General features: G+C 41.4%; 19 protein-coding genes across 34 annotated transcripts; 7 read left to right on the plus strand and 12 right to left on the minus strand.

Moving 5' to 3' along the window:
• Window positions 1-9,753: 9,753 nt before the first annotated feature.
• On the minus strand, window positions 9,754-24,382 carry slc33a2 (solute carrier family 33 member 2). Of its 2 annotated transcripts, none has more exons than XM_085909501.1 (6): window positions 23,922-24,382; window positions 22,776-23,567; window positions 16,286-16,433; window positions 14,460-14,560; window positions 13,274-13,383; window positions 9,754-11,714 (listed from the first exon to the last, which is right to left on the minus strand). In XM_085909501.1, the coding sequence occupies exons 2-6, from the start codon at window positions 23,473-23,475 to the stop codon at window positions 11,508-11,510; spliced, it is 1,266 nt and encodes a 421-aa protein (XP_085765627.1). In that variant the 5' UTR covers window positions 23,476-23,567; window positions 23,922-24,382; the 3' UTR covers window positions 9,754-11,507. The 2 variants fall into 2 exon arrangements, with proteins under 2 accessions (XP_085765627.1, XP_085765625.1); XM_085909499.1 differs by having other exon boundaries at window positions 24,035-24,381.
• Window positions 24,383-24,716: 334 nt separating this feature from the next.
• On the minus strand, window positions 24,717-30,305 carry anxa1a (annexin A1a). The gene is made up of 12 exons (XM_085909502.1): window positions 30,162-30,305; window positions 29,607-29,687; window positions 28,793-28,883; window positions 28,445-28,539; window positions 27,544-27,657; window positions 27,208-27,298; window positions 26,674-26,753; window positions 25,762-25,906; window positions 25,585-25,680; window positions 25,428-25,486; window positions 25,234-25,356; window positions 24,717-25,134 (listed from the first exon to the last, which is right to left on the minus strand). The coding sequence occupies exons 2-12, from the start codon at window positions 29,664-29,666 to the stop codon at window positions 25,075-25,077; spliced, it is 1,014 nt and encodes a 337-aa protein (XP_085765628.1). The 5' UTR covers window positions 29,667-29,687; window positions 30,162-30,305; the 3' UTR covers window positions 24,717-25,074.
• A 4,667-nt stretch (window positions 30,306-34,972) lies between these two features.
• tmc2b (transmembrane channel-like 2b) lies at window positions 34,973-42,400 on the minus strand. The gene is made up of 20 exons (XM_085910149.1): window positions 42,355-42,400; window positions 42,238-42,279; window positions 41,448-41,844; window positions 40,944-41,090; window positions 39,870-39,960; window positions 39,686-39,767; window positions 39,499-39,605; window positions 39,306-39,404; window positions 38,867-39,009; window positions 38,638-38,785; window positions 38,268-38,462; window positions 38,010-38,189; window positions 37,454-37,612; window positions 37,235-37,363; window positions 36,802-36,869; window positions 36,497-36,736; window positions 36,264-36,389; window positions 35,738-35,816; window positions 35,520-35,649; window positions 34,973-35,424 (listed from the first exon to the last, which is right to left on the minus strand). The coding sequence occupies exons 1-20, from the start codon at window positions 42,398-42,400 to the stop codon at window positions 35,201-35,203; spliced, it is 2,832 nt and encodes a 943-aa protein (XP_085766275.1). The 3' UTR covers window positions 34,973-35,200.
• A 2,267-nt stretch (window positions 42,401-44,667) lies between these two features.
• tmc1 (transmembrane channel-like 1) lies at window positions 44,668-50,675 on the minus strand. Its single transcript, XM_085910256.1, has 19 exons — window positions 50,639-50,675; window positions 49,365-49,806; window positions 49,097-49,285; window positions 48,929-49,019; window positions 48,486-48,567; window positions 48,284-48,390; window positions 48,114-48,212; window positions 47,909-48,051; window positions 47,693-47,837; window positions 47,408-47,602; window positions 46,830-47,009; window positions 46,615-46,758; window positions 46,275-46,403; window positions 46,099-46,166; window positions 45,764-46,003; window positions 45,573-45,698; window positions 45,202-45,280; window positions 44,950-45,085; window positions 44,668-44,882 (listed from the first exon to the last, which is right to left on the minus strand). Exons 1-19 carry the CDS (start codon window positions 50,673-50,675, stop codon window positions 44,668-44,670), a joined length of 2,847 nt encoding a protein of 948 aa, XP_085766382.1.
• Window positions 50,676-57,523: 6,848 nt separating this feature from the next.
• zfand5a (zinc finger, AN1-type domain 5a) lies at window positions 57,524-63,614 on the plus strand. 2 transcript variants are annotated; one of them, XM_085910258.1, is made up of 6 exons: window positions 57,524-57,789; window positions 60,301-60,462; window positions 60,894-60,996; window positions 61,110-61,195; window positions 61,756-61,887; window positions 61,966-63,614. In XM_085910258.1, the coding sequence occupies exons 2-6, from the start codon at window positions 60,303-60,305 to the stop codon at window positions 62,112-62,114; spliced, it is 630 nt and encodes a 209-aa protein (XP_085766384.1). In that variant the 5' UTR covers window positions 57,524-57,789; window positions 60,301-60,302; the 3' UTR covers window positions 62,115-63,614. The 2 variants fall into 2 exon arrangements, with proteins under 2 accessions (XP_085766384.1, XP_085766385.1); XM_085910259.1 differs by lacking the exons at window positions 57,524-57,789; window positions 60,301-60,462 and adding an exon at window positions 60,468-60,485.
• Window positions 63,615-64,514: 900 nt separating this feature from the next.
• snrnp200 (small nuclear ribonucleoprotein 200 (U5)) lies at window positions 64,515-77,811 on the plus strand. The gene is made up of 44 exons (XM_085909565.1): window positions 64,515-64,816; window positions 65,000-65,163; window positions 65,457-65,628; window positions 65,720-65,912; window positions 66,014-66,069; window positions 66,158-66,256; window positions 66,333-66,485; window positions 66,571-66,670; window positions 66,813-66,949; window positions 67,037-67,114; window positions 67,558-67,731; window positions 67,835-67,972; window positions 68,071-68,226; window positions 68,319-68,489; window positions 68,562-68,755; window positions 68,868-68,991; window positions 69,416-69,565; window positions 69,646-69,888; window positions 69,968-70,156; window positions 70,242-70,439; window positions 70,513-70,665; window positions 70,752-70,832; window positions 71,009-71,092; window positions 71,216-71,322; window positions 71,405-71,523; window positions 71,612-71,766; window positions 71,849-72,038; window positions 72,121-72,294; window positions 72,384-72,544; window positions 73,027-73,254; window positions 73,344-73,535; window positions 73,633-73,811; window positions 73,929-74,080; window positions 74,166-74,274; window positions 74,852-74,960; window positions 75,044-75,233; window positions 75,299-75,463; window positions 75,755-75,876; window positions 75,956-76,099; window positions 76,186-76,362; window positions 76,444-76,604; window positions 76,747-76,828; window positions 77,096-77,188; window positions 77,267-77,811. Exons 1-44 carry the CDS (start codon window positions 64,772-64,774, stop codon window positions 77,414-77,416), a joined length of 6,411 nt encoding a protein of 2,136 aa, XP_085765691.1. The 5' UTR covers window positions 64,515-64,771; the 3' UTR covers window positions 77,417-77,811.
• On the minus strand, window positions 77,500-79,742 carry ciao1 (cytosolic iron-sulfur assembly component 1). 2 transcript variants are annotated; one of them, XM_085909567.1, is made up of 7 exons: window positions 79,353-79,742; window positions 79,072-79,220; window positions 78,822-78,933; window positions 78,637-78,725; window positions 78,372-78,564; window positions 78,219-78,288; window positions 77,500-78,152 (listed from the first exon to the last, which is right to left on the minus strand). In XM_085909567.1, the coding sequence occupies exons 1-7, from the start codon at window positions 79,489-79,491 to the stop codon at window positions 77,918-77,920; spliced, it is 987 nt and encodes a 328-aa protein (XP_085765693.1). In that variant the 5' UTR covers window positions 79,492-79,742; the 3' UTR covers window positions 77,500-77,917. The 2 variants fall into 2 exon arrangements, with proteins under 2 accessions (XP_085765693.1, XP_085765692.1); XM_085909566.1 differs by having other exon boundaries at window positions 78,363-78,564.
• On the plus strand, window positions 79,509-82,682 carry tmem127 (transmembrane protein 127). Its single transcript, XM_085909568.1, has 3 exons — window positions 79,509-80,923; window positions 81,008-81,172; window positions 81,432-82,682. The coding sequence occupies exons 1-3, from the start codon at window positions 80,686-80,688 to the stop codon at window positions 81,740-81,742; spliced, it is 714 nt and encodes a 237-aa protein (XP_085765694.1). The 5' UTR covers window positions 79,509-80,685; the 3' UTR covers window positions 81,743-82,682.
• A 1,819-nt stretch (window positions 82,683-84,501) lies between these two features.
• igsf9b (immunoglobulin superfamily, member 9b) lies at window positions 84,502-107,631 on the minus strand. 3 transcript variants are annotated; one of them, XM_085910552.1, is made up of 24 exons: window positions 107,545-107,604; window positions 107,447-107,473; window positions 107,190-107,277; window positions 103,044-103,139; window positions 101,316-101,522; window positions 94,181-94,327; window positions 93,381-93,532; window positions 93,099-93,216; window positions 92,703-92,844; window positions 92,455-92,600; window positions 92,225-92,367; window positions 92,004-92,144; window positions 91,802-91,918; window positions 91,568-91,718; window positions 91,331-91,442; window positions 91,065-91,240; window positions 90,746-90,984; window positions 90,519-90,603; window positions 90,266-90,436; window positions 90,142-90,178; window positions 86,718-89,972; window positions 86,397-86,569; window positions 86,019-86,230; window positions 84,502-85,850 (listed from the first exon to the last, which is right to left on the minus strand). In XM_085910552.1, exons 4-23 carry the CDS (start codon window positions 103,102-103,104, stop codon window positions 86,031-86,033), a joined length of 5,973 nt encoding a protein of 1,990 aa, XP_085766678.1. In that variant the 5' UTR covers window positions 103,105-103,139; window positions 107,190-107,277; window positions 107,447-107,473; window positions 107,545-107,604; the 3' UTR covers window positions 84,502-85,850; window positions 86,019-86,030. The 3 variants fall into 3 exon arrangements, with proteins under 3 accessions (XP_085766678.1, XP_085766677.1, XP_085766679.1); XM_085910551.1 differs by having other exon boundaries at window positions 107,190-107,473; window positions 107,545-107,631; XM_085910553.1 differs by lacking the exon at window positions 86,019-86,230 and having other exon boundaries at window positions 107,190-107,617.
• An 898-nt stretch (window positions 107,632-108,529) lies between these two features.
• tmem230b (transmembrane protein 230b) lies at window positions 108,530-110,372 on the minus strand. The gene is made up of 3 exons (XM_085910026.1): window positions 110,082-110,372; window positions 109,450-109,572; window positions 108,530-109,357 (listed from the first exon to the last, which is right to left on the minus strand). Exons 1-3 carry the CDS (start codon window positions 110,172-110,174, stop codon window positions 109,217-109,219), a joined length of 357 nt encoding a protein of 118 aa, XP_085766152.1. The 5' UTR covers window positions 110,175-110,372; the 3' UTR covers window positions 108,530-109,216.
• An 8,087-nt stretch (window positions 110,373-118,459) lies between these two features.
• adra1aa (adrenoceptor alpha 1Aa) lies at window positions 118,460-123,466 on the plus strand. Its single transcript, XM_085910133.1, has 2 exons — window positions 118,460-119,336; window positions 122,867-123,466. The coding sequence occupies exons 1-2, from the start codon at window positions 118,460-118,462 to the stop codon at window positions 123,430-123,432; spliced, it is 1,443 nt and encodes a 480-aa protein (XP_085766259.1). The 3' UTR covers window positions 123,433-123,466.
• A 2,215-nt stretch (window positions 123,467-125,681) lies between these two features.
• On the minus strand, window positions 125,682-133,776 carry LOC147057941 (dihydropyrimidinase-related protein 2-like). The gene is made up of 14 exons (XM_085909868.1): window positions 132,979-133,776; window positions 131,174-131,262; window positions 130,805-130,989; window positions 130,489-130,653; window positions 130,167-130,228; window positions 129,969-130,049; window positions 129,828-129,896; window positions 129,629-129,749; window positions 129,388-129,544; window positions 128,942-129,083; window positions 128,682-128,852; window positions 128,240-128,419; window positions 127,358-127,541; window positions 125,682-127,274 (listed from the first exon to the last, which is right to left on the minus strand). The coding sequence occupies exons 1-14, from the start codon at window positions 133,018-133,020 to the stop codon at window positions 127,183-127,185; spliced, it is 1,740 nt and encodes a 579-aa protein (XP_085765994.1). The 5' UTR covers window positions 133,021-133,776; the 3' UTR covers window positions 125,682-127,182.
• Window positions 133,777-133,875: 99 nt separating this feature from the next.
• bnip3la (BCL2 interacting protein 3 like a) lies at window positions 133,876-138,118 on the minus strand. The gene is made up of 6 exons (XM_085909869.1): window positions 137,932-138,118; window positions 136,784-137,036; window positions 136,627-136,708; window positions 136,215-136,321; window positions 135,964-136,113; window positions 133,876-135,028 (listed from the first exon to the last, which is right to left on the minus strand). The coding sequence occupies exons 1-6, from the start codon at window positions 138,011-138,013 to the stop codon at window positions 134,980-134,982; spliced, it is 723 nt and encodes a 240-aa protein (XP_085765995.1). The 5' UTR covers window positions 138,014-138,118; the 3' UTR covers window positions 133,876-134,979.
• Window positions 138,119-140,534: 2,416 nt separating this feature from the next.
• On the minus strand, window positions 140,535-146,748 carry LOC147057943 (serine/threonine-protein phosphatase 2A 55 kDa regulatory subunit B alpha isoform-like). Of its 2 annotated transcripts, XM_085910125.1 has the most exons (11): window positions 146,541-146,748; window positions 146,371-146,452; window positions 146,098-146,175; window positions 143,978-144,075; window positions 143,699-143,864; window positions 143,185-143,297; window positions 142,895-143,072; window positions 142,365-142,529; window positions 142,084-142,253; window positions 141,669-141,760; window positions 140,535-141,492 (listed from the first exon to the last, which is right to left on the minus strand). In XM_085910125.1, the coding sequence occupies exons 2-11, from the start codon at window positions 146,375-146,377 to the stop codon at window positions 141,213-141,215; spliced, it is 1,347 nt and encodes a 448-aa protein (XP_085766251.1). In that variant the 5' UTR covers window positions 146,378-146,452; window positions 146,541-146,748; the 3' UTR covers window positions 140,535-141,212. The 2 variants fall into 2 exon arrangements, with proteins under 2 accessions (XP_085766251.1, XP_085766250.1); XM_085910124.1 differs by having other exon boundaries at window positions 146,371-146,747.
• Window positions 146,749-149,216: 2,468 nt separating this feature from the next.
• Window positions 149,217-153,746, minus strand: vps33a (VPS33A core subunit of CORVET and HOPS complexes). Its single transcript, XM_085910008.1, has 13 exons — window positions 153,439-153,746; window positions 153,153-153,218; window positions 152,924-153,051; window positions 152,626-152,812; window positions 152,246-152,362; window positions 151,993-152,167; window positions 151,725-151,918; window positions 151,300-151,426; window positions 151,146-151,213; window positions 150,866-151,003; window positions 150,376-150,513; window positions 150,133-150,301; window positions 149,217-149,634 (listed from the first exon to the last, which is right to left on the minus strand). Exons 1-13 carry the CDS (start codon window positions 153,538-153,540, stop codon window positions 149,441-149,443), a joined length of 1,803 nt encoding a protein of 600 aa, XP_085766134.1. The 5' UTR covers window positions 153,541-153,746; the 3' UTR covers window positions 149,217-149,440.
• An 873-nt stretch (window positions 153,747-154,619) lies between these two features.
• Window positions 154,620-170,424, plus strand: LOC147057945 (rabphilin-3A-like). 6 transcript variants are annotated; one of them, XM_085909109.1, is made up of 19 exons: window positions 158,417-158,541; window positions 158,640-158,659; window positions 161,813-161,903; window positions 162,007-162,018; window positions 162,133-162,264; window positions 162,380-162,509; window positions 162,829-162,912; window positions 162,982-163,129; window positions 164,346-164,531; window positions 164,625-164,807; window positions 165,549-165,628; window positions 166,002-166,076; window positions 166,394-166,503; window positions 166,582-166,708; window positions 166,785-166,841; window positions 166,950-167,104; window positions 167,550-167,631; window positions 167,745-167,841; window positions 167,933-170,424. In XM_085909109.1, exons 3-19 carry the CDS (start codon window positions 161,830-161,832, stop codon window positions 168,061-168,063), a joined length of 1,863 nt encoding a protein of 620 aa, XP_085765235.1. In that variant the 5' UTR covers window positions 158,417-158,541; window positions 158,640-158,659; window positions 161,813-161,829; the 3' UTR covers window positions 168,064-170,424. The 6 variants fall into 6 exon arrangements, with proteins under 6 accessions (XP_085765236.1, XP_085765237.1, XP_085765235.1 ...); XM_085909105.1 differs by having other exon boundaries at window positions 158,451-158,541; window positions 158,640-158,683; XM_085909110.1 differs by lacking the exons at window positions 158,417-158,541; window positions 158,640-158,659 and adding an exon at window positions 154,620-154,758.
• A 1,417-nt stretch (window positions 170,425-171,841) lies between these two features.
• hectd4 (HECT domain containing E3 ubiquitin protein ligase 4) lies at window positions 171,842-200,591 on the plus strand. 5 transcript variants are annotated; one of them, XM_085909103.1, is made up of 77 exons: window positions 171,842-172,549; window positions 174,683-175,236; window positions 176,311-176,400; window positions 176,486-176,613; window positions 177,068-177,176; window positions 177,841-177,979; window positions 178,051-178,221; window positions 178,307-178,370; window positions 178,461-178,499; window positions 178,577-178,738; window positions 178,830-178,943; window positions 179,022-179,162; window positions 179,276-179,511; window positions 179,608-179,750; window positions 179,838-179,908; window positions 179,992-180,097; window positions 180,233-180,353; window positions 180,439-180,567; window positions 180,818-180,942; window positions 181,160-181,313; window positions 181,407-181,507; window positions 181,592-181,790; window positions 181,905-182,024; window positions 182,108-182,212; window positions 182,651-182,814; window positions 182,989-183,234; window positions 183,340-183,553; window positions 183,651-183,755; window positions 183,831-183,919; window positions 184,000-184,172; window positions 184,278-184,413; window positions 184,497-184,641; window positions 185,056-185,222; window positions 185,286-185,432; window positions 185,520-185,704; window positions 185,835-185,988; window positions 186,072-186,352; window positions 186,443-186,629; window positions 186,747-186,828; window positions 186,912-187,114; window positions 187,233-187,368; window positions 187,458-187,640; window positions 187,716-187,880; window positions 187,973-188,142; window positions 188,276-188,391; window positions 188,465-188,568; window positions 188,818-188,979; window positions 189,072-189,220; window positions 189,357-189,436; window positions 189,625-189,788; window positions 189,867-190,104; window positions 190,234-190,370; window positions 190,452-190,578; window positions 190,670-190,807; window positions 190,917-191,053; window positions 191,146-191,306; window positions 191,382-191,563; window positions 191,643-191,848; window positions 191,925-192,055; window positions 192,164-192,369; window positions 192,445-192,624; window positions 192,940-194,339; window positions 194,427-194,634; window positions 194,714-194,937; window positions 195,055-195,200; window positions 195,295-195,398; window positions 195,682-195,805; window positions 196,012-196,202; window positions 196,310-196,456; window positions 196,567-196,686; window positions 196,773-196,928; window positions 197,016-197,119; window positions 197,269-197,490; window positions 197,571-197,737; window positions 197,836-198,031; window positions 198,135-198,357; window positions 198,723-200,591. In XM_085909103.1, exons 1-77 carry the CDS (start codon window positions 172,403-172,405, stop codon window positions 198,857-198,859), a joined length of 13,287 nt encoding a protein of 4,428 aa, XP_085765229.1. In that variant the 5' UTR covers window positions 171,842-172,402; the 3' UTR covers window positions 198,860-200,591. The 5 variants fall into 5 exon arrangements, with proteins under 5 accessions (XP_085765229.1, XP_085765225.1, XP_085765228.1 ...); XM_085909099.1 differs by having other exon boundaries at window positions 171,842-172,073; window positions 172,319-172,549; window positions 178,307-178,499; XM_085909102.1 differs by having other exon boundaries at window positions 178,307-178,499; window positions 183,361-183,553.
• Window positions 200,592-202,280: 1,689 nt separating this feature from the next.
• LOC147057947 (L-serine dehydratase/L-threonine deaminase-like) lies at window positions 202,281-204,823 on the minus strand. The gene is made up of 8 exons (XM_085910309.1): window positions 204,784-204,823; window positions 204,521-204,677; window positions 204,386-204,425; window positions 204,166-204,305; window positions 204,002-204,093; window positions 202,757-202,984; window positions 202,561-202,685; window positions 202,281-202,474 (listed from the first exon to the last, which is right to left on the minus strand). The coding sequence occupies exons 2-8, from the start codon at window positions 204,671-204,673 to the stop codon at window positions 202,281-202,283; spliced, it is 972 nt and encodes a 323-aa protein (XP_085766435.1). The 5' UTR covers window positions 204,674-204,677; window positions 204,784-204,823.
• A 2,916-nt stretch (window positions 204,824-207,739) lies between these two features.
• LOC147057948 (tetratricopeptide repeat protein 28-like) lies at window positions 207,740-214,409 on the plus strand. The gene is made up of 3 exons (XM_085910587.1): window positions 207,740-208,168; window positions 210,588-210,887; window positions 213,686-214,409. Exons 1-3 carry the CDS (start codon window positions 208,139-208,141, stop codon window positions 213,797-213,799), a joined length of 444 nt encoding a protein of 147 aa, XP_085766713.1. The 5' UTR covers window positions 207,740-208,138; the 3' UTR covers window positions 213,800-214,409.
• The last annotated feature ends 35,050 nt before the right edge of the window (window positions 214,410-249,459 follow it).

Consider the following 249,459-nt stretch of genomic DNA (forward strand, 5'->3'; position numbering starts at 1 on the left):
ATACAGAACAACTGCAATGCATTTGTCTATAGCTTTAATTGATTAACAATGCAATACCCAATTATGCTAATTCAATTACACAACAGAAAACTAACCAAAGACTGATTCATGAACTAGTTCTGATTATTATATTACAAGGTGTGTATGGTCTGCAAGTGTCACCGATTTCTTAGATGCTAAGTGGAAGTGGCGCGTGACAAATTGCAACAAGACCTATGGAAGTGTTATGCAACAGAAATACAGGGTGTGACCCTTGGTGTCACTTACACGGCTTTACATGTTACATGCAGGCCACTGACACACATACCCCCAGTAACACAGATAACATTGTTCCACACACTTCAAGTGAGTACAGGTGTTAAAAATGCATGCAAGTCGCAGAAGTGTACAGTACACGTTGATTATGAAAGTTTTTTTTTTTGTGTGTGTTTCCTCAATCAATGATCATATGAGTGCTGTTGCTAGTCACAGAGTTGCTGTAATTTTCTTCCCCATGCTATGATTATTTCAATGTTACAAAACACCCAGAGGGGGTTTAATTGGATTAAATGACCAATAAGTTAAATATATTAGCAGTGCTCCTTCGTTACACCCCTCAAAGACCGTCCTCTTTCTCAACGAGCGCCATGTTGTTATTCCCGCTCCAATCAATTATTCAATATTTGTTTGAATAAATGAACATGAAAAATAATCTCAGAATGCTACAGAGGGGCCTGTAGTTAATTGAAATTAAAGGGAAAAGTTGCAGCCTTCTTTTTTTGTTGTTGTTGTTGTTGTTGAGCTTCTTTTCTCTCGCACTCTTGCCTACTATACTTTCTTGCATTGTATCATTGGACTTTTTCTTCTTTCATGTCAGTTCATTACATTTAATTTATTAATGTCCAATATTTAATGTGCCAAAAATGTCAGATTCAAACAGATGAAAATGGGGCATTTTCTCCTGATACGGAGGATGCTCAAGCTGTTTGCTGCTTCTTGTTGTGACTCTGGGGGCCCGATGAGGGGTGGGAGCGGAAGAAAGAGAGCGAGAGAGCGGCAGAGGGAGGGACAAGAGCGAGGAAGAGTGAACTCTTCAGTCAGACCTGAAGTTTATCTTTAACCGAGCATCAAGCTCCCAAACCACAATGCTGTTTGGTGCCAAAAGGCACAACTTTACACAAACTAACCTCAAAACAAAGCTGCAGTTGGCGGGAGAGAGCCGCACACAACTTCAGAGATGCAAACAAACCTCGCAACCTTACTGTAACTCCAAAAACAACAACTTTCCACACATTCAACTTGCCAAAATAACTTGACTTGCCAGAGGTTCAACTCTTGTGTCGTGCAGGAATTTATATTTGACGGACAAAGACATGCCTTACAGCCATTTTAAATATGAAATATTTGATCTTATGGGAGTAGAACAACAAGAAGACAAACTCACACAGTGCAGTGGCAAGTATTGATCTCCAAATAGTGTGTCCTTGAGGTCTGTCCCTCTGTCACTTTGTGATCGATGGCCCATTGACTTACTGGGATGACGCACACACACCAGCGCACCAGCACACACATGAGCACGGAAGAGCAAAGCAAGAGCGAGCGAGCGAGTGAGCGACAATGAATGGGTGACAATGAATGATGAATGGGTGAACTAAAGGAGTGAGTGACTGTGTCAACATGAATGAAATTATTGATCAGAAGTGATTTCTGAAGTGGTGTACGCAACAGACAGACAAACAGACACACACAGACACTCACACATACAAGCACACACAAACTTAAAAACAGTTGATACAAAATTTGTGTTGCTATAGTAACCACAGGGGAGCGGTTTTTTTGAAGCATTTGCCAATTTGGTTAATTATGTCTTTGTGCTGATGAATAGGCCCCTCGCCTTTTTTCCCTGTCGCCCCCCTCGGCCGTCCCGACTCGGGCCCGAGGAAGGCCAGCTGACGCACACATACACACTATGTTTAGGTGGGGGCTGGTTTCAGGATAACTGCAAGTAGGAAGATAGAAGATAATGAGCCAGTGGCTGTCAGGAATGGTTAGGCGTCTGCGCATGGATAGGCGGAGCTAGTTGAGGGGTGGAGGCCTTCACACATCAACACACACAATCGCACACATGGACAAGTCCAAGTAAAGAGTGTTAAGAAATGAATTGGTCTGGCACTACTTGCCAAATCTCTCAACGGTCAAGCGCTTCTCCCTGTTTCTTACCCATGATGACTTACTGGCTTCATCTTTTGACTCCTGTTAACTCATCACGGCCTTTCAAACTCCTTCAATTATTTTACAATAGCACAAAAAGACTGAAACACGTGCAATCACAAAACCTGAAATGCTTATATCACACAACCTGCACCTCACATCACGAGTGCATGTATATGTTAATTGGTGTCTTGTTTGTTGAGAACGTGCATGCTTTAGTTCCAGTCAGCGAGTCCTGCTGTCCACTACATATGTTTGCTGTGCTTCTCTACATCCATTACATGAATGTGCAAATCAAGTATCATCCATTGACAACCATCTGCCAATAGACACACACGAACCAAAACAATTACGCTCTGCCTTCTGAAACTTTCTCAGATGTCCAATGCGTCTGCAGGCAAACTAATCAATAATGTTTTGATTGGGACCGGGAACTTGGAAGAAAAAGCAGCTGAATAGTTTGTTTTTCAGCTTTCTCTTAATAGGACCTAGATGATGCAATGAAAGCTGTTGACATACAGTGCAGTGGCGTTGTTAGGTCCATTTTAGGAGGGCCAACATCCCTGAAATATTCTTTCGCATCTTCAGTATTGGTCACAATTTCCAACATGTTTACTATCACTGAGCATGCCAACGATTCACTAGTTACAGCTTGCTTAGTGTAGCAAATGATTCCTCTCTAAAACATTCGGCCAATTACATTGGTTACCAGCTCGGACCAAGTCTAAATTATGGAGAAGGTAGTGTCACACAATTTTGGTGTATTGAATCAAGTTTCAAGCAGACCGTTTCTGACCTCAGCACACGTGTGGTTAACTCTATAAATCATTGTGGAAATCAATCACTGAACACATCATCATTATTATTATTGATATAGAATCCTATTATTTATATTATATCATCATGCTTACTTTGTTGCAGCAATCTTTACATTTTCTACAAGCGGAGATCTTGCAGTTCCTTATAAATGTACTTTGGCCGTGGTTCATGCATGGACTCAACTGTGTGCACCTATGAAAATACCAAGACAAAGAAAACTCCATCCATGGGTAGAGGAATAAGGCAAAGAAATGAAAAATATGTCTGTACCTCTGTTATTAAAGACTTAATTTTTCTATTATACTTTCATTTGGTTGTCTTGCCAGATGAAAATGCTGCTCACTGAAAATAATTCAATGTGCTGGTAATTAACGTGGGCAGTGTGCCAGTCAGTATAAGCGCTACATCAGGAACGTGCGCACGTCCACAGCAGGTTAGACCTCAGAGCAGACATTGTTGAGATAAAAGCACAGATGTTATTCATTATCAAGGCCTCGCAGTCATTTACTCTACACTCGGCAGCCCTTCTCTTTTAATTACAATTTGAACTCATTTGTGATCCCCTGTCTCATTAACGATTGGTATGTTCTCCTGTTTGTACATCCATATGCCTTTCATTGTCATTTCCTGATGATGCCCTTCAGCAACTTTCTGTTTCTCTTGTTCTTGTCTGTACTAGTTCCGGTGATGTGCGCAACATGAGTCAATGATGAATGTGTCAAGGTTTCAGCCTATTTTCCGCCCAACTCATTTTTTTTCTTGACAGCAGAACAATTGAAAAGGACTTGCCTTTATATTCATGACTGCCACCCAATGACCTTGAGGAGTTCCGTCAAGTTAGAGCGTAGCTTTATGGTAGAACTTTCCATCTGACCCCGACCTTTAACCTATTGCCGTGGATGAAAAAAAGTCTGAATGAAGAGGTTATTTGCCGGGGGGGGGTGGGGCCACAACGAAAAAGATTGTCGAATGACATAACATAAATGACAGTGGCTAATCATCATAAAGTCCTCCCTGACTATCAAAGAGTGGCCCATCATGGCAAGACAGAGGAAAGAGATCCGATGAGAAGATCTGGAAGGAAGTTGATGTTGAACGAGTCGGCTGTCGGGGAGACTCTGCTAATGATGTACAGATGGCCAGTGAGTCTCCCCTCCCTACACCAGTAATCTAATGAGTAGACGTGGATTACCGTTAACTCAGATTAATTTTTAACATGATGGAGGACACGGTGGTGACAGCCATGATTATTATCATTATCATAATCATTCCCACTTTGTCTGCCACTCAGTGCATGCGTGTTGTCATGAGGGCTTTGTAAATACTGTATGTACGCTTTTTAGGAACCTCGTTCATTAGCATGGAGTCTAGACATGACATCACGTCATCATCCTTTTGTTTTTCATAAACAATATGTGTTGACCCTCAGTCAGGACGGGCGATATCTCAACATGTAAGAGGACCAGAAAACACAGCGAAACATAAAAGGTCTATTGTCTAAATGCACCGTGATTTTGCTTCTCGAGACATAATCCCATGTTGTTCAGAATGCATGCATAATGCAAGGACTGCAGTTTTTCTGAGGAATCGAACGCAAGACAATAACTTGAATAGTTTGCATCAGTTTCTGTCACATAAATGGCCACATTCAGTGTTGTATTCACATTTCCTGATTCTTTCATGATGCATCATAAACTTGGATGTGATTCATTCTATTTCTGATACCTGTTGGCAGGTCAAACTACAGCCAAATGTTCTCATGATGTGGCTGTAAATCAGATTAAAATGTAAAACACAGAAAAAGCATGTGAAAGAGGAAATTTTGCAAGCCTGAGCTGCACGTGTGTGTATGCATGAGGTTGGGGGTTAGGCAGAGTCAGACGCTGTCTAATCCTCACGTCCCTCGTTCTCTTAAAACAACAATAACACAGACCAGATAAAACAGTTGCCCATTGTTGCTTCAGACAATGAGTAAAAGTGTTGTTCATTGTTTGAGTCCGATACTGAGCATGCTCCTCATTTATAACTAATAATGGACAAATATGCACACACACATACTGAATCATCACAACTGCTTCTTTTGCTTCCAAATAAATGGAAATTATTTGATTGTTCATCGAATCATTCTGTTTCAGTGTGTTAATATTTTGCAATTGAAACTACTTTTTACCATGGAGTTCGTCTCACCATCTCAATTTCTCAGCTAGGCACTGTCTAGGTGAATAAAGTGCAGTAGCCCACTGTCCAGTTTAACATTGTTAGTGTGACCAAGATCACAACACATTCACATTCCTACAGACTGATTGAGAAAGCACAAAGGCACTGGGTGGCGAGGAAGAGCTGTCACTTTGCTTGTCTCTGTCCATGTTGAGAGGCGAGAGTGTGCTCGTGTGTGCGTATTTGTGCATGTGTGCACTGGGTTTCTCCTAATAGGCAGGTCCCTAAAAGCGCGTCGATTACCCCAATTAAACGGAGTTGCCATCACCATCTCGGGAACCCGCTTTGCCTGTCGGAAAGACTTGATGAATTGGACAAGGTGATGCGCTCACACACACACACACACACACACACACACACACACACACACACACACACACACACACTTGACTTGTTTGGATTATTTTTAAATTGTAAAATTAAGAAATCAAATAAAGGTTTACATTGTGGCCAAAAACAACATATTCACCGTTTTGTGTGACTTATTAAGTGCAGGCTGTTTTTCGACAGCAGCTAAGAGTCAATGTTGCATTGTCTTGCGTGACCATTATTTTACAGTGTGGGAAAAGTGTAGTCTTTGTACCGTGACGGGAAAGTGGTCTGCATATATTGAACAGGTCATTTTGACACATTTTGCTCCCTACTATATGAACGTAATACATCACGCCACCACTTCCTTTCTGATGTTGCAGCCTTGATGGTGGGCATCCACCACCCACCCAGAACTTTGTATTGGTCTTCTAAAGTAGTACTGCAGTCATCAGTGATTAAAACAATTTAAACATGTTTAAATTCTTTTTATTAGTATTTCTGAAGCCACTGCAAATGAATATTCATCTTCTTATGAGACTGATTTGGAGTGGCTGGAATACAGCTTGAAATGCATAACTGCAAGCAAGCCTTCAAAATAACCTGCATCAAGAATCCAATGGACTATGTTGGATTTTGTAAATTGTATGTGTACATTAACCACACACTAAAAAGCATCAGCCTGCTTTGTGGAAAAAAAAAGCCTGCATTGGGCAGATCCTATTTAGACAGATTCAAAAATCCATGTCCAGCTGTCATTGTGAGTCATGGATGACTCTCTGATGGTCCAACCAGATAGATCCCAGTCTAACATCCATGGCTTTTTTTTCAAGCCATGCCCACATTATCCACTGTGACACTGGGTGTCGATGCCTGTTCTCCCTGTCACCTTAACTTTCATTGTTTCCTTTAACATTGTAATTTGGTGCTTGCAGCAACAAGGAGCTGCTGTCAGATGGGTGTTAGTGTTAGATAAGCTTAAGCAGTACGCAACAAACGCTGGTGGGGATGACTTGGCTTTTCACTCTCGAGTTGCGCTGTAAGCTTTTTTCCCCTCAAAGACTGCACAGATAAAACAATGGTGTGGCTTTCAAGGTACTGACTGAGATTTTTCCTTTTCTAAGTGATCGCCACTTATAGGCTACATGAGTGGTGACATAATATTTGCTGTGAAGCACGTTGTACGAAGGGTTATTTCCCCGGAAATATTTGAGGGGGGTAGTTTGTCATTTGTTATTTTTAAGCAATGTACAAAAATATTATTGGGTTAGACAACACTGTGTGCGCCTATACTTGGTAGTGTCTGCTTGTATAGCTCTAAGCGCTGCAGCATGCATGAATTCATATCTCCTCTTGTAGTGTGCAGTTTATGTGTTCATGCATACGTGTGTGTGTGCGCATGTGTTTTTAGCCCTGGGCTAAATAGTCGATGATGTCAAACAGCAGAGTAATGGTTCTATCTGCTTGGCCATCCAATGCAAGAACATTGTGTCACTGTGATATACAGTAGCCACACACATCATACATGTTTGTGATTAGTAACATTTTACAAACAGTCGGCAAGCTAAATCGGCATGTCGGCTGATTTTATATTAACACACACACACACACACACACACAAGGTACGCTACTACAATGCATAGATAAGATTATGCGGTGTTGCATTGCATTATATACTATAATGTCACCATGTCAAGCTGCGCGACAATATGGCGCTTGCATATTACTGTCCAGACTCTATTTTCTACAGTTTTGTCCTGAATGCACTAAAACCATGCCCTGCTAAATAGGCTCCATCACCAGGAGGCATGGAGTCAGCCAGATAAATAGACAGACCTTTAAAGAGCGCCACAAAGCGTCTTCCACATCTAGTCCAGACGGGTTGTCTGCATGTGAGGGCGAAGAAGACATGAGTGGGAGAAATGGAGGGCACCAGAAAATAGACAGACAGGAAATGAGTGCCAAGAAGTGGGGTGTGCATAGGACAACGAGGCTTCGCCTGTCTTGGCCTTAATGGTCCAAATGAGGCTGGGGGTGTGTGTGTGATGGAGCAGTGGGAAGGGGGCGAGGGGAGGTGGTATATGTGTGGTGGGACTTCAAGGATACAGGGATCTAGAAAGGACAGAGTCTGAGCCCAAAGACAGAAACAGACCAGAAATAAGTGAGTCAGGCTCAACACCATATGAGCTGGCAGCTTGTCACATTCCAGGCCATCATTGATAGCAGAATCTGTTTGACCACAGAGCAGCTTCCATTACTTCAAATACACAAACATACTTGAAATGATCTCAAAAGTTGATGTTTCCTTCCAGAAAGCGGTATGAATGCATTCTTGGCATTTATACAGAAATCAAGGGGTATTGGAGGCTCTAGTAAATACCTAGAGCCAATATTTTAGTATTAGACATTAGAATCGATTGAACGTAATTTTTGATTTGAAAATCAAATCATTTCACTTTGAAATTAACTTGAACTGTCTTTTGGAGAGGTGTATACTGCTAATAATTTTCTGCTTGATGAGGAAAAGAAAGAAACAATGCAATAGGTTTTGGAGACTGTTATCTAGAAATTGTGATGGTGTAAAACAGTATAATAGCAAAAAAAAACATATTTTGGTCATGAAAACTTATCATCCATGACCCTATGTCATGTGTGATGAAAATTTGTTGGCAATGTAAAGAAAGAAAACAAGAAAACGACAAAGCTGAGAGCAGTTGAGCTTGAGAGTGAAGATGGAGAGAGGTATCCATCCATGTCGTTCATTCTGCAAATAAACAAAATGTAAACATCGCTGAAGGAAACGTGGAACCTGACGCTGCTGATGGCTCCTCCGCCTGCTCACTCAAGTTTCCCAGAAGGCCATTCTGCAGCCATAGGACAAAAGGAGTGCAAAAAGCCAACACCTCTCTCCTGCTCGGGCGCAGACAGACAAAAGAGGAAGTGAAAGCGATACAACACCTTTGTTTGCTGAGATTAAAACATGTTGCTTTTTCTGCCACCCCCCCTCCATCTTTGCTCCTTGGATCTCCTTTCACTTTCTCCCACAGGTAAGTTGGAGAACTGTCAAATAACACTTCCCAATCGTGGAGGACTATAAAATAAGCCCGGTGTTTGTGTTCAACTTTTTGGGCGTTATTGTTGTGATGTGATCATGAGGTAAGGATCCATGAATCAGTCTTGGCAGAGTGAATGTCACAAAGGTCAGTAGTTAAGGCCTCCTGTTTGATGCCAGTGGAGGAAAGCGAAGATCTCTTGACATAAAATAATACTGACTGACTGTTATGATAGGGAGTGTAATATTTGAACAAAACTTTCACTGAATAACGGTTGGGTCAATAGCAACTTTACAATTGTGATATGACATCATGCACATCAAATCTATTGATGCTAACCTTGGTGGGGGTGGGTGGTGGCCTTCGAAGATGCATCTTCTCCATGGGGGATATTTGTCAACCTGGCAACCATGTCATACTCTCATCAGCCCTTGTATCCCACCCACTTCACTTTTTTTGCACAGGCTTCATAATTAAGATTAGAAATGATTTGGCCAAAGTTGCTACAATTTGAGGTGGATTTTTTTTTTTCTACAGTAGTTCTTACAAGCTTTCTTTCATCTTGCAAAATCCGTTACTCAACATTTATTTTTGTAACGACAAATAGAATTGCAGTTGAACATTTTCACATTATTGCTGGATAACACACTTAACCTGATTTATTAAACAGGCCTGCTTACTAAATTAGTGCAGTGATGAAAGTAAAAGCCCTTGTTTGAAGAGCCCTCACTCTCAGGACCTGCATCATCCATCCATCCATCTCGCTATACAAACACAACTGCAGTATAATGAGACTTGGTGAGAAGGTCTAAAGTGGAGGTGCATTGAGGGGCCGTGTAAGCCGGCCTAATCCCCCTTTAGAGCGTTTGTTGTGTCATTAGAGCTGCATGGGACGTGGATACTGTGACACAGGACCTATTCATCCTTATAGCCCTCAGCCAGCCACAGTGCAGAGTCTATAGTCTTCTGTTGCTATGAGCAATGTTGCATTTTCAAAGCAAGACTTCTCCCCCGAATACCGCCCAGGAACCCCCGACCCCGAGAGTAGAAAATGCCATTGACAACAGGCACGCACAGACACATAAACACACACACACACACACACACACACACACACACACACACACACACACACAAAAGACCACAGACCTGCAATTGACCCAGCAGCTTTATTTTTAGTGCAAATCTCACAGTCGTTGAGATAAGAGATGTGCTTTGCGACAGGTGATTTAGTCAGATGATGACAACTGAACTACACCAGGAATTAATATGTCAAGTGTGACATCAATGGAGTATGAGAGCCACAATGAAAAGAAACTACATCTCCAGTATAGACAGTCCCGATCCGAACATCCAGCCTGTGATGCGAATGTGCTAACCATTCGACCACCTTGCAGCCCTGTCATGTATTTCTTATTTGTTAAAAACGCCTGTGAATTATAAAAAGAACAAACCAGGCCATTGCAGTTGTACTTTTTGTAGATTTTGACTGTATTCACATTTCCTCATATGATTGTTTTGCCTCGTAATTGTGACAATTTCTCTGTATATTTCTTTTCAGTGTGGATCTAATACTCCTTTGTAGACATACATTTGATTTGGAGAAGCATGTGTTTGTTTTCATGAATTCTGGCTTTACTTAAGACTAACTTTCATATGATACATTCAATTGCATTTTAGAATCTATTGAGGAAAACATCTGACTTAATCAGGATTGCTTGTATACAGTGTCATGGAGAGTTACAGTATATGTGATAGGACATACAGTACTTTACAGTGCACACTATTTCTGAAACGTATTCACAAATACAAAATACTGTAGTATCGTATGTGGCACTGATCTTTCAAGTTTCAAAGAACAGGCTTATTGCGATGAATTTTCACGTTTCTTTCCTTCCCATTGGAAAACCGAGATAAAATGGCACCATGCAGCATATAAGGCTGAGCTTTGCTACGGGAGGAAGCTTATACAGCATTTAAAGAGCACTACTGCTAACCTATGAGGGCCCAATATGATTCCTCAACCTCCTCTTCTAAAAGCAATCCTCCTTTTTAACATCATCTCGGCAATTTATAAAACTCTGCTGGATAGTTGCTGCTTTGTTGATTAATACTATTGTGCGTCTATTAAGACTAAATCTTAAGCACGGCGGCAAGAGTTTACATTTGGTGTGTCCTACCGTACGTTGTTGATACGAGGTAGTACTCATGCGTCTCAGTTAAATCTGTAAACCATAAAATTCACGAGAATGACATTTCTCCATATACATTGCATGTACAGTAAGCATCTGAAGGTTAGCTTGTGATATTGCTTTTGTCTAAAGTTCTTATTGGTTTAAGAACATTCAAATAGATGGCATGATTAAAAACAGCTTTAATGTGCTAGATCTCAAGTGTCGGCACAGTGAGCGTCGTGGGACTACGTGCCACCCCCGGCACAAAATCGGCTCGCTCATCAAGCATCAAACTGGATGCTGTTCCGAGTTTTATCGCACTACAGCAAATTGTAATTTTTTTTGAAGAGGAATTGAAATCCTAATTTCTTAGTGATTTGTAGCACACCTAATATATGATCATATATGATCATTCTCTTGATGGAACAATAATAAGCTTATTTTTAGTATTAGGTTGTTTAGCTGCTCGCAACAATGTCTAAAGTTATGTTAAGACTTTACGTGCTCCTTTTAATATCCACATGAACACAGGTACACAACCAAGGAGCTTTTTTTTGCACACTCATTGTGGCACTATTTTACCTTAACTGCAAAATATTACAGTCCAGGCAGGAATTGCATTTGTGCGCACACTGTGTGTGGACGTGCATATTTTTTTTTATGTCAGAACACCAGAGGGTATTTAAAGATACCTGTTATACGTGTGGACTTCTAGCCTAAGATTTTATAGTCCGGAGCTTGATATTCATTTGGGCTGCTCTTTGAGTTGGTGTTCCCTGAGAGCACCAGTAAAAGTGGCCGTCCATACGTGCAATGCTGTCCCAGCGGAGAGGGTAAGGAAGAAGAGGAAGGCTACTTGGAAGCCGAAGCAATCCACCACACCCCCGGCCAAAGCGCTGAACATCAGTTTTCCCAACACTTCCAGAGTTGCCAGGAAACTGTAGTGGGTCGCCTAAAATATTGAGTCAAGATAAGAGCAAAATGTATACCGTGAGTAGGGAGAGGAAAAATACATTGATCAAGATCAAACAATTGAGGATAGATTTTTTTTTAAAATCTGAGTCATTTACTAATTGTAAAAGAAAGCGACAATTGATTTAGTTATTACAATGATTGTTAGTTGTAGTCACACACACAAAGTTGTCAATGACAAATGTGACTTTTTTTTCAAGTTGCTAGTAAGATGATGACAAAACAAAGTACAAAGGGAGCGACAATGGATAAAAAAGCACCAAGGGAAGAGAGTGAGATCATGGACTGCGATGATGGATGGAAGCCAACTAAGAAAAGGATCTGATCTTAGCCTTGAGGCTTTCAGGATAGAGTGCGAATAACAGATATTACCTAATCTCTTCCAGTTTTCCCTTTCTTTCCAAGCACTCTGCAGTTAGCAAAACCCTTCTAAGGGCAGAATACCAATAAATATCGAGCAGTTTCTTTCACATATTTCATTCGAGAATACACTTGAAATGCTGTACCACATAGGCCTATTGTAAATAGGGGTATTGTTCTTTTATCATAATAAAACACATCAGCCATAGTAGAGCAGTTCCATCCGTCGCCACTTTATCACTGCAAAGGAGATCATGAAGTGACTTGGTGATGAGCTTAGAGTGACCAAGCACACCGAGGAGCTTGTGTGACCACATCTAAGTGGCATTCCTTTATTCCAAGCAACTTGTTTCACAGATTTGGTTTCTTTCTCCTGGGGATCATTAACAGGCACTCACACGATCAGCTTTCAGTCACTGGATAGCTGTACCTTGAAAAACAGGCACATACTGTACACCTTTACTGTGGGCATGCACACACACAGGGTCGGGCGAAAAAAGCAGTGTGTGTGTGTCATGAGAACCTTTTAAATGATCAAATTTGTGTTGATTTTTTTCTTGCAATCCTTATGTCAGCAAAAGGGCCTGTGATTTTTTTGCCCTCGTTTTTAATTCTGCCTTTCTTCTGCACTTAAAGCAATTAAAATGATAATTTGTCACCTTGAGATTGACTGAGTGAATGGCTGCGCTATGACAAGGATCACCTCCAGGCAATGATGGCCCAGTTACGACGAGGACAAAAGGAGTTATGTCAAAGAGGAGAAGACGAAAGAGAAGCGGGAAAAAGTCAGAATGGAAAAGAGAGCACTTAAAGGACCAGAGAATGACAAAGAAATGGAGTGAGGTGGTTTGAAGGGGAAGGGGACTCTTCCAGTGAGGAGGGAGACAAAAACAGAACGGGCGGGGTGGCAGGGTCAAAGAGAAAGGAAGTACTGAATAGAAATTGGGTCTTCTCTGATTTTTGGAAATTTTCCAGGTGGAAACAGCTGATGACAAGTGACAGGGGGTCCGCTGCTCTCGGGCAGGAATTGCCCGACTACCTCCCTTTAGTTGTTGCAGGAAGTCAACTAACGTCCCAAAGCAGCACAATTAAACTGAGATCGACGATGCGTGGGTAAAGTGCAAAGAAACAAAGAAGAGATCAAATTGTCGACTGGAGGTGAACTGGTGCGACTCTTACCTGAATGCTCTCCTCAGCCCTTTGAGTGCAATGCATCATGGTAGTGAAAGTGAGCGTGGTGATCAGACCACCCAGGAAGTGTTGAACGCTCATACTCAAAACGGCCATACCTGAGGGAGACAACATTTACAAAGTGGCAAGGCAACTACAGAAAGATCATCTTTAGCCCGCCCGTGACGACACCTCTCGTCGAACTTAAAGCACGCTGCTGAAAACTATCTTCTCGCTGCCGACGTTCACCCCCTCTACCCCACCCCCTGATTTGTCCCCAAAACACATGTAGTGTATCCTCCAAGGGAAAGCGCAGAGAGGTGTCGGTGAGAAACACAGAGGAACCACAGAGCTGATCTGTCACTGCTCCTGCGAATGCTGAATTATTCACTCAAGCTGCCAGAGTTTGTGCACAATAAGACTCTTCAATCACACAAGACACACACACACACACACACACACACACACACACAACAATCAGACTGGAGCCGTGGAAGTAGAAGGTTATCATGTAATATTGAAAATTCCGAAACTGAATGTTTTCCCCTTTTCTTTCTGGTTCCATTTTCCCAGATTTTTTTTTTTCTTTTTGGCTTTAAAGAGCGGGGGGGAGGCCTTCACTTCAGTCTGAGCGGCTGAAATGAGGAACAGACAACTTGCGGAGAAGAATGGCGCTCATCTAATTCCCAAATGCTTTGAGATGAACTGCGCGACTCAATCACGTGTCATTCAGGCAATAACGACTGAATGGCTCTCTGGAGACAGAACACCAACCTCCTTTGAATAATGTATATGACTTTTATTTTTCTTATACTACTTATGTTTGTCCTATAGACAGTTATTACCATCATATTTTACATTGTGCCCCTTGGAAGGAATTAATATCAACATTACTGTTGCATAAAACTATTTTCAACTTGAATTCATTTGAGACTCAACTTATCTATTGTGTTATATAAGAGCCTTTTTAATTCGGATTTAACCTAAAAAAAAGAAAGAAAATGGGGGTAAAACATTTGTGTCATCATTTTTCCCATCATTCTACATGTTTTTAAATGCACCACAGCTACTCCAGAACAACACATCCAATTTAAAGATTGGAAGCCAACCAGAGAGAATTAAGATGACACAATTAGTGCCAACCCTTTTTTTTTTCCTCAAGCATGGGCAAAAATATTTGACTGTATTGTCTCACCTTTCATGAGCGGCGATGGTTCCAGCACCGTGAGTAAGGAGCTCTGGAAGACCATGCTGATGGTCCGCAAGACAAACACGCGTCGCATCAGCGCGCCGATGCTAAGGAGAGACAAATAAATGATGCAGAGATCAGAAAAACATTTTTTTTTGCTTTGTCTTGACAGTGACAAGACATTCTCGGTTTCTCTCCGTGTCTTACATACACACTGGAATGCACGTACACACGCACGCACGCGTAAGCACACACATCGTTGCTTAAGTAAACAAGTCCCCAGACACTAATTGAGTCGCTGTTAGAGCAAGAAAATCATCCCCCTGTGGTTTTGGTTCATGACGTAATCAATAAGCTAACGAGAACCCCAGCATGGGGACGATAATTAATCACTGTTAATATACACACACAAACACGCATGCACATGAACCCACACTGCTTTTTGACATCAAGGATTAACAGTGCCAATCACTCAGGGGATACCTGCCACTCAAACAGACTGTGTGTGTGTGTGTGTGTGTGTGTGTGTGTGTGTGTGTGTGTGTGTGTGTGTGTGTGTGTGTGTGTGTGTGTGTGTGTGTGTGTGTGTGTGTGTGTGTGTGTGTGTGTGTGTGTGTGTGTGTGTGTGTGTGTGTGTTGGTATGTGCATGATGATCTAAGGGAGAGAAAAAACATCTAGGATGTCAGTAAATATCATTTTATATTGCATCAAATAAAAAATGAAGTCACTTCTATGGCCTGTCAGACCTTGCTGGCAGTTAAATCGTTTATTGCATTTGGGGATATCTTAACGCTCTCCAAAAAGATTGTTTGACTTGAACCAAACTGTTTGCACAAAGTAGGGAGATTATATTCTTTAATATAATTGCAGATTGTTTCATTTGAATCTGGGTCATGTTTAACTTGGTTGAACTGTTTTTACACCCGTCTAAACTGTCAATGTGTAAATACAGTTAAATACTATATGGTCGTATATAACATCAATGTCTGTCATATATGAGCCAAATACTCAAAAGGTTGCTCCTCTTTTTGTGTCCGCCAACTTCAAATTGCTTCCTAATGGGGACATCTTTCAATCACACAGTCAGTGAGATTCAGCCCGACTCTATCACGCTATCATAAACATTGACCAGGTTTAAGACTTGTAATTGTCCATGGCAACCTTTATCTGTGCAAATCGGGGAAGAAAAACTGTCCACACCACAAGATAATCTCTCAGGTGAATCCTTCTGATGTCCAAGAATTGGAGCTTTCCTAACGCCAATAACGAGGGAGGAAAAACTCTCAAATTTGGCCTCTATGTTGGTAAGTATATTCAAAATGAAGATAAACATTGTGTGTGCGCACCCTGATGAGTTGTGTGTATATTTGCACATGTACACATATGTTTGTGGGCATAATTTGCTATTCATGCTGTTCCCACACCACACGAGGGGGTTCCCTGAGTTCTCCAACAAGGCTATGTTTACTTAAATTACAGAACATACTGAGCCAGTACGCGAATACACACACACACACACACACACAGGAGAGCGTCATAGAAATTGTAGTGAAACAGACAGCAGGCACCAGAGTGAGTTGTGTCCTCAAAAACAACTTAAAAGGAAGAAAAAAAGTTAAGAACAAAATGATAGTTATTTCTTTCAAAGGACAACTCATCCGGTTTTATGTATAAAATTAAGATTATGAAATTAAAACCAATTTACACAGAACAACTATATTGCTGCAATGAATACATTTTAGGGCCAAGGAGCGTGTGGTCTTGTACTTCAAACGAAATACAAATGAGCTTTGTCTTGATAGCAAATGACACATATGTTGAAGAAGGTTACCTGAACTGAGCAAGCAGTAAGCCTCCCAGTGATGAGCCACAGATGGAGAAGCCCATGGCGATGACGCCGTTCCAGAAGCCCAGCTCCCTGGCGGTCATGTGGTGATCCAGCAGAAACAAGGGAAACATGGTGACTGCACCCTGCTCGCCTGTACACAAGGAAATTAGGGGTGAGGGGAGGATGTTGCGGATGGACAAATAGAAGACAAAAAAAAAAATACGTTAGATTCAGTTGACTACTGAATAATAAGCACGTTTCAATCTTTAAATGTTTGAAGAACACGAAACATGTAAACCATCTCCATAAAGAGTCAGTCAGTTGCAATGAGAATGTTATTCCAAGTTGTTAAGCCTGAAAGAGTGAACAAAACAAGAGATGATGACTACAAAAATCGCATACACCGAACCGGCATGCGGTGCACCTCGGCCTATTCCTGGAAAGTGTCAATAATAGATGGCTGACAAGAAGAAGAATACCCTCAGTCACTATCAAACAGAGGCCTAGCACTTTTCCGAACGCACCAAAAGGATAACACAACAAAACCCCCAGAACTTCCAAGATGACGCAGAGATCAGACAGACCTTTCAGTCAAAATAAAAAGTTTCTGTCAGGCAGTCACACTTCTGTGTGGTGTTGAGTGCGGGGGTAATGTTCTGCTGAACATTACAGTAAAATATTCAGTGGTGCCGACTACACGCCATTATTATATTAATGGAGACTGACTTCAGAAAGACAGTGGGACCAAGGAGCTGCATGAGTGACAGCTTGGCTCCCAGGTTGCTGTCAAAGACGCACAACACAACCAGCGACTCGCTCACTCAGTCAGCCAGGAGACAAACAAAAATAGAGAAAGAGGAAGAGAGACACATGAAACAGACTGCACGGGGAAAAAAAATAAAAAATCCGAGACGCTCCCAATGATCGCGAGCGCGGGAACAGAGTGAGTGTGTCACAGCTTGAACAGGGGTGTGACGAACCAACAAAAAGAAATGTGGAGAAGGAAATGTGGATTTGTTGTGCTGCTAACATGTGTCTTTCTTAGACTTCTGTCACTCATCTTTCCCTGCTGGCAGTTTACACACTTATTATAGCCGGTAGTCACTATATACAAACACTGTGGGGGGTCAAACACTGTGCAGAGGCAATTCTAAAAGTAATCGTTTGATTAAGCACTAAGTTAATCCTTTGGGGAAAATCTCATGCGCCATTATTTGGTTTAACAAAATAATTATAAAACAAAAGAATGAATAAAGTTGGGTTCTGTGATATTAAGCAAATACAAGATCCTAGTGGCTATATATATATTTTTTTTTATGTAGTGGCTGATTTTTGCCTAATTGACAGAGAGAAACAAAAAGATAAAACGTGGCACATATGGGAAGGACGCATGAAGACATTTGGGGTTAACTAGGCTGTTGTACTCATAATAAATTTGAAACTGATTCCGTTGCTGGTTCACTTTTGGTTTCCCCAAACTACAAGGAAGTGTTTGCAAATGTCTTGTTTTAATAAACAATTAAAGATGAACCACAAACATTAAAGAAAAATACTGTTGATAAGCTGACATTGCAGGATAAGGACAAATTTAAGTTCAATTTTAAATTCTCCCTCAACGATTACTCGATTGTAGTTGTCGATGAACTTGATTAAATCGTTTAGTTGCTGAGTTGAGAGGGCACACTTTTGACCATTTCTTGGAGTGAGAAATTGGCTACATAATACAAATGTGCTAAAATAATTACAAATTCAGGAGGTAGGCATTTGTTTTTTTCAATTCATCAGTCCAACATTGATCACTCTAAGTGGTAACTAGCAGTCATACCCATAATGCCAGGGTTGTTTACACGTGTTCCTCTACATGTTTGTCTGTTGTTGAGCTCAGGGCTCAGAGCTTCCATAGTCCCGCATTCAACTAATTATTTCTTTAAAAGATGTGGGTTGGGGGGGGGGGTGCTGACAAACACACCCGAGCTGATTATTCCATTCTATTAATATTCTCAAAGCAACGATTGTCCATTTCAGCAGGGATTTCATTAGATGTGCAAAGATTAAACAAACAGAGCAGAGGCGAAAGAAAGGGGGGAAAGGACAGAATCAATGAGGAGGCAACAAAAATAGTGTGGCAGGAAAAAAAAGAAATAAACCAAGAGAAAGTCATCAGAATGAATAAAATGAGAGAAACAATGGGAACAAAAGATAAATGTAGGTGGGGTGGGGGGGCAACAAAGAAGCTGATAGAAAGCAGGAAATGACAATCGTGATGCATTTATTTCCGCCAAATGCGAGTTAAATATGACTAGCGAGAAAGGAGATGGAGACAGCGACAAAGCAAGAGCAGAGGTGGGGGTCGAGGGGCACAACAACACACATATCGTTACGAGGTTAGTGAGGAGGAAACAGAGGAGGATGTCAGGCTCAAAGAAACTGTACTGTTTGTGTTTACATTAGAGACAGATGCCACAAAAATATACTGAGAGTAAGAAAACTATTTCATATTGAAAAGGGAAGTGACACACAGATTGAGGCGAGTGTATTGAAACGCTTTATCCGAGTGACATTATTGGAGTTTAAAGCTTTTGACACCATTGGTCACAATGTACTGTATATAGTACAGTATAATAATGAATGGTTGATTTCCAAAGACAATTTGAAATATGGACTCATTAGACAGCGTTTGTGGGAGTTGCTGATATAGAGTATGACATCAGTTAGGTTCTTTTTTTACCTTGACTAGTTTCACCAAGTCTTTTTTTTTTTTGCTCCGCTCGCTGCTTTTTTCTGGCATCAAATTTTGCAATGACCATAATGGATGAATTAATATTTGGAAAAAAAATCCATTCATTGGTCTGAAGATTACCTTAAATATTTTTCCTTTGTAGAATATTTAATTGAGTAAAGGTTGGGAAGGGTTGAGGTTATGTAAAATAGTCATTTGGTGTCCAAATATTATTGTCTTAATTAAATGGCATAACTTACAATGTAAGACCTCCAGTGGATCAGAACATGGATACATCAACTCATTAACTGTCTGGTGTACTTGCTCAACTAGCAGACCGATTTTTATGACACATTACATATTATTGAGACCCTGTGAGCCCCCTGCAGTTTATTTTGAGAGCTCAAAGTCAATACTCATTCACCAGTCACCAAACCAGAAAAAGAACAGTTTTATAACACATAAATGGTGCATACAGGAGGTGAAGCGCTTCCTGTGATTAGTTCGACTGGTGTTCATAACAAAAATAATTTTCTGAGAGCACGTGTTCCACCACAAAGCCCACATAACTCTTGAGATTGTTACAGAATCACCTTTTACGGAAACCCGGCTTACCTAATAAACAGGCTGACAAAAAAAAAAAAAAGAAAACATGACACTAAACCTTTATCCCATGTGTTGTGACATGAGATGTGCACACATGTTTGTACAATATACTGTTTATATGTCATGCATGGGGGTTGGGTGTGGAGAGGGATCAGGGTAGGATCAAGGCGAGATGAGGGTGAGAGGTCGGCGGGGACAGTGAGGTCAAATTCTCAGGTCCATGTTGTAGCTAAGGTAAAAAAAACCTGCAGAGACAGGGATTTCTCAGAGCTTTGGAAACAAAGCATTTTACAACCTGGGCAAAAATCATTTTCAAAATATTCTACCTATATTAGTTTGAAGAATAACTATTGGTACAGATGTCATGGAGTTCTAACTCTTCTAACAAATGTATTTTTACAGACCAAGCATGGTGCGTTTCGAAAAAGGCGCTGTTGTGGGTGTGAACAAAGCCGATCCAAGCGGCTCCTCTTCTTCCTCTTGTCATTTGCGAGATGTGTGCTGATAGTCCTTGACATAGTGGAAGAAGAAACTGATTTGCTTCAGTTCTGCCGCAGATTGAGGAGGTGCACAAAGTACATTTGTAAAGAAGTGCAAGTCGACCTCTATGAGAGGATGATATAAACAGTATAAAAAGACATCACACTTCTGCTAAGTGGGAACTTAGAGACCCTCTTTCACCTGAATCAATGTCTGTATTTATTACAAATGGATAGATTATTTGAACCGGCACGAACTGAGTAATAAAACCGTAAATAACAATTTTGGTCAATAATGGATCTTTAAGAAAGTGGTTCAAATGTAACTGCACACACTATCTGCTCCCAAAAATGCAGATAAGACATATTATGTAAATATATATAAATACAGCTTCAACATTCAATTGCAGAAAAATAAAATAGAGAGGCAAGCCCTGAAAAACACAGCATTGCTGCATTTTTGGGGGGCCAACACAATCAATAACGGCCACTCGAGTGTTCATTGAATAAAAAAAAAGTATTTTCTTGTGGCATTCAAATAAAACCGTTTTTATTCTATGAAATATGGTCAATGAAGTAAGGACGAGATGCACCAACAAAGTTCAACATTCAACTTCAACATTGCCAAATGTGTTTTATTTCTATGCTCATGTTGTTCTGTCCCTCTCAGGGCACCATGTGGTGCTTGTTCATTAATTCATCCCTTCCATCAGCCTTCCATCCCTGCAAGTCCTTTTGCCTTCTGGAAAATATCCTCCTGTCGCCATAAGTTCTTCTCCTCCCCCACAAGCATCCGCTCCGAAAGCATGTCTGTGGAAACAGTCCAGGGTGGACGCTAATACCGATTTGATGCCATTTCTAGGAAGATTTGCCCACTTCATTCAGACCGCAAATTAAATTGGGGGAGGTCACTTTTCAATGGTGCTTGACTGGGTAAGGGGCCGTGTACAATTCTGCACTCAATGGCAGGGCACATATAGACGAATAACCATCAAGCCACATTCACTTTTATGAAGTCATAAAAAATAAAAAAGATAAGCTTATATAGTTTTTGCTTGTTTCCCTTGTCACTGATGCCAAGATGCCCATGACATGGCTGTAGTTACTGATAACCAAGAAGTTACACTTCAGCTCAAACTGCATTCAATGGCAACCAAACTCAAGAGTTCATTAGGCAGAGATGAGAAAAAGGGGCATCGTCTCGTATTTGTGTGCCAACAAAGACGATTGGGGGTGTGAGGGGGGGGTCCAGACTGGGAGATCACCGGTCTCAAACAAACATACGCCCACATCGCTTCAACAAAAACAAAACCGTCTTTAACTGGAAAGAACATTGCAGCACCGAGGCCCAAACTATTACATACAAAGCAAAGATGAGGAGGAAACTTTAGCGTTGAGCAATGCAAACAAGTGATATCGATGTCAATAAATCAGCAATGCAGAGTAGTAATGATGAAAACAGCTAAATTAGAAGCGGCTGATTGCACCCATGGGCTCGGGAGACAGAGAGAGTGCTTTAGGGTGGGGGTTTGCTCCCGAGACAGATTAGGGGCTCCAGCCAGCCTTATATTCTGTCTAGTAGTGTCGTCTGTTGAGGCTCATCCGATTATGGAACACTCTCTCAAAAACACACATATGACTTCAAAACAAAAGGCCAAAGCATTCTAACGTGTGTGTATAAGTGAATGCTATGTAAATGGACACATACAATTACATTTCCACCGCCCACACGCAAACACACAGCAGAATGAAGCGTTCTCGCTTTTCAGTTTAGGAACGGCATGAAACAAAGACACTGTAATCCTTCTGTAATCCCTCTTTTGCTTCTAAAGTTATATACTTTTTCACCCACACACACTGACTGAAATAATCATAAACTTTCTTAAATTTTATTTGCCCCCCAAAACTATGTTGTTGACAAAAAAAAAGTATCTAAATACAAACACATGCTCACTGCTGTATTGTTTTGCAGTGAGAACACATTTACTTGATTTAAATCCATACATCCTAATTCAAACTCTTGACCAGTGAGGTGGGTTCTTTCAGCCATAATTTAACCATCTACTTTTTCCTATGCGATTATAGACACGCCAACAGTGACATCTAGCGGTGGGTTTGATCCATGCATACCTTCCAAAACAATTTTTTTTTAAAAAGTACATTGCCTGGGATTCACAAGAGCAGTCAGTGTACGTCTCTGTTGTGCATTAACGTTTAAGTCAGAAAATATGTGTGCGTTTGTGAGGAGACTCACTTTCACACTCTTTTTTTGTTGCTGAATAAAACAAAAATATAACACTTTAAAAAACAAACGTTTGTATTGATGATTACAACAATACACACTATAAATATATATTTGACTTTGTTGTCATTTATCTGTGCAATACACTTATCAGACACTTTTTGGGTACACACATGCAATCAACAATCTACAATCTAACTCGTACTGAAAAAAAATTATTTATCGAAAAATATGTTTATCAACATGATAGGAACAGGTTTCTTGGTATGCATGCCAAAAAGCATCACACAGTCTGATTGTAAGGTTTTAAGAAGAAAATTGACATAGTTGTGCATAACCTGCTTTAGCAGGTCACAAAGGATGTTGAGGTGGGCCACATATGGACCCCTGGGTCATGACTTTGACATATATGAGCTATATGTGCACATGTTCAAACATCAAACTCACCCAATTTGTATGTGAGTACATAGAGAACGGTCCAAGCGGTGCCTGGGACAGCCAGCAACTTCCTCCATACCCTCCATGGCATCAAAGCATCAACTCCCTGTCCTCCTCTTCTGCTGCCATCTGCCTGTTGGCTCCTCAGAGAATCCTCATCCAACACAGGAGCCCCCCACACAAACAGGGCCACGCCTGCATACACGAACGTCAGCAGCATAAACATCCAGCTCCACCCGGCCACGTCAATCACAGCCAGCAGTCCGCCTCCAGCGAACACCGATCCGGCTTTATAGCCCACAACCTGAGCTGTGTTGCCCAGCCCAAGCTCCCCGCGACCTTTCAACAGACCAACTGCCGCTCCATCCACTGCAATATCTTGAACAGAGGCCAGGGTATTCATGGCAAGAAGGGTTCCTGCTACTCCCCAAATGTGCATCTCTGGAGCCAGAGCAGAACTGGTGAGACATGTCAGTGCCAGTCCAGAGACCGTTGCCACCAGCCAACGCCGCTTGGTGCCAATCCTGTCTACCAAAGGGGCCCAAAGCACCTTGAGAACCCATGGGAAATAGAGGATCTTGGTGAAACCAATGCGTGTCAGGGAATGGCCAGCTCCACGCAGGTAGACGGGAAGCAGGGAAGATTGGAGGCCGTATGGGATGCCCTGGACAAAGTACAGCAGGCCCAAGAAGACTAGTTTGTCATTCATGATCTTGCTCCAAGCGTGCAGTGGTCCATCGGTCAGGTTGTAGTCATCGTTTAGACTCCGGAGGAGCAGATAAAAAGGCCGACTCAAATAACCTGAAATTGTAAAATTGTATGACATTCACGGTTAATAACGCGAACATTTTCATTGAGCCATCCTGCAAGCCTTAATATAGTGTGACATTCAAGTTCATCTACCAGCCCTGGTCATCAGGAATATCGCTAACGGTAGCCACAGAAAACATTGCATGCATGACAATGCGTGGAATACTGATGTCATGCTATGTTATTTTATTCAAATCAAGTTTAGTCCATGCTAGCAATTTTACTTCGCTTTATTTGCGTACGCTAACTTGTTAAAACCATCTGTGACATTGCCTTAGCTACAATTAGCTTGTATTCTGGGAAGCTCCGTCAGCCAAGCGAATGGCTTTAAAACACGCACGTCACCTTCGTGAACTCTTGCGGACGCTCTTTTTTGTTGTTGGTTAGTTTATTACGTATCCGAGAGTAGATCGATCTTACTGACAACATAAAAGTTGGTTAGCCTAGCGCTAGCTCACCGTCGTCCCCGCTCGCTGATTGTCATGTTTACATCGGTGCACGTCCAGGTTGCCAGGTACGAAAAGGATAACTCCCCTTCTGGTGTTATCAAACGAGAGGTGTTGATCAAATCTGGCAACCCTTTAATTCTGTTGATGACCTGTCAATAAATAAATTTCAACGTTATTTATTTCAATTTATTTACGTTGTCAGACTTGGAGCGTAATCACTGTTTAAAAGTAATATTTAATATTTCTAGTTTTATCTTTCTCCTTTTGGTTAATTATTTAATTTTCAATATTGTGTTTTCACAACTACTTTGGTTTCAAGTCTTTGCTTTTCTCTTGTCTTAAAATGTGAATGTATCCTATTTTTATCATCTTTCAGAATCCATTTTGGTGTCATTTGGATTATTGCATTGGTTTCTGAAGTTTTGTGTGTTTTTTTCTCCGCAAAATATAGTGACTCTTTATAGTAGACTATTTTTGTTATATGGATTATATTGTCTGTCAAAGCACTTTGGAAACAAGCTTTTAATGATACTTTTTAAACAATGTTACAATGGTTGTTATTTTTCCCAATGTATACGTTGAGTGTTGCAATAGTATTTTTTAATATGGTTTATTTTTGTCTGGAAATGTATAGTATCGACTGTGTGACTCAAAGTTGAAGTGACATTTAAAAGTTGACAGACCACAGAAAAAAAAAAAATGCTTTTATTTGCAGAAGCTCCTTCGGTTGCACAGTTATACAGTATAGTTGTCACGTGAGGAAGATATTTCAGTTGCAGTGTTGCATTAACTGATCTCCTTTCTTTCAAGCACCTATTATGTCAGTCAACACATGTTTTGGCAAACTCCTATCCATGGTGAGTAGAATTAATTTCTTAAAGGGATCATATTGTATCTGCTAAGCCAATGCTGAGATGGAATAGTAAGTGTTTTCTCATCGATGTTAATATTTGTTTTAATTTCATTTTACACAGCTGGATTTGGAGGCGAGCCTTTAGTTAAATGGCCTTGTCAGCGACTATATGAGAGCTCAGTCAGTAGCTGAGAAATCAGTTCTCACTCCCACAGAGAGCCAGCAGAATCTTCTCATAGTCTCCTTTAGTATCATCCTGGAAGAAAAAGAAACCAGGGTTTTATTTTTATAACTTCTGGATTATCTGGTAACAATGTATAGGTGACATGTAGAAGAACTCTACTCTGTTTCTCACCAAAATATCCTGATAGAGTGTCTTGCCATATTTCTTCTTGTACTCAGCCTTGATTAGTTTCAAATCTTTTTCAGAACGGCTCACCATAATACGGGTAAGGATGTTTTTGCGGGTTCCAGAACCCTTAAAAGACAAAAGAGCCTGAGCAGACGGTACAAAATCCCCTGTATGATCATATTCCGTGCATACAATACCTTCATGGCCAAGTTGAGCTTCTCCGCAAAGAAAGCAGGCCTGCTCCCAGCACACTTCACTAGAATGATTCAAATGGACCAAATGTACTTTACATTATATTTATGACCAATGTGTTTTCGGGGCGATGAGCTTTAAAGCATGGGATTTTTTCTTTACCTAATGTTGTGAGGCAATTCTCAATGTCACCCTTCATCTCCAGGTCAATTGCTTTGGCCACATCCACTTTACTGTACTTTGAGTACCTCTGAAATACTGAAAAATAAGAGGGAGGAGTCATGTGAGGCATGCGCTAAAAGGACAGACACTGCAGGGGAGGGCAACGAGCTGGCTGACCTTCACGGAGATGAGGGGCACTCCTGACAGTAAGGATTTCAATGAAAATGGAGCTGTCTTTGCCTTTCATTCCCTCTCCAGCTTCATACAGAGACCTGGCATCGCTGTCGATCAGCTGTTCACACACTCCCTCCGTGCGGTTGGCCTGTGAGAGAAACATTATGGAGATCATCATTCTTCAAACTAAAGTGTCAAAATACACTAACAAGGATAAGATAGTGTCACATAGTTTAATCAATGCTTTTTCTGGGTAAAATTTCCCCATTATGGTTATCAATGGTGGTGGATGTGATGATGTAAATGTTTGAAATACATGTATTATTACCCAAGATGGAAAAGTGTTTGTCACATTCTGAATCGGTCCCACCTCTGGCAATCTTACAAGGAGACATTGTTATGCAAGATGATTTTGGGCTAATACCTTCAGGAGGATGATGTCCCTACCCAGATCCTGTATTTGTATTGTGTACAATGTTTACAATTCATTTCCTGTGTGCTCACAGAATAAGTGTGCTATGTGTTTTTGTGTTTTTCATAAATCATGTCCTTGTTTTATAGATTTTATTGGCCTGAAATGAAAAATATTAATAAAACAGTGATGCCTTTACACAGAAAGGAGCAACATATAAAGGATGACTCAAGTGTTATGGTGATTCTTTTTGAAACCTAAAACTTGGATTATAAAAATAAAGTTTAAATTCATAATGGCTATCCTAACGTTATGTAAATATTTGCATGTGATGGATTTATTTTAAGAACCCCTGACATTGTGGCAGCCACAATGTGGGAGTGCTATGTTGCCTTAAGCTAAAACTCTGCAGCCGTGAAAGACAGAGTGAACAAAATCCGCCTCAAACATCCTGTAAGAAAATAAAGACTGGGCTCACATGGAATCACACACACACACTGTACCTTGCAGAGTGACATCAGTGCATTCCTGAAGTCTCCGCTTGTGTCAGATCTGACATCTTCCTCCAGGTCCTTTTTGTATTCTTAACAGCCATAACACAAACATTTCAAGCATGTCTTGTATTTCAACATCACCTATATGTTACAGTGCTTTTGTTTGTTTTGTTACAGTTGTTTTTGTAGCAGGCTTACTATTTACATTAATGTTGAAGTCCTACTTATTCCCACTCCTTTTCAGGTATGTAAACTCACACCTTTGCTCTTTATGTGCTTTATAGTGTTGTATTTTGTTTGTACCAACTCTAATGCAAAGTCATAATTTACATGACTTTCACTTTGATTTATTGTTTACATATTTGAAACTAATAAAAAAAAAAATCATTCAATGTTTTAGATTTAGTAGAAATGTCAAAATGACCGCTATGAAAAAAGAAATAATAATAACCGTACAACAACAAACTGTGGTGGCCTGATACTTTTACACAGATCTTTCTGGATGCAATACAAGATTCCCGCTTGGCATTGGGATGCACACACCTTCTTTGTAGGCCTTCTTTATATTCAAAATCTCCGTATTGGTTCGAGAGGCCAAAATCTCAACAAGGGTATCTTCATCTGTTCCCAAACCCTGAGATGGTGAATCAAATAGATAAGGGTTAATTCAGTGCTCTATCATGAGCAGCCTTTCATAACACCTTTTACTAGCCCAATGGGAAAAGCCAAAAAGAATACATGGAAATGGGCGGAGCGCTACAACAAATGACTGTGAGCTACAAACTTAAATCAGTGTTGACCTCTAAAGTGCAACAACAGCAGTTCCCTTTGGCTCATGAGCATGAGAGGAAGGGAAGGGTACAATGAGTGCACATGTACCTTCATGGCCAGTTTCAGCTGCTGGGCATCATACTGGGCCGGTGTTTTCAGCAGAGCCATGACCACATCCTCCAAATCTCCCTTTAACGCCTTCTTCAGTGCTACCTCCAGAGGCTTTAAAGGAATAATACAACACCGAAATATTGAGGATGATTTTACATTATGTAAAGTAATTTGCATAAACAGAGTGGGTTATTAAAACACTGAATGATTTTCAGGATAAATTGCACATGTCGGAAAACATACTTTTTTTTATTAAAGTATTTTTGTAAAGGAGAAACTCTACTTTTAATCAGTTAGACTGCATTACATTTGCTACTTTATTTATCTATTAACTCTTACACAATCTGAGGGGTTTTTTTTTGTTCAGTTTGCCAGAGAGACTTTTGCCTGAGGCTCTGTCACATGACTCGGTTTCACCAATTCAATGTAACCACTAATGACGTCTGACTCCATTTCACCAATCGTATTGAGCCAGGCAGCCACTTGACTGCCACACAGTCTCTGCAGCCACACGCAGAAGGAGTGATTTAAAAGTGACTTATTTACGTGAAGTATTGCAAAGATAACACAGGACACAATGGCGTGCGAGTCGCGGACAGACGAGGCATGCCCCTGGCCATTCAATACATGTTTGCCTAAAAAGAACTACTGTATGTCATGCATTGCCATCTGTCTGCCTATAATGTTCACAATTCGGCCCAAAATATTTTCTTTAATACCACATTTGTTTTAGTTAAACCGATATTTTGGGCAATATCTGAATTTACACATTAGCAATGCTCAAATTATTTTTTTAGTTATTTGATTAGATTTTTCACTGAATTTATGGAGTCATTCCAAGAGCTACATTTTATTTTATTTTATTTTTTACATACGAGTTGTGAATACCCTTTCCTACCTTCCCACTGGAGTTCTGGTAAGCTTCTTTAATCTGTTGCCTCTGCTCATTGTTCCTCTTCACCAGTATTTCAATGATAGTGTTCTCATCCACACCTGCATGAAATGACAATGTGAAATCGACCCATAATCTATGCTATAATGCGTGCAAGTGCCACAGATATGTATTAAAACTCTTAAAAAAATAAGAAAATGGCAGAAAAGAGCTGTTGGCTCAGGCAGAGATGTACTTGTGAGTGCTACCACCAGGGGGTGCTAAGTTACAGGGAGCGACTCCTGTTTCCCCCATTGTGTCACAATTGAGAAGTTGGCAAGCCTTCCTCAGAGTTTTTATGCATTTTAATATCACCTTTTGCCTTGATGGCTTGGTCCAAGACAGCTGCATCACCACTGGCGCTGAAATTTGGTGAAACCTTCACCGTCCCTTCGTTCTTCAGGACCTGAGAGATAACGCAGATTAGTCTTTAGTGCTAGTGTTTGGTAAATATTGACATATCATCACACCATTGTGTGCATGACTGCCTTTTCTCTATTCTTTCACCTGGTCTCATTTTATGCCCCATCTTTCCAAGCAAGTTAATTTATTAAGTCAATGAACAATAACAAAACATTGAAACTATGACATACTGTTATGCTCATCCTCAACAAGAGTTGTGCAAATCCCTATAGTCCTTAACCTTCATGCAAACAAAGGCCACAAACAAGCCTTTTAACATGGTGAATAAGTTAGGTCGTGAACATCCTTGTACTGAACAAGAACTTAACACAAGACAATGATGCAGAACAATCTTGTGCAACCCTTGAAGCAGAGGATTGGTGAGCAAGAAGAGTTAAGATAGGGAGGGGCTCAAATTCCTGTTTCGTTGAGTCACACAAGACAAAGAAATACTGCTTTTACTGAGTTTTGACGTGTAAAAAGAATCTCCATTCGCCATACTCCTTTTGTCTTACGTAATAGTCATGCATACTGCCTCAGCCCTACCCCTCTTCTGTTTCTAAACTTTTAAACTTAACACTCATTCGCTCTTCTCTTTGCTATCTTTTTATGTTCCCTCCTCTTTCCTTTTCTCCAAACCCTGCCAGGAAAACTTTCCACCCAGCATACCACAGGAAGAGAAAAAAGGGAACAAACATAGTGGTTGGCCTTAGCAACTGGAACTTACTGACTCATCGGGCATGCCCAGATAAACTGTCTGCATCATGAACTCCTTGATGAAAGACATGGTGGGGCTGGCTGAAGGACACTGTCAGATGAAGACATAGGAAGGTGTAAATATATTTGAGGAACAAAAAACAAAAAAAATGCATTGAGAGGCAATAATGGAATTGCATTTTTTTTAAAAACTGCCTTCCTAAACTATGATCATATAGCGACAGCTGGTTTTTGTGGTTTTCCATAATGGCAAGCATGCGGAGGCTGCCTGCTTGGCCACACCCACGATGATCACTAACACGGATGTATCTCGTGAGCAGTGTTTGCATATATCAGACAATATCGTGCATTATTTACCTGCGTAATCTCAACCATTTTCTATTGCTTCTATATGCGTAACGGTGAACAAACATTTCCGGCCACACCCACATGAATTGTACTTCAATGCCGCGGAAGAGAGAACTTTCATCCAGTACAGCAAGCTTAAAGCATATGCGCGTTTAAATGTCACAGAGAGAAGCGCGACAGCATTCTTGAGATTGTTTATTTTAACAACAAGACTTACCGTGAGGCTGGAGAGACGTTTACGTGGGAGTGATCTTTGCAGGGGCGGTAGTCGGGTAGAGGGAGTTCATTTATACTCATGACAAACTCCACCTAGAACCCAGCCCGGCCCATACTCCCCTCCTTAGTTGGACTTTAACCACCGCCTGCTTCCCATCCTTGAGCTGAAAAAAAAAAAAAACTCAAATGAAATGGTGACCTCCTCCTTAAACTGTTTGTGCTTTTATTCAATGCACTCTTTGTATTTAGGTATTATTATGAAATAGATCAAATAAAAATGTTTATAATGTTAAACAAATGTGATTATTTTCCTTTCAAAAAATAGAAATACATAAAGATATTGATATAGTACATAGATATATACATAGTAGTGGTAGTTTCTATGCTCTTGATCCTCACTAAAGTGAATTGTCTTACTAGGCCAAAGATATCAGTAAACATAACAAGGATGTCAAATGGCTCCCATTTGTTTAGGACAGCACTAAATCATACTGAGTGGTTTTTAATGATCCCCCTGTCATTTATCAGAACAAGATTATTCCGTTAAAGTCTCAAAATACACACAAAATGCACTATTATCTTTGTGAAATTACACTTTTTTTATACATTGTAGAATTTGGTCTCATTACATTAAACACTCAATGTAATCATAATATGTGTTGATGGGAAACACATCATGCAAAAGTTATTGTGTAACTTTCTGACAGTTTTCTCATAAACTACTAAACTAACTTCTCACTACTAGCTGATTTGGGTGCGACTCGCTGATTTCGGCAATTATGCGTTTTGTAAAACACAACATCAGATGATTTGCCGTATCGCAGCTTTGTGCTGACAGTCACAAAGACCAACAAACGTCGATATGTTGTAATGAATTTTTCTCCAGGCGCGGCATGTCATCATTGCAACACATTAAGGAGAGGCATGATGTCCTAACAAACGAGATTAACTCAACACTGATGAACACATACTGATGACTGTATCCTTCCAGGGTCATCACGATGTCAACTGACAACATTAGACTCCTTTACTGTATACGTTAAGAAAAAATAAAAAACATTGGATAATTGCCAACTAATGAAATAACTCTGGGCTTACTCTGCAAATCTCCCACACGTAGTGCAGTATCATCAAAGCATTAATGGATGATGATGATTATGCAGTCATATTATCATATATCACAACAATGCTTGAGAGTGAGCTGGCACTGCTATCTTACCCATGACGGGTAACCTGAGGACTATTTGGGGCGTCCTTTTACCAGCACACTTTGTGTGCTTTAGGCCACTACAAATTGGAACTCCATCTGCAAAGCTTTTGAATATTTAAAGACAGTGGAGAGTTTGATTCTCCGCTCGGAGAAGCCGATCAAATCTTGTTTGTTCTCATGCTCGGTACACAGGTTCCAAACTGAAGCGCATAAAGGATCTTCTCGGATCTGGATCGAGAACAGGTAATCGATTCATTTTGAAGATACATGACTATTCTGAGTATTTGAATCGAGGCAGAAGACTTTTGAAAAATGCTGTGGATGTATATTATGCAATATGTACAAAAATAACTGTATGTATATTTTGTTTAGACTCAGTTGCTAGAGTTACTGTTTACTGCTTACTGCAAAATGTATGTAAACTCTTCTGGAGCCGACACTGGGTCCTTCACATTGACCTTTCTGGGAAAGAAAGTAGGGCGACATCGCTCTGTGGCCCCTGCAGGCAAGAAATGTGAGTAAATTACCAGCCAACCAGAAGCAAATTAGCACAAACCTAATATGTTGTTGTATGATGGAAATTAATTTGTGTATATTTATATATGTTAAAAAGGGCATTTTAGGAAGCTATTGTAAAGCCTTGGTACACTTCTTGTAAAATAAATTCATAATCAGGTGGAAGAATTTGTTAAAGGTGGTCAAGTTTAACTCCATCAAACTACATCATAGATTTTGATCAAGCCAGGCCATCTCTCAACCCAGTGACCTCCATCATAAACGGGACTGAAAATCCCACACAGACTTTAACATCTTTGAAAGAAAATCATCAAAACAAAACATTTTCAGTCCCTGGGGATAGAAATACAATTAGGTACTCCCCAATTTGTACATGCGTAGCGTGATAATTGGCTGCCTGCCTCCTTTCTAAATAATAGAAACCATGATTGTTAACATAGACTTATACCGAGTGAAATGTGCAACAAATGCAAAAATAGTATGTACTTTCAGTTTATGCATGAGTCATGGTTTGTTTCCACATGAAAGGATCATAACTCTGCCCCTGTTTGATTTTAAAAATCAATGAAACAATGTCCGGATACAATGTAATTCAATAACCTCCATTCAAATCATCTACATTCTGTGCATTTTCTGCTTCTCTTAATAAACATATTTTATATTTACATCATTTTCTAAGGTGCCTGGGAGAGAAACAACCCATGTACCTGCCCAGAGGAGCCCACAGTTTTCCCAAAGCTCGGAATGCCCCCAGCGACAACACACGACCTGGATCTACCTGGAAGGGTTCCACAGTTCATGGATGAGAGCTCATATCAAGTAGACCAGAGACAAAAGAACACAGCAGGTCAGATATGCACACTCATAATCATCATTTCAATTTAACTCGTGAGCCCAGAGAGAATGTGAGATGAATGAAAATAGAAATGATACGCTCTATGAATCTCTGTGTCTCCTTTGAAAGGTGCTTTGGAAAGAAAATAACACCATGACGACGATTGAGGAACAAATGAGGAGGGAGAGGAAAAGAAATGTTACAATGATGAAAGAGATTGATGACATTGAATGGCAATAATCACTATGATAAATAAGATAAGCCGCAATCGTGGGAGCCTTTCAAAAGATACAAATAAACAGACAGACTGGATGTATTGCATCTACAGTATAATGTCTAATAATTGTCCACCATCGTATATACTTCAACTGTAAAATAATCACACACCATACACTTTAAAACTGTTTTTGTGTTAGCCAATTCAAATAAATCAAACTTTAGCCATTGGAATGTGTCTATTTGTTCCAATGGCTGTCACATTTAAAATATTGACTGCATAAACAAAACATGTCTGTAGCTATCTACAAAAAATGACATCTAATAATTGGTATGGTGATGAGGGTTGATGTATTTTATGTCAATATTTTTTTTGCCATTGGTTCTGAACTGCTCCAATTCATGTACTCAAAGTGTTATTGTCATGTGCTGTGTTATCTTTTTGTTGATGGGTTCTATAATTGCAAAGTGATAGTATACTACTGCTGAGACGTGGATTAAGTCAAAGTCCCTACTGAAGACCAAGGTATGTACACGGCATGCCATATCATAATATAATAATATCATATTTTCTACAAGAATAATTAAACAGTAGTGGAAATGAGCACATTAGAGTGTACTATATGAAAAAGAGTGAATGAATTCATTTTTACAGGTTGTTATGAGCTGTGTTCAGTACTTGCAAACAATGGAGACTTGTGTTCTTAGTCATACTCACATGGCCACCCTGATGCTGCTAGTGTGGTCCTGTGCGGCATCTGATCAGGGTGCTGATTTCATGTCAGTATGCGTATTTGGAATAGTTTCCATGTATGTGTAGTGTATAAAAATTAAATAGTGCAGCGAGCAAGGGCAAAAAATAAGTATATTAGAGGAAGACGCGGTGTAGGAGTGGGATAAGTGCTTGTAAATCATCTAAGTGCACAAGCAAATCAAAATGCAAACATTAATGGGATGGTGTGTTCGGAGGATCAAATATCACTAACTGAAATCTGAGAGGAATCCTGGACATCTTCCAAGAGGCAATCAAAGAGAGAGGAAAAGTGAAGAGTGTTTTACAAACTCAACTATTTTGCCTGTCTGGGGGGGGGGGGGGGGGGAAACGTGTCACATATGTTTGTGTTTATTCCAGCTTTTGCAGCCTACAGAAGTGCACAGCTGAAAGCATTCTTTATACTTGTACAGTTGGGCGGGTCAGGAGGAGGAGTGAATGAGTCCGAATTGGGAGGTGCTTGTGTTTCAGTCTTGGAGCAAACTTGAGTGTCCTCTTTTGGTCTAAAGTGTGTATCGCAGTAAGAAATTTTATATATTTTTAATTGCCTTTCTGTTTCAAAAAACAAAAGTACCTGGGTTCAAAGAGGATCTGCATTTGGGGATGTAATATATAGAAGTAAGAAGAAACTTTATTTGTGTCAGAAATACATAGTTTAATAGATTTAATATAAAAAAATAGAAATACAAATACTATTTACACAGATTTCCAAATGAAATCAAAGCATACGTATGCCAATACATGTTAAAACAAGGGATATCTGTTTCTTGCTCTGTCGATGGAATTTTTAAATATCGAAATCTATGTGATACAATTCGCCTCCATTTCTAATAAGAAGTGTGTTCGTCTCTCAATAGACTTGGATTTCGACTCCCAGGGATCTACTTTTGGGGCTGAGCACAAGTTTAATGCAAAGTCTAATTGTGCACTCTGATGGAGGTTTTTTTTTTTTTGGAAGGGGGGGGTATTTTCAGAGACGAGCACAGTTTGAAACTAGCTTTTGTGGGGATGAACACAGCGAACAAGCCTCCCAGCCAATGGAACAGGCTGCTACCATTCTCTTTTAAATCACTGGTCAAGAGGTCCACACACTGCTGGAACAGCAATAGTCTCGTTGGAACCCATGCAGAAAATCAAAGTGGTCAATTGGTCAATGTCCATTTATACAGAACAGCTAGCAGACCTTCCAGGGCGGGATGGTGTAGGGATGATGTAATGTTGTCCAAGGCGATAAGAGATCACCATTGTGGAAACTGCCTTCCAACCTGATTGTTCATATCCGTGTGTGAACGCCGCCCTCCCCTCCCAAATGCTGTGCAGCGGTCAAAGAGGGTGATTTTAAAAATATAATGAAGATGATTATAAAAACAAAGTGTTTGAAAAGAAAATGCTGTCGGTCCACTTGAATGCACAATAAAGGAGGCTTTGACCTGCACGCAAATCAAGATGTGCCAGTCTTTGCATCCAAGATCACGTGCACTGTCAGCAAAACTATTGTCTTAGAGGCCTGCCTCGGCCTCTCCCCCTGCCTTGCCCAGGTTGAGGCCCCCGAGCATTTCCAGGAGGTCGACTTCTCGGGCCAGGGGCCCGGGTCACCACGCCCCTGGGATTGGAAGCAGCCAATGACACATCTTTTTGTAGGTTAACCCCTTTCCCATTGACTGCTGAACCTGGCTTCATTTTCTGAGACTTGCTTCCCTTCTCAGTGACAACTTCTGAAAAGAATCATGGCGAGTGCAAATCGGAAATGTAGGAGGACACGCAGATGAAAAATATTTGATGGTGTGTATGGTGTGTACATGTACTATACCAGGTGGCGGAAACTCTTCCTCAGTCGTCAGTGGTATTAAAGATTTGTCTGGCAGCAAGTCTTCCAAATCTTTCATGACTTGATTAGTGCTGTCTTTGTTGTTCCTGCGATTCTTCTCCTCATCTCGAGCCTGATGGGTTGACCCAATTGTTATTTTGTCATTTCAGCTGGAAATTAACAAACTTAAATGTGTTGAGAAAATAAATGCTAATACTTGCCATTTGCATCTTCTTCTTAAGGTCTATGTTTGCTTGTTGATATCCTTTTGACACGGCATTCAGATAATAGATGGCCAGCCTGTTGCAAAGAGTGAAATGAGTCAAATAAATGAACCATTGCACATCGGTCTAATATGGTGGCCTATCTTATTTATTTGATTTTAATAGAGTGTGTAAGTCTAAGTAGGAGTCCTGTGAACAAATGTACATTAAAAGCACACACAACGCAGTAATGATTTGCAGGCTGTTTTTTGTTCTATCCCTCCACAAGGTTTAGTTGTCCACCTATCTGTTTTCTCCATTAGGCTTGCAGGTGAGATGGATTCTTTCATAGCTAACTGGGCCAAGTTAAGATACACCGACTGGTTGCCAGCCAGTCGCATGACAAATCAAAACTAAAAAGCAACTCACCTTGAGGTTTAGATTAACGGAATATGCATTGCACCTAGTAGTCTTTGCATAATATTGCTCATCATGAACATAAAACGTGACCTAATTTGTGATGCTACTTTTCATTTTATCTTACACCATGAGAAGTACAGCGGGCATGATAAGTCCAGGGTTGGTGGCATAGACGAATATGTTCCCAATGAAGGAAGGAAGATCCTGTTCTATTGTCTCCATGACTACATCATACATCTTCTCTTGGCCACTGCAAGTTAAATAAAATGATCAAATAAAAGACATTTTCTGTTTTGTAGCTTTAACCTTTCAATGAATAGTCATTTCAACCAGTACTGTAAACTGTCCATCACTGACCTAAATGGCCCACAGTCAAATGATGGAGGCAAAGTCATTATCGTGTAGACCACTGGCAGCAGGCTGAGAAAGAGCACAAGCAGCAGCAGACCCATGTAGAAGTTGTTGGAGCGCGAGGCCTTGAAGACTCGTTCATGAGGAACATTACAGGCCATCACAGCCCAACACTGATAGTACATCGAGCACAGGAGACGCAATACGTTCAGACCCACCAGCCCCGGAGCATAGAATGCACCCATCCTGCAGGAAAAGCAAAGTATCTTCAGGATGATCTCATGTTATGTTAGTAAACATTCTAAACTCACCATATCATTCCTTGATTGAAAATGAGGCCCAGCACATTCCCACTGATGTCAAACTCACCGTATGAAGGCTAGAGTAAACAAATAACAAGTGTTTCAATATATTTTTAAAACATTTATGGATTTCTGTTCTCCCTGTGCATCTGTAATCATGTATCTTGCTTCCTGTAATTACGTTTGCAGTGCAGTGTAATATTTCACTCACTGCTTGGGATCATCTGTCTTGGAAGGTATCAAGTTAACTTGACCGTATTATTGAGTACTCTGTGATGTACTCAATAATACGGTAGACGATTAGCATGAAGAACCCTTTCTGCTGCATGTGTACGAGAGGAAAAATAATCGATAACAATTGGGGGCTATGATGACTCCTTGGGAATACCAAAAATCTCACTACCTCACAAAGGGGATGCTGACACACATTGTGAGCACTCACAAATCCAGCCTCCAGGTCCCAGCACCAACAGTAGTTGAGAAAACGGACAACAACAGCTCTCACAAAGTCTCCAATCAGGATTGTCAAGTAATTCACTTGCATGTCAGACACAATCAGCTTCACAAATTCCTGCAAAACAAAAGAAAGTATGACAATAAAGAGACGATAAAAGTGTTGGTATGAGGTCAACAGTAGAATCATTCTTCTACAATTACTGACAATGCCAACTGCAGTCTCCCAGCAGGGTCCCCTGATGACGTCGGCAGGGTGGACATTGGGAGGAGGCACATCTGTGGTGTTGTACAAGCTACTGTAGTTGCTATGATACTCATTTAGAGCCCACTCAGTGGCGTTCTTGATGGCCTTCTCATTCTCCAACTGTGACACACATAAATGGTCAGACCTTACCTCAGAATAATTGATCAGAATTTCAGCTTTAATATAACTGACTGTGTAAAATAAGTACACGTACTTGAGATGAGTGTGTATGTGTGTGTGCGTGTTTATTTTATTTTATTTTATTTTATCCATTTACCAGTTGTTGTAATGAGATAATATTGTAACAAGTGGTGGAATTAGTCATAGTAACAGTTAGCTGGCGGCACAACTTTTTTGTTTGTTTTTTTTATTTTGTTTTTTACTGGGTGGGGAAAATGAGGTACTATTTATTGTAGCAAAGCCACTTTTTGTGGAAAAAGTGTTAGCCTTATGTTGTTTCATGTGTGAAAGAAAATCAGGACCTTTATGTACACAAATACTGCTACATTAGCCTTACCTTTGCAGTGACCTCATCAAAAAGTGCAAAAAGGAAGGTGTAAAGGTTTCCCAGGAAAAGTGCAAAGATGCGTCCCAGTTGCCACTTGAGAGCAATTCGGGGGTGATAGTCCTCTAGTTCAGCGATGGTTTCAAAAAGAGGAGGGCACACCAAGCCCAGCAAAGACATCACAAACTCCACCTAATGGATGGTTGAAAGTCCCTTTTTGATCACATATTTCAATGCTGCATAAATGTAGAAATCAGAAATGTAACCTGCCTCATTCTTTTCAAACCAGGAGAGTTCATCATTATCCATGTCAGCAAATTCCTGAGAGCGCTTCACCACAAAGTAAATGAGGTAACCACTGCCTCCAAGGCTGCACAGGATGAGAACATTGGCAAGGACCCTGAGGAAGCGACGCAGGTGGATGTTCTCATCCTTCTGGTTCTCCTGTTCATCTACAATGGATTCCTACAGGTTACATTAAAACAAAATTACCTCAGATACCACGACATTGCAAGTTATGTGTCAAAAGTGGTCAATTCCCCTATCGATGCTTTATTTTTACTTTGATCGAATACAAAAAGAAAAATATCCCATGATCTAACTTCAATAGTGTTTTTATATTTTCTCATTGTGCTCTCACCTTGAAGCTGGTTGTAATAGAGGCATACTTATTATCTGCTGTCTCTGGGTTTCCAATCAGGTAGTCCCAGCTGGTGAACATCTTCCAGCTGAAGGTGAATTCTCCCTCTTCAGCACCGTCGCCTCCTTCGTTTGAGTTACGTGCCATCCTGTAGAGAAATCAAAAGTCAATTTGACCAACTATTTGAAATCTACCTAAGAGTGTTTGTTTTCGTGTGTGTGTCTCCTACGTTCGGATGACAACCATCAAGCTGTATCCGAAGATTCCGACGCCAACCAGCAAGTATGACAGGGGAAGTCTAAATTGCAGCACACCGATGGTTCGCTTACTGTCATAGAATCCGTAGAATAAAAATGAATATTTGCAGTAGCCCTTTTGGGATGATTAAAGGAAACACAGAGAAACACGGACAAACGTTAATGTATGGACAAAACAAGGGGGGCAAATATTCAAACATTATAAGTGCAGAATATTATTAGAAGATGTAAGAACATGGGCTGGTTGTCTTCTCCTGGTTGATTAAATAAGTGTGTGATTAAGAGGTATGGGTACCTTCATCTATGGAGTGTGCCAAAAACACACATAAATGCTAACTTGATCGCATTTTGATTTGTCGATTGTCTAAAGGTTGAATAAGGGCAGTAGATCAATTGAACTCAGATTCTCACACCAAAATCGAAGAGCACAGAGAAGTCCATAGCTTTTGCCTGCTCCTCTCGAGGTACAGTTTTCCTGGGAATGGAGCCATATGGTAGACCCATGAGAATCTAATACACATGATAAAGTCTGTCAGACAGGGGCAACTTGATAGCATCTAAAATATCAGCTTTGTCTCATATAAAAGAATTGAAACTGCTTTACCTCAGGCAGGACCACCAGGCCAAACATGAATCCAAATAGGACCAAGTTCAGGCCATACATCCACCTCAAAAATATAAAGTAAGATGCCACAGAGGAGCCAAAGTGACCTGTCAGCAGATTCTTAACTCAGTAATCACAATTTTATGGAAGCAACAACCCAGAATGAGAATGACATATTGGTACCAACTTTCAACTTCCTTAATCTTCCTCTCCCAGGGTATGCAGGCTGTTTTGAAGTTCTCAAAGTCACGTTTGAACTTGATGAATTTCTAGAGGGAAGTATTCAAAAATGATAATCAAACCTCAAAGCAACAACAGTTGTATCATCAAAGCTTAATATGTCAACGAAATGTGCAAACTAAACCCATTACCTTAGTCATCATGACTTTGAAAGCGTACACTTTCCTTCCTTTTCCTTTCCCGAGAGCTCCTTCAAACTTTTCAATAAACTCCTGTGCCTCCCTATTGGACAAGTGCAAATGTCAAGTCATCAGAAACTAAAAAAGATGATGAGTATAGGAGCCACTCAGCAGAGGACCAATCCAGTCGGTCAATTAGTGTTAAGATCGGTAAGTGAAATAAGAAGGATGGAATCAGTTACTGATGGATGATGTTTGGACATGGTGATAGCTGGCAAGTAGCTCGTCAGAAACCGCAACACCAATCACAAAACTGTGTCAAGTTCATGAAAAAGTTACGACAGCTCCCCTATCCTGTTCCCTTACCAGAAGCTTACTTACACTCATCTATACTTTCACACTCATCGTGATTGGTTGACTACTCTCGCAATTGATTCAATTCAAGTGCCAGATTTGGATAAAGTACTCCTAAAAAAAAAAAAAAAATCACAACTATCAATATTGCTGAAGAAAAAAACAGAGTTTCCGCTACTTTTATATGAACAGTATCAACATGTGACAACTAACCCTTCTATTGAATGTAACTGGAGAAACAACATATACAGTAGCTTAAGCCGTAACTGGAAAGCTCACGTTACAATTTCTCAGCCATGTGTCAACTGTGACTCTCCTTACAGGTTTAAAGACTACACCACATCAACAGGATGGCCCGAAGATGTAAGCACGGTGTTTAGGATTGAATAAAAGGAAGTACTTTGTTGCGAGGAACTTCAATTACAAACACAAGCCACGTTTGACTTCAATGAAGTACATTACTTTGTGGCACATTGATGGCTCCGCAAGAGAAGGAAAATAAACGGCTAAAGCAGCAAACAAGTTTTAATATGCACAGTCATCATCACATGTACGGGACATACGTGATGGTAAGCCTTCAGAGAAGCACGTCAAAGTCTTTGCATGGAGCAAATACGAATGCAATGCACAAAAATAACTCCATCGAGAGTCTTCAAAAAGTTGGATTCGCAGCCAGAATACGAGAGTTAAAAGGAGGCTTAGGGTTTTTTTTTTTGGGATTGCATTCTTTACTTGAGCAAAACGAGTCTCCTCTTCATTCGCCACGGTTTATTCCTTAATGTGGCAATGAGTTTCTTCTTCTCCTCTACTTCTTCCTTCAAGGCTGCCATGTCTCCCTCAGACAGAGATTCATCATCAGAGTCAGAGGAGGAAGAAGAGCTGATAAAAGGAAAGAGCAGTCATGTGCCGTGACTTTTTCGCAACGACAGTGACAAATACGAAAGACAAATGTCGACAAATTGAACTCAGCACAGGCAATCGTTATAATTCCAGGGATGCTACCACCATCTGTCATCAAAAAGATGGTCCATGTCACTTTCCTGATCGCGGGAGTGAATAATGAATGAATGTGTGAATCAGACTCACGTAACGAATAATGCTTGCTGTAACATTTACAATAATGACAGCAGCTACAAATCATCAACGGGACATTCATCAGGCCTACTGAGTTTCGGAAAAGATGAAGAATTGACATTCTCAAGTGTAAACGAGAAAGGCTCTCAGAGAATACTGCACCTGCTCAACTTCCCCTTCTTCTTTTTGTCCTTCTCACCACCTTTCTCATTACCTCTTTTCCCTTTAGCATTTCCCTTCTTCTCTTTATTCTTCTCCTCTTTGTCCTTTTTTGACACCGCCTTTCCTCCTCTTTTTTTCCTCTTGTCGTCCTCCTCGCTCTCATCCTCGCTGTCTTCTCTGGCTGCTTTCTTTCTGGAAGCTTTGGAGGTTTTTCTTTTCATACTCTTGTTATCATCATCCTCTTCATCATCGCTGTCCAGGCGCACTGCTTTCTTCTTTCTTCCTCTCTTCCTTGGTGACTCATCCTCTTCATCCTCATTTTCCTCTTCATCGCTGAAATGCTTGGCTTTACGCTGAGGTTTAGCTCTTCTGTTTTTTATTCTTCTTCTGGCCTCTTCTGAAAAAATAGAATTTATTATCGGTAACAAAAGTGCAACAGTACACTAAGTGAAATATGATGAAAGACTTTTTTAAATCATATAATAAAATGTTTGCAAATTTTAAATCTTGACAAATGCCTCTACAATCTAATCTTGAGTCTATATCTCAGATCCAGTTGGAGTGTCAAAGGATGAAACATTAGAGGTACTTTATTTATTTAACATGATCAAACAGAGTCATTTGCAATATTTTTCTAACTTTTGTAGTGACACAATAGGTCAAAATGAGTTCCTAGGTGCATTCTTATTATGGTGAAGGCTGAATTTTTGACACAGCTCCAGTATCAGAACATGTAAGTGCAATTAAGATGAAACATGACAAGTTTAAGTTGAACGCAAAACTGACTCACCCTCACTTCCACTGTCGACTACAGCATCCACCTCCATACCAACTGGAACAAATAAAAAGTCAAACAAATGATAGAGGTAGAGGCTTGTAACATGTAAAAATTAAAACACCATCTCACCATCTTCAACAGCAATAGCTGCATCACTTTTCTTCTTAGGAGGCATTCTGTGTTAGTAATTGATTGTGTATTTTGCCCATGTAGTTGTTCCTCTTCTGTCTGCTTCAGAGTGTGTCTCCTGGCCATCCATGAGTGAGGGAGGCTGATCCAGCAGTGAAGGCAAAATAAGGAAACCACCACACACACACACACACACACACACACACACACACACACACACACACACATGGGGTGGACAAATGTGCGCCTGTTTGAACCACTCCTTGACAACCATCAATGATACAAAGGCCATCAGATGATGAGCAGTAGCCCAGAGGAAGAAAATTCAATTGGGCAAGATCTAAAACAGACAAATGTCAATCAAAATGGTAAATGATATAATAAGTCATCATGGGTGATGTATAAAAACATGCAACATCTGCATGCTGATGATTATGTTGATGATGATGTCTTTGCATGTCAAGTTTGTAACATGTAATGAGTTGCATAGTTTATACAAACAGGTGTTTTTCTGCAACCTAAAATCTTCAAGTCAAAGTTCAGGGAGAGCGAGATTCAACAAGATCCAAATATTAAAATACTGCATATTGTGCAAAATTGAGGTGAAAAGTTGTACTGGCGTGTTAAAACAACCGTGATGCAAGCCTATAGTCAAATGTCAAATAGGTCCTTTTGAATAATGCAGTGAAAGAAGAGATGTGACGCTGCCCTTCACCTTAACCCCAGTCCGCAAGCTGTCATCCGCTCCTCCTCACCTGCACCTTTCAGGGGTCCACTCTGTTTACATACAGTACAACCTTCCTGCTTGCTTCCTCAAATTTGATTCCCCCTACCAATTAGTACAGTGGCTGCAACAAAATTTTGAACGGAGCCTCATTTTACTAAGTCACCCCACCCCACCTGGGACCTGAGCCACGCCCACAACTGGTCTGCATGAGAACCATGTCCGTTCAGAATGGAATGTCATTAAAGTTGTGATAAATATTCACACATGAACACTTAGACTTTATTTATGTCCAGTATGTCTTTTTGCCTCTTTTTTCTGAGGCATGCAACTTTTATTTATTGTAAAAAAAAAAAAAATTTAAATCCACAGCCCAATTTTGGTATAGAACAAAAAGACAGATGGATCCTGTAAATGCTGAGAAATCATGTTGCCGGACAGAACCCAAAATAGCATTGTTTCATACATCAAGGCCTACCACAGCAATATTTTGATCCCTTCATTTCATAAGCTCTCCTTATTTGATTGCATTTGCTCAACTCTCTGGATTTGCACAAAAAACAACCAATTCACAAACTTTGATCTCAGTACAATCTTAGAAGTCAAATCAGTGTACATCATTGTACAATGCCTTACTCTTCCCTTCATTAATATTAGGGAAGATGAGATCCCTGTTGGTGTACAGAGAAAGTTAAGATATCAGATACGTAGTATGCCGCTGTGTGGCTCAGTTACCTGGCACAAGCATGGAGGCAGAGTTATGAGTGCCCGCAGATAAAGATCTGATTAGTACTGCATCTTCATTTCTCTAGTAATTATACGGTGTTTCGTTTTTTGATTTACCCAAACAAATAGCTTTTGGATTTCTCATTGACATTCCTTGGTACACAAGACACTTTAGCGGAATAGGTGGATGAATTAACGAACAGGAAACGTGTTTACATTTGACTAAAAGGTCAACTGAGGGACTGTTGACTGACAGGATGACAGAGCAGAACAGCTTCTGAGATATTGGATCACCGTTATCAGATGATTCAAGACAGACATCCCTGTAACGTGATGAAGCTCAAGAGACCATAACAAAAGGATTTACAATTAAGGATGTTGGCACACTTGGACATTGCTGAATTCAACTGGCATGACCACAAGTCGAAGGATGCCGTGCCGAGAAAAGTCTAGATCATTTCAAGAATAATAAGACGAGAACTATACTAGTAACGAGACCTAGCTTCAAGTTGGGTTTCTAATAAATTTTTAAAATATTTCTAATTGAATAACATGTATACAATATTATAAAAATACAGTTACTGTTGTATATGTAACATACAAAAACAGTATTCTATAGAATTCTGTAAATACATACTATGCATATAACCCATTTTTCATTATTTCAACACGAGTCCTTTGCTGATTTGACAAATAAAGCTTATTGACTCATTAAAGTCCCATCACTTTATTGTTCAACTCTGTCTTCTGGAGACCAGAGAAGTCCTTGGGTGGAAATGTGCCCAAAAATATAATCTTTTTGTATCCCGCACTTCTGAAAATGACTTTTCCCAGTAAAATGTTTTTTATTCATGTTGACTCACTCAGTGTTGCTGCAGCCTTGGCCCCCTGTGTATCTTCTGATCACTTTGTTGAGGGAAACCAGGCAGGTACCGAGAAGCCTCATTGTTGCTACGGCGATGACTTCCGGCGGCAGGAGTTCTGTTCGTTGTACGTTCTTGGTCTCTCCCTGTGGGAGATGTATGTCCACTTTTGCCATGATGTGATTTCGGAGCTCTACAACGGTGTTCTTTCCCATCTATAAAGAGGGAGGGGGAATCCTTAATAGAGCAGCAAATATTGAAATGTAGCAACCTGTGTCTCACTTTCATGGTCTCGTTGCAAAGCTTTGTTGTTCTTTTGTTTTTCTGCAGCCTCGGATGCAGCTCTTCTGGCCTCCTCCAAATCCATTGCGGCCTTCAATGCCGCTTGCTTGTTCTTTCGCTTGTTTTCTTCATTTTGCTTAAAAAGCAGAAACACAAATGTCCTAATAATCTCTAACTTCATGAAGTCACTGTGAAGTACAACATGATACAATTAATGATCGACTCCTGCTGGAGGAAAAAAAACTCATTTACCGTCTGTAGTTTTTTCTTCAGTTCAATATTTGCTTCTTTGTAGCTTTTGGATGTGGACTGCAGGTAATAAATTGCCAGCCTATGAAATGGATTATTATTGTTATTGCTGAGTCCATTTCCATTGCAGCACTTTTCTACCCAAAATCTATTTACTACATTGTTAATTTAGTCAGGTCACACTATGATGCTATGAAAAAAAATGCTATGATTGGCTCATGCACATACTCATGATGCAGAACAGAGAACATCTGAAATGACTCAGACAGATTTGGCATTATGATCAGAAAACCAAACACAGCTTTCCCTATTCATTAAGTTATGCACCACATGTTTTTATTCTGTGTACATGACATTTGATCAATTCTACTCACACCATCAACAACATGAAGGGTAGGATCAGACCAGGATTTGAGGCATAGCTGAACACTTTTCCAAACCAGGCTGGGAAGTCTGATTCCAGAGTCTCATGGATTACATCAAACATGCGATTCTTCCCACTATGAAGAAAGGGAAGTTGAATGAATCCCCATGACCCGCATATGAAATAGAATCCATTCATTACCTGAATGGTCCGCAATCAAAAGACGGAGGGATTGTGACAATGGTGTACATTGCAGGTAGGGTGGAGAGGAAGAGGATGACTAGTAACATGGCCATGTAGAAGTTGTTGGAGCGAGAGGCCTTGAAGACTCTTTCCTGCGGCACATTACAGCACATGACGGCCCAGCACTGAAGGTACATGGACACGTGGAGGCGGAGGACGTTTAGGGCAGGCAGGCAGGGAGCATAAAAGGCACCCATCCTAGATGAAAGTGCAATGACAGGGGTCGTTCACCATTTCACTCAGTTCTTCTTTTTTTTTTTTTGTTAATGAAAATAACACAATGTCTCTCCTACCAGATCATTCCTTGATTGAAGATCAAGCCGAGCACATTCCCGCTAACATCAAACTCAGAGTATGACGGCTTTCCGAAAGTACAGCGGAAAAAGAAGATGAACAAAATAGTCTCCTGACTCATATTTTCACAGCCTCTATAGACATTTCATGAGGCAGGTGTAAAATGCTGACTTACAAAGCCGGCCTCCAAGTCCCAGCACCAGCAGTGGTTGAGAAAACGAACAAGCACAGCTCGAAGAAAATCACCAATGAGCAGTGTGGCGTAGGTTGTCATGGTGTCAGATATGATGAGCCGCACAAACTCCTGCAAAGGACCATGCTTCTGTGATGTGCATTAAAAAAAAGTTTCTTTCTACCCAAGGGAAATTAGGCCTTGCACATACGAGATATTTCTATGTGGTCAGAATTTACGATCATGTGTTGAGCAGTTACTATATGTGATCAAAACAATCATACAATCTTAAAGTCCCATTAGCTTATTCATGGTAAGTGTTTTAGGTCACTTTCTAACTAACCTGCCCCACCATGGTCTCCCAGCAGGGCCCACGAGGCACATCAGCAGGATGAACAGCAGGTGGCGCTGTATTGTTTCCTGTGACGTTATAAAAACTGGCTTCCCACAGTGTTATATTAAACTTGACAATTTTTTCCTCTTCCCTCTGAAACACACGTACACTCCTGAGTTCACACTTCAATAAACTGTCTATCATGTACACACTACAATCCTCACTTTCAGGTTGATCTCATCCATGAGTGCAATAATGAATGTGTAGAGGTTCCCCAAGAAGAGGGCAAAGATGCGGCCCAGCTGCCACTGCAGAGCGACTCGGGGATGGTAGTTCTCCAGGGTGCTAATGATGTCAAACAGCATGGGACAAAACATTCCCAGTAATGACATAACCATATTTACCTGAGAGAGAAAAACACAGGCTGTCACACTTAGTGGCGCGCTATGAAGATGGACATATGCAAAGACGACTGGATCCACCAAATGTTCTGCATTACAGATTGAAGGAAACTCTATGGAAATTCTTCAAGTAGTTACTTTACTTTTCAAACGTCATTGATGCCGGAGGAAAAAATACCTAAAATAACAATTTCAGAATCAGAAATTCAGTCTTTACTAAGATGCAGTATTATTGCTCCGTTTTGATCAATATTGTAAGATGGCTATTTATTTAACAAAAAGGTCATATTTGCAATGTTGTAAATTGTGACTACACAATAAATCGAATTCAGTCAACAAATAAAGAGCCAATCAGATTGCATGTCAATCATACATTCTGAAGTCGACTCATTTGTTTGTACCTCATTCCTTTCCCACCAAGAATGGTTTTCTAGTCCGTCCAGAGCAAACTTCTGAGATCGCCGCACAACAAAGTAAATGAGGTATCCACTTCCTGCGAGGCAGCACAACACCAGGAAATTGGCCAGGACTCGCAGGAAGCGAGTCAGATGGATATTGTCATCCTTATGGTTCTCTTGCTCTTCTAAGATGGCTTCCTGGTGAGACAGCAGGAGAGAAACTCAGGGTGGTTGTTAACTCGACTATAACATAAATGTAAACATCAACACAAAGACATCTGCCTCGACCTTGAAGCTGGTGGTGATTGAGGCAAATTTATTATCTGCTGTTTCAGCGTTCCCTATCAGGTAGTCCCAGCTTGTGAACATTTTCCAGCTGAAATTAAAGCTGTTATCATCTCCGACACCAGTCTCATTTGAATTACGGGCCATCCTTTTATTGGAGATAAGACATAGTCACCGTGATGATTACATAAAGTCCTATACTGCATATATAGTACTCACGTTCTAATGACCACCATGTAGCTGTAGGCCACTGTTCCAACTCCAACCAGGAAATACGACAAAGGCATGCGAAACTTGAGCCAGCCAATGGCACGCTGGTCATTGTAATAACCGTAGAAGAGGACAGAGTACTGGGCGTAACCCTGCAGATGCATGTTTTAATTCATAATAGCAAAATAAAGTGACATTGTGTGAGATAGCTGACCCCAAAGTCCCACAAGACAGCAAAGTCCATGGCGCTCCCTTCCTCAGCCCTCGGCACTGTCTTTCTGGAGATGCTCCCGTAGGGCCATCCCATTAATGCCTGATATACAAAAAGAGAGTGGACAGCAACATGAAAAAGACACAAAACAAGAAACACTAAAAGCAACAAACCTCTGGCACCATGACCAAGCCAAAAGTGAGGCCAAACAAGATCATGTTGATACCGTACATCCACCTCAGGAAGATGAAGTAAGAAGCAACAGAAGAGCCAAAGTGACCTGTGTGATCATGAGAAACGTGACTGACTGTACATTATTGCGCAACATCAAGCCCGCTAATGCACTGCAAAGACTTCCATGGATTTTTGACTTACTTTCAATCTCTTTGATTTTCATCTCCCATGGGATGCAAGCAGTTCTGAAGTTTTCAAAATCTCGTTGAAACTTCATCCATTTCTACTTTGTAAAATTAGAAAAGAAGAAAAATTAACATTGTAAAGCAGGTATCAGACATCTGGAGGAATAAAAAAAATTGTACATCCTCCAAAATGGATTCATAATCATCGTTGTAACTGCTGCTTTATACAAACAACGGTTGCATCTTTTTTAATACATATTTCAATACAGTTTCCAAGATTAAGTTTCCTGTTTTTCAAAATGGAGGATCCATGTTATAGACTAACTGCGCTTGAAAGTGTTTCTATGTGCCAGTTATTTGTCAGTTCCCATGGAACATTTCCATCTGAATTTTGCTACCCTACCAGTAAATGACTATTAATATGCTATTTGAGTTATTTAAAAGCAACTTTCCTCTTACCTTGGTCATCATGACCTTGTATGCGTAGAGCCTTCTACCTTTCCCTTTGCCCAAAGCCCCCTCGTAGTTCTCCACAAACTCCTTAGACTCCCTGCAAATAAGAAGATGGCTTCACTCCTAATTGGCTAAAGTCAATAGGTTGACCCGTGACTGCTATGGAGAAGTTACCGTAAGGTTAACAGCTTCTTTTTCATCGACCATGGCTTTCCTCTGAGACTCTGGATCAATTTCTTCCTGTCGTCCACTTCCTCTTTTAGCTCCTGGAGCTCCTCAGCTGTCAGAGACTCTGGCCTCAACTCTTCGTCATTGCTGTCCTCTTCCTCCTTGTCCTCTTCCTCACTTGTCTCCTGCTCTGAACTGAGTAGTCATTGTTTCTTTTAATTGTTCTTGTATGAGAACAAATTGTTGTTTTCCTAAAAGAAAGTCAATTATTTACCTTGTTTCAATGACTTTTGTGTGCTTTTTCATCTTTACTTCCTGTTTCTTCTCCTTCTCACGTTTACAAACATTCTCTTTTCTTTCTTCATTCGGAGCACTATCGTGTTTGTGTTTCCTCTTGAAATTTTCATCCTCAGCTCCGCTCTTCATCGGCACCTTTTCTCTTGTTTGTTTATTTTTAAGGTTCTTCTTCCTTGCCATCATTTTTTTGTCTTCCCTCTCAATCTCCTTTGCGGTATTATTTTTTTCATTGTTTCCTTTACTCCTCATGCCTTTTTCTTTCCTCTCTGGTCTGTCCGTCAACTCCTCTTGCGTCTCGGCTGCATGTTTTTTCTTCTTTCGGTTTCCCTTCTTTCCCTCTCTTTTACTATCCTGCTTCTTTTTTTCTATTTTCTTTCGCTCATATTCTTCTGGTATAGTGCAAATTTGGTTTTCATCACCTGCAGTATATGTCAATCCATGTTAGGTTTGCAGTTGAACATGTTTGGTATCAATACACCTCCACTAAAATGTGTTATTTGTCACGTCATACAAACCAAAAGATCAGTCGTACTTTAGCTATGACACACACCGGCATGATTTTTGATACGCTTACACTAATGGAATAAGCCATATTTATGCACTTACCTGTATCCAGTCCAATGTGAACTAAGAACAGAGTGAACATAAGATCTGAATTAGCCATATCTTGAAAATGGAAAAATGTTCAGTCAAATTTGAATAGTTTATTTCTTTCTCATCTGAATCAATCATTGGTTCTGAATTCACATCTCATCTTTGCTTGGCCACTTCTGTGATGTGTTTTTCCATTTTTGGTCAAATGTTTTCTTTTCGCATATTTAATACATACGTGCATCTTGATGCTTACTGATTTTCCATACAACCTGCATGTCTTCAATTTCATAAATCGATTTCATTCCTACAATCCCGAACCGCACTTGAGTACGTTTCTTCATTGTGTACGCTGCATTGTGTTCAACGAAGAAGCATAAAGTGAAAACAAAGCCCGCCGCAAACAAATTGAAGAGATCAACCCTTTGGTGAAACCAGAGTCATGATGCCACGGGTCATTGAGAATGTGTCCATCAAAGGGGTGCAGTTGCGAACAATAGTATAAAGGTCATATGGTTAACATCATTTTAACAAATGAGATTCGAAAGGAAAAGCAAATATAGATGATCATTGTGTTGACTTTATCTCTTCCTTCTTGTCAAAGTACCATGAAAAACCAAAAAAAGTTGATCATATAGATATCAGGAGGCATGGACTTACTGTCATCCTCAGTAGTGATCAGTTTGTTACGAGGCATCTTCCTCTCATGGTTGTCCACCTCCGAGTGGCCCGAGGTCCAGAGAGCTCAGTGAACATAGGAGATGAAGCTGTAGGGTTTGTCCACCTATGAAGTGGATGAACACACTGCCATGACAACAAAGTGTGCATATGTGTATTGTGAGGCAAAGTCTATGATGAACGCCTCATGTGAGAAGTTCACTTTTTCCTTGCCACCCATTGACCCAAAACACAGACAATGACATCCTGGAAACCTTAGAGCCTCACAATTTCACTGCCAATCAATTATTCAAAACAGTTATGACTGCCTTTACGCAGTGTGATATGTGTGTGTGTGTCCACAAGGTCAATGCCAGTGTGAGGGCTGTTTATATGAGATTCAAATAATGGCTCCACTGTATCAGATAAAGTTACACTCTAATGGTTGGAGCACCCTTAACATTCATCCATTTTACTTGTGTACATTAGTTAACTTGCATGTTATCATTAATATATTACAAATCGAATGCTGTTTGTTTAAAATATTGGATTGGCCCTTCAGCGGTTAGTCAATCATTTCTAATTAGAAATACAGCCAATGATCATAGAAGCAAGGAAAAGGAAATAAGGTCCACCTTTGCTTGTGTCGTGACTCGTAAGAGCTCCATGATTATAGCTCCGTAGAATAATCAATCAATGTGACATAACATGCCGTTCAAAAGTGGTAGGGGCTGTATAAGCATGTATTCTTTATTTTGTATTTTTTTAAACTAATATGTAGTAACTTTTGTTTGTATAATAGTAACTATGAGCAAAACATCTTCATTAAGTGTTTTCATCCAGCCATCCATTTTCTGTATCACTTGTACCCACGGGGGTCGCGAGCGTGCTGGAGCCTATCCCAGCAGTCATCGGCCAGGTGGCGGGGGACACCCTGAACTGGTTGCCAGCCAATCGCAGGGCACTCAGAGACGAACAATCATCCACACTCGCACTCACACCTACAGGCAATTTGGAGTGCTCAATCAGCCTACCATGCGGAAAACCGGAGTGCTTGGAGAAAGCCGACACTGGCACGGGGAGAACATGCAAACTCCACACAGGGACCCTCTGAACTACGTGCTAACGTAATTAATCTACACCAGTCTCACATTTACGTGTATTATATTAAGAAAGCAAAATATCTAAGATGCTTTCAATCCCAAAAAAGTGACAGTACAAAAACTGAGGTATCAGCATCAATAACCAGCAGTTATTCTGCATTTTTCTGTATTTTGCAGATCTCCAATAATCTGTCGTTATCTTTCTCCTGGTTTCTCTCATATTCTCACTCTGCACCATACAATCTTTAATTTCTATATTTTTTTCCCCCCACCGCACCCCAGTTTTACCTATTTCATGCTTCCTATTCCTTATGGAGCCTTTTGGTTTTTTCTATCTCGGGTGGGAAAATGAATTGCATCTGTCAGTGTGTTTCTTTAAAATGCTAGCTCATTTTAATCAGGTATTTCAGGCATTACCTTCTGACCAGATCTCATTTGTGCCCACCCCCCTAACTGACTGATTAAAAAGCAATCTACTGTACAGAAAGGTGTAGAGTTCAATCGAATACTAATAAGCCAGCAGGGGACGCTGTTGTACCAATATAAACTAATTTCCTCTATTATTTCTGAATGCTCCTGCACGTGAGAATTTAAAAAAAAAATGCTGCAGGCAGGCATGCGTGTTTTTCTCATTGATGTAAGAAGAGTCTTGTGTAGGCTATATCTATTCCCTGTTTCCAAACTTAGCTGCAGCTACGAGGGAATCTTGATGAAGGAAGCTGCCAAAGCCGTCTGAGCAGCTGACGGGCGATACTGTAGTCAAGTCATTGCTCTGGTTGCAATTTTTAGTCAACCGAGGTGTTCCTTGTCACATTTGAAATACCTTCTGTTGTGTTTCTGTTGTGAAATGCGCTCTATAAATAAAATATTTGGTTTCTTGATCTCCATTTGTGGAGACTTTGAACTTTAGAAGTTTGCTCTTAAATGACCTGGAGTCCTACAAAAAATGTAATGTTGTGAGGTCCTATTTTAGTTATTTTTTTTAAACATAGAGCAAAGGGTATTCACAAACTTGACTGGTCGCTACAACCATTCTCAGCCACAAGATTACATCAAATCTAATCAAAATGTATCTTGGTTCTTCTTGTTTTGATAGCCATGAATCACACGGTGTACCAAGAAGTAACAAGAAGTGCAGTGTGTCACTGATGCATGTCAGGTTTATCAGAAAAAACATAAAGAAATACTTTTTAAAGATAAAAGACTGACCCACAGCAATCATGATAAGAGACTACTGAGCCCCCAAAAAAATGTACTGCATGAGCGAAGGCCCAAATAGCAGATCTGTTTGTTTTATAACGCATAAAGGACAGAGGTCAGAAAAATAAAGTAGTGTATTATACTGCATCGTGTAGTTGCTTATAGAAGTAAATACTGTTCTTGATCATATGGACGTTAACAAACTGGGCTTTAGAATGACTGTATCTTTTGAGTCCGCTGATGTACCGCAACAAGGCATAAAATAAATGTCAAATATCCCATCCTGTGTTTATTAGAAATCAACCATGAACTTCTATCTCAACAATGATGACGTGGGTGTAAAACAGCAGGCCGTTTGGCTTTCCTAGTGAGAATGCCAGCAGGGTGTGGATTGCACAATATAACGTGTATTTCAGCCTAGTATTGAAGAACAGGAAACACTTCAGGATCAAGCATTATTGTCTTGAACATTGCGAGAGACTATTGCTTAATCAGATCCAGCCACAGCTAGTGTGTAGGAGTGGAAGGAAAGCATGGTAAGTATGCCTGAGTAAAGACGCGTCATCAAGCAAAGGGGGCGGAGTTGATTTTCTGTGGGGGGGCGGGACTTGGCTGCTTCAATTGACAGATTACAGCGGAGAGGGCGGGGCTTGTATTTGCAGACAGAGAAGCACGTGGCTAGGCCAGTCTGCACGAGGGAGCAGCAACAAAGAGCGGCCAGTCTCGAACAGTACACGGGACATCTGCAGAAAACACGCGCACGCACACACGCTTTTTGTACAGGCGCACTCGCATTCACGTTAGCCACACGCATGCATGTGGTCTCATTTGGCGTTCAAACACCCACAAAGGAGCATGGAAAAACAGATAAATAGTTGTTTTTTTCTCCAACCACGTGAACAGTTATATGCAAATGCAGCACATTTGACCTTTGGGCACACACGTTTATATATAGTCAGTTTCCACAAAGACCACACTTGAACACACATTCTTGTTTTTCCAGCAATCATCGCAAAAGCTATGCAAGGGAGAGGTTTTTGTGTGTGAATACTAGAAGGGAAAGGAAGAATTTAGACAGAATGTGGCAGGAAAGTAGGGGGAACTCCTCCCTGGGCAAGGAACAAGAAACACATTCATGATGCAGAAGAGCTGTGTTGTATGAGAGGGGGAATGAATGATGAGGAGTTGCTGAATCAGCTGATTCTTAATTGTCATTATTTTTCATTCATTTTGGACTGTTTTTGTCCGTTTCACTTGACTTCAAGGACTTCCCAATTTGGGGATAATAGCTTTGTACAAAGAAAGACTGCTCATGCAATTCTCTGGATATGTCAATAAATACAACAGATACACAAATCATGTACAAGTTCCTCTCCAAATATGCAGACAAACGTGCTCTGTTGGTGAAATGCGAGCCACCCACCATCTTCTCACCTCGGGGTTCAACATACTGGTGAATATTCAATGTGAGCATAGCAGGGTGGGGATCAACTTTAGAAGCAATGCTTTTGGACAACCCCTGTGCTCAGTTTATCGTGCCCCACACACACACAACTTATGTAAACGGATAAGCTGCAATTTCCACTGCTAGCCTCTTTATCAACAGTGTTTTTGCAACACTCGTGCAAGTTGTATGCGTGCGAGTCCATGTGTGTGGGGTAGACGAATATCTGCCTAGTAACTAAATTCATGCCGTTTCAGATTCCCAGAAGTAATCCTCACGCCCACGTAGCCACAGAAGGAAACTCCCAAAACTGTAAAATGTTGTCATGACAACACGGTCATGATTAGTTCAAGTGCATCCATCATATTGATGGAAAGAAAGCTCCAGTGCCCCCCAAAAAAAAACACCCCACCAGATACCAGCACACACTGGTACAGAAATCTTAAAACACATAAACAGAAGAAGAGTGATGACAGGATATACGTCCACGAGGGGGATGGGCAACGATACTTGACACCTCCCACTTTCTCCTTAGTCGCCCCCCCTCCCAACACTGAGACCCGTGAACCTTTACACACTAAACAGACATACGTTTCACATACACGGTCCGTCTTTTCTTCTCTGTACATAGCTGCGTTAACATAACACTCAGACTTACAAAGACCTCAGTGTCGAGAGTTGAGTAGCTTTACCCTCCCCCATCACTCGCTGTGCCTGCTTCACTCACATATGAAAAGCTCTTGTCTATAGAAATTGGTGAACAGTGTTTATAACAGCTGGCATAAACACACAAGGAGAGCACAATGAGCTCACTTGATACTCCACACATGAAATGCTTCCAAACAGTAAATGCTGCGTGATGAATAGATGTGAACATACACAATCACCTCAATTGACTTCAATCACAGAATGATGACAAATATACAAATCCACTCATAGCTGTATAGTATATTTTGTATCTACATCTTGGAATATATTCAAAATACTCGCCCATAATATAAAACGATGATGACATCTTAAATGTGTGTGTCTTGAGACACTTACATAATTACGCAACATGGTAGCAAGAGAGACTGTCAACTTGTTGACATTGAAGCTATGGTGAAGATTTATACAAAGAACATGCATTCCATAATGGAGGACTGTCAACACTCCCATCAAATAAGCTACTCTGTTGCAATTTAGACACTTGCGGATAGTGTTACAGCTTCTATAGCAGCTAATCGTCTTGATATTTTGTTTCAGTTTGTTTGCAGATTTCACAGAGACGTGACAAACAGGGGCTACTCTCTCTGAAATTGTGACACGGATCAGCTGATCCTTTTGGCTACTACTTTTTCCATTTCCCAGTGTCAGTCACTATCAATGGCTTCCAAACAGCACAAGTCCTCTGAGTTCCACGAATCCACTGATAGACAGCATGTTCGGTAAGAAGCGCACACGCATGCGGTGACATACACACTGCCCAAAGAAGTGTTTGTTTTTCGACTGGGCTGTGCCTGAGGATGCTTGATGTGTGAATGATTGACAATGTGGAAGAATCCGTTGAGACTTGTTAGACCTGCAGGGCAAACTGACACACTGCAAGTGAATGGATTGAATATGTTTATGTGATCACACGGCGAAAGAGAAACTGCATGAAGGGGGGAAAACATGTTTGTTCAGTTTCTTGTGCTTTCCGCACATACTGTCGAACTGATAGTGTTTGATTTTACTCTTAAATGACACGATGGAACGTTGGATATTACAAGAAATGATTACATTTGAGCAGTTTGAATACATTGTTTAGTGACATGAGATAGACCACATTATGAGCTATAGTTTGTTTTGGAAGGACAGTCAGAACATCCTGTAGTGTAGTGTATTATTATATTGCTCTTTTTCATATTTTTTTTTTACTCAATATCTTCTAATGGTGTTTGAACTGTGTATTTCCTTAAACTCCAGAATATATAACAGCTTTGTAATCATTTCCAGTATTTACTTAATACTTCCAAATTCTTTGAAACACACTGGAGATGATCTAAATCGTCGCAACTTGAACTTTGCATTACATTTTCACTGTGTTCATTTTTTATCTGATTGCAGATTACATGAACATAAATGCCTTTGCCATTTGACAAAATGATGCAGCTTTTTACAGATTCAGAAACATGTTGACTCTCTAAAACAACACAAAGACTGAGCTCTAAAATGTAGCCGGTTTAATTTGAGACAACAGTTGAAAAGTTATAACTGAAGGGTTTGGGGAAAATGGCTAAAATTAGACTCTAACTCTTAACTATCAGTTAGAGCTAGAGGGTAACATGTGAAATGTATCCTGTAATAATACATCACAGTAAATCCATCCACATTTGGGTGATAATTAGGTCAACATTACTGTAAAGTGGCATTGGTCTCAAACTTGCTGATTGGGGGGGCATTTGTGGCCCACAGGATGATATTTTGTGGCCCCCTACTTGACATCTGTTTAATGTCAGTATTCTTTTTTTTGCCACATCGTGACCCTGGGAGTTTTGTGAGTGTGACGATATGTGTGTGTTTTAATCACTTGTGGGCTCATAACAGCTTTTGGCAAAATGTCATTCTGACTTGACATCAAGTGGAAGGAAAAGTTGTACTCTCACCATGTCATTTTCAGAATCGGCCGTGAAGAGAAAGATTGGTAAGAACAGCCAATTGCAAGAAAAATGGGAGAGAGTGAAGAGATGGAATGTATTTTTATTGAGCACGGGGCTCCTTGACATGTCTTGAAAGCAAATATAAGTTGTGGCGCTAAAATTCAACGAAGAATATGAATTTTTTGGGGTTACATGGAGATTTATTGATTGTGATATTGACTCACTGTCCTTTTACCTGCTCCATTGTGTAGCCAGTTCTCCCATTGTCAAAAAAAAAACAGCCCACAAATAGCCACCATTGTATTTTAGTTCTGTTGTGTCAGCATTGCACCAGATTTTACAATCCCGATCGTTTCGGCAGATCACTCAATAAAAAGGATAAAAAGAGGTTGTCGTCCTTGGAGGTGGATGACGACGGGATGTGTAATAAAGGCGAGACATGTTGTGCGCTTGCGCCGAGCCAAACTGTAATCTGGGGGCTCCGCGGGCAGCCAATAGCGACACGTTGCTTTACCCGTGACACCATCCGCCACTCCTCTTACTAAAGAAGGAAACAAACATCCACCCAGATAGATCTGGAGATTACCAGAGGGAGAAACGACGGGAGAGACGAGGCCGAGGAAAGGAGAACTTAACCCATCGGAACCAGGCTTGAAACGGACGAGCACACCACGTTAGGGGGAAAGAAGGACGGCCAGCAGGAACGGATAAAGCCCCCATTTTTTTTTTCCTATAGACGTCGGTTTTTGCTTCTCGCTTTGCGAGACACTCATCGAATTTCATCAGGTGATTTTCTTGTCATCTTAATGCTGAACAGATCTGTCAGGAGTTTTTGATTATTATTATTATTTTTTTAAATAGCAATTTAAGAAAGGTGCTGAGATGTGAATGGAATGGTCGGTCAAAGCGACCTTTAACAGTGGATTGAAAGGTCAGGTGGTGTGTGCGTGACGATCTCGTGTGTGTAGGGGGAGGGAAAAAAAAGCTGAGTGTTATTATTGTTGTTATTTCTTTCTTATTTGTTCCCGTTTTGGTGTTACCAGCAGCATTGGATCCCCCTATCCGTCTGCATCAGCCGCCCTCGAACGTGACTCGGTCTGGTTTGGGGAAAAACATGGGGGAGTCAGTCAGTTAGCTGGTGGTTGTTACCGTCTATGTGGTTGGTTCTACATGGCCCAAACTGGGGGGGATGGGGGAACCAAAACCAGATCATTTTTGTCGACTAGTTGAATAGTTACACGTCGACCAAATAGACGTGGTAGGTGAGAACAACGAGGAGAAATCAATATAGCCTAAAGTAAAAGAAGAAAAGGAGCAAGTGGAGCTTTACCAAGTGGTTGAATTAGTTTCTTCTTTGAGGCAATTCGATGTTCGATCGGTGTTGTTTTACAACTACTGTGTTGGGTGCAAGTAGTTTTATGTGTGGTTTTTAGTTGGTTATATTAAATGGCTGAAATAGTATGAGAAATGGTAGTTGCTATCGTAATGTCCAAACAGGAAACGAGGAGAAAGCAGACAAAGGAAGAAACAAAAGGCAACAGAGAACACTCTGTCTAGACTGTTTGACTAAACATCATTGCCCCCCACTTTATGTCGCCAACGATTTCTTTTACGATTGTTTTTTTTAATCAAAATATTGTAATATGATCGACAAGAAAACAATTCTCTCTTTCGGTTGTGTCCAGTGTGACTCAGTAGTTTTCAGTTTAGCTCTGCCTGAAATATGAGCTCAGCTTCCTGCTCTAATACTCTTTGTAGTCAGCCAAAAAGAAAGACCAACCTTGGCCTGTATGATTTTTAAAACTTACAGATAACAATCAAAGATACAAGTTAGAATGATTACAACTCAGTATGCTTATCCTGCAAAATACATTTAATCTGAGATGCTTTTGTTGAAACCATCTTGTTTACCACTACACTTTATCAGACCACAAACTGCCAGGAAGTCTGAAAATTCTCTTGGTTAAACTCAAACGTTATTTTATGCAGCTTCCTTTTACAGCTTGACATGTCTTCAAAGCTTTTCAGGAAAGGTCTGGTCAACACGTGTGATTGTTAAAGTAGGGCTCAGATATGACTACTAAGCCTGTTCCTTTGTTGCAATAAGTGCATGGGTTTATACATGTGCAATAATGTTGATGACGTTAGGGTACCTTGATACACTTCACTAATCCCTGAGAAAATTCTGGCATTCTATGGTAGTTCTTTGTGACTAAGGCACTTATATTTGTAAGTCTGGTGGATTCAACTCTAGCTAAAATAGCCTCTAATTTACTGAGCTGATGAGTGAAGAATTTCCAACCAGTCAGCACATGAACGCTTGACGCAAATGCAGAGAAGGTCACCTGGTGGGCTTTTCCGAGGAAACCCTTTGTTGACACTCATAGCATGCACGAGGTGAGGTCAGGATACCTTTGTTGTGGTGTCAAGACATTCTAATACATCTGCTAGCCTTTTTTGTAACATGAAACTGCCCGACTCTTGTTTAGGAGCAAAATATTGACAAACGAACAGCCGCTACGGAACACTGTCGAAGGTTATTTGGGAGAAAGATGTGATTGTTTTTGCAGTATTAGCTTGTTGGCGTTTTGTCTGTTAAAGCGTCGGAACGGCTTAAAGCGTCGGAGCAGGACGCCCTCTAATCTAAGCTTTCCTGTCTCCCCACATGTCTGTCTGCTCATTTATCAAGGACTGTTTGAATAGTGCAGTTTCTCAACTGCACAACCTCCGTTTGTATTTCATCACTGTGGTGCTGTACATCAGCGTCATTGGACTGCATGTTTTGCCAAGAGAACATGCGTGTTTACTGGATATGAGTGTGTGAAAGGGAGGGCAGTGGGTGGGTGAGGAAGTTTTGAAAGACCTTATTTGGTAAGATGTCGCTGTAGAGAATGGAATAGGGTGGTATTTCCGTCGCCTCCCTTTTAAATCTGAAATGGTTAAAATTGGTTTTAATGGTTGTGTGATAATTGCAATTGTCACATGGTGATGAGTCATAAGGTTATTGTTTGATAAGAAAAGAAACGAGAGCCAGTCTTCACTCAATGTTCTGTTGAGTGGGAAAAAAAAGCAGGATGTCGTCATAGCTGTGATACATTATGAGGTGTGTGTGAGTTTTCCTTACTGACAAATGGTGCGTCAGCTTCAGGAAGGGTAGTTCCAACTGTTGGCAGCGATCGCTCAGAGGGAAGGTGGTTAAGGTTTCTGTCAAGTGGGGGATTTGCTTTACCTGGCTTATTTTTTTTTATTTTGTTTAAAAGATGTGGCTATTCATATCCTGTTTTCTCATCTTTTCAGCAATGGCCCAAGAGACAAACCAGAGTCCGGTGCCCATGCTATGTGCCACTGGCTGTGGTTTCTATGGCAACCCGAGAACCAATGGCATGTGCTCTGTATGCTACAAGGAACATCTGACGAGGCAGCAGAGCAGCGATCGGATGAGCCCCCTCAGCCCTATGGGTAGGTTAGGTCCCATCAAAAAGGTGAACCCCATTCCCAATTTTGAATTAGCCACCTTGCAAAACAATGAAACCCAAGTGGTCCTATAGCGCAAGTCCAGGTCTCGAAAGGATCAAGAGGTGTCGTTTTGAAATTCATTAATGAGTTTCCTTCAGCTAGGATGTATTCCCACCACCCGCTTCCCTCCCTCTCTGTTTTTCCACTCAGCGTAGTGAAAGACAGCTGTTTTCCTTAGTGGCATTAGTCAAGGTTACAGTCACTTTTAAGGTCAAGCATGGAGCCACGCTAACAGCCTTGACCCAAGTTTAGCTCTTAGCATTTTGAGTGGAGCAAGAGGCACAAAACAGAGATTCATATCGCGTATGATTTTACTGTACTGTATCATGATGTGCTGGCAGTTCTGTCTAATGATGGGAATTGTGATCGTGCAGGCTCAACGTCTAGTCCTACCTCAGAGGCATCTGCTATCCAGAGACTAGAAGCCAGCCTAGCCAAGGTTGACGCCTGCTCCGCCCCCTCGCCAGACATGTCTAGGTCAGTACCAAGTGCAAGCGGTCAATATTTTCTCAAATTGACAACTCCTGCGTGTGTGACTGGTTGCTGCTCTCCTACGTTTGCCTCATTTTTGCTCCTTTTCACTTGGACAGAACTGTTCAAGGATCTCTTCCTGTGACTCAACAAATGACAGAGATGAGCATCTCGAGAGAGGACAAGCCTGAATCACTAGAACCTGGTAAACACACACACACAAGCCTAAATTACTTAAACCTGGCAAACACATATAAACACACACACACAAGCAAGCCTGAAAACTAGAACCTGGTAAACACACACACACACACACACACACACACACACACACACACACACACACACACACACACGTATTGGAGCTCCCATTTGACGCACATGCAGGTGACTGCTCACGTGCAGTCTTCTGTGAGGCCATGTTACATTTCGTCAACCCAACCCCAGGGGTTTTCTTTCTGTCTAAAAATAGACCAATGTAAAAATAACTCCACACTGGAAGACATTTTTGGATTAGCTCCTGGCAAACACAAGCCCAATCAAAAGAGCAGAAAAGGGTAATTGCAAGATGGAGCCTACTCTAATTATTGAGTAACACGAGGTGCTGTTGAGGAAAATGCTGTACAATGGGTCGTTTAGTTTGTCATGATATTCTACTGTGCTGGCAGCGCTTCAAAAAAAATTCTCAAGTGTTGCAAATTACAATGAGCTAGATTAGAAAGTGTGTCCTTTTTTAAAAAATATTGTTTTCTCTGTAATCGGCAGTTGTAAAGCAGCCGGCTGCCTCTAGCCCAACTCCTCCAATAGCTTCTTCGAGCAGTGACGATAGCAAGGATGACTCGTCCAAGCCGAAGAAGAACAGATGCTTCATGTGCCGCAAGAGGGTGGGCCTTACAGGTACGTGGTGGAGTTGTTGTTAAAAATGGTGTTTTGGTTTTGATTGTTCTGAACTGTTGTAAATGTTTGTGCTTCCAGGATTTGACTGTCGCTGCGGAAACCTCTTCTGCGGTATCCACCGGTATTCTGACAAGCACAACTGCCCCTACGACTACAGGGCCGAGGCGGCCGCCAAGATCCGTAAAGAAAACCCCGTGGTGGTGGCTGACAAGATCCAGAGAATATAGATATCTCGCAAGACAAATGATGCAAGTGGCGTTGATGAAGATAACACTTTTTTTTGAAAAAAGACTGGAGTGTTTCACCTTTGGAATTGAACACTGGCATTTGTGGCCAAGTGAGTGATGGAAAGGACTTGATTTACAAAATGAAAACCTCAAGAGGACATGAAAAAAAAAGTCCTGTCTGAGGAAGATGCATAAATGATCACTATGCTCCCCCCCACCCCCTTTGAGTAATCCATTTAGTTAGTTTTATCCTATTTTCTGTGGTGTGACATTCTCATCCCAAGAATCCATATTGTCTTATAAAGAGCAGCCCAGAGTAAATGTTGGAGATAAGATGTACTCCTCTCACCCTAACCAGGCTTCCTGTGCCAAACTGTAGACTGCCGGTCTTGCTCGTTCCCCGTCATGCGTCAAACCAAGTCAAGAATTGAGACCACGCTGGAGGAGCTGTCCCCCCAAAATATTGCACAAGGGGTTCTGTTAGTTTGTCTCTGTCTTTCCTGGCTTTACCTACCTCACAGCTGCTCCATTAGCCTTCTTTTTTCCCCTCTTGTGTGCTCCTCCGCTGTGACTCCAGCAGAGCCGCAGGTCACCTCACCTCTCTTTGGCCTCAGTGACCCCTCTGATCAGCATTCTTATGTTGACTGATTGGTTTGATTGTGATGAGGCTCATTGTTTAATTATGAAGGTATAGTTCAGGACAGGGACAAATACTTCAACCTTGGGCATTCTGGGTTAACGAGCTTGTACTTGAGTGATAGGCTGGGAGGATGCAGACCTCACAGCTCAATCTTGGCTACATAGGTGAATGAATGGGATTTATGCATGATTTTTTTATTTTTTTTTCCCCGACGGGAGACTTTCCAGAAAATATGGCCTGAGTCTATTTGGGTCACAGGCGTTTTTGCTTGCTGAGACAATTGTTTTATTAGCCACCCACCAACCTGTCAACACAACAATGTGTCTGGCTTTGTATTCAATGCTAATGTGCAATTAGAATATGTGAACCATTATTTTGTTTTTAATCATTTTAGGTGTGCTTACAGAATGTTAAAGTGAGCACATTGTGTGTGTGTGTGTGTGTGTGTGTGTGTGTGTGTGTGTGTGTGCGCGCACACGCAGAAATAAGGTTTATCAGCACATGTTTACAGAAAACTACAGGAGCATGCCAGAGGTAGATTTTAATGAAATAAAAATATACTAGACTACCACAATTACATGTAGCGTGTGGGTGCGTGTGTATGTCTGTGCAAGGTGTGTTTTCTTTTGCTGCCTGACACATCATATGAGTTGATAATCTCCCAGTGTGTTTTTCATTTAAGACAACTATGTATCCGTTTGATTCCCCCCCCCCCCCCTTTCTGATTCTTAGTTATATGCAAATTTGTACAAAAAAATGAAAAAAACAAACTGATGATATTTATGTATTGCATATAATCCTGCTATCCAGCATTACCACAGAATAGTATCATGTAAATAAAACTGTACAGAGAGACGTTACCAATAGTCCTGTGTGTTTAGTTTCTTTGTTGTGTATCTACACTGTCATGCATTGTTTATGCATTTACAAATGTGAGTACAATGACATCATAAAGGCTGACTCGGCACAGTAGTGCGGAACAGCCAGACTAGAAAGTCACCTCATACTATGTACCCTGGCCGGTAGTGCCTCACCTCACCTCAGCTAAAGCGGTTGCTTGAATGACGTCATGTTATTACGAAGAGCTGGCAACACAATGAATAACACCGACAAGCGTCATTCAAGCTTTGTCTGGGTCACAGGAAGTACTATTATTGCGTTCTTATTGGATGAAGGTTAGATTGTACGGACAGGGCTAACACACGAGGTCTGCTTCAAAAACAGTATGTTCTTTCACACTCCTTTGGGGAGTGAGTTCACAGATGGCGTCATTGCAACAGCTGCTCAGACAGCTGAGGCGTGTTCATGTGGCGTTCTTGTGACAGAGCGACACTCAGATCACATTGTTTGGACACAGGCCGAGGACAATAGAGGATTTTGACAACATATTGGGTAACTTGAACTCAAGCCATTGGAACAGGGGTCATCAACCTTTTTGAAGCTGGTAGCTCTCAATGTGCCGTGATATATATATATATATATATATATATATATATATATATATATATATATATATATATATATATATATATATATATATATTTATTTATTTATTTATTTATATTTATATTTATATTTATATATATGGCTCCAGCACGCCTGCGACCCCTGTGGGGACAAAGCGGTACAGAAAATAGGTGGATGGATGGATATACACACGCGTCTATTACTATTATAACCTTTAGAGGGCGCTAGCTGTGTGACTATTATAACCTTTAGAGGGCGCTACTTTCGTTCGTATCACCAATTTGCGTGACATCTTGCACCGGAAACGGAAATGAGAGAGGAAGGAATTTTATCTAACGCTCGTGTTAGCGGCGCATTCGTAACGTAGCCCGAGCGTGAGTTCGACAGAAACGGGATTATTTTAATCTGCATTTTCATGATACACGCCGAAGTCTGACACCGATGATTCCTGCATACACTTGCAGGAAGCACGTGCAACGAATTTTGTGGTGGATTTGAGCCTGTATTGCATTATTTTTGAAAGTGCGCTGAAAGCTAACAAAGTGGCACCATGGCGGATGTAACCGCTCGTAGCCTGCAGTATGAATATAAGGCGGTGAGTATTTTGCTGCAGAATACTTGGCACTGAACTTCATCTGGTTTGTCGTATTTATTTAATACGATACACAATGTGTTTACCTAAGGTCTTTAATTTTGTCGGTTCGTGTTAGCTTAGCAATTAGCGTTTAGCATCACTGGCTACTTCGTCCCGATTCATTGTGTTTGTTGTGAACCATAGAACTCGAACTTGGTGTTACAAGCTGATCGCTCACTGATCGACCGCACACGGAGAGATGAACCTACTGGAGAGGTCCTCTCCCTGGTGGGGAAGCTGGAGGGAACCAAGATGGGAGATAAAGCTCAGAGGACCAAACCTCAAAAACTGGAAGAAAGACGAGACAAGTTAGTACTGTCCTGATAAATTTGATCTGGAATTTGAATTAATATTGTTCTATCTATGTTAGTATTATAACACAAAGAACATGGGAATCTCAGAAATGGGTGATCATAAATAACACAATTTTCACCACTTGATCTTGTGTATGACAGAAATCTCAATGTACATTTTTCTATCCTTAAAACTTTCTGTGTGGTTTGGAAATCTTAAAATACATCGACTGTGAGTTACATGTTGAGACATTTAAGATATTTCCTCAGGGCTTTCAAGTAGTCTTTGCAATTTTCTGTTCAAACAGGAGGCGGAAAAGAGATGAGGACAGACATGACATCAACAAAATGAAAGGCTTTACTCTTCTGTCAGAGGGCATTGATGAAATGGTGGGAATCGTTTATAAACCCAAAACCAAAGAAACAAGAGAGACTTATGAAGTTTTGCTCAGCTTCATCCATGCTGCCTTGGGAGATCAGGTCTGTAAATGAAACTCTTAACATCTGAAAGTTGGTTCGAATAAATGTCCACTAATTAGAAGTAAATTTGATGTAACTTGTTTCCCTATAGCCACGTGATATTTTGTGTGGAGCAGCAGATGAAGTCTTGGCAGTACTAAAGAATGATAAAATGAGGGATAAGGAGAGGCGGCGTGAGGTTGAGCAGCTTCTTGGACCTGCTGATGACACACGCTACCACGTGTTGGTCAACCTGGGCAAGAAAATTACAGACTATGGGGGTGACAAGGATTTACAGAATATGGGTATGTTGAAAAGAAAAAAAAACTGCTCACCTGGTTGCCAATGAATCATGTTTGGGAGCTAAATAATTTTTTTTTTTTTTTGCAAATCCACATTTTTCTAGATGACAACATTGATGAAACATATGGTGTTAATGTCCAATTTGGATCTGATGAGGAGGTATGTTTATTTTGTGGGGAAACGTTTGAGGAATCCTTCATTTTGCAGCCAAATATATATATATTTTTTTAACTGTATTACTCTTCAGGAGGGTGATGAAGACAAGTATGGAGAAGTGCGCGATGAGCACTCAGATGAAGACAGTGAAGGAGAGGAAGCTGATGTGGGCTGCGCTCTCTCAGCCAATGTAAGTGAATCTGCTTGATGAGTTGATGTGAAGTCAGCCTGATTGTGTATTGATAACTTTCCCCTGCCCCATTTAGCTTGGTGCCACAGGCGATGTGATGACTGTAAAGAAGAAGGACCTCCACCCACGAGACATCGATGCCTTTTGGCTCCAGCGACAGCTCAGTCGCTTTTATGATGACGCTATTGTCTCTCAAAAGAAAGCTGACGAGGTCTTAGAAATCCTCAAGGTCTGCTAACCATCTTGTGCTTTGCGATATCTCACTGTGTGGTTGTTTTTTTCTTATAGACTGAGTTATTGTCTCTTTTCTCCAGACTGCCAGTGATGATAGAGAGTGTGAAAACCAGCTTGTATTACTTCTGGGCTTTAACACATTTGACTTCATCAAAATCCTTCGGCAACATCGTCGCATGAGTAAGTGCTTGTTGCATTAGTGTTATTTTGGCACGGAACAAGGAGGAGATCTATGAAGACATTCGGTGGCATAGTGGACAGTCAAATTTGTACATTGTCTTGTGAATCAAAATTTAGTTTGCATTCTTTTCACAACCCACAGTCCAGTATTGCACAATGCTGGCAAGTGCTCAAAGTGAGGCAGAAAAGGAGCGGATCATTGGAAAGATGGAGTCTGATCAGGAGCTGTCAAAGATTTTGTACCAGCTGCAAGAGACTGAGAAGGAGGATATAATTCGGGTAAGGTGTATGTCTATGCATTCATTAGTATGCAATTATTATTATTTACATCATATTTTGGGGGGATATTATTTTTTTTGTTTATAGGAGGAGCGATCCCGCAGGGAGAGGGTAAGGAAGTCACGTGTGGATGACATGGAAGCAATGGACACAGGCCACGGAGAGGTAAATATGTGACAGAGTTGATACAGTTGCAACACAGCATGTTGACACATACTTGTACATGTCACTGTTAGCTAAACAAATATTCGTACGTAATATTATGTATAGTCCACTTGAACTGGTATGTGTACGAGGGTTGAGCAATAGCGTTATCGTATCGATGTGTAGACATGAACATTCAATATATTATTACTATATGGACTTAGCATGTTTTGCGCTACGCACAGCTCACATCAGATGACTGTCACCTAGTTGTATTAAAAAAAAATTATAATATATAATTATAAAATATAATATATATATATAATATAAAAATATATATTGTAATATTGTTATATCGTTATGGAGATGTCTGGCATGAATATTGATATGAAATTTTGTCTGTTGCCCAGCCCTAATATGAACAAGTTGGAAAATTGTTTATAATATCTGTCTTTGTCCTACAGGCAGTTGCCCCCCGACAACTGTTGGACCTTGAAGACTTAACCTTCACCCAGGGAAGCCATTTCATGGCCAACAAGCGTTGCCAGCTTCCAGATGGTTCTTTCCGCAAACAAAGGAAAGGTTATGAAGAAGTACATGTGCCTGCACTCAAACCCAAGCCATTTGCTGATGATGAGGTTTGTTTTTGTTTTTTTGTTAGGTCCAGATAACGTTTTCTACAATGTTGATGAATATTTGTTCTTATTCCCTTCATTATTATACCCATTATTGTGTCATTAGGTGCTTGTCTCTATTGAGAAGCTGCCCAAGTATGCTCAGGCTGGCTTTGAAGGTTTCAAAACCCTAAACCGAATCCAGAGCAAGCTGTTTAAAACTGCCATGGAGACTGATGAGAACCTGCTTGTGTGCGCGCCAACGGTAGGTTGACCACTGATGGAACGCATTGGATTTTCCACCCCAGAGAGTCTTTTCACATTGGCTTTGGCTCTAAATTCATTTTTAATGTGTGTGTGCAGGGTGCTGGTAAAACCAATGTTGCTCTCATGGCAATGCTTCGAGAAATTGGAAAACACATAAACATGGATGGAACCATAAATGTGGATGACTTTAAAATAATCTACATTGCACCCATGCGCTCTCTAGTACAGGAAATGGTGGGAAGCTTTAGCAAGGTAAGTCTCACTGCCTTCTGATATATTTCATGTCTCACTGTGTTTCGGCGTATTTCCCCTCCGATTGATTGATTTACTCTTTTCTTCTCCAGCGTTTGGCCAGCTATGGAATCACAGTGTCTGAGCTGACAGGAGACCACCAACTGTGCAAGGAGGAGATCAATGCTACTCAAATAATTGTCTGCACCCCTGAAAAATGGGACATCATTACTCGTAAAGGTGGCGAGCGTACCTACACCCAACTTGTGCGCCTCATTATCATTGTAAGTGCCATCCGTGTGTTTCTTTTCGACTCCATGTTGTGTTTGAAGTCACAAATGTGAATCCTTGTGCAGGATGAAATTCACTTGCTACACGATGACCGTGGGCCCGTGTTGGAGTCTCTCGTGGCGAGGACCATCCGCAACGTGGAGCTGACTCAAGAAGACGTGCGTCTGCTGGGTCTCAGTGCCACGCTCCCCAACTACGAGGACGTGGCAACCTGCCTGCGTGTTGATCCTGCCAAAGGGCTCTTCTACTTTGACAACAGGTGTGCCATGCAAATGTTAAATGTTTAGCTAGGGCCTTTTTATTTTATTTTTTTCGATCAAATATATCATCAAGTGGCCTAAATAATGACGCGTGTGGCATTCTCTCACCAGTTTTCGACCAGTTCCCCTGGAGCAGACTTATGTTGGCATCACAGAGAAGAAAGCTATTAAACGTTTCCAGATCATGAATGAAATTGTCTATGAGAAGATAATGGAGCATGCTGGGAAGAACCAGGTATGCCTTTTACTGGTTTGCGCTTCAGCAAAACACTCTGGCCTCCGATGATTTTATTTCCACATGCTGAAATTAAACAGTAGAAGGGATATAATAAGTCACAAATTCTTCTATTCAAGGCTTTTGTGCATACTGTTGTATGCACTGTTATATTGTTGCATTTTTCTGTAACATGCTGTCAAATTCACCTAGTTTCACTTGTTTTAAGGGTAATAAGTTTTAAAACATTGTTTTCATCTGTTTTTGGAGCCTAGTGTTTGATTATTGGGGATTCAACTATCAATCGAGGCAATAATTGTATAAACATCTCAAGGGACATTTTTTTTTGTGTGCAATTTGCAGCATGGCTCAGCCTTGATTGTGCCGGTTTACTGTACAGCGAATCACCTTCAGGCAGCTTCTAACTTATATTTGTTTCTGCCAGGTGCTCGTCTTTGTTCACTCCAGGAAAGAGACTGGAAAAACAGCCAGGGCTATTCGAGACATGTGTTTGGAGAAGGACACACTGGGTCTTTTCCTTCGAGAGGGCTCAGCCTCCACTGAAGTGTTGCGTACTGAAGCAGAACAATGCAAGGTAACATCAAATGAACCAGTCTTTTTCAACATTTGTGCAAAATTGCGGAGGCCTCATTTTGCCTGAATTGCCTTTCATAGAACCTTGAGCTGAAGGATTTGTTACCTTATGGCTTTGCGATACACCACGCTGGAATGACCAGAGTGGATCGTACGCTGGTGGAAGATCTGTTCGCTGATCGTCACATTCAAGTTCTGGTGTCCACGGCAACCTTGGCTTGGGGTGTCAACCTTCCAGCACACACTGTTATCATCAAAGGTACACAGGTCTACAGCCCTGAGAAAGGCAGATGGACTGAGCTCGGTGCCTTGGACATTTTGCAGGTCAGTGTCAAGTGCATACAAAGAAACGAAGGCCGTTCTGACCGGTGAATGACATGATTGATTATAATCCATTTTTTAGATGCTTGGTAGAGCTGGTCGTCCTCAGTATGACACAAAGGGAGAAGGAATCCTGATCACGTCCCACGGAGAGCTTCAATATTACCTGTCCCTGCTCAACCAGCAGCTTCCCATAGAGAGTCAGATGGTGGGCAAGCTTTCTGACATGCTTAATGCAGAGATAGTGCTGGGAAATGTTCAGAATGTGAAGGTGAGTTGCTGTCAAGCACCATCAACATTAGTCGAATATTAGAACAATCCCTGAAGGTGTTAAGCATTTGGCTGCTACATTTTAGGATGCGGTGAACTGGCTGGGTTACACTTACCTGTATGTGCGCATGCTTCGCAACCCAACACTGTATGGCGTCTCCCACGATGACCGCTCCGCTGATCCCCTGCTGGAGAGGCGCCGTACTGACCTGGTGCATACAGCTGCCAATGTACTAGACAAGAACAGCCTCATTAAATACGACAAAAGGACTGGTAGTTTCCAGGTACGCGCCAAAGTGAATTATTATTGTTTTTTCCAAGAGACTGTTTCTAATATGTCTCTTTATCTCGTTAAAGGTGACTGATCTGGGCCGTATTGCCAGTCACTTCTACATCACGCATGACTCGGTTCAAACCTATAACCAGCTGCTTAAACCAACCCTCAGTGAGATTGAGCTCTTCCGTGTCTTTTCACTTTCTTCTGAGTTCAAGAACATCGCAGTTAGAGAGGTATGAAGGACTCCCAAATCACAGCACAAGAACACGTAATAACGCATGGATGTTTATGATACAATATACTGTGGGTTTGTTTTTAGGAGGAGAAGTTGGAACTGCAGAAGCTGCTGGAGAGAGTTCCCATTCCAGTGAAGGAAAGCATTGAGGAGCCCAGTGCCAAGGTAGCTGACTCCCCATAGGAAGGCCCGGGCCAGAATCGAATCCGCAACCTCTGCACTGAGGCTCACTTGAAACATGTTTTATTTATTTAATGAATGTGTTAATTTATTCGTTTTTTTTGTTTGTTGGTTTTATTTATTTTACTTGTTTTTTTTTTAACAATGTTTTGTCTTCACAGATCAACGTGCTGCTTCAGGCATACATCTCTCAGCTCAAATTGGAAGGCTTTGCCCTGATGGCAGACATGGTGTATGTGACACAGGTAAATATTGTATTTCATATATTTTATTTGTGCTCTTAAGTGTATCCTGATCATGTTTATCCAAAATATGACATGATATGACCGATGCTGTTCCAAATTAAGTCGGTTCCTTTCCTCTTGCAGAGTGCTGGAAGGTTAATGCGAGCTATTTTTGAGATTGTTTTGAGCAGAGGCTGGGCTCAACTCTCAGACAAAACCATGAATCTGTGCAAAATGATTGACAAGAGAATGTAAGTCTATCATTAAAATGTACAAAAGATTTTTGTGGTGGATTAGCAAAGACAAGATGCTAATTTGTATATTTTTTTTCAGGTGGCAGTCGATGTCCCCACTGAGACAGTTTAAGAAGTTGCCAGAGGAAGTGATCAAGAAGATTGAGAAGAAAAACTTTCCCTTCGAACGACTCTATGACCTCAACCACAATGAGATTGGTTGGTTTGGGTTTGCCTCCTTCTACAGTCTCAAATTCCATCTACAGTCAGAACCTTAGTAATCCATGTTTTTGTTCATTTATTTCAGGGGAGCTGATTCGTATGCCCAAAATGGGCAAGACCATCCACAAATATGTGCACCAGTTCCCAAAACTGGACCTAGCTGTCCATCTGCAGCCCATCACCCGCTCCACACTCAAAGTGGAGCTCACTGTCACTCCTGACTTTCAGTGGGATGACAAGGTCACTAATTAAGTGCCATAAGCGGCAAATGGTGTGCGCCCTTGTACATGTTGCTGATATGTTTGTATGTGGCATGTTTTAGATTCATGGTTCGTCAGAGGCTTTCTGGATCCTGGTGGAGGATGTTGACAGTGAGGTCATCCTGCACCATGAGTACTTTCTGCTCAAAGCCAAGTACGCCCAAGATGAGCACCTTGTGACCTTCTTTGTCCCCGTATTTGAGCCTCTGCCCCCACAGTACTTCATTCGTGTGGTTTCTGACCGATGGCTCTGTAAGTGAGCGCAGCTTTTATCCAGGCTCCTCTGTGTCGACTTGGTAAACATTTCAAGTCACTTGAATTGCTATATTTTCAGCTTGTGAGACGCAGCTTCCAGTGTCATTCCGTCACCTGATCCTGCCCGAGAAGTACCCCCCACCCACAGAGTTGCTTGACCTGCAGCCACTTCCTGTCACAGCTCTCAGGAACTCTGCCTTTGAGGCCCTCTACCAGAACAAGTTTCCCTTCTTCAACCCAATTCAAACACAAGGTGCGATCAACGGGAGTGTTTTTTATACTGCATTGAAACAAAGTGAACATTTTGTGATTTCAATACAATTTAATTGTGTGTCCCTCCAGTGTTCAACGCAATATACAACAGTGATGACAATGTGTTCGTGGGAGCCCCCACTGGGAGCGGAAAGACAATCTGTGCTGAATTTGCTATTCTGAGGATGCTTCTTCACAACGCAGAAGGTCGCTGTGTCTACATCACCCCCATGGAAGCACTGGCAGAACAGGTATGATGTCATTTGGATCTAACTTAATATTTATTGAAGAATAATGTCAAATAAGCGTCAAATAAATAATAAATTGTCACACAACTTCCAGACAATTGTTCACATCTGTCTGATGTGCACACTTCACACTGACGTCGACGATGGTTATTGTTTTTGTCCCACCGTTAGAAAGCATCTCTAACTGATGTTGTACTTGAGGAAAATGTAATGCCATAGTTGTAGACTTTGGTTGTCTGAATCCTCAACAAAATAGAATGATTGTGAAAGAGTGTACCAAAAAAAAAAAGTGTAGAAAAAATATTTTCTCCATGTTGGTATTAAAAAAAAGACAGTACAAAAAAGTATTACATTTCACTTGAGATTATTTGTATATATCCTGTTTATGAGGATAAGAAAACCTGCTTTTATTTTAAGGACATATTGCACCACACTAATGAAGGCCCAAGAGTTTCAAATCCTCTTTCTCTTCTTCCCCTGGTCAGGTGTTTGTCGACTGGCACCAAAAGTTCCAGGACTTCCTGAACAAGAAGGTGGTGTTGCTGACAGGAGAAACGAGCACAGATCTAAAACTGTTGGGTAAAGGAGACATAATTGTCAGCACTCCTGATAAATGGGACATCCTGTCTCGCCGCTGGAAGCAGAGGAAGAACGTCCAAAATGTCAGTCTTTTTATTGTGGATGAGACACACCTCATTGGAGGAGAAAATGGGGTAAGAATTAAGTTGTAGGCTAAACTGCTCTATTTTAATAGGATGGATGTTCATCATGATTGTGAGACTTTTTTTTTTCTTTACACCAGCCTGTCCTGGAGGTCATCTGCTCAAGGATGAGGTACATCTCCTCTCAGATTGAGCGGCCCATACGCATCGTGGCCCTCAGCTCATCTCTGTCCAACGCCAAAGACGTGGCTCACTGGCTGGGTTGCAGCACCACGGCCACATTCAACTTCCACCCCAACGTCCGGCCTGTGCCTCTGGAGCTGCACATTCAGGTATGGAAAAGTCTCAGCCGTTTGTCCAGACTCTGCTTAAGTGTCAGGCGTTAAGGAACAAGTTAAATGTGCCACTTTTGTGTTCACACCGTTTTAGGGCTTCAACGTGAGCCACACTCAGACTCGCCTGCTGTCCATGGCCAAGCCGGTATATCACGCCATCATGAAGCACTCGCCCTCCAAACCAGCGGTGGTGTTTGTGCCGTCCCGTAGGCAGACTCGCCTCACGGCCATCGACATCCTTACTTTCTGTGCAGCTGATGTGGTTCCTCAGAGGTCAGTCACAGTATACTGTGACGAATAAATTTCAGATTTTCAACCACAGTGGCTGGTGTCGAGAACGTATCCCCCTCAATGAATGAGAATTTACTGTTAATGTTTGTCATCTTTTAGGTTCCTCCATTGCACTGAGAAAGATCTTGTACCTTTCCTGGATAAGGTAAATGACGCAACCCTGAAGGAGACTCTGGCTAATGGTGTGGGCTACCTCCATGAGGGCCTGTCTGTAACCGAACGAAAAATAGTGGAGCAGCTCTTCAACTCAGGTATGACCACTGATGCTCTGCGCTTTCACTCCGCTGCATTTGAGTGTGAAGGTTTCAGAGTTGATCGTCTGATCTTGTTTTCCAGGAGCTGTTCAGGTGGTGGTGGCATCTCGCTCCCTCTGCTGGGGTGTCAACATCTCTGCCCATCTTGTGATTGTCATGGACACGCAGTACTACAATGGTATCATACATGCGTAAGTAAAGATGAACTGCTTTGTACATTTCGGGGTCTTGCTGACATAGACGTAAGCAAGAGAAATTACAGATACACTCTTAAAACGTTAAATCGGAATAGGTTTTGAACATTGAAAAAATATGTAAAATCTGCAACCATTTGTACAAGCTGCTATTAGTGAATTCCAATTCTAGCCATTTTTAGGGCTGCACAATTAAATTTCTGTTTATTGTTGGTCACAAATTTGACTGCTGTAATTAAAATACCTTGTTTGCAATTTTTCCAATCAAGATTCGAGCTCCGCTTCATATCTAATCAAACAAACGGCTAACCACGAGGGGGCAAAGACATAATTCAAGCTGTTCGGTGCTAAGGTCATATGCTTCACTGCTAAGAGCGAGGCTCGTTGAGGGAAGAAAGTACAGGGGAAAAAAAATGACTGCTGGGATAGGTTCCAGCACACCCGCGACCCCCGTGGGAACAAGGGGTGTAGAAAATGGATGGATGGATGAGAGGAAAGATTTGTCGGGATAAAGTGTGCAGTTGTATTCCTTCTTACATTAGTGTTTATGTTATGCCGTCCATCATTCTTGCAGCTATGTGGACTATCCCATATACGACGTCCTCCAGATGGTCGGCAAAGCCAACAGACCTATTCTTGATGACGAGGGACGCTGTGTGATAATGTGTCAGGGCTCCAAGAAGGTATGCGCTTTTCATTTTCAAGATGACGCCGAATTATGTCGACAACAATTAAAGCGTTTTGCTTTTTCCTCCCCTTTCATCAGGACTTCTTCAAGAAGTTCCTGTATGAGCCTCTGCCTGTGGAGTCCCACTTGGACCACTGTCTCCATGACCACTTCAATGCCGAGATTGTCACCAAAACAGTGGAGAACAAGCAGGACGCTGTGGACTACCTGACTTGGACATTCCTCTACCGTCGTATGACTCAGAACCCCAACTACTACAACCTGCAAGGTGAGGAACCAAGCCGGCGAGTGAAACCAGACTGGAGCCCACTGACTGTGCTGACTTTTTGGCAGGCATGTCCCATCGCCACCTGTCTGATCACTTGTCCGAGCTGGTGGAGCACACTCTGCATGACCTGGAGCAGTCCAAGTGCATCAGCATCGAAGACGAGATGGATGTGGCGCCGCTCAACTTGGGCATGATCGCCGCCTACTACTACATCAATTACACCACCATCGGTTTGTACCATTGTATTGGAATCAAGTGACTCCTGTTTAGCGCGAAGGGCGATGTACGTTCCGGACCTACTCACAAATGTGTGATCTGGAGGAACCATATCATTTTTACTTGATCTCCCCCCGACACACACACACACACACACACACACACACACACACACACACACACACACACACGCACATTTAAACCTTAAACCTTTAAACACTCACATGGTTTCTTCAAGCTGTTTGGCTCACGGCAACACGTGTTTTGTTCAATTCCAACTGGAGTGTTTTTGTTGTGTTGTCCAGAGCTATTCAGTATGTCCCTCAACGCCAAGACAAAGATCCGCGGCTTGATCGAGATCATTTCCAACGCTGCAGAATATAAAAGCATTCCCATCAGGCATCACGAGGATATGCTTCTCCGACAGGTAAATGCATCTTGCTCAAATGTGCCAAGTGGGCTGTTAAGTATCACAAATTCCAAGCATCTGGTTTTGTCAATCGCAGCTGGCGCAAAAGGTGCCCCACAAACTGAATAACCCCAAGTTCAACGACCCCCACGTGAAGACCAACCTGCTGCTCCAGGCACACCTCTCCAGGATGCAGCTGAGTGCCGAGCTGCAGTCGGACACAGAAGAGATCCTGAGCAAGGTGCGCAATTTAGGAGCAGTTGTTAGTTTATCGCCTACCAGGGCTGATGGATTGAGTAACGTCCCTTGCGGTGTTGTGGTTGTTAGGCGGTGCGTTTGATCCAGGCCTGCGTCGATGTGCTGTCCAGTAACGGCTGGCTGAGTCCTGCCCTGGCGGCTATGGAGTTGGCCCAGATGGTCACTCAGGCCATGTGGTCCAAGGATTCCTACCTCAAACAGCTGCCGTTCTTCACCTCAGAGCACATCAAGCGCTGCGTGGACAAGGTAAACGCCTTCTCGTTATGTCTGGAGATCATTCCAAGTACTGGGAGCTTTGGAGTAACAAAGCAATCGTGTATGAAATAGGGCGTGGAGAGCATCTTCGACATCATGGAGATGGAGGATGAAGACAGAAGTGCTTTGCTACAGCTCGCCGACGTTCAGATGGCTGATGTGGCTCGCTTCTGTAACCGCTATCCGAACATCGAGCTGTCCTACGAGGTGGCCGATAAGGACAACATCAAAAGGTTTGGATCTTAATTTTCATATTGAGCTTCATCCTCATCGAGGGTTTTGATGTTGTATTGGATGGATGACAAATTGTCTCATTATTATACCAGTGGTTTATTTGAAGGCATATTTTTCCCCCCTTTTTTTTTTTCTTCTTAGTGGCAATCCAGTTCTGGTTCAGGTTCACCTGGAGCGAGAAGAGGAGGTCACCGGGCCTGTCATTGCACCCATGTTCCCTCAGGTATGTTTGAAGTTCGATTTGGTCAGAAAGGTAGTGAGTCACGCAAAACTGAATATCGTTTACAGCGGTTTGAACTACGCAGCTCCATCATCATCATCATCATTGTGAAACTTTGAACTTTCTGACACTGTTGGTTAAATGTGAGCCTTAGTTTTGTAAAGACATAATTTTATTTGTGCCGCTTTGTACTAAACCTGATTGTTGAGGTAGTTCACCTAATGTTGACAACAATTTACTTGTAATCTAACAATAAATACAATCCCCCAGAATCGCGAAGAGGGCTGGTGGGTGGTGATTGGAGACCCCAAGTCCAACAGCCTCATCTCTATCAAGCGACTGACTCTTCAACAGAAAGCAAAGGTCAGTTCACCACACCGTCCGTCTTTGTGAAGCCTGTGGTTCAGTTTTTGTTCAATCACCTTTCATCCTTTCTGACAGGTCAAATTGGACTTTGTCGCACCAGCCATGGGCGTTCACAACTACACGTTGTACTTCATGAGCGACGCCTACATGGGTTGTGACCAGGAGTACAAGTTCAGCACAGATGTGAAAGAGGCCGACAGCGACGCAGACAGTGACTCGGACTGATCTGAGAAACTGCACAAGCGATCCAAGGTTTTCTGTACATAATGTCGTAGGTTTTATTTTACTCTAAACTCAAGTACTGGTAATTGTTTTTTGACCTTTTTATTTACATGCATTGGGTTTGTGGTCAGGTCAGCTTTATGATGTACACTGATCCGGAATGAACAATATTTTAGTTTGGTAATACACACAATCGTTTTGATCTCATATTCCATGTAGGCACTTTTTGTTGTTGCTCCATGACATTTAAGTTTGTCTTGTCACAATAAGATACAAAGTGGTACAGTCAGGGATGAAACTCAAGTGAATTTTAATAAGATTTGTATTGCAATAAAGAGAAGCGTTGTAGTTGTGTTGCCATAATCACATATATAAACATTTGGAACCTTTTCTAAAAAGTTGTCAGATAGGCCCCATTTTGTACATTCATGATGATGTGATTGGAGCTCACAGTTGGAATTGTGACAATCAACAAAGAGGTCTGCACAATAATGTTGACCACACTTAGTCCTTATCTTGGAACCTCCAGATGGCAATGTCACCGCTGTCGCTACAAGAAACCAGCAGTCCTGCTTCTTTTGGGTTCCATGCCACACTGTTAACATCCTGGCTGTGAGCTTTGGGCATGTGTGCGGCCAGCGAGAATAGCGGCTGGTCAGGGTCAGGCGACGGCTCCTCCTTGAATACTCGCACCGCGTCATCACCGCTAGCGGTTGCCAGGGCGCCTGTCAGACGACACCTGAGGGGAACATAAGGTGATGTGTAACCATAATGAAATGACTATTCAACCTCGTGCCAATCTTACCAGTCAACGTCAAAGACTGTACGTCCATGGTAGCCGGAGAGCGTGCAAACACACTTCCAGGACATGTTACCTGATCACAGCATCAAAAAGGTTGTGGTCATTAACACCATGAGAAACCAAGTTCATTTTGCCAGTCAACTCAACCTTGACTACTTTCAGCGGGATATTCTTTCCAAATCTTGACAGTACGATCATCGCTGCATGAAGCCAGCATCTCTCCAGTGGCGCTGAATGATAGACTCCATACGGTGGACGTGTGGCCCTGCAGCGTGGCTTGACACTCCCAGTCGTCCTCCACTTCCTTGTAAATACAGATGTTGTTGTCGTAGCTCGCTGACGCCAGAAGCTACATGGACATTTCAAAATAAACATCTGTAAGGAGCACGGAAGAAGAAATAGATCAAGTGCTTCTACTCACTTCCTGCGTCGGGTGCCATGCGACATGTTTAACATCTTGTGTATGGGAGTTCAGTACTGTACTACATTCGTATTCGTCATCGTCATCCACTGTGAGGGGGAAAGAAATAGCAAGTTGTCAAATTGTGCTGTACAGCAAACAACCCTTTAACTTAAACATGACATTTGACACACACACACACACACCTTCCCAAACCCAAACACTTTTGTCCCGGCTGCATGTTGCCAGCAGGTTCCCTGAAGGGGCCCAAGCGACACATTTCACCTCGTTCTCATGCCCGTCCAACACGACCAAGTTCTAAAAATTCAAGAGAAAAGCCTTGGTCGTTTCTTCAGAGGACAAACATTTCCAACAGGTTCTATTTCATCAACGGTCAACAGGGATTCATAGAACCATAGTTGCATTTGTAGCTTTTGTTTTCAGGCTAAAACAAACCTCAAATTCATCATTTTTCTTCTTCCAGATGGACGTGGTGGCATCAAAGCTAGCAGAGGCCAAATAATTCCCACAGGGAGACCATGCCACCTTCCTCACAGTGCGCTCGTGGCGGTCCTCCAGCACGCCCTTGCAGACCCACGACTCACCTTCAAGTACAAACAATAACGTGCACAAATATAAAAAGAAAATGGCAGGAAAAATAGAATATCATAAATGGAACGAAAAGTGCATTCGCCGTTAGTTTAAAGGGGAAGAAGCGGAAGAGTGGGGCAACTCACCCTCTCGTCCCCAGATCCGGATGGCCTTGTCGCCCCCACATGAGGCCAAGAGAGTCCCGTTTGGACTCCAGCTTACGAACCAGCACCGAGAGTCTGGGTGCGCGTTCAGTCTCTGAACTAGAATCAAATTCTCCTTCATGGCTAAAGCGTCGTCTAGTTTGACAGCTAACCCACTTCAAAATGAAAAGACAACACGCCACCGCTTTTTCATGAGCCTGTCACGTATGTTGTTGGTCAGGTTTAATGAACAGAATGTTAGTAAAGCGGAAATTATATGACAATCACGGATTTATCCCGCCGAACGAAGTGATAAAAGTTTGACTGCACTGCTACTGCGGAAGAGGCGCCATGTTTGTTATCTTGTTTTACGCAAGGAATTGTGGGAGATAAAGTTCCGGTATTTATTTTTGATACATATTTTATCTATAAAATTGCACACAGTGTGGCAAATCATGTTGAAACTGAACGATAATTAAAACTGACCTAATTACGTGCAAAGGCGGTGAAGCACTTTTAGACTGTTATAATTCTCCTCACACTTTACTGGGTAAGCGAAGCCCAAGCGGATTTTATTTTTATTTATTATTTGATAAATGTGCCCTGGGGTTAACTAATTATTATTAAGATTCCAATCCAGTATAGATAATCATTATTCATCCCCGTAAAAAAACGTAGGGAAGATTCTACAAGCTTCCATTAATGCACTCATTATTCTAAATAGTAGCTAGTATTTTTATTATTTATTACTAGTAATAGTCCAAGACTTACTTAGACTCTAAGTAATAGTCCTTGAAGTATTATACTTGTTGTTTTACTATTCACCTATAGAGGTCAGCATTGAAGGCTATGTGCCTGAAATCATGTTGAAGCGGCGGTGAAGGAGAATGTCGTGAAACAAGGAAGTCAATAAATCTACAGGAACCCTCGTAGGTTTCCTTTTGTTTTGTTTGTCCTTTGGTTTATTTTTTTAATCGCAATCGTTATTATTTCAACCAGGACAGTTATTTGGCTTAACTGGAAAATCTATTGTCAGTTTCTTTCGGTGTATTTCCTTCTTATTTGGTCTAGTATTCGTCGCTATTTGACGTTATCTTTGAGCTAGCTGTAGACGCTAATAACAGAGCTAACAGGCCCGAAGGCCATCTGTTCATCGTTTGTCGGCAATTTATTCCCCCGATAAACCGAAATCTTTGGGGGCGCTTTGGGACCGCTGTGGACCAAACATTTTTTTTGCTGTTTATCCGATACGCGTTCGGTGTTGCCAAGGGTGCTCTTAGGAGCGGAGTCATTAAGACAACGGGAAAACCAACCAACATCTAAGGACCGGACGAGTATGTATGCCCCGCCGGGTTCGGCCGTTCCCGGAGGCCGGAGAAGGAGAGGGGGAACTACTTTGCCCAAGACACCTGAGCGGAGTCTGGTCTCGGCTCTGCCCGGAGCCCTTTCCATAACCGCTCTGTGCACATCTCTGGCAGAACCTGCCTGGCTCCGTATTCATGGAGGTATATGCCCCAGACAAGAGCTTGGGGTGGCAGATGTCCTGGGCTCCATTGACCCCAAGCTCCTGGACGGTGAGGACGAGGACTCGACCTCTGCACTTGCTCGGAGCCAGTGAGAATTGTGAAATGAAGAGTTGTTCTGTCTTTGTTTTTCAGATTACTGCATAAACCCGCAGACCATATTGTTGCTTCGAGTGATCGCAGCATTCTGTTTCCTGGGCATCTTTTGCAGCCTGACTGCATTCCTATTGGATGTGTTTGGACCCAAGTACCCTGCCCTTAAGATCACACGGAGATATGCCTTTGCACATATCCTCACAGGTCAGCCTTCCTCACAATATCCACTTCCTGGGACCAAAATTCTGACTTTGATAAAATACCTGCTTAAAGTAACTATACCTATAAAGAATACCATGGCCCAAAATTGAAATATCAACAGTGATCATCGTAATCGTCCGGCCAGATTTAAATTTAAGATTATTGATAACCAATTATTGTTTCCATGCTGTTTAGACTCATGGTGCAACGTTACTTCCTAGAAAAGATTTGTGTCTCATTTTACTGTGTTCTTTCCTCATAGTGCTGCAGTGTGCCACTGTCATAGGGTTCTGCTACTGGGCTTCAGAGCTCATCTTGTCACTGCAGCAACAGCACAAAAAAAACCACGGCTCCCTCGTATACGTCACATTTGCCATCAGCTTCTACCTGGTGGCGGGGGCCGGCGGGGCCTCCATCCTCGCCACGGCCGCCAACCTCCTGCGCCACTACCCCACCGAGGAGGAGGAGCAGGCTTTGGAACTGCTCTCTGAGATGGAGGACAGCAGTGAAACATTCCCCATTGAGTACGACATCAGCAACCAGTTTCAGCCTCCGCCCGCTTACACGCCCTGACAGGGCAACCCGTCCTTGGCTCGTTGAATCAACATGCTCGCAGACAGATGGCAATATTTGCAAATGCTCTCAATAGTAAAATGCGGTGCGTGCAATTGCACGCACTCAACGACTGACAAGCGCTTGAGTGTATGAGAGCCAAGAAATGAGTCTTGCTTTCTAATATGTTGATTTGCATGTAAATGGCTTGTAGGACTTGCTTCTTCATCTAAAGCAGAATGCCAAGTCAACATGGCTGATGAAGTCATTGATCAATGCTAAATATTCCACTCAAAGCTGGCTTTTGACCACTAGTTGATTGGCTCTTAGTGGGTTCAGGGTGGCGCTTGGAGCATTATTTTTTTGCTTGTTTTAGCAAAATATATGTGCTTTGGTTACTGATATATCAAAAGTACAGGAAAACACTTGAGGCATTTTTGGACATTTCTTTTCTATAAAGAAACAAACAGCCCTTTATTTATTGATTAGTTAGATGTGTATCTTGTCGCTGGTTTAGTCTTACATGGTCACATTCTCTGCATGAGATGACACAAGAAATAACGTTTTTTTTTTGTTAGAAGGGAAGGAGGGATAATCTCACAGCCACAGTTGGAAATTTAGGAAAGCATTTTGCTCTAAAAGATTAACGTTCGACCGAAACCTCACTGCATTAGATGGTGTTGCCATGTCCTTTGTATATAATTTGTTTCAATACAACTTGATTTGTACTGTATGAACCAGTAGTGTTTCTGTTTATGTGAGAATTTTGGTGTGTTAATATTACAACCTTCTCATGACACCAATGCGAAAAGGATTCAAATTGTGATTACGGTAGCGTGGTTATCCGAGTTGGTCGTGTGCTTTCTTGTTTTGCACAGTTCATGATTTATATTCCTGAATTTTGGATTATATGTTCACTTTGTAAATATTGTTTATAAATTAAAAGAAAAAAAGAAGTAGTAAGAATACAACAGTACTCCTCGTCTTTTGTGTTTTGGCATTTACAACTACAAAACCGAGACTACCACCACAAGTGCGCACTTACACAGTACATGCATACGTCCAGAACGATTTGATCCTGGATAATAAGATTCTTTTCATTTATTCATTCATTTAATTTTTTTTCAACAGTGGGATGACCTTGGAAAATAAATAAAATTCAAGGACGGCTCATAACTACGGAACAGCAAACCAAAACTAAGTGCATTTTTTTTCAGAGAAATTAACTAAAAATTGTAAAATTAAGATACTATGTAAAAAAAAAAAAAGTAATATATTTAGTTTGACGTCCCCGACTCACTGAGATATTTCTGTGTTGGCCAGTCTAGACGACCAATTCATTAGGGAAAAATCATTGTCAAAGCTTCACGGAAAGTGAAAAGTGCCACACCCGCCCTCACCCCCACTTTCTGATTGGCTATTTGATATGTGACGTCACTCAGACACTCCATTAGGTACACCGCCATTTTCAGGTGTTCCTAACAACAGGCCAATTCATTAGGGAAAAATCATGGTAAAAATTTAAATGAAAGTGAAAAGTGCCACACCCAAACAACCCCCCACTTTCTGATTGGCTATTTGATCTGTGACGTCACTCGGACACTCCATTAGGTACACCGCCATTTTCAGGTGTTCCTAATAACAAGCCAATTTATTAGGGAAAAATCATGGTCAAAATTTAAATGAAAGTGAAAAGTGCCACACCCAAACAACCCCCCACTTTCTGATTGGCTGGTTGATCTGTGACGTCACACGGACACAGGTGTACCTAATCACTTCATTAGGGAAAAAGTTTAAGTGAAAGTGAAAAGTGCCACACCCAAACAACCCCCCACTTTCTGATTGGCTATTTGATCTGTGACGTCACTCGGACACTCCATTAGGTACACCGCCATTTTCAGGTGTTCCTAATAACAAGCCAATTTATTAGGGAAAAATCATGGTCAAAATTTAAATGAAAGTGAAAAGTGCCACACCCAAACAACCCCCCACTTTCTGATTGGCTGGTTGATCTGTGACGTCACACGGACACAGGTGTACCTAATCACTTCATTAGGGAAAAAGTTTAAGTGAAAGTGAAAAGTGCCACACCCAAACAACCCCCCACTTTCTGATTGGCTATTTGATCTGTGACGTCACTCGGACACTCCATTAGGTACACCGCCATTTTCAGGTGTTCCTAATAACAGGCCAATTTATTAGGGAAAAATCATGGTAAAAATTTAAATGAAAGTGAAAAGTGCCACACCCAAACAACCCCCCACTTTCTGATTGGCTGGTTGATCTGTGACGTCACACGGACACAAGTGTACCTAATCACTTCATTAGGGAAAAAGTTTAAGTGAAAGTGAAAAGTGCCACACCCAAACAACCCCCCACTTTCTGATTGGCTATTTGATCTGTGACGTCACTCGCAAAAGTATTTAAATAAATAAAAGCCAGCAGAAATATGCAACATTTTATAAGGGGATATGTTGTCTCTCAGTCTAAGCGTCACTGCTCAGCACATGTAACTGTATTAACTTCATCTTAATTCAAACCCATCACGGCTGGAAATCACTGCACTTTGCTTCAGACTTTGATTAGAAAATGAAATAATCTCAAGATCTTGTGATTATGTGACTGCCTCACAGTCGGGAGGTTCTGGTTTCAAAAATCAGTTGAGGCCTTCCCGTGGTGTTTAGTTCTCTGCAGATAATTCAGCTTCCTCACACATTCCAAAATCATACATGTACTCTGAATTGAAGACTCATAATTATGACAAACTTTGTTTTCCCGAATAAAGCGATTTATTCAATACAAACATATAAAAACAACAAAACAATATATAAAAATGTTCAGTTTGTACAAAACCTCAAAAATCATCACTGCAGATGTAGCTTCTTATTTGGGGTTAATTTAGTAGAAACAGTTTGCAAAGTACATTACAATGTCACAGGTTGTCATTTGAACAAGCCACGGACATTTCTCAGTTTGAAAAACATGGGCAAAGACTATATAAAAGACTGAATCATTCACAGTGCTGTCTTCACATCGTTGAACTGTAAACATGTTTGCATAATAAAACTCACTTCACAAAACATGAGCACAAAGCTCAAAGCAGAAAAAGGCAATATAACATTTCCTGAAATACTAATTCTGTTAAATTTTTACATCAATGCAAGTAAATATTTATACATCTCAACAGATAAACATGCTGAAAGATAAAAAATTATTTGAAGGAAATAGGAGAAGCAGAAGCAAATGAAAAAAACAAATCTTCACTGACAAGTATAATTAACATCACAAACTGCCCTGAGGTACTTGTACTAAAAGATAAGAAGATTAATTATATTAGATTTGATGAATGTCAGTAGTAGGGAAAAGGACAGAAAACATTTCAATTTTGTAACAAAATAATTGTCATAAGCTTTATTTATATAAAAAAAAATCTTAACCTGAAATAATGACTTCACATAGTGTTGTGAGCTGGTTGGTGATCATGGCTGCCACACACTGCGAGATGCGGAGAAAGTCCTCTCGCAGTCATGCAGTGTGCAATCAAAATGCTTTCATACAGGCGAAAAATCCATTTCCGTCTTTTAAGCAAGCATACATACAGCCACTTGCCGCCTAGTCGTACGAATACACTATACAACAAATATTAAACAAATATTGTTTAACAACAATACTTAACCATATTTATAATTTCATATGTTCTCGTGGATGAAATAGCAAAGCGTGTGGTGAAAATATACTAAGCGGGCAGTGTTGGTACCACGAGAGAGAAAGGGACAATTTATCCTTAGTCTTCATTTTTATTCTTGTCCACGTTCACTTTCTGTCGGGTCTTACTCGCCTTCTTAAAGCGGTTTGCTTCTAGTTTTGTTTCAGAGGTGTGTCTGTGTCTGATTGTCAACAAAAACACAACACAGTTGCAGAAAACCAAATAATTCCTTCTCAACAGGAACAAAAAGGAAACAATGCCATTTGATGACAAATGTGAACAAACCAAATTACGGTACAATCTTGGATTCTTTCAGTTTGCTTGAGCAGACCATTGAAGCTTTTATCAAAGAGCCGTTCCACATATCAAGCAAGACTGTTCACGAAGCTGTTGTCTGCTACTTGCTTTCTTTTTCAGCAGCACCTGTGGAAACAAAAAACATCGCGGCATTGAAGTATACCTCTGAAGAAAATGAAAAGTTGACTGAACATTAGCACATAAACATAAAAAGGTGTGAGTGATAGGCAAGAGGCAGGCAGCCGAGCAATGAAGGGAAATCGAGGAAGAGAGGGCAGCCGGAGAGTGACGGACCGAGTTCTGCTTCTAGAGCAGTGCTGAGTTGGCGTCAGAGTCCGAATCATGTCCAGGGGCGAGGTAGAGCTCGTGGGGACAGATGGACTCCTGAGCCTGCCTGTACTCTCGGTACTCCTGCCGGAGAGCGTTGAAACGCGCCTCGCTAAGGGATTGGCGATACTGGCTGCAAGGTGTGTCGGAAACAGTTGGGCAGGCTGGGGGAGACGTGCCTGAGGGAGGGCATGGGGGACAGGGAATGCATGGATGGATGTCATGGGAAAAAGCTCACAATCATCACAACACTTAGGGAGCAAGCACATGCAGCACCATCACGTTCGACGTCAGCCGCAGTGCGACATGCAACAACAAGATCAAACGTCAAGAAAGAGACATCACCTTTGTGTCTTTGGTCCTGGAGGCCAGCAGGTTGATCGCACACAAGCCTCCCTCTGCTTGTCTGGAAATTTGCTTGTGACTGATCAAACCTCAAGGCCTCCAGGACTTCAGAGTCCACACATGCGTCAGCAGAATCCCACTCATAACTTTCATCTACTGACGTGTTCCTTCTACTGGAATACACAAAAGCAAAAAGTCAGGATGATACACAGGAAGTGAGACAAAAAAATAAAAAAGCGTTATTTTGGCAACAACACTCAATCCCTCCACCATGAGAAAAGTCCTCTTTGTTGTCTATTTCCCGGCGAGGTAATGTTTCACCTTTTCAATCTCCTCTCAGGTGGATCCAGCTCAGCTCTGTGCCGCTCACTCTCCTCGGTGGTTTCGGGGGAGCTGAGCAGTGTGGGAGTGATGGACATTGACTGGCGGAAGAGACCGGCGCTGCCCCTCCCACTGCTCTGACTGGCATAACTGGCCCTTCCTCCTTCTCTGACCTCTCGGGGCTCTGTCTCGCCCGCCCGCCTCATTGTTCTGTCTACGAGTCGGTAACTGTCAGCCTCCCTTTGAGGGAAGGGCATGCAGTAGGGGGAGGGCCAGCTGATGCCTCTGGGCAGGTAGGACCTTGGGGGGCCCATTCTGGGGTCCATCTGACTCATGCTCTCTGGTCTAGGTACTGGCCAGGGGTGGTGAGTGGGAACTGGGACGCTGGCTGGCATGGGGAAGTACTTGTACTGAGCAGTTCTCAGCCTATCTGGATAAGACGGGGACCATCTTGAAGAATCAGGAAAAACTGTCGCTTGCCGCCGTGGATCGCAGTGCTCCGACATTGGGGGGATTGGGCTTTCTCTGGGCGGGTACATGTTAGGAGTAAAGTAGGAGGGACTTGATCTTGGCGTACATCGGGGCCTCTCCAAGCTCCCCATGGCGGGACGCCTGAGAGGGATGTACTCTCTCCACGAAGGACCTGGCCTGAGAAAGGAAGATGGAGTGCGACCTAAACTGTAAGACTTGACTCTGACATCTGGATTTGGTAATTCATCCCAGTAACATTTCTCAGAGATGTATGGCCGTGGGGTCTCAACGTGCTCCCACCTCGGGGAGCCAAAACTGATAGACTTCTTAAGGAAAGGTCGGGGGGGTCCCATACCGGAGAGTGTTCTACAAGGGCCCATGCTCAAGGATTTCTTCAAAAATGGCATCGGGGCTTGACTTATTCGTAGTGCAATGTTATTGGTCCTATTGCCCGGAGAACCTTGTCTCGGGGGTTGCTCGGGTAAAGACTCAGTACTGTCCACAAAGCTCGGAGAATGTTTTGACACGATGTCCACCATGCCTTTTGCGGCACTGAGCAAAGTGTGAGCTGGTCTGGAACCCAGTCTTGACTCAGTGGGCTTGGTCTCAGCTCGAATCTGTGTTTTTTCATTGTATAGTTGTTTGCTAGTTTTTTCTGGAGCAGGTGACCGTGGTCTTATGTCATCTGGAAACCTTACCCGAGGTAGATGCTCCCTTGCTTCCACCTGAGCCCTAGAGCTTCGTTTTTCTGGCAAAAGTGATTGTTCAAAGCAACCCTTCATTTTATTTGAATCCATTTCCTGGACATGAACCTCCCAGTTTTTAGGGACAACATCAGGCTTAGCCACTGTGGGTTGTACAGATTTCTGGTCCAAACATTGTCCAGCAGTATTTGTAACTTCAGCCTGTTCCACAGGTTCATCTACACTCATCTCAATGAAACCCGGGAGGCTCAGATATTCCAGAATTGCACTCGTCTGCAGTGACGACATTTTAGGAGGGGATGCAGCTGGCTTGGTCTTGAATGACCCCGACATGCCCGGGACAGAAAATTGGGATCGATCGCTTTCAACTTCTTCTACCAGAGTCAACGTAGACATCGGGCTGGGACTATCAGAGAACAAACATTTTTCACTCCTTCTGGAGCGTGCTCGGACACCTTCTGGTTCTGATCCCAAACTGTGACGGACATTGCAGCCTTTGTGTTTATTGCCTTTGCCATTTGCTTTAACCTGATGCTCATAGGCTGAGGTAGGGCTACTTGAGGGACCGGGATCTCTTGCGGCTCCATATGATGATGAAACAGTAAAAGCTGGACTAGCAGACCGCTTACTGTAGACTAAAGGACTCAGAGAGGTTGGATTCCAATTCCGAGTGCCGTAAGCATATGAATTCCTGGAGCGGGAAGTGGCACCGCTGACACTAGTTTCCTGGAGGCCTTCTGTCATGGACTTACTACTCAGATCTAAATCTCTGTGAGGGCTCAGCGACTTGGCTCTGGGCGAGGTGGCTAAACATCGAACTGTGGCGTTTTCAAAGGTCACCTCTGTGGAAGGCACGGGAAGGGAAGTGTTCTGAGTCACCGGAGAATGAAGGGACTCTGTAGGTTCTGCACAGGAATGAGAATGTTGTAGCTGCTGTAATACTGTCGATGGGGTCTCCCGGTGGCTCTTTACCGGAACGAGGTTCGTTACGGCGGTAACAGGGCTAATGTCCCACTCAATGTGAGATGTAGGAACTCGGTCCGTAGGACTACTCGTGCTCCCAAAGTAACACGCCCTTCGATAGTCTGCGACCCGACTCGTGTGTCCTGAGGGCTTGTGTTTTTGACGAAGCGTAACATCTTGCAGTTTCCAGACAGGTTCTTCATCCGACTGGGATACGCTACATTTCGGGCTCTCTTTCCCATCATCTTGGTTTTTGTGATTGCTGGTGTAGCGTTGGAGCTCACGCTCCATTTCCTCCCTCTCCTTGGCCAGTTGGATGCACTTTTGGATGTTATCGCTCTCCAGTTCACTGTCAAGTTGTGTGATGAGTGTGCTATCATCGCTAAGGTGACTGGCCATTTGTCGATAGCCTGAGGTCTGTGGACTGTCTGGCTCGCTATCCAAAATATAGGTTCTTCTTGACAAAATGGGGAAAAGGTCTTCCGTACGAGCTGGCTTGCGATGCCTTTTCATTGACTCACTTGTTTTTTTCTCACTGTTGTCTGAATAGAAACTTGCTCTTTCCAGGAGGTTCTCGGAGCCATGTTCATCATCAGAGTAAAAACAGCCATGACGGGAGAAGTTCCGAGCAATGGCCCGTACTCTTCCAGGGGAGGAGGGAGACCTACTAATCTCCAGGACATCCACAGTATGTGGCGAACCCTTGTCGGAACTCAGGATACTTGATTTTGGGGAGTCTCGAAACGATGTCCGGTTGCTTCCTGAGCCACTTGCGCCGCCATTGCTTTGCAAGATATCCTTGAGATTTTTCTTATTGGTGGGACTGGAACTCTCTATCAGAGGCTGGATTATGAAACGTCCATCTGGGCCTCTGTGAATTGACTCCAAAGATGTTGGGGAAGGAGCCTGGGACCCCAGGTGGCTCTCAAAGAGTGTGTAATGCGGTGGTGGAGATGAGTTGGCCAAAAGTTGCTTGCGCTGGTCTTGGTATTCTCCTCGACTGCCTTTATCGAACGAGGAGCGATCATAATGTGAGGAGGAAGTGGGGAAGAAGGGAATGGGTGGACACAGTTTCAGCTTCAAGACACTGTCTGGGCTGCGGGGAGGAGAGCGAGTCCTGAGAGGGGAAAAAAGAAAGAATAATCATGAAAATGACAGAAATGTCAAACTTAAATCAAATGAGTAAACCATGAACTACGTGAAACATTACGATGCATCGGCAGTTTTCTTTTCCATCGCCACCATAATATTTTATCACTAAACATTAAGTGAGTTGGGACACTTACTCAGAAGATGGACTCTTCTGGAAAGCCGATGGGACATCTACGAGAAGGACAAGACGATTAAAAAAAAAAATGCTTTCCACTAAACAAAATCAACATATATTTTTGTGTATTGCTCATGTTTTACCTTGTTGTCTCTTCCGGCGCCGCTGCTCTCTCCAGTTTCTCATATAGCAAGCTGTGACTAATGACAGCACGATGGCCATGAAAAGGAAGCACACCCCTGCGACCACGCCTGCAAGGAGGGGTGCAGGGACAAGCTCCAAGAAACTAGGGCTGAGGGGGTACATCTCCATCCCTGTCGTCCAATCAGACAAACAATCAGATTTTGGAATACAGACATATTTTTAAATACGCAAGTTCCAGTGTTTGTAAATGACCTGCAGTAGATATGCTGACAAAATCACTTGGTTCACTGCGCACTTGATTACTGCGGGACATCAGCCTCAGATCATAACTGGAGTCCTGAGCAATAGGAAGATTTGATTAACTTAACATGAAGTGAAAACAATTCGTGAATGAATGAAAGATTGACACATGAGGATCCGAATCATCTGACACACAACGTTGCTTGATTCCCAGTAAAAAAATAAGAATTTCTCCTTACGCGAAGAAGTCCTTGTACGAGAACTTCACTCTCATTGGCACTGATGTCGCCGCTAAGGATGACCCACTGGCCCTGATTTCGACGAGCCTGCAGCACATAACTTGTCAGGGGAGAGGATGGAATCTCAGGAGGTGACCACTGGAGGAGAACGCCTTGTCGTGTCCGGTTAGCAGACAAGAGGATGGGCGGTTCGAGTGTTAGTAGAGTGGTGATGATAGTTGGGGCTTCTGTTGGCACAACTAGGTGGAGAAAGCAGATTTAGGGCCATGCCAATACAAACGTGGCTCGAAATGTCAAAGCACCAAAAATATTCACAAACCTTGAGTTCTTCCAGTAACAATTTCACTGAAAGGTCCAGAACCGAGTTTATTTTGAGGTAGGACACTGAACTGATAAGTTGTCGCAGCCAGAAGGTTGGTGACCAACAAGTAGTTTTTGGATGTGGGCACCGGTAAAGATGCCCATTCATGTTTACCTCTGGATGCTTGCTTGACCCTGATTTTTTTTTTTTTTTTTTTTTTAAAGAAAACAAATCTTAGCGTTTGCTTTAGCATGTTAAACGGTGACACTGTATATGTTATTTACCAAACAGTGAACTTCTGGGTGTATCCACCATCAAACCCAGGCACCCAGGATACATTAGCTTGGTTTATCTCTGTGCTCACAGATACTGAAGACGCACCATGAGGACTGGTACCTGAGCAAAACACAGAACTGGTTTTAACAGGTGCAACATATGAGAAAAGACACACAAATTCCTGCAGATTGATCAAGCTTTACTTCTGTCCCAAATATTGCTACTTTTGACATGGACCCTCTTACCCAACACCATCACCACAGTGCCTGCGCTGACAGTTGCTACACGATTGGAAGCCAAGCATTCCCAGCCCCCATGGTGGTCTTTACTGAGAGGCTGCAGCAGGAGGGAACCGTTAGCCAACACAAAGTACTGAGAACGAGGAATAGGGCCAATCTGCAAGGGAAGACACGTCCGTTCAAAAAAAAACAAACACTTGCGGAAATCATCAGTGTGTTAATAGGCAAAGGAAACGCCACCTTGCTCCACGTTATGTTTGGCGCAGGATGTCCGTCGGCTTCACAAGGGATGATCAACTCTCTGCCCACCTCCTGAAGATACTCAGGCCGAGGAGGCACTTGGAATGCGGGTGGATCCTGGAACATAGAGATATAGCCTTTGTCACACGAGCGAGGTAAAGGATCTGTGAAAAAAAAAGACAGTGGGGGCAGCCTGGCGTACCTGCACAATGACCTTGGTGGGCTCAGACTGACCCATGGTGCCGTAGCTGTTATACGCAGTGCAGCTGTACATGCCCACAGCATTGTCGTTTGCCGTTGCTATGAAAACCGAGCCCTCGGAGTTCACCATCCAGCCTGGGAACTGAAGATGGAAAATAATATTTCTCTGCTTCGGAATTGAGATGCGTAGTGCAGAGAGTAGTGCAACATCCCACAACTTACATTGTCAAGATTTAAATTGTTCCCATCTTTGGTCCAGTTGACATACAGCACCGGGGGGTCCGCTTGGACAGGACACACAATGACCCCCTCCATGCCAGATGGCAAGTAGGTTTCCCGAGGCATTCGAACAACTCGAGCTGGGTCTGCCGTGGAGTAGATGATTTGTAACAAAACCAGTCGATTTATAGTGCTACACGAGGGTTTGCTTTTCAAACGGAAAATAATCTTACGTTTCACTTTAAGATGTGCCGAGGCTGACGGTGGAGTTAGTATCCCATTTGTTGGGACACAGGTGTAGTTTCCAGCATCTTCTGGAATTAGATTAGGGATTAAAAGGGTTCCGTCCACCAAAATCTTCACTCTGGATTTTAAAGATCTAAAACAAAAACAAAAACACATTTAGTTGTCAGCATTTAAACTCAATCTTTGCAGTACTTAAAAAAAAAAAAAATCAGATGTAATTATAAATGAGACTCACTCAATATGGTAAACATTCTGTCCTTGTCTCATCCACTCATATGTGAGGTTGGAAGGGTAAGCGTCAGCCTGGCACTGCAGAACTGCATCCTGGGACATATTAAGAGTGGTGTCCTCTGGCGAAATGATGATGATTGGAGGACCTGCATTGGCAAAGTCAAAGAAAACAATAATTATCACGAGTGGACCCTGAACCGATTGAGGTCCATCATTGCTGTAGTAATGAGAGATGGACAGAAGATGGCACTATGGTTGAATTGATTTGATGTATCCATTTCGTTTGAGTTGCACTACTGTACTTTCAAATGCTAACATCCTTGTTTTGCTTGCTCGCACATCCCTGCACGTGATTAACGGGTGGGAACAATTTTGTTTTCATTTTCATTCCAACACTAACCTTTGACCTGCAACTGCATCGCATGCGTCAGGTTGCCTTCTGAATTAGAAACATGACATTTGTAGACTCCTGAAGTGTTTCTTGTGGCTGAGGTCAAAGACAAGGTCCCGTTGAGCACCTGAGGGAAAAAATTATACAAATATAAAACGTAGGGAGCAAAATTGGCAGTCGCGAGTGTCGTTGAGTAGTAAACTGCTGCACTGGAATCAAAAGGTTTCAACTGTGACAGAGCTCTTGAGTTTGAATTTAAATGTATGAATACAAATTAGTCATCTTCCTCACCTTGATCTTTTCATGTTTCTCGATTGGGCTCTCATCTTTGTGCCACACAACAGTTGGGCGAGGGTTGCCATGAGCTCCACAGCTGAGCGTCAGAGAGTCTCCGAGCAAAACCTCCACAAAAGTTGGTGGTGTCTTGACAAACACCGGCGGAGCTGAAACAAACACAGCACAGATGAAACAGCTAAATATATATCGTTTTTTGTTCCATACATCGTTAGGGTTCTCTCATTCCATAGTGTAGCTTGGGTTGAAATCTGGTTTGGTAGGAAAAACATGAACAACAAAAATGATCTTGATTACCTATTGTGACATTTTGATCCTTGCACTCACTTGACTCATCCAAGCTAAAAAATAAATACAAGCTTCATTCCATTTTCGGATTACATCACCAATTCTTTTGAGCTATGTATTCAAATGAAATACAATATGTGCACTGATGCACCACTATTGTGTACATGAATGAATTGTGTCCTGTGGTCATTAGCAACCTAAGCCTTCATTGAGTGAAGTACAATAAAATGATATCTGCTTTTCATATTCAATAACTTCCTCTTTGGGCATAATTGTGGCACTGATAAGTGACATGCATTTTCATCAAATGTTTTCTTGCTACTGGGAAGATACGTGCAAAGGCAAGTTGCGCTCTTCACACACAGACTGTCATGTGGCATAACTGTGAGTTTGGTGTGCCAGTGCCTTTTTAGCCACATGCCGCCTCAGATGTCAACAATCAAAGTGCCAGTGATGAGCCAGCATTAAACCAGCAGCTCTTGTTTGTCCCAGGCCCTGCAGTGCTGCACCTGTGATGGAGAGGAAGGTCCACGTGCCGTTTTGGAAGTCGTCCGTTTTGCTGTCCAGTAGCAGGATGCGGCACTCGAACCAACCCTCATCCTCGAGGGTTAGCCGTTCCACCAGCAGGGAGGCGCCGCGGGTCAGGGAGACCCGCCCTGAGGGAGGAGGGGTGAGGGACAGAGAGAGATGAGGGGGGTCAGTGCAATCTGGCAGCCAGACCGCCGCAGTCAGCACATGTGAGAGAAGAGCTTACAGTGTCGATGACACAGGGATCACCACACAATGGCCTTAGCCGGTCATAAACGTTATGTTCGCAAATAAAACAGCTGCGCCGCTGATATTTGTGAGAAATGATTCACGGCATCGGGAGGGTGATGAATGCAAGCCATGACTATAAGATTGAAATAATATGACATCACAACATCTTCAAAAGGTGGTCACAGATGCACCCATGCATGGCTACACACTTTCACACATATTTCATCTCTCACTATTTTAACTCCCAGAATCCACTCTACCCCTTTTGCGTACTTTTTCTATACCTCCCTTTTAGGCTTTGAAACTTGATCTGTCGGTTGCCTGGTGACCGCTACCCAAAGTTACCTCCCCCCCCCCCTCACCACCACCACACACGCACTTTCTTTTATTCTGTCTCTCAATGAACTCTTTTTTACCCCCTTCAATCTCAGCCTTTTTAACGACAGGAGGGTGTGCGTGCGCAAGGAGGGGGAAACGCACACGTTCATACCAGGTCGTGGCTTAAAGCTGTTTGAAAGTAAACAGAGTCAATCTTGGGACCTTCCCAGCATCTTGTCATTCTTGTTTTCGCGGAGGGGAAAAAAAACGTTTGTCTTATGTAGGCTAACAATCAAATCAATGTAGTCCTTACTTATTCTTTCTTGCAAGATACTCATACATTCTTTTATTGAATCTATTGGCACAGCACCTCGCATTATATTACACAGCAGCAACACCACATTCAGACAGTGAATGCAGGAGGAAATATTGACAAAAAGCCCAACAACCTTGAAGCATAAAGGAACATAATAGCCACGCTATTGACTTCCCTTTACAAAACATAGTCTGGAACCGAGCCTGAAAGCTATGAAATTCATTTAACTTTAGACACAGCCTCCAGACAGGGTGAAACACACATGCTGTGAGTATAGACAAGCAACAATGGCTTATAATTAACCCCACATTCCTGACTGGGGCTGTTGCTGTGCTTAATAGTCACGTTTAATTATTGACTTGACCCCTGTCAAGCTTTGGATGGCCAATACTCTCCTCTGAGATGCTCCAACAAACAAAATGCCTTGAAGCTCAGGTCAGCATTGACCAAACAAGTGGGAGGGAGAAAAAGGTGAGGTGATAACTTCAGCTATGTTCTCTTTTAACTGTTCATTTCCCCATTCCACTTAGTAGATATGGAGTTAAAAGTGTTTTGCTCTCTGAGAGAAAAAAAACGTTTTCACATAAATCACAAAAACAAAAGATAACTAATCCTCTCATGGCTAACGGCATTGAAAAAAACAGTGTGCTGATCTCAAGGCTTTAGCGTCACGTGGTAACGTGTTGATTTTCAAAATGTGGTGCCCGCGCAGGTTCACCACTGAGGGACTGCAGCTCCTCTATTGGACGTTTAACCCTTTCCCTCTGCCTCGCTCTTGTCCATCACTACAAAGGGACGACGGCCCCCGCCCCACTACTCCGCATTCTCGCCTGTTACCATAGCGACGAAACCAAGCAAAATCCGGACAGTAGGTTTAGATTTGAATTCACTTGCTGTAGAAACATGGCTGTGTGGTAAGGGGAGTGTGGATGGAGCGCGTGGATGGGGGAGAAAACTCGTTTAGATTTGAAACTGAAAGTGCTGCACAAGAGGAGTGAGAAAAAGAATCCATTTTCTATTCAGCCTAGAGACAAACAAAAGGCTGACTCTGAGTGATAAATGTTGCTCACTACACACACTCACACACACATTTCAAGGCCTAGTCTCCGAACTTGAACTCAAACTGGCAATTGGCAGGTGCTCTGCTTTAAGGCTGCATTACTTACGGGTGATGCCCACGCATAAGGAAATATTACAAGCGCAAAAAAAAGGATCTATCGTACAAATAGAACAATAAGGAATTGAGTACTGAGAGGTTATGGAGAGGTTACTCCAATTGTGAGCATCAATAATCCACTGACAACCAATAAGAGCTGGATTCTTCTGACCTCTATGCTCCGTAACTCCCCCACAGACACATTCATCACTCCCTCTGCTTCAAGGGACAAACATCATTAGACTATGCTGGACGACAGAAAGAAAGGCTGCGTCTCCCCCGAGCGTTCCTTCATCCTCTCGCTCTCAATTGTTTTTCTCTGGTAGCTATCGCATGATAGGTCCAGTCTTCCTTAAAACAAAGCCTTGCTCCAACAAGTCAGTCCATCCAAGTGGAGATAATGGAAATGCCTGTTCATTGATGCTGTATGAATGAGCATCTCCCACAAAGCTAAACAGGGACTCAAACTCTCACTTTCCAGGTGGGATGAATGAATTCCTCAGTTCTTCCTGTTTTATTCATGAATTTAGAATTTGCATTAGATGCACGTTCCACTGTTGGGTGAAACAAAAGCATAATTCTTTGATTGTTCCACCTCATTCAAAGATGTAAACTTGTCTCAGCCGTTACCGTCCAAACTTGTTGACTTCTTTGAGATAATTACACGAGATACATTCAACTCACAGAGGAAGAAAGATGATTCTGTTTGGAATAGCATCAGCACTGCTTTTCTTTGCCCATCCGAATGTGCGTAAGCGAGCGGGGCAGAGGTGCATTGTGGGATATGTTTTGATTTGAATACAATCATAAGTCTGGGACCTGGCCCCATGCTTCTGACAGCTCCCCCCTCACGTCCCCCCAAATTTCCCTCTTCAATCCTCCTGTCCCCCTAATCAGTTTAAGCCTCTTATGAATAGCTCTTTGTCGTGATATAGATTACAGTTAACTCTGGCCCTCTCACTCTGTCCAGCTCCGTTAACCCCTGCACCATTAAGCACACTCGCCTCACGTGCCAGGCTTGGCCACAGGAATTGGCACTCTGACATGAGGGCAGTATATTTATTACCCTTAAATTATAACTTCCCTAAACTCATCATCTGGAATGTGATCAGTGACCAACCAAAGGCATGGAGTAACTTGGCTGCTGCTCCAAGCCAAAGAACAGAACATCATGTTGGAATAATTATAATAGGAAAAACAAGTTGCTGTTGGATAAAAGAGGAACAATTTCACTTTGTCTACTGATGTTGTTTTGATTGAAATTCTTGCAGAGCTTCAGTTGTTTCAACAAAGTATTTAGCAGTATTATTTACTGCACGTTCATCTAAATTCACCTCACAGGACTTGGATTAGTGGTTTCTAACACAGATGAATTTATAAAGCTACACTACTTAGCTGAAGGAAAAAAAAAAATCACAACTATATCACAGTTAAAAGAAAGTGGGTGGTCTTTAATTACACTTTGATCACTTGATCACCGCCAAATAACCCCTACTTTACTTTTTTTATTATTCATACGTGACTACATAAATACACTGCCTTCCATAGTAAATTCCAGAGTTGGTAATTGTTTCTAATCATCTTCCACTTACTGGGTAAAGCACAACATGGGAAAAATGTCAATTTTAGATGAATGGGTATTTTATGTACAAATCAGTCTTCACCCTCTGGAGCAGCTTCTTATTAAACTGGAGATGATCTTGCAAGCATAGTCGCAGTTTGGCATTCACAAATTTACCTAGTAGCTGATTTCTTATGCAACGTAGCTGCCGTTATTTGCTGAAAAACTCAAATGTTTGGTGTTTCTGAGCTCAGGCCAATGCAAAAAAGGTATTTGTTCCATTTTTGGGGCATCTCCATGCTAAAGAAACATGTTGACGTGAGCTCAAAAGCTTCATTTCGAAAAAAGTTGCCCTTTGTTTCAATGTTGTGGTATCTTGCTAGCAAGGGATTATGTTGAAGTGCGTTGCGGAGTTTCATTTACACAGAAGTAGTGTTTTTTGGCCACATTGTTATTACTTGCAGATTTCCAGTAGTGAGGGGAAACTGCAATGAAGCGACAGAGCAATTCCACAAACAGTGAAAATTTGCAATTAATTGATCCCACTGCCCCCCTCAAGAGAGGTTTGTAATTGCCTATAAATGTCACATTATGGCGGCAAAGCACTTAAAAGAGAGAGGACTATAAAAGTGCACACCCAGTTTGGATTGATTGAGCTAGAACACTACAGACAAAGAATAATAAGTGAAGCATCAACAATAGCATCAAGCATGTACTCGGTCTTGAGTCTATGTTACATATATGACTACATTCAGCAAGTAAATGATTCAACACACAAACCACCATCAATTGGAATCCAACATCAATTGGAATCCCAATTGATCAATTGTGTTACTAACCTAAGTAACATACTAGGCGTAAACTGAAGTGACATTGCACTTAGGCAAAAAAAAAAGGTGCATGACGAGTTTATAAAAACTACCGGTAGAAATCATTAAACTACGGGAGCAACATTTAATCGATAAATCGACGAGACAATGAGTATCAAAATAATGGTAACTATTTTGATAATCGATTCATTGTGTAGAGATCTTGTTTAAGTTGAAATTGTCTAAATCCTTGAAATTTCAGCCTCTTAACAGTAAATATTCTCGGATTTCTGTAGTGTGTCTCACCTTCTTCTACGAGTTGAGCATCAACATGCATGTAAATGTCAGGTCACTGACGGAATATTGAAAAAGTATGAATATTTTCTATGTCGTGTCATTGGCAGGTGACCAGTCTGCCCAAAGTCAGCTGGGAGAAGGTCCAGCTTTAGCAACCTTCCAGGAATAAGCAGTATAGAAAATGAAAGGGTGGAACTGCTGCCATATTTAAAAACAACCTTTTAGTGTGCCCAACCAACAGCACATGCCCATTAGCAACTCAAAGTAATTAGCTTCAAGATGCCTCGGTCCATTTTTGATGGATTACAACCACAATCTATTTCAGAACATTGCGGCACTGGAATCCAAAACTCACCAGTTTGAAGAGAACTGGGAAATGAATGCAATATGTCCAAATGACATTGCATTACCATATTTGTGCATGGACTCGTGTGTGTGTGTGTGTGTGTGTGTGTCTGTGTGTACATGTGCATGTAGTGTGCGTGTGAGAATATTTGTGTGTGAGTGTGAATGTGCATGCGTGCAAAAATGCCGGAACCTCTCCCTTGCTCGAAGGATCCACTGCGAGTATAATGAAGGCCTACAGAGACTTGGGGGGGTTTACCCATTGTTGCCGTAGCCTGGGGTTGAACTCTCCTGCTCACCGTCTCTGATGATTTTCCTCAGCACACGGGAGCTATTTGATCTCGCCCTGCAACAGTAAACCTCCCTGACACCAACGGACCCCCGCTTCTTTTTTTTCTTTTTTTTCCCCAACAAATCCGGCTCAAACAGACTATAATAGCATGTAAGTACAGAGTTGATCTGGCTGTTTCCTCTGTTATGTGTTCAGTGATGTTCAGCCCTGCAGGGCATGCTGGGTGTGAAACAAGAGAGGGCTGAAGGACACCAATACCTTTCGGATTCACTTGAAGCAGACAAGACTGGTGTCTTAAAAAGAGCAAAGGAAGGTAGCCATTCTCAAGTCTCCTCAAATACCTGATGACTTACATGAAATGTACTTTTTTAATATAGAATAAAAAAATATATTTCATAGACTAAAATACTTAGACATTGCTTGCTTCTTAATTTTACTTTAAGACAGACGGGCGAGACTAAAACAAAGCAACAGACATAAAGACCTTTGAGATGCTTGTATATCATGATTCACCTGCAATGAGTTTACCAAAGGTGGATCCCAAACTTTTTATGTCGTCTAGTCTGGCGCCGTCGCATTAACTGCTACTTGTATGAATCCACCTCTAAACGGCAGGGGAATCCTCACTTTACGATTATATTTATGGAGTTTAGACTTCACTCACATCCTGGTTGAAGTTTCTGATGTCAGACAAGCAAGGACAACATTCTGGAAACTGCCATCAAGGCAACAGTGATCATAAAACCCCCAACACTGTAATTTGAGGGAAAGATACATTAGAGGGGCAACGCTGACACGCTTCATATGCTGCCATCTGCCTCCAGCGGGAGGGGAGGCATAAGGATCTAATGCAGACGGGGGTAAAGCTCAAAGCAGATAACACACACACACACACACACACACACGGAATGGCTATGCCAAAATACGGGAATATCCCAAACAGTGCCCAAGAATGTTATTTAGTCTGTGTAGGACTGGAAAAATACCAGATGACTGCCCAGAAACAATAGCACAGTTAACGGCCCAACACGCATACACATGTAGCCCAATTGCTCAGTGGAAGCATCCTGTTTGGAGCTTCACACAATCAATGTGGCGTTCATAAATTCCACCAAGGTGCGTGTTACAATCCCGTGAGGGCTGCTACTCTTGTTGCCAGATGTTTGCGGTACACATGTAGGTGAGCATCCCAGCATATTTCCATGACACATTTGGGACAGGATGGGATTTGGCCTGTCCTAATGGTCCCTTTAGGTTTTTGTAAAGCAAGGGGAGGTAGTGATACCCCTCTTTGTCTTTTGTTCAGGGTTAGACAATGACGGGATTATAGCGCTCCAGCAAGAAAAACTCCCATTATTCGACATGCTTCATCCTTCCTTCTCCACTGGCAATCTCTTACTGGGTCACCCCTCTGCATACTAATAAAAAAAAACACTGTCATCGGGACCACCGAGCCCCCACCTGCACTTAATCCCACTATGCGCATAGCTTTTTGTACCCTCCCCCTTGCTCTTTGCAAAACTGCCCCACCCCCTAGCTACCTCCATTTGAACGGAGGAGGCATTCTCGCCTCTTTTTCCCACTGCTTCTGCTCTTATGGCAGACAGGAAAGTCTAAACACCTGAAGTCATTCTAAATATGCTTGATTGAGTGTAAAATAAAACTCAAGACGACTCATGTAAGGTCTCATGGCTAATGTCCAAAGTTTGAAAGTTCCCTGTCAGGGATGACATTTACTAGTATGAAAGTAAAACTGAAAAAGGGGAAAGAAAAGCTGAAGGAGTCTCTTACCCTTGTAGTTGGGATGAAGTCGAGGAGCATATACTCCAAATTTGATGAGGATGGGAACGCTGTAACCGAGCCGCACCCACTCCACCACATGTAAGGGGAAGATGTTTGGGCTGGTGGCGTCGTCAGATTTTGAAGCGAGACTACAGCCCAGCTCGGCAGAGCCCCCCTCTCTGCCACGAACAACTGATGACAAACCTTGAGACACACCTGCAGACAACAATATATGACCAATGGCTGCATTTTGGGGCTGATGAGGAAAAACAACACACATACAATGTCTATAAGTTTGGAATCATATGTCGTTTTCAAAATAGCGAGTGCACTCATCTTAAAACTATGCAATGTTATCATCATTCATTTATTGGGTCAATATGTCATTAAACGACGCATCTAGCTAGTGTTTGAGAATTATTTTTTATTTGACTAATGAATGAGCTATGTAGCAATTATATATATTAAAAACAAAACTGGCTATATAGTGATTAGGGGGAAGGAAATGAATGAATGATTCCAAAGACATTGAAAGAGAGCAATAGCTGCCAGACCTTGGTATGAAGCGCTTGCTATTAAAAACGCGTTTTGGATTCAGAGAGCAAAAGGAGAGGTCAAAAAAAATAAAGCTCAAAGCTACATTTTGAAGTGGAACTGGGGGGAGGCATGTAGCGAGGGCATGTCAAATGTGCCATTTGGTGACAAGATCTTATGGTGGCAAAGCCTGCAAACACACCGCAATCCCATTAGTGACACCTGGAGTAGCTTCTCTCCTCTTCGTGTCGGAAAACTCCCTCGCTGCCATGTGCTCACGTGGGCGTGTGCTCTACTGGGTGCCAGTGTTTGCTCTACTGCTCATCTGGTCTGGTCATCACTTTAATCCCGCAGAAGGGCGGGGTTAAGGGGGCTGATACTCTGATCGAGGGCAGCGGGCCTCTCTGTGCTCTCTCCGGCTGACCTCCCACCACCCACTGGGGTACACACATGGTTAGAGGACCAGCACAATCAATCCCCCCCCCCCCCCCCCCGCCCTCACACACATGCACTAAAAGAAGCGTGCCTGGCGTTGAGAGCAGCATAAATCCCAGATTGATCTAATTCCACACCCAGAGATGTTATTTAAGTTGCATTTTGGCCCCAATTCTCTGTCATTTAAGTGAATTGCAATAACCCTTCTGCTTTGTAGAGGGAGCCGTGCCAGTGTGCTCATCATCTCGCTGCCTATACTGAGTGGGGATAGTTTAACAGCAACATGCGCCAACTGTTAAACGATGCTTTGACGTGGCAGGCAACTTGGCAACGCGGTGAAGCCAAGTGGACTGACAAATGCAAGAAAAAACAACAACACTTGAGCAAAGAGCCAGAGACGGCTCTGCTTTGTCATCTAATGCTCACATAAAAATGTATCATCTTCAATTATGAAAATATTCAGATGAAAATGTGCTTTTTTTTCTGATTTTCAAGTGTGCTTAAAAGAGACTTAATGGGTTTTATTTATAATGTAATACGCTTAGTTCTCGGCTTACAATTTAGTAGATTATTGTACGGTTTATTACTTGTAGGCTACATAGTGCAAACGGACATTTTGCAGTGGACAGTTCCAGCTGTTTGAATTATTGATCTGTTTGAATTATTGATCTGAGAAATCACGATCAAAAATAAACGAAGACTGCAAAATAATATATGTGCAACTATTTGCATCTTAAAGTGAAATCCATATTGTATTAGCATACTCACTTAGCAGAAAGATGGCAAGAGTGGTAGTGATCGCCTGAAGCCACCTTCTCTCCAGTCCCATGGCCGTTCGTCACGCTGTTTCACACATCTCCTGACCTAAAGCAGCAGAAATACTACAGTTATTCTCAAATCAAAAAAGTAGTCCTTCAATTAACATCTGGTCATAACTCTTATACTGGAACAAAAATTGTACGTCTGGAAAGGGGTTGGTTTTGGGAAAGTACATTTCCAGTCACTCCTACAATCTTTTCCAGTCAGACTTAACGATGCTTTTGATTAAATACAAAAATATTAAAAGTGCCCACGTTAAGATAGCAACGAGGAGGCACAATTTTTTTTTCATGCCAAAATGGACCTCACAAACTAGGATTGACTGAACAATCAAGAAAGAGGCGTTACTGTCTTTTGAGTAAAATAGGACATTTTCTTCTATGAAAGTTGTTCAGGTGCTAAATACTTCCGGCAATAAATATCAGTGTTGAATTTTAAAAATAAGCCTGAAATTGGATAGCTGACATGCCATTAACTGAAATGTGCGTACGATTCCTAAGTAGCAAAACTAAATAAATAAATAAATACAAAAAAATAAACAGCACTGTGCGCTGATTCATTGCAACAAAATGAAATGTTATTTGCCACTTGCTGGTGATTAGGAGAGCATCCAATATTAGGGTTAGAATAAAATATGTCATCTTATTTCCGTACCTTTTTTTTACAAGCAAAACAACATGCCGCCATAAGCAAATCTTTACTAAATCAAGCAGTCATTCAACTAAAAAGATTTGCAAAAGGAGGAAGACGACAACTATGCAACTTCTTGAGGCATTCAGGCAAGGGGATTTTGAAAGGACATCATCACCAAGGTGGTCTCAGACATCAGGCCTTTTGATCAAGCCGCTCTTGTTTTACTTCCTAATTCAAACTGGCAATTGCATTTATAGAACTCCTGGTCTACATAAACAGCTCAAAAGCCAATGTAAGTACCTTTGGAAGAACCAACATAATCCAAACAGCTAATGCACCTGCAGCACGTGCTAACTGCGAACCAATGTTTCAATGGATTTCACTGACACAAATTGCTTTGGATCTAGTCATGACTTAGCCTTCTGGATGGTACATTTGTGGCACCTCCAGCACCGTAATCCTACCCTAGTGCCCTTGGTGTTAACAGTCTAATGGAAGTAGAGATGAAATTGTGAGAACAATCAAGGACACAAAATTAAGTGACAAAATAAGTGTTTTTCGAGCATTTTATCAATGCGCTTTATTTCATAGACTTCAGGCAAAACCAGTTGTGCCAATGCAGATGCTTAAATTTCTCATGCTAAATTTAACCTTGATGTTATCTACGGTCCAATGCAGTGTTTTCCAACCTTTTTTGAGCCAAGGCACCTATTTGATTTGTAATTCAAAAATGATCATTTTCAAATAAATGAGGTGCAAATAAAAAAAAAAAAACTCCCATGGCAGCTCTAGTGTGGCGTGCCACCTTGGTTGGAAATCACTGCACCAGACTAGCATGAAAAATTAATGCATAACAACCTCGAATGGAGTACTGTATCCTATGACAGTGTTTTTTGTATGCAGTACATAACAGCTGGTGGACTTTGCCTCGCCATATGTATGCCCCTTTTAACAGTTGAGTAAACTCATTAACTGAATAATGCAAACGCTCATGATGGACGATGCAATGGATTACCACGATGGAGTTATCAGGACTGTCAAGTGTCTTTAAACATGTCTTGTAGCTCTAATAAGTGACATATTGCTTTGTCTGTGCAATTTGACATTGTGTGTGTGTTTGTGCGTGTGTGTGAGTGTGTGTTTGTGTCAGGCAGAACCATGATTGATGTTAGTGACAGTCACAGGCATGATAAGCAGTAGCAATACTCTGTTGTTAATCCATGTTAATCCTGACAAAGAAGGCAGTCTTAGTAAACCGGCCTGGCGGGGAAACTCAAGTGTCATTTCAGTAAACACTTTCACAGCTGCACAAAAGAAGAATGCCACACTGATGCAAACAAAGACAAAAATCACAGCAACCTCTCCGTGCTTTTATGACATACAGTCATTGTTGTGTGTTTGGAAATCAGTCACGGTGTACAAAAGAGTCAGACAACCATTCACATGGCCCATCACTGACTTGGATGTGAACCACTAAATCATCAATCACACAAGATTCAGCTTCATTTCATAATTGGTGACTTGATTTTCCGTGATATATTTGTCTGCATTAAATACTATACTGTATATATATATACATATATTATATTATATTATATTATATTATATTATATTATATTATATTATATTATATTATATTATATTATAAATATAATATATATAATATATAGTGTATATATTATATATACATACTATAGTTAACTGTGGAAAGCTTAAAAATAGCATTACACATACGGCTGTTTGAGTCCACTGACTAAGCAGTCATTCTTGATGCTTGTTTGTTATTTGACTGGAAAAAAAAAAAAAAAAATCACTCCAGCCTTAACTAGTTGGACCAGTTTATAAAACAATCAAACCCTGGGTTGTGTACCCTGGCACACCAACCCACTTTGGTAAGTGTATTGACTTTGTCTTGCACAAAGGGAAATGAATTTGGCAAGCTGTAGGCACATGAGTGGAGCCCCGGTCTCGTGAGCAAGAAAGCCTGCTGTTTATGGATTAACGTAGTGATTCCTGGATGACGCCACGGGGTCCATCAATACCGGCAAATGAGAAATGATTCAATGTTTTTAATATTACGTTCAGTGATGGAGCTTCGGATCACGCTATTGAGTTTTGTTGATATTACTGAAAGTCACAGAGTAGCGAATGCTACTAGTTGTAACTCCTTGTCCCACCTGCTCTCAAACCCCGGGGGTCAGCTCAGTCTCGTTAAGCTACTTTACAGACACGATCAGGAGGTGAATTGAGGGTTAAAAACTGCAACTACTAAAAGACATTTCTAATCTACAGACAAGTGTTTAGTTTTTACAATTTTTTAATGGGACACATCAATTTTCTTTAGCGATAATCATTAAGATCACAGAGTGCACCTTGGCTTGGTCGCCATCCCATCGCGAGTCGCATATCACCAATCATTCACAAATGTTGACAATTTAGAGTCCTCAATAAACATTACATGCATAGAGATGAGCCATGCAAGCATAGGAAGAACATGCAAATACCACATGGGTAAGCCAGAGTCAAGATTCAAACTCAAAACCTCAGAACTGTGAGGCAGTCATGTTATCATCACTTTCCCACCTTACTGCCCATTTAAAGATGGTTTCTTCTTTGGATTTTTTGTGTGTGCCTCTTTTCACTCTACTTTTTCAGCAGGTTGTATCACAAATAGCGAGAGAACCTCAAGGAAATCTATTGAATACTGCAGTCAGACAGCACCCCCCCATAAAATCCTGAGGTACAACACAAAGGATTACAGGCGTTCGGAATGATGTGAGCCTCTTTGTAGCACATTGCCCATTGACACGGGGAGGAAACTTGATTTGTGAGTGCTTTGTGTTTTCAATAAAAAGCCAAAGTGCACAGCTGCAGCAGGTAGGAGGTGACTATGGTCCATGTGAAAATAACAGCAAGCAACAAGCCCTTGTGCACCCCTGCAATCCATTGTGCAGCTCAGTGCTCCTTGCCACCACCCTGACAGACCTCCTGTAAATCATAACAGGCGTATCTTTTGTCTGAATCAGTCAACTGGAAAAGATGGCGCAATAAAACACAACACGCATTTGACTTGTGCTCACAGGTTGAATCCAAGCAACATGCGCTAAAAAGCGACACTGGTAGAATTACAAAATGAAACTATTTGACATTCCGAGTGGCTCGCATGTCAATTAACATAAACAATGGCTCTGTGAAACAATGCATTCATGTTCAATTTTAAGGAGGAAAAAAACATAAGTATTATTTGCATATTTATAATTACTGTAGAAATAAGTGTAATTTTAGTGGCATGAACGTGGCACATAATGAGAACAAGAGTGCTTCAGTTGCGATTGAATAAAAATAAAAAAAACATTGTGAAATATAAAATGAGGTCACGTATTCAGGTTGATTTTCTGTTTTTGGAAGTTTACCATAAAGTGAATGGTGCATTGGACGCTACATGCATATGAATGAGCTCACCTTGCTGCAGGCACTTTTGGAAGTTTAACATTTCACTCCATCGATGTTTAGACTCTTCTTGCAGATTGACTTCGGGTTGACTTGATCACTTTAATAAATAATGTCAAGGACCTTAAACCAGTTGAAAAAGTAATCACATTTTCCGCTCAAAAACATTAATCCCTCATGGTGATCAGATAGAAATACAAGAAGCAGCAAGTCCAGCCTCGCGCAGTTTAAAGTCGTTATAAACTTATCACGCGTCTTCTGCAGGATACTTCTTCATCCAAGGTGGCTGAAAGAAGCTAAAACAATGGGAGATAAAAACAAAAAAACCAAATACGTTTTGTGAGAAAAAAAAAATCACTCCGTGCACCTTCTCTTCCGACGGTCGCTTGATTCATTAGGGGGGAAAAATGCACCCAGCACGTTTTGGCCAAAACCCGTTGTTGATACTCAGTTTCTCCTCCCATTAGAAAGAGTCCCTCCCCTCTTTACTATTGTACATCGATAAAGGTTAAGTCCAACTAATTAAAAAAAACTTCCTGTAAAAGATTTCAAAATAAGCATATCCTGTGCTTTATAAAAGTAAATAAAAACGTTAAAAATAACCACAACGCACGATATGATCATAGCATACAAATTAATAATTTGTATATGACGTGAACGTGTGGAATAAGTCAGTTATGTTGTATATAAACTCTCCACAGAGACATATCAAACTTAAAATGCATTTTACGTTGGAGAGAAATGAAACCAATTCCGTTGACTAGCAACGAATCAACGTGAGCTTCATTCAGTGGCTATTTGGGCGCCTCACACAAAAGCGCTCTTTTGCAAGAAAGAGTCGTTCTCTTCTTAAGACGTAACAAAAGCCGAAGAGTTGTCAAAAGGCCAAGAAATGCTTGTTGCAGTTTTGTTTGCTGCTGAAAGTAAATACTGTGGTAAAACCTTATCATAAATTACTAGGTCAGTAGGCCAGTTCAGATTGAAGCAAATACTATTCAGCAGGATGGTAGCGCACCACCACGAGGGGGCAATATAATCCCGGGTAAATCTTTTACAATCGCCTAGTAATACCCGTTATGATAACCTGCTGCAACAGGGAAAAATAAACTTCTCCGCACTTAATGATTTTCCTTTTAGGTTAACTTTGATACTGCTCATACTCTGAAAGAAGAGTGTAATTAAAAAAAAAAAGTGGAAAAATTATTTTCAGCCATGCAGCAAGACAGATAATAAAAATTCTTTTAAATAAGACACAAACTGTTGCTTCCTGGTTTCAATTTTTTTTGCTGTTCCTATGTTCCAACCAGGCAATCAAATTTTCAACCGTGGTTGACTTTATCTCTCTTTATTTACATCTTTTTCACATCAATTTCTCATCCACAGAGGTTGGGGGGAGACTATTTTGAAAATGAAGTGTAAATTACTGATATACATTTAAAAATGTTGTAAAGAAAAATAAATGAGGAAATAGATAACCTGAAAAATCTACTGATGTAGAGTAGTAATTATTTGCTTCCCTCCAATGCTAATTTGTTCCTTGAAATGTATCACTTACCCATGTCAATGCAGTAGTGAAGTCATAACTACAATAAATACTGGTACAAAAACAATTCTATGCCATAGAAATGAAACATTAGAGTAGATGCTTGTGCTACACAATTATAAATATTAGAAATTGTATTAAACATTTTACAGCCAGCAGCAAATGCTTTTTTATTTTGACATTATTCTGCTCCATTGGCATGAAAAAAAACTAAGATATTTCATGTACATATTTTTGGATAAGGTGGGCCACATAATGAAAGGCTGCTACATGAATTAAATGAATCAAGAACACATCAGAAATTGCAGCTGTATTCATTTACTGAGTCACAAAACAAATAGTAGAATTAAATTATATTTGCTTCATATTATCAAGGGAACAATATGAACGCTCAGGTTGAGGGAAAAAAGACAATCAATGTACTAAAATGACATCCTTGGCTGAGGGATGCATGTCGGAAATTTGAGGACTTCCTTAAGCTTCAAGAACAAAGCATTTAGTCGTCAAAGTCTGGGATATCATCATAGGAGTATCCTGGGTATCCTTTGGATGCATAATAAGCAATTCGCAGGTGGTAAATTCCAGGGAGAAAAACCAGGACTCCTATGACCAGGACTGGAATGGTGCTTTCGGAGTGCTGAAAGAGGAAGGAAAACCTTTCAGACTGAGCGACAAATGCCATTTCTAAAGTCGTCAAGTGATGGATGCACTGTGAAAAGTCTGACTCACGGTCACTCCAAAATATCCAGCCAGGAGAAGAGAACCGATGACAATTAACAGAGAGCCGATTAAGAAGAGGACTGCGGCGAGTGCTATGGCTTTGTACGGGACTTTGGGTGGACTTCTTTTGAACTGAAACACAGGCAAAACATTCAGTCAATTACTACACTTTATTTTAGTCTATCATCTCCGTTGGCCTGCCAGATTTTTCTTGGAACTAAAATACCTTATGTGTTACAGGCTACATTTAAAGTAATTCTGAAAAAAAAAAAAAAGAATCTTTTTAACAGTAGTGAAAACTAATGTTTTTTGTTGTAGTGGTTTTTAAAATACACTGAACAATTAGACTTGAAAATGAAAATTTAAGAGAACGGCCACTTAAATTCACCTAGAAATGCATATTACAGGCAGTTACGGACATTTCAATCTAAAGATGGAAATTGTTAACTGTTTTCTGACCGAATAAGAAGAGGTTGTTTTTAAAAAAAAAAAAATATATAAAGATCTTTCAATCATGGCATGTTAGCATGGCGGAAACAAGACTGATAAAGGGTGCATAAAAAACATGCAACAGAGACACTTCGAAATAACGAAACGCAATGATATGAAATAATAACAATGTATTATCTTCTCCGTTTTACCTGTAAATCAATGTAGCCGTCGTCATGAGTGGCTAATCTGGAGTATTTGACTTTACTGGCAGGAGCGCCGTTCACAACGCTACGAGCTGGCATCTTTGGTTTGCTATGGACAACTTGCTTAATAGTGTAGGCTACTCCCTACAAAAACATAGACAAAACGATTATCATTATGCAGAGGACGAGCAAGCCGCAAAAATAACAAAATAAAGCCCAAAGAAGACGTAAAGATGGGATTAAGTGGCTTTCGTTTTCTCTAGCGGAACTTCCGTGTTTTTAGACTAGTACGCATGCGCACAATGCATTGCCTTGTCAACGTTGTTTGCATTACAGCATTACAAATATTATAAGATATTTTACATACCTAAAAATTCATTAGTTATAATTAAAAATTAAACATATATTTCACTCAAGTCCCCGTGAACAAATATAGATTTTCATGAAAATATAATTTTCCACATTCTACAAGGCAAAGTGTTCAAACTCAACCGCTTGAGTGCGCTGTCGAGTCTTTAGGAGTAATAACACCGGCGACCGCAATGTGTTGCAGACGGTGTGAGGATTTATTTTTGTGCATGCTCATTTCCGCAGGGGCTCTCACTGGTCAGCTTTGTTTTCACAATGGGTTCAGTCCAGTCTCACAAGATAACGTTTCTGTCTGGGCTGTGGGTTTGCAAATTCATCACATGACAGCTGATGACAGTTTTGTCTGAACAATGCCAATGATTTTAAATTGTAAAGTTTGCTCATCTTTTTCTGTATATTCCATGAAAATGCTGTTTATACTGGTGAAAGTCAATAAATTGAATCTGTTATTATTTTCAGTTGTTCAATTCTAAAGTGAAATTCATGTGTTGCACATTCATTGGGGAAATAGTTTTCTGAATTAGAAGATAATTCCCCAAAATGCACGATGGTGAATTTGGGGTTTCATGACACAGGTTTTGCTTTTAATTAAATTACTAAAATTACTGTTATGCTTCACACAATATTCTCATTTATTTTGATACACGTGTACAACCATGATATATTCCAAGCTGTAACAGATGATTCTGCTTTGTATAAAAAATATTCACCTAGACAGATGGACGGATGAATCACTACTTTGACATTGCCCTCCCTGATCATGCCTAAAATAGCCTTTGGTATAACATTCAAGGAAATACACTAGAAATAACATTTGCACAATTCTTCTCTAATGATTAAGGCTCTGAATAATTCAAGCCCTTGTGGTTGGTGTAGCATTGACCCCGCTTCCCACACCCCACCTTTGCCCTGCTAGTGTTAGAAAATTGGTCTGTCACATAGACAAATATAGACTCTCCTGTAGGCAGAATTCCGACTGCTGCCTGGCCCTACAGGAGCCATCATTATGATCCAAGATCTGAGGCAGGTCTACAATCAGTGATGAATGTCCACAGTTTGTAAATAACCCAGAGGCCACCACTATTTCCTCAGCAGTGATAAGACACCAAATGCATATTTGTATTAGAAATGCTTGCGGCATCAATAACAAACTCTCTAAGTGCCGCAATGCTCACAGTGAGTCTTGAGTGATCATGATGGTGCTGGATGACCTTGGCCATTACCACACTTTCAGAGGCCTACTATTGCTCATGTGGAGGCAATTGAGCATTTGCAAATGGTCTCAGACAAACACGGAGTGTAAACGACATCCTGAAATGTGTGAAGATGAAAGGGGGTGTTTGCTTTTCCCCTGAACAATCTTTGCCAGGATGGCCTCAGTGGGGGTCAAAGGGCTCGGGCCAAACGACCTCATGGCTGAAAAATACAAACATCGACAGATCAAATTTGTCGGTTGAAGAAGGTCCGCAAACAGCCATAAACAAGGCTGTAAACAAGGTAATAAAGAAAGAGATTTGCCATTTTCACACTGCACTCTCAAGGGGAATGTAAACCATAAAATCGTCCATTTATGTTTCAAATCCCCATAGTGCAGCAGGTACTACATCAAGTATGAATCATGCGTAGTGTGCAGGACTTTACAGTACATATATATATAGTCGATGTTTCTATTCATTGTTAATTTTTTTTTTTTTTACATGATGGTGTTCCTTTATTTGATTAGATCTGCTCCTTAAACACAACCACACATGGAATGGAAGTCGTTTCTCTAAACACTGCTGCATCACGGGCACACCCTCCTTTGTGTGCCAATTCTATCCTTATCCGTCCTGTCACTTCATTTGTAAATCCAGTTCCTGGATTTTACATCACCTTTCACTGAGACATTGCTCTAAATGGATCTGATACTTTGCAAGACAAATGTTTGACAAAACATTACAACTGCTTGCGTAAAATAATTGAAATCCAATACAGCCGGGAGAACGCACTTGTTGTCATGACATTAAATCTATATCTGGAATCTGGAATATTCCAAATAACATGTTGAAAGATCTTCCCGTAAATGAACCTATACAGCCTCTTGTGTCGGGTTTACATCCTGTCCAGATATCCACAGCAGTATTCTCTTCGAGTCTTCAAGTTCCAGGTTTGTGCCTCATTGGGAACCACTGGCCTGTAAGCATGGTGTACCTGGCGTAACAACACTGCTGGAGTGCCATCTGGAGATGTGATTAATTAATTAGGTGCTAGATAAGTCATCCCTGGTCAGAGGGGTGCAAAGTATGTTGTCATGTTGTTAGCGCATCTCTGCTACCGGCACAGCTGAGCACACACAGCCATTTTTGATGTGTGTGTGTGTGAGACCCGTAAGAGGACAACATCCTTTGGGTGACACCACGCAGTAGGAGAACAGCATTTAAGCCATAATTAGAGTCCTGTTCGGAGCGGAGTTCTGTCTACTGAGATAATGAGGTCCGCCTTCATTACAGCAATTGCCAAAGCTTCAATGATTGGAGCCCAACAAAAGCCTGCACTATTATAGCACTTGAGCATCCTGAAAAATCTCAATGTCCCTACGTTCTTACTTTTAAAGGCACTACAAGTCGGAATTGATCGAATGTGGCGTGTGGGTGGCACACATGCATGTGCTGCTGATCATTTCTTCATTTTTTGGTTGGCAGAGCAACGTACAGAGCAGATAAATCATTTGACAAATATGCTCCTTCATTGAACATTACGAGGAATGTCTATGCGGCTCGAATGTGAATTTGCAAAGAGAATTCCCCGTTTTGAACAAAAGGCAATTTAGATATATTTGCGATACGGCTGATGAGGCTGTTGTCACGCTCGATACATAAAAATGCAAATTAACCTGGATGTCGTTTCATGAATTATTTACATTGGTTGCAACTATTGTTATTTCTTCTCGATACATCATAACGAAGATGTGACTCTGGTTTGGTCATCTCTATTTTAGGTGCCAGGCTCGGAGTGGTAGTGTAGGTGGACAGCTGTCAGGATACCAGGAGCTTCATAAACCAGATGACGTAGCCCAGAACCTTTATTTTCACAATGTCAGAGCGCGCTATAAAAAATGTCACACCCCCGAGGAGTAGTGGCTTCTAGAATGTGACTGCACCAAAACTTACACATGATTGCACACTTTCATTTTCTGTACATTTTGCTCTGCACATGACAAACAAATCCCCGCATGTTCATTAGTCTTTAAGATAGGAAATCTGATTAATTGAGGCAATTAAGCAGAATGTCACTGTAAATGCCAACATCAGTGTGAATGCTTGGCTCAGGTCGTTGCCTCCATGATGGGGAGTGTTTCCTCCAGTGCAGAGATATTGATTTGGGTATCTTTCGAAAGTCATCAGCCCACCCAACCTCAGGGCCGGCTCATACAGGTAATTGCTTTTTCAACAGGCCTGAGATAGCATGATAAACCCTCGCAAGACGCAAAGAGTCAGCTACTGTGACGGTCGTCCATGAAATGAGAATTCAAAATAATTTAGGGGGGGATCATTATTTCTCCAATAGTTTCAACGCTCATACATATTCCTTCGCCTTGTCTTGTGATTAAATGTTAGTTGAGTTGCTATTTCACACCAATTGATCTGCTACTGTAGTACACAGTTGGGCAGCTTGGATGTGTGCGTGCAAGACAATCATGCATGCACTATCACGAGACCTGATTTGCATAAATGTGTGACTTGATGTCTATGACACCACAATGCCCCATTTCGCAATGGAGAGCCTGAGAGTCTATTGGGCGTGAAAAAAATCGTCTTGCTTCAGGTTATGGATTTTAAATGTGTCATTTGTTTCTCTTTTCATTCATCTTGCATTTACATAGATGTAAATGTAAGATGTAAATCCTTAGAAGGATTTATCTTGATTTTCATCTAATAGTACTTGCGGAATAACTTCCCCGCAAAACAAAATTCAAACCTCGTTGCTTTGATATGAAGTGGCTGAGTTACTATTTGGCAGTAGAGTCAAGTTGTGCTTTCAAATGATAAAGTTTGCCCTGACTATATTAAGTCAAATGAAATGTTTCGAAGAATGTTTCACAACAAAAAGCTAGCTCTAGATGTCTCCTGATAAAATGAATTACACGCCCAAATTAACTAACCACGAATGGGATTGTTTTAGATTCACCTCTCCATCATACCTTCACAGACAGAGGCAGACAGAGAGAGAGCGAGAGAGAGAGAGAGAGAGAGAGAGAGAGAGAGAGAGAGAGAGAGAGAGAGAGAGAGAGAGAGAGAGAGAGAGAGAGAGAGAGAGAGAGAGAGAGAGAGAGAGAGAGAGAGAGAGAGAGAGAGAGAGAGAGAGAGAGAGAGAGAGAGAGAGAGAGAGAGAGAGAGAGACCTCTGTGCGCACTAATAATATAACGCCCTTTATGAATTGGCACCATGCAGATGAATGGCAATTGCCCATTTGTTGTTGAGGCAGTTGAGAAGTAAGCTACAGACAGTAAATTGATTTGTTGGCTTTAAATGATTTCCAACTCGTGCAAGATTAATATTATAATAAAGATCTGAACATTTGAATTCATTTTTGAACACAGATTTGTATCAAGGTACACTGAGCGTAAGTGCACAAGTTCAATCATGAGAGGCTTCTAAAAGTCTCATAAACATTTTTCATTGAGGTTCTTCTCGGTGAAGGTGATAGACTGAACGTTGATGGAATATTTCTCAATGGGTAGTCACTTTGGGGGATAGAGTAATAGGTTGGGATGACGTACATGGAGTGTGGAACGATAAGGGAATAGATGGGGGGGGGGGGGCGCGCACTATGCAAGGATGTAGTTCTGACTGACTGACTGGCTGACTGGTGATGGGGAAGACTGATCAAGTTGACTGGAGGAGGGGAGAGTCATTAGGCGCTCATCGTCATTTGTTGTGCCGGGGAACACGTGAAAGACGCTCAGTGAATCGACTCACTCGTGAAGCTTTCTTCGCAGTGGGTGCACTTGATCCGCGGCTTTTAGCGCATGAGGAGACTCCGTGGGCGCAGACTTTGCGGGAGATGTTAAAACACCAACAAGATACGGGTGAGTCTGGTTTATTCAATTAATATATATATTTTAAAAAAACGATATCTTGCATAATTGAATAATCCGCAAATAGCTGCTTTCACGGCTGCTGTAAGCTCTGGCAAGGTACTGTATCACAAATTGGACATTAAGAAAAAAATGAACTGCATTTAAATCAATGCCAATACGTGTATATGAATATGTAAACACGTATGTGCATTAAAAACGTATTTTACTGCATCTCCTAGTATTTCTGGATGTGGTTTGCATGAGTGTAGAGCTGCAAGCATCATACACGTTGGCAGTCACGGTTGCATTGTTTTCACTATTTGTCTACCTTGTGACATTGCTAATAGGATTATCATAGTTTATTAAAAGATAGGGTCAAATGTATTCGTATCAATCCAAACTGAGTAATTATTTTCCTTGTCAAGGCAGAATTACTTATTGCTGTTATAACCAACAACATGGCTTTTATTAAAATGCACTGGTGTACCTATTAGTTTGTCCTCTAAGTGTTTATAATGTAGTTAAACTGGGGCACATATTCTTTTTTTTTTTTTTTTTTAAAGTCCTACATTTGCGTTAACAAAGTGACATGAAGTGATTCTTATTGGAAACGATTTTTAATTCTAAAAATGTACTTTATGGCTCAGTGCCTTGGCCTTGAGTCACTTGTTCTGTCATTCCTAAGGAGGACACTAAAGCGAGTGTCTGTCAGGAGGCGTGCAGTGGTCCCTGCTTGCGTGAGGAGGTGGAGATTGCAACTGAGCCAGAGTGGATGTTTACGCTTCCACTTAAAAATAACTGCGGCCATGGAGTGACCATATGTCTCAAAATGTCCTCACTATTATTGTGAATTTCAGTCCCTGTTCATTAGCAGCTCCATGTGCTAGTGTGTCCGCCAAATTCCTAATTCTCTTCCCATCATATTGTGAGCTTCTAAAAGGGAGAACCTTTTGATCACATAAGCACAGAGGGCTATCTGTGGAGCATGATTGGCCCAAAAGAAACACATATCAAGAGTAGTACACTGCTCATCTCATCTTCAAGCACATTTAGGGCTAGTGAAATCAACAGGTCTTTTCATCATGGCTCAAGATAATGAACTTGCATGCAGTTCTCCCTGAAAGATCAAACTGGATGAAAGAGGCTCATTTTGAATCTAAATCCTGAAGAAATGAGCTCACATTAATAAATTGAGCACTCCCGCACAAGCAGTCATGGTTGCGTTTATGCACTGTTTTGTCCAAATAATTTCCTTCCATTTGGTAAAAGAATGCCGTGCCTTGCGTGAATACAATCCGAACAAATATATTGCAGCCGGCGCCGATGTAATTTTATGCTAATATGCATATATTCCAAAATGATGACGGTAAAAGTTTTTTTTTTTTTCTGAAATGCCTCCGTGGACAAACATTTACATATTACTCCTCGAAGGCAATAGACAGCTCAGCAGGCATATGCATCTTTCAAATAGTGTGGGTGGAAAAGGCGCTGAGCTGCTGGCTCCCAATGACCTCTGGATGCGAGCTATGCCACACCTTCAATGAGGCGAGCACACTGCACAACTTATCAGCGACGCGGAGTCCATCAAACACTCCAAAGAGCCTTCTGTGCAGTGCTGAGCAGAGACTTGCGGCAAAATGTCAGCGGATAATAGTGTGACGAGAGTGGAGAGGAGAGGAGGGCAAGGGAGGGGAGCTGGAGAGGAGAGGAGGAGAGGAGAGGAGAGGAGAGGAGAAAGATACACGAGGAGATTGCATGATTTCATCAAATGTTAACCATCACAATTGATTTGACGACACCAGTGTTTAACATTCATGTGGGCTTGATCTTGTTTCTAATTGCTGTATCTCTCTCTTCTGTATATAAGAGTATTTTACAATTTTTCCAATTTTTTGTTCTGGTCCATATTCTTTGTGGGATGATTGACAGATTAACAGGAGAGGAAGGAGGGAAAAAGTGAGCAATTTAAGCAAGGGTTTCTTTCATCCGCAACCTTGGGTCGTGTTTTGTCCATGTGAACATAAAGAAGCTGTTGTGGTCATGTTGACCTGCAGGGCTGAGCCTTAAATGTTTTCTCTCCAACTTAAGCATGAAGGATTGGCAATGTAAACATACAATTAAATGTAAAAAAAAAAAAATGTTAACAAGGTCAGCTGCTTTTTTATTGTGATGAATGCAAGTTTGAATTTCCTATTTTCTTTCAAAGGCTGCAGCACCATGCCTGCTGTATTCACACTGCAATTAGTCCAGCAATCAAGAGCAGCAATCTGGAACATGACTGCACCAACCTACAATTGTGTCATGGATTCTGATTTTGTCTTTGGACTGAATCCCTAACCACGGATGTGAAAACGGACTGTACTGAATCAAAGAAAAGCTCGAAACTGACTACAAGCCTTTTTTTGCACTTTCGGATTCAAAATACATCATCTGGCATCGCAGAACTTTGAGGAATTGTACCGTCAACTAAACTCAAACTCCATTTTATTAGTCTGAAACTGGACAGTGAGCGAAACAACAAAGAGCCTTTGGCAAGCATACAAAACGGTGTCGTTGAAAGTCACCCAACAATTCTGACACCATTCGTCCATGAACTTTTCAGAGTTCATGCAAAATATTAAGATGAGTGCATACTGAGCTCAGAGTACACAGAGGATTTTTTCGGAACATATACAAAGCAGCATGCATTCTTAAGTGATTTTCAATGTGGAGCATGAACATTTTGAAGGCATTAATTACACTCATCACATTATTACGCCGCTCTCACTGTGTTGCTGCACGCGTCATGTGGTCGCGACATAATGGGTCGACGGACCGCGCCATCTTTCACACTGTGTATTGTCAAGGCTGACTACTCGTGCCCCTCCACCTGCGGTGAAATCTAAACCAAACTGCACACAAACTCATTTGGCCATCATCGTGGTACGGGAGCAGATGCCGTGCCGTGCTGCCCAAAATGACACCGGCTCCTCTGACACCAAACTGCTCCAACTGCAGCCATGTGTTAACTCCAGAGTTCAGTGTAGTCAAGGCTGTTGTTCTGGGCTTGGTTCTGGGCGTCTTCATCGTCTTTGGAGTCGTTGGGAACATCTTAGTTATTCTCTCAGTGGTTTGCCACCGACACCTGCGTACAGTGACTCATTATTTCATCGTTAATCTCGCCGTGGCCGACCTGCTGCTGAGTTCTACCGTCCTACCCTTCTCTGCCATATTTGAAATCCTGGGCCGCTGGGTGTTTGGACGGGTCTTTTGTAATGTTTGGGCAGCTGTTGATGTACTCTGCTGCACAGCCTCAATCATGAGCTTGTGCGTGATATCCGTGGATCGCTACATCGGGGTCAGTTACCCGCTGCGTCATCCGGCGATCATGACAAAGCGCAGGGCCCTGCTGGCCCTCATGCTGCTGTGGGTGCTGTCAGTCGTCATATCCATCGGGCCGCTGTTTGGCTGGAAAGAGCCGGCACCGGATGACGAATCCGTCTGCAAGATCACAGAGGAGCCGGCCTACGCTCTCTTCTCCGCTGTGGGCTCCTTCTACCTCCCCTTGATCATCATCCTAGCCATGTACTGCAGGGTGTACGTGGTGGCTCACAGAGAGAGCCAGGGCCTGAAGGAGGGTCACAAGACCGAGAAGTCGGATTCGGAGTTTGTCATACTCAGGATTCATCGAGGCAACACCACTGTAAGTGACGACGAGTCCCTTCGCAGCCGCACACATTTTGCCCTGCGATTGCTAAAGTTCTCGAGAGAGAAGAAAGCGGCCAAGACCCTGGGAATTGTCGTGGGCTGCTTTGTCCTGTGCTGGCTGCCTTTCTTCCTCGTCCTCCCCATCAGTGAGTATGAAAGAAAAACTTCATTTACTACACTTAACGAAACAACATGATGATTGACCCATGCTATTACATTACTTTAGAAAGACTAAGGAGGTTTTAGGACGCATGCTTTGCTTTTGCAGTTATGCAGCTTTTGGACTTTTTATGAAAATATTTCACTTTTTGTCTGCTTACCAAGTCTATTTCTTTGCAGAGTTTCTTTACATCTGTAAAGTCCCGAGTTCCTGTACAATTGCACTCTGCCTCGTAGGAGATGTATTATTTAACAATGTATTTATTAGTGTCGTTGTCGGTTGCAGTGGCGAACAACTGCACTGCATCATAATGACAGGTTGTTTTTTCACCACCTCATCTTACACGAAAACAAACCAAAAAATACATATCAATAACATCATTCAATATGATCAAGTGGAGTTCTACTAGCACAATTTAAAAATTGTTGAATTAATATTTCTCAGATATTGTCACCCAGTCCCCTCCTCAAAAATACAGCGTTTGCATTTAAACTTAGATTGAGTGCTCACACCTAATGTGGTGGTTGGAGAAAATAATTAGATATCCTGTTGATTTATGGGTTGCCTTGGAATCTCTATAATTTTTCAGATAGAAGATACAGCAAGCCGCTATTACTTTTAAAGACACTTATGGACCGCCACGGGTGATGTTGTTTTTAATTTGTCCAATTTATACTATGGGGAGTGGAGGGCTATAGGTTCATTTTATAAGTAAAATAAAAACTCAGCATACCCGTAGGGAGGCGCAGTGAAGCATTGGTTAGTACGTCCGCCTGATAGTTCTGAGGTGCAGGGTTAGATTCTGGCTCCGGTCTTTCGATGTGGAGTTTGCATGTTCTCCACATTCCTATGTGGTTTTTCTTCCAGGTGCTCTGGTTTCCTCTCACAATCTAAAAAAAAAAAAAAACATGCATGGTAGCCACTCCAAATTGTCTGTGGGTGTGATTGTGAGCCTAAATGCTTGTTTGTCTATACGTGCCCTGCGATTGGTTGACGACCAGCTCAAGGTGTCTCCCGAGACTGTTGGGATAGGCTCCAGCACACCCGCCACCCTCGTGAGGATAAGCAGTTCAGAAGATGACTAAATGAATGAACATGGCGACAAAGAATATTACCTGCAAACAGATGTCAGACACTCAATGCTCAGCAAAGATGAACAAACGGAGACAATAGCCAATCATCCTGACAAGTGTGAGTGTACAGGAAATAGGATGTATCTGGATTCACTCGGACTAATCACAGTACACAGGTGAAGATGGTTCCCTAACACCTGAAAGGTCACGTCTGATGAGACGTGACCAATCAAGTGACAGGAGAGAAACAGACACTGTCCCTCCAATAAGGAATCAAGCCATTCTGCCGAGCCACAAACTAGCTAATTGTGGCGTGAAATAGAACAATAGCCAATTAAAAAGCGACTTTAAGCTTTGCGTTGCTGTCAGACTTTTAAAAGAGCAACTTGTGTTTCCCATCCTATAGTGAGATAAGATACGTAAACGTTACAAAAATATCACAGCACATCACCCCAAAAAAGCTACAATACACTCTGAAATGTCCATTAGATGGTCTTTATTTACCCATGAATTTACTTAGGGTGATCCGGGCCTGCTTTGGTTGGACACAGATCTGACTCACAGGAATTGAATTCGGACCAATTAAGTCAAATTGGATAATTTCGCAAGGCACACCTGATGATCTCCCATGGCACAGAGGCAGAATCGCCGCTCTCAGTCATTCACCGCAAATAATTTGCAACTGCATTGTAGTTTCGGAATAAACAAACAACCAACTTGCCCTCCTTCCTTTATTTTTACAACAACCATTTGTTCTTCATTGTATTTTCCAGTAGTATTGATGCTTCTTTCAGGTCAGTCTTAGTACAATCACAGACATTTTGTTTTGGGAGGATTGTCGGTGGAGATATTTTTATTTGTGCTATACTCTGTTGATCTTCTCCAGTACACCACTTAAGAGTAGTCAACAACTGTGATGTGTGTGCTGCAGGAATTTTTTGACGTGACTTAATTATTCAAGTTATTTATTCACTACAATTGATGTATATGCATATAGTGCAAACTTTATGCAGTGGGTGTTATTGCTTATCCAGACTAAGACTAGAGGTTTATTACACTCCAGTCATTTGGGTGATTTTGTTGGGGCGTGGGGGGGGTTCTTGGAGAATTAAAGAAACCGCACTCAGTAGGTGTAAACAGCAAGTATCAAAAGGAATTTGCATTGTATCTAGTCGGCACACTTTGCTGATATTAGTGAAAGTGCGCAACAAACAATCTTGGTAGTTTGTGTAGAAAGATGTTGAGCATGTTTTTTCAACAGAATTGTCAGTCACTAGTTGTTTTTTTTCTTCTCCAAATATTGGATCTGAGCTTGCTACAAAAGGGGAGGGCATTATCTGAGATATTAGATTGCACAAGTGATGCTCGAGTCTTGACAAGCGGTTGGCCACATTTTGACAAGGCAGTGATGCTTCAACTCAAACACGAAACTACCAAGGGTATAGGCAATAAGCGAGTTGCTTTTTTTGTTTGTTTAGCACACCTGAGGATAAAATGATGGAACTGTACTGTGAGGCGCAAAATTATTTGCTCCCAAGCGCTCTTCTCACCGTCTTTCCATCTATCTCTGTATTGCAATCTCATTTTTCAAAGGCAGTGTTTGACATCTGCAGCAGCCCGTCCAATAAAGTCTTGCACATGGCAGCTTTTCCCCAATGTCCTGGACATATCATTGACAAACAATCTGACTGAAAAATCCCTAAATGCACACTAGCCTTATATTCTCATATTCAGTGTTTTTTAATTAACAAAATTCCCGAGTGTAAATTCCATAAAACTATTTTAAAAAAAATACAATCTAATGCCACTGAAGTACTACATCATGACTGGCTATAAGATTGACCAATATGAATATTTTAGTAATAGCACTTGACATCATTTAATAATAGCAACTTATACACATGATCCACAAAAAATTGCTGAAAAGTAAATGATTGATTGTCAGTATGTGCCCTGTGATTGACTGGTGACCGGTCCAGATATAGCCCACCTCAGCAGCTGCATTGCCAGAAAAGACAACGGAGTACAAATCCTGGCAAAAATAAGGGACTCCGTCTCAGAGCATGTTCATTCCGCTATTTTAGTTTTTAGAAAAAAATACTCATCGAAATGAGGCGAATGAAAATAAACATCCTTGGAGACACTGGCGGTGCTAGAATTTCTTTCCATGGCAGGTCCAAGAATATCTCAGGGGTCCGCAAAACTTTATTTCTTTTTACACAACCAAAAAATTCATCAGAAAACACTGATTAATTCGACATACATTCCTTTGAGGGATTGGTAGAAATGTGGGGGGGAAAAAAATCCTAAAATAAGGAAAAGACCCAAAAGTGGATTATCTGATGGGTATATTTAAGGGAGCAAGTGCTTATGAAATAGAAAAGTGAAGTCTGACCCTTCATTAGTCTCTTTGCTGATCTTTACTTTTCATGCATCCCGACAGGTTCCATATTTCCTGCTTACAGACCACCAGACACAGTCTTCAAGATCACCTTCTGGTTGGGCTACTTCAACAGCTGCATCAACCCCATCATCTACCCATGCTCTAACCAGGAGTTTAAAAAGGCCTTCCAGAGTTTAATGGGAGCTCACTGTCTGAGAGCCAGTCCGAGACAACATCATCGTCAACATCATCATCATCATCAGGCTGTGGGCCAGAGTCAAATGCACGTCCACAACCAGCCCCTGACTTTGAATCTTGCTGACAGGGGGGCATCCGGTCGCCTCAGCCCCTCCTCTCCCGCTGATCTGTCCAGGACTCCATCCTCTCGGGACAGCCGGGAGTGGAGCGTTTTTTCCGACGGTCCCACCGTAGGAACCGGAGCAGCAGACAAAAGCAGAAAAGTGGCCAAACTCTGCAGTAAAAGCTTCCAACGGACCTGCTGCTGCGTCCCCAGTGGCGAGAGACCCCCACAAGAGGAAACGTGCACCCACCCGCCTCCGGTCGGAAAACTTCCCACCATTAAAATCCATCAGTTATCCTTGTCGGATAAAGGGGAGCCAGTATAACCACTGTTTTCTCAAATGAGAGCATGTTTATTGAGTTGAGTCAGCGTTGTAGCCTTTTTAAGCTTCCACAATAGGGGATGAACTCTAGATCAATAAAACCTCACAGTTGGGGGAAGATGGTCTTGCAGGAAGAGGCAAAGATTGTTCACCAAATAAATCTGTGTCAAGTATCTTGTTTACATATTATACAGTAAATTACTGAAGAATATTCAAATGTATTTTTTGTTGCATGATAAATGCTGGTGAATGGTGCTACAGTTATCCCCAACGTTTTCCAAAAGAAACCTTGTGTATTTTCAGGTCACATGACAATAAATTTGTATTTGCCCAGAAGGTTTTGCATGGTGATATTAGTGGACTGGTTTATGAACCTATCCAAAGTTGAGATCCATTCATCTCTCCGTATATTCCCACAAATTGATGCACCTCCTTGGGTGCATTTGCCAGATGGAAGTCTTAATATACTCATGGAATTTGACTGACCTTGTGGTTGCTGACCTCAATCCTGACCAGCCCCCAAGCCTCTTAAAAAAACCCCACCAGATTTGGATGTTAAGATAAATCATGTACAGTCTCAGACATTCCTATCTCAGGCTCTTCTCATCCATACATCTGTCATCCACATATGTAACTTGTTGCCTTTTGTCAGATGATCCATGTATGGTGATGTTTACTACTGCGATGGGTCATAACTGCAGCTCTCTGCCAGCGCGGTTGATTGATTTCCTCAAGGGTGCTTTCTTGATGAGTGCGATACCGTTAGCATCATCTCACCGCTCTCACCTTGCACGCGTTAAGTTTGCAGCGCAGCCGACAGCTTTGTCACACGAGGGGAGCTGCCAGGGTGCTTGTCATTGGCTGGCACATCTGTGACCCCTTAAATCACGCCATCTCTGCACAGATGCCATTATGGGAGGCACTAGCAGCAGCTATAAAACCGGAGATGATACCGCTGACCTAATTCTCACCTCTTGCTATTGTCCTCTGAATAGGGATCATGACTATGAACCCCTTACAGTAAATATCTGTGTCCTGTTATATGATTTCCTATACGCATGAGCATGGAATACAAGATCTGATTTGATGCTCTGCATGAGTCAAATGAAGACTCCAGAGCAGGGTTGCTATTTTATGATTAAACACTCACCAGTTCAACAGGGGATCAAATGCAATCATGAGTTGAGGATTGGAAGTTCACTCTGTGGAAAGATGCAGGTCAAATAAACTGTTTGGACATACGTATTGGACATCTGGTCTTTGCACAGTCACAAAAAAAAGAGGAAAAATAAAATTGTAAATTAATTTTCGACAAGGTTTTGAATGTCTCAGAGGAAATGTCTGTTCACTGATGTCTGATACATCAAATCTGCTCTGGAACATAGCAAATTTGTCCAATAAGCTTTATGTCATGATTCAAGCACTTTTTTTTTTTTTTCACACTGAAGCAAAATCACATTGGAGCAGAAAGAGTCCAAACTTTTCCCATTAGAAAGAGTAGGCGAACCAATACTGGAGTGCAAAATACATCAGTAAAATGACATTTTAGTTGCAGATTATTACCGGAAACTTTCCAACCACTTGTTCGATGATGCGCCGCTGATGACTCATTCAGGTCTGCTCCCCAAGAGGGATCAGTTTTGTGACGCCTTCCTGAGGCAATTTCTTGGCCAAAGCTATTATTCGTGGGTGGCGATGTCGACATTAAGAACCCCCTACTTTGTAATTACTTGGGTCTAGTCTGGGTACTTGTCTAACAGCCATTGGCTCCCGCCAAATGTTTTTACATTGAGAAAAAAGGTCATTATTTTCACGTGTTTAGCTTACTTTACCTCCAAGTTTGAGGGCTGAACAGCTGGAACACGACAGAGAGCTTATTCTTTGTTTGCCTCCACACTGTCATAGCAGTGATGTGTACCTATCTCGGCATATATAAATATATATATATATATATATATATATATTTTTTTTTTGCCCAGGGATACTTTACGTATAGCTAAGTCTGAAGACCGCAATAACTGTCCATGTAGATGTACTAAGTGCAGTATTGTACCCATTGATTATGCTAGTTAATTTGTAATCTACTGTTAAAAACTAATACAGTTCAGCCATACACATTGAGTGCAGCCACTATAATTACTTTTAATTAGATCATGGTGAATTTAAACTAGGCATTGTGATATACATTAGGGGTTAGCACAATGTTATACATAGTCAACAGATGGGGAAGGGGTGAAAAGGAGTCAGTAACAAATGTTTTAATTCAATTTTACTCCACTGAGTCAACACAGGTCAGGTCAGATGCAGAAAGGACCATTGATTTGTGCTCCATCAAACCTTGGTATCCTACGAGATATACATGACTGGATATAACACTAAGTGGGACAACACCGGCGCTGCACATTACAGCTCAATAACCACGATCAAGAATCTTGTCAAAAAGAATGTCATCCACTTCACATTATTGCCTGAAATTACAGGCATACACTTGACAAGGTAATGGGGAGACGTGGTACAGTATCTTCAACTTACTGGCCACTTGCTGTGGCCCCAATTCAAATTGGTGGCAATAAGTAAGGGTAAGACAAAGGGCAATTGGATTTGGATCTGCTACTTGGTTCACAACACTATCACAGAGAGAGGTGGAAACATCAGCACGCAAGTGAGGGTTCATCTATATAAATAACAGTCCATGTTGCAATGTTCCATCAGGTCTCAAAGAGGATTTGTTTCAAGAGCCTTCATAAATACAGTGTGCTACCAATATACAGCATTAAACAACAAGCAGGAGACTATTTTAATTGAACACATAAGCTAAAAACAGAGAAACTCCACCCAAAAAATTGCAAGCTCACATACATGTGTATTATTTGGATTGGTACAAGGTGCAAAACGAATGTGTCTCATTGAGTGGCTAATTCAACTCGTGGGTGTAAGACAATTGTAGGATGATGGACGCAGGAATGGTTAACATCAACTGCACATATACACTACAGCATTGCTCAAATAGCACCAGACGCAGAGATCAAACCTCTGCAAACCTCCCCTCTAACTTTGCACTTCTCAAAAGTGTTCAGCAGACATCAATCAGGTTGGAGGAAGTGAACAAAGATAAACAAAGATGAGGTGAGAGGAAAATGCGTCTCAAACTTTGTGTGCCTCTAAAATACAAGATTAAATTCACTTGAAACCCTAAAATACCTTTTCCTTTTTTTCTCAGTGCATTCAAAGCATTCATGAACAACTATGATATGAATATGATTCAAAAACAAACAAAAGCCGCATTCAAAAAGGGAAAGTGCAATGACGATAGCACAAAAGGAAGACCGAGCTGAGGAGCAATATCAAAAGAGAAGAACATATTCTTACAGTCTAATTTACTGGTAATTGCAAATAGACTTTTGAACAAGAACAGATAGAAGATGCTGGAACAAAAATTGAGAATATCACTTGACTTTGGGGTTTTTGTGCCACCAGCAGTTTAGCGTAAGGAAAAACCGCTGGTTTTAAATTGCCCAATGTTTTCCGACTGATTGACTCGAGTTCCGAAGCCAAGAGGACAAGGTAAAACTTTAAACATCTATGTATAGCAATACTTTCAATTCCCTTCAATCTTACTAGGTTAGTTAAAATTAAGTAGTGCCTTTCTTGATGTTAAATAAAACAACATGATGAGTGACGATGGAAGGGACAAGTGCAGGGCAAGCAAGGAGTCCTCTGACTCCCCGCATCTTGGCGCAGTTCTAAAGCAGCTTAACCGAGGCTAGTGATGTTGGCTTTTCCTCCAGGGGGAGCCACAATTCGCTGGGTGTTACGGCGTGGAATATTGTCATCAACTTGGGCACCTAACAAATGACAACATTTCTTATCATCACAATACAGTCGCATGTAAAAGTGCTGACCGACGACGGAGGGAAGACGCACTCACCGGACAGGCTGAAACCTGACTGGTGGAGGTTGCGCACTGGCTGCTGAATAAATTGCTGCGGCTGTTGCTGCTTGGTAGGAGAGGTCCTCACTGCAGACACCGAGGAAAGGACCTTGGGAGTAAGGATCACCTCACACACCGGCCCATCGTACTGACCCCGAGGGACTCCACGCAACTCTGTCAGCTGAACATTCAAATCATTTCATCAGTGAGATGGCTGCCACTCGACATGATAGATCAGTGATTCCCAAACGCTGTGCCACAGCATACATCACTTCACCGGAATGAAATTATTTATTCTTATAGAATATTTTAATGTATCTTTGTTGAGTGCCAGCAACTTAGTATATTGCCAGGCAGAACACTTAAATAAATGCTAAATTGACTTTTTATGTCAGCACTGTACAATGACAGCCATCATATTCACGTTCTGGTATTTGCAAATTCACATATTTTCAGTTTTGTTCAACTCACCCTTATTCGATGGAAAAGACTTAACCTTATCGACTATTTTCGTGCCTGCGTATTATTAGTGCGACATTGGCAGAATCTTACTCTGAAGAAGCTATGTTTAGATTAATCTAGTTTAATTTAGACACAAGTAGAGCTAAGGAACGTTTTGGAAGCAAGTTCAAGAATTTCATTTCAACAAAATCAGTGCTTGGCTCAGGCTGCCATTTAATGGCATCTTTAGAGAATTACAGTATAAAACCTTTAAGAGGGTGACATTACTCACCATTTTTTTTTTTGCCATTCATTACAGTGCTTGGTGCTATAAATAGTTTGCTGGTGTGCCATAAGATCTTTCAAATACATCTATATAAAAAATGCTTATGTTCAATAAAGGTTGGGAAACACTTCATTCTTTCCATCAGGACGTACCCTGCTGCGAGCCTTTATCTTCTTGTACACGTGCTCTGGAAAGGCTTTCCGGCTGATGTATCGCCCACAGCCCTCCGTTGTGTGAAGGCTGCCTTCTTCCAGCACGACTTTACCTTGGCTGATCACCACCAGCGGACCTCCGCGCACCTCTGTGCCCTCAAAGATGTTGTACTCTACAGACTAGCGGGAGGAGAGGAAGCCGGAGACAGCAGTTAAAAACAATCTTTATTAAAACGCCCACCCATCAATTTTCTAAACTGCTAATCCTCATTTAGAGTGTGCTGTGCCTATCCCAGCTGTCTATAAAGTGTAAGGTGTGGTACATCCACGAAAATCCTCAAAAGGTGCTGATCCAAGCCCCCAAACTTCAGATCTCTAAGGCAGATAAACTAACCTATGTATTAACATCCACCCCATGATTTGTAAAAGCCTCTACGAATACCAAGTTGTGGTTCTTGGCTGAGATGATCTTGGTGACATCTGGGTCCCACAAAACAAGGTCAGCATCAGAGCCCACAGCAATGCGGCCTTTGCGAGGAAACAGGTTGAAGATCTTGGCCGCATTTGTGCTGGTCACTGCCACAAACTGATTCTCATCCATCTTGCCAGTCACCTGACAAAACATATCATGTAAACAAGGCCTCAGAACAGAGTTGTGTTTGTGGGTTTTTTTTTTTTGGCAGAGTGAATAATGGTCCTCACCACACATTTGTCCCAGATGAGGGACATCCGCTCTTCAGTGCCATTCGTGCCCTCTGGAATTAGGGTGAAGTTATCTTTGCCTACTGCACGTTGGGATGTTTGGAAAGTGCAGTGAGCGCTACCCGTCACCTGCAAGTCCCCACTGGATTGGACAGAACGGAAAAGCATAGTAATGTTCAATCACAACGTTCAGATAGCTAGTGTATTTGTGTTGACTGTGCCTTTAAGATGCGCTTGGCCTTGTGAGTGACCATGAAGTCAGGTTAGGTTTTTATTTTTTTTAACTTCACGAGAGCGGCGACATAAGTGAAGCGGTTTGTCATCAATCTTGTTGCTCAAGTAACTGGTAAGTTGGGGCAGGTAAGTTAAGATATAGGTGTCACATTCTTATAAGCCGACACAAAATATATCCGAAAAGACCGCTAACTTTGATTCCAAACACCAACCATGACAACAGAGAGCTGAGGTAATCAGGGGTGGTGGGATCAGGACTGAGTGGTGGCGAGGTGACATAGGTCGCAGCTTTGGCCCAGTTCTTGCTCCAGTAATGGGTGCCGTCAGTGCCCAAGCTGGCCGAGATGGGCTCACCGAAAACCACGGATCCTAAAAGAGCGGACAGGAGCAATTATTGCAAAATCAAAGTGCAGCAAACTAGGAAAAAAAAAAAATAATAATCTTACGACATACCCTTTTTCCTGGCCAGAGCGATGACATCTGCAGCACTCTTGCTCATCACTTTGGTGATGTAGACTGGACAGTTGGTCTGATTGGCTATGGTGATGGAGCGATTGGCCGCTTCTGCCTCCACCTGCCGAGGACACGCAGACACAAGAATGTTTCTCCTTTCTGGCACCCTCGGCTTTGTTTCAAATTTAAGCCATCTCACCTCTTCTGGGCGACTAAGCACATGACCTTCAGGGCCAGTTATACCCAGCTCGAGAATGCGTCGCTGCTCCTATTTTATACGAACAAAAACATCATGTTTCAAATTTGAGAGAACTCATTATTACTTAGATTAATATTTTACCTCTGCAATGATGTCACCATTCTCTGCATGCACTTGAGCGATGGCTCCAAGGTCTCTGATGACGCTGAAAACCTCGTAAATCTAAGATATCACAGTGAGGTCATTGGCAGTAGTCACACACAGAAATCCAACGAGTCAAACATGCAAACGTTGTGGAAAAAGAACACCTCACCATTGTTGTGCAAGAGGTAAGCGTACCTGAGAGTCAGAAAGTTGGAAAACATCCTTATAGGCCAAATAAACCAGGAAAGAGTTGACACCTGAAGATAGAAAACTTATGAGAGCCACAAGTGGAAAAAGGAGAGCAAAAGAGGGAGAACCCAGAGCAAAGGGGGAAGAGTAAAACAAAAAAAACAAACAATTACAAAAGAGACATGGGAGATCTTTGTGATAATGTTTTTTTTTGTTTTTTTTTTTAAACACCATGCAAGGACCGAATGAGGAAAACCATGAGATTTGTCGGCTGGGTATTTGTGGCTGTACCTTAGACAGCAGTCATAATTTAATGCTGACGTCATACCATGTTCTTTCACCAAGGTCTCCATCTCCTCCTGAGTGCCTTTTCTCCACTCGGTGAGGTCCACATGGAGAGAGTAGTCGCAACAAGATTTGCTGTCAGCCAATTCTCTCCACTGCTTGAAAGCCGCAACCAAGCCTACGTCAGGGTCCGGCACCACGTGGTCGACTAGAAAACACACAAAAAACAGGCTAATGTATGGGAGCTTGATGTAATCAAACGCCTGGCTGGGAGCATGCACGTCTGCAAATATTGCTGTGATGATAATGTGTGCATTTTTGTTTAGAACACACAGACGTCTGGCTGATGGACAACTTACTGATCATGGTGGTGCCTCCTGCCAGAGCTGCCCTGGTGCCCTGGTAGAAGTCATCAGCTGCCACCATGCCTCGGTCACACATCTGGAATCGAGTGTGCACGTCGATGCCTCCAGGCATTACCATTCTCCCATGAGCTTCTATGATCTTAACTCCCCCAGGGACAATTAGGTTGTCACCTATTTGCCTGGTAGAACATGAAATAAAGGTGAGCTACGTATATAAATGTGAACACAGCAAAAATAACAAACATAACACCACAATGTAGGTAGCCGTCATTTAGTTGGGGAAAATAGACCAGATTAAGAAAAGGAAAAAAAAAGGGAGACCATAAATCAAATAGTGAACGGGATATATAAAAACTAACTTACTTGATGACTCCGTCCTCCATGTAGATATCAGCCATGAAGGACTGATCATCATTTACGATCTTTGCTCCTTTGATGAGGAGACGGTCGCTCTGCAAGTTAGAGACAGTTGTCATTTGATTATGATAAACTATCCATCAAATTCATTTTCGACAGCGCTTGCTTGCTCTCATTAGGGTCATGGCTGAGCTGAAGCATATCGGACTTGACTTGTCTTGCAGAACTGGAGTACATGACTGACCTCCAGCCAATTGCAGAGCACGCGCACGCACCTACACACACGCGAGGGCTTGAGTTTAGATTGAACCTGTTTGGGTTAACTCTGTCTCCATCACTAAAAAAACGAATGCGTGAACTGGTGGCTTTGTTTTCGTTCATTCTTCTACAATCCCACAAATCACGTGATGTCAAGCTAATCAAAACTAAAAGTAATTTACTGATACTGTCATAGCATGAATTGTCCAGAAGGAGCGTGGCTTTAGTGACGACAGCCTTTGTGCTTTGTGTAGCTAAATGACAAAACAGACATTTAACTAAATATCAATAATGCTGGAAGTGTAGTAATTGATAACGTTAATCGGGGAATTATATTGCACACTTGCACCGACTCTCAGATAGCAGTCACGGCCTGGCCACTGTATTAAATTGTTTGCACTGTGACAACAATCACAACAAAAAGACTGGTTTGTGCAATTCAAAATGTGTCCGAATGTATTGACTCCATTCAATAACTGTACAAAAGCCTCAGTGTGAAGCTGTTTTGAATACACTATTCAAATGGTACAGTAGTAATACAGTTGTAGGGTACAAACGCAATACAACACAATAATGAAATTGAAATGAAATGGGGATGGAGAAAGCAATAGATTTATTTGATTCCATCTCTTCCAAAAATACCTCCCTCACACACCCACGAGTTAACATAAAAGGAAAAAAAAATGTAAACATCTTTTTGGCATGTGATTTCTCATTTTCTGTCATCCTTTATGCAAGACTTTATCCATTTGACAATTGCTCAGAAGTGTTAGACTAGCCAACAAAGGTTACTAGAGTACTACAACATTTTTATGTAGTACTATAGTAACAATAATAATGACAATTTTTAAATCAATATAATAAATGCATTTTAGGGAACATAAATCTATTTCTAATTCAAATTCGTTGTGTTATTTACCACAAAGTATGTTTTACTTCTTATGCCAGCACAAGTGACAGGCAGGAAAAAAAGAAATGCTCTTCTAATAGATGGAAGACAGTACTTCAAACATCTGTTACCATTCATACAATACTAATAAATGTTGACATTACATAATTATCGGCGTGGAACTGAATGGACCTGCGCGAGGGCTGTCAGCTTACCTGCTGTCAAGTAGGTTTGCCTGCAGTGTTCAAAGCATACAAAGACAAAACAATACAATGCATGTTCATCATTATTTTAACTCGAGATTGCTCCAGAAGTGAGGCTGGAACAGCTGCACGATTTGGGCTCTTTGGATGGGTGCTGGCCAGTGACCTACTTTAAAGAGATTTCCTATTGACTATCACATCAACGCTGCATATACCAAACACTACGCAGTGCGGTTTAAAATCACAACCATTAATTGGAAAAATTTACCCCGCCCCAAAATAAAAGGATGGTGGTCGCACATAGGTGAACGGTGGGTGGCAAATATGAATTGCTGGTGCTGCTGCTGGTGGCAAGTGGATGGATACGAGTCGGCTAACATTCGCTAAGCCTTTTGTAGCGGTTTAAAGAGCACACTATCGCTGAGTTTTAAAACAATGGCTAGAAAGAACATTGTACTCACAGTGATTCGTGGAATGTTCTTTTTCCCTTGGTAACCCGACATTTTGAGTATCCCTCCAGTGGTCCCCCTGCTTCTTGGCTAATGCTAGCTAGCAAGACTGCAAAAGCTCAGCAGCCAGTGAAAGAATGAATGGATGCTCAATAGACAGTCGACGCCCAGGGCAATTTGTTCTTGTCTGACAACTTCGAACGATGGTGAAAGCCTTTTATAGATTGCTATCTAATGCGTTAATTAAAAACGAGTGGCACAATTTGAAACTATCATTTAAATTGGTGGAATTCTGGAGGAATAGATCCCAGAAGACAGGTCTCAAGAAAGGGGCTAAATCGTAGTGCGCATGCGCAATACCCCACCCTTGTCAGCCTCAGCTCCATATTGTGTTAACCATAAAGGCTCAAGCCACCTTGTATGAATACAGTATAACAGTGGAAGTTCTATTGTGATGTATTTTTTCTTTCATTGCCATGGAATATTGTTCAACTGCAGTCCCTGCTTCATGGTGCATTTCCTCCTCAAAAGATTTCAAGTGTGTTTTTGCAACATCTTGAAATCAACCTTGAAAGGTTTTCTGATTATTCCAATAGGTATGTTGTAATGTTCACAGCTATACAGAGTTGTGTTCTCTCTTCTCTCCAACCTCAGATGGGTGCCCCACACTGTCTCTCTGAACTGCTCAAGGTTTCTTCCCAAGAGAGCTTTTCCCTTGTCTCCGTCACTCAAAGCATGCTCACGTGATGAGTGGCAATGGATCTCCTCTATGTGTAAAGTGCCTTAAGAATTTGCTCAAATTTGGCGCTATAGAAATACAATTTAAGAGGAAATTTAGAGCTGAGCACAACGTTGCTCAACACCATAGAACGTCATACATAGAGTGAAGACAGACTCCAGAACAATAGATTTGGTTTTCACATCACATTATATCAGTTTTAAAACACTAAAAATGAGGCATCCAGTCATTAGTCTTCATTATCATTTTTAGCATTAATACATGGAAGTTACATGCACTTAAATTAGTAAAAGCTTGTCCGACTATTTTTTCTGGAAGTTAACAAGCATTGTACGTATCACACTGGAAATGGTATTGACAGTGACATATAGATGAAAAGGAGTTCCTGGAACAGCTTATTCATTATATGATATATTATTGACACAATATCAGGGAGTTTCTATTAAGTGAAGCATATCACAGCTTTAAGTACCTTCACAACTGGATTTCAATAGCAAAACATGGCGGGGAATTCCCCCCCCAAACCAATACAATGAAAATGTGCAGCGGTAAAATATTAATTTGACACTTTGCCATTGTTACTGTTATGTGTGATAAAAAGCAATCTACAAAGGCAAAAACAAAAGAACATACGGCCTGGTATACCGCCACCTGGCCCAAGTTCCACTATCATAATATAGTTTAATACTACAAAAGGCAAAACTCACTGGCTACATGGTAGATTTAGGTTCAAAACATGAAGCTTTAAAAAGAAAACCACTGAAGGCATCAAGACACGTGGAACATTACGTTTCCTTCGATAACTGCACCTCTAAAGTTCAGCTCAAAAGTTTAAGGCATTCCAAGTTCTTTCCTACCCGAACTTATTACTTCAGATATGTCACATACTTTGGGTTCAGAACTCTGGGGAATAAAATCGTACGGTGACAGCTGAAGGGCCAGATTGTCTGATGAGAACACCGAAAAAAAAGAATGTTTGGACTATCCATCCCCAAACCTAAAACCCACTGAGGCCAAACCCTTGGATCATGATGACTATTTCTTTTCACCTTGCACAGGAGTTGTTATTGATTGGATACAAGTCAACTGGGATGCCTTGGGTCAACATGAGGAGTAACCACATTACAACATGTGTCATGTGCATACACTTACAATGTGACAAAATCTAACATGGATTGAGAGGACAAATGTGGGTGCACGATGACTGCAGAGAAACACGTGATCACAGGCTACGTGAAAGACGGGAGGACATCCAGGCACTGCTCATTTTCCACTCAGTAAGAGCTGGCAGAGGCTGTGGCGATCCTTTTACCTATGTACACCCTTCAAAGACAAAACAAATAGAAGATTATGGACACCTAACAATATTGTGACAGCCAATTTGTATCAGACAACAGTTTATTTTATATTATGACTACAGCTTATGTGTGTAGGAAACAAGTAAATAATTCTTGGTATATTTTGAAGGCAAAATTTAAATTATAAACACGGCAAGTTTTATTGTGAAGAAAAGTCATCAGTTATCAATCGCAGTATAGTCCCCAACTGCTGGGACGTGGACCGTTGGGCACCTGCCACACAGAGAAACTGTATAAAAATATTTGATCATGAGTGTCGACAGGAAGGTTGGTTTGAGAATCAGGTGCCTTTGTACACATGTCAAAAACTAAGACCGTACAATGAGTCATGGAGTATTTCAGTAAAAAATAAAGAGAGAAATCCCACAAAAAGAGGAAAAATGTGTTAAGTGTTAAATGTGTCAGAAGATGAGGCAGAACTTGCAAGAAAACGAAAGTGGCATTTAACAGACTGTCTGAGTCCCACTTAAATTAAGGTTGTATCACTCCAGCAATTAAGACTGCTCTGCGCGCCTTCTGGTGACATTCTCGCAAATGAGGCAAATAAGCCTTCAAAACTGTTCGAAAAACACATCGAATACCTTGCTTCCATGTACAACTTCCTATTTTTGTCAGACGGAATATTCTCCAATGATGGTAATTAAAAACAAAAATCACAGAGTAGACATTGTCATTGTCTCTCCTTTCCCCAAGATGGGCCCAGCTCATTGAAGAAAAAAAAGCAGGGCTCCCTCAAATGACTCATGACAGCTATATTCAATGCAATGGTGATATGTATATCTTGCTTTTATTTATTTCTATTCTGGTTAGTCAAAATAGTGCTCAACTTAATCTATCCCATGGTGCAAAATTAGTTGGATACCAAATGCACGAATAGCCATTAAACATACAACTTCTTACCCGATTCCGAGAGCGAGGATGTGTGAAATGAGAAGCGACGGGATGAAAACTTTGAGGAATTCAGCAGAGAATACGCCGCCTTTCTTCATGACACCACTTTTTCTCATACTAAGGGATACTGCACGCCGGGGGTGTCTGAAGTGGAATTCTCTGAAATAACACAAAATCAAATAGCAGCGTATAACTTAAGATATAAAAAAGTAAAGGACAGCCACCATCAGATGTAAAAAAAGAAGAAGGAGCCTGCTCACTTGGGTGGAATATTTTCTGGCCTGCTGGACCAATCAGCAACCCAGTCGACTTCTTTGTTCATGAGGATATCATCTTCTCTCTCTTTGTCTGCACCTTCTTCTTCTGACTACAAATAAGAAGGGATCAAATAGTTTAAAAAAGCAGTGATTTTTTTTTTTTTGCACGACACTGGTCGCATCTTTCTCCTTTTCAAGCTTTTACATATGCGGCCATCGATGATTCACAACATGTTTACTTTTCTCCACATTTAAAGTTCATTACTTTAGTGTTAGCTGTTAAGAAACAGATGTGTCAACAATTTGAGCCTGACATCTATAATTGGGGTACAACCCAGACCTGATGTGAGATTGTGTTTCATAAATACAAATAAATTGTTTATCTTTTGAAAATTGTAAATAGAATGACTTTTACCTGACTACCTCTTGGACTAGACATGTCCACATCAAAAGTGATCTGACCCTCATCCTGGTTTGGACTCTGTGGCCTTTGAGGACTGAGTGGACACATTGTGGTTAATAGGTATGTTTCTACACCACTGACACCATTTAGCATGTAACTTTTGCCCCACCTGTCACACGAAGAATTACTTGGGCTGGATTCATGCTGTGCATCCAGGAGAATCCTCTCCATGTCCCCGTTGTGAATGGAGGACGAGGATGGCACATGTTCTAGTCCTCCGATTAGGGTTTCATCTATCTCTGGCACCACTTCCAGGGTGTGACTTGTGCCAGCGTTTGCATTTATTTGGTCTGCAGCAGCGGATATTTGCAAGCTCGTATTCACGCCTGTGTTTCCATTCAACTCCAATTCCACCCAAGAGCCTTGAAAACACACAGGGTTAAAAACACTTTTAGACGATTAAGCGTTGTATTTAGACTATAATCATTGCAACAGTGTTAAACGTTCATCTTTGTGCCACTGCCCTACTAATAGCTAGCCCCCCCACCCCACCCCCAACCAGGAGGGCGTTATGCAATCCAGTAAAGACAGCTTGGCTGCACGCAGAATGCAAACTAATCGCACGCAACGCCTCTATCATCTGTTTATGTAATACAATAAATAGAATTGACAGACAGTATAACGATTTAGCGACGTGCTCGAGCATGGCCCAGTGAATGTATTTTTATATCCATGTTAACAATGCAGGTCTCTGTTGCGTAACAGACAAGCTGCTCCGACGTGTCGTTGTTGCCCATATGATGCTTGTACTAATAACAACAACAATGATTTATTGCGTGTGAACAAGGTCAATTATTTGTCCAAAATGTGTTTCTGTTGACAATGACAACGTAAGTAACGTCCCAGGACGATTTTCTGTCTTATTTTAGTCGTGAATTTTGAAGACAATACCTGGTAAAACAACGCTAGCATTCTCAAGCCCTCAAAAATACGTGACCGCAAGGATCATCTTTAAATAAAAATCAACGCAATGTTAGTATTTTTTTTGTCTCTAAATTGTTTTCATTTTGGTGAGAGTCCGCCCAACACTGATGAGCAATGTGATTGGCTACAATTTCCATCAGTAAAATAATCGCTAAGCCTTATTGGCTAATTCTCACAAACGTCACCCACCACCCATCCAAGAGGATGAGGAAACGCTTTTACCAGATTGAACTTTAACCAAAAATATTCTAGACTCATTAGTGTAGAAAGACAGGATACGCGTTAACGAAATTTGGATATAGGGACAATACAAATAAGAACTATGTTACATACCGTGAAGCCCAGGCTCTTCATTATTGTTTTGATGAGCAGCAGCGGTGGACATGTTGACTTCTGTTTTCGCATTCGTCAACATGACCGAGGCGCGCGCATGCGCGTAGCCTGGCCAGTGTCCAGACAGAATTTTAAAAAAAAGGCCGTGTTTAAATAGGTAATGGACGTGTATCCATTCATTCACGCATAGACGAACATCTTTCATGTCAAAATACGTGTATGTGTAACTGTATTGTGATGTGAAGAGCCAAACAAGACTCAACAAACGCACAAGGCTTTATGTGGTGATTGACTCAAAATGATGGAGGCTTTCATCACTGTTGGTTAACAAAGTACATAGTAAACTCAATTCGTCATTCAAGCCTGCGACGCATTAATCTATTAAAACGTGGTTATATACTAATGAACAGCTTTTTTTTTTTTTGGTGGGGTGGTGGTAAGATGTAATTATATCATCATATAATGTTCAATAGAATACTTACTGTATTATATTAATTTAATTGGGAACTTAGTTTTGCATAATAATAATACATTGTATTAGACAGACTTTACATTTGACATCAAATCTTAAATTGCTACAGTGCAAACAAGACTTTGAAAGATAGGGGAAAAATAGACTATAAAAAACATAAAAGCATGAAAAAATAGTATTTAGCTATAGGCCAGAGTAAAAAGGTCTTTCGTCCCTTTTGAAAAGCATCCACCGTCTGTGGAACCCTGAGGTGGTCAGGGAGGGCGTTCCACAGACGAGGAGCGGCCACTCAGAAGGCCCTGTCGCCTATGGTCTTGAGCCGTGTCCTGGTTATGACTAGACAGTGCTGTCAGCCTGATCAGGTCCTAATGGAGGTTTGTGGTGTGAGCACTTCAGTGAGGAAAGTAGGGGCCGCAACGTGGAGACAATGTTGAGTGTGCAGGAGAACTTTATTACAGTTATACTATAATTAAATTCCATCTAACACTCCCCCCCCCCACACACACACACACACACAAAGTTGAGTTTTCCACACCAGACTTCCAAAATTCTTCCATCTTTATTTAAGAACTTGAAAGAAACAAAAATTAAACGTCCCCCAAAATACGTTTATGTATGATGCTAGTGTCAAAAACTCCATACATTTGATGCTGATGATACAGTATCATTATATCAGTCTCCACAAAATGCATAGGCTTTTGATTAAGGCATTTTTTTTTTGTATTTAGTACTGACAACTTGCTACCTTGAAGGTACAATATTTTGATCATTGATCAGTGGTGAATTCCCCTGAGTGTCATGTTTGGCACGCCACATGAAATGCTTTTGTCAGGTTATCTTGAGTCGTAATGCTTTAATAAAGGCAAATGGGGGTTTTGTGGTTTTCAAAATATTCAGTGCATCAGCTATGAATGACATTCTAATTAACAAATGGCAGTAAATATTTCAGTTTTTTTTTTTTTTAACAAGGGTGATCACCAAACCCAACGACAATCCTTTGTTGAGAAAATCAAACTGTGATATTTCAGGATTGCTTAGAGAAGCCACTAATCTTATACACGCCAAGTCATTTTGAAAATGCCCCGATTGAAGGATATTATGCACAGCCCTGAGGAAGTGACATCATCACCTCTTTTTGTTGGCATTCCAGTCATTGTAAAATTTGCTCTGTGCTTTGAAAAGATGTTAAAAAAAAAATTAAAAAAACGTAAGAAATCCTCAACTTATTTTCTCCTCAAGATCAGCAACTTGTGACGGAAGCATCGCAAAGGAGAAGCAGGTTTTTAAGTTTAGAAGTAATTTCTTCATTTAGATTTAACATCTGCAAACCAAGTGCTTCACAAATTCTCCCCTTAAATAATACATATTTGGAAAAAAAAAGCTTATAGAACAAATACCCTTTCAAAAAAACAAGGCAATGTTCACTTGGAAAGAGTAAATTGAAAAACACCTTTTACTCCTTTCAGGCCAGATGCTGTACTGTCCAGCCTATGCTTTTGCAGATATAAAAATGACTTTAAAAAAAGGAAAGAGCATGCTCCTATTTGACATCACAGAACTTTCAAACAAATATCTGCCCTGAGACAGCACACAAGCCTTCCATCTACATTCAAACCAACCATCAGAGACAGTTCCATTTAAAACATCAGTGATCAGACTACAACTGTTGCCTTAATTTATACAAAAATAAATCAGCTATAGTGACTATTTTTCTCTTCTGATACAGTATAAAATATAAAAAAATGAAACTTGATCCAAGGGGTAATGTTACCTGTCTGCAACATAACATTTGTTTTGTGGAGGTTGGCAGCAATACCCAACAAAACACCTGGGCCACCTTGAGCCTGAGCTGTTATTGGTGGTACATTTTCATTGTAGTAATGACTGAGCAGAGCTTTAACTAAATGACTATAATTTACAGGCATAAAGCACATTTTACTTTGGCATGATTCAGTTCCCCGAACCCAAATACCTGCCAGTCAAAAGTCAACCATGTTGTTATGAAAACATTATATTGTACATGTGCTCCTAAAATATGATGAAACAAATTCCTGAAAGCTGTGTGTCTTAGGAAATAAGTAGTTTATGTCAACGGAAACTAACCTGGTAAATACAGCCCCCCCCCCCCCCCCCCGCTTGGCATGTACATAAGCAGCCAAAAGTATGCAATTTAGATGACCACTGTATCACCAAGTGAAAGTTGTCATCCCTACTGTTAAGAAAAAAAAAAAAAAGTAAACAACAGGCAATCTTAGGATAAAGATCGAAGCTGGTATACATTGTTGTGCAGCAGAAGAAGAAGTGGCAGCATTGTTTTTAGAGCACCTTTCAATAACCAATCCTCGATTGGCCCTTTATCAATGTACTCAATCAGGAAGAAGTTGTGAGTGAATGTGTCAAATTGGGTGGGCGCAACTAAGGAGTGTCGACCACTTGTATCAGCATTTTTTTCATGCCAGTGCAACTGAGTCTACAATTAAACATTTTCCTGATAAAACTAACCAAATGTTGTAGGAGCCAAATTGCATTAACAATTAGTATTGGGACGAATGCCCACATGAAAAATATGTTTGTTTGTCTTTTTACATCTATCCTCCCTTTGGTCTATGATGTAGTGGAGTTGTAACCAGCAGCTGGATGAACACGTGCTTCTGGAGGGAAAAGTAAATAAGCCCCGGAATCCCAAAGTTTGTAAAGTAATTATAATTTGTATTATACGTGAAAAGTGTACTTGTGATGATCAGCCATAGCCAAGGTCTGAGCCAGACTTGAACATTTTAACAGATTTTGTGTCTGTGATGGAGCAATGCTAGTTAAGTTTGTCCTGGAATATATAGAGATTATTGGTGGTGGCCACAGCAATAATGTTGTCCAGGGGATGCCAGGCAGTGTGGAGGATCTTCTTGTTAAAGTCCAAACTGTCTACACTGATCTCATCCTTCTTGCGCTTCCCACCTGAGCTTACTTTGCGGGGTTTAAGAACAGACTGCGGTTTGCTGTTCTCCCTTGATGCCTCTAGGGTCACATCCTGCCTGTAGCCTCGGTCAAACAGCCTGAAGAAGTTGTTGTAGGAACCTGTCATGACCACGCTGCACACAGGGCACAAAGTTATAGTGAGGCAGAGATCTGAGTCAACTGGATAGTAAACCAAACTGGCAAAGACGTCAACCTATAACTGTTACACAAATTGTGGCTTTTAACATCTAGGAAACGGCATAGCAAAGGAGGCAGAATGAAAATCAATGAGGAGAATGTATGTTCTCACCTGTCGTTTCCATTCCAACAGCACTCAAATTTGTCAAAGATGCAATCGTTCTCATAGAGTGAACACAGCTTGCTCCTGAGATATTCATGCACCTGATAGAGGAGAACAATTTTGAGGATGGAGGACTAAGCTACTCATATACAATACTATAAATAGTAGGGATGTTCAGTAGCACATTTTTTCCAGGCCGATATCAGTACGAGTACTCAATACGTGAGTAGTCACCGACACCAAGTGCCGATACCAGTAATACTTAATACATAAAATATCCCTCAAAAACAGTGACAATTTCAAAGTAATTTTTAATTCCTGATTGCAAGATGGCCTCAACTGGTACCGCTACCTTAAAATCAGTCTGGTATCGGTAACCTCGCCCATCCCTAGTAAATAGTTCAGCTTGACCAACATAACATGCCTGATAGGTCTCCACTGGACGAGTCTCCATATTGAGGTCCCAGATTTTGATGGACAGGTAGTCACGGGTCATTATGTAACGTCCACTGTGGCTGAAGTTCACATCAGAGATGGATGACGTTATTTCTGAGAAGAAGGAACGATTGTTTGGATCCTCTGGCTCTTCAAACACTGCAAACACAACAACGTACTCCCTTACTGCATAGCGAGGAAACAGAATTTTAGGCTAGGGACTACAAAAATGGAATTCAGTTTTTTCGTTAGGTTGAGTGACCTACTTACATTTGGCATGGTTGTCACACAGTGCTGACGCCCTCATGTCGCACAAGCGGATGGCTCCTTTACTGCTACTGTACATAAATGTATTGCATTGGTTAGGATGGAACTCTGACGCTGTGATCACCTCGGTCAATTCCTCCATGTTAGCTGGCTTGATGTCAACAATATCTGAGTAAGAAAAGTTCAGGTCCAACAGAAGAGAAGAGGAAAAAGGAGACTTACAGACTTGAAATTACAACATGAAAATCACTACAGTATCATCATACCATATTTTGATAATTGATTACTTGTATTTATTGTATATATTTTATATTTCACCTTTAACTTTCAATTACGAGAAGAACGCACACATCTTCAATAACATCTATGCACAGACGTTAAGAAAGCCATGCTAGACTGAATTCCCTCTTTACAGTCTCTCGACCAAGTGCCCTCTCTCACAGTGGAAAGGATGTGCTCAATTACCGGTCCGGAAAAGATAAGCAGTTTCCAATACTGATGATGTGTGTGAGGAGCCAAAAGAGAAAGGATACTAAAGCTGCGATCGGTGATCTCCAAGTGCCACAAATTGATACGAAGATCATCTGCGGACAGGTAAGTTTCGCAATCGCTGTTGACTGAGATGGAATTGATGTGGTAAGTGTGAGCATTGGCAAAGACTCTACGAGGGCTGGCCTCCACCATCAGGTCCATGGGCCTGAAGATTGGTACCTAGGGGACAAGGCCAGTGAGTTTACCATTGTCTTTTTTTTACAAGCTAGACAACATGTTAAATTGTGATGGACGACCTGTGAAAAATAAATAATATACGCACGATACCCACCCGTAGCGTTGTGACTGTATTTGGATCTCTGTATCGACCGTCATCTTCTTTCAAATTGTAACCTTCCGGTCTCTTGTCTCGCTCGCTTATTTTCCACAGCTTTATGGTTTTATCTACGAGAGGACAATGACAAGAGGTATCAATCATTCTTAAAAATCTGTAGTTGGATATTACATAATGCGAGTGACACGACAAAAACAACTTTTTTTTTGTGATCTTAAAAACGCAACACTTGCCATTTACATTACTCGGTAACTACTGAACATGACCATTTACCGACGTGTTACTTGAAATGTTCTGAAACGCTGCCAAAGTCAAAGTCAGTCAACTACTACAGCCAACAAATTTGTTTTATGTCATATTGTTTGACCGCCTTAATTACAAGTTCTATTTCTGCTTTTATAGACACATATATTTTTAGCTGTTTAAAAAATGTCCAGATGATGTCCTAATGACTTAAATTCAAGAAAATAAGTTGTATAACGTGTTCTCTAGAGTGGACAAGTCAACTTGCCATTTGTGGATAAAAGGAAGTGAGCAGCATTCTTCTGGGGCAACCATCGAATCTTGTTGATCTTCTCCTCAATCTCAAGGCTCTTCAGGTAGTCAAACTCAGGTTCATGGCTCTGGAAGGTGCTGTACACATTGTATTCTCCACGGCACTGAGGCTGATTCTTACTCTTAAAAACAACAATCAAGCAAAGATCACGTCAGGTACAACAATGCAAGACTACACAAATAATATGGGATATGCAAAGTCAAACAAATATTGACGTCTCTACGTAAAAAGCACCTCTGGCTCCTGTTGAAAGATGACTACACGACCTCCTTTGTCTCCAGTGGCAAGCAACTCCCCTGAGTGGTTGAACTCAACAGTGGATATGATATCAGCTGTCGACACAGGAATATCATAAGTGTTTTAATCTTCCCTCCCTCCCTCCCTACCTCCCATCCCTCCCATCCCTCCCTCCCTCCCTCCCTCCATCCATCCATCCATCCATCCATCCATCCATCCATCCATCCATCCATCCATCCATCCATCCATCCATCCATCCATCCATCCATCCATCCATCCATCCATCCATCCATCCATCCATCCATCCATCCATCCATCCATCCACATTGTGCAGGACCAGAGAAAAGGAACAATTGGCACCTTGAACAGCATTTACATCTAATTATACAATACACAGAACATTGAAAACAACAATCAGTCCTTGTTTACTGCCTGGCACTAGGGTGAACACCATTCTTAACACAGGCATAGAGTGAGTGTGGAGCAAACAAAGTGCTTCATACAGCCTTTTTTCTGACAAACTCATCCAAACACAAATGACTACGAATTAATAGGATGCAGTGCATGCCCCCTTCAGGTGGATGCCTTGATCTCGCATGGCACGCAAGCTTTGTAGCTCTGGAAAAACTTAATTGTGGCCTGGGTTATTAGTGGTAGTTAGGGAGAGTCTTTGCCGTATGCGCACTTGGGGTGCATTATTTTTCAAAGTCTAATTAGCTATCAGCTATGTATTATATTTTTTGATTAAAGGTAATGCCAAATTAAGTGAAAATGTTCAAGTGTTTAGAGATCACAGTTTTTAATGTTATTTGATTCACTGATTTGTGTTGTGTTATGCTCAGCTATCGATCATTTAAGACATTTTTATACAGAAAACAAATGGAATGGAAAAGCACAGTGCAAAACCAGACATAAGAGACTGAATGCAAGTTTAATTCAGGACAGGATGCGGCTCTTTGCTCCTTTCCCGATAATTCACACAGCTGGAGTTGTCTATTATGGGAACAAAATGGCAGGCAGTCCCAAAGTCACTAGAGACTTTACAAGAGATGGCTCTGGGAGTCAACAGCTGTCACACAACTCACGCACATTTAACAGCATTATAGGATCCAGTGCGTATTAGAAGTATTTTTAGCTGCAGGTTGACAGATCAAGATGCTACCAAATGTGAACAATAATACGTGTTTTAGGCATGCATTGACGACCATTGTGGGTGTAAGGTAGAGTTTACTGTAAACAGAGTAGATTTACTGTCGTAATAACAGTCTACAAGCAATGTATAGGTTTAATGCATTTAGTGTAATGAAGCCCTGTTTGTGTGCTTTCTGTTTGCAATATCGGATAAGATCTGGGCACCAGGACCAAAGTACAATAAACTTCGTAGCCATTTCATCTTTTGCGCATCTAGCTCACCAAAAAATAAAAACCAAACGAAGGACAACAATGAACTGAAACAAAAGATCAGCAGTGTCATTGTCACCTTTGATGGGCAAACATATGGCGAGCATTGCAGAGAAATAGATTATCTGTAGGATTATCTGTAGTCTCTTGATATGCTTGCCCAAATAATGGCACCCACATGAATATTAACATTTGTACTGTCCATTGTCAAACTATTACTTAATTTAAAATTATTTTTCAAACTTGACTGAATATTTATGTGCTATCCTTGATGTCTTTTGTCCTCACTTGTAAAACAATTCAGCACAATAGTAGAACTAGGGCACACTAGTGGAATGAATGTGTCTTACAGTTTTCGCACTACTAGTAAGTACCACTTTTGGCTTAGCAGTATGCAATTATTCCTTACTCCTGAACATTTTCACTCCATTATAGTGACGCTTTTAGGCCAAAAAGTAGGCACGCAAAATGCAGTCGCAGCATCCTGGAACATACTCCTTGCACCAAAATGCCAACAATTAACATAGTTGTCCCACTAGCGTGCAGAAATGTCATTTCACGTTGTCTAAGAGACTCCGTTGTGCACTTTATTTTCTTATAGTAATGACAAAGAGCGCATGAAGTTTAGGATGAATATCAAAGATCTGAAAATGATGAGGCGACTTTTCGTACATGTTCTAAGTGTCAATGAGGGGGAAAAAATCAGATGGACTCACCTTCTGCAACGTCGTCATCTATTGCTCCTTTGACTTGGGAAAAACACCATTGCACCTCGTCACCCTCATCACCGACCCCTGCAGGAGGTATAAACCCAGTTTCAAGACACCACGCCACACCAAGAGCAACTTTATTTACGCTCACTACACATAACAACACGAGTTTAGCATGCTAGCTTCCTGCTAGTTAACCACCAACACCAGATTAGGTTCCGTTTTATTCGTGACTTATTAACCGATGACCGCAGCCTCGCCGTGTCGTTTAAATTTTACCTGCCATGGTGGTGGGCCAGCGAGAGAAGGGGTCTGTGAAGCGGGCTCAGGCCCTGGACTGAGCACTGCTGCTGCTTACTGACTGCCGAGGAGGTGTAGAGTAGAGGAATGAAACTGCGAGCGCTGCCAATGTTTATTTCATTATTATTTTTTAAAGAAGCACACACTACCTTAGCTTAACTTTTGCAAACACTATAAATATTTTTCTCATAGAAAAACGGGAATAATGCTGGAATAAGGAACAGGTGTTTAGACTTTGCACTATACTTTTAAGAATTCCCTCGTCCCTGCCTCTCCCAACATAACACTTTCAAAATGGCGCAACGCTGCTGGCGTTGACAAATATATCTAATGTTACACCGTGAGGGCGGTGAGGGTGAGCCAAGAAAATAATCAGTATCCTGAATTGTTTAGCTGTACAAATTAACTTAAATCACCGCCAGAAATCATGATTGTTGAAATTATAATGTTGTTTTTTTTACGAGAAGCGTCGATGACTGCTTTGGAAATAACAGGAAACGCCAAGCCCCGCCCGTGTGGACTGGTACTATACGAGAAACAAACGCATTAAATGACGCACAGAGTTTTGTCAACAAAACATATTAGTTATGCATTTGGCCTTTTAATACTTTTGTTTTCACCTTACATTTTCATTTTAAAACAGGTAGATTCACATCAAACAAACAGTTTACTTTTATACCTTTTCTGTTCCATGAAAGTGTATGTGTGCATCATTGAACACTATCATCTAACAACATTCAACAAATAAAACAGGAAAGTAGTACAGGCAGCGTTTTAAAGGTAAAACTAATTAATTTAATCCATGTATATTAATAAATATGGGTTACATAGCCATCAGGTGCAAAGGAAGACCTGCATCACCAATTGCTTAGCCTAGTTAGTGTCTTGAGTTAAGTATTCAATACCCAAGCATCTGGCAAAATAAAGTCAGAATTCAGATATATACGTAATCCCTATCATTCCTTTGTCCTGTTTGCTAAATACAATATTTAGACCTAAGCAATCTCTCCATTTAATTGCTTAGAAACAATCAGTAATAGTGCATCTCATATGTAATGGCGGTTTTTTTTTGTACTGTATGTTTTTGACTGCAGACAGATATAACATTTATTGTGATCACTTTTCAGTGCATTAAAAGTTCAAGAATAAACACACCAACACATCAGAAGCAAAGTTGCAATTCAGATTGTTGTAATTCTGCTCTTTTAGCTGGCATCAGTAAGTTTGAATGAGTGCACAGTTCTTACCAAATTGTCATATTTGATTGATTGGAATCAAGTAGTAAGTATTAAGCAGGAAAAAAAACCCATTGACACTTAGTGTTATTTTGAATCCCAAATGAAATATCTTCAATCTGAATAAAGAGCTCCTCATCCAAGTGCAAGTTGAATTTGTCCTTTTACTTTCCCACCATGTAGTAAGTGGTCCAACGGGCGAGAAGTAAGGAGCCAAAAAGCACAGTGTAGCTGAAGAGGACAAATTTGAGGATTTCCCTGAATGTCCGCAGAAAGCGAATAAACAAAGGCTCGGAATCCAGATGCACCTGCTGTGTCTTGTGCTTGGGCGCAACAAGAGTCAGGTGTCCCAGGTTCCCACCTCGTCCCATTCTGCAAACACACACTTGTCACCATACAAAAGAATGAAGCAAAGAAATAATGTATCGGCCACATAGCCTTATGATGACAACTGTTAAATAATGTATTTGCAAATTGCACTAAAAGGTTTCAGTATTGATCTTAATCCCGCAATGAATGAATCTGAGCTCTTTAGATATAACACTTGGAAAAAGTGAACATGCACAATAATTTTAAAACATTGAATTTATATTATGGGGGAAAAAAACAGGAAATGTAAAGCAGTGGTAGAAGTTGCAGCCAAGTATTTAGTAATTATAAAAGAGGAAGCTATTAGGAAGATATTATTACAAAAATGCAAATACTATTTCCTGAAATAAAATACACTTTTAATATAATGTACTCTATGCATCATAATAAAACTATACGCTGTGAAATCTTCATCCAGCAAATGGTAAACAAATACAATATCAATCAAAATGAAAGCATACACACATCTGCAATTGTAGGAAATAAAAGCTTTCAAACAACTCATACCTTGATGTTGTTGCAGCAGGACTGACGCTGTTCACAGGGTGGGCTGGTACACTTGTAGCCGTGAAGTTGGCTGATGCACCCTCGAGCCTTGCAACTCCCAGCCGAGGAGGAGCCAAAGACAAGAACTGACCATCAGGATTTTATTCCCCTGGGATTGATCCTAATGGTAGTTATGCCTCCCGTGCACCTGCTCCTCCGACACACCCTAGTATAATATGAAAGCTGTCAAGCAAATCTTACTCATAAATCTAATTAGGAATAAGAAATAAACATGGATTTATCCATGAAGAGTACACAGAGTATATCCTGTCAGCAGGAAGCCCTGTTTATACTGTAAAGACGAGGAGATGCTATTGACTGAAGACCTAAAACCCTGCTGCCGCACAGTTATTCTCTGCCGGAACATTGAGCAAATGGCCTCCTAATTCAATCAGTGTCCTGTGCTGTCAAATGATAGGATGCTGAGGCCTGAGCTCTCCAGACGGCGCAGGAACATTATCGGCTGATCAGGAGGCCTGTTACTGCACTAATTGCTCCTTCCGAGGGCTGGGCCAGTGCTGACAGCTATACTCCCTGGTCAAAAAAACAAACCCATGCGTTCACATCAGTAGCAACGGTAGTGTTGAATAATGGAAGGACCCATTTAACTTCATGATGGAGTTAATATATTTTATCTGGAAGGGGAAATGCATCCAAAAATAAAAATAACGTTGTTTCATTAAACACATTACATTTTGACCAAAGCTTTATTAACACATAAATTATATACAACTGAGAGACAGCCATTTTTTTTTTTCCATCGCCTCAGTACAATTCAGGGACAGAAAGAGCTCAATCTGTTTCTCTAACATGAACATCAGTGAGACACCTGCAGCATGCTGATACTGACATGAAGAGTGTTCAAGCTGTTTGATGTGTCCAGGTGTGTGGCAGTTTACTCAATGCATCTGAGCTTCGGGTCTGTCCATGAGAGATTTGATCCAAGATGCGCCGTTGAGGAGTTTGGTTGTAGCTATAACATATTCCATTCCGCTGTCCTCCATTTGAGAAAGGAAACGGAGAGCGGCTATTTCGGCATATGTCACTCCTCCCAAGAAAAACACCAGTGTCGTCCTGTTCTCCCCCTGCTGGCCTGAAAGTAAGTACGAACGATGTCATCTCTCACATACAGTACATACATACAGTCGTGAAATCTTCACATTTTGGATCCGCAGCTTTGATCCATACAGAAGTATACCACTACATGCACAAGGATCCTACTGGAAAAATACATTAAAGACATCTATCATCCATCAGTTTTGCTGCGACTCTTCAATTAGCACCTTTGAAAATCTATTCTAACATGGACAAGCAGAAGCAAGCCACTTCATCTAATCTCACAGTTCTAATTAGCATATTTCTAAGATAGCCTCATTCCCATCAGTGTTGACACCTCCAACTGCCACTATCGTTATATATTGCTCGTTTTAAGACGTGCGCAAACAAAGACAAGTGCAAACTGACGGAGGTAGGATAACAATGTCGGCCAAATGCAATCCATCTTCTCATTCAGCTTCTGCCCTCACATGAACAAAGCCTACTCTTATCTATATCTTACAGGCAGAAGGCTGATGTTTGAATTGGCCCTTACGTTTTTTGTGGAGTCCAGGAGGCAGCTGCTGGCGCTCCTCAAAATGTGGACCTGGGAGCATCTTCAGCACCTCCTCGATGCTCCGCCAGCCTGGCCTGGCCAGGACTTGGGTGAGTCGGATGCTTAATGGAGCGTAGCCGCTGTATACGTATGAGATGTCATTAGGGTTCTGAAAAAGAAAACAAAGGACCAAATATCACCGTGTCCTTGTCACAGGTCAAACAATCTCCTTGCTATCCATACTTGTTCGTTTGCATCCTCCATCCACAGTTTAAGGGTTTTTCTAATGGTAGGGTAATTATTCCTTGAGCTGGTCTGTGGCTTCAGAAGACCTCCTTTCTCTAGGTTGTTCAGTGTCAGGATGTGCTCATAGCCATAGGTCTTATAAAACAAAAGCATACACGTAGATGAATACAAATTAGTGGCGGTCACTAAAGAGATAAGTATTTTAAAAGGAGAGTAAAGAAATAAATCACATTGCATTGTCACACAGTACAGAAAAGAAGGAAATAATAAGTAGATTTGTGATAGACTTATCACTTCCACCTAATTCTTCATTTTACATTTTGAACAGTTGCACATTTAATACAAAGGCAACTCCATATTTCCATTTATTTTAACTTTCTGTAAAAATAACGGCCAGGTGTCCAAAATGATTATCCACATATAATTCATTTGCATATTAGATTACCTACAACAGATTTCTCAGACGTTTTTATTTTTTTAACTTTACCTGGAGAATCTCTCGCTTGTAGTAGTCAAGGACCTTCTGTTTAAGGCCGTTGTTACAGACGGACTGCATGCACACGAGGCGCAGAATCTTGATGAGGGGATCTTTTTGGGCAATCCTGTCTTCAATGTATGTGTTTACCTGGATTATCAAATGTCCAATACATTAAAGTTACTGTATGTCCAATACACCATTTGTCAAATCTCTTTTTATTAACACAACAACCTGCACAAAAACATCATTACAATAACTTAAATAAAAGATGCATTCAAGGACTATCTACCTTGTCTGTGTCAACTCCGGTCATGAACTCCTGCTCCACTGTTAGGTTATCAAAGAAAGCTTCGGATGCTAAAAGACACAACCCAGTGAAGCAAACTTTTGTTAGAAATCAATTTGTGTAAAAGAAGCAAGAGTAACTTTTATTGTTTACAGACTTGTGATGTCCTTAATGAGTTCTGCAATGGATGTGTGGTTGGCCAGGGAACTCCGCGCTGCCTGCATATGAGGCAACTGGGACACAAACTGCTTAATTTCACCCACTGTCTTCGCATTGTGGCGTTCCTGTGAAACAAGACAACAAACACTACATGTCTATCGTACTAAATCTGCCGTGCTAACCTGATAGGAAAGCACCAGAGGTATAAAATTCCTAATGGAATCTCTTTAAAAGTGCCATCAACTCCCTAACCATATGGATTTTCTCTCAAGACCAAGTCAGATTACAATCATATCCGATTGGAATTCAATTAGGCTGTCAGAAAGAGATGGCAACCTAGTGTCTGAATAGATTTGCCACACTACAGCACACACCTTTATGCATAAACATGCCAAGGTGGCTTAAAGCTGAAGCAGGACCAACCTCAAATGCAGCAGAAATAATTTTGGCCTTTTTACTGAGTGCCGCTCCAACAGCGTTGAAGTTTTTGTCACGGATTTCGGCATAAAGTTCCTCTGCTGAGTTGAGTTGCAACTTCTTGGGCTCTGTGGGCAAATCTTTACTCGCTTCGCCTTGTTTTTTCTGCGCAAACTTCTCGGGTGGCAACTTGACATTACCTGCAATAGAAATTGACAGTGAACTTGGCTACTAAACAAAGGTGTAAAAATCGATTGACAAATATTATCCTAACCATTATTGATTCCATAGATCTCATCAATGAGACCTTCATAAGTGAGCTGCGTAGCCAGGGGAGTTAGCAGGTCTACATTCCGGTCCAAGAGAAGCAGTGTGTCAAACACGGGCAGGATCTGATTCTGAATACCTGCAAACTCCCTCTTCATCCTCAGCATCATGTTGGCAACATGCTAATAGCAACCAGAAAAAGAAAGACAACGCAATAAGATGCTTTGCTGTTAAAGTGGATCTGCTTTCAAATTACTCACCCGTGCACATTCTCCTTTCCCGTAAATTTGTGGAATAGTGCCATACAATGCCTGTAAGGTCATAAGGCCCTTGGCTGTGTGGTAAAGGCTTGTTTGGTCATTTTCCAAGTAGCATTCCTATAAGAATATGTAAAATCAACTAATATAACACTTAGAAAAAAAAAAAAAGGCAGCTTTCAGGAGTTGATTGTTACAGTATTATTTTTCTTGTGATGGACAGTAGGTACTTGGAATTACTGATTGCATTCTTTAACTCGACCACTGGTTGTCATTAAATGAATTTTCATTCAAGTCTTACAGCATTTTAAAAATTAATAATGTTCTTGCACTGCATGTTTTAGTCTCCCTTTTATTCTTTTAAATGCAAAGATTGAACATACCCTAAAGGCACTTTCATATTCCATGGACAGCAGGTCACCATCATAGGGAATCAGGTCCAGGATATACTCATCAATGTTGATGAAGGAGCCCAGCACACCCTGCTCCTTCAGCCTTTGTTCACACAACATGCTCCGCCGGGGTACAAACAGGATGTGGAAGTCACGTGTCGAATGCAGCTTATCTTCACTGACAACACAAAACACAAGGCAAGGACAGAGTGTGAGGGTCACGTTGAAGGACTTAAAAGCCTGGATTTTCTTCAAAGGTGTAAATCAAATTATGACACATAAAACCTACCTGAATACATTTTCAGCGATAATATCCATCAGCTCTAGTCGGGGGCGGACAAAGAAGATGATGTTTTTGACATCGGCAGAGGGGAGCCGACCGCTCTTGAGGGTGAACATCTTTTCCACTTCATGCTCCTGAACCAAAGAACAACATGTATTTGTGATACCCCAACAGAATTTTTGCATGTAACTGACAAAATGCTTTACCAAGTTAGCAACATGAAGTGAGCAGTTACCTTAAGTAGAGAGTATTGTGCTATCAGTCCAAAAGGGCCAGTCAAATATTCATCCCAAACTATGGCCTACAAAACAAGTGCACACACAAAGCACATGATGATCAACATCTGCAATATTTAAATAAAATCACCAGTACTGTCTACCAAATAGGAAAGCTAAAGCTCCAAGCACTGTTCAGCAGGCTGTTTTGATGGCTGCACAATGATGTCAATGCCTGATTCAGTTCCCATGTCCACGACAGAGATGATTCCCTCCGATTGTTTTTCCCTACGTGTTAAATATTACCTTGCTTCCCGCACACTTGTCCAAGAACTCCCTTAGCTCTTTTCGTGCTGCTTCTCTCAAAATGTTTAAATTGACTCTCCCGTATGACAAGTGGGCGGCCATTTTTCTTTCTCAGATGCAAATCAGGTGATCCACAGCGGAGTCACGTGACCAGCGATACAGTACGATATAGAAATCTGTAAAGACATCAACGATATGTTTATTGCGCCACGGATTTTTGTAACTAATAGTCCGTCAAATGAATGTAAAAAATAGCACCAACTGACAGTTTAGCCCGAGGAAAACTATTTAGTTCAGGCAGCAAAATAACCCTGCCATGCGCATGCGTACATGGTAAATTGAGGTCACGAGAGCGCTCTGTTGGATATTTATAACATTTCTGGAAAATATTGCTTTGTGTACCAATGTTGGGATTTTGGTAATAAATACAGAGACTACTGGCTATATGCGAGTCTTCCGAAGTGACACTTGATCGGAAGTACCAGTATCTATTTTTCTTATATAAGGGCGTGGCATGCATTGTACATAATGGGCAGCCAAAGGGATGTCTCTCACATACAACTCGCAATTACAATATTGATTTTTCTTAACGCAAGTGTGTGTGTCGGTTCAACTCATCTTTCATTGACAATTTATCAAGTACATAATGAAACAAAACTGTTGTATTAGAAACTAGCGCAATAAACAAGTTGTCCTTTAGATGGCGCAATTATCCCACCTATAGATTCCTCGAGTCAGTCCTCGGAAAGTGAGGAATTTTCGAATCAGTTTAGAAATGTTTGCTGCATATAGCTCGTTACAGAATATTGTCTACTAGATGTATTATTATTTTTATTATTACCAATGTGTTAACAGCAACAATCATGTATGATACAAAATTAGAAGAAAATAAAGGATATCTATTGCGTAGAGTTTTAATAAAACTGTTTAGAACAGGGCGTGCGTATAAAATAAAAAAATGCATCATTTTCAAATTGTGGCACAGTGTGCTGTTCCAGACGCAATTCGATCAGGTAGTGATTGCCCACTTATGCATTAGTGTTATCACTTCACATCCAGGGGTTTCCTTCCCAGTGAATCAAGGGCTTTCCATCCTCCACGCAGAATACAAGGCGAGTTCCCACGCACACCGTAGAGATCTCCAGTGCCTCCAGCCACGGACTACTCCTCCAGGCTGAATACCAAAACCTAGGTTCCGGTGTGACAAGAAGCATGCGTATTGACTAAGTCCCTCGCCGGAACCAAGACGTGCATACTAGTCACCTCAATCTCCATTCCCCGACAACTGACCGAGAAGGAGAGGCTGCTCTGGATTCTCAGGTGTGTGTCTTCGCATCGCCTGAAGCATGACAAAATCTTGAAATTACGCATCCTTTCACTGAAGCCTATGTGAGGGTCGCGCATCCGGCCACTGACCTGAATGGATGCAACCTTTCATTCACAAGAGAGGAGGGCCGACAATTATCTTTTACGAGAAGCGTCTTTCATTGTCTGCTTATTAATTTGAATGGGCAGAGATATCCACTTAGTCATCTGAATGAAAAATGACAATTTGTGCAGATCATTGTTCACGCATGTCGCTGTTGTTAATTAACCTGGGTGAAGGACCAATTATGTGCATCATCATTTGATTGATTTCTTTGTTTTAGGCGAAACAGTACCTTTGCATTATTCTGAAAACCACATATGGGATTTTAATGGAGCAAATGACCATTCATGCCAACATACAACGGTGCTGAGCGTGAATTCAGTTTGAAGATGCATGAGACAATATGCTGTGTTCTATTTTTACATCTTCTAAAATGCATTGTGAACATGACAAGCTGGCCGCCCTCATGCAGTGCTTGCTTCCTGCTTACAGTCAGATCTGGAATAAGACCACAGAACTGGTAAGCCAATGTAGGACATTGAGTGGTTGCGTTCCTTGGGCGTTGCTGCGGGAATTTTAGGCAGCTCGATGGAACACCTCAATGAATGCTTTCCAGTTATGATGTGGACAGGGTACATGCGACCTCCAGCTGAGCCAATGAGCAGGTGCTTGTGTCACCTCATTGTTGTCTTGTTGTCTCACTTTGCACCCACGAGTTACTACCATTGTTAACTGCTACTGGAGGGTGTCAGAAGGAGCTGGTTCTACTATCTCCAACTCCTCCTACAGACCTGAAACCCAGAGATTAACTGGGGGAGGGGAGGGAAAAAAAACAGAATACTCAGTGTGAGGAATATCTGCAGCTGCCTCCTCTCACATACTATACACCTACAGTGTATTTGATTGGACAATGATATGTATGCTTAGACCTCTTTTATTTTTACAGGCTCATCAGCACCGTGAAAATGGTGCAAGGCGAGGAAGAACATCATGATAAGATGTAGAGATGTGAAAAAAGATGGAGGAGTGAAGTTAGCGCTCTGCATGCTAACTGCATTATTTAGAACGGAAAGAATCAAGGCGACCGTTACCAGATTCCAATGTCCGTCTTCCTTCCTAACTATGTCCATGACACATTTGAGCTAACTGCGCCCCGTGATCCACTGACACGGTTTGTAAACCAGTGCGCAGGTATATGCACTGTACTCCCATGATCATGCACACTAGTGGGTCACACATGCTCTCAAACCGTGTTAAATCATTTTTGCCTTCATCTCACCCTGCTGTTACCATGGCCACAGTTGGCGAAAGGTGCATACGTGCCACTCACAATCTCTTTTATTCGTACACTTTAGAACCCAATAACAGGAACGTTTGGTTTTGTACTATGATTTCCTTTTGTTTCCCAAGCAACCTTATTCTACCATTTGCAGTCAGTCTGCAAAGGGGAGAGTCTTCATCTGAAAACTCATCAGTGCAGTGGGTGAGAATCAATGCCTTTTTAAAATGGGGACGAGATCTTCCGAAACACTCTGGCATATTGGAAGAGACGGAAGTAATTAATGAGGCCTTTGACCAACTTTTCCCAAGAGAGCAGGAGTATAAGAAAAGTTCAAAATTCACCTGAGTCATCCTTTTGTTTCTCATATTAATTAATCAGTAGAAGCGTCAAGGTCTAACAGAGATCATTCCAATTGACCTCATATTTGTTGGGGTTTCGGAACGAAATGCAATTTTCAATTTATTCTGTTGCCGTGACACAGCCAACGATTTAAATAACCGTGCAGCCATTTTTAAAATGACAATTAACCATAAAATCATAAAACGTGTTACTTTTGATAACAAATAATGCGAACGCATAGAAGCTCGCCCAGTCTGCAGTTAGTGGTAGCAGCAAAAAAACATTAGCAATCGATCCACTGTCTGGACTTTCCTGTCTTTTCAGCCTCTGTGTCTTCATTGTGCTTGCCGTGAAGATAAAGGAATCTGATTAGGGTGTTGTCTTCCTGGGGTGCCCATGAACAGACTGCCTTTGACAAAATAGCCTTACGGAACTTAGTCCTTCATTTGAAAATGGTAATAGAACCGCAAACTCGAGCCTTTACTGAATGGGCTGAATCTTGAAGGAACAAAGATGCAAAGTTGTGTTTTGTGAGACCTTGAAAATCATACAAATATTGCAAAGTTTTTTTTGACACTGTGTCGCTCATTCCAAAGATGCATGATTCTTGTTGGCGATGAATTTTTTTTTTTAACTCGTCAATGGGGCACGATTGTCTTCAGATTCTTCATGAAAAACACGACGTGTCACCCTATTGCAAAATGTGCTGCTGCAATACAGATACCAGAGATAACATTAATATTAACCATTCTCGTAAAAGCAAATGCTATCACGAGTTTTGGGAATAGTAATTAGAAGTTGGAGCAGAGGTAGGACAGATTTTCAGAAGCCATTGTGTAACAGAAAACGTTATTAACCATGTTATATTAGAAACAAAATAACAAGGTAACATGTTGTGGAGATATACTGTATAAATAGTTGTTAGCATAGACTTTTAAATGTTAATTTAATGTTATGTTTAATTGACCTGAGATAAGATGACTGGAAATAAGTGGCCAGTGCATCAACAGCCATTGTAATTCAGTATAAATTGTGCTGATTTAAGAATGGAAATAAGCCAGCGCGAATGACTCGGCATGTTTCTTGGACAGGGCAAAGGGCACAGCAGAATTAGCAGCAGGTTAGCTTCTTGGACTCTTTCCTGTTTGTGCTCCAGCCATGCGGGACTTGGAACTTTGCCTGCACAGACAATTTGGTTGCACCAGTGCAACACTTGTCCATTTGAGAGGTGAGAAGCCCTCACAGATGGTTTTCACTTCACAGATGGTGTCCGCCAACACTACTGTCTGAACGAAACATATTTTGTTGATGCAGCACACCTAAAACACAGACAGCTTGACTGTATCCCACGCACAGGCTTGTTCTCACTTAATAGCCACTGTGGATGGTTGATTAAGATCTTAGAATACGAAAGCTTACAGAAATGCCTTTGGAGGGGGCGTACACAAAGTGAACTGCACTGAGGGTTGAAGTTGTAAATAATTAAGAAATGCTGAGTGATGTTTTCCTCCAGCAGTGAAGGGCTGCATGGTGCAGTGCACTTCAGTCCAAGTCCACTCTTCGCAATGAGGATGGATAGCGTTGGCGGAGTAAATGGGTGCCCAGTTTTGCTCCATTTGATATCTTTTCGACAACATCTCTATGGAGTGTCTATGTTCTAATGTGGTCGTTTTCAATTTTTCGGTTCACCCAATCAGAGAAGATTGGTAGAAGCTATTGTTCTTCATTAAATCAAATGAAACGTCCAACTCTTAAAAAAAAAAAAAATCTGTTCTAAAATACATTAAATTATAGACTTCAAACAAATGAAATAAACAATAAACACCAACTTACTCAACTTGCTAGCACTGAATTTTGTCAATCTTTTCTGTTTTAGCAATGCTGGGGCTAAAGTGCCAAGCTATAATTAGAATTCCTTTTTTGTGACTTTTGATTGAATCAGAGCAACAAACAGCTTTTATCTGCATGAGAAGCTCTGAAGTGGGCATGTGATTTGGTTCTTATTTGCCGTACGATTTTCAATACAAAGGATGGATCTTTTACTGGCCTCATGGATTTGGAAAATTGTGGTCTGTAACTCAAAGAATGAACTACAGTTAATTTTTAGAATGCCGTGAGTCTGGAAATAAATCTTAATTTGGTAATCATAAGAGAATGGCTTATTAAAGGCATAATTGGTCATCATTTTTTTATTTTTTTTCTGCATTACAGATCGCACCGAGTGTTCTCATGTGAGTGGATCGTTGGGGGAGGAGGTATAAGATGTCAAATTCGTTGTTGTTTTTTGTTTGTTTGTTTTCTAGCTCAAAGTATCACAAAAAGGCCAATCTTCCTGATCAAAGTTAAATTTAAGCACATAAATGAAATTGATCTCTGATTCTCATTAACCCATTTTAGAAATGTCCTTCTTCAAGCATCACAAGGGAATTCTTGCCCTGGAATATTAATCGTGTTTCTTTTAAACCCAATACATTACAGAGGGGACATATTAGGGTGGAATAGAAATTTGGATGACTGACGTAGTTGCTGTTCTCATTTTGAAACTTAAAAGAATGTTAAAGTGTAACAATAGTTAATTTGTTGGGATTGTTTATAAATCTATTTCTTTGGGAAACATTGAAAATGAGCCAAGTGGCACAACTTGAACTGTTATGGAAACTTAACGCTATATTGGAAGGCCAAAGCGAACAATAGTTTTTGCTGTCTTCAATGAAGTTCAACAAATCATTTATTTCTACTTGTTTCTATTCTTCATTATGTGTGTGGTTCTCTGCATTTCATTTAACGAAGCCCTCACTATGGATGACTTGCTTACAGAATACAGCAGTGCACCCCTGCGTATGGTCCGGCCCAACACTTAGTGAGTCATTTTGTCATCCTGGCCGGCCCACAGAAAATTTTCTGGCTACTCCCCCCTGCTAACACTTGAATTTGTCTTCCAACCAAAACCTGTCAACTCAACACAATTTCTATGGTAGATAGCTAATGTCTTCCAATCCCTGCGTGGTCTGCAGCTACGAGATCCATAACGATCCAAATTGGATCAATCCATCATTGTCCTGCATGCCTTGTTGTCACCGTGCCTACTCTCATACCGCACGTGAATGGTAAACATTCTCGTGAGGAAGATGGTGGCTGAGCTCTGCGCTTTTACTTTTAGCGAGCCTGCAGTAATGAGTCATACACCTGCTTTTCAAAGTCACATCAATTCATGCTGGTAATTCTTGCATTCATTTCAAGCAACCAAGAAAAGAGTGCATGACCATGCTTCTAAAAATGGCTGACAGATGCTTTGTGCGTAAAGTGTGCTCAGGGACTACAGATCTATTGACTGTCCTCCTTGGCCCATAAACGCCTTGCTAAACACATCTCTTCTTCCTTCATATGAAATTCTATCCAGGATGTCGATGCATGGATGGCTTCATGTTTATTTTTTTGCATTTGAATTTACTATGCATGTAAAATGTCCATTAAATGTACATCTTGTTTTTTTTTTATTGCGTTTGTGCAAGACTGACACCATCTGTGTGTGATCTGTAGAGGAGACAGAATAATTGCATTTTTAACCTTGACCGATATGATGCCATAACTATGGATTAGTGTGATCTGTATAACATTAAGGTTGGAAGACAGTATATTATAATTGGAAACTAATTGGTGTTTAAAGAGTTTGCATTGTATTTGTTTTTTATTCTCATCCTTACAGACAGAAATGTTTTCAATGATTCCTGTCTAAAATGATTGGCACTAAATGCGATTATTTTAAAATTCAGACTAAATGGGTTCTTTATCTGCTCCTCTTTGTTCTCGGGTAGTTTTTGACCGTCATGTTGAATTGGGTAAATTTGTAGTTTTCTTTTATACCCAACAACTGACAAAAATAATGGAATCGGCAGTCTCGCAGGATGTTCATTTCGTTGTTTATTTTTGTCGAAAAAGAAAGCAGATCACAGATATGACAGTTCTAAAGTAACTTCATAGAGCAAATGTGAGTTTGTATACTTGTTTTGCAAATGGAATCATTTTTTAACTCAGAATTGATTGATTTCCCCCACCCCCCTTTGTTTCATCCAAACAAGTTACTATTCACCACTTCTTATTTCTTGATTTATTTTAGTGTTACTTAAAACCAGAAAGTTGCCAATTAAAATGACTTTAATTTTGTGCTAATCTCCTTTTTTTTCTACAAGATAAACCCATACTGGAGATTCCATCAAATTTGCCAGGGGATGTAGTATAATGTAAGAACAAGACAGTTGACATGTTGACTTCTGCTGTCTGGTTGTTGCAGTGGCATCAAAATGAAAAGTCCACACCCAGTAGTGTAGTCCTACAGCTAGTACAGCAAGTTTTTTGCTCTTCCCTCAGTCTGACAGATTATGGCTCACAAGGTATGAGCTCTGATGCACCATCTAGTGCATTAAAGCGATCAGCCGAGTGAGTGAGAGTGTGATCTTACGGCCGTGGAATGATTGCATGGGAAAAACTGTTGACAGGAGAAAGCTATTGATTTTTCTCCCTTTTCACATTCTCACTGTTGTTCATCCCTTTACTGCTATACAGTAGCTGCAATTTCTCCATCATGCACCATGGCAATTCCTACAACGCTCCTGAGGCTTTTGGTTGCTGCAGCCTGCGGGGGCTTCACAGTATGGTGCTTCTTGCCCTCAGGACATACAGAACAATGTTTCACCCCATCACATTTGTCCCAAAGGGTTTTTAGGGGACATCCAAACCAATGAAAGACGGTCAGAAGTAACATTTTGTAAATGTATGTAATGCATTTTCAAGAATAACACAAGTTTTATGATAGACGTAGGCTGTCGACTGGACTGTAAATACACTACAAAACCTGCAAATGTGGATAACTTGCATTTGGTTTTCCAGCTGATATTGCTGAGTGCTTCAGGGCCGTGGATTCATTTGAAACATGCAGATGAATTTAAAAGTAATTATCAGATGAATCATTGATTTATGCCCATTGTGGTTGCCTTGAATGTGAGGTCCTCAATTATCCAGTTTTGACTCACCCCTTTCATCAATCTGTAGCAATTAAATGTATCTGGTGGCTTGCCAATTATAGCTCTACACTGTTCTGGCCCATTTAGACCGAATGTCCTCTCTGATGACTGAGCAACCTGTAGTTGCAGTTAAGTCAGTGCAGCGCAATCACGAGATAAAAACAATAAAATCGCTAAATGTGGGTACTAGAGGATTTAAATCAGACCTAATCAATATTTTAATGACTCTTGACTATACTTATTAATCCCCCCCCTAGCCCCTCCCTCACACACTATGAATTTCCACTAATTAGACACAACAGAATCCTAACTTTACAATTTCAGTCTTACCGGACTTTCACGTTGTATTCATTTGTCTTGTAGAATGTGTTAGTGCTGCCATGACTGACACGGTGATGAGCAGTAGCTCGGATCGCTGGGCGCCCAACGACAGGCAGAGAACCATGCACGCTAGGTGAGCACGATTATCAGCACACGGTGTTGTCATTTGACTGTACAATCACCAAAGTCTAATCCTTTGTTTCCACCTGCGTTCTATTGTGTGATCTGTGACACAGTGATAAAGAACAGTAAGTAGATAACACCCCCACTATCTGTCTCATTTTCCCATTTGCTGTATTTTTGTTCCCGCTAACTGTAGAGAAGGAAACTAATCATAAAATGATCCACTGTTTGACTGACAGGGGCAATTGGACCATGCAGTCAGGCCCGGCTCCTGGTTCTACTCCAGAACTGACAGATGAAGAAAAAGAAATTATAAATGGTGTGATTGCACGAGCTGAGAAAATGGAGGCCATGGAGCAAGAGAGGATTGGGTGAGACACTGAAATTGGCCACTGCATGGAAATCTGTTCAATTCACAGTGATCATTTAACTTGAAGTCATTTTAAGCGACGTGTCAGTTACTTGAAGTCAGGTATGCTTCTGCAGGCGCTTAATAAACCGCCTGGATGATATGAAGAAGACTGTGTGTGGGGATGGACTGTCTCGCTGTGTGCTGTGCGGGGAGCAGCTGGGTACACCCGGGGTCAGCTCGGTGGTGTGCGAGGACTGCAAAAAGGTAATAACTGCAAATTAGGAACTGATGTGATGTGAATGCTGACAGAAACTATGTTTGACGACTAAATTCTACAGTATGACTCAACATCACCATAGCGTCAAGAAATCCCCACGTGCTGTACGATGGAACGAGAGTTGCACCAGAGCGACCTCGTTGGTCGTTCACTAAGTGTTCAAAGTCAAATTTGTGACTCCAAACCTTTGGAACAAAAACTTCATATAACTTCTGTTTGATTTACGACAATACTTCACCATCATATAATCACCGGTAATGCTATAAACGGCACGTAGTTGGTTATTTCTGTTTTCCCGTTACATAGAACATGTGTACTAAGTGCGGTACCCAGTGCGGCAGCAGGCCCCGTGCTGTGTGGCTGTGCAAAATCTGCAGAGAACAACGAGAGGTGAGTGCTCTGTGCTAGGAAATGAAGAACTTCCCATTAGAAAAGCCAGAACATGTTTTTTTTCCTCAGGTGTGGAAACGGTCTGGTGCCTGGTTCTTTAAAGGATTCCCTAAACAATTCCTTCCTTCACCCATGCCATTATCTAAACCGAAAGAGCAGCCTGCCCAGGAAGTAGACTCCAAACCCAGAGAGGAGGCTACTCAGCATCAACAACCTGGTGCGTACAGCAGCCTGTTGCTTTGAGGTCTGGTCGTAATCATCTTTCAGCTTCGAGTGACTTGTAAATCCTGCAACACATATTTTTATTTGCAAATTATTTTCTCTCTCAGGTGAGAGTCGGCGTTTCGGGCAAATTATTATACACTGATTGTGTGCCTACATTTTTATTTTTGTTGTACCAACATGTTAAATGCTGAAGTGGGACTGACTACATTTTATGATTACATTTTCAAATGATTACTTCTACTACTTGGTACTTTGTTTACACATTGTGCCAAAAAAACACAACTTTCCTCTTGACCGGGTTCCCAACCTGTACTCCGTATCACGTTTTTGTCTTTGCATGAGTACCCCTTTACTCAGATGTGATTATTATCCAAGAGTAGAACGTAACACCTGATTATTAAATTAAAATTGTTTTATTTAATTCACACTTTTAAGCAATTAATGCTCAGTCATTGTCTTTTTTAAAACTCCAATTCAACATAAAATATCGCATGAGTTCAAGGCCTGAGAGACTCACAAAAGCATAAAAAGTAAATCGAATGTGTCACGTTTCTTGCCAAATGGATTTCTCCTTTTTATTTATGAGCAATTCATATGAGGCAGCTTATATTTTGTTAGACCCGAATGCTGACCCTATAATCCAATTGTCTTAGTTGCATTTGCAGAAATCGTTCAGCCGGCCAATGTTGGACCATTTTTCTGTTATCCAATTTTGATGAATATGTTCAAACTGTAGCCTCAGTAATCTTGTTTCTGTCTTCGCTTCTTCTCCATCTTCTTTTACACACGTAGTCTTCTGAAGACAATACCTCACTTTTACTGAGAGCTTATTCCGCTTCCTCTTTCTTCTCGCTCCGCTTTAACAACTTTGACACATCCTCTTCTTACCTCCACCAACCTCAATACATTTTCACTCTAAGTGCTGCTCAGTGCTTGTACATGGGACACTTTGTCACATGACTTCCCGATAATAGAAAGGGCATGAACTATACAATGATTCCATGTGTGCACTGTCGTTGATTGCTGCAGCTTTTTATACAGAATGTAGGTCAATGCCTTTGAACAAAAAGCCGCAACATCAAAACTACCCAGAGAGACTGGGGAGTTATTACATATTCTGCTGCAGTGAGAGCCTGAAGTGCGAATATATATACGTCTCCCTCATGAATAGTGCGTTTGTGTGTTTACTGTATTATGCTTATTTTTAGGAGCAGAGCTCAAAGGCCGTGCTGGTTACCCACCTGTGGCCCCTAAGCCATCAGTTGTGCGCACGGCCACAGGCAGCGCTGGCCCTGAAGAAGCAGAGCAGGGAAGCCCGGTCGTGATGAAGAGGATGGTGCCCGTTCAGAGCTCCAGACCGCAGCCCGTTGTGACGCCATCTACGGCTCCACAGGGTGAGGGGCAGCGAGGCCTCGTTTTCTTAAGCACGCTCTAATTAATGCACCTCAATTGGAATCCAAATCTATATCCCGCATGTGTGTTTGTAGGTCAGGTGGGACGTGAAGGAGGTGCTTACTCTTCTGGTGCAGTCCCTTCAGAGCAAAGAGCACCTCCTGCAGTACGAGAGGACAGAAGGCAGCCTGCCGCTTACAGTGCTCCTCCTGCCCGACATCAACCTCCCCCCGCGGCCGAGGAAGAGGAGGCCAACGATTATGATTCCGATGAAGCCAGTGAGTACATCACGTGTACATTTTATTCATTGGGGAAACACTGCCTCACATGTTTTAGTCCAGGGAGACAGTTTTTGTCACGAATTTTAGATCAAGTCATTCACTCCATTCATTTCTTTCAAATTGCTGGCTGTTTTGAAGTTTAAAAAAAAGCATTAAGCACATAGGAATTTACATTTTGGACTATGTGGGAACGGTTTCATTTGAGTTATTTTACAAAAGAACAAACTTGAATCATTTTTCTGACAGTATACCTTTAGAAGTGTAAACCGGCCACAAGCTATCCATACTCACCAACTCGCTCAAAGGAGAATGTAAAATACTAAACTCATAATTATATGTCCTATACATAATACATGTTTAACACAACGTATTATATCTCACCCTTGTTAAAGGTCAGATTCCAATTGTCATTCACTTATGCCGTAGATTAAAGTGTGATGATGTGATTATTCTCTGGCAAGACTGAGCTTTCTCCCAAACTTGCATTCAAAAGCAAAATGTTACTCTTCCTTTAATTACTTAAAAAGCACACTCCCTGTTTCTGTGGTTCTATCATATCAATCACTCAATAAATTGATAGTTTTCTCTCATGCCAGAAGGGCTATTGGTTCTGCAACAGAGGCCACAAAAACATTCAGCATACATTAAAACACATGCGGTCCAGACACGGTATGTGTATGTGTGGCATAACACCGAAAGACCAAAACGAGTGTGCTCACTTCTCTTGTTCTCATTTAGCCACTCTGGGCTCTCTGGAGTTCAGTCTGATGTATGACCAGGAAAGCAACAGCCTTGATTGTAGCATTCTCAAGGCAAAGGTAAATCTCTCCTCATTCAGTACTTCCACCAAGGTACAATTCGACTCAAATTGAATATAAAAACAAAACAAGTCAAAAATTAATTAGGCAGACCTCTATTTTAAATGTGGTCGAATTAAAATGCAAATCAATGCAAGTTTGTAGTTTGACAAACCCCCTTATGTAATAAGAAGGCTCCTATAAACACATCCAGGTGTCTTATGTGATCGAGCGAGTGTTATCGTGCAACTGCTGAATGTGTTTCTGAAAGCTATTCTGAATACTATCACAGTAATACTTTAAATTTATACTCAATTCATTTGAACTGAAGGTTCTGCATTTATTTAGTCATTTCCTTTGCATTTGACATGAGTTTATTCTTGTCACCCCCAAGGGCTTGAAACCAATGGATTCCAATGGACTGGCAGATCCATATGTCAAGCTTCATCTGCTGCCAGGAGCTAGCAAGGTTGAATTCAAAACAAACAAAAAAATCACCTTTAAAAATAATAATATGCAGTGTGTCTATGAAATGAGCAGAACATTTCGGTGAAATCGTTTTCGGGCCTTCTCAAGCTCAAGCCTGACACCTTGTGGTTATTAGGAAATAAGATGATTTAAAAAAAAAAAGAGGTGTGGTATCCAGAAAGCAGCAGCAGAATAAATTAAGCCGTGAATATATCTGCTCCAGTTGCCATGCAGGCACTTCCTAGAACAATGAGCTAAAAGATGAAAGCAAGAAACATGAGCTCTTGTAGTTTGTATGTGTCCTGTTTTTATTAACAGTCAACAAAGCTGCGCACAAAGACCTTGAGGAACACCCGCAACCCTGCGTGGAATGAGACCCTCACTTATCACGGCCTGACGGATGATGACATGCAGCGCAAGACCCTCAGGTGGAAATAGTCGCACTCAGATGAACTGCGCAGACAGTCTGTTCTCAAAGGCCTTGTCGTACTGCTGTCCTGGCGTAGGTTGTCTGTCTGCGATGAGGACAAGTTTGGCCACAATGAGTTCATCGGTGAGACCCGAGTGGCGCTGAAGAAACTGAAGATGAACCAAAAGAAAAATTTCAACGTGTGTCTGGAGAGAGTTGTTCCAGTGAGTGATGATGATTTGCCACCGTACTTTCTTCTTTCTCCGTAACTAAACCACTGATGTAATGTCTCCCTGACAGACAAAGAGAACAGCGACAGCCGGTGGAGCACGAGGCATTGCTCTTTATGAAGATGAGGTGGTTTGAGAGTATAGCTAAATGCGACCGACACATTATCCCAATTTTTTTCTTCCCAAACGCTATTATATACTGAATGTCTACTTTTACTCATGCTGTGTTTTCTAGTCTGCAAAAGATGGCGGAGAGGTAGAAGAACGTGGTCGCATTCTTATCTCCCTCATGTACAGCACCCAGCTGAGCCGCCTCCTTGTGGGTGTCGTGCGCTGTGTTCATTTGGCTGCCATGGATGCTAATGGATATTCTGACCCCTATGTCAAAATGTAAGTATAAGACTTTTCATTTTAGGATGCTTAAATGGGTCAAATGGTATTTAAGGTATACCCTACTTCTCACCCAAAGTGACGGGATAGTCTCCAGCATAGCCGCAGCCCAGATCAAAAAAATAAATTGTATTCTTGCTTGATACTCTTGTATATGTTGAATATGATTTTAGTATTAGATTAAGTGCTTTAAAGTCCATGATTTTTAAAAAAATATTATTTTCCACAATTATTATGAATAATTTGTTTCAGGAACAAATCAAATACCTTCACATTCAATGTTTTCCTTTCATTTTCTCTCAGTTTTTGTGTACAGTCCAACATAAAGACATTTTTGGTGTGCAATTTGCCATAGCTGCAGTGTTTTCTAAAAAAAGCTTTATACCGCTCTCGAAAGGGTTTGAATTTGACATTGGTGTTTCAAACCTGCTTCTATAATTGACAGAGTTCTGAAACCTGACATGGGCAAGAAGGGCAAGTGCAAAACTCAGATCAAGAAAAGGACTTTAAACCCAGAGTTTAATGAGGTTTGTAAGAGATTTGTTGCTAAAATACAAATATGAGTCATGAAGAAAACAAATGACTGATCAATACTGACAAATACCCCGATTTGGAAATCTGTGTCTTGATTCCATTTCAGGAATTCAGCTTTGATATTAAACACAGTGAACTGGCTAAGAAGACTTTAGATGTTTCTGTGTGGGATTATGATATCGGGAAGTCCAATGACTACATCGGTAAATATTTTGTCAGGATCGCTGTGATGAAATCAAATTGAAATGTAAGAATTAACTTCAGAGCGCTTACATTTGAATACCATCCCTCCAGGTGGTTGTCAGCTGGGCATTACCGCCAAAGGAGAAAGGCTAAAACACTGGTATGAGTGTTTGAAGAACAAAGACAAGAGGATTGAGCGCTGGCACACCTTGATGAATGAAAATCACACCGCTAGTGATTAACTACCTGTTACAAACAGCATGAGCTAGAACAACCTTGGTCTGCATTTCCCTCTCTGTGCATCTTTTATGTATTCCGTGTTTTATGAAGCATTATTTCACCACCTGACACATGTACTGTTCTCGTGCCTCCTGTTTTTTTTCCCTTTCTCCCCCTGTGCTGGCTTGAGCCACTTCTGAGAGATGCACTATATAGATAAAAGTGACCACTTATCAATTGATTCATTAATCAATCAGGAGTTGCCCTTAATATCTCATATGACCTTTCAGATAATTCTATACTTCCAACTTTGTGAGAAGGGATGCGGGAAATGACATTTTCTGTTCCAGCATGAGTTTTTGGATTGAATGAGTTTTGTGTTGACTAACATGCACAGAACCCCAACCTTAATCCCATCAAACAGAGATAACCATCCATCACATTAGTGATTTATGTTCTTTTGGAGGAATGGACAAAAAAAAAGAATAAAATAAAATGGCACTGGCACACTCCAATCTTACCAGAACATTGGACGCTTTAAAGGATGCACCAATTCTATTTTAATTTCGACTTTTTCTATAGCGTGTGCCATGGTTAGGATAAAAGCTGCTTATTTCTTAAAAACAAACTCCAGGGTAAAAAAAAATAAAAGAAAAAGCTCAGTCCACGCTTGTGGCCTTTGTACCCTCCCAAAATGTATTTGCTGGAGTCAAGCGCATGTTAAATCAACAGGTGTCGCTTACCCAAAAGTATATGTTCGAAAAGCCAACCAAAAGCATTGCAAATTAAGCTTTGTCATTCAAAAAAAGTCAGTTTTTGGTGACCTACATGGATGAAATGATAGATTTGAAAAAATACTTGTTTGTGTGGACTTAGTCAGCAATGTCATTTATATATCCAAGACATGTAGACAAACAGTTGCACAATTGTACAGTGGTACTGCTGAGCCTGAGACATTGGTTGCTTCTAATGTAGGTGTTGAAAAAGAAAAGCAATATGTTGTAGCAGCAGAGGTCACAATCATTACTGAGGAACCTAAAAGCAAAGAGCTTGCGCCTAAACATTCACCGCAATGTCTAGCGTGTTTAGTTTTGCTATCTTGTGTGACATTGTCACACCAGAGTATATAACACTTGAATTATACGAGCATGCCAAACGACTGACGTGTAAGAAAACACTGAACATAATGTATATAACCATGAAGAAATGTTTACATACTGATACATTGCTCAGGTTAGGATAGAAATGACATAGATGACTCATGAGTCTTTGGATCCACCAATTGATGTTAATTTGTGATTTGATAAGAGCACACCAAGGTAAATATTATTAGGTGTACGTATGCGTGGTTATTTAATCTGTGAAATTTCAGTTTGTGGTTGTTGACACTCAGACAGGTTTTCTATGTCAAGTTTTACACGGAATGCACCCGGTGAGCGTTCACTTCTTTAGGAATTAGGACGAAAAGGTCGAATTGTTTTTGTCGTGTGTGCAGCCTTACCTGCATGCACTGTGCTTGTGACTCTCATGTGCCTGCGGCAGTAGTGGCCCACTCTTACCCCAACACACCATTTGCACAATGCAGGGTTATTCTGCTACTCCCTCTCAATTCATGGCTTTGGCGTGTATTCTATAATCACAGCAAACCGAGCAAAGCAAAGCACACCTTACAAAGTGGAATGACCTCAACTTATACAGCTGTTTGCAAGTTATTCCAAGTACAAAAAACAAAAAAATTCTATGCATGAAGTTTATTGTGGTCCAAAATATATACAGTATACAAATCGATATAGAGATATGTGTACAGTATATAAATTTGTGTGTGTGTGTGTGTGTGTATATATATATCATATCAATATATATGATATATATATACACATATATATATATCATATATATACACACACAGACACAAAAAAATAGTAATTCTATTAATGTTTACATATCTTTCCTTCTAGTTGATATACAAGAGGCCATGTTCTGCATGATTATAGCATAATTTGAATAAACTGCTAAGTTGATTTGATAAGCATATGGCTCTTAACAGGTAGCAGCTGCAGATTTAAGAGAGTCGTGTCTTTCATCACTGTCTTGTTGTCTCTGCACAACATCCTTGCCCCCTGTGGCAGTGTGTAAAGTACCTGCCAGTAGCATCTTGTATATGATTTTATTTTGTGCTGCTTTGGCCATCGTGGTCATTACAAGAGATCAACGCAAATCATGTTTAATTGATTGTTTGCTTTAAAACAGGAAACTCTCAGAGCATTCTGCCAATCTTGATCTCTGTTGTAAATAGAATAGTGCATGCAGTGAGAACTTGTATGTTTGCACACAATGTTGCATGTAAAGATTTTGCAGAGGTAACACAGGTCAATAAAATCAGATAAAATCAGTTCCTGTGTTGTGTTGAAACGATGTCCTCCATGGTCATGGGTAATTAAACATTGATGTCTATACTGAATGAATATGCATTATCATCAAGTGCATCAGGACTTTAAAAATATTTTCTAAATTTCAGCGGCCGCTCTGTCACAATAATGCGACCAGCGCCGTGCAGTTCCGCGGTCGGCGGCGCGCTACGGTTGCGCGTTTGGCAGTGCGCGGCATTTGCGGGATCGGACAAAATTAAACTTCCTGCGCACTGAGATCCACTTAAATTTTGGAAAGTACATCAGAACCTTAAAAAGATTTTCTAAATTTCAGGGGCCGCTCTCTCACAGTAATGCAACCAGCGCGGTGCAGTTGCGCGGTTGGCAAACGATTGCGCGTTCGGCGGTGCGCTGCAGTTGCGCGATCGGACAAAATTAAACTTCCTGCGCACTGAGGTCCACTTAAATTTTGGAAAATACATCAGGACTTTATAAATATTTTCTAATTTTAGCGGCCGCTCTCTCACAATAATGCGACCAGCGCAGTGCAGTTGCGCGTTCGGCGACGCGCTACTGTTGCGCGGTCGGCAGTGCGCGGCAGTTGCGCGATCGGACAAAATTAAACTTCCTGCGCACTGAGGTCCACTTAAATTTAGGAAAGGACATCAAGACTTTAAAAATATTTTATAATTTTCAGCTACGGCTCTATCACAATAATGCGTACAGCGTGGTGCAGGCGAGCGGTCGGTGACGCGCTACATTGCGCGTTCGGCGGTGCGCTGAAGTTGCAAATGCGCAAATGCTTAAAAAAGGCGGGTTTTTTTCTCAGAACGGATAATTGTTTTTTACATTATTTGTAATGGGAAAACATGGTTCGAAATTCGAATGATTCACTTCTCGAACAGCCTTCTGGAACGGATTATGTTTGTATTAGACTGATTTGTACTTGTACTTAAAAAAACTTCTATGGACAAATAATACTCGTGGCAAAGAGTTTGAGTTGTGTGCATTTTTTTCTTGTTACCCTTTGCATAATTTTGGGTGATTTACATAACAATGGCAACCTTTTCCAGTAGATGGTGGAAAACCCACCCAACTGGAAACACTGAGACCTAGCATCCAGACAATTTGAGAACCTTTTAGTGGCTTTTCCAGACCAATTGAGATCAGGGCTTCTGATACTGTTTGAACCCACAAGAGGCCTTGCTGGCCCTGATGGCTCACCACAGATTTCCCCATCAAGTCATCCATCTTCTCATCCATCTGCTTATCTTATGTGGAATAGTTTAACATTAAAATGAAGGTCAATCATATCATAACAACAACTGCACAGTTGACCCAAAGTTAACTAGTAGTATTGTGTTGTTGAAGTTCTCATACTTGACCCTATGGCCTGCAGTGCATGCTGGGAGGAGCTCGTCGGCCTTGGAAACATGGCGTCGCACTGACAGCTGGGATTCTCATTAACGTCTTCAGCCACCTAGATCGTGGTAGTGCCATACACGAAGATGGTTGAGGTGTCATTTTTCTTACAAAAATTACCGATAACAGATACGGTATTTGTCCCGAGCCGATTGACGTTGTAAAGGCGTGGCGATCGAACGTGTTTAGTGCGAGTGTCACGCCCACTCTGCTCGGAAACGTTAACGAGTCTACGCCGCACGGTAAGCTAGCTCCGCTTTTAGCTAGTCGAGGCAGACGGCTAGCAGTAGCAGTAGCAGCAGTCACTGTTTGCACGGACGGGAAAGGCGCAGGCAGACATGCGTTGTGAGCAGGACCTGTCATCGCTCTCTTTTCACCGTGTGGCTGCGGTCCGCTAGCTTGCAGCCTCGCACGGCGCGTTCTGTCAAACACCGTCGTCAAACCGGCGGACAGGCTTGTCCACATATTGTTTTTTTTTCTACGACAGCCGAAGCCAGGGCGTTTTCTGTCATTCTGACACTGAATTTTTAATGTTCGACTCCTTTTGGCATCACTGTCGGGGGAGAGAGCGATGGGCTCCGGGGCGGTGGACTCATCCCAGTGGCTTTCGGTGAAAGAGGAAACCATTTTTCTCCACGATGGGCTCATTCGGGTCACAGATCTGGCCGAACTCCCCAGTGAAATTGGCGTATCGGAGCAGGGGGACACCGAGCAGGAGGTGAGTCGAGTGTCGAGTCACACGCCCATGACGCGTTTGTCTTTTGTATGTGTTTATCAAGGGGACATGCAACTATGACAGCGGTGGGCTTTGCATTAGCTTCTATGTTGAATGTGCTTTGGGTGTCTGCAGCAACACACCCTTGACGATAACGATAGCGCAAACGTTTGCAACTTTCCCTGCCCTGCTTGTTATCGACCCCCTGTCAAAGTGTTTGTTGTGCGCGTGTTTCCGGTAGTTTCTTTCAGAATAAAAGTATTGGAAGCAACGTTTCATATTTCACATTTATATTTACATAATATGTTCTGTACAATCACTATGGTCTAAATTTGTATAAGCAGCCAGTTTGCTTTGTTAGTGACTTTGTTTTAGGTTTGCGTCTATGATACATATTGGTTGTGTGTTCGTTTTTTAAAAAGAACTTTGTTGCAGAATTACTCATGACTGAATATAATGCAAACTAGATTTTTCAGATGCAATGATGCAAAGTAAAGTTAAGGTAATATTTGTGCTTATTTTCTTGTCCCAATCCAGGTAAAAAAAAAAAAAGCTCTGCCATTTATTTTGAAGGGACAGGATATTGGTACTTAATGGAATCCAGAAGCAATTTCTATTTTCTATTTTGTTTTTATAAGCTGTTATTAGTATTCATAGACTTTAAGAAATCTGTTGTACATTCATATAATAGACTTCAGCACAGTACTACTTCATGCTCGGCTGGTGTCATCATACTAAACTGTGCATTGCATTTTGCTCCATACTCAAGCATACAACACTGACTGACAACAATAGCTTTGACTTTGTGAAATGACTTAAACTTCAGGCTCCAACTAGCCAAAGAGCAGTCTCATTCTGTTAGTTTTCATTTATTTGTCAGGATAAGGCACTAAGCAATTTCTGAATCTGCCATGAATTGCAACACCCAAAAATGAGTCCGCATTTTTTTTTGCATAATCTAGACAAACGTATGAATTAAAAAGCATTTAAGAAGGTGTAGATCCTGTGCAGTCAAGCATGCACCTGTTCTACAGAGGGAGGCGTGGGCCACCATAATGTTGTCTTGAAAATGAGTGGGTAGATGATGCCCTGCCAAATGTGGACGGCAAAGTATATATTGCAAAGTATATATGCTATATAATTTGTTACATTTGAGATTTTTTTCCACAAATCTATACTGTTGGCTATTATTTTTACAAATTATTGCCCAATCTAAAGGCATTGAGAATGGGTTGCTGTTTTTGACGATGCAATGTTAATAATTGAACAATCTAGTTGATTTTGTGCTGACATGTCTTCTGAGATCCAGGCATTTCAATGGAGGGGTGAAGATGAATAGAGTTATGCTGGTTGCTGGACGGATGAACATAATTGTTTTATATTACAGCATGCCCAAATTGAGTTTTGATTGAGCATTATATTTCAGTTCAGCCTTATTGATTTCAAGTGGCTACTTCAAACTGTCTGCAAAGTAACACTTGTAAAACATGTTCCCTAATATCCACAATATATGATATTACATAATTTGCTCTACTCCTCATGATGGGAGACGGGCACAGAAGATCCCTTTCTTAATAAAGTTAAACCAAGAGCATCCTTTGCGTCAACAAAACAGACAGTCTTGCTTAACAGGTCTGTTTTTATACGTTGTTCCCTATTTCTGACCTTATATGCACTCAGTTCACGACATTCATAAATTTGGGGATTTTGTTGTGATGTTAACGTCTAGCAGCAGCAGTAGTCAATTTTTAGAACAAGGCACAAAGGTCCCAGACTCCAATAAAGACTTTTACCGTAACATTAGTAGAGTTAGTGAAATGTAATCAATACAAATTGTGCCTGCTAAATGCTATCATAGTTTTTTTCCCCCCTTGTCCTTCGTTCATAGGCCTCACATTCTAATCGATAGCTGAAATGCTTAAGTGCACATGAAGCACATTATTTCACCATGCTGTGTCAGACTACAATTTCCAAGCGCAAAGAACTACAGACATGATTGTGCTTTTCTCTTGTTTGAATGTCCTCTAGGTTCTTTTGCATTTAAACCCAGCCGTACAAGATGTATCCTCTTGTTTGTTCCTACGTTTGGGTGAAATAGTTTGCAATGTCATTTTCCACCACTGTCCTCCATTCCAGATTCTGACATTTGAGACGAAGAACCCTGCGGAGCTGGCCGAGCGTCTACGCGCAGTCTGTGGGAATCAGAGTAATGCTTACGCCCGCCTGCTGGAATACCGACTCAATGCTCTGCGTGGCCTGTGGGGGGCGCAGCGGCAGCTGGCCCTGGAGGAACAACAGGAGCGAGAAGGGACTGGGGGTGCTGATGAGGAGACCTTGGCCTTGCTCAAAAGACAAGGTCTGCTCCAGCAACCTGAGCAGGCTCCCTTTACCTCCCGTGTGGGCCTGCTGCTGGTCTTCCCCCTTCTACAGTCACAGAGCCGCAGTGACCCGGCGCTCTGCGGCGTCACCGCCGAGGTGCTGCTGTCCTGTCTCCGGGACTGCCAGCCGCTCAGCCTCAGCAAAGAGCCTGCCGACTGCCTGAACGGCCTGGAGGGACTGCTCTGCTCCTGGTTGGAAGATGGTGCTCAGGAGTCCGTCCAAACGCAAAAGGCCACTCAAATGCAGATTCTTCGCACGCCCAGACATCGAGAAAATGCTGCTGCCGCACTGGTTGCACTTGCTTGTGCTCGGTGAGCCCAGAGGCACACACTGCTAAACATGGTTTTGTTTTGTTTTTTCTCTTTTTGCTGTCACACCCTCGAATATTTCCAGTCATCAGTACGTTTTATGGTGCTAGAAGTTCTAGGCTACATTAACGGTGTAAAAGGTTTTGAAATAATTTACCTCGGTCCCATTTATTTATATCGCATAAACCTGGTATTTGAACACGGGTGTGTAGACCTTTTTATATCCACTGTATTTCATAGCCAATGGGTATGTTGCGTACGCTACTTGCAGAAATGCAATCCGATTTAACATCTGATAGGCAAACCGTTGTAATTCGACTAAACCATGCGCAAACATTCTTACCTGTTGTTTAATTTTCAAGGATGATACTTGCACAACTTTTGCTGATGCGCAGAAAGTAGTTCCTATTTCCAACAAATCGAGTTTGACATATTTTGTCTGAATTCGCATGCAATTTGTATGTCCTTGTAACAATTATGCAGAGGTGTGCTTTTGGATGTTGTCTTTGTAGCTATAGCAGCAGGTTATGCCTGCACATGTAGTCTGAGTACGCCTTTATAACCAAAATCGGAAAATCTTATGTCATTGAGCCCGAGCCTGTCAGTTACAGTATGAGGACTTGTGGGCCTGCATGGTGTGAACCGTAAAATTAATCCGTTTGGTACAAGGTGTTTTATATCACCGACTGTCATGTCGGTGTTTTTGTGCGTCAGTCGGAACACTGCTTCAGCTTCTGCTGGTGACAACTGATCTTGACTTGTCAAAACCAGAACCCTCTCCTCTTTTTTTTTTGTTGCGCCTTTATTGAACCGGCAGCTCTTTGTTGTCACAAAGCATTCAGCCCTATTGCTAAATTTACCATTTGGAAGGTGAGAAACAACGCAGAAAAAAGATCAACCGTTGTCAGGCTTGCTTGTCATGATGTCACCACGTTGTAGTGAAGTTAGGCAAATGCGACTTAATCAAAATTAAATTGTAAGTGGTGGTGTTCTTGGTTTTTTTTTTTTTTTTTTTTTTTTGGCTGCTCCTGTTGTTTTTTCGGGGGATAATCTACCAAACCTTTTATTTCCCTCCAGAGGATCTCTAAAGACCTTCATCCACACAGTGCATCTCCTTCAGAAACAATCAGATCTTGGCCAACTCCCAGTGTCAGATGTCCTCTACAGGTGATGCCTTGATGTTTATTCACCACATAATCAACTGTGTAAAGAACTTTCCCCTCTATGGAAGTAACCTTTATTCTGGCTTCAGGCTTTTGCTCTTGGAAGGAGGCCCGGGCTCTTCATCATGCCTGCTCGGTGGGAAACACACCGTGTCGTGGGGTTTTGAGGATATGTTACCTACACCTGATAACTCTGCTGGAGGAGCTGAGAATAAAGGTTTAGACCTGATTAAATTAAATGGTTATTATTACATTATGCTGTTTTTTTGTTGTTGTTTTTTTTTTTAATGCGTTCAACTGTTTTAACCCAATACGTAACAATTTAACACTGCTAAGGACAGGCATTGAGTGTTATGGTGAAACTCAAGGAATATTTATTCAGCAGGGTTTTAAGGGTGAGATACGGACAAGGCAGTGATGACTCATAAAGAAATCAATAAGATGACTTCGCAGAGCAGTAGAAGCTGATCAGGGGTGTACTGTATATCCATAGCAACAATTTTGCATTAACAATACTTTGCAAAGCTAACAATAGATTAACTTAGGCAGTATCGCTGTCAAATCAGTCTAAAGCAACTCGCAGAAAGCATCTTAATTCTCTCATATTGATCCTCCTTTTCAAGACATGTTGTTTTCCCACCTTGTAATTCTTTTTGTCCCCTTTCTCACAGACACCGACCTGGGTCGCTGTCTAGCCACAGACGGGCTCTATCTGTACACCACTAACTCCTCTGGGAGAGGACTCAGTAAGCTCGGTTCTGGCTTACACGGAACACTGAGGTAATACGACACTTGGCTTTATTCTACAGCATCCTAAGAAAAGAGTGAGATGCTAAATATATCTGTCATCTCATTCATCCCAATAATGTCTGCATTCTTTCCTGTATGTTTCTAAATAGATATCTGGCTGGTTGGAGGCATGTCCCGTCTGAATAGCTTTAATTGATTAGTTGATGGGTCACCAAGGCACTGTTGCACTTGCATTATTTTACACAATGATGGTTGGATTCAATTTACATTGATATTTTCAGTGGATTCTGAAATGAGCTCATTCGATGTTAAACAAACCTCTGTCATTTAATGAGTCCTGCTTGGAATCAACTTGTGTTAGTTCCTTCTGTCAGTTCATCATCTTGGGCCACTGTCTTTCGTTGAATAGTGACAGAAACCCTATCCCATACTAGATGAGCTCAAACAGGCATTTTTCTGTTTCTTGGGTAATAGCCAGATGTTCCAACACCTTGATGATTTCAATATTTTGTGGGTTTGTAGTCTTATATTAAGGTTTCTGTTGTCATTATTTCATCCTTTCAAAAATATATTTAAAAAAAAAAAAAATGCCTAACTAGCAATGGGCTGGTGTGGAATGAGTTTGTGGCAGGTAATGAAAGTGAGCTGTCATCACAAAGTGCAAAAATGAAAGCTCTTGCATGTGTTTGTGCAGGGGTTTTGTTTACTGTCGAAATGAGGAGTTGGATTCTGGCTGGGTGGTGTACAGCAGCGCTCGCCTTCTCCATCGCCCTTCTGCCTTTGATGCCAAGCCTCATCAGCTGTGCCAGGTCATTGACCCCTTCACGTTACAGGTAATTCTCCGTCAAATCGGCCAACATGAAACCCGGGAAAATGAATGATTTAATCACACCGCTGTTTTTAGGTTTGTCAGATTGTCCCCATGCCAGCCCATCACTTTCCAGTGGGTAGCAGCATGACTACGCTGCATCTCTGCTCAGATGGAACCTACCTATATTGGGTGTGGTCCCCGGCCAGTCTCAACGAGAAGACACAGAAGGGCCACTCCGTCTTCATGGATGTCTTTCACCTTTCCGTGAGTCATTTCTCGCCGCGATTTTGACTGTATTACTAGATTTGTTTGTGATTTGAGGGGTTCTCCGCTTTTGTTCACAATACAGACACAGACAGGGCTGTGTATTGCACACATCTTGCAGGAGAGAGTTATTCTGACTCGCAAAGAAGGCGAGTCTTCCAAGTGCTTGAATGAGCTTCTTTTGAGTCGAATGTCTCGCTTCCGGGCCTCACATTCTGCCACGTTGGCTGCTCTCACAGGCTCTACCATCACAAACACTGTCAAAGAGGAGCAGTCTGGTAATCAATCATCTCAACATGCAAAATATGTATTATATTTATTGTTATTTGCATCATATCTCTCCTCCTCACTATAGCTGTCAACACAAGCTGTGGACTCCCCTTGAAGACTCTGAGGAAGACTCCAATGTATGTGTGTGGAACATACTTAGTGATGCTAGTCCCACCTCCTGGTGTATCTGGGAGCTCTGCGACACGCTCACTGTTTGGAGGTGCCAGCAGTCTGTCCTCGCTGAAAAGTAGGAGCACATTCGCACTGTTTTTGTTACTAATATTTTTATTTTTAATACGGCAAGTGCTTTCCTCTAAAGTATCCGCTTGTTATTTCAGTATTAACCTCTAGTTTAGTCTTCAACCTTGCTGACGGCCAATTCAGCAGCCGGGCTGACCTCATTGATGCTCCTGGCAGTTCCCTCGGCAGAGGAGCTCAGGTGGCAGGACTGGGTGAGTGATATTGCTGTCCCCAATGAGTGTTGGAATGTAAATAAAACTAAGTGCTTTGTTATTGTGTGGCCTTTTAAGGAGCTTGTTATGATGCAAGGAACAACTTGATCTGGACTTGCTCGAGCGATTACATTGATCAGTGGTGTAACCCGGGCAATCAGGCCTTTCATCATGTGTGCCACAGGTTGGGTGTGAGCCATGTCATAAACGAACCCAAAGGTTGGAATATAGCACTTAAAGCCATGCTATCAGTGTTGCATGCTGTAGTAAATCACAAATCTCAACTTTTCTTTCATTATTGTTATTTTAATTTTTTCCCCCCTTTTTTGCAGAAGAAATGGTGCACACGAGCGAGGTGATCAACCAGCTTCTTCATCATGTAGGTGCCATGTGTGTCCACCAGCTTAACCTGCTAGCAACTAGCAGTAACAGCCTGCCCCTGGGTGCCCTACTGGGTAAACAACATCCTATCGAGGCCAGTCACTTCAGCAGTATCTGTGACATCATGGAGAAGGCAATGGTCAGCGGAGATACCAGCATCATCCGCTGTGTTTTGGTAGTCTTCCAGGTTTGTTTTCTGTGACTTTTCACCAAGACGTTTTAGTCACTGTCTTCATTTGATTTGTTTTCAAATGATCTTTTGAACCTGGTTTGTTTTCTCCAGGTCGTATTTAGGTTCTTCAATCCGCAGTCGGAGCAGAACAGGGAAAGCGTGCGTAGGGCAGGCCTGCTCTTGTGGCAGCTACTAATGGCTCCAGTGGATCAAATAGGGGCTGAGATTCAGAGAGAGGTTTGCCTGGCCATCAGGTAAATATGATTTTATTTGAAATATAATGTAAGCCATAATAAATGAAAGATATCTATTTGTTTCTCACCATTTCTGTTTCTCTGCAGCTCAGGCCTGAATACTTTGTATCAGGGGGAGGCTGAACTCAATAAATTGCTGAAACTTGTTCTAAGTGAAGGTGCTTAAATAAGATGATTTTAAATGAGCCAGAATGCCAGTGTCCTTTCGAAGTAAACAATTAGTTTATTATTTGATTCTCAGGTGAAAGAAACAGTGGGCTGTCTCAGCTTCGAGATGTCATCCTCACCAATATGGCTGACCAACTGCAGAAAAATAGGTTTGGAAGTGAAGAAGATGACCACTATAGGTGAGCGGTAACTTTGCATCCATATGGTACCACCTTTTTTAGTGTGTGGTGTGGAATCTATTCAAGTTTTATTGAGACGTAGATCGAAAATAGTTCATCATGCTTAAGAGCCTAAAAAAAAGCTCTTTCCAACAGGCTGAGTGATGACCTTCTGCAGTGTATACTCAAAACCGTGGTTCGGGAATCCTGCCTTCTCATTACCAAATGTCAAACGGTCGCTCGAGATGACTTCCAGAAGCTACTTTCCACAGTGCCAGTATGCTTATTACAGTCTGTTCAAAGAATACAAGTTTTGCTTTTCTGTGCTGATACCAGTCTGAGATGTCACTCCTTCCTCGTAGGTGGTTTCCCCTTGTCTGCGCTACCTCATGGCTGTTCAGAACCACCTACTCAGTAACACCATTCTTATTCGTCCAGATGATAGTGACGACAGTGACAGCTCCCTACAAGGGGAAACAATGAAGGTACAGGTAAACATCCCCTTTAAATACCCCTTCCTCGTCTAATGGAATGCTCTTATAAGTTTCGGATGCTGAGTTGTATTTTCAAATTGTGGTTGGTGATACAAGTGCAAAGAACATACTCTTATTCAACTCTGGTTATGTTGTTGTTGAGTGTTTATTTAAACTGGAAAGATCACAGTGAAGCTATAAATATTGGATACAAAATCTTTGAAGCAGAGTTACCGAAGTGTGGGCCTTTTCTCTGTGGTGTCCTCAGGAGCTTCAAGGCAGCATTCTCTCCTTAGCAACCAAGATCCTGGTGGGATGTGATGAGGCACTGGAGACGCTTCAGCAAGTGACAACAGCGCTCATTAACAGTGAGATCCCTGACAAGGAAACCAGGTGAGTTTTTTTTTTTTTTTAAACTTCCGAATCTATCCTCCATTTCAAGGATTCCATTAAATGGCAGAAATGTGCCTTTAAAGTTGCTTCCATGGCATGTGAACTCACATAATCATAATACACTTCTTTTTTTTTTGCACGAACGCTGATGAGAAGTAAACTAGGACAATGCTATAATACTGTAGAACCTACATCCTTTGCCCTTGTTACTCCAAAGGTTGAAAGGTCTGGAGCAGGTAACAAAGGCCACCATGCTTGGGCACTTATTGCCCGTGTTGCTGACCACTCTGATGCACCCCAACCTGCAGACCCTAACGCTAGCTGATGCGCTCATGCCTCAGTTAGTGCAGTTAGTTTTATACACCAGTCAGGTTAGTCAATATTTGTATTGTATTAAAAAAAAATAAAAAAATCAATCCTCTCGTGAAATGACAAATATTTTCTTCCTTTTGTTTTCTTCCCAGACTGCTCTGTTACTAAAGACTCAGTCTCCACTTTTCTCAGACGAGTCACTTATGGGTGGCTGTGTTGGGCAAGGGATGAAGACCTCTGTTGCTGATGACAAGTATGTTCTATAATAACATTGCTGCGTGGATGAATGACAGCTGTTAAGTAAGATGGATTTGAGAAAATCCCTGTCCTTTACTAGAATCCTTGATGAACGTGAGGAGCCCGGATTCCTGACAGGACTGAAGATCCCTGCCCCTTGGGCTGCTGGTAAAACTGTGGAGACTGTGCATCCTGTGAGAGACAACTATAAATTCAAGGAGACAGTTCACATTCCAGGGGCTCGCTGTTTGTACCTTCGCTTTGATTCACGCTGTTCTTCGCAATATGACTATGACAAGGTGTTTATTAACACAAAACACAGTGAAAATGATTCATTGCAGTACATTATCATAAACACCGTTTTCATATTTTGCCTGCTGTTTGTAACTAGTCTTTATTTTTCTTCTACTTAGTTGGTTATTTATGCCGGTCCCAACACTAATAGTCGTAAAGTAACAGAATATGGAGGAAACACTCTGGGATATGGCAGTCGCAGTGTTTTGGGGACAGGATGGCCCAAAGATCTTGTCAAGGTAATAGAAGCTGTGTTCAAAACGTGCACGGTGAACTGTCCGCAATCTTAGTCTCACTGCATGCATTTGTTATCTCTCTTTAGGTTGAAGGTGACACAGTGACCTTTTCTTTCGAAATGAGAAGTGGACGAGAGCACAACACTCCTGATAAAGCCATGTGGGGGTTTTCTTGCACTGTCAGAGCGCAGGTAAAACATCGGCATATTGTCGGAATCCTTAAATTTAGTAGACCTGTCTCTATTTATTTTAATATATAAAGGTCCACTCATTATAATCTATAATTCAGGAAAATTGTAACTCTCATTCAAATTCCCATTTTTGTGTTGCGCATAGCACAGAACCAGACCACATGCAGACATGTGAGGAAAGAAGTCAGAGAAAGTTGCACACTAATAATGCTGCACCTCTTGACCTGTGTGGTGAGGATGGTGTTTTGCTCAGAGGCCTCTGAATAGCAGCCAGAAAGCAGACTGGCATTTCTCACTCACTTACTAGAACACATAATTGTCTGCAGCGGGATTTGAACTGTGACCCTTCAGCTCCAATTAAAGCCCAGGTCATTGCAGATGAGCTTTTACCGTCCCATTGCATGCAAAATATTTTTCTTCTTGATGTCATCTTTTCAGGAGTCATCTGAGGATGTCTCGGGAGGCCTCCCTTTCCTGGCAGACCTGGCACTTGGTCTGTCGGTACTCGCTTGCTCAATGCTGCGCATCCTATACAATGGGCCTGAGGTGACAAGAGAGGAGGACGCCTGTAATGATTTGCTGTGCTCAAAGCTTCTGCAAAGGTGATGCATCAAATAGTCAGATTTTTTTGACATTTGAATTTGAATTTTATCAAATGAGTACGTTTCATGAATTTTAACACAAGATAAATCACATTTAAGCACCTTTTGTTACGCTGTCATCCATATCTCTAAGGAAAGATTTTCTCAAAATGTCGATAAATTCTTTTTCCTAAGGTGTCAGTGGCAGGTAGAGGCAAACGGCGCACTCTCTCCTGCTCTCACTCCAAGTCCTTCACCACTGCCACTAACCATCGAGGAGGACCGTGAATTCACCTACCCTGCCGATGTGCTCATTCCTCCTCCGGGTTTTACATCTGGCGCCCACTTCGACTTGCCACGCATACGCCTCCCTCCAGGCATCATGGGAAAGTTGCGAGAGGTGTCTGGAAGAGCTCGCCCACAGTTTCGTCCAAGCATTAAGTAAGAACTGTATGCAAACAATGCAGTGTTTTGTTTTATAACATTCTGCTTTCTACATGTTTTGGTTTATATTGAAATCTTGTCATTATGTAATCATTTCATAAGCAACTGTTTCAATCCTGAAAGAGAGGTGATCCGGCCAGATGTCATGGAGGAGGTTATAGTGTCTTGTGTCATAAAGCATCTCAGCTTGGTGGATGGTCTGCAGTCACTTGTCAACTACCAGTACCGTGAAGACCACACAGAGGAATTTGACCTGGTCTGTAAGATCATGGCAGAGACCTTTAAGAAAATCAACGCGATGGAACGTCAACTGCAGGTAAGCATTTTTTTTTTTAAGAGATAAAGAGGGAGAGCAAGCAGACAATGTATAATTATTTGAAATGTCTTGACATTATTTTACATGTTTGATGCAGAGTGTCGCAGAATTGGAGCAGAAGTGGCAGAATGAGGTAGAGGAGGCCCAGCAGGGAAAGCTGGATAACAACACTCCTTTCTTTCATGACTACCACTTCTTTGAGGTATCCCGCCGGACAATGCATTTCATACATTACTATAATTTGATACTCAATTTTTCCCTCTATGGTTTTTGTCAGAATAAGATTAAAGAGCTGGAACTACTTTGCTCCCTGAAAGATGTCCCCCTTGATTATAGCGACTTGGAAAATGTTGTCCTTGGATTGAGGCAAGACTATTAAAAACCAGTAGTTTATGACAGTATTACATCGTCTGTCATCAACATCACTTTTATATCTGCGCCAACAGGGAGAGGTTCTTTCACGAGGTAAACACCATGCACCTTAAAAGCAGCACGCCACTTCCTAAAACTAAAGCACTTGTGAAGAGTCTGATGAACCGTACAGAGCTACTGCTACATGTTACCATTGCACCACATTGCAGAAGCTTAACCACCACACCTGCTGGAACACCAGGCCAAGGTAGATGTCTAATCCTCAATCAAGTATCTAAACTACATTTCTTTGTTTCATTCTTTCAGTGTTGGACAGTGTTTTTTTTTTCCTCTTATCTTTTTTTTTTACTAGCTTCCAAGTCTGTATCAGACGCCAAGGCTGCCATCTCCGTTGTGAAGCAGCCAGTCTTCCTGCGCAGCATGTCTGCACCCTCTGATTTAGAGATGATTGCTAACCAAGATCTGGAGTTCACGCATGCTGCGCAAAGGTACCTTTTGATTTTGTTTGATGGATTAAGCCTAAAAAAATAAATGTTCATCTTTTGCGCTGGGGGTGTCTTTTATTTTGAAGGAGGCGACATCACCCCACCAGTCATCGTAGCAGCTCATTTACACTGCTGCAATCTCTGGTGGTTGAAGACAGCGGAGACAAGCCAACATATAGCGTTCTCCTGGGTCAGCTCTTTGCATTTATCGGCACTACACCTGATCAAGCTGTAAGTCTATTAGTTAATAATTTTCTCACGTTTCTTATCGTAACCGGAAATGCATGCACTAAGATGACTATTGGCCAGAGTTGGAAAGAGTGCCCACATCTCCCGATCAGAGTAGAAGTACAGTCTTCTAATTAGCGATCCTAAAACTCGTTGGAAACCCTAACCGTGGTTTAAAACCCTAGTCGGAAACCCTAACCCTAGTTTGAAACCCTAATTAGCGATCCTAAAACTGGTTGGAAACCCTAACCCTAGTTTGAAACACCAGTGATAACAATGTGTAGTAGGGGGTAAAAGTAAAAAAAAAAAAATCTGAAAAAACCCCAACGCTGAATTATAGGTAAAAAATAAAAAAATCAACTTAATTACAGGATTATTCCAACATTCACTGTCAAACATCAATTTTTTTTTTTTTAGGTATCAAGCAGCAGTTTCCTGTCTGCTGCGCAGACACGATGGCGCCGTGGGAGTACACGAAAACAGGCGCTTGTCCATATGAGAGAGCTGCTCACTGCTGCGGTCCGAGTGGGTGGGGTCACGCACTTGGTTGGTCCTGTAACTATGGTATTGCAAGGAGGCCCAAGGTAAAAGGATGCTACAACACTGCTCTGTTTCCACTGTCTATTAAATCTCTTGAATGTGTGCAGGATTGAGGAGCTGACCTGTGGCGGAATGGTTGAGCAGGTGCAGGAGGCCTTTGGGGAGACAATGACGTCTGTCGTGTCTCTTTGCGCTCGCTACCCCATTGCTTGTGCCAACAGTATTGGCTTGCTTTGCACAATACCCTACACAAGGCAAGATTTATCATCTGGCCCATTGTCCCCCCCTCATATCCTTGGCTCAGATTAGTCACCGTAGTCATTTTATTTGTCTTTCTATAGGAGCGAAGAGCAGTGCCTAGTTCGGAGTGGGTTGGTTCAGCTCATGGATAGCTTGTGTAGCTTGAGTGGTCAAAGAGAGTGCAGCTCAAATGAGAAGCAGACCAAAAAGCAGAAGGTAGCCACCATGGCCTGGGCTGCTTTTCAGGTGCTTGCGAACCGCTGCATTGAGTGGGAGAAAGTGGAAGGTAAAAAGGATTACAAAGAAGTATAACCTTTATTTAATGATGGCAATATCTTGTTCTTTTTCAATTGTTGTCTCAGGTGATTGTTTTTTTTTTAGCAGAATATTTTTTTTTCTGTTTTACTATCTTATAGGTGGCTCGACAGATGGAGTACATTCCGGTTTGGCTCGACAGGTGTCCAGTTTGTTAACCAATCATCTGGCCAGAGCTACCGAGTGCTGTGGGAATCAAGCAGCTGGCAATGATGCCTTGCAAGATGTGCTCAGTCTTCTCAATGATCTTTCTAGGTAAGTTGTGTTTTGTAGTTATGGACTTATACTATGCCTGTGAGTGTATTTATACAACAAATGTATTTTACATTTCATTCCAGGAGTCACATAGGAAAAGCTATCCTGAGCCAACCAGCCTGTGTTTCGAAGCTCTTGTCTTTGTTGCTTGACCAGAGACCTTCCCCAAAGCTGGTGCTCATCATCCTGCAGCTTTGTCGAGCAGCCTTACCTCTCATGAGCGTGGAGGACTGTGGCAACGTGGCCCTACCATCATGGAGCTTTTCTATGAACACGCTCGATACAGAGCAACAAGATGCTAATGACCCTGCCTCGCGCATCGCTGCCTTGCTGCTCGCCAAGCTGGCAGACTATGTAGTACCAGGTTTGTCTCTCATCGTTGACAAACAATAGAACATTGCTAAATAATACATGAGATAAGTATGTATGACTGATGTCATCAACTTCTCACCAGGTTGCCAGACCTTGTTGTCACCCAGCTCTTCTGAGCCAGACACAAGTCTGTCTCGAGCCAGTTCCAAAGGAGCCCTGAAGACTGACGATATTGGAGAAGAAGGTGAAGCAGTTGATGGTAAACTATCTATTTTCATCCACAAGAGAGAAGACCAGTCATCGCATGAGGTTCTTCAACCACTTTTAAGGTAAAATCTCTCTTGAAAGTTATCCTAGTAAACTTGGTGAACATTTTCTGGTTTCACAGTTTTTAGCCTTCTCAAGATTTTCTGAATGTGTGTATTCTCTCTCTTTCTAAAATGTAGCAGTTCAGAGGGACGTCCCTTTCGCCTTGGCACCGGTGCAAATATGGAAAAGGTTGTCAAAATGGACAGAGATATGACCAAAGTAAGACCTACTCTGATTTTTTATTTTTTTTTCCCCCCCTTTCCCGGTTCTAAACTCTACCATTTTTTAAATTTTTTTTTAAGAGTGGACACTGTGAGGTGATCACAGAGGAAGCATCTGCTGCTCTGAGGAAGGCCACTAAGTGGGCTCAGTCTGGTCTGATCGTGAGTGTTGGTCCGCCGGTGGAGACTGTGACTCAAGAGGCCGCCGGAGGCATAACGGCTGGCGACAAGAAGAAAACTGCCCAAACATCTGCTTGCAGGGACAGGAACACTGAGCTGGCCAGGTACCGTGACCATGTCTGGAAGCATTAATATCTTGTGTATAACCTTAGTAACTAATATTTTGGATAAAACGAATCAGCGTGATCTCAAGCGACTAACTGAAAATCACGTCTTTTACAGGTCAGACCCTGTTAGGCCATTCATCAGTGGGCATGTTGCCAACAGTATGGCTGCTGAGGTTATTGCTCTGTTGCATAGTCTACTTACTGCCCCGGAGTCAAACACTGCTCAAATCTGGACAAGCACTGCTGAAAAAGTAAATTTTACTCACTACTTGTGATCTTAGTAAATCAGGACGTCCATTTTAAATCTTTCTACTTTCTGTCTACTTTGTGTTTATCCTAGGTGCTTTCCAGGGCACTGATGTTCATCCCTCAACTGGGGAAGTATGCTGAAAGTATTTTGGAGAATGGAAGCAGCAGTGGTAGGAAGTTGGCTAAGCTTCAGGCCATTGGCAGGCAGGCGGTTGCCGCACTCTGTGCTCTGGGGGGTTTCAAAGAAACCATTAAAATTGGGTCAGAAGTCCAGGTAAAGAATACAAACTACTCACTGTATCATTCATACATTTCTTTCAACAACTTAGCATATGTCTCACATCTACAGGTGATAGGTAAAGGAGTGCTGGGTAGCGTGGGTATTGTGATGTCGATCAATGAGCAGGAGGGCATTGCAACTGTCAAATTTCCCTCTTGTGACTACAGGAGAGCTTGTAAAGCCTCAGATGTGCTGACAGTACCAATATCACGCCTCTGTACACCCAGATCTGAGGTAAGACCTTCCTCCTTGTAGCATCATTAACTTTCTCCTTTAATGGAAAGCAATATTCTAATTCTCATCTGATCCTTCTTCACACTCCTCAGGCATTGCCCTTGTACAAGCTTTCCATCACGGAGAAGGTAGTGCAAGCAGTGCAATCCATGCTTCTGCCACAGGAGGGCAGCCTGTCCATTCACACCTCTCTACCAGCTTCTGGGGATGGATCCAGCCCAGTGATGGCTGCAGTTCGCTTGCTTGCAGAAATCAGAACCAGGTCGGTCATAAACCTGTCTTTCCATGCCCCCCCCCCCCACGCTCCTTTTGTATTTTATTGTTCCAAAAAGTCTATTTCTGGTGGCTTTAGAGGGCTAATCATGAATAGAACAATTGTATGTTTCAATTTTCAGGGCATGCCTAGTAATGGCACAGCTTTTGGAGGATAGCTCCTTTTGTGAAGAATTCATCCAGCAGTGTCCTGCAGCTGTGGAAGTTCTGAACCTGGTTGCTCAAGAATGTAGTCCTGGTAAGAAAACAGTACATGCCCTACAACTTAAAGACAACGTTTCTCAATATTTGTCTCCATTTCTTGTTTAAAGGAGAGCGTCTTGGTATCGTTGAGGCTCAGTGTGAAAGAGTGCGAATGCTATACAGAGACTGTGCTCGTCCACCTCCGCCGCCACTACAGACAGACAGACGCCAGGTGGAGTTACCATGTTTATGAATTTGCATATAGGAATCACACAGTTAAGCATGATGGTAAATTTAAAGAAACCACTCGCAACTGTGGGATATTTTCTTGATTACATTATTGTCACCTTTCTGTTATGTTTTTTAAGAGAATACTATGCATTTTCCCTTTGTCAATGTAATGTTCAGTTATAAAAAAAAAACTTTGAATAAGTTGAGTTAATAATGTTTGCAATACTTTGCCTTTATTGTGCCTCTCCAGCCTAAGGAAATAACCTGGTGTCCATCTCGAGTGTTTCCTCCAGTCCGAGCCTGCATGTTCTCATCCCGTCTTACCTCGGTCACTTTCTTGGCTGACCCCAGTGCTGGAGGAGGGCTCCCCCGGGGCACCTTCATTTACGCCACCTCTTCTGTGCCAATTCAGGTTGATCATTTGTTAGGTCATCTGTAGGATAATTTTTTTTTTACCTGCTTTTTTTTTAATTTCCTTTTGTGTTTTTTTTTCCACCCTCACAGGCACCTTCTTTTTACTGGGAGATCGAAGTTATCTCCTATGGAGATTCTGAGGAGGACAGTGGCCCCATTGTGTCCTTTGGTTTTGCCACTGAGGCTGAAAAGAGAGACGGAGCATGGACCAACCCTGTTGGCACATGTCTGTTTCACAAGTAGGTTGATCTTTTCTACACACTGGAGACTTTTATCTTGTTTTTTTTTAATGTTGTTCTCTCTCCGATAAGAGTGCTGTTTGATATCCATTTGTATCTTCCAACTCTAACCTGTTCGTCCATTTCTCTGTGGCAGTAATGGAAGGGCGGTGCATTATAATGGCTCCAGTCTACTGCAGTGGAAAAGTGTCAGGCTTGATGTGTCGCTCCTTCCTGGTGAGAGGGTTTATGTTTTTGTTTTGCTTGAATCTTATTTTGCCGCAACATTTCTCTTAGCAAAATGTTCTCATAATCATGAGATTTTTCTCAATTGCTGGAGTTACAAAGTTATGATTACCATTTAAAATTATATATAATTATTGTACAGTAATTTAAGTGGTAATGCTGCATTTACATTAACACAGGTGATGTGGCTGGAATTGGCTGGGAGCGTTCAGAAGGTACACCTCCACCCCCCGGCCAAGCCCCGAAAGGACGGGTCTACTTTACCTATTGTGGCCAAAGGCTCAGTCCAATCCTTGAGGAAGTGGCAGGGGGAATGTGGCCCTTGGTTCACATTCAAAAGAAGGTTTGCTGATTCAAGTAAAAAGTCTTTCAACAACAAAAAATATCTTGTGTGATTTAAAAAATAAACATTGTTTTATAGAATTCAAAGATTCGGGCCAACTTTGGAAACCGTCCCTTTGCCTACGCTGAAGGCCAAGCACACAGAAATGCTGCGGACTTGTGCATTGACCTTGCAGAAGAAATAAGTGCAAATTTTGAAGCGCTCCCCTTTGCCATGGCCTCAGATAGTGATAATGATGCAGGCGCCAGCGTGGCATCTGACTCGGGCTCCCATGGACCACCCTGTCGGATTGCAGCAGTGGCAGTCCCTCAGCAACGTATACACACATATTTTTGTATTACTACATTTAAATACGTATGCATGCATGTCTGTTGGTTTTCATAGAAATCATTCAATGACATTTGACTGCCAATATTAATATAACTTTTACTCTTCTGTCTCTTAGAATACAACAGTGACCTGTCTAGCCATTACAAGGTGGAGTTGAGCTATGAGAACCTAGTCACTTCTGGGCCTGATCCACACCCTCCGCCCATTGCAGATGATGAGAGTGACGATGAAGATGATGATGATGTCCCAAGGGTGAGTTAGCTCCTAATCATCTAGTGACAGTGTCACTGCTTGTCCTTCTCCATATTTGACTGTTGCGTTTTTAAAACCTAGGAGGACCACTACGCCTTGCTGGTAAAGGCCTGGGAAACCAAAGTGTTCCCCACTATTCGAAGGAGATTCCGTAATGAAGCTGAGAGGAAATCTGGTCTGGACCAAATTAAAGGAGCCCTGCAGTTGGGTAAGAAGAATATGTCACGTCAAACACATGTTGAATTAGCTCATGACAGATTTGGCAGTGTTGAGCTTATGGTGTGTTTGAATAACAACAGGCATGGTAGACATTGCAAGGCAGACAGTGGAGTTCTTGTATGAGGAAAATGGCGGCATTCCTCGAGACCTATACCTCCCCACCATAGAAGATATCAAAGATGAGGCCAACAAATTCACAATTGACAAAGTTCGCAAAGGTAGCGTTACCTACACATTATAACTACTCGTACCTGGTATTAAGCTCTCAAACTCTTTATTGCTATTATGTACTATTATTTTAATTCTGCTTTTTTATTTTTTATTCAGGCTTGACTGTGGTCATCCGCTGTACAGACAGCAACAATACTAATAGCAGTACAGGTGGGACAGCACTGCCCAAGTTTGCCATCCGGGGCATGTTGAAGACTTTTGGCTTGCATGGAGTCGTGTTGGATGTTGACTCTGTAAGTGCAATTCTAAATGTTTCAATGCTTTCTGCCAACAACGGGTCAAATTTTGCTTGAATTTATGCCGCGCCCCCTTCCCTCCTTTCTAGCTGAATGAGCTCGTGCAGGTGGAAACCTACCTTCGCAGTGAGGGCGTGCTGGTACGGTACTGGTACCCTATTGAAATTCTGGAACGCCCACCCGCTGGATCTCGACGTACGGCGGCCAATGGTTTAGTCTCACTAGACAGTAGCAACATTCAGATTCACAGGTGTGTTTTTACTTCACTAGCACATAAATGTCTGCTACCTTTTATTGAGTTAACTTTTTTTTCCACTCTTCTCAGGGAGCTACTTCGCAGTGAGAGTGCACTGGCTCGCTTATACTGCAGAATGGCCCTACTAAACATCTATGCCCCGAAAAATCCCCATACCTTTACTCGTCTCTTCCACATTCCTGCGATCCGAGACATCACCTTGGAACATCTACAACTTTTGTCTAATCAACTGCTGGCTCCACCTCTCCCTGGTGAGTGGTAAAATATAGTGGAAATAAATCCACGTTTGTATGTGAGCTCCTCTTCCTTATCATAGCTATCTTCCTACAGATGGCACTATCAGTTCTGGTTCTATCCTCCTGGCCCAGTCAGTGCTTCATAACCTCCAAGACCAAAGCTGCTCTCCTACAGATCTATTTTACCAGGGCAATGCTCAACCCATCCGGGAGTGGCTGACCGTGGCCATCACTCGTGCCTTGCATCAAGGAGAGGAGAGCTTACTTGAGCTAACCAAACAGATCTGCTGTTTCCTCCAGGTTTGCTCTGCCCGTCAATGGTTCAATTTAAATTCAATTTGGGCTAATGTTAAAAGAGAACTTGTGTTGTTTACAGCATGCACCAGAGCAGTTTACATCAGAGGAGTTCCCTGTAACTGAGTCGAAATTGAGCATGGACGTCAGCTTTCCAGGAGCTGCATTTGTGATCGTATCTTGCAAAGAGAGCCAACTCGGCTGCCGCAAAGAGTGAGATAACTGCCAATGTATTCTTTTCCCCGCAAATCACTTAAAACCTTTTTTCGATTATCCTCTGTTAAAAAATGTGAAACCTTTCTCTCCTTTTCTCCCAATTAGCTCAAGCCTGTACAAAGCTCCTTGGGCACGGGTAATGCTGTATGGTCTGGGTCACAAAGTGCGTCGAAATGGCCAGCTTAATCTGATGGAGGCTATGTGCTATCCTTTGGATGCCTCACCTGCCAACACAGGCCTTACTCCCCCGCCCACCACCAACCAATACCCCTCTGTTATCATACCCACTGATAAAGTGCACATCAAGTTGGGTATGTATTCACAAAATGATGTATGTTATTCATGTTAAATTATTCATTGGTTATGCTTTTTGTTCTTGATTCTAGGTGTGTCTCCCCCTCCTGGCGCTGTACTGGTCCTACATTCCTTGCCTCTGGAGTTTCCTCTGGCCATGGCATTCGCTGAGCAGCTGTTGACATGGAAGTTGGGAGAGAGTAGTGAGAGGTCAGAAGATGAACTGGACACAGTGCCGTCGTCTGTACTGCTACAAGTGGTAGAACTGATCGGTAGGTGTCGTATTTGAAAGGCAGATCCATGCTCAAATTTTGTGAACCACCTGTCCGAATAGTTCTGGAAACTAGTTTAATTTGTGTGTGCTAAACCATACTCCTTATAGTCACAAATATAATATGAAAGCTTAACCCCTTTTAGTGGAGACAATCATACATTTGTTTACCAGGGATGTAAAGATTTTAAAATGTCAACCGCTAAATTGAGCCATATAATTACAGGGCCTGCATCATTATTGCATCGAGGCTTGCATTGTCGTGTATAAACCAGCTCTGAATGTTTTCTGTGTTGGCTTTTGTTTTTCGAATCAGGAGGTTTACTTTGGACCACAGATCTGGCTCCCTCCATCAAAGAACTCATCTTTCACTTGCTGGCTGAACTCTTGCGAAAGATTCACCACTTGGAGCAGCGTAAAAGCCCGTCTGGCTTGTCCAGCTCTATCGCTCTGCTGCTTAACCCATGCCTCGCCGTACTCATGGCCCTGCAGACGGAACTGCGTAAGCTCTACGATCGTGAAACTCAAGGCTGGACTGCGGGAGGAGCCGGGGCTGGCGGCTCTTCATCTGGAGGGGTCGCTTTGGCACTAGCAGCAGAGCAAAGCCGGTTCTCCACCTACTTTCATGCTCTGATGGAGGTCTGTCTCGCTGTGGCAGAGGTGACTCTTCCTCTCAATGTTGGAGCTTCCACAGTCGGAACCTTGACCTCCACCAGTGCCCCGAACCTAAGTGATTCCTCATCATCGTCATCCTCATCCCCTGGCCAGACACCACAGAGTCCCAGCCTGCTGTCCAAACGTAAGAAGGTGAAGATGAAGCGTGAGCGAGCAGCAGCTGCAGTGGCTGCCGTGGTCTCGGGTAAAAGGGGAAGCGGAGGTGCCCGTTTGTCAGAGAGTGACAGCGCCCTGCTGAACATGGCAGGTAGTAAACCTGAAGACATGCTGTGGTTCCACCGCTGCCTGACTCTTCTGATGATTCTTCGACATCTCGCAAATAAGGATCCCCAGGGTTTGAGTGTGACAAGTGATGCAGTGACAGATGCTTGCCAGGCATTGGTGGGTCCCACCGCACACAGCCGCCTGTTGGTGCTTTCTGGTATTCCGACACACCTGGAAGAGGCAGTGGTTCGCAATGCCATCCGTCGGGCTTGCAATGCCCATGGAGGGCTTTTCAAAGATGAAGTGTTCATACCTTTGCAGGAAGAGGACCCCAAGAAAACCAAAACGGGGGCTAGGGTCACAAGCCCACAGGGTGGCAAAGTGAGCAGTGAGTCTGAGCGCCCCTTCCCCCACAGCGGAGGCCCCGAGAGTCCTGACAGCTCCAGCAGCGTCACTCCAGCTTTAAGCGTGAGCGCATCAGCTTCGACCAGCCAGACTTCCATCTGCAGCTCCTCTCAGGGAGTCTCTCGCACCGCCAGTGAACTTTCTGTTGATCAGGAACAATTAGCTGTCCCGGCCGTCAACTCTGCCGCAGCAGCGTCCGCTGGAAACCACCCCCAGCAGGGTTCCCATGAACCACAGACAGTTTCTAGTCAGGAGAGCCTAGATACTTCTCTTTGTAGCACAGGAAGCCTAGGGAGTCTTGGCAGCTTAGGGGAGCCTGTGGATAGTGCAGAGACACCATCGGTGTCAGATGGAGGCTCCATGCACACTGTCACCTCACAGGAGAGCAATGCGGTCCTGGCGAGGCCAATCAAAGGTTACGCTGTCATTGAGGTGAATTAAATGTCTTTGTGTTATGACCGTAATAGCGTTTTGGTGTTTGACCTGTGTTAAATTCTGCTTTTTCCGTTTTAATCTCAGGTGCGTTCTCGGGCCAAAGTGGAAAAAATACGTGCCAGTCTCTTTAACAGCAGTGACCTAATAGGTTTGTCCAGTCTGGAAGGTGAAGAGGAGCTCATGGAGTTGACCAATGAGGAGATCCTCACAGCCTCGAGTGTTAACCAAAGCCTGTTTGACACTCAGGGCAGCTCTGCTCTCGAAGACTATTTCCTTGACAAGTCCATTCGAGGTTTGTATTTGACCCAAACATAGTTAAGCTCTACCAACATAATTTCTCATTGTGTAATTTATAAACATATTTTGCCAAGGTGACAAGCTTGTTCCTGGAGCACGAGACGTTCTTGTGGATATTTTTAAGAGTTGTGTGCACTCGGAACAAATGCTCAGCCTCACACCTGCCAAGCCAGTGAAAGTGTCTGATATTTACCTCAGCAAAGAGCAAATCAACTCTCAGACCCCTGGCAACCTACTGCACACCTTCTTTACCAATGTCCGGCCTCCTAAGAAAGTACTTGAAGACCAACTCACTCAGGTAAAACACATTATGTAGGCAATCTTAATGAAATCTGAAGTATAGCCACATTTCTACCAAGTCTCTGTACTTTTGTCACCTTTGTAAAACATTTTTTTAAAATCTGTTTTCACCCAGATTCTAAGAAAGTATGGCATTCCCAAACCTAATAAAAACAAGTACAGCAAGGCAGGCAAAGAACAGCATCAAGGCAAGGTAGTAAGTACCAAGAGGCCAATTACCAAACCTCCCACGAAGGAAAAGTCTGTTCTCAACAGTATGAGGTAAGATATTGCATGAAGTACTTTTTCCCTGAGCATTTACTTCATGAGTGCATATCTGTTCATGAATTTAAAATGGAATGTATTGTTCTGCTAGGACTGCGCTGAGTGAGAAAAAGACAGTCCTCAAACCCAAATCTCCAGAGAAATCCAGACCGGATGAGAAAGATGTGGAAAAGTCTCCCGCTAAAAAACTTGAAGGTTCTTCAGTAGTAGAAACACATGACAACACCAGTGATAAGCCATAACTTCACGTATACCCATCATGCAACATTCTGTAGACTTTCTGTAACTTGTCAGTTCTTTATATTAGGTGTCAAACACATTTTTGCTTGTGACGAGAGAAATATGATCTCAAAACCTTCCACACCCAGAATGAATCTTATTTGAGTGTTTGACTTTGAAATGCTGCTTTTGAAAATGTACTCAATGAACATTTTGGGAAAATACTATGCTGCCTCTGACAGGCATTTCTCTTCTCTAGTCTCAGAAGAGAAGTTCCTGACACTGGAGGGCTTCCATAGGTTTGCAGTTGACCGAGCCAAGCAGGACATCCGCAGTGTCTGGAGGGCAATTTTGGCATGTGGCTATGACCTCCACTTTGAAAGGTGAGCCTGAGAATGTCACACCACTCTTAACACTGCCGTGTCTGATGTAATGGCCATCCTGTCACATGTCAGAACATACTATACGTAGTCTATAAATACACACAGTATTTATTCATGCAGTCTCTTGGAGGGTAAAGTCAGCGAGTATCCTGCTTTACTTTATAAACATGCATTTTTAGACCCACGATGATCTTTATCTTCACCAGGTGCACCTGTATCGACACACGACACGCCCAGAAGACTTGTAGGAAGTGGACTTTAGAAATGGATGTTGCATTGGTCCAGTACATCAATAGGCTGTGTCGTCACCTTGCTATTACACCAGCCAGACTGCATCCCCATGAGGTCTACCTGGAGCCCAGTGATTGTGTCGACCCACGTGTGGCCTGCCTGCTTAGTTAGTAACACACTTCAACTTCTATCTTTCCCCGGGTATTTACTCTCTAAGTGATCAAGTAAATAAGTAGTTCTAACATTTTTCACCTGTGTGTGTGTGTTTTGAAGATGTGTCTGTAGAGAGCTTGCGCTTGCGTTTCGCTCTACTGCAGTCGCTCAACAACACCCTGGAGAGTTTCTTCTTGCCTCTGGTGGAGCTAAGACAAACGTTCACTTATCAGAACAGTATTGCAGCCTTGTTATGTGAGGCGAAAGGTGAGTACTTGTAGCAGATCACGAAGATGGGAGAATTTTTTCACACTTTTCTCACAAAAAGTCTTCTTTTCACACTTTTTTTTTTTTTTTTTTTTTAAATATGCTCACAGGACTGATTTACTATGACACAAAGGTCACTGTAATGAACAGAGTACTGAATGCCACAGTACAGCGAACAGCAGACCACGCAGCTCCAGAGATTACATTGGACCCTCTTGAGATTGTGGGAGGTAGAGACTAGTTTCAACTAGTTAATGCAACTTCATATTGTAATTTTATACTGTATCTTTACTGCAATCCTCTCGATGTCCTGCAGGCGAGATTAGATCATCAGAAAACACGTACTTCTGCCAGGCTGCACGCCAGCTAGCTTGCATGCCATCGTCACAGCTTTGTGTGAAACTAGCCAGCGGCGGGGACCCAACCTACGCTTTCAACATCCGTTTCACCGGGGAGGAAGTTCATGGCACAAGTAGGATAATCTATTTTTTTACCTCCAGCAGATATTGTGTGACGCTGGGTATAACAGATTACAGCACCTATGTTTGTGTCTGACTAGGTGGTTCCTTCAGACACTTCCTTTGGCAGGTATGCAAGGAGTTACAAAGTTCAGCTCTTTCTCTGCTGCTGCCTTGTCCGAGTTCTGCAGTCAACCGTAACAAGGTAATAACTCCCACTGTCTGACTGCTGGAATATTTCTTTTGCTGTTCAAAACAAACAAACAATCATTGTTAGATTAGCTTCAACTTTTTCATGACACGTCACAAGCACAATGCAACAAAATGCAATTACTATTTTTTTTTTTTGCCAAGGGGAAGTACATTTTGACGCCATGTCCAATCAGCTATGCGGAAGAGCAGTTGTTACACTTCTTTGGGCAGCTGCTGGGCATCGCCATCCGTGCAGATATGCCCCTTCCTTTGGACCTACTGAGCTCGTTTTGGAAAGGTCTTGTGGGCGAGGCTCTCGACCCAGAGCAGGACCTACAGGAAGCAGATATGCTCACGTACAACTATGTCAAGAAGTTTGCAAATGTAAGAACAAGTACCTGTGCTCTTAATTTCGACCAGTTTTCTCTTGTCAAGTTAACTTGGCCGCTGTTTGTGCTGTGCAGGTTAACGATGATACAGAGCTGGAGGCACTTTGCGCTGAGATTTCCTCCCAACACCATTCAGGCGAGAGCCCCGACTCTCCCAGCAGGCCTTGCTGTACTTTTACTTACATCACAATGACTGGGGAGGAGGTGGAACTTTGTCAAGGAGGGCGGAACCTCACTGTCAGGTAATTGTTGAGGGAGGCCTTTTCTGTGTGTTTAATGAACAGTTAAACTCACCATACTGTAATTAGTGTCTATATCCTGAATGTTCTTGTGCTTATAGCTGGGAGAATAAAGACGTATACGCACGGGCAGTACAGAGTCTTCGTTTGAGGGAGCTGCAAAATGTCGAGTGTATGACAGCAGTGCGTGCAGGCTTGGCCTCCATCATCCCCCTGCAACTACTCACCATGCTCAGCCCACTGGAGATGGAACTGCGAACCTGTGGCTTGCCCTACATTAACCTCGAGTTTCTCAAGGTTTACCAATCTTACATGCTAGATTAGCCTGGTCATCTTCATGGGTTCAGTTGTAGTTTGTATTTATGATGACATCTTACTTTTTTTTTTTTTTTTTTGATAGGCTCACACCATGTATCAAGTGGGTCTGATGGAGACAGATCAGCACATAGAGTTTTTCTGGAACGCTCTGGAGATGTTCACTCAGGAGGAGCTTTGCAAGTTCATCAAGTTTGCCTGCAACCAGGAACGCATCCCCTTCACTTGTCCGTGCAAGGATGGAGGACCCGACACCGCCCACGTCCCACCGTACCCCATGAAGATTGCGCCTCCTGATGGAGCAGCAGGTAATGGTGACTGTTTGTCGTTGCTGCGTGATATGCTTTATGTTAGTTTTCATGGAAAACACAAAATTGTTTGCGTGACTCCAAACTATCATTCCATTTTATGGCCAAGGTCGTCACACCAAAAGGAGTTAGCAAAATTGCCATTCAATTGAGGTGGCAAAAATTGAATGTACATTTGCATAAAGGTCAATCTTATGGAGGAGTATTTCCTCCTCATTACAGCAAAACACGTTACAACAGTTTTTTTGTTGCATGTTCACAACACAAATTGAATCACAACATTCTGTAATTGGGTAATTGCAACTTCAGATGATTCAAATTGTACAGTCAGTGATTGTGTCGTATCATCTTTTACTACATGGCAGGTCAACCAGATGGCCGTTACATCCGCGTGGAGACCTGTATGTTCATGGTCAAACTGCCTCAGTACACCTCTTTAGACGTGATGCTGGAAAAACTCCGTTACGCCATCCACTACCGCGAGGACCCGCTCAGTGGCTAAGACTTGACCCCCCCCCCCCCCCCCCCCCCCTGCCCCCACCTCTTTCATAAAACTCGAAGCTACCTGACTCACCCGCACCCTACATTCTGCCTTCTCCTGATTCTCCTCTGATCTGATCGGCTCTGTTAAAGTCAGGTTTATTTGATTTCAGTAGCTTTGCATGTTAACCCCTGACTTTTTCCTTGATGTTGTCTTTATGATTAGTTTGTTTCACAGTTTTTGAGGATATCAGGGACGATCACAAAACTCCTACACGTCTGATGAGTATCTGTTTTAGTTGCACTGAGGAGTGAAACAACGATTACACTGGTTATTGATCACTCTCTTTATCGTTTTGATGAATATACAACCATACACTAATTTATGTCTGTGCAGTAATACAGTTTGGGAGTGTAGCGCCGAAATGTGAAAGCCTTCCATCCGAACTGCAAACGCGTTCCCGAGCTGCCTCCTCCTGCGTTACATCAGTGGGGGGGGGGGAGGATGTGAAACATGCCTTCACACTGAGATGAAAGCCTTTTTTTGTCACGAGTGAAGCTGTGAACATAAATATTGCAGTTGGTGTGAGGTATGAAAGAAGAATAGTGTTGTACGGGCTGTTACAGTAACTACTGATTACAAAAAAAACTAATGGACAAATGTATATGCCTATAAAACCTGAACCGATCTTTCTCGGACTCTGAAGAGATGGTATTCAAGTAACTTTCCCATCATTAGAATAGAATAATTAATTTCTCTTTAATCTGTGAGTAGCTTTGGCATCATGGTGGTCCTCTTGATGCTACTATTGAGGGAGGCCCACAAGCTGCTTTGGTGACGTGCAGTACGAGTTGTGTTGTGAGACAGGAGGAAAATCATATTATTATGAGCAGCCCCTCCTATTTGTGTGCTTTCGCTACTGAATGTGAAACAAGCCCACTCCCCAACAAACGCAATCTACACTCATACATGTGGTGATTGGGGGGAGGGCGCAGCAAGTTCTCTTCAGTTCTGCCTTGTAATTATCTTTAATGGAAGAACAAGTTTTTTTTTTTTAACTTATTTAAATAACCATAACCAAATGTTTAGCTGTATAAAATAGGGAAACAAATGTAAATAGATTTGATTTGAGCCCAGTTTTTATTCAGTGCTGTTTCACTTTTTGTTTTGGTTTTGCACTACTCTTCCAAGAAAAGATTATTTCCCAAAAAAAGAACAAACTATGCGATGTCTGTTGGATATCCAGTTTGTTGTGGTTTGAGGTTTTTTTTTTTTTTTTTTTTAAATCACTTGTCATATTCTGACGGATTCATTTTCTACAGCTCATTGTGCAACATGTTTTCTTGTGCGAGTAAAACCATTTGACCTGATCAAAGCAAGTAACAACAAAATTGACATATGACACATTGCATTGTTGACATGCTTGAGAAATATGTTTTGATTCTGTTCTTTTGAAAGTTTAATATGCCGCTGCTATTGGGGACGCTCTTGCTTCTACTTCCTCTCACGGGGGAATTAGATGAGTGACATAAAGAACTTATTCATATGAGGAGGGGTTGCGATAAAATGTGCTGTACATTTACTTGATATTTATTACAATTATTTATGGTTGCATTAACTTAACTTTTACTGTCTTACCTCTGCACATTGGAAACTTAACATCTAAAATGTATTCTACATATAGATGTAAAGAACCAGACGGCATTTGAGATTTCTGTGTCACAATAAAGACGTCTTCATGTACAAACAGTGACTCTCCCTCCCCTGCTGCTCTGTTGACCTTAAAACCTCACTGCAGACAGAGGCTCAGTAAGTTCCTTTTGTTGTCCATAACAAGACGGGTTGTTCTTTAGAGCATGATGGAGGACGATGCATGTGTGGGAAACATGTTTTGTCCCCTATATGCCATTCTTTTTATATAATGCCCCTCTCTTACATCACCAAGCCTTGTAAACCAGACACCTTTGCAATGGAGACCAGTTCGAGCTGGATCTCAGCCATGTGCCCAGTACTCCTGTATGTTCAACTCCATTAATATCAGTTGTCTGACGAATATGTCAGCTTCTCTTTCCACTCCACAGCCAAACCGTTGCCTACGAGCATTTGTGGTGCGTGAAGAAATACAAAGCGTTAGAGTCTTGTGAGTCTTCAACATATTTAAAAAGGAGCTAATGGGTGGCTGTCACATTTTGTTCACACACACAATAAGCCTCAGCCCCTGACCAATAGCAAGTCAGGAAATGAACCACATCCTCAAATCCAACACCAGGTCCTTGGGTGCAAAATTGTGTCGTGTCATGAAATATGCCATTGACCCCCAAATACCTTGTCCTCCATGCCATGCATGTATTATGACACCAAGGTATGCATTGGCTGAGGAGTGAGGTCTTGCCATGTAACATTTGTTGTCACGTAGACTATGTGGTACGGCATGTATGTTTCCGCTTGTGGTAAGTATAACATACACATACCTGAAAGTGCATTTCTTATTTGTAATTTTTTGAATAAAAAAAAAAATCAATTATATTTATTAAAATCAATAGTAATATTTATTAAAGTAATATTTTTTTCAACAGACACTACATACCCAATATTAGTATTATTTGAGTCGCTCGACCTTTTAATTCCATAATGTTTACACAACACATTTTCAATTTGAAGAAATGATTTTCATAAACTACTTTTATAGGAGTGTTTGACAGTGTTTTTTAAAAAATCCCTCACACAGGTCGATGACAGCAGAAACTGACTTTCCATGCATCCCAAGTTTTAATTGACATTAACTAAAATGACATTTTTCAAGCTTTTTGACACGTAAACGCAATGTTTTTTTACACACACTATTATCCAACATTAATAGCAAAGCATTTTTATTATCATTTCAGTTGTAAGGAAAGAGTAATGGTTGTGAAATTTTGCTCCATGGTGGAAAAATATTAAAATGGAGAACTGAAAACTAGTGGTCCAACTATTAATAAAGGAATGTACTATTTATATTATAATAAATGTGGGTTCAACCAGTATATAGTAATAATTTCAGTCATTTTCAATATTTGTTTTATGAACAATGGCAACTCGAGTCCTGTATATACTCTGTCCTATCAGCACAGCCATGGCATAAAACATCCTTTGAACGATATTTTCAAATTCCTCAAGTCATCAAAAAATGGAGGTAGCAATATTCTGAAATATAATTTATTCAATCATTACAGTTGGAGTACAAAAACAAGCACACACCTACTGGGTTTTCTCTACAATGGTTACAATTTAAATACAACACTTTCTGTAAAACAACTTTACATATGTCAGTCCCTGTGCTCAGTAGTTCACTGTCTGGAATGATTTGGTCTATGGAGCATATGAAAACTGGAACAGAATTTAGGAGCAGCTGATAGATAGCCAGGAAGGAAAAAAAAAACACACTAGAAGAAGCAAGGCCATGCTAGAGAATACCAAGTTGTTTTTTCAACCTCTGTAGCTGCTCCATGCTGATGTTGTTGCCTCCGCACACAACAATGACCACGGAGCCCAACTGCCTCTCCAGCTTGCCCTCATCCTGCAGCCTTTTGATGACATCACTGTACACGGCAGCGAGCGCAGCACCACATGCGGGCTCCACCAGAATCTTTTCATCATCTGCGCATGAGGGAAACCCCATTAGAGGTGAATCTCACGTCTGTTTTTGTTTTACGACCAATTGAGTGTATGTAGTTGGTACTCGCCTACAAAGCGCTCCACAGCCTTTACGGCCTCCTGGTCTGTGATTATTTCTGAGAACACTTTATGCTCCTGCACCAGTTTAAGCGTCTGTGCAGAGATCCTCGTAAGGCCTAGTGTGGTGGCAACACTGGAAACACAAAGTTGGTTTTAGTTGCAAACATCCACACCCAACTGTATTTTGTTGAAATAGTAGTGTACCTGGTGATGGCAGGTAAAGTGACGAGCTCCCCTGCCTTCACGGCTGCATTGAGGCTGTGAGCTCCTATGGTCTCCATGGCAACGATGGGCACGTCTGCCCAGCCGGCACGCCGCAGGCCCTCCACTACCCCATTCAGCAGCCCGCCGCCTCCCACTGACAGCACGATGGCGCCTGGCTTCTCCTTCATGCCTTGTTCCAGTTCTTGCACGAGGGATGTGTGGCCCTCCCTGGATCACAGCCCGACATTAACGTCACTTCTCCCCAGTGAAGGGAGGTCAGCATGACATGAAGCATTCATAAATTTACTAGCTGGCATGTGTAAAGCAGTCATCAAAGAACATTCACTGTACTTTGGTAATTTATTCGTGATTATATGCTTAGTGTGAAATCTGTGCCTGTTTAGCTGCCCATGAAGCTGTCATGCTTGTAGTAAACAAATATGTAATATTTTTGGGAACAATTAACTGAGACTGGATAATTTGCTTCGGATATATTGGATTAGGCCAAAACACACAATGTAATATGACCTAAATTAACAACAGTGGTAATAAGATAATTATGTAAACTGAGAGTCACATCTGGGGCATTGATTATTGACAAGGGCTACCCACCAGTTTGATAGACTGTCCTGAAAAAGATTTGCTCACATTACCTTTGGGAAAGTGCTTTAGAAATTGGATTGATGTGATTATTAATATTAAATATACTCATTTATGATAAGACACGATCATATAATTCATCCCGACATTTAGGATGGGATACATTTCAAATGAAACACTTAATTTCCAAGAAATGATCACTTCTACAGTATTCCTCGAAAATTACAATGTCCCATCACTGGTGAGTCATTCATAGGCTCTTATGTGGTCCTTGGGGCTACATGGTTATATTAAATTATAAATCTTTAATTGCATTTTTGAACAGAAAAAAAGTTCTAGAAGTTGAATATTACATTGAGTCATTTCTGCCTTTTTATAGAAGCCCAGTGAATTGACTCAAAGATAAATTCAGTTTGAAATTCCCTATTACTGTTCATGAAATAAAATGTTGCAGACTCACCAAAAGTGAAGTTAAAGAAGCTTTTGAAATATTTCTGAAATATACGATACGTATATGTTTTTTTATATCCAGTGCTTATAAACCGTATATGCATGATGCAATGCTTCCCCATGTGTCTTAGAACTATTTCCTTTTGGTGTACTTTAAGTTATGGATTATTCAGTTTATTTCTCACACAGACTCACCAGATGAGGGGGTCATCAAAGGGAGAGATGAAGATCCAGCCTGGGTTGTTAGCCACAAGTTGCTCTCCATACTCGATGCTTTCATTAAGAGCCTGAAGAAGACACAAGTGTGATTCTTCTTCATGGTTCTCATTTCACATCAGGTCAATAAAGGATTTTTGGACCTTGCCATGAATGATCACTGTAGCCCCCTCGTCTCGAAGACGATCCACTGTTGGGTTTGGTGTGACACTGGGCACCACGATGGTTGCAGGTACCCCCAACTTGCGGGCTGAATAGGCCGCAGCCATGCCTGCGTTTCCTCCTGTTGGAATAATTGGGACGTGAAACATTGAACCAAAGTTCCAAAGGAAGATGAACACTCACAGTTGGAGCAGCACTCACCTGAACAGCAGACAAACCTTTCACATCCTCGCTCAGCCCACTGCAAAACGAATCCATCGGTAAGTATTTTCATCTTAATTTGAGTTTGTACATCAATCACTAAGAAAAAAAAAAAAAAAACTCAGCATGACTTACAGTTTTGCACAGGTGTCCGATGCCCCTGATCTTAAAGGAGCCTGTAGGCTGGGACGAGTCCAATTTAATGTAAACTGGGGTTTGTGCCACTTTTGTCAAGGTGAGGCTTTCCCTAACCGGGGTGACCACATGAAGAGGTTGTTGGGTCTTCATGTCTCTGGGGAGCACATCAGTATGTCTTGTATTACACATTTCAGTGTTTGCATGACTCCTGGAAGAAGAAAAAAACAAATAAATAAACAAACACGAGTTCTTCAACTTACCACAAACAGATTGATGAAATCAACAGTTGATATTGATGACCTTGTCTGGTGCTGTATGGGTGCCGGCCATAGCCCATATATACCTGCCTGTGCTGTGGGCTCGGCAAAGGAGACCCACTTGTGGACCAATCAGCTCAGCATTCTTCTACCAGCCACACCCCTGAGTACCCTCTATACAGCCAGGCAAGCTGACAATAAATTTCCTCTGATTTCCTCCAGATTTCTAAACAAACATACAAAGGATGACGGAGTGTCTTCTGGAAGTTCTTTTAAACCCATTAAGGCGAGTAATGGATTATTTCCTCCTATTTCAAAGTTTGTTTAAAAGCCACATTCATCAACACAGTGTTCTTTGCTAGCAGTCTATTTCTCAAAAATGAAACCTACAAAATGAAACATTCTTGCATCTTGGTAGTTTGTGAGATGCAAAGCAAAATGATGATTTTTTGTTTTTGCATATTTATCCCAAATTTAAATGCATTTTCTTGTTTTCTTTTTACCCGAAGCAGGAAGTTATCCAGAGCTTCTCCTCAAACAAATACAATAAAACAACAGCTATAATTGAATTTTTGATAATTGTGAACAAAGATGCAATTTGGAGGAAAATGGCAGCAAACCCCAAAAACTCTTCGATGGTATATTTTAGCTATGTTGTTAATTGGCCACAAAGCAAAGTGTATTGCTAATATTATTACATAAACGTTGGCCTGCACAACGCCCTTTCCGATGACAGTTTTACACTCTGCCCGCCTGTTGAGGGTCTCCCCTCTAAAGGACTTGCCCACAGTCACCGCGCAGCGTCATTACCAAAAGAGTCGACACTATTTTAGCTCTGATTCTTGACTACCAAAAGGAGCGCGGGAGTGTCAAAGAGCAGCCGCAAACCTGAACGATCCAGTGGGCTTGTGGCTCTCCACCACCACTGCATCTATTTAAAGACCACCAGGATTACTAACGTGACCAAGCATTTCGTCTACTGTGCCTTTTAGCCTTTTAGATGTATTATATATTGTTCACATAGGCCTACTGTAGTTATTTGACCCCTTGCTGAATTTATAAATTTGCTCACTGAAAAAGAAATGACCAGCCTCCAATTTTGTGTGGTTTGTGGTAATAGACGGAATATCAATTGAGCAACTTTTCCAACTGCTCTAGTGACTTGAGAGTTATTAGCAGATGAAGATGTTCAAGATGTTTTCTGTCAAAGAGACAAGACTGGAAATCTTCATTTTTCAAGATATCAGCCCAGTGGAACCCTATGCCTTCCACTTGCTCATGATCTGCAGGCAATTAGGACATCAGTCACCAGGACGATATTAGGTAAACCTTTGCCGTCTTTCGGTGCCTGCAAGCCCCGCCCAAGACGTCATGCGCACAGGGCTGCCTTGATTTGTCAGTTAACATCGAAATGATTCAGAGAATGCTTTGGAGAAAGTGATGTGCAGGTCAGACGAAACCAGACTTGACTGGGTTGACTTTGCCACATTGAGGGATAATGAACAAAGCTATGTAGTGCAAAATCTTGGATAAAAAAAACCCCCCAACAAATTTTTGCTTTGTAATATCAGGAAAAATGACCTAAAACATATTGAGGGACGGCCTTGTCAGTCTCCATGATTCAACCTAACAGAAAACCTGGAGAGAGCTAAACTTTCTTAGCTGTCTGTAAAAAATTCAGACGAGTGGGCCAAAATCATTCATGACCTGTGTGCATACCAGGTGACCACTCGGTCATGAGGTTGCCAACAAGACTTTCTCAACAAAGTAACTTGATAACATACTTAGGAAGTGGACAAGCATGCTCCAGCGCCCTGCCCAGTCAAAGAAAAAAAAATCACTCTTGTGTAATAAAAACGCCCACTGCGACTTTTCATCCTCATGAGACTCCATGGTTAGTTTTGCAGCGCCTCCAGCTGGTTAACTGCTGCTACAGCATATAGAAGACTTCATTTATGCCCAATTTGTTAAACCACTGACTACGAAATCACTTGAACTCAAAAATCATATAATGAGGAAACATTTTTTTTTCTAATGCAGAACAGGATTTCACGATGTTATGGCAAACTTTTCTTTTAGCTGTGTCTGTTTTTGATTGCTGCGTCCTTCAGAGACTTCATTTAAAGGTGCCCTCAATTAGGCACATTCAAATGCAGCCCACAATCATGGCCTTCTTTTCCCCAACTAATAGGAGTATAGAAAAATCCTGATTTCATCGAGGGCCAGTTGGCTGGATTTCATCCCTTACGATGCTTTGCCAGCCCTATTGTTGCAACTATGAATGCCGACTAAAGCAGCAGGGTCAATTCAGACAATATCTGCTGATAAGAATGCCCGGGCTGCTCGGCGAAGCACTGATTAGAACGTCCGCCTCATAGTTCACAGGATGTAGGTTCGATTCCACCTCAATACACTGAGTGAAGTTTGCATGTTCTCCCTGTGCCTGTGTGGATTTTCTCCGGACCCTGCGATCCCTGTGTGGACAAGATGTACAGAAAAAGAATGGATGGATGCCCAGGATCTCTGCCCCCCCACCCCCCTCCTTTTCTCTTGCTGCACATCACTGGCACTGCATCAGGCAAATGGTTCTCCCACTGAATATTTTGTGAAATCCCCCAGCTTCATCAGTACATAAAAGACACATTTTAGTGTGGCATTTATTTCATGCAGCCGAGGGCACACTTGGACAATTATGCTGTCTAATCACAATCTCCATACGGTATTTTGTGAAAATGTTCAGGCAGAGGAAGTGGAAAGGTTGAGAGAGGACGCCAAATGAAGAGACAAAGTCAGAAGGTTGCTCCTGATTTTTTTTTTTCCAAACATATTTTTAATATGTTGCACTGAACACACGGCAATTGTGCAAAAGTGGTGAAAAAAAAAACTCCCCTGCAAATATGCAAGCAAAAAAATAAATAAATAGAAGTCAGGTGCTGATGATATCATGCAGTCACACCTCCCTCGATCGCTTTCTAAAATCAATTTAAAAAATCAGTCGCTTTGGACCCGGCGTCAAAAGCTTTTCAAAACACCTACTAAAGCGGTGGAAATAAGCTCTTAATGTCGTGACCGACGCTGCCACCTCCACAGCGTTCAGAAGTCGTCCTCTATGGCAACAGCAGGAAAAGAAAAAAAAAGAAAACATTTGACAACATGGCGCACTTTCCCTGAGAAAACTTTTTTGCTGCAAGCCACTCATACATCTATTTTGGTGGACTTTCCCTGCATTGCGCCGACTCTCAACTGCGAATTGGACTTCATTGCTTTACAGGACTCCTTATTGCACGAAAAGTCGATTTTTGAAATAAAAGCCGAGAAGGAGTTTGATTTGGGATGAGAGCACAGAAACGAAGCCAGGATGGAGAAACAAGCGACTTTGAAAGAAAAGGTAAAATAGATGAAACCAACTCGAATGGACGCACACAAAGAGGCTATGGGTTCACATCATTCTCCGTGCAATACTTTTATCTCGCGCCAGCACCGGAAATGATCATTGTGCACAAACCCACGTCAAAGCCTATTTATTGATTTTCCAGTCGCGCATTCTGCAATGATCGTGCACGGCGTACGCGTGCGTGCGTGCGTGCATGCGTTTGTGTGTGTGGTCCCGCTAACAACTGCAAGTTTACAAATTTGATCTAAACTACAGATGTTTTGCTTGAAAACAAATGTGTAGCAGTAGTTTTGAGTTTGTGATATTTAAACCTTGCCATATTGTTCTCCAACACAACGTACACGCTTGTGGATTGTGGAGATAAACACCGACTAATATGATTGCGCACCTCGAGCATTCTTATTATGGAATCTGTGAAAGAGCACACCGCAAACATTACAAGCTCATCAACACTTTGATGATTTACGTCCTTTTCCTAATCAGTAAACAATGGAGGTGCCAAGCTTTTAAATGTCAAACAGTATTGTGTGCTGCCGTGTGTGTGTGTGTGTTATTGTTTATATCACTCGTAGATAAGATGTCACTCTTGCTGTAGGATTCTAAAATGAAACTAAACACCAACATTTTTTATTTTTTTTTAACATCCAGTTGGAGCTTTCATTGTGTTTTCAGGTGTGGTTTTATCATATATCAATTGGTAAGGAAAAATATATTTTTTTTTGACATCATCAATGAAAACAATGTTTAAAAATCATAGGAAAAGTACCACTATATTATCGCTTTACATTTCCTCACCACCCCAAAGCCTGTGTGCCTGCTTGTGTTCTTCCATTCTCTCGGCCTCTGGAAGTAATTACCAAGCCTGCCCATATCCCAGAATTCAGTTTGAGGAGGAGGTGTGGTGAGAAGGAGGTGGAAGTGAGGCCGGCCCTATAACATGCAACTGGAGATGACTTTCAAGTCAGTAATACATAGTGAGCCATCCTTGCTAAATGGATAAATGGCTACCATGTCATATTTGTTGGCCAGCTGGGTTACTATGGCGACATAAGAAGAGAAGAATGATCTTATATATATATCTACATTTTTTTTGTCTGACTGTCTAAGGTTGAAGCCAACTGCCTAATACATCGGATAAATACTGGACAGAAATACAATTGTTTTAATTGTCTGATGTTTTATCAGTAGAATTTGTTGAACTTAATTGTAATGTGACATGGAAATCCCTTTTCTTAAATACTCTACAAAAACAGTTATACTTGTTTTTAATTGGAGACCAAGAAAAATCCTACATTAAATTTGTATGGGATTGCCAGTTAGACCTCTTGTGCTGTGTCTCACTAAACTCATTTGTCACTTTGTCATATTCGTTTGAACCGAGTTAATGTTGCAGTCGTTTAACCTTCATACATTCACATTAGGCCCAGCCATTTGGCTCATGTCTGTGTTGTTTTTATAGCTTTTTTTGCGCACTGACATTGAGTATGAAGTGAAAGAGCAGCCAGTAAATCGTTGTTAGCAGTTGCATTCACAAGCTAATGAGACCCAATATAAAAGCTTTATTAAAAATGCCGCTTTTCCAAAGATGCTCATTTTTCACGGCAAACGGTTATCAATTTCACAATATGCTTGTCACTGTGAATGTGGATGCACAGTAGTTTGTAGTGGTGAAGATGTGCACTGGATTATAATGATATGTGTTTTCGTTTTCGGTCATCCTATGGAGACAAAACATCAAATTAGGTTACTTTGCATTTCTTCCTTGCTACAAAATACAACCACAATAAAAGCTAGTTACTCCAACATCCTTCCACGTTCCCCAAAACACGCATGTTAGGTTAACCGAAGACTCTACAGCTATCTACAAAGATGTGAATATGAGTGTGAATGGTTTGTTTGTTTGTATGTGCCCTGCAATTGGTTGGCTGGGGTCGGCTTCAAAGTCACCTTTGACCCTTAATAAGGATAAGCGTTACAGAAAATGGATGGCTGGAGGGAGACATGATGGAATCAATCCCCACTGCGCTAGAATGAAAATGTTATGGTCCCATCAAACGTGGTCTGCTATCATGCAGACAAATTACAAATCAAAACCAATTTTTCTTAATCCAACATTCTTTTCGGCATTTCAACCTTAGTGTATGATGCTAATGTTATGTTGCCATACTCCATCATTGCGTGAGATAGGATTTTTCTGAGGTTTTGGGTTTTCCCTTGTTTTTCTACATTTAAAGTACTCAAAAATGCTTCAAGACATCCATTTTCTCTACCGCTGAGAACTATGAGGCGGATGTGCTAATCGCTGCGCTACCACACAGGCATAGAGAATCTGATAATTGCCTCTGAGCCCGAGCAGGTAACCTTTGACCCTGACGAAAGACCAGATTTTCATCTTGTCATTCTATTTCCCAAGGTTTCAACCTCCGGCTGTCGGCCTATGGGCAGATCCGCTCGCCGCGCCTCAGGAGACAACGGGACCAGGTGCGGTTTCAGCAAAGCCGATTTCATGGAGAAAGTACAACGCAGCAATGAGGCGTGCCAGCGTGGGGACTTTCAAGCGGCCCTCGAGTTGTACGGCGAAGTTTTGCAAGCCGACCCACAGAATTGTATCCTGTACAGTAACCGGTCCGCCGCGCTTGTCAAGCTGGGCCAACACCAGGCGGCTCTGGACGATGCAGAAAAAGCTTGCCAGCTCAACCCTAAATGGCCTAAGGTAAGAAGAGTTGAATATTGATGCCATCCACTAGTTTATGAATGTTTTATGTCAAAAAGTTGTATTTGTGGCCACAGTTTGAGAAAGGCCATAAAATAAAATTGTAAATTTTAATCTAATCTAGTCCAGTGATTCACCAACTATGCGATGCTCTTTTCTTGTGGGTTATTGACATAGTGTGAATTCTAAACTTTGCTTTAATATACTCAAAAAGTGCCAAGGGTACATTTACAGTACAGCATGTTTTGTGTACATTTATTACGTTATGCAACATTACACTATCACACAATTTATTATGTTCAAAAGCATCATCATCAAATAAGAATACGACAATGATTACTATTATCAATGAAGAATATGACTTTGAAATAATGCAAAAATGGCATCACGTATAAAATAAAGCAAATGGACGGACATTTTGATTTATTGAAGTGACTTAATAGTCTTTTTTAGTGCCATTGCTTGTCAGTGAACACAAATGTATGAAATGTCATGTTCCTGTCAGTATAGTTGTTTGTCACAAGTTCAAGGATAAAAACCAAACAAACGGCACCATACTGGCATTCCTCCTGACGTTGTCCACAGAATTACCACAGCTATCCGGCATTTTGGCTTCCTTTCTGTGGCCGAGCCCACACAGTGAGAAAAGTATTGTAGTGAAAAACACATTCATTTGTAACCAGCATTTTTTTTTTTTTTTTTTGTAACAAGGGAAATCTCCAAAAGCATCAAAGACACAAAATCAGCTAAAGCGTAACGTCTTGCGAATTCAATGAAAGATTAAAGACCATCCAACTAAATTCAACATCTTCACTGCTCAGTGACAGTAGCCTGCAAACTTTTTGGGGTTCCTCTCTCGGCACTTGTCCGAACCATGTGCACTACTAACCTGTGATAGATTTCACATCAGTCGGAGCCCAATTTCTCACAGCGAGAGCGATTTCATCGATTACATGATTTAGCGTGGAGAGAGGCTTTTGTCTTTCCACAGAGAGATTGATGATAACGTGCTAGAGTGATATTGACGCTAATTTGTCACCACGGTGATGCATCACATCTTTGGTCTGAGGTCACGTATCTTCAAATGCTCAGGTAGGTTTTCTTCTCATAGTACCCCAGCAAGACTGTCATTTTGTATTTGACCCAATGATTTTGAGCGGAGGGGGGGGGGCTTGCATCATCATTCACTGCCATATGTGAATCCCGTGTACTATCTTCCCTGTTGTCAATTTACTTTGAAGGACGCTTTATTCACTTGGCTGATATTTCACTACCTATTCAATCCTGTCATGCTGGAGTCAAATTCAATATCGTTTCTACAGCCCCGCTCGTTGCTGTTTTTCTGTACAAAGCAGTCTTTGTGGTGTGACTGGGGGAGGGTTTGCCTTAATCTAGACTCTGTTCTCCTCCCATCTTGGGTTTGCTTGGCTCTCTTGGTCAAGTTTGATGCTGCAGCTTCACTGTCAATGCTTGGCCTTGCCATTATGTTTTCATTCTGTGCATAAGGCTAAAAGATTTATTCATGAGACTTCAAAATGAGGGTTTGTTTATTTTTATTAAAACACCACTAGGGGGCAGTGTTACCAAATAGAAAGTTAGTTGTGCAACGTTTTGACGTGTGCGGTATTAATAGGCATGCAAAGCAATTTGAGTTGAGAACTTCCTTTTTTTTAAGCAAAAGTAAATCACATGCATTTTACAACATTGGGCCATAAATGAATAACATGCTATCTGGCTCTCCTGTTTCTTTCAGCACATTGGGTCCACTTTTTTTTTTTTTTTAATGTAAAATCCATCCATTATTTTAGCAATGTTATTTCAGTCAGTACTCTGCAATGTCGTCTGAAAGAATTGCATTTCCTCCTGTGGATGTGGAGAACTGCTTCATAGTGTTGGTTTGATGGTCATCCATCCCCAATATTTTGAAGCAATAGCGTTCATCTGATTTTGAGGCTTGTTGGATGTAGAAACAGGGATTAAAGTGTGGTGGCGTTCACATCTCGTGTGAGTACATAATATCATCAATCATACCTTCCTATGACTGGGCTTCTGGATTGGCCTGTCAAGTGTTGACAGGTATGGTTTTGCTGCCCCAGGCACCAGTGAGCAACCCACCCTCCCGAAGAAGGTTGAGAGGCGTGAAGGAACCCCCCCCACCCACCCACCCACACACACACACACACACCCACTTCGAATGTGTCAGCTCTCACGGTTGCGAGTGCCAACAAACACATTCTGAAAGAAGAAAGAGAATGTGCCATTTAATGGCCCAAGACAGCTTTAGGCCTTTTGTACCTCACCCTGGTTCTGAATATAAAATGCTTAAATGAGAGCAAAACGGTGTGTCATTTCACAGAAAAGGGGCATGTCTGTTTGCGTTTTGTCTTACTGAGTCTCATGTGGGAGGAGAAAATTCATTTATGTCTGTTTCTTTTTTCATGTTCAATTTATTACCTCTAAGTAGATTATGATTCCATGACTGCCCAAAATCTTGTGAGGGGCGGCTTGTGGTTTGGGCTAAGGAAATACACACATAACGTTCCTCAAAATGTTTCTTTGGACCTTATCAATACGATTCCCAATTACTACTGATTGCATTTGAAATAGTTTTGTCTTGGTGGAATACTGTGTTTTACAATACTGACTTCCAAACTAGTTTGAAGTGAAAGATGTAAGTAAACTTTAACCAGCAGTTCTTTATGACGGATGCATGTACTCTTTTGTTGTGCGTTTTACTCAAGGGGTGTTTTGGAATTCTTTGTTGGCCCATCACACCTTAAGCATTTTTTTTTTTTCAGGCGAGTGACTGGGAGGACAATAACTTTCTTGCGATTGATGCCTTACCTGTTTGGCTCCTTCATCGGGTCCCATCTTCCTCCTCACCACTGCTGTTTCAGTGGCATGTTAAATAAACAAAACCCTCTGCTATCACTCCTGTGCTCCAGCCTGAGAGCTGACAGGAGAGTTCCCTGAGAGCCAGAAAGACAAGTGGCACTGCAGCACAGAGAGGCTAGCATTTGCATATCTTCCGATTATAGCCTGTGATGGTGCCTATCTAGGGTATTTCAATCTTCTTGTTTGAAGCGCAAACTTAGAGAGATAGTTAAAGTCCTGCACATTTTCCAGATTATGCCATTTATTGTATATATAGCTTTTTTTGGCCAAGCAAAAAAAACCAAAAAGCCCGTTTTGGAGCAGAGGTCTTGGTCATGGTGCGTGGATGCAGCGAGGGGATGTAATTACAGCTGCAGCATATCCAGCAATTGTGTGAGGATGCTGAAATGCTGATGAGACTTTAAAGCTTTTTTTTTCCCCCCACACACATACTTGCTGATGACTCTGGCTTTTGCTGTTAATGTACAGTCGAGAAAGAATAGAGCCTCATTTTTTGACTTTTCATTGCATTAGAGCATTTTTTTTTTTGTCTGTTAACCGAGCTTCCATTCAGCACATGAACAATACAGTCTTCAACAGCAGAACAGCATACTAAATTGGTACGAGCAATTGGTACAACCATTTTGATTCCTGTGTCCTAGTGGAGCAAAACCGTGCTGTTGGCCATTACACCTACAAAACGATTGTGTCTTGATAAAATTTTAATAAAACATTTCCTTCGCAAGAAAGTTGACTCATTTCTCTTTGTTCATAATGTTTCGTAGGGCAACAATGACTTCTAAGACTGGATTTATGAGCACAAGATGAGCTAATCTGATGTGATGGACATTGGTGGATCTACATGCCTAGTTTTAAAATGGAAATAGGTGTTCACCTTTAGTTTATTTGGAAGGACGATTTTTTGTTGTTGTTCCAAAGCATGTCCCGACTGACGTGTATGAGGTACAAACGACACGCCTGCAAATAGAGTGGAGCTTGTTTACAAAAGCACTCCGCGTTGGTGTGTTCCCACTAGTGAGTTGGTCTCTATATTTAGGGATTTTGCTGCTATTGAACACCCCCCAATCCCCTCCCCCAGATAAGAAATAGATGGAAGAAATAGATCATATAAGCAGAACCAGTTTCACATTCACATTTCTATAAGTGTAACTCAGGCAATAATGCTCATTGTGCTAAAAACATTAATTTATTGACCTGTTGGAAACTTTTGACTTGGGGTATCTACATCCATGATGTTTTGTGCTTGTCACCTTTTCTCACCTGTATAGATGATGATTGAATCTTTTGGTTTAATTCTTGGGTTTTGCAAATATATCAGTTCAAATATAATTGTTCAACTGATGTCAATATTGTAAACTACTTCTATTGCCTGATGATGCTGAAAGTGTATTTTAGCTATTAGATCGAGGCTATCAAAATGATCTATGTTTTTCCTCTAAAGTGGTACGTTACACAAAAATGTTTCCTAATGGATTACTTTGCATTCAGCATTGGACTATAAACATTTAATAGTTTAATCTAATTAAGACAATATACATCCTCTGCCATTGGTTCATGACAAGTTCTTGACTCGAGTTTCCCCTCTCCTGCTGCAATGCTGTTTTCCACTGTAGCACGCCACGGAGAGATTCGAGTCATGAACCACTAATAAGAGGGTTCCATTTTGCTTCCACCCAGCCGAGGCTTGAACTAATGAACAAATTAAATGAATGGCATTTAATTACAGGCCAGAGTGAGCTGGATGGACAGAAGGTTGGCGCTAGCGGGTACAAACCTGAAATTATTTGTCTGGAAAATCGTGAAATGAGCGGGAGTCGTTAAACTTGGTCTCTTTACTTTTGGAAGGCCTTGTGGCCGGGTAGCATTCATCATGTACAGTTGGAGGGAAAGTGACCACATGCCAGTCTGTTGTTTTGATTTGAACACACTTCCCTGGCGCAGCTGTTTCGGTTAAAACACACATGAGAAGAAACAAACTCGGGACTTGTCATATTTAGTAAAGGCGGCCCTTATTTTACATTTCGTGGGACCTTTAGAAGTTATGCAGATTCAAAATTCTGCTCCTGCCCTGGTGTCCGTAATGCATACAGACAATACAATCCAACTGTGGCATTTACATGAACTGGATGGATGCAATTTTCACTACATTTCAATCTATTATCACACACTTTCCTTATCTAGTTGACATTTTCCCAAATTGCCTTTGCTTTGTGTCTGATAAATTGTCACTGTGTAATGTTCTATAGCTCAGGCACAACATGTACAAGGTGTCTGAAATATTGAATTTAATAAAAGAATTAGATTCCATTATGCATTTTTTTTTTCTTTGTTTCCTTCGCTTTAGTTGAGTGAGTCCTACTCATCCACATTCCGCTTATAACGAGGTTTCTCTGTGTTGGTAGCCAAGTGGTTTTCCTTTCTACCACCCAGGCGCTCCACCAAATTGTAGACTCTCATGAAATGGAATTCCTTCACATGAAAGACCAGGAAAACTCCCACCAAAAATGAAAATAGACCATTTTTTCCCCTCTTTTGTATTGTAACATGAAACCATCGCAATATCCGACGGTTCTTAGATGAAACAGTGTTCACAAAGACTTGCCCAATGAGCAGCATCACTTCATACAAGTGTGCATGTGCTAACTGACCTTTCACCCCAAAGCTATGCATATCTAGACTGTCCCGCAGATATGCATGACTCAGAACTAGGGAGGCGTCATGTAGGGGGTGATGTCACACAAATGTTAAGCAGTCAGGCCCATCAACACCTACTGGCCAGCCAGCACATGCATCATTGCAAAGCACCTTCTCCTAAAATATAATGGATCTAAATGACATGAACGTTTATGTGAACACTCACAGACACACATGCTCTTTATGGATATGTTGTTTTAGGAGGCATTGATGTATGAAAACGTGGGGGTGGTGCTTAGGAAAGACAATTGATAAATCCAGTATATTTATAGAGCACATTTAGAAACAACACAGCCGTTAGTAGGAAAAGGCGGAACAAAGGAAGATTTAAAAACAACAAGGTTGACCTTAGAGCACTGACAATAAAAACGTAATATGAACCCAATAAAACACTGAACACCACAAGAAGGTTTAAACAAAAATAGTGTAGTAAAAATGTGAAACCTTTCCCAAATGGATGACAACTTGATTAAAACTATCCCTATTCACTTAGCTGCAAAAATGCTTTGACACAATTCCTATCATGCCCCTTTCAAGTGGGTATATGGCTCATAAAACGTTTTGTGAACTGCCTCTTCAACTTAGCATCAACGTACCATCTTTTTTCCCAAATATTCATTTTTGATTACCATATTTTCCGGACTATAAGGTGCACCTAAAAACCTAAAATTTTCTCAAAAGCTTATAGTGCGCCTTATAGTCCGGTGCGCCTTATATATGGACCAAATTTCTAAATTTAAACTGTCCCGAAGCATTGTGTCATGAAACCAATCATAAGTCGCCCGCTGAAGACTATGAATCATGAATCAAAAAGACTATGGATCATTATTTTGTGATTATAATGTAATTTTTTTGCGTCTGAAGTTGAAATAAAAAACATAAAATGGAGAATGATTTGATTTGGATTAAAAATCTGACATGATGCAATAATGATGCGCTTTATAGTCCGGTGCGCCTTATATAGGGACAACATTTTAAAATGGGCCATTCATTGAAGGTGCGCTTTATAGTCTGGTGCGCCTTATAGTTAAAAAAATATGGTATATATTTTTTCTCAGGGCATGCCAATCTGCAAGAAAAAATAATTACAACAATAAAAGCAGAAGTCTCTTAATCCCAAAAGAAATAGCATGCAAACATTTTTGTAATCACCTCACACAAAAAGCTCTCAATCACGTTAAAGAATGTCTGCAACCTTGGAATGCTCAGCCCCCCCCCCCCCCCCCAGTGGATACGTCAAATGAGTATCAGCTTAATAGCTTTTTGCTTGCTATTTCATGGCAAAGAATGTCAAAGGGCTGAGCGAATCTGATCTCATTGCAATGCTCGTAGCATAACGCCTTGCTCCTGATACTGGAATCAGCCTTTCTAAAGCCTGAGGAAATGAGCTAAACAATTGCACTCTACTCAGCATCCAAGCCCTGAAGTTGTCCAGATGCTCTTTCGTTTTCTTACAATGCTTCATTTGGCTGCCTCCTATTGTGCCGACCCCACCCACTCGGGAGCTTGGCAATACTCAGGCTCAAGACCTGGATGCTTTTAGAATTAGCACACGTGGCTCCAATCCAGCGAAGAAGAACTCCCATTGGGGAAATGATGTAAAGCAAAGAGCAGCCTGCAAGGCACCCATTAGAATACGGATAACGGCAAATATACGGGATTGTGGAACTGCTTCCCAATTCTGTTGTGGGCACCCTTGAACTTTTGATGACTCCCAGAGTCGCACATGCTCTTGTTTGTCTGAGTGGGTGCCAGGAGAGAACACTAACTACGTTGGACCACAGATGTATCATTACATCTTTCTTGAAGGAGCTCTCGGACTGGGCTGTGGTGTGTTTCAAACAGCACCTATCCATGACGTAACCTTCTTTCCTCAAATGAGTCATATGCCCTGGTTTCTCACAAAGTAAAATGATGGGTGGGTTCACTGGTGGCTGATTGGGGTCACTGGAAAGAGCTTGAGATTGAAACTCCCTTGCAACATCTTCTGTTCGCATTCATTTGTTTTTCGACACACGTGTGCTATTTCGGTGAATGGAAAAAATGATGGAGCGGAGGGAATGAGAAGTTCTCATGAAAAATATTATGTCATGTCACCCGTGCGACATAACCTACTTCTTATCGCTTGCTATTGTTGATGTTCATTTTATTACCTGATAGCCGTGGTACAAAAACACCTTTACTTTCATTACAGGCGCGCTATATTACATGTTAGCCATTGAAATTAATAACATTGGTGCTCCTCATCAAGAAATGACAAAAGCTCCACGGCAAATGGCAAAATGCACCCATGTAAAATGCCAGCGCACATTAGTGGAGCACATTTATTTACCATGCTGCTAAAATCCATCATTGTTTCAGTCAGAGGCAATCAATTGATACATGAAGAAAAATGTGTCTTATTTGTCAGTGTTACTCATGTGGAACCAGAATGAGAACAAGGAGTGCAACCAAGCTTTGGTTTAAGTATGACCTGATTTTATCTCTTAAGTGTGTGCTGCTTGGCCACAATGTTTGTGTAATTACCGAATTAACAAGCGTGTCGTATATGATTAATGATAAATGATTTCCTAATAAATAATGGATGTTTGGGAGGCAAAGTGGAACAAAGATGCAATGTGTACAATATATTAGCTTGTTTCTGTGATAGCTACAAATTTTGGCTCAAGATGGAAAGCAGGATAGTTTAATATTCAATTTGCGCTCAGTGAGCGATGGAACTTATGTCAAAACAGTTTGATTTCCAGGTTAAATTATTCTAAATAACTCTTGGACTGCCCTTCCTGTCCGGGCATCGATAGTATAAATACTTTATTCTAATTTATTTTTCAGCTCTTTCATTGAGGGTGACAGAGAAATTCCCAAGGTATACGTCGTAAGAGTAGATATGCTTATTATTTAAATTCCATTTTGGCTTGTTTTATGAGTGCAGACATCATGCAGTAGTTGATCTTTATCATTTGCTAAGCCACCTTGTGTACTGGCAGTCACTTCTTCTGTTCACTTAGCTTGTTGAAAACAATTTGTATGTTAATTGTTCAGTTCTAAATATTTATTTGTGAAGGAGATTGCAGAAGCTCAGTTAAAAAGAAAACAAACTACAAGGAAGTGAATAGCTGAGGTGGAAATGACAGAAATCATTTTGCTGCTTCACTTCAATTTACAGGCAGTCTGCTGCTCGTTATGACTTGTAGGTAGAAATGAAATGGTGCTATCTTTTTCATTTTATTAGTCACACGTTTCCTCTTTTTTAATTAGCTGCTCTGAAAAGTGTACAGCATATCCATTATGAGCTGAAAACTGAGGCAAATAAAAACGTACTGCTCTTTAATATCTTCTATGCTGGCGCAAGACTTGAATTATATCCAAGGGACAAGGTCAAGCAGGGAGCTGATTGGTTGAAGGATGAGGAAGAGGGCTGGGATGACAAAATGCACTGGTGAACGTGCACTTGTGCAAGCAAGCAATGACTTGATTGGCCAAGACACGAAGAGGCTGGCAGAGTTGTGGAGAGCCATTAAACTAATAAACACAATCACTTAATTCCATACACAGAGGCAAGAATTTCACATAACACTAGAAAGACACAACCAATTTCCAAGAAACATGGAAAACGTGCGTGCTGAGCAAATAGTTTTGAGTTTGAGTCACAATGGAAGTGTTCACCTTGACATTGAAGAAAAAATCGTAGTCGCCCTTTGTGTACGACACGTTCTGACTTGTGTTATTTACAGTATTTTGACCTCTGCTTTGTTCATATGATTTGAAGGGTGGTGACACGAAAAAAGTAGATGAAACCAGAAAATTGTGAACAAAGTACAGTCAGCAAATCAGCCAAGCTCACCTACCAACTCTGCAATGGAAAAAACGTAACACCTTGTGTTCTTACCAGAAAACAAAGTTTCGAGGTGCCTCATATTTTCTTGAAGCTCAAAGAGTATGGCTGCTGCTTTCAAGTTGTAATAATACAAAGACAGGAAGCTGCTAGCTACATAAATAGATAAACAAATAAATAAATAAACAAGTAAACAAATAAATAAATAAAATGGGCAAACAAACAAATAGAAGAATATGGATATTACAGATGCTGCTGGCCTCGTGGCTTCATATAGACTGCCCTTGTGCATTCTGGCAAAACAAAGACTACCGTATTTTCCGGACTGTAAGTTGCAGTTTTTTCTTCATTGTTTGGCCGGGGGGTACGACTTTTACTCAGGAGCGACTTATGTGTGAAATGATTAACACATTTGATCATTTATCATGTTATTTTCACACTATACCACAAGAGGGCGCTCTAGGCCTGTGGAATAATTGGAACAGCAACTGACAATGAGTCTGACGTAAGCGACGTAGAAGAGGAAGCGCCGCATCTTCTACTTTTGGGGTTAGCGGAGTTGTTTATAAGTGACACAGAGGATGGAGATTTTGTTGGGTTTAATGATTTGGAGTGACAAGAATGGTTCGATATACTTGTTAGTATGTTATTTATGCTACAGTTATTTGAATAACTCTTAAAATGTTACATCAGTCACGTTCTTAGTTCCTTGTCTATGTGTTTAAGTAACATTGGCATACCGTACCATTCAGCCTGTTATTGCCTATTCTATTTTTATTTTAAATTGCCTTTCAAGATAACGGTGTTGGATTTTATCAAATGCATTTCCCCCAAAAATGCAACTTATACTCCTGTGCGACTTATATGTCTTTTTCTTCTTTATTATGCATTTTATGGCTGATGCGACTTATACTCTGACTACTTATAGTCCGAAAAATACGGTACGTGCTTTCTAAATAAAAAAAATAATCAAGTATTATCTTGTAAAACAATACATATATGTACAGGTATTGCATATACTTTATTGGTATGGCTTCGCGTACCCAGTAATGTACAATTTGTTGTAAAAGCTCATGAGATATACAACATGACAATTTTGATTGACTGTTACTGCCGCAACAGTGCGACGACAATTCACAATAGAAATTGAAGCAAAACTGTTGCCCACCTGTTGGCAAGTACAAATCAGTCGCAGAATCCTGTCCACTTCAGTCGCAATTGGCTGCGTCATTCAGTATGTGGCTGGCTTAACTGGCCATTAGTAATAGTAGTAATACTCCCTCATTCTCATCAGTGCACACACTACTGATTACAATAACAATTTAACAGTTCAATCTCGACAGAGCTTTGAATTAAACTGTTTGTGACATTATTTCATTCATGTTAAGAGTATTTCTTTACTTCCACAGGGAAGCACAAATGTTATTTTTTGTAAGCACTTTCACTTATTGCACAGGATAACATTAATTCCAGATATTTTAAGGGTGTTAGCACTTGACACCCATCTCTAGAGGGCCGCGAGAATTAATGTGTGCAATTAAGCGTAGGGGGTATTGCATCCATTAAAGCTGGAGTTTGTGTTTATCTTTGATTAAGGTTTTTCGTTAGTGTCTGCAACATCACTGCGTTGTCGCAATGTATGAAAGGAACCGAGAATAGACTGAAGGAAGAAAAATATCCTTGCTCGAGTTTTGCAGTCATACTTGATGTTGCCACAATGTAATTGGAGCAGACGTCACGTGGACTTGCAGAGCTGCAGAGGCCAGTCAAAACTGGGGTGAGACACCTTAACAAGGTTTTAAAAGAGAAAGAGCTCACACAGGCACTCGCACCAAATCTGTGACTTGTAGCTCACAGGAGGATAGCAGTTGGAAGCACTTTGTTTCTGATCAATAACTTTTATTGTAACAGCAGCTGTGCCACTCCTCTCATCAAATGATGGCGCAAATCCATTTGTCATTTGTCACAACAAATGCAGTGTGTGAAAACAAAAAATCCATCTAGAATTGAGATGTTTTCATGTGACTTGCTTTGACTAGATGCCAAAAATGACTGAACAAAATTCAGTTTTGAAGCGATAATCTAGGCGTTTATTGCAAGTACATTAATCAACTTGCATGTTTCCTCTTGAGTCATCCTGCACGTGTCAACCAGCAAAGTCAAATTCAGGCCACGACCCCCGTTGGAGGTAAAACCCTGGGAAATTCTTATCTAACAATGTGCTGAGAAACAGGAAAGTAGTTGGGAAGTTTGTCAACAAAGCTCGGAAGTGACCTGTTACTTGTCAGGGTCACAGTTGTGATAATTCAAACATTGTGTCTTTGACATTTTTACAAATTTGGCAAAATATTAGGCCTAAGAAATATTGTTTTGCCTTTTTTATGCAAAATGCAAACTATTTTGCATTCTGCCATTACACTACAAAGGTTTGTCATATCATTTTATAATCATTTAGTAAGTATGCATTTTGAAAAACACGATAACGTGATCAACCTGTCATCCTGATGATGTCATCCAAATAGTATACATCTAAATGAGTTCAATAGAAATAGCAGCCCATGTTGAAGACAGATTTACAGTCAAAGCAACAATTGTACACCATAAAGTATACATGAATAGTTTTGGGAGTTCCACGCCTTGAGCTAGAATGTTTTGATTGCAAAGTTAATATCGAGTGAGCTCACTGAGATGTAAAACTGTTTATCCCATATAGTTTATCTCTCCGGCTAGTCAAACTGTGTTTACAAATACACAGGGCTCAGTGTATCATAATGAAATATTTATCGAGGATCAGAATCTTCCTAATTACTTGCACACATTTCATCGAGCCGTAAAACGAATAAATTACACATTTACCCTAAGCATTGGTCCCTTTCGTTATGATGCGGTCTCATTTCGATTTCATCTCTGTCTGTACTTCATCTAATTGCACATTCACATCCGCTGCAGGATAGTTCGCGTTCCCCAGGGCAACACTTACTTGGCACAGCCAATTGCTTCATGTCGTACGGGGAATATACCTAACCTATATGTTATTTTGTTTTAATTACTCAGAAAAACTAAAAGCATGCATATGAGCACCTTTTTTCTGGCGTACTGCTAAGAAAAGACAGTAATTCCTCACTTAGTCCTTGGCACACTTAGCACGATGCCAAGGCATGATTAAAGAAGATGCTTATATGCGTGCAGAACCCTCAAGGGACTTGAAAAGTCTTTTTGTCTGACCTGTTTGACTGAATAAATAAGGGTGTTTAAATGGGACCGGATAGAGGACAGGCTGCAGAGGTCAATACAACCTCACTGCTGGAACGGCGGCAATTATTACAACGGCACGGCTCGGCTCCTTCACAGACACGAGAAGAGAGTAATACAATGCGAGTCAATGTCTGTGAGTCAATTTCTAATCTACACTAAACAGTAATTGTTCTCTAAGGAACCTGTACCTTTTTATAAAAAGCTAGAAGAACCGTATGTAACCAAGCTGTAAAGTCAAACGTCACTACAAACGTACAAATGAAGTACGGTACCACTACACTTAATATCACAGACCCCTAGAATATGAAAAGAATGATATTTGCTTAACTAGATCACTTGAGATACCTCATCTGTCTTTGGGGATGGGATGGGTTACTCTCTCCTGACGGGTTACTCATTTGGGCTTAATTTATCATTTGCAAAATCATAATGTAGCAGTATGTGGAAGAAAAAATGGACTGCTACTTTTTGTCTCTGAACTTTGACTCCTTGGGCAAACTGAATTTTGTTAGTCACTTCAATGTTGTACAGAGGCTGAGATCAACCGGAGTCAAATTCCTTGTCTGGCATGCACAAACTTGGCTAATAAAGCGGATTCTGATTCTGGTAACTTTTTCTCATGTCCAGCTGCCATAAAGGAATGACATACTATGACTTTCTGAGAATTTCTTCCAGCTTGCGTCTGGATATTGTTGCTCCATTGTTCCCTCATTATATCTTGTCAAGGATAAATCCTGTTGCAATGAAATAATCGGAAGGAGCTGTAATAAAAGGCTTAGAACAAAGTTAGTCATGCATTTTTTTGGTATCCTTTGTAAATTTTCCACGAGTTTTGACCTGTGGCCTAATTCCCCCACCAAGCCAGCAAGAAAGAGCTTAAAAAAAACAATCAATATACGTCACTTTATGGCCTGGGTAAGATTATGATTTGTGTTTAAATGTCTTTGTACTCATCATCATTTCACACTTTAATTTAGCACTGTCATGAAAGTGGTGTGGTTGCAGGCCTATACTGTTCAAGGTATTTTGATTTTGAAAAGTGACTTGGACATAATTGAAAAAGCTTTGCTCCTCTTTGTGGTGGTACGTGCTGTATTGGGGATAAGGCTTTCCTGGAATGATTGTTGTTTTGCTTTGATGAATCATTACTCAATGGTTGATTGAGCCGACCTTTCTCATCTTTTATCTCTGCTGTTCTATAACTCGGATCATTTGGAGCTATGTCACAGAGTCAGTTCCATTATGACATGAAACATGTAAAGTGTGTGTGCACACTCGTTTGCCATAGTGGTTGACCGCCAAAGTGGAGCAATAAGCATCTATTAGACAATCTGTTGTGGTATGGGAAGATGTTGTGTAGTATAGTTTTCTAGAAATATGGTTTTAATATAATCTAAGGAGTTAAAGAAAAGCTGTTTTCAACATTTGATTTGGAATATTAGCTACACCATACCATTTACTCTTTGAGAACAGTGATGGCGCTAGAGGGAGTGTCCCCCGCCCTCCCCCCAATCTTCCGAAACATGCCAGACAATTAACTTTGGGATATTTTCAGATATTTCCGGCATTTTTTTTTCCACTCTTCCACCCAAATTGTGTTTTGTTTTGCAGACCCATTGAGATATCCTTGACCCCCCACAGTTGTGCAAATATCAATACAATTATGTGTTCTGTTGAAGCATATTTTGGCAAGTGTTCATAGGTGTGTTTTGATTGGCCATGATGTGGCTGAGTAATGTCTGATAAAACACGCGTCCTGAACATTTCACGAGCCGGAACCTATGAAGGTTTCTTTTCTTGTAAATCATCCATGTTTTATTAGGTGTGTTGATGGAATAAAGAGTCTTGCTTTGGAGTTGAGATAAGGTCACAGACAAGGAGGGATGCTTTTCTGTGGGTAAAGTGACTATAGTGGTGTATTTTTAAGACCCTAGCTCATATTCCTAACGTCCGCCTGGGTTCCGAGGAGAGAAATGGATTGGGATTACAATGTCTCACTGCTGTGCTCCTGTCACTCACTGAAAAACATTTCCTGCTACCTCCTTGTTAACAAACGTCTTAAGAGGCACGCGAAGGGTCACGGGTTCAATTGAAAGCACTTCACTCTTATTACTAAGGATAAATCCATTTTATTTGAAAGATTGTTACATTATTCTAAGACTTTGACTATTTCCTGTTCTGAACTGAAATTGATAATGCACACTGCCTAGTTCATCATTAATGTACCACTCAAGTATGTATATCCTGACAAGAAAGGCAATGTTTATCAGATTGCTTGCTAAGTAAGTGTTCTTGACTCCCATATTGTAAGATGACATGTTATCCAGATAGTCACTTTGCATTTCTGCTCCTGAGTGCACTGTGCTGGTACCATTAGCTCATCAGATTTATTGATAACAGATATCAAGCTGCCATAATGCTGAGTTAATAAATTCAATCCAGTGGCATAGTTAATTGCCATTCCGGTGAAATGTCTGCTTTTGACAACAGGAGCAATGTTCTTTATGATAACAAGGTTGGGTAAATCATGGTGTGGCAATAATGTGCAGTACACAATATTTTGGGGGCTGTAATGAACCTCCTGTGGCTTTGCCGATATTTATTCTCAATATTCTGTCCGTTTTTTTACTATCCTGGAGCTGTAACACGTGCAGCTTATTAGCTTCGTGGCTACCTGACATTTCTTGCACCACAGATTGTAGTCACTCCTTAGAGGGGGTAGTTATACAGACAGTATTCTATACCTCCCTGGGGTGTATGTACTTGTACATGCACAATTGTTCTTATGTGGGCTATATACAGTATACTATATGGGGGTTGCACTAATTAGAACCTATCTGTAGCTTTTGTGGGATTTTTATTCTGGTTCTCTGTGGCCTTTTTGTCAAAGAAATGCCCCGCCCCCCCACAAAAAAACCCAACAGCAATAAACAAACAAACAAACAAACAAACAAACAAACAAACAAAACCCCCATTTAAAATAGTCATGCATTATTCAAAACACAGGTGCCAATTTCACCCCTGTTGACAGCAACCTCCCAGTTAAAAAAAAAAAAAGAAAAACGGTGGGAGGTGGGCTGCAGCTCGAAGGAAACAACACGCGGGTAACCACTTACTAATTCACTGACATCAATATTTGGAGTGCCTGATTCATGTGATGTGATCAATTACAATTAAATGTGCCCACAATACTAGTAAAGATGATACAAAATTATACAATACAATACAATACAATACAATACAATACAATACAATACAGCTTTATTTGTATCGAACATTTTAGCCTGATCATACAGGCTTTATCATGAATATTGCAAATAGCTCTCGTGTGTTGGAGTGTGAGTTCTTGTTTACAATGTTATGTGGGAACATTTAAGTCCAAAGGGTCAATGAGTCCTCCTTTGATTGAAAGCAAATCAGTGCTGGTGGAGCATCAGCTCTTTATGGCGGTCTGCTGAGTGTGGGTCACTTGTAAGCAGTTACCTGTTGTTAACATAGCTGATGGAGGTGGAGCGCTGGGGGAAGGGGGTCTCAGCTCGGATCGCGGGCTAAGCGGGCGGGGCCTTTCTCCGTTGCACAAATGAGACCATTCATCACGGCTTTGTTTGCCTATATGCTCCTGCTCATGAACAATTAATGCGCTACAGACATTTTTGTGCTTTGCTGTTCTTCCTTTATCTTAGCCACCCTCACTTTGTCTCACTTTCATGGGCTGTTGCTGCAACACTAAATTCTCATCCTGGATGTACATTTAATTTGGGTTAGTCATTTTGTCTCTGAAAGAAAAGGTTACTTGTTATGTCTGGCCACCTTCAACACAACAGGAAGAGTGTTATGCTTTTTTTTTTTTTTTTAGAAGCACACTCGTTCAATGCTTTATTGGATATTCGAGAGCTCATTACTTTGTTCAATGTTATGTACACAATAAGTTGATGCTTTGGATGAGTGATCAATATTTATTGTTGGACATTAACTTAAGCAATTTGTTCCAAGTGCTTTGTTGCCTTAATGGCTATTACAGTCCGCAAGGCCCACCTGGGAATTGGGTCTCATATACGCTGAGCTCAAGCTTGTCAGAATACATAAGCTTCCAAAAAACATATTCTCCATTTTTTTTTATTTTTAAACAAGCTGCTAAATGTTTTTTTCATAATGTATGCTGGGTGACTTGTCTCATTCTCTTTAAATATTCAAGAGCAGACTTGATTTATTTCATTGTATGAGCCAGCTGTGTTTTGCTCGTTGCCACAATGAATAGCATCATAAAGGGAGAAGAAGCATGAATGAATAATATATGATTGCAGCGATAGACGACGATGGACTCCCCATTGCTCACTGGTGAGTGTTTACATGTTCGGTGTTACGTAGCCTTTGGTTGTAACATGAAATACAAACAGTGAAGTATCACAGCAGGAACTCCCAGAAAGGATGTTTTGATTTTTTGATTTTGCTTCATTTGGGTGACAATTAATAATGAGTGAATGAGTGAGATGCACGAGGCACATTTGTCTCACATATCTTCGTATTATGTTTTTTTTTAATACAGTTTTTACTTTTTTACTATTACAAGTTGTGCAGTATTCAATATCTGTGTTCAATATTTGCAAATAAACAAATTATTCTGAATCAAAAAAAGTAAACTGTCTTGCAGTTTTGCTCTTTTGCTCTTGCTATTATGCATTCAGATTTGACTTATCATTAGTACTTATTTACTGATCTATGTAAGTCTTGCAAATGTGATCACTGTGATCAAATCGGAATATATTATAGAAATAATTTTTATTCTGAAACGCTGAAAGTGGAAACATGCACAAGATTTGTCATTTTTTTTACTTTTTAAATGACTTGTTTAGACTTCTATAAACGGCGGTTGTCACTGGATTTAGGAAACTTTAAGTCCCATGGTGAGACCGGTTCAGACCCATCGCTACAGACTAGATAAAAAAAAAAGCCAATACTGCTTTTCTACTCGGTGTGGCATAACTCTCTGTGTAAACACTCGAGCGCACACACACACAGACGGTAGGCACACAATCTCTGCGAGGCAGTGAACGAGAAAACATGCATTCAGAGACCTTGGGAATTCACTCACATCTGTGCCTTTTCCTCACACTATTTGCAGAAAGGAGATCTCGGGATAAAACAATAACAAATAACTGACACTCCAAGCTAGATCTCACTGTTTGAATTCGATAAGCTGCATCATTACTACCACCCTGCATTAACCATCTGGGCTAAAATAATAAAAGAGATTCTGATTTAGCTGACGCTGTGTCTGTCTTCCCTTCAGGAAACCACTTTGTTGCTGTGGGTGTTGCATTGAAGATGATAATAAAGATGGATTAAGAATCATAGCATTGTAAGAAAACAATTGATTTAAATGTCAGGGTACCCCCCCCCCCCCCAGCTTTATCGGACATTGTCAGTGGGATCGTTTGCAGCAACCGTCCCTGGGAGTCAGTGGAGCTTGGTGATGCTTGCACAGGGCTGCTTTGTAAGGGACTTGTGGGTGGTGCCGCTGGTGCCGGGGGGGGTGGACATCAATAATTCACCACAGCATTGCTGGAGAAACAGGATGCGAAGGTGTAAGAGAGTAGCAGAAACATTTCTCCCAGTGCTGCGCAAATGAACAAAGTGAGACTGCTTATTCTAGTAGCTTTTTCCCCTGATGTAAATGTATTTATCCCCTAAGATGCCTTGTGAATGCTATGAAGTCAACCAAGCTTGTTTATTTTCAACACACGTCACACGAGCACAATTTCATTTAGTGGCGTGTGGAGGTCTCTGTCTTTGTGAGAGGAAGAGAAAGCTCTGCGGAGTTGAAAAAGAGCAAGTTTTTTTTTTTTTTTTTTTTTACCCAGGCCCGCTTCTTAAATTTGCAATCATAGCCCGTAGTGCTGAGGCTTTGCCACCATAAAACACCTCCTTGCTATGTATCCGTCCAGGCAGAAATTGCTATTGCTTTTTAGAAACCTGAGGGTTTTCTTAACATTGATTTCTGTTTCGATGGAAAGGAGGGAAATAGGGTTGAGGCTATCATTAAAACGGAGACACAGAAGAATGGCCATGGCTCCTTGAGTAGCTTCCAACACACATGTGCTGAGTTGGCTGTAAGGTGCATTCCCTGGTGTATGTTTGCCAGCTCATTTTCCCCCGCAAAGAGCATCTCCCTGTTATGGCTATGGGCTTAATTCATTATTGCTTCAATTGCCGTTGTGGATTCGGTCATAGCCTTGCCCACACTGGGGTCAATTACCAAGAAGGTATACTTTATTCACTGGGAGACGGCCAAGAGATGAGGAGTAATTACATATTTGATAAGGACTGAATCAGGTTATGATTAGTATCGGTACTGTAATGACAAAGGGGGATTTAGTTCTTATGTCATCAAAACATGGTTCAACCTTTATCCCGAAGCACACTGTGTAAGTTGCTTTTTTTTCCTGTCTGTCTTATCCCCTCTCCCAAGAGGCTCTCTCCTGCGCCTCCACAATTTTCTCATTAGCGATTAGAGTCCAGTGTTCATTTCCCGGCTATTGACTGTGCTGCTTTTCGACTCCAAAATGAGAGCCCATCACATATATTGCTCTGGCTTAATTGTTTTCAATCATAATGAAGTTCCTCACAGTTGAGAAGCACTGGATCCTAGGCATTGTCCACTACGTTACTGTGAATACGAGCTGTCCATCCTGTTCATTCTTTCAATTTGTCTGTAAGCGTAGATTAACTCGGTGATAAATGAAATCATTTGTCTGAGAGTGAGTTATGATTAACCTTATCTGTCCTTAGACGTGTATTCATTGGGCAGATGAAGAAGACATGGCCATGCAGTACTTTGCGACTATCCAGGCATGTATTTAAAAAATGAGAGCTACAGAAGACTCTGAGTATTCCTCCTAGCTTCAATTAGAGCAGGAGATGTTTATCTCTTCACGTCCAGATTGCGAGAGACTCTCACTCAAAAAGGCCGCTGTCAGACAGACGATAAAAAACATTGTTTTTTTCACTCATTGAGGTAGTAATTCATCGCCAAGTTACCAATTTGTCAATTGATGTGCAGAGTTGTGCATGAGTGGATGACTCATTAAGCACACATTTGCACGTACAACTTCTTCCAAAAATCCAGTGTGGATCATTTATATAAGCAAAAGCAAATCTGATTTGTTTTTGCCTTTGACGTGATGGGTTTCCATGTTGTCTGAGGCTTGCTTAAAAGGATGGAGAAACTTGTGGCGGCAGAGTTTTGAACGGCTTGCTTACAGACATGTTTATTAAAATGGACAGTCCACCAAATTTTTTACACTCTTGTGTAGTTTCACACTTGATGAGAAGGGAAGCACTCTGGAGACCAAACAATTTTTTCATGTCAATTATCAGTCAAATTTCAATCCTACATACGCTACCAGTAATCACGTGACTTTTCACTCTCTTGTCTCGTTTATTTTCTATATTAGACCATCACATTCACCCGGTGGGCTCTCAAGCCTCCATGTTGTTCACACACCGAATCGGAATGACAGGCGGTGTGAAATGGAGAGCTCTGTCGGGGATGACCTTTAAACATGGCACAGCACATCTTTTGTCAAGTGCTTTATAAAAAAATAAAATAAAAAAAGATTTTTCTGCTTCATCTCTTTTCTCGCTGGAGAGCAATGGGTACACTGTGCTCTTCCACCTGCCTCTTCAACGTGCTGCCACGGCTTCTGCACGTGTCAGAGCGGCTGGCCTGCACTTTCACTGGCAAGCGGGACATGTAATATGTCTTGTGCACCATCATGCTTTATGGACCTCATCATTTCACAGAACATATATCAGGAAATTGAATGCCTCTGCTAAGTGTGGCTCAGCCTCGGGGTGGGAGCCACCATGCAGCTGGTGTCCTCTTGTGGATTAAATATAGTATTTTATCCAGAACTGCTCCCTGGCTTATTGTGATTCATTCTTTTTTCCCCTTTGTTGCTCTTAAATGCTCCTCTTTGCCGCCTTTCCTTACACATGCCATTTGAACTGGTGTTAGCACCCCAGGAAATGTAAATAGTGAAGCTTATGAATTATCTATGGGTGGCCCAAAAGACTCATCCTGATTTTCCATACCGCACAGTTTTCCTGCCCTTGGGCCTCATTCATAACAGTTGTGTATGCATTAAAAGGGGCCTGAAAGTTGTGTACGCCACTTTTTACACAGATAATGGGGTATTAAAAGGAACTTGGAGGGAGCACGTGCATACTGTACCTGTATGAGCCCGCACATTTTGGAGGTACTTAACTCAAATGGCGATATCATTACCTATTATTTGATGCTTCTTTCTGTCTTTTCCGGTTCAGCGTAGGTGGGACATGACGTGGAACCTACAGCACCAGTTAGACTGTACAGTAACTGGATTGCAGGCGTGCATTTTCAGAAGTCTGAATATTTTTGTGCTTATAATAGTAGTCGTATGCCTTGTTTATGAAACGAGGTATTGCCTGGTCTGCGAGTGAGTGCTTGCTGCAATGTGTTTATTCTTTTTGTGTGTTGTTTTTTTTGGCAGTCTGCAAACTCACAGAAGCTGATTGCATCTCATTTAGACGACTCTTCTTAAGTCGAGTACTCACACGTAGTAAACTTTAATGATTCATTTTTTTCAAGTTGTATGTAGTTTTTGGCTGTGCTCCAGTTAATACCTTATCATCATTCCAAGCATGCATTGATGAGCCTGATAATTCAATCAAGATGACACGCGTGTAAATAATGTAGCTTTCACATTTGGTAAATAATGGCTTTCAAGGGGGAGAATGGGGCACACTGAAAGATGATCATGGCAGAACTTGAGCTATTTTAAAGGTCACATATCAGTTGTTGCTAATCCAAACCATGTGCTGCACCCAGGTCTTCTTTGGCCCCTTTACTGGTGTGAGATTTAATGTGTTTGTGGGAACACTGGTGTGAACGCTTCTTATGCTGTCGGCCAAAATATACACATGCTTATTTTTTGTAAACATGGTCAGCAAAAAGCTTCTCGTTTGTATTCATTATTGCTCTGCCTGATTCATTTGACAGCAGGCAACCATTTCGGCTGTTGTGCTACACTCGCAGTGTAGATTTAATGAGAGCAACTTCAGTATCTAAATTTCTGCTGTCGCAAAGACGAGAATGGTCAGTTATTCATCACTTTAATGTTACTTTGTAGTTGCCTAAAACAACACTACGTCATACTGTAGTGGAATAACAAACCCCAAACAACTGGAAACCTTGCAGTAAAAAATGGTTGAATTTTACACCACTGCTAACGGCGACATCAGTATCACACATTAATAAATACTTTTTTTTTCAATCAACTCTCTTCATGCTTGCTCACACATTTATAGAGGGACTTTACTGGATGCTTCCTGAGAGATGATCATACTGTTGCAGCATTAAAACAATGCTGAAGAACAATTAGTCTATTTATCCAGTCATTCATTTCAAGTGAGTATCTTTCAATTGGATGTGAAGATGCTTAATATTGAGTGGAGGTTCTTATAGTTGGTACAAGAGCTTGTTGTTAAACGTTACAAACTCTGTTTTTTCATGCTGGAAGCAGAACATTCCTGAAGGAGAAAAAAAAGCTGATGCAAACACAAAGAATAATTTGGTTCTCTGAAAGACCCGAGCATAGTCACCGTTATGTTTTTGTTCAATTTGTGATGCAACAGAAGAATTGTTTCAGCAACAACATTGCCCTCTGCAATGTGTATCTCTTCGCTAGTTGAATACTCTCATATAGTAGACTCATCAATTTTATGTCTTCAGTGAGTCTATAAAGTAGGGCTGTGGCAAAAATATCAATGCAGCAGTGTATTATGGCTTGTGAAGCAATATAATTACATGATCTGACAACAAAACTATAATGAAAGCCATATATTCAATTCATAGTGAATATTCAATATCCTGCCACTATTTTGATTTCTTTAAGCATCAAGTTGAAGTCATAGAAAACAAATGGTTTGGCTCCTACCAACACACAGAGAGTAAGTCATTGTCACTGTCATTGTAAGTCATTGTCACAGTAAGTCACTATTAAAGGAAAGTAGCCAAACAACCAATCAAACATTGGCAAACACATAGTTTGTGATAGCATGATGCTCTCATCTGGATGTGATGGGAGACCAAGATGATACCGGAAGCTGTTTGCATCTTCAAATGGCGCAAAATAGAATTTTTATGTAAATGTGGTGTGTAAATGTGAGTGTTCAACTTTTGGGTTTGAAGCGAGGTGTCGGAAAGATGCAGGGCCATTTTTCAGAATGAAATACGTATAGTAGTAGGTTGGTGAGCTGCATGTCGTCATTAAAATTAATAAATAGACTTTATATCCTTTTGCGTCCCGATTCTGCACCACAAACTAATGGTTGGGCACCCTTGCCTATAGGCCTTTATCAGACAATATGATTTTCCTCACTTTGGATTTTTTTCTTTCAAATTTTTATTTCCCTGCGTCCCATTTTGAATTCATTTGAAATTCATCATTGGGACGGTAAACATTTTTTTAGCATACATATTAAAATCCCACCAAACCATTTGCTGCCTACCCTAGGTTCTTTCAGCTTCATTTACATGTGTCTCATATTCATTCATCATAGCCCGAGAGCATGTTGATATGTGGTAACGCATTGCACATACGCAGGCAGACTGTCCCACATCGCCGCCGTTATCCACCCGTCTGTCAAGTTAATGGATGTAAACGCCTGCGCTTGGCATCCCTTTCATGGAGGCTGCAGTGTCATGCGCTGCTGCCCTTGCATTGTTTTGCCGCCCTTGAGCCATGTATCGTCAGATTGGCTACTTAAAGATTTAAACTGAATAAATAATAGACACGTTTTTTTGTTTTTTTTTGTCAAGATTTTGATTAGCTTGTGATGTAATGAGATGGTCTCAGACTAACACTAAGCTACAGCATTTTGATTAGCCACATTTGGCTGATTTGGACTGATAAATTATTCAAACTTCCATTTCTCTTGCAGTCTGTTCAGCTGCATTTTATTGTGGGCTAACTAGGCTTTGTGTGTGTGTGTATTGTATTTCTTTATTCTTGTTTCTGTATCTGTGCACGTTGTGGGCTCCCCACATAGCCTTTATCTCCCTTGGATTTGACCCTCATTCTCATCTCCTTTCTTTCTATTGTCCAGCTTGTGAATGACTTGGTCGTCATATGTGCACTGCTGTTTCTTTACCAGCTGCTCTGAAAATAAAATGGGCGGTGTGTGCTCTATTGATGATGCCGCTTCACCACTCAGGTGGGTTGTAGGCGGTGTGGCCGCGCTCCAGATGCTCCAACTTCTGCCTTCCACACACTTGAAGCCCTCCCGCTCCCCTGGTCCGCTTGCAGCTGCTGCCGGAATCTCATACACGCTCGCGCTGCATTTCTTCACGGGCGATGTGCAGAAAAAAATGATCCGACATTGCAGTTTTTAGCAAATCCTGCTCAACGTTCCCTTTTCAGATTATTCTTGACACATTTGAATAAGATAAGTAATGAAGCAAGCGTTGGTAGTCAGATTGGGGGATTTGAACAGAGACATTAACTGATAAGATGTAAAACGATCTGTCTTTTTTCCGTTTACCTTTGCCATTTCCTCAAGTTCCATCTCTGCGTCCTCAGAGAGCTCCATGAAGGGGGTCATTTGAGTTTAGCATACCAATTAATCCTGTCACTCATCATTGAGAATGGCAGCGGTTTATAGTTGTAACATGTTCTGCACTAATTAGCAGTTTGCATTGAGAAATGGTGAACTGCAGCGCCTTTTTGTGACAGCATCGATGGGAGACACTGACTGCTTAAGCTGTTTTTTTTTTTCACAGTGTCATCTCTGAAGAAATACTTTAAAGCATGCTGTCAGATGACATGCATCTTACTTCACCAATGAATCCAATTTTGTTCACTTAGCTTTGATATGCAACTTGTCAGGCCAAGCGTGTGTTTATTTGACGACGGAATACTTGTGTGTGTATGAATTCAGTTGATGCACTTTTCTCAATCAAAGTGTGATTTGTGCAAGTGGGGGTTTCAATTCTAAAATTGTCTTTCAGATCCTGCTAAAAACAGATTCTCTTGTTTCTTCTATAAAATCCATGGGGTCACACTGCACATTATCTGTTTCTTTTGCTTGATGGTCACTCTGGCTGACTTGTTTGTATAATTCTTTTATTTCTTTACCAAGGTTAACTAAAACAAAAATTGTGTATCGCGTAAAGTAAGAGACCTGCCGACTGTTGATAATAACATTCAAAAAAGTTATCAACGTAGTGCTCTTCCTGGTGTATTACATGGCAATGAAGTTAGAAAGAAACATTATCATTCACCTTGACACTCTCAGATGTCTGATGTGTATGTACAATTCAGTTTTTTTTTCCAGTGGCAAAAAAATAAATTACAACAATATTTTGGCGTCCAATGACAAATAGGACTTAGCATGTCCATTTGAGTTTTCAATGATGGGTAGAAATTTTTAAATCCACGGGGGTCATAAAAGAGTTGCCATTTACATTTTACATTGAAATCCATTCAACAATTCAATCCAATTCATATTCATAATTGACTGACTGACTTGGACCTGAATAGGCCTACATCAGGCACAGTTGAGTGAAATTAAACCATTATAGTCATTCATCTGCTCAAACCAGTACATTTATTATTCAAGGTTGTCAGCATTTGGTTCATTTTTTTAAAAAAAAGCTTTCCCCTCTGATCTTCAGCTACTCAATTTCAAAACAAACAACTCATCTTCAAAGCAAATTAAATGCAGGATGTGTGGCCAGAAGTAGTATAGGACCTTCAAACTCAATCACAGTACGTACTTTCCGTGATGCTCGTCAACCTCCAGTTCCAAATTATCATTTTAACCGGAAGTCAAAATAATACATTCCAGCATCATATGACAAAAAAAAAAAAAAAACAACACAAATCACAGAAACATTTGAATCTATTCATAGAACAAATCATTAATTAGATTGGACAAAAATATTGGGGTGCTGCTTGCTTGACTGCTTTCAATGTGAGTCTGTGTGCTTCAAGTAACTGTGTATATTCTTTGTCGTCTTCTTCTCACGTTCTTGAATGATCCTTTGTTCAGAAGAAGAACATTTCAGATCGCCACAAAAATCCCAAAGAAAAAAAAGCAAAACAGTCTATTCTTTGCTGGAGACAAACTGAGGTACGCTGCGGTTTTGCTCCGACACTTTGATTCTCCTTATTTGAAAGCATATACAATTTCCACATTTTCCAACCTTCCACACATTTCAGCATTTAGACTCCACTGCACATGTTATGAAGGACAGTTCTGGCCCTTTCCATTGTTTGTTTAGCCACCCACTTTAAACAGTACATGCTGGAGGATAGGCAAAGTCTCATTGCAGTAGATACTTTTCAGATCCACCTCCCATAAATCAAAGTCTAAGAAATCATGTAAAAATATGTTTGATAGTTCTCAGTCTTCAAATACATTTAAATATATTAAAACACACTTAAACATATTAAATATACATTTTAAGCCCTGAAGGACTTTCTCATGCTGTCGGCAAGTGTGCACGAGTGTCTAATTGAGAGCTGTGCCTGCCGACAGCAACTTCTGCATGTTTTATTCTACTCCAGGCATTCAATAAGTGGCCAAAAAACTGCATGGGCACCTATTGCTCTCCTTTCCCACATGTGTGAGCATTACAGTAAGTACAAAATAACCCACACAAGCCAGATCAGTGCTTGTTGCATTCAGTACTGGATTGTGCCGCTTGGTGGAAATGTGGCTTAAGTGTCTCTTCTCACTCAGCCTTTGCTTTTCCAGCCCCTTGGCAGTTCGCCTCACAGTTGCCATGGTAATGGTATAGTTTCTCATCAATGTAATGTGATGTCTTATTATATTTCATCTGGGCGTGTGTCGCTATTTGATTTCACACGCCATTTGTTGAGCTTCTGTTGCTTGTTGTGGGGGGTGAAGTGCGAGTTTGAGAAGCTAGTTTTGAGTGCCCAACAGTACAGTGTAAAAACACCAGCTCGCTTTCTTTCTGAACCTGGCACACCCGGAAGGGGAGGGGGGGGGGGGTGCAGCTGCTCCCCAGCAGGAGGCACTGTGTGTGTGTGTGTGTGTGTGTGTGTGTGTGTGTGTGTGTGTGTGTGTGTGTGTGTGTGTGTGTGTGTGTGTGCTTTCAAGTCCCTCACTTCTATAACATTTTTTTGTTGCTCCATCTATGTCTTGGGATAGTTTGGGAGATGTGTGAGTTGATGATGACTCTGCTGCTGTGCAGTCACCCTCATTTCATTTTCCTCCTTAGACGCTTTTGTAGATAAAGCCTGGCAATCAATATCTGTAATGGCGTGTTTGAGAGCACGTCCTTTAAAATTGTCAGTAAGTACGCCCTGTATTTTTCTCCTCCAGTGCTTTGAATGCCTGTGGCAAAAAAAAGCGGCGGAAGGGAGTTTGCAGTCAATAGCCAATCAATATCAGCACAGATGCCACTGTCAAACACATCAATAGAGTTTCTCCAACAGCTTTTTTTTTATCTCCCTTCTGTGTATTAACTGCCTTATGGCAGCCCACAGGGCTTTAATAAAAGAGCCTGCTTGCTTCATCCGGCCTGTCTTTGCAGATGACTTCCACAGGCAACCTTTGACTGTGTAAATGCGGCTATTGAACCAACTGCAGCAGCTCTAATTGCACATTGCTACTTGCAAAAGATATGAAATTATACACGCCCATGTTCAAATGCCAGTTACTATGCTCTCAAACCAATTTAACTCAATTTTTAAAAAAAATCTATGAATTGAATTGAAAAACACTATTGCAACCACAATAGTTATTTTTTATTTTTACACTCAATGATTTTTTAAAATTGATTTAAACATGTTAATAGCAGAGTTGAGGAATGGTGAGCCACATTTAACCAGTTGCGTTTACACAAGTAACTTTAATTGTAAGATTAGTTTTAACGCAACATAATTTGAATTTGTAGAAGAAATACTACGATTGCTCCATTACCTTGAACTATATCCCGCTTCTGACCTGTACTTTAATCTACAGGTACTGTATTCCTTTTATTGTCTCACATGACTCTCTTTGGCCAATCCGGTGTAATTAATTGCGACGTTTGACTCTGTATGACTAATCAAACGCAATCCGGTAGTCACAAGACCGCTTGGCCCCGTGCAGTAGCAAAGTTTTCAAAGTGATTTATTTATATAAAGCCTGGCACTAGATTGGGCACAGCGTATACATGAACACTGGATTCCTTGTGTATTGTGCATTGTTCAAGATTAGGAACCGTGTGTTGATTAACGCTTAACAGTGCAAGTAGTGCTTCATAATCTGTATGGACAAAGCTCCAAGGCCATCTGTTTACTATTGGATCATGATGTTTCAGTTCATGGCTGTGGGTTTATATCATCAGTCTCCAGTCATGGAATCTATTGTAGTGTATTGTTTCAATTAAAACATGTTAGTTTTGCCCTTAAAATTTCTACATTAGTGTTTGGCAGTGTGCAAAGCAGATTGTATTGGTTGAATAAATTTGGTGTGGAAGAGCATGAGAACCTGGACCTCAACCCAAATAAACACCTTCGGGCTGAACTAGTAAACAGTAATTGTGAGTCATAATCTCTCCTCTTTAAGATATGTCCTTTTATTCTGGATGAATGGGAAAAAATGGCATAGACGAAAAGTAGATTAGCTTCTAAGGAGGTGATCAAACTGCATTGTTGTGACATGATTGGTCCTGATAATGTCCAACCCAAACTCATCTGGGTTACATCTTTTCCATTCTTGTGAAAAAAAATATTGCAATGTCTAAATTGTGTTACTAAGTCTCTGTACATCAGTTGGTTTCAAAGTCAAAAGTTTACCTATTCAATTCGGTACGACAACATACGGTTGAATTTCTGACTTCTCCTCCCACCAAACGCTGCTGAAATTAAAGCTTTGAAGTTCTCTTGTGTGCACGGCTAATAATGCTCTCAGAAACCTTCCTTTGGCTCCGTGGGTGTTGACGCATGTGACACGGTGTGTGACTCAAGTAACACATGTAAATTCTGTCAAACACAATCTGTTTGGATAGAACCCATAGTGTGAAATGTAGTGAGAGTAGTCGTGAAAGGTTGTTTGTGCAAATGGTGGCAGGGGACACTTATTTTTAATGCATCCCCTCTATGCTAACATGTTTTGGGTTGCAGCTGTTGTCGTTCCTCTTCCTTCAGGCTCCGGTCCAAGATTGTCTATGTTGTGCGGGTACAATTGTGGCTTCTAGAGTTTCTGTACATTTTTCCTTGAATGTGTCATGTAGTTTTATACTTTTATCATCTAGGTTTAATTCAGCATGTTGCATTGCATTAAGTTATATGATGACAGGCCAGTTTTGAAGAATTATGAACAAGAGTCGCATTATAAAATCTTTTGTTAACCTTTACATCACGACCTTTTTTTAGTAATAGTAAATAAACGATCGCACTATTTTGTATTTCCAAGAGAAATGTTTTTCATGAATCACAAAACTAAAAGGAGTAACACTGAAAAGTTTGATAGCATTTTGATCCAGGCAAAGTGAGAACAATTGACACATTATGTCACGTGAAACAGGACGGTGTCCCACTTCCTTCTTCAGCTCTCCTTTTTGGTTAAGCGAAGCAGATGTAGGTCATGGAGATTTGAAGCGGTGACACTGCAGCTGGGGACCCTGTTCTGGAGTGTCAAAGCTGCCCTGTATACCATCTGGACGGGCTGATAGTGCCACCAAGCCAGTTATCCTCTTTAGGAAACTGTGGATCTGCATAGTAAGAAGCCTCAAGTGCATCTCCACCTCTGGCACCGTGGACATTATAAGTGATCAATGTCCTGCCAGTCATGTGAGTGCTTTCACGCCAAATATCATTAGGCAGAATTGAAAGCAAGCCATGCAATATAAGAATTTCAAATCTACTATATCTTGACAGTTGGTATTTGTTGGCAGATATACCTTGACACTAAATGGTTCATCAGTGTGATTGGTGGTTTGTGTTAGTCCAAAGACAGCTTGGAGAGCTCACCTGCTGCAGCATTAGTTTTTTACAGCTATGTAGTATTTGTTTACAGTTTTCACGAATGCAAAATACATCAGCAATAACCATGTTCCCTTTGAGAGTTGGATGAGGCAAGTAGTACTAGAACCTAATACATTGTGAGATCATTTGTCACATGATTTGTCCCAAATTTCATGACCATACAGGAACTGTCGGAGCAGTTTTTGGATCTTCACAGTGTGTCATGCTTGGCTTGAACACACTGGCTTTCTCTTTCTAGCTCCAGGCAAGTCACGTTTCTTTCCATTTCAAGGTTTTCGGCTTAAGCCACTGAACAGATATACTTAAATACAGCTGATGAGAAAAATCCCCCGTTTTCATCCTTTCATCGACTTCTTGTTGAGATGACGTTTTATTGTAGTGGTATTGCCTCAAGCACCGTGGTTGTGAAGCACTTTTGCTAAGTGGAGGGTGTAAATGAATGTCGCACCTTTCAATTCAAGCTGCGACAGCAGTTATCATACCATTCAATTTCCTTCCAAAGTGTTATTAAATTAATTTGCGATGTTAATGAGTGCATAATCCTCCACTAATGCAACTTACTTATGTGTTATCCACCGTGGCATTGAAACCAGACACCAATTTCATACAATTATTTTTTTCTAGGTACACATTCACTGGCCACATAAGGTAGACTTGCACTCATCCAATTGAGTTTTTTTGTTCAGTTTGACACTGTCTGAGAGATATAAATGTAGCAATTAGGTAATCATTGATTTACCAGTGCTGCACTGCATCACAGTGTGGTCAATCATGCTAAATACAGCTCTGCAAATGATAAATGAATACAATGAATGAATAAATGAATGTAGACAGATTGCGGAGCAGTATTCCTAATACAGTTCTTGGATTGGATCTCATTAAAAACTAGCATCTAATGTGATGGATGATGAGTGTATCACTTACAAAGAATAACATCATCGTCGTCATCGTTCTTATTGCCACACAGACCGCACGCGCGCACACACACACACACACACACACACACACACACACACACACACACACACGGACACACACACACACACACACACACACACACACACACACACACACACACACACACACACACACACACACACACACACAGAGCACAGTACATGATGAAAGACAATGCATGATTGATTCCCACAGCATCTTCACATCTGTTGCGCTCCTCTGGGATAATTTTGACGGATGCTCACCCCCTCCAAGAGGATCTGGGGTGTGGAGCGTTGCAGTTAGGACACTGTGTGAGATCGCAGTATCTCCCACGATTGCATTTCACCATTGTTACATCATAATTTTGCTTTTTTTTTTTTTTCCAGGCATGTTTACACGGAAGCGTAGGATAAAGGAGCACATCATTGTTTGCATAGATGGAAAACACTTTTGCTACTATCATTGTTTCTTGTTAACTTTGAACTTCTTATTTCACTTAAAACAGATGAGGTAATTAAAGTTTAAAAGACACTCAACTGTAACGCAGATGTTGACAGTTTTCAACACGTTTCCATTGTGGCAACTTCACATGAAATCTTGCATAAGCAACCTTGAAGCAATAGAACACAGCTGGACCTGGTGCTTTAGTGCAATGTTGCATCAATCCATATTCAAAGGTACACAATGACTCAAAATGATTACTCAATAATGTCTGCCATTTTTACAACTGATGATAGAACTGCTTTTTTATGAAACTAATTCATTCGATTTGAAAACAATTCAGTCGTGAAAATTTGCCATGTTTGTCCATGTCATGATTTTATCACCTTTTCGAAATATGCTCTAAATGTCTTAGTGCCCGGAACATTCCTGGATGCAGTATGTTAAATTGTCAATAACAAAGGCACAACCCTTCCTTGAAATGCATTGATGAGGAGAAAGTGAGCCTTGTCTTTGAACCACACATCATTGAGAAGGTCTGAGTTAACGTCAAATTTTTCACAAAACCAATGACACGCAACAGCCAAGTCTTTCGTCCTTATTTCCTCTGTAAGCCCCTGTCTAATCTGAATTTTGTGAGGGTACAGCTTTGCGTCCATGGTCAAAATCTGCCTCGGTGATCCCTGGGGGGTGGCTGCACTGCTAGAAAAAGAAACCAAAACAAACCAAAAAATAACAAAACAGCATAGAACAACATGGTTTTGTGTTTTTGTGCTGGTCTTGCTGGTGTCATTAGCTAGTAAAAAATACATTATTATTAATATAACGGTAAATAAATTCAGTTGACAAAATATAAAGTCAATAAAATTGCAAACAGAATAGCAGACAAATGATCAGCAGCATCAAATATGTCCATGATGCAACGTGGCGTGAAGTCCTACGAGAAAAATGCTTGATAAAATTTCTCATGCACAAGGCATGCTTCATTCCCAGAAATGACTTGGCTGAATCACACGGGCAGCTGATTGAATTTTCTATGGACCGTTCTGAACTGCACTAATAAACAACAGGATATATGCAGACGTGGATAAAAGTAGGCATCCAAAAATAAATTAAAAAAAAAAGGTGACTGGTTCCTGGATATGTACATAGTGAAAACAGTCTTTAGTTAAACCCATGTTAGCACATTGCTGGTTTTATTTTGAACAACTTCATGGTCACCTTTCATTTCTGCAGCAGTTGATCATGTTTTAGCCTTCTCAGATGAGGTGGTTAAATCCATCGCAGTTGTCACTTTCAGTAGTGTTGCATACATCATAATACCGCTTGGTGTTTAGTTAAGAGTTGGCACATTTATTTAAGTGAAGTGACAGGGGGCATGACACACTTAGCGGGGAAGAAATATAGTTGATTGAAGTCACCGTTCTTGTGATGTTCCACGGTTGGATGCTGATGGTGGCGCTCAGATCATCTGATGAATGCCAAACTGAGTCCGATGAAGTGATGAGTCACAGAGAATTGTGTGTCAGCAGCCTCAATGAAGGCTATATTTGTATCTGACCAGGATGGATAGCGGAGGGTGGATGCTCCGTGCAGGGTGTGGGTGGTGATGGATGAGGAACCAGCGAGGGAAAGACGAGGCATGAAATAGAATGAGGATAAAGGACAGTCGTGGCCAGTATGGGGAGGACGAAGGTGGCTGTGAGACAGAGATGGAGAGACTGATAGTCTGGAAAGAATGAGGGTCACAAAGAGACTAAGCTACTCTCAAAATTGCTGATGTTTGCTGCTCTCAGCTGCCCTCTGGCTTCAAACTTAAATTTGCATTTAGTCAGACAATATCGAAGAAGTCTTTCAGGTAATTGTCCTTTTCCAGCTGACGTGTGAAGGTCCTTCATTGAGATGGAAATACAGTATATTATATGCCGACTATAGTGACAGTTAAAGTCTTTTTGTCATTCCATGATTATTTAAGTTATTTCCTTTGATTTATTTTGAACAGTATTCAACACTGGCTCATGATTACTATACAATAAAACTGTGCAACTGTGAGGATCTACTTCTGTCAAATGTAATTGGCCAATGAAAAGGAAGGATTCAAAGTTTTTGCATTCTTGATAATCCATATCCAGCATATCAATACTGGAGACATTCTCACAAGTCATTCCAAATTTATGCTGTCTCGAATGTGGAGGCAGGTGGCGAGGGACTCACCATCGGAGTTATGAAGAGTAATCACTTAAACCGATGGATGGTTTTAATATGTTGTGCTTTTCAGTTTTCCATGACCGCTGATTTAAAGCGGAGCACCAACTACTGCAAACTGAAATTGGTACATCCGAGTAGAGCTCAGCCAGTATTGCTACAATAGAGGTATTGAGCTTCTGAGCTCTGATCAGATTGCGGAGATCGCTTATGTTCAAAATCTCCTCAATGTGATAGCCGCATGCTGTTTTTTTATGTTTTTTTTTTAACGTTTTGACAAGATTAGTCCTAAATGTATTTATTTTTACTCGCATTTCACCGCATTCACACAGTTTCCATTCAAATAAAAATTTCCACTTCAAATCACCCTGTACCAAAGATGGCCTTGGCATGAAGGCAGTCTCGCTCTTTGGTGTCACACTACTGTAAATGCTTCTACAGCGTACATAGCTTGCCTGATAAAGAAACGTCTTTTCTGTTGACCTTCCAAATGGTCATCTAGATTCGAAGCCTTGCTGTGGGTCTGCAAATTACTGCTGACTTGTGGGTAAATGAAGCTTTCATTCAGGCTGTGAGCTGTCATGATCGCTTTGAGAGAAGATTGTATTCATGCGTGCACACATGCAGTAGCCTTTTTATTTTTTAGCATTTACACACAAACATGTACACGTATATATACACACACAGTTTGGAGGCAGTGGCAGAAGGATCGATCCATCAGTCATTGAGTCACGCTGGTTGTAGCAGCTGAAAGGGAGAGGTGTCCTCTCTGACTCACATGGACTTTCTCCCACAGCCATTAGTCTGTCTGTCACTCCTCATCTCTGCTCGCTTGACTGTCCAACCATATTTCTTCCTGTCCGTCCTGGATGCGCCCGAACTTCGTCGGCTTCTCTTCCTGTCTTCAGGAGTCCAGCAGCGAGGTGGGCTGTTACTGCGCCAACCAGATGGCAAGGGCAAAGCTGGGACTGGAGACTTGAACTGGGTCAAATCCACTGGCCAAACTGGTCATTGTGGTGGCAGACAGCAGCTCTGTTGGAAGTCTCTTAGCAACCGCTACTTAAAAAGAAAAACACTTGCTCAGCCAAGCTAAGTAGCTACCTTCAGAAGTGAAACTGTTGCTCTCCGATATAAAGTCTCGGGCCCAGTGGTGGAGTTTCGATCCCAGTGCTCAAGAAAAGTTTTGCGGTGGACTCTGACAGGAGGCTGAGCCAGAGTAGGATGAAGATGATGCAAGTGGAAAAGTCAAACCACCAAAGACTGGGAGCCTTGACAGCAAGGGAGCAAGCCGGCGGGGGCGGAGAAGCAGCATGAGTGTGATGAGAAGCGACTGGAGTGTCCCTGTCCTTGGGAGTAGAGTCAAGCCCCTTACCACTTCCTTCTTCTGCCGCATCACTTACATGACGTGTATCAGTAGTAGCCTGAGGATATCCTGTAAGTCACCCCGTAATGAAGGCTCACCAATCACGAAGAGAGCTTTACATAACCCTTGTTTCAAAGGAGGCAGGGAGCACAGCTGTTTGACTCAGCCCTCTCCAAACACTAGCTGCATCTAAATTAACCCGTCCTGCCCCTCTATCTGCGTTTTCAGTGAGAGGGAGGGAGGACGACAAATTCCGCCGGCTGCCGCTTTCCTGGCGGCGCATTTTCCAGCCCTTAAATCAGACGTTGAGTTGAAAGAGGCCTTTCTGTGTTATACTGTAGGGCTAATTTAAGTGATTAACACCTGTTTTACTGAGATAGATTAAACCAAATCCCACTTTAACCCCTTTGATCTAAAGTCTGAGTGATTTAGAGTGGACTGGTCTAATCCCTTCACCAGTGTGACTCGAAACTACTCCAACCTGATGGAGCGGTGGGTGCCACGCTATAATGTGCGCTGTTCTCATTATGCCAACTTTTTCCTTTTGCAGTCTTGTAGTGAGAAAGGATGGAGCCATTACAGAGTCTTTTTGTGCATAACTCGTCTTCCTTCACATCAAAAGGGTTAATTTACATTTGATATGCCCGCACAGGGTTAGATCAGTAAGAGAACCGAGAGCTGTCACTGGAATAATAAGCCTGAAGCATTAACGTATTATAGGCTGATCTCCACGTGGGAATGTTCTGTACAAGCAAAATCTAAAGTTCTAGGTCTGCCTCTATCTTAGATTTGTAGTTTAACAATTATCCTAACAAAAGGATAAGCCGCAGAAGGTTCACTGTAGTTAAACATTTGTGCAGTAATTAGCTTGCCGAGATATCATCAGTCATACGTTTCGGCCTTTAATGTGCTTATTATGATTACCAGGCTGTTGCGTGTGTGACTTGAATGAGAATATGGAAGTATGTGTGGGTGCACGTATAATGCTAACATGACATGAGAGAAAAGAAAATAGAGGGACAAGGAAAACACAAGGACACCTTTGATTGGATGAATATGATGATGGGAAGGGAAGGCCATTTAAAAAAAACAAAACAAAAAAAAAACACCATGAGTTTGGGTTTTGGGGTTTTCTAAATGAGTTGGTGTGACCACAGAATGTTTTTGTGCTTCTTTAAGTGTGTGTGTGTGTGTATATTTATCTCCATTCAAGTGAATTGACACAAACACATTTGAATACAATGGCCTGTTGCATGTCCATATTTAGTGTGCAGACTGGAGAGGACCACACAGGATGGCAGGATCATGTCGTCTAGTTTGCGGCAGCGTCACTGTCGTGCAAGCGTCAAACCTCAGCGTCTGCTTAACTGCCGGCCTGATTCAAACAATATGCTGCAATTTTTTTTTTTTATCCATGTCCAAGACCACTGAATTCACTCAACACATCATGAAAGCAGCAGGCAATTTCTTTGCACAATATCTCAGAAATCTACCGTGGAGTAAATTGAGAGGTTAAGTAAGCACTTCTTCGTTAGTACTACATTTAATAAGGGAATGGGAGCAAATAATCATGTCTTGATCGCTCCACGTGAGCAATCTTTAGATGAAACATAGAATCATTTCTTGAAAGAAGCATTTTCATTGTTGTGCAGTCTACAGAAAGGTGAAAATAATAATTCCTCAAAGTCAAGTCTTGAAAATGTTAAGCAGACACAGCTTCAAAAGTATGTTTTATTTGTCTCACGTGTTGAAATAGTATACTATTAGTGACAAATTTAAACTTTTGACAATAATTAGAGTCGATTCAAAGACATCCATACATTCTTCACGGTGCTTATCCTGTTCAGGGTGAAGGAAAAGAACAGAATGGATTGCATTTGACTTTTAGAGGTTCCACTGTTATTTTACTCTTTATACTGAGAGTGGTGTGCAGGGTCACTTTTAATCACTGATAGTTCACAGAATGAACTAAAAAAGCTCAACAAGTCTTCAGCGCGCTTTCATATGACAAGGAGGAGTTGTTGGCGATTTTGTATTTTTGTTGCCTCTACTTCAGGTCTAGGCAAAGTATGGCCCGGAGGCCACATCTGACCCGCCCGCAGTCTATGACTGGCCCTCAGATTGACCGTGAAGTCACACGTAAAATATGTGGTGCTTTTTATGAGCACACATGTGGACGCGAGTACAAGTGAGGTAGCGAGCAAGAGCTATGACTTGTCTATGAAGTGTTGCCAATTTAGTGACTTTTTTGCTATTTTTAGCGACGTTTCCGACCCTTCGAGTAACTACTTAGAGACGATCAAAACCAACAACAGTGGTTTGTTCTTATGTTAGCAACATTTCCTGCACAATGGAGGGAAGAGGGCTCAATAGATTTTGCCTGAATCTACTGTTTCAAATACTGTCAAGTCATACATATATCATTAAACATCACTGTCAATAATATTATACATCATTATATAGTTTATACTTCCTACTTAAGTGTATATTTGGGACTCTTGATTACATCTGGCTAATGTAAGTTGGTAGTTAATATAATCAGTTTGTTTAAAATGAGTATTTTGTAATTCAGAACAATTTATACCTTATCTAAATACGCAGCAGAGGCTATTTCTGGATGCAAACTCAAAGTTGAGGTTAGCGTGTTGGCAATTGTTCCTCAGCAAGCGTTCCAGTTTCTCATGTGGCCCCCGTACAATATTAATTGCTCACCCTTGCTTTGTCTCTGTGAAACATTTCACTCTTACATAAGAAAAAAAAAAAACTCACATTTTGAATCAACCATTATTCTATAAAATGGCTGCAAGTTACTAGATAGAGGATGTCTCAGATTTGGACAGATTTGGGGCTTTTTCCATTCTTTAACAAATGAAATGATCTATGTAGCCTGCTGACCCAATTTTACAATAGACATCCCCCCAAAATTACATAATACCTTATCTGCTAAGCCTTGACTCCCTTTGAGATGTTTATGATAATTTCATAAAGTCTCACAAAGCCCCCAGTCGAATTTTTCCCTTTGTGCGTGATCAATTGTTTTTCCTTCACTGTTGTCCTCCAAAAGTCTGCTTCCCCTGTGGACATAACTCAGCAAAAATTAAGATTTAAAATGCTTTTTCAGGTCCCCTATCATCATCAGCCTTTGCTCGGGGCATGTTGGGTGGTCAGAACATGTGACCTTCTCAAAGCAGGGCACTCTAACATCTCACCCCATCCATCCTTATTAGAGGACATAGATCTGAGAGAGCAACTGCAGTGACACAAACCCTGCTGAAAAAAAACACTGTGCGGGGAGATATCCTCACAGTGCACGGAGGTGTGTGTTTGTTTGTGTCTGTGATTGTGTATGTATGTGTGGGTGCAGCTCTGCAGATATAGAACCCTGTAACTCTGAGATATGCACTGGCTCATTAATTAGAGGCTCTCATTATCCCCCTTAGGCTCAAGACACTTAATCAGCACGAGGCTCCAAGACTCTCTCACACGCACATGCACACGCACACACGCACACACACACACACACACACACACACACACACACACACACACACACACACACACACACACACACATGCACACAACCTGTCCAAATTCTGACATGGCATCACTAAAATTAGAGCGCTGTAAAATAGGTGAATGGATGCGGATGCAAGTTATTTGTTTCAGTGATGTACAGCACAACAGAGAATGTGGGTGTCGTTGCTGTCGAACACTTATTATTTTTTATGTTGTAAAGCCTTTCTAAAAGGATTCATCCATCTGCCATGTCTGACAGTTGGAGCATTTTGTCAAGCACTGTAAACACATTTCCATGCTGGAATTTTTCATTTATTAATTTTCAAAGGGCATGTCTTAACCGGTCAAAGATTTTTTTTATTGTGTTTTCTCCATTTTTGTTGCGTC

The sequence above is a fragment of the Syngnathus leptorhynchus genome, chromosome 4, assembly GCF_054491065.1.
Source record: "Syngnathus leptorhynchus isolate UIUO chromosome 4, UIUO_Slep, whole genome shotgun sequence".
Taxonomy (NCBI): Eukaryota; Metazoa; Chordata; class Actinopteri; order Syngnathiformes; family Syngnathidae; genus Syngnathus; species Syngnathus leptorhynchus.

Excerpts from the sequence above, each read along its gene's own strand:
- slc33a2 (XM_085909501.1), bottom strand. The coding sequence starts at position 23,475 with ATGAATGACAAACTAGTCTTCTTGGGCCTGCTGTACTTTGTCCAGGGC. Across the intron at positions 13,384-14,459 it reads ACCATCGCCGCTCATGAAAG|GTATGGCCGTTTTGAGTATG; the intron begins GTGAGACAATAC and ends TGTCTCCCTCAG. Across the intron at positions 11,715-13,273 it reads GGGCTGAGGAGAGCATTCAG|GCGACCCACTACAGTTTCCT; the intron begins GTAAGAGTCGCA and ends TCAATATTTTAG.
- anxa1a (XM_085909502.1), bottom strand. The coding sequence starts at position 29,666 with ATGTCTTTCATCAAGGAGTTCATGATGCAGACAGTTTATCTGGGCATG. Across the intron at positions 26,754-27,207 it reads AAAGAAGGCCTACAAAGAAG|AATACAAAAAGGACCTGGAG; the intron begins GTGTGTGCATCC and ends ATGGCTGTTAAG. Across the intron at positions 25,907-26,673 it reads CACTGATGTCACTCTGCAAG|GCCAACCGCACGGAGGGAGT; the intron begins GTACAGTGTGTG and ends TTTCTCTCACAG.
- tmc2b (XM_085910149.1), bottom strand. The coding sequence starts at position 42,400 with ATGCCTCCTAAGAAGAAAAGTGATGCAGCTATTGCTGTTGAAGATG. Across the intron at positions 37,613-38,009 it reads TTGATGAGGTCACTGCAAAG|TTGGAGAATGAGAAGGCCAT; the intron begins GTAAGGCTAATG and ends TGTGTGTCACAG. Across the intron at positions 35,817-36,263 it reads CCCGCTGTACTTCTCATGGT|GCTGGCCATCTATTATCTGA; the intron begins GTAAGATAAAAT and ends TCTTTGCAACAG.
- tmc1 (XM_085910256.1), bottom strand. The coding sequence starts at position 50,675 with ATGCCTCGTAACAAACTGATCACTACTGAGGATGACA. Across the intron at positions 48,568-48,928 it reads ACAAGGTCATGATGACCAAG|AAATGGATGAAGTTTCAACG; the intron begins GTAAGAGGAAAG and ends TTTACAAAGTAG. Across the intron at positions 46,167-46,274 it reads GGGACTTGGAGGCCGGCTTT|CCGTCATACTCTGAGTTTGA; the intron begins GTAAGTCAGCAT and ends ACTTTCGGAAAG.
- zfand5a (XM_085910258.1), top strand. The coding sequence starts at position 60,303 with ATGGCCCAAGAGACAAACCAGAGTCCGGTGCCCATGCTATGTGCCACT. Across the intron at positions 60,463-60,893 it reads GAGCCCCCTCAGCCCTATGG|GCTCAACGTCTAGTCCTACC; the intron begins GTAGGTTAGGTC and ends GTGATCGTGCAG. Across the intron at positions 61,196-61,755 it reads GCCTGAATCACTAGAACCTG|TTGTAAAGCAGCCGGCTGCC; the intron begins GTAAACACACAC and ends TGTAATCGGCAG.
- snrnp200 (XM_085909565.1), top strand. The coding sequence starts at position 64,772 with ATGGCGGATGTAACCGCTCGTAGCCTGCAGTATGAATATAAGGCG. Across the intron at positions 68,992-69,415 it reads AGCATGCTGGGAAGAACCAG|GTGCTCGTCTTTGTTCACTC; the intron begins GTATGCCTTTTA and ends TGTTTCTGCCAG. Across the intron at positions 73,255-73,343 it reads TCATTGGAGGAGAAAATGGG|CCTGTCCTGGAGGTCATCTG; the intron begins GTAAGAATTAAG and ends TCTTTACACCAG.
- ciao1 (XM_085909566.1), bottom strand. The coding sequence starts at position 79,491 with ATGAAGGAGAATTTGATTCTAGTTCAGAGACTGAACGCGCACCCAGAC. Across the intron at positions 78,934-79,071 it reads AGAAAAATGATGAATTTGAG|AACTTGGTCGTGTTGGACGG; the intron begins GTTTGTTTTAGC and ends TTGAATTTTTAG. Across the intron at positions 78,726-78,821 it reads AAGTGTTTGGGTTTGGGAAG|TGGATGACGATGACGAATAC; the intron begins GTGTGTGTGTGT and ends TCCCCCTCACAG.
- tmem127 (XM_085909568.1), top strand. The coding sequence starts at position 80,686 with ATGTATGCCCCGCCGGGTTCGGCCGTTCCCGGAGGCCGGAGAAGGAGA. Across the intron at positions 80,924-81,007 it reads TGACCCCAAGCTCCTGGACG|ATTACTGCATAAACCCGCAG; the intron begins GTGAGGACGAGG and ends TTTGTTTTTCAG. Across the intron at positions 81,173-81,431 it reads CTTTGCACATATCCTCACAG|TGCTGCAGTGTGCCACTGTC; the intron begins GTCAGCCTTCCT and ends CTTTCCTCATAG.
- igsf9b (XM_085910551.1), bottom strand. The coding sequence starts at position 103,104 with ATGGGACTGGAGAGAAGGTGGCTTCAGGCGATCACTACCACTCTTGCC. Across the intron at positions 91,719-91,801 it reads CAAACATAACGTGGAGCAAG|ATTGGCCCTATTCCTCGTTC; the intron begins GTGGCGTTTCCT and ends CTTCCCTTGCAG. Across the intron at positions 90,985-91,064 it reads TGTTACTGGAAGAACTCAAG|TTGTGCCAACAGAAGCCCCA; the intron begins GTTTGTGAATAT and ends TTCTCCACCTAG.
- tmem230b (XM_085910026.1), bottom strand. The coding sequence starts at position 110,174 with ATGCCAGCTCGTAGCGTTGTGAACGGCGCTCCTGCCAGTAAAGTCAAA. Across the intron at positions 109,573-110,081 it reads ACGGCTACATTGATTTACAG|TTCAAAAGAAGTCCACCCAA; the intron begins GTAAAACGGAGA and ends CCTGTGTTTCAG. Across the intron at positions 109,358-109,449 it reads CTGGATATTTTGGAGTGACC|CACTCCGAAAGCACCATTCC; the intron begins GTGAGTCAGACT and ends TTCCTCTTTCAG.
- adra1aa (XM_085910133.1), top strand. The coding sequence starts at position 118,460 with ATGACACCGGCTCCTCTGACACCAAACTGCTCCAACTGCAGCCATGTG. Across the intron at positions 119,337-122,866 it reads CTTCCTCGTCCTCCCCATCA|GTTCCATATTTCCTGCTTAC; the intron begins GTGAGTATGAAA and ends GCATCCCGACAG.
- LOC147057941 (XM_085909868.1), bottom strand. The coding sequence starts at position 133,020 with ATGTCGGGTTACCAAGGGAAAAAGAACATTCCACGAATCACT. Across the intron at positions 129,545-129,628 it reads CGCTCTGGCCAGGAAAAAGG|GATCCGTGGTTTTCGGTGAG; the intron begins GTATGTCGTAAG and ends CCGCTCTTTTAG. Across the intron at positions 128,853-128,941 it reads TCATCTGGGACAAATGTGTG|GTGACTGGCAAGATGGATGA; the intron begins GTGAGGACCATT and ends ATGTTTTGTCAG.
- bnip3la (XM_085909869.1), bottom strand. The coding sequence starts at position 138,013 with ATGTTGACGAATGCGAAAACAGAAGTCAACATGTCCACCGCTGCTGCT. Across the intron at positions 137,037-137,931 it reads TGAAGAGCCTGGGCTTCACG|GCTCTTGGGTGGAATTGGAG; the intron begins GTATGTAACATA and ends TGTGTTTTCAAG. Across the intron at positions 136,322-136,626 it reads CTAGTCCAAGAGGTAGTCAG|TCAGAAGAAGAAGGTGCAGA; the intron begins GTAAAAGTCATT and ends TCTTATTTGTAG.
- LOC147057943 (XM_085910125.1), bottom strand. Across the intron at positions 143,865-143,977 it reads TCTTTCAACAGGAGCCAGAG|AGTAAGAATCAGCCTCAGTG; the intron begins GTGCTTTTTACG and ends GTTGTTTTTAAG. Across the intron at positions 142,254-142,364 it reads GTGTGACAACCATGCCAAAT|TGTTTGAAGAGCCAGAGGAT; the intron begins GTAAGTAGGTCA and ends TTGTGTTTGCAG.
- vps33a (XM_085910008.1), bottom strand. The coding sequence starts at position 153,540 with ATGGCCGCCCACTTGTCATACGGGAGAGTCAATTTAAACATTTTGAGA. Across the intron at positions 152,363-152,625 it reads AATATGAAAGTGCCTTTAGG|GAATGCTACTTGGAAAATGA; the intron begins GTATGTTCAATC and ends ATATTCTTATAG. Across the intron at positions 150,302-150,375 it reads TGGAGGATGCAAACGAACAA|AACCCTAATGACATCTCATA; the intron begins GTATGGATAGCA and ends TTTCTTTTTCAG.
- LOC147057945 (XM_085909105.1), top strand. The coding sequence starts at position 158,459 with ATGGATCTTTTACTGGCCTCATGGATTTGGAAAATTGTGGTCTGTAAC. Across the intron at positions 162,265-162,379 it reads ATGGAGCAAGAGAGGATTGG|GCGCTTAATAAACCGCCTGG; the intron begins GTGAGACACTGA and ends ATGCTTCTGCAG. Across the intron at positions 167,842-167,932 it reads GAAGTCCAATGACTACATCG|GTGGTTGTCAGCTGGGCATT; the intron begins GTAAATATTTTG and ends CCATCCCTCCAG.
- hectd4 (XM_085909099.1), top strand. The coding sequence starts at position 172,403 with ATGGGCTCCGGGGCGGTGGACTCATCCCAGTGGCTTTCGGTGAAAGAG. Across the intron at positions 183,235-183,339 it reads CAGTTTCGTCCAAGCATTAA|CAACTGTTTCAATCCTGAAA; the intron begins GTAAGAACTGTA and ends TCATTTCATAAG. Across the intron at positions 190,371-190,451 it reads ATGATGATGATGTCCCAAGG|GAGGACCACTACGCCTTGCT; the intron begins GTGAGTTAGCTC and ends TTTAAAACCTAG.
- LOC147057947 (XM_085910309.1), bottom strand. The coding sequence starts at position 204,673 with ATGAAGACCCAACAACCTCTTCATGTGGTCACCCCGGTTAGGGAAAGC. Across the intron at positions 204,306-204,385 it reads AAGGTTTGTCTGCTGTTCAG|GAGGAAACGCAGGCATGGCT; the intron begins GTGAGTGCTGCT and ends TTATTCCAACAG. Across the intron at positions 202,985-204,001 it reads TTTGATGACCCCCTCATCTG|GGAGGGCCACACATCCCTCG; the intron begins GTGAGTCTGTGT and ends GCTGTGATCCAG.
- LOC147057948 (XM_085910587.1), top strand. The coding sequence starts at position 208,139 with ATGGAGAAACAAGCGACTTTGAAAGAAAAG. Across the intron at positions 208,169-210,587 it reads AAGCGACTTTGAAAGAAAAG|GTTTCAACCTCCGGCTGTCG; the intron begins GTAAAATAGATG and ends CTATTTCCCAAG. Across the intron at positions 210,888-213,685 it reads TCAACCCTAAATGGCCTAAG|GCGAGTGACTGGGAGGACAA; the intron begins GTAAGAAGAGTT and ends TTTTTTTTTCAG.